At 37.6% G+C, this 246,336-nt stretch overlaps 5 protein-coding genes across 11 annotated transcripts; 3 read left to right on the top strand and 2 right to left on the bottom strand.

The window, feature by feature from the left end:
- Positions 1-4,771: 4,771 nt before the first annotated feature.
- Positions 4,772-10,771, bottom strand: LOC121313007 (THAP domain-containing protein 6-like). Its single transcript, XM_041245088.1, has 6 exons — positions 10,694-10,771; positions 10,371-10,457; positions 8,536-8,628; positions 7,024-7,231; positions 6,383-6,514; positions 4,772-5,788 (listed from the first exon to the last, which is right to left on the bottom strand). The coding sequence occupies exons 2-6, from the start codon at positions 10,406-10,408 to the stop codon at positions 5,609-5,611; spliced, it is 651 nt and encodes a 216-aa protein (XP_041101022.1). The 5' UTR covers positions 10,409-10,457; positions 10,694-10,771; the 3' UTR covers positions 4,772-5,608.
- A 44-nt stretch (positions 10,772-10,815) lies between these two features.
- On the top strand, positions 10,816-45,833 carry pik3r4 (phosphoinositide-3-kinase, regulatory subunit 4). 3 transcript variants are annotated; one of them, XM_041245086.1, is made up of 20 exons: positions 10,816-11,027; positions 11,904-12,666; positions 13,147-13,280; positions 14,004-14,586; positions 14,732-14,866; positions 18,559-18,780; positions 22,311-22,484; positions 22,996-23,141; positions 24,307-24,510; positions 24,867-25,068; positions 26,155-26,243; positions 26,712-26,928; positions 27,116-27,281; positions 27,915-28,079; positions 34,902-35,113; positions 35,272-35,403; positions 36,558-36,658; positions 36,898-36,986; positions 41,860-41,980; positions 43,871-45,833. In XM_041245086.1, exons 2-20 carry the CDS (start codon positions 11,949-11,951, stop codon positions 44,039-44,041), a joined length of 3,981 nt encoding a protein of 1,326 aa, XP_041101020.1. In that variant the 5' UTR covers positions 10,816-11,027; positions 11,904-11,948; the 3' UTR covers positions 44,042-45,833. The 3 variants fall into 3 exon arrangements, with proteins under 3 accessions (XP_041101020.1, XP_041101019.1, XP_041101021.1); XM_041245085.1 differs by having other exon boundaries at positions 10,816-11,012; positions 43,871-45,832; XM_041245087.1 differs by lacking the exon at positions 43,871-45,833 and adding an exon at positions 43,349-43,586 and having other exon boundaries at positions 10,816-11,012.
- Positions 45,834-59,271: 13,438 nt separating this feature from the next.
- Positions 59,272-147,303, bottom strand: LOC121313005 (collagen alpha-6(VI) chain-like). Of its 2 annotated transcripts, XM_041245082.1 has the most exons (40): positions 147,276-147,303; positions 131,982-132,085; positions 129,960-130,568; positions 128,847-129,434; positions 127,842-128,435; positions 126,544-127,164; positions 125,211-125,771; positions 124,104-124,661; positions 123,226-123,801; positions 122,259-122,837; positions 121,108-121,457; positions 119,226-119,304; positions 117,139-117,284; positions 115,903-115,995; positions 114,905-114,958; positions 108,912-108,983; positions 108,052-108,078; positions 106,687-106,731; positions 106,419-106,472; positions 105,543-105,605; positions 102,381-102,446; positions 100,977-101,030; positions 96,432-96,467; positions 92,698-92,760; positions 91,608-91,670; positions 89,997-90,059; positions 89,602-89,664; positions 89,015-89,065; positions 87,934-87,969; positions 87,762-87,824; positions 83,639-83,701; positions 83,227-83,262; positions 83,096-83,132; positions 82,699-82,710; positions 80,489-80,982; positions 79,638-79,734; positions 77,354-78,031; positions 67,735-67,837; positions 63,025-63,215; positions 59,272-59,961 (listed from the first exon to the last, which is right to left on the bottom strand). In XM_041245082.1, the coding sequence occupies exons 2-40, from the start codon at positions 132,055-132,057 to the stop codon at positions 59,789-59,791; spliced, it is 8,187 nt and encodes a 2,728-aa protein (XP_041101016.1). In that variant the 5' UTR covers positions 132,058-132,085; positions 147,276-147,303; the 3' UTR covers positions 59,272-59,788. The 2 variants fall into 2 exon arrangements, with proteins under 2 accessions (XP_041101016.1, XP_041101018.1); XM_041245084.1 differs by lacking the exons at positions 59,272-59,961; positions 63,025-63,215 and adding an exon at positions 64,532-64,604.
- A 17,480-nt stretch (positions 147,304-164,783) lies between these two features.
- Positions 164,784-202,654, top strand: LOC121313004 (collagen alpha-1(VI) chain-like). 3 transcript variants are annotated; one of them, XM_041245080.1, is made up of 37 exons: positions 164,784-164,851; positions 165,360-165,393; positions 165,491-165,608; positions 167,115-167,244; positions 168,663-168,863; positions 170,255-170,414; positions 171,790-171,903; positions 172,013-172,033; positions 172,506-172,526; positions 172,644-172,688; positions 173,544-173,597; positions 174,051-174,095; positions 174,361-174,387; positions 177,020-177,046; positions 177,218-177,262; positions 179,669-179,722; positions 184,166-184,228; positions 184,575-184,637; positions 185,366-185,419; positions 186,087-186,122; positions 187,815-187,877; positions 188,171-188,233; positions 188,589-188,651; positions 190,270-190,332; positions 190,748-190,798; positions 191,546-191,581; positions 191,852-191,914; positions 192,577-192,642; positions 192,742-192,777; positions 193,112-193,148; positions 193,718-193,726; positions 193,851-193,984; positions 198,408-198,514; positions 198,845-199,028; positions 199,177-199,360; positions 200,689-200,718; positions 201,013-202,654. In XM_041245080.1, the coding sequence occupies exons 3-37, from the start codon at positions 165,524-165,526 to the stop codon at positions 201,621-201,623; spliced, it is 3,045 nt and encodes a 1,014-aa protein (XP_041101014.1). In that variant the 5' UTR covers positions 164,784-164,851; positions 165,360-165,393; positions 165,491-165,523; the 3' UTR covers positions 201,624-202,654. The 3 variants fall into 3 exon arrangements, with proteins under 3 accessions (XP_041101014.1, XP_041101015.1, XP_041101013.1); XM_041245081.1 differs by lacking the exon at positions 165,360-165,393 and having other exon boundaries at positions 164,786-164,851; positions 199,177-199,348; XM_041245079.1 differs by lacking the exon at positions 165,360-165,393 and having other exon boundaries at positions 164,786-164,851.
- A 1,788-nt stretch (positions 202,655-204,442) lies between these two features.
- LOC121313002 (calpain-7-like) lies at positions 204,443-242,146 on the top strand. Of its 2 annotated transcripts, none has more exons than XM_041245077.1 (21): positions 204,443-204,880; positions 206,892-207,000; positions 218,167-218,324; positions 218,843-218,910; positions 219,797-219,997; positions 220,465-220,551; positions 221,519-221,645; positions 223,276-223,361; positions 225,409-225,502; positions 226,300-226,446; positions 226,878-226,984; positions 227,665-227,785; positions 228,175-228,319; positions 229,594-229,693; positions 230,285-230,420; positions 232,342-232,417; positions 235,972-236,117; positions 237,308-237,370; positions 237,624-237,754; positions 238,897-238,989; positions 239,578-242,146. In XM_041245077.1, the coding sequence occupies exons 1-21, from the start codon at positions 204,779-204,781 to the stop codon at positions 239,720-239,722; spliced, it is 2,442 nt and encodes an 813-aa protein (XP_041101011.1). In that variant the 5' UTR covers positions 204,443-204,778; the 3' UTR covers positions 239,723-242,146. The 2 variants fall into 2 exon arrangements, with proteins under 2 accessions (XP_041101011.1, XP_041101012.1); XM_041245078.1 differs by lacking the exon at positions 204,443-204,880 and adding an exon at positions 205,436-205,505.
- The last annotated feature ends 4,190 nt before the right edge of the window (positions 242,147-246,336 follow it).

Here is a 246,336-nt window from a genome sequence, read left to right as displayed (position 1 = left end):
CAAAAGCATTCAGACACCTGACCAATTCTCTCATATTACCAAATTGCAAACGGTACATTGAAATTTTGTTCTGTTTGATATTTTATTTTTAAACACTGAAACTAAGAATTAATTACTCTATGTAACACAACTTTTGTTCCTGGGTAGTAAGTGTTATTTCCTATTTGCTTATGCCTCAAAAGTATAGAAAATGGCTATTATTCCCCACAAACTTTGCTTTTGTGACCAGGACAGTGATATCTCAAAATATCAGTATTTCCAATGGGAAAACGGGCAAATGTGTGTCTTTTCGTTCACCTAAAGTCAGAAAAAAACAACATATGAATCCAAATATACTAAAGTAATACAAAAACGACTACAAAAGATTTAGAAGTGAGTAGTTTTTCGAGAGTTACGATTATACTGTAAATGCAGTATAATCGTAAATCTCGAAAAACTACTCACTTCTAAATCTTTTGTAGTCAAGTGAGTAGTTTTTCGAGATTTACGATTATACTGTATTTACAGTATAATCGTAAATCTCGAAAAACTACTCACTTCTAAGTCTTTTGTAGTCATTTTTGTATTACTTTAGTATAAATACATGTTAATTTGGATTCCTATTTGTTTTTTTCTGACTTTATGTGAACAAAAAGACACACATTTGCAGTGTTATTGTGAGGTGACATTGGTTTTATATTGGGAAATATTTTTAAGAACAATAAAAAACTGAAATATCTTGCTTGCATAAGTATTCAACCCCTGTGCTGTGGAAGCTCCCAGTTTGCACCGATGAAAGAAATTGCCCTAACGAGGACACAATTACCTTACCATTGGCCTCCACCTATGAACCATTAAAGTTGCTGCCACATTTTCTGGATAAAAACCCCACTGTTGAAGGATCATTGGTAAGGCTGTGAATCTAAAGGAAAATGAAGACCAAAGAGCATTCTACAGAAGTTAGAGATAAAGTAATACAAATGCATAGATTAGGGAAAGGGTACAAAATAATATCCAAGTGTTTGGATATCCCAGTGAGCACAGTTGGATCAATAATCAGGAAGTGGAAGCTGCATCATAGCACCCAGGCACTGCCAAGAAAAGGGTGTCCCTCAAAACACAGCGCTCAAACAAGAAGGAGAATTGTGAGAGAAGCCACAGAGAGGCCAACAATCCCTTTGAAGGAGCTACAGAGTTCAGTGGCTGGGAGTGGAGTAATGGTGCACCGGTCAACCATATCAAGAGCTCTGCATAACACTGGCCTGTATGGGAGGGTGGCAAGAAAGAAGCCGTTACTCAAAAAGTACCATCTGAAAGCACGTCTGAAGTTTGCCAGAAAGCATGAGAGTGACCCAGCTGCAATGTGGGAAAAGGTTTTGTGGACCGATGTAGACCAAGATAGAGCTTTTTGGCCAAAACTCAAAGCGCTATGTGTGGCGCAAACCTAACACTGCCCATGCCTCAAGACACACCATCCCTACAGTGAAATGTGGTGGCAGCATCATGCTGTGGGGATGCTTCTCATCAGCAGGAACTGGGCATCTTGTTACAATTGAAGGAAGAATGGATGGAGCAAAATACAGGAAAATACTGCAAGAGAATCTGCTTCAGTCTGCTAAAAAACTGAAGCTTGGGAGGAAATTCACCTTTCAGCAGGACAATGATCCCAAGCACAAGGCCAAAGCAACATTGGAGTGGCTCAAGAACAAAAAGGTGAATGTCCTACAGTGGCCCAGTCAAAGTCCTGATCTCAACCCCATTGAGAATCCGTGGCACTATTTGAAAATTGCGGTCCACAAGCGTCGTCCAACCAACCTGAACAACCTGGAGCAAATCTGCCAAGAAGAATGGGCCAAAATCACTCCGACACTGTGTGCAAAGCTGGTACATACTTACCCCAAAAGACTTAAAGCTGTTATTGCAGCGAAAGGTGGCTCTACCAAATATTAATGTGTGGGGGTTGAATACTTATGCAAGCAAGATATTTCAGTTTTTTATTTTTCTTAAAAATATTTCCCAACATAAAACCAATGTCACCTTACAATAATTGATTTTGAGTTTAAGTGTTTTAAAAAAAAATATCGAACAGAACGAAATTTAAATGTACCATTTGTAATTCAGTAATATGAGAGAATTGGTCAGGGGTCTGAATACTTTTGCAAGGCACTGTGTGTGTGTGTGTATATATATATATATATATATATATATATATATATATATATATATATATAGTACTGTGCAAAAGTTTTAGGCAGGTGTGAAAAAATGCTGTAAAGTAAGAATGCTTTCAAAAATAGACATGTTAATAGTTTATATTTATCAATTAACAAAATGCAAAGTGAGTGAACAGAAAAAAAAATCTACATCAAATCAATATTTGGTGTGACCACCCTTTGCCTTCAAAACAGCATCAATTCTTCTAGGTACACTTGCACACAGTTTTTGAAGGAACTTGGCAGGTAGGTTGGCCCAAACATCTTGGAGAACTAACCACAGTTGTTCTGTGGATTTTGGCAGCCTCAGTTGCTTCTCTCTCTTCATGTAATCCCAGACAGACTAGATGATGTTGAGATCAGGGCTCTGTGGGGGCCATACCATCACTTCCAGGACTCCTTGTTCTTCTTTACGCTGAAGATAGTTCTTAACGACTTTCACTGTATGTTTGGGGTCGTTGTCATGCTGCAGAATAAATTTGGGGCCAATCAGATGCCTCCCTGATGGTATTGCATGATGGATAAGTATCTGCCTGTACTTCTCAGCATTGAGGAGACCATTAATTCTGACCAAATCCCCAAATCTATTTGCAGAAATGCAGCCCCAAACTTGCAAGGAACCTCCACCATGCTTCACTGTTGCCTGCAGACACTCATTCGTGTACCGCTCTCCAGCCCTTCGGCGAACAAACTGCCTTCTGGTACAGCCAAATATTTCAAATTTTGACTCATCAGTCCAGAGCACCTGCTGCCATTTCTCTGCACCCCAGTTCCTGTGTTTTCGTGCATAGTTGAGTCGCTTGACCTTGTTTCCACGTCGGAGGTATGGCTTTTTGGCCGCAAGTCTTCCATGAAGGCCACTTCTGACCAGACTTCTCCGGACAGTAGATGGGTGTACCAGGGTCCCACTGTTTTCTACCAATTCTGAGCTGATGGCACTGCTGGACATCTTCCGATTGCGAAGGGAATGTTGCCCGTTTCTTTGTGCTTCTTCAAACGAGCTTGGACAGCACATCTGGAAACCCCTGCTGATGCAGTATAACTACCTTGTGTCTTGTTGCTGTGCTCAGTCTTACCATGGTGTATGACTTTTGACAGTAAACAGTCTTCAGCAACCTCACCTTGTTAGCTGAGTTTGGCTGTTCCTCACCCAGTTTTATTCCTCCTACACAGCTGTTTCTGTTTCAGTTAATGATTGTGTTTCAACCTACATGTTGAATTGATGATCATTAGCACCTGTTTGGTATAATTGTTTAATCATACACCTGACTATATGCCTACAAAATCCGACTTTGTGCAAGTGTACTTAGAAGAATTGATGCTGTTTTGACGGCAAAGGGTGGTCACACCAAATATGGATTTGATGTAGATTTTTCTTCTGTTCACTCACTTTGCATTTAGTTAATGGATAAATATAATCTATTAACAGGTCTATTTTTGAAAGCATTCTTACTTTACAGCATTTTTTCATACCTGCCTAAAACTTTTGCACAGTACTGTGTGTGTGTGTGTGTGTATATATATATATATATATATATATATATATATATATATATATATATATATATAGCATTTCCACAAATTTTCCACAAGCATTTTCAGTTCACAGGAATTTGGAAATATGCCTGTTCATGAATGGATAGGCATATTTCCACTGCTACTGTAATATAAATAATATTGTCAGTCTATGCTACACTGTCAGTAAATCAACCTACATGTGGAATGACTTTTTTTCACCAAATGGTGTTATTGAAATTAAGGGGTATCCAAAATTCAGATGTTGCCTCTGGCATATTGAAGACAAAGACAAAAAAAATAAAAAATATTCGGAATATTTCTACATGAAGTAAAAAGCAAATGTACAAAGTGGCGTTTGGGGTACTGGCATTGTATACCTGTTGTAACACATGGTATGCCACAATTGTCTTTCATGTGATTGTTCTGCCTGTTCTCGGGTGGCTCTACATTGAAGCACACCAATGTGTGTCTGTGGTACTAATTGTGTTGGGGACCACCATTGACAAGTGCGGGTCGTATGGGTGTTTATCGCAGGTTTAATTTGGGGTTATGATAGGTTGACTCTTGTGTGGCCAGGACATGGGAATGATTATATCAGGTTGCTCGGGGTTAGTCCGGGCAGAGCAGAGCTAGTTTGCAAACTTTTCAGTACGCTGCTAGAGTGGGCTGGTGCAGTGTAAAAGTTAAGGACAATAATAAAAAAAAAAAAAAAAAAAAAAATGGTACCATAGCAATGTGGTCTGGAGTGTCTCTGAAGAGGAAAGCCACAATATTAAAACAAAAGTCATGTGAGGATATCAGTGGTCAAATTACTGTAAATAAGAAAGTTACAGTTCAAGACATTTTCCCCTATTTGTTCCAGTTATACAAGTTATGTGAGAAACACACACATCTCCCACCAATAATGTAAATAACTGGTGATTAACATAGTATAAGAAACAAAGTCACATAGACAAATGTTTTGGCCACCTTCTGTGTCCTATACTGTTTCTTATAGTCTTACCTTAGAATTCGTATTGAGCAATGATTGGAAGTTATGAATGATTATCATATTAACTTGTCATTTTGTTGTAAACATACATTTTATTTGCCTGATAAATTTTATATTGATGGTCACAGCTTTTGCTGCCAAATGCAAATCCCATTTCAAATTACATGTTAATCAAGTCGATGCTGTCACTCTGAACATGTTACATTTTATGAACAGTTAAAGGTGGCAGACTGTCTGAACTTGTCATTTATAACACAATATTATTACATATTACAAACCTCTTTTACAAAAATCTTCTCAGCCAATCAGATTACAAATACAGCGTTCATTGTCTCACAGCTACATGTTGCCTAAAGTAAACATAATCATGAAATTACATACATTTCCTGCAGCCTCGCCCTGATGATCCAGTTCAAATTCGAATGCAAAGTGAAAACACCACTTTTTTTAAGATGATTAAATTGTTTTCATGCCAGAAAAACATTTAAAAATATATATTATAACACAAAAGGTGGTCCTCAAAAAAGTTTGGTCATCTAGGAGATGTTACAGTATGTTAGCCCTTTCTGAACAAGCCTCTTGTAAATAGCCTTTCTATGCTTGCTTCACATTGGCTCTTCCTATGCGCTGTAGCCGTATACCACTGAATTCTGAGGAATGTTTTTCACTCCTCCAGACTAGTAAGAAGAATCTCACATTGCGTACCTCCAACTGTTCTCTCTGAACAGTATATTTGATCACTCACCAAAAAAAAAAAAGTTTAGTGTTCTCTACCATTGCTACAATGGCACATGCTATTTAAAGTTAACACAATGCCACGTTATTTGATGTAGACACCATTTCGCAAAATGTACTGCTGCTGGTATTCAATCACATCTGTTGATTTAGGGCAGCAATGTGTTGGCAGTCACTCAGGAAGATCACATTCGTAGTCTTCCAGTGTGTCCACCCCCATGGCTGTGTGGAGGCATTTCTCTCGATGTGTTGCGTTGTACAGCTGCTGTTGCAGGTCTTCTGCTTGCTCGATTAGATCGTCCAATTTTCTCTTGAGATCACGGGGGCTGTCTGTGATAACGTAAGAGTGATCCTAAGAGAAACAAAGGAAGATGGCTTTAAGAATTACATTTTATGTTTCATGTGACTATTGAAATTTCAGGATTTTAACTCACAGCCTCTCGGCTCCTACGGTTCAACCAGATGAGCTAAAGGGATGCCCCTTCAGTCAAGAAGGTAGGAGATCTATATTGATCTGGTTGCTACATTTCCTCCCCGTATTGTAGCACACCATCAGTAAGATTTTGTGCATGACTGAAATTCCTCTATTACTACCATCACAAATGGAGCTAGTCAACAATAAAGGAAATCCTTAGATCAATGAAAAGAACACATATATTCTTAATGGCATGTTGGCTACTGCATATTATTTTAAAATTGCAAGGCATCGACATTGGCTTGTTTACTGTACTTGTACCCCATTGTGTTTTGTGAATTCTAGTTCACCCTTACAGTAACTTTAAAATATACAACAGAACTATTTAGTCAAACAATTTAACAAGTAGTATTTGGGGACTATTCAATTCATCATAATGGTGGTATATATGTAAAATGTCAGGTTTATTCTTTTTTATTTTTATATTTAAACTGGGCCACAGTACAAACATTCCACCCTTTTGATACATACCAATGCTATAGTTTGAGCAATACTGGAGTCCAGATTTTCTAAAGACTTTTTGTCCTTGCTACAGGGAACTTCAACATCACTTGCCAGTTTTCTCTGTGAGGTGTTTGTAGTTCGTTTCTTGACTGGCTTTGGCTGTAAACAGTGGATGTTTTGTGTCAATCTGCAAGTTATTGCATGCCAGTAAATACATGTAATATATAGTAGACCTTGATATTGATGGTATACAGCCATTTGAAATTTCTTTGTATCACATTAAGACTAACAATGCTTGAGCGAGGTAGCTTCTAACCTAAATAAACTGCAAACAAAATGACTCATGGTTACGGAGGACAGTGAAAACAAAAAAATCTACAAGGAACGTAAAAATATAAAACATTCAAATAATTAAACAATACCTAACCACTATTGTTGAGACCAAGAAAATTCATCCAATTTCCCCAGTGCAGCTACAGCTTTAATTAACGTAACCAATTACATACCTTAGTTATGTTACTGTACCTAAGGAATGTGCATATCAAGTGTCATCACAATTGTGACACAAAGTTTTATTTAATCTCTGTCAGGGATAAATGTGGTCCATAGATATACAGTGTTACTAAGGGCTTTAGCTCTATGACGTGATGCGTCACATATTTCTTTACCTGAAAATTAGATGGAAACAAGAACACTGAGGGGACAACATTTTTTCTCAGGCGCACAGTTTGGCCAGTACGGTCAAAGTCACCTGGTCTGAAATGCTGTGAACAGATGTAGCTGAAATTGGTTGGCTCCCATAGTTGTCCTGTGGAAAGATCTATACGGCACAAAGCTTGAACCCAAAGCTTGCGTTGTTGTTTATTCTTTGGCACCCTATAGAGAAAACAACATGATATTACTATTCAATTTTAGGTGTGAAACTAGTCAATCACTGGCCGAAATAAAATGGTTAATAGATTATAAGTAAGGCAGTGAGAATCACAGGCCATGAATTTGTTGCGGAAACCGTAACCACTTCACAGGAAAAGGAACCTTTTTTTAAAAAGGAAAAGTCAAGCTAACATTCTTTGTTGCTAGTGCAGGATTGGGATGCCTTATCATCTCTAGCCAACCAATGATTGTCTCAACCAGAGAAAGTAGCAACAAAAATAACTCCAAAAGGATTGTGTTAGAGTATAAACCAGGATATTACATGCAGACCGTGACATAATTTATTTTACAGCCTGTAATATTTCCCTGGACTAACAATGAAAAAGCTCCATCAACAAGCACTTAGAAAAAGTGCACAAAAAAGGATGATTAAAAAGCAAACATCAGCTGGTGACAGAGCTAAGAAACAATGCAATATTGCCAGCTCTTTTAAAGAATCTGCACAGAACCTTCAGCTTTGTGAAGCATGGACTGCAGCCTATGTTCTACTACACAAACTACTTACTGTACAGCTATGGCCAAAATTTATGCATCACTCTATAAAATAAACAAATTTTGCTTCATAAAGAAGAATGAAACCTGCTGAACAGTGTTACGTTAACATATCGATTTACATAGGGCTTTGGAGTTTTCCATATACTTAAAAAACTGACAACCATGTGACATTTCAAAATCTGACATGAAATACTTAATACCTGAAATGCTTAAGGTAGACTTTTTTGTATCATTTTGTTGTTTCTGATTGCATGATATTAAATAAAGAGATCTAAATTTTATAGTATTATATCAATATTAAAAATGTCTCAGAGTTAATAGAAATTTTCCAGGTCCACTAAATTGGCCACAGCTGTAGATCACCAAACAGTGACAAGGAGGTACTCTTCAGAATCCATGACAAAACTTAGTGTTTTTTTTTTTTGCATACAAAAAACTGTTTTTGAACAAATGATCTGAATTAATTTTGAAAGCAAGTACATAAAGGCTGTGCCAAAACTGCAACTTTGTATATATATATATATTATATATATATATATATATATATATCATATATATAATAGATTCTAAGCCATTTCGATTCTCACAGCCATAATTATAAGCCTATTTATTGTATTAGAATAATACATGCCTTTACAGAGACTTTGGTAAAAGGCTTCAGGAACGGGGGAAGCTAGTGTGCGTACAGCTAGAAATAGCAAAAAGGTGGGTGTGTTTTCTGTTTTCAGATCTTGCATCCAGCATCATCTTACCTATGAAAGGTCACCCCATTGTCTTTGTTCTCTGTAGTTTGACGATTTGAGCAAATAACAGCACAGCATGAAAAAACCATAACGAAAATGCACCTGTGGATGGGAAAAAAAAAAAAAAAAAAAAAAAGAGAGAGACTTAGCGTGAACATTAGCATATAGTCAATTATGTTTTGGCCTGGAGTGCATCTGTGCTGGGGTTGCTTAGTAACTAACTTTAGAGGCCAGAAAGCTACACATAACTACACCTAAGGCCCTGTGAAATTATTATTATTATTATTTTTTTTTTTTAAATAATTTTTCATTTTATTTTTCACAAATGTTGTTTTATTATAGATACACATTAATCAAACAACTCAAATAGATGCATATCAATAATAGTATACATCAAGTTTTAACCACTGGGGCAGAGTAGGAGAAGGAGAAAAGTTGTAGTCCAATGGGGAGCTGCAGAACAACTCCCAGAATTTCACCTGGGTCGGCAGAAATAGAAAGCACAGTTAAAAATCTTGCTTAATGTAAAAAGTGGTATGCAGCGCACTGCGCTTGCTCACACATGCCTAAACAATCTCTGCTAAGAAAGCAGGGATGTGCCCATAGAAATCTGGTATGTTATGCTGTTTTTGGTCTTACATCTTTTAATTGAATTTATCACATTTTCCAGTCTTTTACACCGTTTTTAATGTAATTTATCATATTTTTCTAACATTAAGAAAATAGTATATAAATATTTATCATATGCAATACACTGGGTCTTGTACATTTTTTTTACTTATGCACTTTTCGGTGGACTTCTCTTTTTGTCTTGTTCGTCGTGAATATTTTTTTTTTTCTTTTTAAAGTAATTGATTATCTGTTTCAAGGTTAAGTTTGCAAAAAAAAAAAGTATAACTAATGGTAAATGTGCCTTTGACAATAGGAAAATCGGATCTGTACCAAAATCTGACGGCGTACCACTTTATGACATTACATTGGTCACGTTTTACAGTCTGCCCGATGTACCACTTTCTAACATTACATCACAAACAGGATTTCCAATGCTGAAGTCTTGTCAGCATAAGATGCGCCTGCAGGACATGTTTCCAGTTTTTGGTCAATTGTACGGCTTTTTAGCGTAAGATTGTTTACTCACCCTTTAAAGTCATACAGTGTTTTAGACGAGGACTTCATATAACGTGTGGAATTCGCACGGTATGCGCGTGCTACACAGAAAGAATGACTGAGGAGATAAGAAAGACGACTTTCTAAGCTGAGTGGAAACGCGGCCACTACATGTGCTAACATAAGTGGATTTGCTCAATGGATCATAAATCAGTGGACTGCCATCCAGACCATATTTTCGAGAACAACCAGCTGTTCATTGCTTTCCAAGTTGTTTTCATAATTTATAACTGTTTGGAGTCATTATCTTAAGAATGACCCGCATGCACTATGCCTATTCAAAACCTTTTGCTTATTACACAATGTATTGTTTATAGTAAATACAAAGCTATTTCACTTCTTCACTAACCATCTGGAAGCTTGTATTTTGTTCAGATAAACTATATATATATATATATATATATATATATATATATATATATATATATATATATATATATATATATCTCTATCCGTTTAAATATATCCCAGGCCGGTTAATTTGGGTATGACCAAGTACAGAATTCTCAACGTACTGGGTGATCAATGACAACATTTTTTATTTATTTTTTTGTAATCGGTATGGATATTAATATCAATGGCACTTCACCAGTATCGCCCACATCGTATATGCTCACACAGTACCAACTTGCCAAAACAACGTAGCCATGCTTGTTTATCATAAACAAAGTACCCACCATTGCTGTGATCTCCCCCCTTGAGTCACATCATGCATCCATCACTTAATTATCTGCACGCTTTGTCTGCAAAGGCAACTATTGAATCTGAAAAAGAGAACAAAAACAAAAAACGTAACCAGCTTTATATGGGTCATACACATACATGTGACAGCTGTATTTAATTTTGTTTATACCACATTACGCATGCAAATAAAAATATCACACTGTAAAAAAAAAACTACTGTCTCTTGTAGAGATAACATAACTGTTAACTGAGATAACTTAACTCTACTTAACTAGAGATAAATTAACTGTTTATAAACTCTAGATACACCGTTTACCCTGCGATGCCGTGCAAAAGATGGCGGTAACTTTAGTCGCGTTTCTTCGGCCAATAACAAATCTTTGAAATATCTCCTGTGATCCGGATGTAGAATACCAGTTGGAGGAAGTAATCATTATTTGCACGCGAATTAGCAAAAGAGAGAGAGTGAGAGAAAAAAATAGGAACTGTAACATTTTACATAACAAATAACTGTAGTTAAACAGAAGTGACAATATAAAACCTGAATTGTACTTAGAGTAATAAGTGTTTGAAGCAAAAGAAGAGAAGGACATCGTGCTGCATGAGGACAGTACGACTAAAATGCGCTGAAAAGGGTACTGTCAAAAACTGTTCGTATATTTTTTGTTATGTGTATAATTATTGTTTATGGTCAGAACTACCTCCATCTTTGGTAGTTTTTATAATCGATAGCGTGTACGAAATAACCAATGACAAATGTGTACAGTAGATTAAATTATCTTCTGTTTATATTGTCATGCAGTCTTGCTGCATTGTTATCATCACAAGATTTACGCAACGCCTCAGGTTGTGTTTCAGATACTTCATTACATATATGAAAACTGAATAACAGCAATCAAACCTAGAGAATTTAATAATTTTTTAATAAAATCAGCATAGAACATTCTTGTCCTTGTGTATTTTACGGTATAGTAATTTAAATTATTGTAATATATGTAATTTAAATTATTAGCGCTATATTGGTACACGTTTTCAAATAACACACTCATAAATATGAAAATACATAATTATATTATCAACTGTTAATATTTGTTTTATTTGTTAAATACATAGAAATTGAAACGTTCCTGCATACTCCTTTGCTGTTTCTTGATAACTAACATTAGCAGTTGAATATCACTTGGGCGATGGGTCATCTTGGGAATGATTGATTAGTGCTAGGGCATAAATATTTACGTATTCCATATCTTTCCATGTCTTTGTATTGTATGGCAGCTTGAATCAAAATCGTATAAGGTCGTGCAAAAAGAAGATTTTTATATTTTCAATCAGTTTTCAGGAATGTCAAAAACTTAGATTTTTGGGGATCCATATGTTTTCCAAACTCAATTAGTTTGTTTGGGGACTTATTCTGAGTGGTAGTAGCATTTTTTAAGTACCTTTCAGGTTTACAGAAAATCTAATGAACATACAGGGATTGAATGTAATTGTACTTTGTGATTGACAACAATATGTATTTATTTCAGGAAGGGCAACTTCAGGACCAAACAAGATTGTTTACAAGTAACACCATGGGGAATCAGCTTGCTGGTATTGCACCGTCACAGATTCTTTCTGTTGACAGTTACTTCTCAGATATCCATGACTTTGAATATAACAAGAGCCTTGGCAGCACCAGGTTCTTTAAAGTGGCCAGGGCTAAACACAGGGAGGGATTGGTGGTTGTTAAGGTGTTTGCCATTCAGGACCCATCACTGCCTTTAACCAGTTACAAACAAGAGCTGGAGGAGCTGAAAATCAGGCTTCATTCGTCACAAAACTGTCTTCCATTCCAAAAGGCCACCTTGACTGAAAAGGCTGCAATGCTGTTTCGTCAGTATGTGCGGGACAACCTGTATGATAGAATCAGTACCAGACCGTTTCTCAACAACATTGAAAAGAAGTGGATTGCCTTCCAGATTCTGAATGCCGTGGATCAGGCTCACAAATCTGGAGTCCGGCACGGAGACATTAAAACCGAGAATGTCATGGTGACTAGCTGGAACTGGGTTCTCCTGACTGACTTTGCCAGTTTTAAACCCACTTACCTTCCTGAGGATAACCCTGCTGATTTTAATTACTTCTTTGATACCTCCCGGAGGAGAACATGCTATATAGCCCCTGAGCGCTTTGTTGATGGGAGCATGTTTGCAAATGAGAGTGACCAAACTACCCCACTGGTAGATCTTACGAGCAACAGTCAGCGTACAAGAGGAGAGCTCAAACAGGCAATGGACATCTTTTCAGCAGGTACAATACTCATTTATGTCTTGCAGAGTCTATTAACCCATTAATAAAGTCACACTTGTAAGACAACACACATGTGTGTGGACACCTGTGTTTATATATTTATATATATACATATGTGTTTTTTTATATATATATATATATATATATATATATATATATATATATATATAATATTTAAATAAAGTTCCTCAGTCCTCAGTCATTTTTTAAAACAAATGGGCGTGTTAAAAATATTAATTGATGTTTCATTTCCTCTGTGATTGTAAATGTGAGACTGAGTCAGATAACTTTGTGGCAGGGATAGGGTTAAATATATCCCTGCCATTGGTATTGTATAAATAGCTTTATTTGCAGGAAGGAGCAGTGGAATGAGTCCCTTGCTAGTTTTCATGCTGTTAAAAATTAGCTTCCACTTTCTTTTGCATTTGCTTAACTTGCCCATGATGTGTGTCTAATAAAAACAGCATTTGTTTCTTTCAGGCTGTGTTATAGCTGAGCTGTTCACAGAAGGAGTACCCCTATTTGATCTCTCTCAGCTGCTCGCCTATCGAAAGGGACATTTTCAAGCTGAACAGGTGCTGGCAAAAATTGAGGACAGAAGCATCCGCGAATTGGTAAGAGTATTATGCAGTACAGGAAAATCTTACATCTATTAAATTTTGTGTATATATATATATATATATATATATATATATATATATATATATATATATATATATATGATAAGAAATATATATGTGTATATATATATATATGTTATATTTAAATATATATATATTTTTTTATATATAGTTAACAAAAATTGACTTAGTCAAAAATGGAGATGGTGCTTGTTGATGTGTGTACTGGCCTAAATATTCCAGAAAGCTGTATTTCCCACATGGGCTCTTAAGAAAGCATCAAGCATTCCTAAAGTTCTATTATTAAGTATTGTCTATCTTATTAACTTTACTATTACTGTGTAATTAAAGTTCTACCTTTTATTGTGCTGAGAATCTCTGGTGGGGCTTCTGTTTTTTGCAACTGCTGCATTCTAATATCTTTTCTGTAGGTCTGATAATGTCTGTTTGTGCGAAATTATGTATGAACAACAACACTTTAAGTAATTACCCTAGGTACCAGTACCCACCAGCAACGTTTCATCTTGAGCATTGTGAAATCTCAGCATGTAAGTTTTAAAAGCTGCAAAACATAAGGATAGTGGCTCAATAGTGAATATTAAATCACAGGGTTTGTGGGATGCAACTGTACTGTTTAACAGGGGGTTTATTTGGAAAAAACTTTGCTGCTTCAAAAGCTGTTTAATATTAATTGTTTCCCTTTTTGCATCCTTTCAGGCAGCTCAGATGGTCCAGCGTGAGCCAGAAAAGCGGTTGACAGCAGAAGAGTACCTTAAGCAGCAGAGAGGCAATGCTTTCCCTGATATATTTTACACATTCCTGCAGCCTTATATGGCACAATTTGCCAAAGAGACCATCCAATCTGCAGACGAACGCATCCTAGTAATACGCAAAGACCTGGAAAACATCATCCACAACCTCTGCGGGGGTGAAAAAGCAGAGAAGGCTGAGGGAGAAACAAAGGAGCATGGCCTGGTCATACTGGTGTCCGTCATCACGTCGTGCCTGCAGACCCTCCGCTACTGCGACTCCAAACTGGCGGCTCTCGAGCTCATTCTGCACCTGGCAGAGAGGCTGTGTGTGGAGATCTTGCTGGATCGCATCACACCCTACCTCCTGCACTTCTGCAATGATCCAGTGCCCAGGGTGAGGGCAGAAGCTGTGAGGACACTGACTAAAGTGCTTGCGCTTGTCAAAGAGGTCCCCCGTAATGACATAAATATCTATCCAGAGTACATCTTGCCTGGAATCGCCCATTTAGCCCAGGATGAAGCTACTATTGTAAGACTTGCCTACGCTGGTAAGTGCTTTGTATGGGATAGGTGCAGTTGTACATTCCTGTAAAATATATTTTCTTGAAACCTGATAGGAGGTACAAATCAGATATATCATCAAGTATTCTGTTAATGTATTTTAAGAATGTAACCTGGTCTTTGTTTTAACAGAGAACATAGCACTTCTGGCTGAGACTGCACTTCGTTTTCTAGAACTTGTGCAAGAAAATAACCTAAATATGGAACATGATTTGAATGGAGAAGATACTGAAGAAACATTACACCCCAATGAAAACTATGACTCAGGTATCTTGTATAAATAATACATACCTGTTTTAGATTTATAGCTATGGTAAATTGAATTTATTGAGGGCTATTTCATATAAGTTAGCTGAAGAAAAGTAGGATATAGCAGTTAACTTTCATATGCCATTAGGATGTGCAAATATTTAAATTGCAGCACCAAAAATTAACATTTGCCAAGTCATCATTTATACATATCTAAATCATTACCAGATATGTCAAAATGAAGAGATCCTCAAATGTTTAAAGATATCTATAAATCATTTTAAGATATCTTAAGTACATTTAGAGATATCTGAAAATGTTTTCCAGATGTCTTTATATGGAGCTTTAAATATATATCTAAAATTAATTTTCGACAGTGGCTGGTAGTTAGGAAGCACCTCAGCACCGACTCGGCCGGTTACATTTAACTAGTATATTTGGCACTGGAACTCTGATGGATGTGGGCCCTCCCTCGAGTGGAGGTCCGCTGCCCGATTCTCCACGCCCAGAACATGCGTTGCCCGAAGGGACATTAGGTTCTGTTGGGCCCAAATCAGAAGCCTGAAGGCTAGGTGATGCAACCCCAGGGACCTAAGGCCACCCTGGTGGTTGACATACGCCACCACTGATGTATTGTCTGTGTGGATCAGCACATGTCTGTTCCGCAACGGGTAGGAAGTGCTGAAGGGCAAGGAACACTGCATGCAGCTCCAGCAAGTTGATATGCAGGGACGTCCAACGGCCCGACTAGGGTCTGCTGACTCCTCTGCCTTTGCAGACCGCGCCCCAACCCGAGTTGGAGGCGTCCGGTTGGAAACTACTCCCGTTTGGACTCCTTGGCACAGGGGAGAGGTAACCCTCACCCAGCGCAGGGCCGGGGAGAGTTGGCACTGTGCAACGTGTACCATGCAGTGCTGCGTTCCCACATTAGCGCCAGATACTGTGTGCACTGCGTACACCGAGCACCAGGTATAATGTGCACAGCTTGCACCGAGTCCCGTGCAGCACCAGGCACCGTGCGCACAGAGTGCCGAGTGTACAGAGTACCGTGCAGCACTGGAGCGCTAGCCTGTATCGGTACAGTGAGACAATGGGCAACGTGCGCACCATAGTACTGAAGTAGCACGGGCAGAGTCTTACTCACCGCAGTATTTAAAAACACCGGGGCAGCTGTGCACAGTGCCTACTCTGGCCGCATGGTCACACGCCTGAGTAGCGCGTAGCATACAACGGGGACGAGGCTGAAGCCGCGGCGGGCAATTGGCTTACACACACAGTAATACAAAACAGTTTTTAAATACAAAAAAAACAGTTAAAATATTACAGGACAGATGGGGAAGAGCACACTGTCTGTAGATTGAGGGACCTACACCAGAGGTGAGGGTCTGCGCAGCCCGCGTATGTCTCAACCCAACAACGAGGGAAGCTTCAGTGTATACGGCTGGCCCGGCTGAAGCAGCCGCAATGCGGCTAGTCCTTTGCGCGAGCACGGGGACGCGTAGCTACGGCTGGTGGGCTAGCTCGGCCCCATGGAGTAACAGTGCTCTCCAAAGCAAAAGGTGAAAAACACACAAGTCTTAACAATAATACTTACCGTACTAAGACAGACAAACAGAAAGAAGCAGCCTGACACACAGAGCGAGCAGGTGCTGATAGTCAGAAATAGAATAAAAAGGCTACGAATTTTTAAACCACTGATTCTGGGAAAGTGGTGAAGGCCAACTTTCAGCACAAAGTGCAGGGGAACTAGCAGTAGCTTACGCAGCACTTTTTAGAAGAAAAAAGGCTCCATGCAGCACAGGGAAGTTTTTCTTACCGAAACCAATCCTGACAAGTGAAAGAGAATGAATCTCCCCTGCGTGACGGTTAAGTACCCTCAGGAGGCAGGACCAAGGGGGTCACCGAGGGGAGAGGGCCTATCAGCAGCTTTCAAAGAAAGAGCTCAGTGACACCTACCAATAGGCAGGAGTGTATCCCCTAACAATGTTTTGGTGGCCGTCTTCGAATTGAAAGGGAACTGCTCGTTATTTTCAGACAATGGTGGGAAAGATACGTGCAGAAAGACAGGATGGGCAATTATTGCTAATTCCCCAATAAGATCCTTAGCTTACTAAATATCTTGGTATCCCTCCCATTTTAAATATATGCAAATGATTTCTGTGAGTAAATATTTGGGATTCCTCTGCACATGTCGTTCAAGATATAACTCATGGTCATCTCTGCATTGATTAAATGATTGCTAGTTTGAAGAAAAAAATCTAATAAATATAAAGAAAACAACTGCTACTCATCCTGGTAGTTTGTGTGCAAGACAAGGGTTTTTGTTTAAACTTTTAATTTCCTCTGTGAGCAGTGTTTTGTTAAAGTTTTTTTTGTTTCTTTAATTCATTTAATACAAGCTCAGCGCTTGAACCTGCTATATCTATCTATCTATCTATCTATCTATCTATCTATATATGGTTATGGAACAGTACGTTCACAAATAGTGCAACAGACATTATCACATACATGATTTTTTTTGTTGACTATTTTTACCTCAACTATTCCTCTGTCAAATGTGTACTTGTCCTACCCCTATCAGACCATACACTGCACAAGCAATGATGCCTGTAACATGCATACAGTATAGTGTCATGTTACACTGCATTTATTGCACATTTTAGAGTCGTTCAGATTTCAATTACCCAAATACTGAGACACTGAAATTACTTGTATTTTTTAGAGATCTGCACTAAAGTTTCTTTGAGTAACACACTGATGTGCACTGGATTGTATTGGAGCTTACTGATATTGAGCCACTTCGGCTGATTTAGCCTACATTGTCATTGGCATTGAACTAGAACAGAAGAGTCGCTTCTGAAGCTCTTTAATACAGTCGTATAAAAAATACATAAATAAATAAATAAACATACACCATATTAGAATGGACCACTCGGTAAACATCAGACCAAAAGTAGCTGTGTTTTCTCACATGTGCCGTCATGTTTAATACTGTGAGTATTTGTCATTGCGCGTGTCTGTTGTGGGTTACGCTTCATAGTCGGAATATGCTGTTTACATGGCTTTATATTCCACTAGTATTCCGCATACTAGTGGAATACGCCACCTCCAATATTCCGAATATGCAGAGGTGGAATATTCCTCTTCATATTCCAAATATGCTGTTTACATGGCAGAATATTTGTTTTGATTATTCAGTATTCCAAATACTAGTGGAACTATAACTGGCCATGTAAATGCACTGATTATTATCTTTTAAATATCTTCATACTCCGTAATAAAGTATAAAATGCAAAGGATCAAAACGTATTTAAAATTAGACTCATGCATATTATAATAGTGCTAATAAGTAAGCTGTTTTGTAAATATTGAAAAAGGGGCAAACATGCAAATTTTTTTCTCCCCGTTTGTACGTTTGAGAGGTGATCTCCGGTCATTGTGGATTTCTTTTCTCTCTCATATTTATATTTCATATATATATATATATATATATATATATATATATATATATATATATATAATAACCTGAGCATTGCCATGCACCTGTTATGTCTGCAGAGATCTGAAATCAATCATCTAAGTACAGTGATGTGAGTTTCTTTTTGTAGCTTTAGTGCAAATTAGACCTATACTCACTTGCTGGTTAGAATTGCTGTGCAGTATGATGTCTGTGTCTTAGTTTCTTAGATTTTCCCATTTCTTCTGTATAGAGCTGCAGGCCCTCCATGAAATGGTGCAGCAGAAAGTGGTGACGCTGCTGAGCGACCCAGAGAACATTGTGAAGCAGACGCTGATGGAGAACGGCATCACCCGGCTCTGTGTGTTTTTCGGAAGGCAGAAGGCCAATGATGTGCTCCTGTCCCACATGATCACCTTCCTGAACGACAAGAATGACTGGCATCTCCGAGGAGCTTTCTTTGATAGCATTGTCGGTTTGTATTATTGTCGGTTTGTATTAATTATTGAAACTAGGTTAAGGGTTACAGTGGAATCAGCTCATCACACGTGTTTCTTCTCCTGCCTTAAAAGCTGCTGTATCAAAAACTTTGTTGATGGTCCACTTTGTTTTTAGCTGTGGTTTAAAACCAAATTTGGCTGTTAAATCTTTTAAAGAAAAATGTTCTGGTCTTTATCTCTCCAATAGTGATGGCAACAGGTTACTAAAGGAAGCAAGAAGAAATTAACAGTGCTATCACTTTTTGATGCTTTATATTTGAAACATTTTAAAACACATTCACCTTCTTTAAGAACAAATGTTATGGGAACAACGTACACATGGAAACATTTTTTGAATTTAACGAAATAAGTACATACTTGCAGTGGTGTCTATTAGTATTTTTTACCAGTGGTCCTGTAAGTATTACTATAAGTAAATGAATTTTCTACTTTGGATTTATCACAGCTTATAGCCAGCAAACATGAAAAAACATACCAAAGCCAGAAATGTACATTTTTTGGGAGGGCAGGGCATGAAAAATCTGTATTATGTAATAATTTCACATTTAGTCTTCTAAAATAATGTTCAGTTCTCATATGATAGTTTCAGGGTGCATTTTGTTTTTACTGTGTTTCCTTTTGTTATGCATTGGTTAAACAGAAGTTAAACACTGGGGAAAAAAGCGCTTTTTAAACTGCAGCTATGGCTGTTAGAGGTACATCAACATCACGCATTACAGCAAAGCAACATGAAAAAGATTTTCCTCCTGGTGAGTTTTATTCATCGGGTGATATTTTGTTCAGTGTGTAATGAAGCAATAGACCACAACAGAAGGAACACTTGTGTCAAGCACCTTAAAAGCAGGAAACACCGAAATGGAAAATGATGCAAAGCAACTCTGGGGAGACTATGAAAAAGCAAGCTACTGTTTCAAGTCTGTCAGTGCTAAGACAAAACAAAAACTGTCGAAGTTAGAGACTTGGCTAGATTTCAGCTGACAGAAGTTTGATTAAAGCAGACATGCCTCTGGAAAATTGAAAACTTTCTGAAAGAAAAATTGAAAACTGGGGTTCGTACCGTCTGCAACCTGGCTGAGAAAACATTGCCCTCCAAAAGTTTTTCAAGCTCAAAGAGGCAAAATTTTAGATTAGATGAATTTTAATGGTAGGTGAAATGACAGATAACGAAGATCGTTTTGTACTGAATATCCTAGTTTACAAAATGGATCAGATCAATAACTGTCCAGCAGTCACACTGCAATCTGTGTTCCTGCAAAAAACGGATGGAGCAACAATACTTTGAGTACAGTATTGAATGGGAATGAATTACTGCATTTGTTTCTGGTAATGCCGCAAATATGAAGACATTTTATGATTCTCAAAGGCATGGCTGTGAACTCTCTTAATTCGCCTCTACAGAACATTTTTATGCACGTGTTAGACACATTTGGCAGACCAAGTTCACTTTTGCCAGTTTCATCTGTGAAAAAAATCTTTCAAACTTTCTGAAAATGTGTCAGAAAAAAGAGGGAAAGCCACTTGAAAAGGTACCAGGACCCACAGAGCCAATTGTAACCTGCTGGAAAACATGGTTTGATGCTGTCCAATACATCAACGAAAACACAGATGCAGTTAAGATACAGTGAAAATATTAAAAGCCAAATCTGTTCAGTGTGAAATCCACTATAATGCTGACAACTTATCCAATCTGTAGCAGAATTCTGACAATCCAGTCCCACAGTGTAGTCTCTACAAACATGCATTACAAACATGCACGTTGCTCCCTCTTTACCCAAGTTCTGCCTGCCTGCTGCAGGATTTTTTAAAGCTGTCAGAGTTTTGAAACCGAACCTTGTCAACTTACCGGTCAGAAACGACTCACTTTTGGCTTCTTTACCTGGATATACAGAGGATGCTGCAAGAGAAATGGGAGAATATCGATCTGTGGCTTTGGAAGTGCCCCAGTACACCAATGTATTGACCTTTTGGCCTCCAATGAAGGATAATTTCCGTCACATGCAGCAAATGGCTGCAGTGACTAGCTGTACTGGTGTATGGTGTACGAAGTTGTGAATTCTCAGCTAAGCCACAGCCTGAAGCCAGACATCTGGCTGAACTAGCAAAAGTATATATGAACAAATAAACATAAGAATAAGAACATAAGAAAAGCTTGAGAACAAGAAAAGGCCATTCGGCCCATCAAGTCTCATCCTTTGTTCGCACACCATTTTCCCGTACTCGGGGAAACTAATTTAAAAACACATAACCTAGTCTTTTTTATTCCCAGTGTTGTAGATCCTACTACTTCACCTGGTCAGCTATTCCATGCATTTATAACTCTGTGCTTTCTACCTCTGTTCTAAACTTATTTTTACTTGGCTTTCACTTTTGCCCTCTTGTTCTCTCTTTGCTAAATTAAACAGCCTTATATCTAGTTTGATTAAAACAGCAAGTTGAACATTGTCCTCTTTTTTTTTTAAAACAATCTTCAGCAGCACATGAAAAATTATGAGAGGCAGGTACTGCACTTAATGATTTATAATTTTAATATTCAATAGTTATCACTCTATTTTCATATGCATTTTTGGCATATGCACTTAAGGATCAGTGTGCAGAGAACGCTTAAGGTCCATGCCTTTTTTTTTTTCCTCTGTCCTGCTCTTAATTAATGATTATGTTCTGTACAGTGTAAACATTACATTTATTTATACAGTTGTTTCAACAATGCAAAATGTGTTGTATAGATTTAATTTAAACATATATTCTCATGCATTTCAGTAGTAAAAAAAGTTATATAAAAAATTAACTTCTCCTGAAACGATCTTGCTTTAAGGGAAATGCGATGACATCAGGGCCCTGGTCATAGCTCATACAGTACAAGCTTTTTGCACAAGTCTGGGGGTGTGTTTTGCTACTGCTCTGATCAGAACGGATTCAATTCTCAATACTTAAAAACTTCTTACCAACATTGAATGATTTGGATTCAGCACTTGTCAAGTCAGGGCTATGGGCCTGGAAAACATTTGATCAAAATCAACATGTATTGTACAGCATGTCACTGTGGATAATAGCTTTGAAATAGACAAGGGTTAATACTTATGGGCACCACTGTACTTAGACAACTGATTCCAGATCTTTGAGTCCTGGAGGAATATTGGAATGATGGGAAACCTGTGGAAACACTGTTTGAAATGTTTCTTGTGTTTCCGTGCCAAGGGTTGGATCCACATTTGTCAATTTATTTTTCTTACAGCTCATGAGATCAAGCTGAACACCATTGCCAAGACACATCTGATTGAAACTGCCCTATTTTACAGATTAATTCAATTTATCTTGTGGTTTTTGAAAAATAGCAAATCTAATGGGGCAGATTTATCAAAGTCTTCGAATTGGAAAATACTATAAACAGATCTGGAAAATAACTGTTGAATATAGCATAGTCCTCAATATGAATAGGCCCTAATCTGTCTTGCCTTATGTTTTGTGGGTAACTGCATGATCATTTTGTCTGTGTTCTGTGCTTCAGGGGTTGCAGCATATGTGGGCTGGCAGAGCTCCTCCATCCTGAAGCCTTTACTGCAGCAAGGCTTAAGTGACGCTGAAGAATTTGTCATCTACAAGGCTCTCAATGCCCTGACCTGCATGTGCCAGCTCGGGCTGCTCCAGAAGCCACACATCTATGAATTTGTCAGCGATATTGGTAAGCCCTATTCGATGGTTTTACCTACCACACAAGGAGAGGTCAATCATTAGGGAGCTAGACATTCAGCTGGCTTTAATTACTGCATTGGGATGTTCCTGGGATAGTCTGTCTGATCTTTTGTTAGCACTCCCAGGGATGAAAAATTGGATTTTGGTTAATGTTGGGGAGGGGGAGTCTGTGACAAGATTAAGTATATTTATACCAATAGTAATAAGGTTTCTTAATTTTGTGTAAAATACCCCTAGAGAACCACCTGATGTGCATTGCTCTATATAAATATTGATGGATTCAAAATTACTGTTAGCATATCGTAATATGCATGAAACTAAATTAGTGAGTAGGTAAGCTTCATTTGGTTCCTGACAGTGTGGTTTAACGGTGTCCCATTATTTCCGTAACAATTTCAAGGGAGTTGGTTAGTCTTCAAAATATTATAAAAAAAAGAAATTCTTTGGAACTTTTTATTTAAATTTTTAATCATTTTTTTCTTTTTTTTTTTTTTTTTTAGCTCCATTTCTCTGTCACCCTAATCTCTGGATTCGTTACGGGGCCGTGGGATTCATAACTATGGTGGCTCAGCATCTGAACATTGCAGATGTATACTGCAAGTTAATGCCATATCTGAACCCATTTATTACACAGCCAATAATCCAGGTAAAAGGCTTTGGCCAGCATAACATTTTCTCATATTTATTAAGAGTAGATGTAAATACAGCAGCTCGTTTTTATTTATATCAAATGCAGATTCATGTTCTTCGGGCAATTTCCTGACACTGGAAAAAGAGTCGGTGGGTGTATTTTAAGTATGGGTACATTTCTACAATGCACTGCCATTGTCAGCTAAAAGGTGTTAGTCACTGTAACAGTCATGCCAGACATTTTATTTTTGTATCACAATATTTGACTGTTATTCTTAAGTTTGACCGTAGCAGGTTAGTTTTCTCTACTTCTGCAATTGTATTTATTTACAGTCTGCAAATTTGTAAAGATCTTGGTGCTCAGAGAAATTAATGACCAACTGCAGAAAAAATATGTTATTTAAGAGAATGGTAATATTCTGTCTTTATGCCATGTTGCTCTTTATAGTGCTCTTAGCAATATCTTTTTTTACGTTAATTGCAAATGATGTGTGAGCCACTGTTTGCATTCAGCTGTAGAGTTCTTATTGTATGTCAGTTCAGACTACCAGAAGCTACTGGACATGTATTGCATCCATCATGACACATTCTCACCCTGAAGGGTAGGAATTACAACGATCTTGTTTCGTGTGTACTCTCACATATCCTGGTATCCTTTTCTCAAATACATGTGGTAAAATAAAAAAAAATAAATAAATGAGTGTTTCATCCAGCCTTGTTTTTATAGTACAGTATGTGATTTTGATTAAAGTAATACATTAGGGAAATGAGGCTATGTGCCCGAAATTAACTTTCTATGCCACTTTGATTATATGGAAACAGAGTCCTCACCAAAATGTACATTGGTTACAGCTGCACAACATTTGGACTGATTTCACTAACAAGTGCCTGAATTTAGGCCCATATCCTCTTTGTGATTCCATACTGAGAGTCAAGACATGCTTGCAGTTATATTACCTATATGAGTGATTCCAGGCACCCTCGTCAATTTATAGCCAAAGCCCATTTACACAGCATTAAAAGTACACTGTGTATGCATGGACAATGAAGGGAATGTTTGTTTCCTTTCAATTGCTCTACCCAATAATGTAATAATTGCAATTGCATATATGTATAAAATAAAATCTGATTCACAGGGTAGTATAGATGCCCTGTTACCCACTGATTTCCTGTCTTTTCAGATCGACAAAGAAATAGTGCTGTTGAGTGTTCTTAAGGAGCCTGTAAGCCGTTCCATATTCGACTATGCTTTACGATCCAAGGATATCAGTAGCCTCTTTAGGCACTTGCACCTGCGCCAGAAGAAACGCAACGGCTCCATCCCTGAGTGCCCTCTGCCTGAGGACCCAGCCATAGCTCAGCTGTTAAAGAAGCTGCTTTCTCAGGTACTGAACAGTGATTTTCTGTTATGTGAAGAGAAGAGTTGACTTGTCTCCAGCCTCATGTTGGAATTGAAATACGACTACAGTATATATCATTCCATATAAATACACTTGAAAATGGGGGCTTTTCACTTATTGGCATATGGCTAATGACAACTTTTTGCTGGGAACCGAGAGGTTGTTAGTAAGCGGCATCTAGTGCGTGCGTGCGTGCGTGCGTGCGTGCGTGCGTGCGTGCGTGCGTGCGTGCGTGTGTGTGCGTGTGTGTGTGTGTGTGTGTGTGTGCGTGCGTGCGTGCGTGCGTGCGTGCGTGCGTGCGTGCGTGCGTGCGTGCGTGCTAATTATGTGTTGTGCTTTAGGGGATGACAGAATCTGAAGAAGACAAGCTTTTGGCCCTGAAAGACTTCATGCTCAAGTCAAACAAGGCCAAAGCTAACATCATCGACCAGAGCCATATCAATGACAGCACTCAGAGTGGTGTGATTGATCTTGGTACCTTGGGAATCACTGGCCGACAAGTTGACCTTGTGAAACCTAAGCAAGAACAAGATGACAAACGGGGTATGTATAGTGTGTGTTTGTGGTTGTGAATCCAGTGTATATGTCAATGACTGTCATATGTACGTTACATTAATTATGCTACTTAAACTACTTTCCACTGTGGATGACTCCCTTCAAACTTGTGACACTGTTCTACAACAGCTTAATCTGTCTGTTAGTGCTGGGACAAATACCCTAACATTTGAACAAATATCTTTTACATGTGTTTGGATATAAAAATCAGACGTTTATATTCACTAAAAATGACAAAAATGTCTTGCACTTATTTACCACACCAGAAGTTGTGCGACAGTTTCAGAAATGGCAAATGAAAAAGAGCTTTGTGTGAGATGTGAGATTAATATATCTATAAAAAAAAAAAAAACACAGCATCAACACAGCAGCTCTTGAGCCTCTATTTAAAAGTTTTACACTGCAAAAGATAAACAAACCAGATTAAATGCGTACATGCATAGTGATCTCTATGGAACACCGTCTGGATTAAAAAACGCGTTGTGTTGCTTTAGAGCGAGCCAGAATCTCATGAACAGAACAAAGACAAGCACGTCATTCAGAAATACTTTGCTTAAACAGTGTCCTACTTGCTGGAAATCTGTAGTGATTTTTATATAGATTCTATATGTTATATATTTTTGTTTAGACTTTCTGTTATGTGGAATGTAAGAAATGAGAACCGAAACATTGAGGTTTTTTTCCCTTCATTTTACAATGTCATTACCACATTTGTTTTATTTGAAATGTTCAAAGTTAAATTTCGGTTTTTGTTTGCTTGTTCAGCTACAAAAAGGCACAAGTATTACTTTTTGCTTTTTGTAGTTAATTCACTGGGGTAAAGTAAGGCCTACACAACGTATTCTTTACTCCTAGGATATTTTTCTACTTTAAAATGTTACATATTGTAATGTCTTGCTGTAAAATAAAGGCACACACACAGTCCCCCTGCCCCTGCTGCAATGCAGTCAGAGCAATATAGTTGCTTTTATTACTTTTTGAATAAGAATGAAATTATGAGTGAATATCTGAACATGAACATCTTGTGCTTGTCCCAGCACTTTAAATATTATTTATTTATTTATTTATTTTTAGCAAGAAAACATACAAAACAAGACTCCAATATGAATGAAGAATGGAAAAGCATGTTTGGTTCCTTGGAGCCTTCCAACATAACACAGACGGTACATAAAGTTTATTTATTTTAGTAGTCTTTGGGATAAATGAAGTGCTCCTTAAAGGTTGCTGTATGGTTATATGTGGTGACAGCAAGACTCCTGATCCATCGATTAGGTATTCCATATAAAGTTTGGCAAATGCATTGATGAGAAATCATTGCCATTGTCTTTGATTTACCATGAAAGAGAAATACTTTTTAAACCAATGTTTCTTTTCAATACTTCTGATCTACTGAGTATGGGCAGCCAGAGACAGAACTCCAGTGTGCCTCAACACTGTCCTGAAGTGAGGGAGATTCTGTAGGATGTTACATGTAACCATGTAACATACACCAGGGTTTTGGACAAATACAAATTTAATGAGCTGTCAACTTGGGTCAAGATAATGTATTTGTGGCCTTGTATAAGATATATCCCATTAGGGAAAAAAAGGGTTATGAGTGCATGTTTCAGGGCAGTATTCCTATGTTTCAGGTGTCTGATGGAGCAGGAATTCAGACCAGAAAAGCAACCACTTCTCTACCTGCAGTGCAGGCTATAAGCAGCACTTCCACTTATCAGAGGAGGCTCACTACCTGCAAAACAGAGCTGCAGCATCTGGTCCAGCAGAAGAGGGAGCAATGTAATGCAGAACGAATGGCCAAGCAAATGATGGAGAGTGCTGAGTGGGAGACCAAGCCTCCTCCTCCAGGTAATCCTATGCAACCATTTTTTAAAAAATTTAAGACGTGTTTATCTACTGTAAATACCTACAGTATTTGTACTGATTTCCTGTCTAGGAGTCCAATGTACCAGTCCCTGACTTAAGACAGAGCTAGATACCAAAAAATATATAGTAATGGTACCAATTTAACAGAAGTGAATGCTTTCTTTTGCAGGATGGCATCCAAAGGGCTTACTGGTTGCACACTTGCATGAGCACAAGTCTGCTGTGAACCGCATCCGCGTATCTGACGAGCATTCCATTTTTGCAACTTGCTCCAATGATGGAACCGTGAAAATCTGGGACAGCCAAAAAATGGAAGGAAAGACCACCACCACCAGGTATGTAATCTGGGTTCTATTGATGTCCTATGGCAACCTTTTTTCAGCTTTACAAAGTACACCACAAAAGGCGATAGCTTACTTGACCAAATTATGGAATGTATAGACATTTAAGTTTAAAAAATATTATCTGGTACTACAAAAAGTTTAAGAAAGTTTGCTGGAGTACTCGGGGGTGTGGAATTCATATCGCCTTACTGGACAACAGGTTGGCTGTATTATGGGTTCAGCTCTTAAAACCATTACAGTGGATCCCATCGACATGTTTAAGATTATCAGTAGAATTAGAAAATAGTCTCTGTACAGTTTTACATTTGTTTTGTAATGGACAAAATATTTGTGTTGGCACTTTATATGGTACATTCACGTCATTTGGTCATTCTATGCCTAGCAGCATTTCAAAAGTTTATTATTGTTGGCTTAATTTTACATTTCCATTGGGGGATTAACGTTTTTTGTAGTTAAAGTAATTTCATCTTAACTGTTGAGTGCTTCTGTTTTGTTGTACTTTAAAACATGATATTTGGCACTATACTAGGTCCTCAAAGGCATGCTGAGATGAAAGACCTAGAATGTCCCTAAAGCAATATTTCCCTCCATTAAGCTCTCATAACACCCCCATTGTTTTTACAGGTCGGTTTTGACCTACTCCCGTGTTGGAGGACATGTCAAAACACTGACATTCTGCCAAGGCTCTCATTACTTGGCTGTTGCTTCAGATAATGGATCTATCCAACTCTTGGCAATTGAATCAAACAAGCCTCCCAAATCTCCAAAAGTCCATCCATTTCAAACAAGGTATCTTCATAATTTATTTATTTATTTATTTTCAACTTAGAAGTCTGTGTGGTTAATGGACAGCAGATTGTTTAATGTTGTGTCCATCGTTCCCTCTAAGCTTTTTAGATACTGAGAAACTTGCTGTTTTGACTGAGAAAGGGTAAATTATCAGTGAGAAACCTTCAGCCACACATTAACCCTTTTTAATATATTTTTGTCGCATTATACAATTGGGAAACAATATTCCAACACAAGTATCTCAACAATTTTACAATTTACTTTAAATTTAAACAAGATATTTAATGTGGCACTGCGATTTTCAATCATCCTCTGACCCTATGCAGCCCTGTTGGTTGTTACCATAGATATAGACTACATGCTTAACTGGTGGCCTGCATAAAATTGCTTTATACTACTGCATAAAACACTGGTATCTGCACTGCCTTCAATTGTAGCCTTCTTTAGGGCTACTAATTGTTCCATTCTTTGGAATAAAATGACCAATTCCATTTGCTCCCACTTTTTATTAGCGTATTAATAATTAAATATGGCATTTGAATATAAATATAATGTTGGTAGTTAAAATAAGTACATTTCAGTGAACAATTATTTTTTTGTTTTTTTCCAATCAAACTCTTGTTGCTGTAATAGTAAGTAAAGCACCTGAAGACACATCACACCTGTTATAATGTTTATAGATATCACTTGGCTCATTGCTGGAATTAAATTAAGCAGGAAAAAACCTAAGAATTATATTACAACAGTTCAGAAAATCAAATGTCCAGCACAGCTGTGAGAATCATATTTACAGTCTTCCACTAACACAGTAGTTCAGTCTACAAATAAAGGTGTTTTGAAAAGACCTGTTTAGCTTATTGCTGGCATTTACAATAATAATAAAATATATGAAACAGTTTAGTAACAGTCCAGCAATGTCATGTGAGAGTAATCCTATGTACAGTACTCCACAAATTAAGTTTAGCGTTTTACTGGCATTCTAATAATAACCAGGATAAAATATGAAACCCTGATAAAGGCCTGTTGACTGACTCGTTGCTCTGAAACAGGTTCATTGCTGTGTATTACCCGATTTGTAATTTAAATAGCGCCACTTTTAAAGTAAATGCACAATGAATCCTCTCAATTGTTTCTTTCCTAATTCTGCAGTGTTATTTGTAAGATTTAAAAAGAGGTGTGCCTCCAGACAGAATGTCTTTATGAAACCAACGGTGTGTAGTGTAGTGACTACATCCTTTACACAGTAAAGTGATCAATTTCCTTTAAGGATTGTATAGCTAGAAAAATAGTTTTGAGCTCATTTCTTCATCTTCAGGAAATATAATTCAATTAAGAAACGGCCATGGTTTAAAATTGCTAATACAGCTTCATTGAAGGCAGGTAGCATGGAAAGAAATAAACTAAACAATACGCAATTAATTTAGCTTACATACTTAGTGTTTTTAGCAACATCGATCTAGTAGCAAAAGTTGTTGAGCAGAGCATTGTGATGAACGAAATGTTTTGTTAGGTCTCACCTCTGGCAGTACCTGCTAGAAGAATTACTAATGTAATGTAATTCACATTATAAAAGGGTAGGGCTGTGTCCGAAGTTTCGTTCGCTAGCCAGGGATTCGAAGATTGTTTTATACCTTCGAAGGTTTGTCAGACTGGTTCATGCACTGTATTTTTATTTAATTTTTTTGACAATGTGTGAGTACTATAAATCACACATTTAAATGTCACTCAGATGCAAAATTCGATCTTTTGATTTGAATAATGCATATTACGTAAACAGAAGTTGTTCGTAAAAGCCGCTACCAAAATGTTACGTAGTAACTTTACCTGACGCCACTGCAGTGTGTGGAGCAGGGTATATAGTATCCAAAGCAGTGGCTCATACCTCCAGGCTGTATTGCTTCAGTAAAATATATACTGAATACCTAGTATACAAGACAGTGTAAGAGAAGTGCTATGGTAGAATATGTTTGAAACATACAAAATATACTCCAACACTAATAATTTTAATTTAAAAAACTGAGCACAGTGCGCCCCTCTCCGCTCCAGCTCGTGTTATCCAGAAGAAAATTTCTTCATTGGCCATCTCGACAGCATTGTACCGTGCGTAAGGCGTAAGCTCTATTGAAAGAAATGTCTCCAAACCCCTCTGCTGTTTGGGATTTTTTTGTTAAATGCCCAGACGACCAAAAAAAAAAAAAAAGTTGAATGCAAACTGTGCAAGTGACTCGTAACATGATGGAGGCATAACCAATCTCTGCGGTCACTTGACAAGCGTAAGTTCATATTATTGTTATTAGTATTATTCATATTTTTAGTAGTAGTAAAATGTGACTGATAACCTACTTGGAACGGTGACTTAAATAAAGCTTTGTCTGCTGCAGTTGGTGCTGGTGCAATGCTTACTGTGTATATCGCAAGCAGTCTCAATTACGTGTAAATAAACACCGTTTATTTAAAAAAAATAAAATAAAATAATAAAAACATGATTGTTCTATATAACATATTTTTTTTAACTACATGTGAATGTTGTATTTCATTAAAATGGATTACCTGTAAAATAATAGGATTTTCAATCAAATATAAACAATTAGTATGGTGATTTCACCAATAAATTATGCAAATGAGTACCATCAAAAGTTTAAACCTTCCTTCGGTAATGTGTAACGGCGTCAAGCTCTAGGGTGCCAGATAGTAATAAATGTCCTATCAAATTATTTAACTTAACCACATTACCAGGACCAGAAAACCCATCATCCTAATCAAGTCCTATATAATCAACCAGAGAAAAAGGGGACTATTAATTAATTGAATAACCAAACAAATTGCTTATGAATAAAATATATATATATATATATATATATATATAATTATATATATATATATATATATATATATATATATATATATATATATATATAAATATATGCACATGGCTCCAAAATAAGTTCATTATGCCGGAGGCGGCGGCGGCCCGGCTCCCTCAGGTGGCGGACCATAATAATTAAACCAAATTACAAAATAAAAAAAACAAAACATGTACAAAACAAAATATTAACCAAACATAATAAAAAAAAAAAATAACAGTTAATTGCTATGGTAGTAACAAATAGTACAATGCAATGAAAAGCTTTTCATCCCTATTGGAAACCTGCTTTAAATACGGTCCTTCAAAGAGACAAACTAACTTTACCATTGTATTACCAAAGACACCTCTTTAGCAATCAACGGCAGTGGTTGCGGGAATATACCCTCACGAGCCACATTACACTATTAAACTGCAAGCTGGGTTTCAATAGTCTCAGCAAACACACACAATGCAATATACATACCCAACAATTAATCAACAAAGCAAAAATTAGTTAACAATTTACTAAAATAAAATACAGAAACAAAAAACACCCCAGTATACTATAAAGCAATATTTAACATTATTTACTGGGGTCAAAACAAGATAAATAAATAAATCTGGGAGGGGCAAAAATAATAAAGTAAAGAAAATAACACACGAGTCTGTATAATACACAAGGATTGACGGTAATACTTTAGCAGTTCTGATAGACAGAGTAATGTTCATTTAATATGCTGCAAGTCAGTTATGTTCGAGTTATTTTCTCTTCCTTACAGAGACTGTATTGGATATTTAACCAGTCACAGAAATGTCAATTTCCCTTTAGTAATCGAAACAACGATGCGGGAATCCTTTCAGTAACTTAAAACCAAACTACCCGGGGTGTTCAAAACTGTACGACCTGTTCCGCTGGAACAAACAGGTTAGTTAACCTTGTTTGTTCATCTGGCCTCCGGCACGATAGTTTGTTCCCACACCAAATACTTGGCAAGTAGTGTCCAGTTAACAGTTTTCCTCATACAGCTGCTGATAATATAGAAAACTGTCTGCTCTTTTTCCCATTTTTTTTTTTCAAAAACACCATCACAGTCACAGCCCTCAGCTCCAAAACTTCCTGATGACATCACACAATGCCTTCCATCCCAGACTGCATCACAAACAGGAACCGCCAACCTCCATACAGCACCCGAAGTGACCTCCAGCGAGCCTCCTCAACAAGCTAATTGTTCCCACTTTTATACGCAATTAGTTCTCTTTTAAACTTTATACAGTATCGATATGTCGTGTTTGCCACATTCTCCCCCCTTTAATAATGGCTCCAGCTTTAAGTTGCATTATAACCATAATAATTAAACCAAATTACAAAATAAAAAAAACAAAACATGTACAAAACAAAATATTAACCAAACATAATAAAAAAAAAAAATAACAGTTAATTGCTATGGTAGTAACAAATAGTACAAGACAATGAAAAGCTTTTCATCCCTATTGGAAACCTGCTTTAAATACGGTCCTTCAAAGAGACAAACTAACTTTACCATTGTATTACCAAAGACACCTCTTTAGCAATCAACGGCAGTGGTTGCGGGAATATACCCTCACGAGCCACATTACACTATTAAACTGCAAGCTGGGTTTCAATAGTCTCAGCAAACACACACAATGCAATATACATACCCAACAATTAATCAACAAAGCAAAAATTAGTTAACAATTTACTAAAATAAAATACAGAAACAAAAAACACCAGTATACTATAAAGCAATATTTAACATTATTTACTTGTCAAAACAAAATAAATAAATAAATAGGGGAAAAATAATAAAGTAAAGAAAATAACACACGTCTGTATAATACACAAGGATTGACGGTAATACTTTAGCAGTTCTGATAGACAGAGTAATGTTCATTTAATATGCTGCAAGTCAGTTATGTTCGAGTTATTTTCTCTTCCTTACAGAGACTGTATTGGATATTTAACCAGTCACAGAAATGTCAATTTCCCTTTAGTAATCGAAACAACGATGCGGGAATCCTTTCAGTAACTTAAAACCAAACTACCCACGTTCAAAACTGTACGACGTGTTCCGCTGGAACAAACAGGTTAGTTAACCTTGTTTGTTCATCTGGCTTCCGGCACGTAGTTTGTTTCAAATACTTGGCAAGTAGTGTAGTTAACGTTTTCCGCATACAGCTGCTGATAATATAGAAAATGTTTTTCTTTTCAAATACACCATCACAGTCACAGCCCTCAGCTCCAAAACTTCCTGATGACATCACACAATGGCTTCCATCCCAGACTGCATCACAAACAGGAACCGCCAACCTCCATACAGCACCCGAAGTGACCTCCAGCGAGCCTCCTCAACAAGCTAATTGTTCCCCTTTTATACGCAATTAGTTCTCTTTTAAACGGACAGTATCGATATGTCGTGTTTGCCACATTCTCCCCCCTTTAAAAAAACACAAATCATTGTGTTTAAATCCTCTTTGGTAAAACCAGCAAACTCCGACTCTTCATCCACATCATCATCCTTAAAGATTTCAAGCACCTTTTTGACGAAGTTGGAAATCATGCTCTTCGGCTGTAGGATAAAAGGGTTTAACATCACAAACATGGATAGTCCTGACATCTTGTCCAGTGTCTTCTAAACAAACTAGATAACTCACTGGACCCCGTTTCTCAACAATGCGATAAGGGCCTTTCCAGTGAGGTGCTAGTTTGGAAGTAAACAACTTGGAAGCATCAGAAAGAACATCCTGTCAAAATACCTGGCAGTCATGGAATATACCACTGAAGGCATCACTTTTGAGCTGTTTGCACCGATGACAATAAATAAATGGGTAGAAATAGAAGCTGCATCGGCTCATATAGCAAGTCTCCCGAAAGCAAAGAAAAGAAAAAGTTAATCTGTCATGCTGAGGTACAGCACTGTGACATTGTGCTAGAAAAAACTAGAAATGAAATGAATACCACCAAATAAAACACTTGAGCTATTAAATGCTTTAATGACTGGCTTGTCTGTCTAAAAAAAAAAATATATATATATATATATATATATATATATATATATATATATACATATATATATATATATAAATATAAATATAAATACTGTGTGCCTAATTAAACTACTGTACCAGTGTCACAATGGGGTTATGGCTCACACAAACTTAACTGTCAAGAACTCGGTTATTTTTTCAGGATCTACAGTATTCAGGTCATGTTGCTGGGTAGAATGTGTCATTTTGAATGTTAAACGGAAGCTTCTTGACTCTTGACTGACTTCCTCTCGACCCCAGATGCGCCTACATGGAGAAAATAGAAATAGTTGTTAAAGTTATCGGTCTTGGGATATACTGCTTCCCTGTTATTTCCGTCTCTATGAATTTTCTTATTCCCACCCTCCCAAGTCATTGATTTGTCAACATTCAGACTGAACCCAATCTTGGGGTCTGTATCAAACAGTTGTTTGTTAGAAAGCTGAGTAAACTTGTCAAGTCTTCCGTCTGTTGTAACTGCAGTGCAATTTTATATGATGCAGGTATTTCTGAGACTGAATAAAGTAGGACAGTCAGACAAAAACCAAAAATGCTACACAACAGGTTTGTTGCAGTACAGTATATGAAAACCAAATCTTCTAGTCTCAGTATCCAGAGAATCCAGGTTTTATGCCTCAAAACTTGTCATAACACCTCTGGATACAGCGGTTCGAATTCCAGTGAGTTTTTTGTTTGTTTTTTAAATAATTGATTGAAAGAAAAAATAAAAAAGAAGTGATATCTGTCCAAAAACTACAAAGTTAGCATAAAGGGAACAGCCATAAATATGTGATATCTTATGTATAAACTGTACTTCACATCTCCACCCCATACTACTTTTTTATATATACTATATTTTTACCATTGTGTGGGGGTGTTTGAAAAATAACAAAGAATGTACATGTAAAATAAACTGAAATTATGTTCTCTAGGTTCCTAGACCAGAAAGATGATGGCTGTGTGGTTGATTTGCACCATTTCAGCTCTGGAGCTCAGTCTGTACTAGCTTACGCAACAGTAAATGGTTCTCTCATTGGCTGGGACCTCCGGTCATCAACTAATGCCTGGACACTGAAACATGACCTGAGACTAGGTCTCATTACATCATTTGCCGTGGACATACATCAGTGCTGGTTATGTGTTGGTAAGATATTAATTTAATGTCTTTTGCTGCCTGTACAGCATGAAATAAAATTTTAAAACCCCAGTTAGCACTCATTTTTAGCCCTATCAAGTTGTTGCAACATTATCATTGTTTTTTATAATTATTTTCCAAAATGTACTTTATTATTATTGTTACAGGTACTAGCAATGGCACAATGGCTTGCTGGGATATGAGGTTTCAGCTACCAATCTCCAATCATTCTCACCCTGCAAGAGCTCGCATCAGGCGTCTTCTTATGCATCCTCTCTACCAGTCCTCAGTAATTGCAGGTAAACAAGGTTTCTAGTAGTATAGTGCTCCCCCTCTATAAGGCTCTCAGTTGTAATGCTCCTCGGATATAACACTCCTACAGCAGGTCCCCCAATTCCCTATACTAGTGATTCATGCAATACTTCTACAGTAAATACAGTACCGGTGTTCAAACTGTCTAACCTCCATTTCTGTCTTTTTTTTTTATACAGTTTCTAAAAGGAAGAAAAGCTGTGCTGGCACTTTTATTTTATAACTAAATAAATATTAGGCTTATTACATGGTTATCTTTCCTAATGTATTTACTTTTTTTTTTTTGCTGCAAGAGGTGCTACGGCTTTCTCTGGGAGACAAGACGCTTCAGCTTCACTTCAGCCCCGCTTCAGCAGCCAAACCTGGGGCGAGCCCATTCCCTCTTACCCACCCCAAACCCACTGTCCTTCTCACACTTGATTTGCTTGGCTGTAGCTTCAAACAGAACTCCTGACCGCTGTTTAGCCAGGCTATTTATAGTTTGAAAACTGCTAATTGTGATAAAAATGATCCACGAGTGGGAATGTTACTTTTTTTTTTTGCAAAAATATAGCATTGATTGCATGGTGCTTTATGCACGGTTAATTCACGGACATTTTAAATTGTGCTTCACTGTATATGCATTATAGAGAGGGAGTTTATTTTGTACTTTAGTCAGATGTGTGTTGTTTTTTGTCCTGCGGCGCTCCCTACTCCCTCCCCCGTTTAACGCTCTTCGGTTATAACGCTCATATTGTGTGTCCCCCGAGACCCGCTTTATAGCGAGGGAGCACTGTATTCAGTTATATAGTAGTATTGTGTTCTTTAGACCTGACCAGTTTTAATAAACCCCTTCACTTATTGTGTTTTTTTCCCTAGTTAGGCATAATACAGTAGAGTCGACTAAAAAAACGTGATGATTTAATGATCTACTGAAGTGATCTGTTGGACCACATTTTGTCATTTTATATACACTTTGTATGCAAAAATTGAATAATGGTAATTGCCATACCTATGAAATGTAGCTAGTTCAATTGCAGGCATTTCTAGAATAATATAGTCCTGCATTTTTACACAATGTAGTACATTGTTATCAGTAACTTAGCGTATTGAACTCTGATTGTATCATTATTGCTGATTTACATTAGTTTTGTTTTTCTAGCTGTGCAAGGAAATAACGAGGTGTCCATGTGGGACATGGAAACAGGAGACAGGAAGTTCACACTGTGGGCCAGCTCGGCTCCTCCTCTCTCTGAAATGCAGGTTTGTGTTTATTTTGATGTTTTGTAAAGTGTGCAGGAAAATTACTGGTAATTCCATGTGGCATTTTCTGGTTATTTACAGTAATATAGGACATTGTTGTGGTATTTCCTAGCAGTTTTTATTCCTTTTTTTAAATAAGAATAGAAGTTATGTAAATGTGAATTGTGTGTAATTGCAAATTCTGTATAATAGCAGCTTTTTTAATGAATGCTTTCCTTCCCATCTCTGGTTGTTTCCAGCCATCTCCCCATAGTGTCCATGGAATATACTGCAGCCCTGCTGATGGTAACCCTTTACTACTGACTGCTGGGTCTGACATGAGAATAAGGTAACCTGGAACATAACCAGTATCTCTTAATTATGTATGGATCAGTTTTTAACTGCAGTACATTCTTGCTGCTGTTTCTTTTCACTATGTGCAGCAATTAATAGGATATGCTGACCATGGAATTAGTTACTTATTAGTGAAAGTCAAAAACTTTAAAAGTAATCACAAACTAAACTAAAATCCTTTAAAATGGCTTGTTTGAAGAATCACCTGAGGTCCTCAGTAGTTTAGGCATGATTACTTTTAATTTTTCAAATGCATGACAGTTCTGTAGCTGAAATAACTGAACAAAAAGCATTGATATATCTTTCATCAGAGTCCCATCTATGATATAGTTATACAGTAATATTTAAATACATTATTAAAATAATCTGTTAATAACACTATGTAACACAATTTTTGTTCCTGGGTAGTAAGTGTTATTTCCTAATTGCTTATGCCTCAAAAGTATAGAAAATGGCTATTATAATAGCCATTTTCTATACTTTTGAGGCATAAGCAATTGGGAAATAACACTTACTACCCAGGAACAACAAAAAAAAAAAAATTGTTACACGGTGTAATATGTTTTTCTTCAAAGCTATTTGTTTATTCTTGTGTCTCTCCAACAGAGATCCCAGAAAATGAATTAGCTTGCCTTCATGCACTTTCTTGACTCATTGTACTCTAACATATGTCCTAGCTTTTCCACCCCTGTAGTGCAAATATTTAATACACATTTCATGACCCTCAGCCATGGGAAGCAAGGATTTGTTATTTAGACTCATGTAACTTTGTATCAGGATTTAAATTGCCGTTGCTTAGCTTGCTTTGAAGTGTTGAAGTGTCTTTCTAAAGGTTCACAAATGTGTTAACATCCCATTAAAATGTATCATTCCAAAGAGCCAGGTAAGTCAGCAATGTTTAAAAATGTAATGTGAGCTGGATAATAAGACAGTGAAGGATATCCCAGTAGTACATCATTTAACATATACATTTATTACGTGTCTAAATACTGTACTGGCTGAAGTTTATAAACTTGGAAACTGTGCACGAATGACGCCTGGGCATCTGGCCCAAACTTTGTGTAATATGGTCCATTTATTGCACCTAACGAGCCAGTAGGATTGTTATCTGAAACAAGACATTGGAAATGTGAAAAAACGGCAAGTTATCAAAAACACAAGCCAAGTTTCAAGAAACCATTGACCCACTCTGATTAGAAAAAATGAGTGCTCCTCCCAGGTGCTACATGTGTTCAGCAACAATCTGCCACATAAATGAAAATTTATTTATATATATATATATATATATATATATAATATATATATATCTATATCGTATATATATAATATATATATATATAATATATCGCTATATTTACGCGTTTGACATATCCAAATTTGATCATTTCATATTATTTCATCAACAATATACCACAAATAAATGCAATAGAAACTCTCAACATTGAAAATACTTCGACATAAAGCAAGTGACATCTCTGACTTATATCAGAGATTTCATATTAAAGAACACAAATCGACTCCGTCATTGAGACTAATTAGTTCTAATGTTTGGAGGGCAAATATCCAGTATGTTTCTCTCCGTAGTAACACAAGTATCAAATTCCCATCTCGAGCTGGTAGAGTTACTTTCTCCACCCCTCAAATCATAATGTGTGTGGTGATGATCCGTGACCGGCTTTTTTATAGTGTTTTGAGTATGCTGCACCCATTGTTGTACCCTTTATCTGGGAAAAAATATTACTCTTCAAACACAAAATATTTGGAATTTAAGCACAAATCAAGTAAATCTATAATTAACTGAGAGGGTGGAATAACCTCAGTGGGTCTGGAATTTAAATAGAAGGTGACAGCATCAATGCCCTCTGTATGTGGGATGTTGGTGTGCAAACTAGTGACATCAAGTGACACAAGAATATTATCGGGGACCACCCTGATTTCATTAATACAGTTAAGAACATCACATGTATCAGAAACTAATGAAGGGAGTTTATGGACAAAGGGTCGTAAATTAAAAAAAAATCTATATGTTGACATAGTGGTTCAATAACTGAACCTATATCTGCGTCAGTAGGCCTTACGGGAGGATTGTTGAATCAACAATGTTTGCTAAGCTTGCTAAGTATATGCAATGTGAACTGAATGCATTGATTGCTAGATTAGTATTTCTAGTAATCGGATAATGGTGTTAAATAACAATGAGTACCGGCTGCATTTAATAGATGTAATGATTCCTACTTTAAATACGCTCTGATGAAGACAACACGTCGAAACGCGTCAGCGTACCTGTTTTTACGTTGTTTTAATTAATGAAGTATGAATAATTGAGAGACGCGGTTGGGATTTAGGCTTTTATTTAGCAGGAGTTGCCATCTTTTCTCTTCGGCAGTGACAACATCTAAGAAGTGTTATCTCATATATATAGAATATAATTATATAGATATATATATATAGTATCCCTAGCTTATTATATATATAAAATATATATATATATGTGTCATGTTAAACTTAGTTAAACTTATGTGTGAAAAAGAATGTATGGTCAATGAAAATGTCATTCATATCAACACACAAATTATGTTACACATAAATAAAATACATTTTATATTTTTTTAAGTTTGCAATATAAACACTGTGTGGGAATCGAACCCAAGCATGCTTCTCATTCAGCTTGCAATGCCCACACCCTAGCTTTCACGCCACAAACTGCAAGTAGTATAGCAGTAAAGTTACAGTTTTTAACAGGTAACGAGACAAACAAGATTTTGTAAATAATGATTGTGTTATCCCAATTTTATTGAAAGATTTCGTCTGATTTTGCAAACTGTCATAATAAGCTTGATTCGTTCATTTAGTATATTTTTCATGTTTAGGAAGTAGTAGTCGGAAACAGTTTTGAATTCTCAGAATGCTCTGCAACCCTCGCAAACAGGAACACACATTCTCCCCACTCATACACTCACTCCCCCTTCCCATGCTAATGGTGTGACCCGTTCCCCTTACACTAACATATATATATACATGTAACATATATAAAAGACAGACGAGACAAACTGAACACATGACAACCTTTACGTACAAAAATCTTCACTAATATACAATTGAACAAAAACTGTTGAGTATTTATTTTTGTTTCATACATTATTAAATGGCAGTTTTATATGATAATGAAAAATAAATATCAAGATAAAGAAATAAATGTCTATGTATTCATTTATTTCAGTATTTATATTAGTGTATATATTTATGTTTTACTTTTACCAAATATATAGGCTGTCCTTCAGCATAGCTAATTCTCAGAAATTAACGTTCCTTTCTGTCCAGTGGGAACCACAAATAGCGTTACTCTCATCAACCAATTTCCATGCTGACAAAACATGTTAATTGTTTTTAAACTCTGATGTCCTGTTATATACATATGCGTGGAAAAAAGTGCCTGGGGTCTGCAAAAAAAAATACATTGAGAGAAAAAGGAGGAGAAGGACATTTTTACCTTATTTCAGCGGTTTATTTCTCTTACTGTATGACAGGTATTGACTTTTTTTTCTACATTTCACCTAAGAGTGTTGGGAACTATAAATTAAAAGTGCAATGGTGCTTTTTGCTGACACATTTTTTATTTTTTATTTTTTGTTTGAACAATGAAAACAAAAATGCTGCTAATAACAATAGTAATCAGTAAATTGTAATTATCAAATAAAAGTCAAACATCAAAACGTGTGCCATTATCGAATTGCTCTGTGCCATTTCTTGAAATGTTCAATACAACAGAACCCGGGGTTGCCTTCGCAACCACTGCACATTTTTCTTGTGTCCTTTCTTTTGTTTTCATTTTCTAGCAGACCCTGCACCTTTTTTGCGGTCTCTGCTTCCTTTGTGTTGGAGGGATAGTCACAAATCCGTGTACAGGGCTACTTTGCACAGGCATTGTGATGGATCTGGCTGCCGCTGACGCCTGCTTCATTGCCTCTGCCCAGTGCTGTGTTTTGATAGTATTTCATCACAGCACTGCCATTTCAAACCAAAAAACCTTCCCGTTTGCAGCTGGCTTACCTGTAAGGTAGCTGCATGCTCTTTTGTTTGTACTGTTCTTGGCTCCACATCCTCTTCATCATCACTGCTGAGTGATAAGTCAGCATCACTGGTATTGAAATCCTCCGAACCAACTTCACTCCCGTTGTCACTCTCCATGTACGTTGCCATGTTTAGCTTTCGCTATATAACAAGTATATAACAAGTAAAACTAATAATAAAACAAAAAATAATAATTTTAAACACTAATATTTAACACACACACACACACGGCTTCCTGCAATATATCTGTCTTCTAAACGTCCACAGGTAGATTGAATACAAATGTCACCTGACCCTCCCCTGACTTTCATTGCACATTCCACAGTATTAGCACTGCCTTAGAGTGAAACCTGAAACGCTATACTGAGAAGCCGATCATAGAATAGAATGGGAAACTTGATGAACACACGGATGGCATTGTACTGTAAGTGGGTTTTCAACTGACATACATGTGTACGTCATGCTGTTGAAGTGGTTAAAAGCCTACATTGTACAGCAATGGCAAAATAACAGTAAGCAGTTTATATGTAGCTTATACCGAAACAAAACTGCTCGTAATTTTTGCTGAGGGAAATTAGCTAAGGTTATACAGATATATACATACACTGTATATTCAATGCATACAGTAGCCACTGGGAGTGATTTTGTGTAGGATCCAGCTCAAGTGGGTTATTTGCTGGAATGACTCTGTACTGTAAAGTATATAATATGAATATGGCCAAATATGTATATCTAATGTAGAGGGCTAAAACTAAGCAGGGGTGCTAATTTATAAGTGTGTCTTTATTTCTTTGCAGGTTTTGGGACCTTGCCTACCCAGAGAGGTCTTATATTGTTGCAGGGGGAGCCAATGATGCCCTTCATTGCCCATCTGTATTTTATAACCGGAAGATCATTGAAGGAACAGAGGTTGTACAGGTGTGAAAGATTCATAAATTTGTCTGAGTCTGTTCTAAAAACATTTGTGTGGCACCATATAACCCTAATAATATAGTAAAGTTTGCCATTAAGGGACAGCCAGATTACAGAACCTAACTTAAATGTATACATGAAGTTTGTTGAGGAAAATGTCTTGTTCACATCAGCAAACTAAGGGTTTTCAAATGTTTCTCTACAGGGTAGGTAATTGTTGTCTACAGCACATGAAGTAAAGCCTTCATAATAATATACAGTCGTATGCAAAAGTTTGGGCACCCCTGGAAAAAAATGTATGTTACAATGAATCTTTCAGTGAACAGAAGTTGACCTGACCTCTGCATGGTACAAAGTTAAACATGACACCTTTATGCAAATGTTGATACAGGATTACTATTTATTTGCATTTATTATAGATTCAAAATATTAAACTAAAGTGAACATGGCACGTGCAAAAGTTTGGGCACCCTGTCACTTAGTACTTGGTAACACGTCCTTTGGCAAATATAACTGCTTCCAAACGTTTCCTGTAGCCAGCTAAGAATCTTTCTATTCTTGCCTTTTGGATTTTTTTCCCACTCTTTCTTGCAGAACTCTTCCTCCTCAAAGATTTTTAGGTCTCCTTACATGCACTGCATGTTTGAGATCGCCCCAGTTTTTCAATAATATTCAAGTCTGGGGACTATGACGGCCATTCCAAAACCTTTCTTCTTCTTTCTTGTAACTATTTCATGGTTGATCTTGAGGTATGTTTTGGATCATCTTGTTGAAATGTCCAACCTCTTTTTAGCGTCAGTGTCCTGACTGATTTTAGGACATTAGCTTCTAGGATTTGTTGATATTTAGTTAAATCCATTCTTCCTTCCACCTGCACAATATTTCTGTTTCCACTGGCTGCCACACAACCCCAAAGCATAATAAAGCCACTCCCGTGCTTCATTTCATCAGTCCAAAGCACATTGTTCCAAAAAGCTTCAGGCTTGTCAAGGTTTTCTTTTGCATACTTTAGACGCTGACTTTTGTCATGAGGTCGTAGAAAAGGCTTCCTTCTGACAACTCTCCCATGCAGATCCTTGTTGTGTAAGGTATGCTGTACTGTGGACCTGTGAACAACTACTTCAGTGTCAGCTAAACTGTTCTGAAGGTCCTTTGCAGTGACCTGTGGGTTAAATTGTGCAGATCTGACCAGTTTTTGGGCAAGTCTGTGATGTTTTTCTTGGTCTTCCAGATCTTGCCTTGACTTTAACCGTTCCATTAAACTTCCACTTCTTCACAATGTTTCTGAGAGTTGAAATTGCTAGCTGGAAGCGTTGAGAGAGTTTTTTATAGCCTTCTCCTGTTTTGTGAATGTCAATTATCTTCATTTTCAAGTCCTCAGACATCTGCTTAGAGGAGCCCATGGTTGTTGAAACCAGGCAGAACAACCATCACAGTCTGACAGATTAGAAGGTATGAAGTTACTTCAGAGTAGTAGTTCACTGGAACACTGGAATTGACTTCACCTGACTAATTGAAGCCCTAACGAGTGAATCAACCTTTCTGGGCCTTAGTAATCATCTTTTTAAGAAGTAATTAAGAATGGTCAAAAAGGATGGCCAAACTTTTGCATGCGCCATGTTCACTTTTGTTTATTATTTTGAATCTGTAATAAATGCAAATAAATAGTAATGCTGTATTAAAATTTGCAGAAAGGTGTCATGTTTAACTTTGTACCATGTAGAGGTCAGGTCAACTTTTTGCATACAACTGTACAAGGGTTTAGCTGAAACATTTTGTTTTCCAACTTTTATCCTAATATTAAAAAAAAAAAAAAAACTAAAAAAAAAAAAAAAAAAAAAACAAAAAAAAACAAAAAACAAAACAAAACAAAACACTGCATCTTTTTTGTCTCAGGAAATTCACAGCAAACAGAAAAGTGGATCAACAGAAGATGTGCCCCGTAGAGGACCTGAATCCCTGCCAGTGGGTCATCATGATATCATAACGGATATTGCTACTTTCCAAACAACCCAAGGATTTATAGTAACTGCCTCCAGAGATGGGATTGTGAAAGTGTGGAAATAAAGTCTAATGCACTGAAGTCAAAGTGTAATGCATTTCAGAATATTCTACTTTAGCATAATGTAAATAATTCCACTGTTTCTTTAGAACCACTAGGGGTAACATGCATTTAGTGTATCTTAATACATAGTCAGGGTAAAACACAAGTATGCAATTTTGCTCCTGTACTCAGTAAAAAAAAAAAAAAAAAATGTAACCTATCTTTGCTTTCTGTAAACAATATGTAAGCTATGCAAATAGCTTATTAATTTGTATAATTTTTATTGGTAAACTTAAGCCATTTTTTGTGTGTGTAGTTTAGGGATACTGTATGTCTAAACTAAATCAGACAACAAACAATACATATAAGTGATTACAGTCTTTAGTTTGTGCAGTGCAAATTAAACATTAATTCAAAGTCATATTAGTACAGCTCCTTGGTAATGTTTGAGGTAATGTTTGAGGTTTATAATAAACTGTTTCAAACCTGTTAACCCTTTCAGTCCTGAATTATTTTTGTTGAGCTAAATGTGAAATTAAGTTACATAATTCCTTTGTTGAGTATATGTGAGAACAGGACAAAGACATTAAAAAAAAAATTATATATATATATAGATATATATAAATTGGACTTAAGTCTGTCAGTCCTTTAAGTTAACATATGGTGCTAAGGTCCTGCTACGACTGAAAGGGTTAAATACCTTTCGTGAGTTTTCTAAATCCTCAGAATGTTACTAATCAGTTAGGTTGTTCTGTTCCCGTATAACAAGCTTTTTTTTTTTTCTAAAAACATTAACAGGCACACAATTGCACAGTAAACACAATTGTTTTTCTGTACCTCTGTAATGTGGAAAATTTAAATGCTGGACCAAATGATCAGTCAAAAACACTAAAAAAAGGTGTCAGTCTTTTAATAGTGAAAATTAAGACCTTGAAGATGCTGTAACGTGTTATGATGAATTGTGGAAACAGCGCCTCCAAATGTCCACAAGGATTTACTAAAGCCCTTTCACACTGGCATGCTCTTCATGGGTCGGAACCTACCTGGATCAGGACCTGGTGTCATTCGGGTCAGCTACGCGATTTCACACTGCTTTTGATAAAGGAGGGTTGATCTGGGTGTCAGGTCCACAATGCATGTATCAATGCCCCGGAAGCAGCTTGTTACGGACGCGTCCATCCAAGCTTCTCTTGATTGAACCGTTGGCCCAAATGTTGCTTTTTTTCATCCCTGCTGCAATCTGGCTTCTGGTGTGTCTCAAGCAACAGAAATATTGCTAAACAGAAACCTTCCTTGCAGAAGTGAAACCTTCACATAGACATGGCTGTTTGTTATTTCGTTGGTTTACGAACGGCCGTCATGCATTTAGCCTCGCTCAACCCAGGTCAAAGTGTGTCGACCCACATCCTGATGTGGGTCGCTGAGATCCGGGTATGACCCAGATATGTGGTTTCACACTAGGAGTAGGAGTGCCAGTGTGAAAGGGGCTTTATTTTCATGGAGATCCAAAAAACAGCTCCATTTCAGTTGACCTGAACAGTATTAACATGTTCTCTATCTATAGTCGGTTCAACTCATACCTCCTTATGTATTATTGCTTACATATTGTAATACAGAAGTACAAAGTAGGCCACATCTGAAACATCTTTTGTTTTAATCATCATGCCTTAATAATCTATATAAGCAATTATTATTGAGTGATTTGGTAGGCTATAGAAAAATACATTAAGAATGTGTTTTCGTTCCATATGGCTAACTTTCATCCTAAAATATATAGTCTTGTTAACTATGTAGTGTAGATACCTAAATAAAGAATATTTGTTTATACTTTAAAAAAATAAGAAGGTAATTGTCTTGTGTAAACAGTAATCATTGTAGTTTTGTCTTGATACCAAAACCTTCAACCTCTCACTTACATTGTTTGTGGTGTATATATATATATATATATATATATATATATATATATATATATATATATATATATATATATATATGGTGCTTTGATAGTTATTTTTCGATTTGTATTTTTTTGTGTACTTGTAAGGTTTTATGATTTGCTAAAAGCATTTATTTTTGGAAATTAAAAAGAAACAGCACTCAGATACAGTAGGCTACAATAACTTTTGGTTTCTATAAAATAAAGCATTTAGAATCTCACTTGAGCAACACATAAACCTTCAACATATGTAGGGGTATTGCTAGACTAATACATTTAATGTAACATAATAGTAGATGTCTTGTGCACCTTTAAGATTCAGGTAATGCAGAAGTGCAGTCCGGTCCCATTATATAAGCGGAGCTCTTCAGCACAGCAGCGGATGGCGATTAAGGAGCTGAATCAGTGTTGAATTTCGCTGTTGAAAAACAAGATGTCAGAAAGCTGGCTGCCCTTCATGTCAACCCAACATTTGTGATGTGGATTTATTTCATTTCTAGTCCTTTGTTTAGAAAGGTATTAGGTATTGTAATGAGTCCTGTTGAGATGGGTGATTTTGTTTGTTTTTAATCTTTGTACACATTTTGCTCTTTTTTACATTTTAAGCCAATTTTATTTAAACTGAATGATTAAGACATTGTATTTTAAGGCAGAAACCCCCTCAATTTTTTTATCAGTTAAAAAAACAATTTGTTTACATGAAGACATTCTGATAATATTAACATGTTTCCAACCATCCTGCTCTGATCCTCTTTAAACATGTTAGTCATGTTTTATTTTGTGTTTTAAATATTTTATTAGATATTAGAATCTTGAACATTTCGGAGAAAATTCTATCTGGCTTGGCATGCAGCAATAATATTTCTTCAATTGGATGTATGCTATTAGTGTGTAGGCTATATTGTGGTCATTCTGAGGACTTGAAAGAACTGAGTGCCTTTGCTCTTGTATTGTGCTTGACTGTGTGTGTCAAAGGATAACAATGTGCTATCCTGAGATGTCCTGCAGTGTGTTGATGCCTGTGAACTGTGCGAGTGGTGTGGTGAATAAAACAATATCCAAACAGTTATTTTCCCCAAAAATGTCTTTTTAATAAAATAACAAAAAGAACCACCCCTCTACCAGTAATGGTATCGGGGGGAACACAGCTGGTTTGCAGGCCCAAATAATAAACCCAACACTCCACAACAATCCTGTGCACGAAAGCGTGCTCTTAATCCACCGAGTGGTGCTGGTGTCGTGTGGTGAGTGTAGTGCTCTAATGATGCGGGCTGGCTCCGTGGCTGCAGCCGCTGCCTCCATATTCCTCCTCTGCAGACAACAAACAAACCCAACAAAACAAACACGTATCACAACAAACGCAATCCTCCGGCCGGTAGTTTATGTTTACAAGGCAGCATGCCGACTTAGCTGCTTCCCCTTTGTACCCATACGCTCCTCCCTGCAAACAACCTGTTGCCATGCTTTCTCCAATAGAGGGCCGTCCCGCAGCTGCTTGCAATGGAGTCGTTCCGGGTACTTGCAACTACGCGCCCCTCCTAATATGGTCACCTTCCAGTTTCCACCTACCATGAAGGAGGTCCAACTAAACAGCATACCATTGTCTTTACACAGTGTCCTTTCTCGTTGGGAGGGAGATTTGCAGCATCGATTCTTTCTCTGTCACAATGCCATACTTTCTATTTTGTGGACAAAATATCTTTGTTCTCCAGTTTTAAATAATTGTCTAAACATTATACCAGACACTTAGTGTGTGCAAAATACAATTTATTTTAAATGTTTAAACAATTTTTGGGGTACCAGGAGATGTGAATATAGTCAGATTATTTTCCCAAATGGTTTCATGTGGTGGGTGCGTTCTGCACATTTTTTTTAAAATGCAGTATTGCACCGATAGCCTTGCAAATAATATTTCTCAAGAACAGGCAAGGATAGCCCTCATAGTTTAGAGAGTGAGTGTCACTTTTTTTTTTCTGGGCTGGGAACCTACCATAGAAAATCTACCAAACAGTGACAGCATGTTCTACTATTCATTCTTATTATACTGATTATTGGTAGCCTAAAACTTAGTTCCAACCTCCACATAATATCATTATTTAAATGCAAATAAAGATTTTCCCATCTAACTAACAGTATGATTTTTCATGGACCCGGCTACCGAAATAATATCTATAGATCAATGTCTTCATCTTTTTAGGTGTAAAATTGACTTCAATGGCACTGTAAATGTGCAGTCTATAAACCTATAGCGCCCACTCATTATTTTCTGTAGGAGTCTAACCACACACACACACACACACACACACACACACACACACACATATATATATATATATATATATATATATATATATATATATATATATATATATATATATATATATCCCACACAGTTATTTTTTCTATTGCTAATTGTCAGGATGTGAATGGTGCAGGCCTTCCCATGAGTTTAAGAGTGCACTCATTAGCAACTATGGTGCAGTTCCAAAAACAACCGTGGTTATTCTCACAGGTTACCACCGCTACCAGCGATGGTGGGTTTGCAGTCCCAAACAAAAACAATAACACCATAAATACAGTATCAAGCTCTGACTTGTTTACTTTTCAGCATAAGTACTATACTTGTGTAGCTGTCCCCCCTTTGTACTGCTAAACTCTTCCCTGTGATCAGTGCGGTGCCGCACTTTATCCAGTCGCCGCACACAACACAACTGACAACAATAGAGCCATTCAGCAGTCTTACAGCTAAGCCCTTTCCCCAAGATGGACGACTTCCTGTTGTGTCCTACCATTGAGTCGGCCCATCCCTGTGAAGGCGTACCACCAACGCTCTCTTCTAGGTCGAGAATTGATTTGCAGCTCAGATTCCTTCTCTCCTGTTCACACTAATTTAGAAACTCTTGCTAACTTCTGGCAAGGTGGTAAATCAATGCAAGGCAAGGTTGTGTGCATAATTCTCATTTCCTATTTTTTTCAAAAGAAACTGAATTTCGATGTATAAGTGGGTGTTGATTTCACAAGCATTTCTTTGAAACTCACATGAAAATGAGACTTTCCAGGTAAAATAGTGCAACCATTTTTTGGGAATTTTCACAAGCTTTCCTTGCCAAGTGCATGCACATTGCCAATGAAAAACATGTATTTAAATAGCTTTTACACATATTGAAAATGCTGTACAGAAAAGTTGGGAACGAATTTACCACAAAAACTCTTTAAGATGGCCATTGCTTTTTCTTGCAATTTTTTTGTCTTAGTTTCATTTTTGCCTCACAAATCTACAGTAATTGTCCATATTCAGAAAGTGATTCTGTTTTGATACATGTGATGTGTAAATCTTCCAGCATCTACCAAACATAGTTAGTTCAAGAGGTTATAATTGAGCAACTATAAATTGCAAGAAATAAGTAATGTTTTCTAAGTTGATTTCACAATGACACTGAGTATTGTGTGACAGGTAGGATTTTATAATCTCCCTGTATAAACTAGGCATGCACAAATACATTTGCATGTCTGCTGACTACAATTGTGACACTGTTTGCCATAACACCAGGACCCTCTTAAAGGTAGGATGGTCAAACATATTTTTAGATTTAAACTGAATATATATATATATATATATATATATATATATATATATATATATATATATATATATATATATCATATATATAAATCATTTTCAAAATCGGGATTGAATTTAAAGATCAAAAAAAAACAAAAACTAAAAAAAAAAAAAAAAGCCTCTTAATGCACAAAAATTCCACTCATTATTTAAGTGGAAGTCCATTTTAGATGAACTAACTGAACTAACTTTGAATTTTAATAGTTACAAAAAAATCAGCATTAGTTAATAGTTAATAGTTACAAAAAGTGATTATATTAAAATAACATCACAATTCAAATCATATTCTTTTGTTAAAATAGCAAATCACTAACTTGGTTTTACAGTTTTGAAATTTAAATAAAAATCTGCAGAAAAGCTTAAAGAGTATTACATTTATTTTAATGCGTATGTATTTGTAGTATGTTCTGGACTATGGTCAAAACAGGGAGACCGCAACCAAGTCACAATCGTTATGCCTTCTTCTCTGGGTGTCTTTCCTGTCTTCATATGTTTGATAGCTTGTTCCACTCTTTTCGGTAGAACGTCTGGAACTCCTTCCTCGGGCTGCGTTTTTTCCGTCTCATCTTCATCACCTGCTACGTTGCTCTTTTCATCTTGATATAATGTTCTGTAAAAGTCTTCAACTCTCTTCAAAATCAATTTGCGGTTCTTGATGACAGTCTCGTCCTCTTGTTTGATTGCTAAAATCTGTTTTTTCCCCGATGATTAGTCTTTGTTTTGCTTTCTTCATGCTTTGGTTGTTTTCAATAATTTTCTTAACCAATCTACAGTTGAACTACCGTATATCTGCAGTAATGTACTTTCTTACTGTCTTGCAGAGCTCAATGTATTCAATCTTTGACTTCAGAGCTGCTGTTTATTTCATTTCTCTTTTTTCTTCATGTATTTTGTCTCTTGCGTGATCTTCTGGTCGCATTTTGTATTCTGTCTTCCAGTATTTTTTTCTGTCACTGTCACTTCCTCATAGTTTTTGTTTACCTCAATTGCTTCATCTTTTTGCAGATCTTGAAGAGCGCTGAATCTATTCTTCAGTTCCAGTTGAAACACCAGGTTTTGATTCTGGAGCATTTCTAAGTTGATTGTGTTGGATTTCGTCATCACGAGTTTCCCTCTCTCCAGTGCTGTGTTTGGGTGTATTTTGCATTTTACAAGTCTGTGGTCACTTCCTGTGTTAAAATTGTTTAGTACTGGGACATCTTGTGTGGTGTATTTGTTATTGGTGAGTATGCTTTGGTTTAATTGATATTGTAATGTCTAAAACATACTTTTTGTTTAGTTTGAGAAATTTAACTAATTTTAAAGTGACTGAAGTCTTTCCTTCTTCACTGTTCATACAAAATCCAGTCAAAGCAGGTTTTTAAGACAACCTTTGCTTTTTGCCAATTTTAGGGTTGATTAATATGAAACACTATCGTAAGCATTTTGCAGTACTCATTATTTCAAACCAATATCTAAGTTAACATATTAATATGTCCTAGGCTTTCCATTCCCATCTCTTCTTGCCAGGCTCTAATTAATTTTTGTTATATATAGTGTAAACTATTTGTTTTGTGTAGTAGCCAAGTTGATAGTCGGAGAGAACACACCGGACACTGACAGTATAATAAACTGGTAAGTTTATTATTTCCTAAGAGTAAAGAAATCAAATAAATCGAAAGAAAACCTGCCCTGTGGGCTCTAACTGGACTGTTTTCTTTTTCCCTATCTAGCCTTGCAGAAGCTATTCTTCATACTGGTAAAAACAGTCACTACGTGTATGGATTACCAAGTGGGGTAGAGTGGGGTATATTTCTTCATTATGTACAGGAGAATCCTCAATATTCCCCAGAACAGTGCAGGAACACCGGTAGGTATATCCAGTTGCCCTCTGGTGGACACCGGTCGCAATTGCAGCTTCACAGGTAAGTATGGACAGTGTCCACGTATTGGGTAACCCTCAGTGCATTTCCAGTTTGTAATCCTTTGTCTGTTTCTCCAGGTTCCTTAATTTCCCCTGCTGAAGGAGTGACCGACTGTTGACCACTCTCTCCCTGGAGCGGTACTTTTTAAACAGTCCGCCCGCCTGGCGTTTCCACAAAGTACCGAACTGTTCACAACACGTTCGCTTCCGTGGGTTTCTTCAAAACCAAATAATTCCCCTTGTTTCTTTTCATACATTAGCATGTTAAAAGGTTTTACATAAGATTTGGCAATGTACTTTGTGATTTTTTTTTCTTAGTCTGGCCTACTTTCATTAAATAGCTGACAGTTCTGAAAATAGGGCAGTTTTGGGGAATTTGGCATACAGACCACGACGAAGATATTTGAAGTCTGATTTTTTTATTGAAATCCTCATAACATTTTGCATCTCAGATACTGATCATTTTTTATATCTAACTTGGAAAGGGGTCGAAATTGGCAGTTTTTAGAAATATTATTTCTTATACAATTTTTTATTATTTTTTGGGCAGTGCAGTTTATATAAAAAAAAAACATATAATACATTTCACAATAAAATAATTATATCATTGGAAACAGCTACTAAAGGCCTTTCTTTAGATACATTGGGTTTTAATTTCTGATGTAAGGCTGCCAAACTACAAGCGCTAAACATCAAGTGGTCATATTCAAGCCCAAATATATTCATTCTACCTAGATGTCAAAGAGTTAAGAAAAGAAAGAGGTTAATATTGTACGTTTGCAGGAATCTCAGTTGGTTTCAAGCGATGTTGCTCGTTTTTAAAATAAACGTTACAGGTAACTGCATAAGTATCCTGTAATATTGTGCAGTTTGTGAAGTCCACTAAATTAAAAAAAAAAAAAAAAAAAAAAAAAAGTAGAGCTAAACAGGAACGACTTTATGGCGGCTGGAAGAGCAGGTACAAAACATGAAGAATGTTACAATTAGCCTAAGCTTTTACTGTAAAGGTTAACATGTTTATATAATTGCTCTATAATTGAACCATGTTCAATTTTAACACATTTGTTTATAGAGTGTAGTAGTATTAGTAGTACTAGTATTAGTATCTTAATGCAGTTAAGTTTCTGTGGACGACCGTGATCACTTGAGCTCTTTCAAGGGCAACTTCCTCCTGCAGGCCGCAACGCTCACAATACTTTAATTGAAGCATTTTTTTCTTAGTGTGGTAGATACACTTGTAACTATGTATCATTGCGAAGAATGTGGCTAGAGAGTAATTATTTTTTTCTTAGTTTTCTTAGTTTTTCTTTTCTTGTTTTCTGCCAACTAGGCTTACTAATTCATATTGGCAAATTATTTTAAAAATGTCTTTTAAAATACAATGTCTAAATTGTATAGTTGTAAAAACCATCTTTGAATTGCATTTTCTGAAATAAACTATGTAATGGTAATTCAAATATGTACAGTTTTTTTTTTATTTATTTTATGAATAAGTTATTTATTATTTAGAAACCAACAACAATAATAACAATAGGCAATAAGAAAGAGAAGAATGCAAAGAAGAAGAATAACACTATGTAACACAATTTTTGTTCCTGGGTAGTAAGTGTTATTTCCTAATTGCTTATGCCTCAAAAGTATAGAAAATGGCTATTATTCCCCAAAAACTTTGCTTTTGTGACCAGGACAGGTAAATTTCAAAATATCACTATTTCCAATGAGAAAACAGGCGAATTTGTGTCTTCGTTCACATAAAGTCAGAAAAAAACAACATATGAATTCAAATTAACATGTATTTATACTAAAGTAATACAAAAATGACTACAAAAGATTTAGAAGTGAGTAGTTTTTCGAGTTTTACGATTATACTGTAAATTTACAGTATAATCGTAAATCTCGAAAAACTACTCACTTCTAAATAGGTAACTATTGGGAATTTTAATTATCCCTAAAATCCGTAAAATGACAGGATTATTCGATACATTTGATATACTTGGGTTTTTTGAGGTAGGTGGTGTGAACTGTGGAATCTCTACCTCATTCCAAAGTGTCTCTGTCATTAGGCTGCACTCGCACCAGTACCATCTGACTCGCTTTGAGATAGTCCTATCTCCTCACCTCCTTTTAAAGTTCTAGGTTCTAAGTTAAATGTTTAAAGGAATCAAAATAAAATAATTAAAATGTGAAACAAAAATAGGCTTATATACTTTTCGAGTTGGGGTTGGGATTAGGGTTAGGGTTGGGTTATTGCTGTTGCAGACATTTAACAGATGCCCATATCCAAAGTGATTTGAAAAGTTTAACAAGCAATGAAATTAAATCTTCTATACAACAACATTACAGTGTAACAAAGTCAACATTGGGGTTAGGGTGAAATGTAAAACCATGCACTGTACGAATAGCTATACTGCACATAATTTATGCTGCTTGCACCTTCGGTGTAAATTGGTCCAATTATTCAGAGTATCCCCTGCTCAGTGTTGCTCAGCAGGGGAAACTGTAGACAAACCTCTGCCGGTTCTGTTTATTTCTTTTTTCAGTGCTGCTCCCATCTTTTTTGCATCGCACATTGTCGAGCTCCATTTCTTTTTTATTGTGTTCGACGTACAAGAGTTGCCACAGACATTATATATGGCCAAAGCAATCTCTACTCAAGCATTTTCCTTATTTTTATGTGCAATATACTTGAAAATGTACCAAATATTACGTAGCATTTTTCCTCAACGCAAGCAACCAAAACATCATTCTCTCCCCTAGCAAAATTTAAAGCCCTACGTTTTTTAAATATTGTTACTCCCATAATAATTTAAATAATTAAAATAAATCACTACAAATACTATTGTTTAGAAAACACAACAACGTTGTGTGATAAGATTATGCACGAGATGTGACAGTTGTCATTGGATACAGACTCGATAAGATGTTTATAGATAACGGTTAATGTTCGTTCATAAAGATAGGAATTTCTAAGTAAAGTTAAGATAGGATGGGACATTTAGGAAAGTACAGCAACTAGAGGGTTAGGAAACGCTTCTGTAATACGAAGTTAGGAAAAATCTTAACAATGGAAGATAAGATAGGAAAGCAAGTTAGGAATTCTTTCTGTAATATGGCCCGGGATTATAAATAAATATAATTTTACCTGGATTATCTTTGTCTGTCTTTCATTGATCATTGCATCACTCCTGCACCTGCGCGCTGCAACCCGCTTTGCCACAGGGGGTTACTGCTACCCTGGCTTTGCTGCAACACCACTTCTGGTGGCCTAACATGCATACTAACATTGTGAATGCTTGTAAACTATACTTAATCTGTGCTCAAGTTAACACAGGGTAGCCCGGCAAGGTCCGCCTATCAAGACCAGCACTTCCTCGTGGTAAAGGCTACAACTTGATTTTATCAGGCCTTTACCAATTGCCAGATGGGGGTTACAGTACTGCTTGGTTGTACTAGATCAATTTTCAAAATGGTCTGACATTTTTCCAACCAAAAATGCAACTACTTTTAGAGTAGCCAGAATACTGTGGGAGAAATTGATACCAATCTGGGGCACCCCACTGGAAATCAATTCAGACCGGGTAGCGTATTTCACAGGACAAATTTAAATACCTGTGTCAAATGCTAAACATCAAACAGAGGTTTCATGTTGCTCATCATCCTACGAGCTCTGGGATGATTAAACGCATGAATTGGACTTAAAAAAGTATGACTAAATGAATGCTCCAAAATGGAACTAACTGGCCACAGACACTCCCAACCATCCTGGCTAAGATAAGAGCAACGCCTTCAAGGGCAACTGGGATAAGCCCACACGAGATGATGATGGGCAGGAAAATGAGGTTACCAATTCACCCAAATCCTGTAGGATATCTCGTGGGGACCAAGATCAAGCAAAACCAGATTCAATATCTGAAAGCAATAAAAGACAAATTGGAAAAGCTAAAAAAGGAAGCAGACATTCAGCAAGAAAAAATACAGATTGAAAATGACAGGAAGTATGCAACTATGAGTGAAACTGAAATTGACATAGGCGACCACGTTAAGATCAGAGCGTTTGTTCCTCCAAAACCATTATCACTTAAATGGCATGGGCCATATAAGGTGGTAGACAAAGTGAATACATGTGTTGGTATTCTGATGTGAAAGCAGGTGAAATAGTATCATATTTCACAAATAAAACCTGTACAAATTGCATAACAATATATACTACAACTGGTCATTTCTTTGAGGGAAAATTGAGACTGGATGGGACTCCCCAACCACTGTGATGACCAAGACCCAGTGTATTCGACGTTGTCAATATGTACAGCTACATTTGAAGGTGACATTACCACCACAGGCTTGGAGAAAAGACGGTAAAACGTCTGGCCCTGACAAAGTATGGAAATTACCTGGAGGTAACCAGGTGCCCGAGCCAAGGTATGTCCAAATAGATGGGAGCATGACCCTGCAGTACACACAAACAAAAAAAAAAAAACATCATGTAAAAATGAAACCCTCATGAGATGCCCAGAACTCAGACCACTCCCACCAGAGGGCATCATTCTCGGACCAGAACGTAAAACTGTTTTAAACAATGTAACTGTAGTACTTATGCATGTGATGTATAATTTTACAAACTGACTGTTATGTTTGATGAGCATTGCAACCAACATTCCAATATTAAATAGTGGACATAAAAACAATGAATAATCTGATAAGGGATTACAAGGGAAGAATAGCTGAAAAAGTATATGAGGGTAAAGAGAAAATGAAAGGAGGTAAGAGTATATGTAAGAGGGGGGGGGCTGTTCCATGATATAGCTGGATGGTTTGGGGCAGGTAACTGGGCAGCAAATAGCTGGGATATCTATCAAACATCTAAGGGACAGGCTTGGATAGCGGGGAACGCAGGCACAGGAATAGAGAAGCTCAGTAATGGACAAATGTATGCAAATCATGGTATTAGGTTACAGGGAAAAGTCATATCTGAATTAATGGAAGGGCCCGAAGGGGCTCTATGTTATTTGACTAAATTAGTTGATTGCAGACTGTTTATGGAAGACCTTCTGGGTAATATGTAGGAGGAGATAATGGATATTAGGCACAATTCCCCGTCATGCTTGGGACGAGCTTAAGGCTCAGTTGTCCATTTTTCACCCTAAGCAAGTGGATCTCTTAGGAACAAGTTTGGTGTAGCCAAGAGAAAATGGGAAAAAGCCATTAGAGCATATTGGCTTCTATGTATCTATACCATATAAAATACCTGACAACCAATATAGAAATAGTATGAAAGTAAGACCAAAATGGGTACTACATAATGATACTGTTATGGTATGGGGAAAAAGCAACTTGGAAGGTACAACATGGTAAATGGATTGGTATGGTGCACAAAGCACGCTGTTATGAAACTAATACTCATGTGGTATGTCAATGTTCTGCAATTACCCCTATTAATCGTAATATTACTACTGAATTGGAAATCCATCCCTTAAAAGGATGGGAAAAGGCAATACAAGTAGGCAAATTCCAGTGATGTATTCTGAGCAGTCACACTGAACTGAAGAGTGGTGAACTTACACTTCAAACTCCTGGATTCTGTTTTTCCCCAGCACATAAAGCCTTGCATCTTGCATGATCTCCGATTCAGATACAGGTTTACCTGTCTGAAATCGAGGATCGGTCTGAGGCTGCCATCCCTTCTTGCCACCAGAAATTGCCTGGAATAGAACCCCTTTTTGTTGGAAGAGTTTACTATGTAAATGGCCCGCTTTCGCAACAGAGCTGTTACCTCCTGAGTCACTTGAGCGGCAGCTTGTGGGTCCGTTACAATTGTTACTGTCACGTCCCAGAAGGGAGGAGGGCATTGTTGGAACTGAAGCGAGTAACCAGTTTAAATAATAGTGAGCACCCAGGGTTCTGTGGTGCTGATCTCCTGAGGCACAGCCTGTGCCTGTTGCGATTGAAAGTATGCCTGCCTCCATGAAAAGCGGGTGCAGGCCGTTTCTGGGCGGGTCCGTGAGAAGTGGAAGCCATCTGTTGCGCTGGTTTCAGGTGAAACTGAGGCTTACAGTGCCACTGTGCTGTAGGCTGCAAAACTACCCGCTGCATCAGGGGCATAAGCTCTTCCGATAAGAAAAGCTGGGTGCTGTTAGAGTCTGCATCATCAGATGGGAATGCTATATCACAGACGACAATAGATAGCGCATCACCCCTTAGGTCACATGCTCTTGCCTACAAAAGGGTAGGTGGGAAGAGACTGGTGGAACCAGTGCTGTTGAGTGCTTGCAGCAGTTCAATAAGAATAACCTGCTGGTGTGACAGGACCTCCCAGATCTTATCTGTCTGCTCTCTATCTGCCAAATGTGAACAGCGAGCTTTCTTCTGTTTTGGAGTGGGAGAAGGCGGGGGTGAACTGGGGGAGGAAGATGAGGAGGAAGACGAGGACCATGGCTTCTCGACTGGACTCCTTCAACTGTGACGCTCACTCTCCCTTGACACAGAGCCACGGAAGGAGGGTCCAGCCTCAATGACCGAGCATGGCGATGCTGAGCACAGAGCAGACATGACAGCTGACAGTCCAGCGCACGCTTGGTGAAGGGGGCACAGAAATCACACGAAGTGCGGTCAATCAGAGCATCCTGAGCGTGCTCAGGACCTAGACAGACAATGCACGTCCGTCCTCTAGAGGCAACTTGGCCTTGCAAGAAACACATGCATGAAACCCAGGCATGGTAGAAACAGACTCTGTACTATGGAGTAGTGCACACAGTAGTAACCGTAAGCAGTGTCAGTACAGCAGTAGTGCACTCAGTCGATAAATCCAATACACACAATAGGCAGTATCAGTGCACTCGAGAGAGAGTGTCATTGTAGACAAAATGAACAGTGTCAGTACACACAGTATACAGTGTCAGTGCATACAGTATAAAGTGTTATTTACGCAATAGACACCATCAGTGTGCAACACTAAAATTTCTAGATCATTGAATCATTGAATACAGTGATCTGTCTGTTACCCTCAAATCCAGGGGATCCTAACTCTGGGCGAATTTGTAATAGCTTATTTTATATATATTATATATATATATAGATATATATATATATATATATATATATAGTATATATAGATATATATATATATATATATAACGTTCCACTTTCGAGCAAGGTGAAAGCTTGGAGGGTATTACAGGTAGAACTCAGCAGGTTTTAGTGGCTCTGAATGGGGGCATGTGTATGGTTGAAGATTGACCTGTAGGCAAACAAGCTGTAATGTCTTAAACAGAAAACAGAAATCCATAACGACAGTACATAATAAAGCACTGCCAATTACTGTCACACTCTCCTCCCTTTAACCATGACGGTCAGCCTCAGCCAACTTGAAGTCTGAGTCACGGTCATTTTATTGAAAGTCTTTAACTTCAGTTCAGGTGATAGCACTGATAGAGTTGCCGGAGTTCAGGTCTACAAGAAAAGTAACAGTATACTGCTGCATTTCAGGAATAACCTTTTGAGGTTTACATTTTTTATTTTACTAAACATCACTTTTATAGTACTAAAAAAACAGGTTTTAATTGTTCTGAATGAGCGGAACTGGTCCTAGGGTGTTGGTCCTAGCGAAACTGGTCCACATCTTTATACAAGGTTAGTGACGTTACAGAAATTAGGAGGATATTATCAGGCTATATTTAGCAGCTTATGACATTTTCGCTTTGAATAAACAAAACAAAAAACTGCATTACAAATCTGTTCACATTGTTCAAATAGATTGTTTGTACATGAAAAAATATCACGCGTGTGCAAACAAACACAATGGAACATTCTTTTATTATAACAATAGACCAAATTTATTCAGCATTCAAAAATCACTTACAGTAATAACTATGAAAGGTTGGATTGTGTACCCAAATGCATGACAATACATAATGGTGGCCTTTGAATCACAATATTTATCAACAATATATAAAATATCTTAAATACTTAATGAATCGTGCCTATTCTATGCAGATGTGCATGATCCTGCACAGCGTACAAGGATCCTCGTACAACCAAATTGGCATAAAACCAACAACCTGCGCTGAACTCAAATTAAAAACAATTATATAAAATCAATTGTTATATATACATACAGTCGTAGTCTGTGGGCAGCACAACTGTATGTACGTATAACAGAACCACAGTAGTGTTCAGTTTTACAAAACAGTTGCATTAAAATACCCACAAGGTAATTTTTTGTCCATTTTTATTGCCTTGAATACATTGTTAAAAAAAAAAAATGACTATACTTAAAGTGTGGACTATAGGGCATGTGGGTATTTCAGAATGACCTAACTAGATTTGACACACAGGGCTTCACAATCCACTTGGGTTTCAAATTTGTTTTTGTTTCCACCACAGCCACCATACCAGAAGTGTGTACACTCCTTTTGTTCACTGTCATAGTACCATTTCAGACTGTACTCCTGGCAGCTGCCTTTGTCCTGATGAAGAGAACACACATCTGGGGAAAAAGCAAAGTAAAGAAAGGACGTTGTGTGAAATACATACAGTTCACTTGTTGGCTTTGCTTTAAGACACTTAATGAAGGTTTGTTTCAGTCTAGCACTCTAGACTAGATTTGTTATATGGTTGTGACAGAGATCGAATGACGCTTGGTGTTAGATCTCCTTACCGACCTCGGAGGCCACTAGAAAGAAGGAACAGAGTAACCTTAAGCAAATGGCAAGACAATTTATTCCGTAGGGTAGGTGGAAGTCGGCCATTTAGGAAGGGGGCGGAGCTACGGCACCCAAGCTCACTGACGGACGGTAGACAGCGTGGCATCCGAGGATTGGAGGAGCGGATGCGCTCGTTAACCTAGGGGTCATGGGCGAGGGTATAAATAGGGGGGTGTAGCTTCAGTGATCTGTTCCTTTGTAGATGGCTAGCAAACAAACCTAGAAGGAGCCCGTAAATTGCAAAATTTACGGGCTCTGTGTATTTGTCTGTCTCGTAACACTGTTTGTTTTGTGTTGTTTGTCTTTAAAGAACACTAGCACGATCCGGAGCTGCAGCCGCAGGCCAGCATTAACCTGGACATCAACACTCACCTTTTCACTTCGGAACTGTCTTTGCACCACGAGCACTTAATTCACGCACTACTGGAACTGTGTCTGTGTTTGTGTTTTGTGTGGGTGAGGAAATACGGGACTTTTGGTAGCAGAACTGCAAACATAAGTCAAAAAGGAAGTTAGAAAGGCCAAGAGAGAAATAGAAATGAACACTGCTAAGGGGGCTAAAACCAATTCCAAAATGTTTTTTTCCAATATTACAACAGCAAGAGAACATTCAAAGAGGAGGTTAAATGTCTAAGAGATACAAATGGCAAAATCACAGATCATAGCAAAATCATAGCAAATATATTAAATGATTACTCTTTTTGTAAGTTTTTACAAAGGAGGAAACGGACAACATGCCACACATTTCAACAAGTTCTTATCCAGTTTTAAATAACTTTAACATAACCTAGGCAGAAGTGTTAAAGGGACTAGGAGCTCTTAAAATAAACAAATACCCTGGGCCGGATGAGATCCTCCCAATAGTACTCAAAGAAATTAAAGAGGTTATTTACAAACCGCTAACCAAGATCATGCAACAGTCTCTTGACACAGGGGTTGTATCGACAGACTGGAAAATTGCAAACGTAATACCGATCCACAGAAAGGGAAACAAAACTAAACCAGGTAAGTACAGACCAATAAGCCTGACTTCTATTATATGCAAACTTATGGAAACTATAATAAGATCCAAAATGGAAAATTACCTATATGGTAACAGTATCCTGGGAGACAGTCAACATGGTTTTATGAAAGAGAGATCGTGTCTAACTAACCTGCTCGATTTTTTTGAGGATGCAACATTGATAATGGATAATTGCAAAGCACATGACATGGTTTATTTAGATTTCCAGAAAGCTTTTGACAAAGTCCCACATAAAAGATTCATTCTCAAACTTAACACAGTAGGGATTCTGACTAGGGATATTGCTGACACATAATAAAATGTGAAGATACAATATATATATATATATATATATATATATTAAATAGGGTGAGTTGTGTTTACTTCAGTTCTGGAAATTAATTTAATTAATCTTCACTTAACTAGATTTCTTTATTATTATTGTTGTTAACCAAAGTGGACACGTTTTGAATAAACACAACTCACCCCATTTAAGAAAAACATTTTATTTAATTTTGTATCTTCACATTTTATTATGTGTCAGCAATATGGAGGCTAGTAAGAAAAAAAAAAGTTTAGTAAGAAAACACTTCCAACACTATTGGGAGGACACTTGGGCACTGGATGTGTAGATCAGTGTTCTTGCTGTTAAGGGATACTGAAAACCAAAGGGTTTTTGTGAGAATCCTGACAAAAGTTTTGGGTACATACACACTTCAAGAACAATCACAAGAGGTGATTGGCGGCAGTAGCTTAGTAAAAATACTTCCATAAAAAGGTTTAATTTTCTTCTTGATACCCACGATTGAACTTGAGAATTTGTGCTTTTGTGTCTCTATAATCTGGAAACCAAAAAGCCACATCACCACAATGTGGCAACCATCTATTCACAGGTCAAGAAAGTGGGTCCATTTGTTGTTGACCAAGGATTTTCCATAACACTGAAAACATGACGTTGCAAGATGATATGGTTCATACATACTTCACGCACAGGATGCTTATTTTTACACTGTATACATTAAATACACTCTCTCACACAAATGCCTTATGTGTGTTGCAGCTAGATGCTTGAACTATGAACCCAGATATTTAGCAAAGCAATGTTCAAGCAGGGAGCTTACTTTTAATATAGATTTATATCAGAAACATTAAGCATATTGTGCACCCTCATTACCAAAACACTGGTCAGTTAAATGGCTAGTATCTCATTTATTATTCAAAAACAACATGTACGATGATCAGCTAGAAAGAGTTTTATATATTCCCTTAATCCATTCCTCCCCACCGTACTTCAGAGTTCGCCTCTGTCTCTACCTGTTTTTTGGCTTTGTTTGGGGGGGAGGGGGGTGGGGAGCTATCCTGCCCCACTGCCCATGGCTTCCCTACAGTGAGCCTCTCCACTATCAGCAAACTAAATTATGGGCAGGGGTATCTCAAAGGGCAAGGCCAAAGGCCAAAGATGTAATGAAAATATGACTAAGCTTTGAAAAATATTGTTCTCTATCGCATGAGTTTTCCTGACTGAAATTCTGTTGGATGAATGACAGCATCCCTAGAATCTCCAACCTCCACAAACATGGGTTTTTCATAGATATGGTTTCAAAATGTAAATGAATATCTGAATATGCCTTAATGTGTGATAATGTATGATGAGTGCTGTTTTGTCTAATGTATATTGCACATGTTTTTAAATATTGGTCTATAAATGCTGTTTTCTTGTAATAGACCCCAACTATAGATCCAATGATGCAGATTAATTAACTATGACAAACTATGACAAATTTCTTGGGTGCATTATTTCAGCACAATCCAGATTATAAAGACAACTAAACTGAATCCTTACCTCTGGTTCCTTCTTCAAGAGTGTAATCTGTCCCTTCTGTCAGCTGTCCATTGTCATTTTCTTCCTCGACGGGTTCAGGTTCCTCTGCCTCTACCTCTTCAACCGGGGTGAGGGAGAGTTCATCGTATTCATTCTCATCAGGGGTATATTCAGACTCTTCATACTCTTCTTCTGGAACAGGTACGGGTATCCTATAAGGAGTTCCCTTTAGCATGTCAATAACTACTTGTAAAAAATAAATGTTAAATAAAAAACCCTCTGACCCAGGGTGCCTAACTTTGTTTAATACTGGGGGGTCAAAGGTAAAGAAGAATCTTTTTTTTTTTTTTCTTTTGCAAAAAAGCTCTGGTAAACCTTATTTTTACTGTTCGATCTTTTTCAAGCTACAGTTTTTTATAACAGTAAACCCAAAAAACTGGACAGGTGTTTCAATATAAAATACAGAATATTTACTAACTGAGCATTTATTAAGTTCAAACACAAGTAGCACCAAATGGCAGAGCCAGTTCCAGTGGCAGATCTGCACAGTGCTGTACAGAACCTATAATTCAAACATGCAGTTTATTAAAGGGAAGTGCTAAACAAACACAAACAATAACATGTATAAAATGTTATAATCTGGCTTGTTTATTGATAGATATATTGATATATGTATGTTAACAGTAAAACAGTCCTTGCTCAGCTTTGTTTTAAATGTAGTGCTGGATGCTAGAAAATGCTTTTCATGTTTTTTCATCAGACTGCTGAACTCAGTTATCACAGCGAAACCAGACTTTCAGAAAGCAAACAATGCTTGGTGCTGATAGGTTGAAACAATAAGCACCTGCTCTCACATTGCAATGCTTAGTGCTAATTGGCTGAAACTCTGAATGCCGGTTAATAAAAGTAAAGTTGTGTTCGGCCGGACCAACAGCACGTCCACTTCCCGCATCCTTAGGCACCAAAACAAATAAAGGAAAAACTAATGCACCAAGTATGTGAAATTTACATGATATACTGAAACCTAAGAGATTTCAATAGGCCTATATCATGAGCACTGGGGCAAAAATATAAATATCTCTAGAAATGTTAAATTTTTGCAGTTCCTGTTCTGATTCAGTTTTAAGTAAAGCTATGGCCAAAGGTTCTGTAGCCCCTAGAATTTTTAGAATTGAGACATAATTAAATAAAATTAAATATATGAACATTTATATATTTTATTTATCATGTAAGCAAAGAAACTACAAAATGAGATCGCAAAAGTCCACTGGAAGCCTTAATAGTACAGTATTTCATGTTAGATTTCAAAATGTCACATTTAAAAGTACAAAGCGGTGTGTAATTCAATATGTTAGCTTAACATTATTCGGCAGATTTCATTCGACTTCATGAAGCAAAATGTGTTAATTCTATAGGGTGATACAAAACTTTTGGCCATAGCTGTATGTCATTGCTTAAGGTTTAAACGTTCATAAAATGTAACCAAAATGCATGTCCCATATTAGCTTATTAAATATCTACTATTAAAATATGTTTTAATATCTTACATGAATATTGAAGATTCATATTCATTAACCAAGGTGTATTCTTCATTATTTTTCCTGAAAATATCCAGATTGAAAAATATAATCATCGGTTTAAATAAAACTTTATTTATTACAGTGTGGCAATGTCAAATAATGCTATTTGCCAATTATTCATACCTTACATATATTCATAAGTTACAAAAACAAAGTTTCATTAGTTGGATGGGGCAAAACACCCATCTTAAAAACATTGATAATTCATGCGATTTCCAAAGGAATTAAATATATTTTAAAACTACTGCCACATATGCATATACAGGCAGTAGTGATTGAATAAAAAATTGCATCTTGCCTCATACTACCCTGTTATTTCTAAAATGTACATTTTTTTAATACTACTAACTATTTTGAAAGCACGTAATAAACAATACATTCAGTTGTATTACAAATTGCAGGCAAACTTCTAGGCACTGGGTAACAAGAACCGGCATTTAGTCTTTAATTACAAATATTATTTTTTTTGTCAGTCTTGATCTAAAATTTGTAGCGTTAAAGACAAGACATGAAAAAGAAGAGCACGGTATCAAGCATCCAGTAAACGGCACTGCTGGCAAAGCAACACAGATAATGGGACCAGTTTGTCTTTCCTTGTGATGTACATCAGTTCTGAGGTATCTTAAAATAAGTTATAGGAACTCTGGAAGGCACGCTCACCAGTATTGCTTTTCTGTTCAACTTTCTGAATGGGTACATGTTTTAATGCCCTTGAATGAGGATCACATTAAAAAAAAATTTAAACATGCACATTTGACCTCATCCATTTTGTGCTTTGTGTAAAAAAATCTAATTAAACTGTGTGGAGTCGGCGGTGAACGTATATCCCACATACATCCAGCCAATCAAATTAGCAGACACTTAATAGGCAAGTGGGTGGAACTATTTTTAAGGAACTATATTTTACAGTGTTTGGTTTCACTGGCTGAAACGGGGATATCCAGCCAGTGGGATCACTGCTATCCCGACCCCTTCCCCCCAAAAATCAACAGCCCCTGGTAAAAGTAAATACATATATAAACAATTTAAAAAATAAAATAAAATTGCATGACTCATCCTGATGTAACATCACCCTATTTTTAATTCTAAAACCCAACATTATTTAATTTTTAACCCCCTGCGACCCACTGATTCAGCACCTGTCAGGCGCATCAGGTCTAATTTATTTTCACACAAGCTGTTTATTTTCACATGCGCTGTTTAAAAGTAATTTTATTCACAGCAAAATAGTTTTAAAAGGCACTGAATATCAATAGGCCACTCAGTACTGCATCTCCAGCGCTGCCCCACCCCTTGTTCCCTGTATTTATCACATATTTCTTCATATGTCACGCATACTGATTTATCATCTCCAGATCACTCGATTTAACACCAAACTCAATAATGTTATCTAAGTCATTATTTTATTACTATAACATCTCAAAAAGCTTGGCAAATGTCTGCGATTGTCTTTGAGTGCTGGATACGGAAGTAGCTATCTTGTTTGTTTGTGTCCGTGTTGTGTCTGAGGTGAAGGGACTACGTGTATTGCTCAGATCCGCCTCCTTTTTTTCCCGGCTTTCCTTGGCCTCTCTCGGCTATTGAAAGCTTTTCTCTGCTTTTTCTGGAGAAAAAACGACTAGGGACCTGTTACTGACACCTTTTTGATGATGTCAGACAGGGTCCAGCATTGGACCAGAAAGGAAAAATTTTAATGTCGGGCCTGGTTACTAACGGTTAAGGTTAGTAACGGTCTGTGACAGAGATTGAATGATGCTTGGTGTTAGATCTCCTTCCCAACCTGTGAGGGCACTAGAAAGAAGGAATAGAGTACCCTTAAGCAAATGGCAAGACAATTTATTCCGTAGGGTAGGTGGAAGTCGGCCATTCAGGAAGGGGGCGGAGCTACGGCACCCAAGCTCACTGACCCAGACGGTAGACGGCGTGGCATCCGAGGATTAGAGTAGCGGATGCACTCGTTAACCTAGGGGTCATGGGCGAGGGTATAAATAGGGGGGCGTAGCTTCAGTGATCTGTTCCTTTGCATATGGTTATACGAAACGACCTAGAAGGAGCCCGTATTATTGAGACCGAAAACCGTGAGTGTTGTCAGTCTGTGTACTAACACTCTGTGTCTTGTGTTGTTTGTCTTCTCACTAAAGTATACTAAAACACGAAGGCCGGCGTAAACCCGGATATCACAATTCACTTTTTCCACTACAGGAATTGTCTTTGTACCACTAACACTAAAATCACGCACTGTCGGAACTGTGTCTTTGTTTTGTGTTTTGTGTGGTTGAGAAAAGACGGGACTTTTTGGTTGCGGGTCAAACCCGTGGGATTTTACAAACAGGAGTGATACACGCTGCTGTACCACTTCCATCACTGTTATTGTTTGCAGGTTTTGCCATAAGGCTCTGGACATTATAATCATTAATAAACATCCTTGCACCTGTGAATCATTTGTCTGTGTGATTAATCCACTCTGCACTACACTCACCTGCACATATTCACCATTTGGCACACGGTCTTATACTTTCTCTTCCTTCAGATATTTTTGCGAGCAATAAATAATAAATAAATACCTATATTTAAGTAGTAATATTTTGTGCAGTCATCTCTCTGACCGCCTGCCAAGTTCACATTCACTTAACAATGTTTTTTGTTACTATTAGCTAAAGTTAGCCATGGCGCAGACCTTAGGTCAAACCAACATGTTCATGCATGTAGGGAGAATTTATTGTGATTGTTTATAAATGTGGCCTATCCTCTGAATAGTTTTCCATTTTTATATTTTATTTTAAAGATTTTAAAGAGAACCCATGCCAAATACAACAAGGTATAATACATAAATAATGAACGCAAAAAGTGTGTGGGGGGGCAAAATATAGTTTGACCCCACCCCCAAATTCAAAGTGGAGGGCACTTGCCCCTTCTGCCCCATGGGTTAGGCCCCTATGCTCTGACCCCAATGCTCTACTAAGAACTACTATACCTATTTATGTATGTAGCTGGGAGTCTATGCACTAATGTGATTTATAATTATGGAAATGACATCCCTGACATTATATAATATATAAAAGCGTCAAGTCCAAAGACTGCAGACAGGTGATCATCAAAAGGAGAACAAACTCATAAGCACTGAAAGTTTTCATGAAAGTTAAAACCTTACCTTTGTATTGGTGGTGACTCCAGTGATTCTCCCTGAGCTGCCAGTGTCTTCACTCGATCACATTCTCTCTGAAGAACTGGTGGAGGATATCTGTTGATTCCATCTGTGGTAAAGAATATATATATATACAGTTAAATATCTCTGACCAAGACTTTCACTCCTGCTGGAAGGATGCTGATCTTTGGGATATGAATTTGACATTTGGAGAATGTGATTAAAAAGACTTGTCAAACTGTAACAATGTTAAATATTGTAATAACATTGTACTGTGTGTTGAAGGATGTTAAGGCCAGCAGAAAAACTATTTCAACAAATTATGAGCAGGATACAGAGATTTGAACCAAGAAATATGAACAGAAAATTATCTAATCTTAAAAACGATTGTCTGTGCTTCTTGAAATGAGACAACTTAGCACAATTATGATTTCATTTAATTACCTTGGAAAATGTGCTTACATCTTAGTCTCTTACCAGTAAATAGTAACTCCAGTTAAAAAAACAGGGCCCTGATGAGAAACAGGGATCTGTAAGTTGTCAAGAATTGCTGGGAAAGGAATTTTAGCTAACAAGGTGAAGTTAGTTGAAGACACACTTTTACTGACGTTATCTAAAAGAGGAGGACATTTTAGACCAAGGCTGGACTAATTGACTAGAGCAGGTGCTGTATATCAAAAAACACCTTGGGCCCGATCTTCGGAAGGTTTGCGTACTGCGCAGAGAGGTATGCGCGTCGCAAATGGCCGTTGTGCCGAAATTTTGCCAGTTGCCATATTCGAAATGTCCTTTTACGCGTCACAATCCATTCTGCGCTGTGCAGAAATAAAATGTATGCATAGAGCAATATGGGGGAGTGGACAACAATATGCGTGATCCTGGTATATTCGAGGGTATGTGCCAAGCACAAAACCAGGTTTGTGACACACAGAATAAGGATTGTAAAAGGACTGCGTTAACTCCACGCTCACTACCATTCCAGCACTGACTACAAACAGGCAACAATGGGAAACGTGGGTAGCATGCAGCGTGTCCGTCGACATGTGGATGCGAATGATGCAAGGCACACCCAGCAACAGCAACCCCGACATAGGCGAAGATATGCTGAAAGGGTGTACTGGCCTCAGCACACATATGAGGAGCTCAGCAATGAGCAAATCGTGTCCAGGTATCGTCTCGACTCATCTATGCCACGTACTGGATACCAGTATTCCGAAAACATGATACCGAATACCCACTTAGTATTAGGATACTACTGGAATACTAGCCCTTCTTCAGAAAACCAGTTTTTTTTCTAGACACACGAGTCATCGTTTTATAATCTATAATATATAAGATGACGACTTGCGTTCCCAACAGAGCCTTTGCAAAAACTGTGCACAAATATATTAGTACGTGTATGACACCAAACTGGTTGCCGACTACGCAGTATCTTCCTATTTTTTTTTTTTAGTAGATCTAGTTTTTAGTAGATCAACAGTCAATACCAGGATTTATACACACACACACACACACACACACACACACACACACACACTGAACAAAAATATAAACATGTGAAGTGTTGGCCCCATGTTTCATGAGCTGAAATAAAAGATCCCAGAAATTTTCCATACGCACAAAAAGCTTATTTCTCTCAAATTTTGTGCACAAATTTGTCTACATCCCTGTTAGTGAGCATTTCTCCTTTGCCAAGATAATCCATCCACCTGACAGGTGTGGCATATCAAGAAGCTGATTAAACAGCATGATCATTACGCAGGTACACCTTGTGCTGGGGATAATAAAAGGCCACTCTAAAATGTGCAGTTTTGTCACACAACACAATGCCACAGGTTTCTCAAGTTTGGAGGGAGAGTGCAGTTGGCATGCTGACTGCAGGAATGTCCACCAGAGCTGTTGCTAGAGAATTGAATGTTCATTTCTCTACCATAAGCCATCTCCGATGTCGTTTTAGAGAATTTGGCAGTACGTCCAACCGGCCTCACAACTGCAGACCAGGTGTAACCACACCAGCCCAGGACATTCGGCTTCTTCACCTGCGGGATCGTCTGAGACCAGCCACCCGGACAGCTGATAAAACTGTGGGTGTGCACAACCGAAGAATTTCTGGAGAAGTGTGCTCTTCACGGATTAATTCCGGTTTCAACTGTACCGGGCAGATGGCAGACAGCGTTTATGGCGTCGTGTGGGTGAGCAGTTTGCTGATGTCAACATTGTGAACAGAGCGCCCCATGGTGGTGTTGGGGTTATGGTATGGGCAGGCATAAGTTACGACAACGAACACAATTGCATTTTATCGATGGCAATTTGAATGCACAGAGATACCGCGACGAGATCATGAGGCCCATTGTCGTGCCATTCACCCGCCGCCATCACCTCACGTTTCAGCATGATAATGCACTGCCCCATGTCACAAGGATCTGTACACAATTCCTGGAAGCTGAAAATGTCCCAGTTCTCCCATGGCCTGCATAATCACCAGAAATGTCACCCATTGGGCATGTTTGGGATGCTCTGGATCGACGTGTATGAAAGGGTGTTCCAGTCCCCGACAATATCCAGCAACTTCGCACAGCCATTGAAGAGGAGTGGGACAACATTCCACAGGCCACAATCAACAGCCTGATGAACTCTATGCGAAGCAGATGTGTCGTGCTGCATAAGGCAAATGGTGGTCACACCAGATACTGACTGGTTTTCTGACCACGCCCGGGCTATATGTAAACACATTTTAAATAACCTAGCAGAATCCATTGCTGCACCAATAAAACATTTTGGATTTATCATAAGATTACATCTTAATATGAGTAGCACAGATTAGAGTCCTGCGCGGCTCTGATTTTTACGACCCACTTCCGACGCGGACCCGCTACTACAGGACTCGACCCACAGCCCGCTGCAACACCGTCTTCTTACCCGTGACACGACCCGCTTTAATAAGACCTGCAATCCGACCCAAACCCACAAGTGTTTTACCTTTACCTACTGCCTATGTCAACTGACTCTCTCACGCTCTCACATTTATTTATTATCCTTGTAGTCATATTGAGATTAAAACCTCTTTTACGAGTGAGACCTAGCCAAGCAGGTAGCAGCAAGTCAACTGGACAACAAGAACAAGTACACAATAAAATACAATTAAGACACAGGCAAATCACATTTAAAACAATAATCAAAATACACAAAAGTAGTCAACTATTTAAAACAATTATAACTCTCAGTCACGAAATCATGCAGTTTACTCTTAAATTGCAATAAAGATATCTGGGTCTGCAGCTTTAGTTTGGGCTGGAACTCATTCCAGGACCATGGGGCATAATAAGCAAAGGATCCTTTACCAGCCTCATTACGCACATTTGGGACTTTAAAATGCAAAAAAGAATGAGATCTGAGGCTATGGTTACTATGGGAAGCTATAAGGTATTCATTTAAATAAGTACATTCATATAATTTATACTGAATTGGTTTATATTCCAAAATATACCTGTGCTTCAACCTGCGTAAAGCCAAAGAAGTCCAGCCTACCAAAAATCATATAATATACAATGATGAGTATTAAATCTTGTATTTGTATTGTACCTCAATGCTGCATGATATAGCGAGTCCAGTTTACCTGAAGTTGGTGTTGATGCAAACCTACACTGAGTGTACAAAACATTAGGAACACCTTCCTAATATTGAGTTGCACCCCCTTTTGCCCTCAGAACAGCCTCAATTAGTCAAGGGGCATGGACTCTACAAGGTGTCGAAAGCGTTCCACAGGGATGCTGGCCTGTGTTGACTCCAATGCTTCCCACAGTTGTGTCAAGTTGGCTGGTAGTGGATCTCTACTCCGAATAGCTCGTTCAAGCTCATCCCACAGATGTTCAATTGGATTGAGATCTGGTGACTGGGCAGGCCACTGCAGTAAGCTGAATTCACTGTCATGTTCGTGGAACCATTCCTGGACAATCCTAGCCTTGTGGCATGGGGCATTATCCTGCTGAAAAAATCCATTAGCAGATGGATACACTGCTTCCATGAAGGGATGCACCTGATTGGCAATGATGTTCAGATATCCTGTGGCATTCAAACGTTGCTCCACTTTTATCAAGGGGCCATGAAAACACACCCCACACCATGTACTCATGTGGCTTTCTCCATACCCTAGTCCTCCCATCAGCGTGAAACAGCAGGAACCAGGATTCATCAGACCAGGCAATGTTTTTCCCTTCTTCCAGTGTTTTTGTTCCTTAGCCCACTGCAACCGCAGTTTCTTGCGTTTTGCTGAAAGAAGTCGAACTCTGTTAGGTCGTCAGCTGCCATATCCCATTCTTGTCAAGGTACGACGACTTGTGCATTCTTTTATGGGTCTTTCGGCACCAATGTTGTACTGGACTGTCAGTTGACTAACTGTAGCCCGTCTGTTGCTCTGCACATTTCGTGTCAGCATCCTTTGGCCTCTTTCATCAATGAGCCATTTTTGATCACTGGCCTGCCTTTGGCTGGATGTCCTTTTGGTGGTGGACCATCCTTGATACACACGGGAAACTGCTGAGCATGAAAAACCCAGCAGCATTGCAGTTCTTGACACACTCACACCGGTGCTCCTGGGACCTACTACCATACCCCGTTCAAAGGCACTTAAATCTTGTGTCTTGCCCATTTACCCTCTGAAGGGCATACATACACAATCCATGTCTCAATTGTGTCAAGGCTTAAAAATCCTTCTTTAACCTGTCCCCCCTTCATCTACACTGATTGAAGTGGATATAACAGGTTACATCAATAAGAGCTTATAGCTTTCACTTGGATTCACCTCGTCAGTCTATTTCATGGAAAGATGTGTTCCTAATGTTCCTAATGTTTTGTACACTCAGTGTATATACTGCATCACCATAGTTAATTTGCGGCAAAAACATACAAGCAATAAGTCTCTTTTTTTTGTTTTGTTTCCATAACATATATAACATGTTCATATCATAACAACGTTTATAGTGTATTCCCATGCCCAACAGACGAGTGTGGAAACATGCACACACCTCTGTCCAGCACACTGCCTTCCTTCTGTTCCTTTAATACGGTCCTATTAGCATATGGTAATGCATCGGTAATTAGAAACATGTGATACAAATGTATTTTAGATGGACATTCAATATGTACATAGCGCAATCAAATTTGAATTGGCCAAAAGCCCTAATTCGTCTGAATATACCAAAATCTGCGCGATAAGTTCCAATAACTGCAAACTGCTGGCTCAAATAGTGTCGGAGTAACAGTCCACTCTGGATTAGGGTACAATAGTACAAATGTACAATAGTAATTGTTCTATTGAAAGATATAAATTAGAGATTCAGCTTTATAATTAAACAAATTATTACATAACAAGCATAATATAAAGAATAACATGCAAAAACTATTTTCATACTTTGACAAAATTATTTGGGCACCCTTACATTAGTATTTTGTGTGCCCACCTTTTGCTTCCTTTACAGCTTGCAGTCTTTTTTTGTATTTTGAAACCTGTTCCTGGCACCTCTAGAGATGTTTTTTCCCCATTCTGCAACACCTACAGCTTTGAGTTCTGCAATCAGCTTTGGTTTCCTTTTTACTACAGCAGCCTTCAAGTCAATCCACAACATCTCCATGGGATTCAAGTCTGGGGACTGAGATGGCTAATCCATAACTTATATTACTTTTTTTCAGGAATTCCTTTAATAGACTTTGCAGAATGCTTAGGGTCATTATCCTGCTGGAATATAAACTTCCATCCAATTTGCCTTCTAGCACTGGGTAACAAATGAGAGTGCAAAATATCTTGACATTTTGCAGCATTCATTGATCCTTCTACAATACAAAGGTCACCAGTGCCTGAGGAAGAAAAACAAACCCATACCATCACACAACCTCCATCATGTTTAACAATGGGCACGATTAATGTTTCTTTAAATTCTTCTCTCTTCCTCCAAACCTATTGTTTTTCTTTCTTGGTGAAAAAATTTCTGTTTTGGATTCGTCTGACCATAAAATTTGTTTGAAGAAATCATCATCTTCAAATAGTCAATGGAAAATTCCAATCATTTTCTTTTGTGTATTGTTTTTAACAAAGGTTTGCATCTTGGTTTTCACCCATGGACATTCATCTTGTTAAGATATCAATTAATTGTTCGCTTGTGAATTTCTTGACCATCTTATCTCTATTCTTGTGTCAAATCTTTTGCAGTAATCTGAGGATTTTGTTGGGCTGCTCAAACGATTCTTCCACACCTGGAGCTAGTTGCAGTAGTTCCTGTTCTCCTGTGTTTCGTCTTTTTCGTTTAGTTGTATCACTGCCATTTTGAGATTGTTGATGTACTCTTTAGTTGTAACCATTTTTGTTGCTTTTTTGAATCACAAATTTCCAATTTATATTTCAGCACTTGATGATTATGTATTTATTTATTATAAGTATGATAATTATCATTAGGTGTTGGTTTTCAATCATAATTGTCAATAATTAGCAACAAATTGGTTTCATATGTCAAAGTATGAAAATATTTTTTGCATGTTACAGTATTTTTCATTTTATGCATGTTATGTAATAATGTGTTGTTTTATTATAAAGATGATTATCTACTTTAATGTATATCTTTCAATAGAACATTTTGAAATTATAGAAATCATTCTATTTGTGGTTTTTCTCATTTCTTTAACTGCCCAAATACTTTTGTCTGTGATTTTATATATATATATATATATATATATATATATATATATATATATATATATATAATATATATATATACATAGTGGTAAAGTATGGGGTAGAATAGCAGAAGGGAGATATATTGGTCCCTGTATCGCTAGGAGCGTATACCCCATGTACCACTGCAGGTGCAGTGGAGACAGAGATATGTAGTTCAGAGGGTCAGAAAACTACATCTCCCAGAAGGCAATGGTCTAATGAGGCCAAATGGGTATAACAAATGAATTGTGTACAGCTGCTTACAATTAACTAGAAAAGGCTGGTATAAAAGACCAGTTCCAACAGTCCTTGGTTGTTGGTGTTAGAATAGGGTTGGTTGCAGACACTGCTGAAGGAAACTAAGAAGTACAAGTAGCCAAACTGGACATACACAGGTAAAACTAAATATAGCAGGAATTAGTACTTTCCTTTTATAGTCAGGGACTACATGGATGAAATCACCCAAATTAAGGTAGAGCTCAGAAAGAGCTATGTTTTTGTTTGCATTTTGTACACAGTGTTTTTTTTATTGTTGTTGTTTGCATTTAAATGTCCAGTTGTCCTATTGCTGTGTTTTGGACTTTGAATAAAAGAACACTTACTCACTGCATATTAAGTGTCAGTAAGCTGCCTACAACCTGGAAATTATGTGTGAGGATAACCGCCTAGCCACAGTGATAATATCTTCACAATGTTATTGTTATTATTAAATAATGACAACACTGGACCGAATGAATCACTTATTAACTGCTGCTATTCATCAAGGAGTGTGATGGGTCACTGGGATTTGGCAGTGTGGTTCAATAAAGCATGTGGCTCTATATCACACTGGCTTAGATGGCACAGTCTCCATCCCTTACACCGAACATGATTATTTCATGCAGCCGTTTATATCGAACAAATAGTGTTTGCAGTTTGCCATTCCCGTTGATTTCAATAACGAAGACATTGTTTATTCCGTGTTAAGGGCACCCTATATTTCTGGGAAAACTCAGCTGTTTGGATCTCGTTATGTACCACTCGCATAGATTTAAATTAAAGATTTAAACGCACTGCTTATTATTTTAGTAATCACACTTATTAATCCATAAATCAGATGTATTCACCTAGTTACCTTGCCATTCACATAAATTTAAATAAAAAATGCAGCACTTTACTGTAGTAAAAAAGCTTGACAGATTGATCAATCAGCTGTTTGCACCTCGTTACTGAGCGATTACCCCTGTACTGTACCTTGATTATTTAATCCCTGTACGCAGTGTTGGGTTTGTTTACAGGTTGAAAAAAGAAGACTGACTGCAACAGCAAGCAAGCATGGCTGTAAAGAGAAGTGACGAGCATCAGCATGAAAATTCAGTGTAAATAAAATGTCTCTGTTGGGTGCTGTGCACTTGTTAAAGCATGCTTGGAACTCTGTTAGTCAGTAAATAATGCAATGTTGCTTCAAGAAGCTGGGAACAGTGTGGGAATGGATCTGATTATGGACTGGGGAAGGGGATGGGAGTACTGTGTAAATAATGTGTTTGTAAACTGTGTTCTTGTTCAGATCTGTTAGTGTTCTCTGTGTGATTTGGTGCTTGTGTGACTAGAGCTGAAAGACTGCCTGTGTGTGAGTGCGTGAGAGGGAGAGTTGGGGGTTGGAAGCAGGTCTGACACAAGCAGTAAGAGATAGGGAGTGCTGGACCAATGCGTGAGGAAGTGGAAGACTTGGGTGTGTGTGTTGAGATGACAGTTTTGAATGAGAGAAGCAGGATCTGGTGGCGGGAGAGTTGAGAGGTTGAGTTTGCAAGTGAGAGGAGAGGAATGAGAGCCATTGTTCACTAAAAGCTAAAAAAATAATAAATACAGGAGTTTCCTACTGCTTTGAACCACAACTGTTGTTGGTCTCATTATATCCTGGAAACCACACCACTCAGCGCTACATTGTGTAAATAAATCCTGTTCGTTTGCGGGGTGTATCAACTTCAACCCCAGTCTCAATCTCCTGCCTGTCACTCAGCATAATACCCTGTAACTTTTTAAACAAGGGATTTAGGGGAGCTCCCTAATAAAAGCTGAATCTCAAAACAATAAATATAGTAGTACAGTAATTGTTACAGCTGTGTATAATGGTATTTAAAACAGGATTCATTTATCTGCCCTTACTCTGGTCCCATACGTGACAGATTTTGATATAAATGTCAGGTTATTGTGTGGGAGTTTATACCGTCCATCGCTTACTGCAGGTGAATCACGTTAATACGAATGTGCCCATTTGAAGCAGTGGCGACAGTAACTGTACAGAGAAGTGGCTTTGTGTGAACTTGAAATGACTCCTGCCCTGCTTTATCAGTTTGTTTTGCTATAAAGAGGTTATTATAGGTACTAAATTTTCTTTGTCCCATGATGGAGAGATTGTTCAAAACCTCCAGATCAATACAGAACATAGCAACAGGCCTTGCCAGAGTTGAAAAAAACAGATACAAACTGCAGAGAAATAATACACATCACAAGGTTTGAGTATCATTTTTCTGCAGTATTTGTTGACTGTCATTTGTTCCTATTTATTATTTTGGCATTAGGAGTTATGGATATTTTATTATGCCATGAGATACTGAGATATATTTAAATCATGGTATAATATAGATTTGTACAGGGTACAGCAGTGGAAAACAAGCATTGAACGCTAAAAATGTATCAGAACTGAAACATCTATTTTGTCACGCTTTAGTTTAGGACTTTGTATTTTGCCTAATTAAACGCAATGGTGATCGTGTGGCAGTTATATAGTAAATCACATATAAATTCACAGTAAATAAATACTTTAATATTCATTAAATGAATAAAGATGTCTTTATAGTTAGCATTCTTGTTGCCAAGTTATTCAAATGTATTTGCAATTCACCCAAAAGCTCTTTTAAAAAAAGGGTTACTACTTACTACTTAAAATGCAGAAGAAGGCTCTAGAAAATCGTTTTGCATATTCTATTTCAGGATCCAGGACTCTGTTTAGGTGGACCGCATGCTGGTCTAGAGGGAAGCTTGCTACTTCCTCCACCTGCAAGCTATTGACCTCCTTACCCACGGTGAGTACAAACATAGCTACACCCTGACACTTGGCTCTCAGGGCCATGTCGTTCAGTTTCGCCCTGTCCCAATAACTGGTCTCTCCTCCTACAACTGCAAAAATGACCTTCTTGTTTCTTGGTCTTGGAGATTTGAGCATGATATTGTTGACCACCCATTCAATAGCATGTCCAACACTGGAAGTGCCCCCTATTTGTTGCATGGATTTGTGGATATGTTTTTTCATTAAGTTTTTGTTGTTGTATTGGAGGAGGTCAAACTCCAGCTTGACAGGGACTTGTCCTTCCCTGGGTGGATAGCTCAGAGGAGTATGCTGCACAACAGACACTCTTGCTCCAGTGTCAGAGGTCCTGGGTTGGCTTGTAATGTCGATTTGATCCAGCATGGAGCTCAGAAGCTCTTTCACTCCTGCATACTCATCTGCCTGCATGTTCTGTGAGCCATCAACCATAAACACCAGGTCCATGTTGACTTGCAGAGGAACGGGTACAAGATTCATGCCCTGGCACTCTGCAGCGGGCTGGCATGCATCTGAAAAGAAACATGCATTTTATAATGACTATACCTTTGAAATCATTTGACATTACATATTGTACAACTTATCTATAGACAGGGTTATTTTTATACAATTAGTCCTACTTAAATTAGAAGATCTGATCCACCTTATTAAGTTTGGGCAGTATGGTGGTTGTAAAATGTACAGTATATCAGAATTAGGTGAGCACCAGGAGGGAGCAAAACATTTTGACATTGAAAGAGCAATTTGGTAGAATACAAAATACTGTGTTATAATTCGTCACGTTACTTGGGTGATACCGTAAAGAACACAGGCATGTTCCAAAAACTTTTCACAAAAGATCTGTGTGTGGCTAATACGTGTAAAAATGACCTAGTGTGAGGCTAAAGTATGTTGCAAATAGCCAGGATATAAACACTGAAACAAAAAAATTACAGAAATGCATCGTAACAAAGTCAGAACAACACAGGAGTAAATATATAATGCAATATTATTGTACCCCTGCCAACTTTTTTTAGAATGTATTTAAAATTGTAAAAGTTCTTGAAATCTGACAAAATCAGTCTGAACTCAAGGTTTTATCTGACAGAAATATTCCTTCTTTTTTTTTATTTATTGAACATTAATTATCTTATAATTGTATACTGTTTTAAGAAAATGCATGTTTCTGCTGCCAACAAAAAAATCAGTGAAATAAATAAATAAATACAGGTGCACTCCACTTATAACGAACTCCAAGGGACAATGGAAATCCGTACTAAACAAAGAACATAGTAAACACAATTCGAAAAGCTGTATGTAACTGTGAACATAAGTACCTTAAATATAAACAATACAAGAAAACTTAACTGGCAAAGAACAGGAGTTTATTATTTATACAAAACACGGCCCTGTGGTACGTACAATGTAATAAGTAGTTCCATTTTAAAAATTTATATTTTCACTAAATGAAATTATAATTGTATACATTATATGTTTTAAACTGTGCAATCACTGTGCCAACAAAATCGTAGAATAAAATTAAACAGCAACTGTTTTTCCTGCCTGACGTCACAAATGCCGGCGTGACTCATTTCCTGTCCCGGATGTACCTTATTGGCACAAATATCTACCTGTGCAACAGGAAAAAATTGTACCTAATAAAATGGTACTGTATATATTAAACTGCACTTATTAAGCACAAAAGACCTGCCTATGGAATAGGAAAACTGTACATATGAAACAGTATATATGTTATAAAAGAGTCAGTTTTAACCTGAGTAATTCCCCATTAAAACCCATGTTGTCTGGTAGGGACATGCCTCCTCAATACATTGCAAACGGAACTCCTTTCTAACAGGATCCGTTATAAGTGGAGTGCACCTGTAATACATACCACATTCACACATAAACTAGTAAATAAACATATAAATGAATGAGGAATGCTCTTTGAGAACTTTGTGCCTGGCTTAATGATATTAATACTGTATACACTGATATACAGCATAATATCATACACTGTTACACTATGGAATTGATAAGTTTTATTTTAAAATACTATAGATGCAATTGTGTGTTTGCTAGTGTCTGAATTTTAAGATGTATTTATCAGCCCAATAAGCTGCCTTCACATCGACTTACCATAGCAAAGTGCACACTTCAGGACTTGTTGTATTACTGCTCTCTGATCCTGGGGTCTTTGCAGAACAGACACCAGGAAGCTTCCTGTTTCATCAGCCTGAGGAAGAGTAGGTATGGATAGGAAAGGGACAGATGCAACAGATGTTTGTAAATTTACTGCAGTGAACATATAATATCACACTGATGTTTAACATGCATTACCTATACAATACATGTATGTTGCTTTACTGTAACATAGCTTTTCTAAGTTTATACCATGCTTCAACAAGCAACTCTGTAAAGCATTTGGTTCATTTAAATGTGGCAATTAGGTACCCAAAGGTCATGAGTTAAACTAGTAATTATTAATGTTAGTAATTGTGAAATGTAATGTTTAATGTCTGTAAATTGTGGTGTTCTGAATGATATGTTGCCCTGTGTTTGAGTTATGTCCAAAAGACTCTAGGAAAGAAAACCGGATGAAGTTATTAATTAAAATAACGATTAATTTAACGAAAATTGGTCTGGTTCTTTTTTCGTTTTTCAGCTGTAGAACAAAAAACAAACAATTAACCTGTTTGTTTTTCATTTTTCAACTTTTGAATAACAAAAAGCTGAAAAACAAAAAAAGAACCTGTTTATTTTTCGTTATTCAAAAAACGGACAACAAACTTGGATCTAACTTCAGCCTACCAGGAAACAAGATAATACATTTTAATGAGCTTTATCCTAATTGAAAAAATAATAAATTATTTTATCAACTAATTCATTATGATGTAAATATGCCTCTCAAGGCAGATGTATTAGTACTCTTTCTGTCAAGTGTCAATGTTTCCTGTTAGTCCAAAGTAGCAGCCTAACAACATTCATACCTCAAAGGCAAGCTTGACATTTTGAACATCCTTTAACGCGATGACCACAGGGGTAATGTCCAGAGCTTTGAACTCCAAAGCTGCTGTAATTATAGGAGTGGCTTCCTGAGATGCCCCATTGCTGATAAAGAGGGCTACTTTCCTTATCAGCACACCCTGGCGCACACGCTTGAATGCATTCCTCGCAACAAATCTCATAGCTGCCCCAATGTTACGCCGGTTGGAAGACTTTTCCAGTGGTATTTTCTGTATTGCTTGCAACAGCTGGTTCTTTTTGCGGTAGTCTGAGAAGCGTATTAAATACTTTGTGCTGGAACTGTAGGTGACAACTGCGACCCGGGCCCCAGTAGGGCAGCTGCTTTCTGTGATGGTTATATTCTGCAGAAGGGCCATGACAATGTTTCTCATTGTTTCAAAGGCCTGTGAGGAGACGTCTTCGGACATGTCTAACGCAACCACAAGCTCAGCTGGGTAAGCAGGGCAGTCAATCTTACCTGGGAAAAACAAAACAAAAACATAAACTGTAATCAGTCTTTGAATAGGTCATTCTGTATTACTCTTTAACGGGTTCAATTTCAGTTAAGTTATTATTTTAACAGTATACTGTTACCACATAATGTATTTTCTCATTCTCCTTAAAGGAGGATTAAAACAAAATAATAATAATAATAATAAGAGAATTATCTACGTCATAGGGAATACTTCATATGATTTTTGTATTTGTCCTTTATAAATGTTTATAGTGTAAAATGTGCTTATTAATTTTACTGTTCAACGTACTTTTCTTGTGCTTTAGAGAGCATCTGTAATGTGTGCTCTCCTTATTAGCACTCAATATGTCACTGTAAATTGACTACAGTCCACATTAGTGTGATATACAGCAGGGGTTCTCAACTTTTTTACTTCTGGGGTCCCCCTCCCCCCGCTATAAAAATTCCACAGCCCACCATATACAGTACATTACATATACACTGCTGTGCAAAAGTCTTAGACATGTTGCATTTTTCTACTCTGATGCATTATGAGCATAAACAATTTACTCAAAGCCTCCACTAGTGTTTTCTACTATTATAACAACCTTGACTGAAATAGCTTGCATTACTCGATTTTCAAGGTGTGGTATCCGAAGAATAATCAACAAGTACAGAGAAACATCATCTGTAATTGACAAACCCAGGACTGGAAGACCCAAAAAGCTGTCTAACAAGAATGGGCAATACTTGAAGATAATATCCTTAAGGAATAGAAATAAGACAGGTGTTGAATTGACAACAGAACTGGCAGAAGGCAGAGATGTCGTTGTCCATCCATCAACAGTCCAAAGCACCTTTGACCCTTGTTCCATAGTCCAACTTGTGTTCTTGTGCATATTTTAGCCTTTTAGTCTTGTTCCCCTTTCTTAACAGAGGTATTCTTACTGCAACACATCCTTTAAGTCCTGACTTCAAGAGTGATCTTTGTACTATTGATTTGATGGAGCCTTTCGCTCAAAAAATTAATGTTGCTTGTTTTTATATATTTCATGCTTGGCAATTAAATGTCTCCATAATTTGGAGGGTTTCAAACATTCATTGGACAGTACTTGTGCACAAATTGTACACTGCAGTTGAGGTATATCTCCACATAGAGTACAAATAAAACCAAAATTCAAGTAGCTGTCCTCACAACACCACTTCCTTGCTGTTCTTCAGCCCTTATGGTTGAACTTAGGTTGAAGGAAGTTCTCTATCATCATTCTGTGGGTTTCTGTCATTTTGATGCTGATGGTCGAATTAAAAATGTATCCATGTCTGGTATTTATTGTGTGTTTCCCACGATTTTTCCTCTGCTTTGTAATCTGTCATGCTCCCGCTGAACTAGCTCTAGTACACCATACGTAACCTGAATGTGTTCCGTAACCTGAAAGCCTTCATTTCTGACATGCTGAAGCTAAAAGGTTTCAGCGTGTCATAAGTATGCCAGGAGCTCCCCGGTTGAGAACCACTGCTTTAGAGAGTGCCTGTAATGTGCGCACGCCTTATTAGCACTTACAATATGTCACTTTAACTTAACTACAGTCCACGTTAGTATGATATTCAGAAAACATTCAATTAAAATTACAATTATTTTCTGTACAGTACGTGGTGCAGGGAATGTTTTTACTGTATTTAGTTTTATCAGAAAAAATATGTAATAGCACTTAACTCAATTACATAATTAAAATGGATTACCTTGTGAGCAAGCTGTTTTGGAAACAAAACAAAAAAATATGACTTTAAACAATATATTTTTAAATCATATCAATACAGTATCTACCATATAATCACCCAAAATCCCTAAATCTGCTTTGAATTTTTACCTTCTCCAAAATGTTATCATGGACCTCCTAAAGACATTTTACAGTATTTGGGAACCTGTTATGAACTGTACATGTTTGTCTTTAACAGTTAATCTAACAAGCCCTATCAACTCTTCAATTATCAATTTTACCTAGATTAATATGGAAAAGATATTTTCATAAATACTTACCTGGTAATGCGTGCAAGTTAATTTTACAAATGTTTTGTACAAATGTGATATGTTTTGTATACAAAGCTGAACCAGTTGTTTTCTGTAAATATAACTTACGGCAGTTGTCACGGACATAGGAAACAAGCTCACAAGGCTGTAGAGATAAAAGGAGAATTTACACTAATAATTACCTGTTAATTGTACTTTGATATTAGTACTAGAAAGAGAAAACAAAATCATGTACATACACTCATTGAAGTGGTTCCCCTTGGTCCTTTTGAACCCTGGAGGAAATAAAACTGAATTTCAGCCAAACAAAGCAACTGAGATTAAAGTCAAACTGCAATTGCATCCTGAGATCTGATTGTTTTTCTCATGGTTCCTGGTGTAAATGGACTAGTTTGGTTGTTATCAACACACGTTTAATTACATTTTACATTTCACAGGAAAGCACATGGGAGTAGATGACAATAAGTTGGCATTTTCACAACTTTAAGCCAGACCCAGTCTATTTTGTTGGAACTACATCAAGACAAGTATCTGGCAAAAGTTCTTCCACAAGTCACAAATTTTGCAGTGACATATTGGGTTTTAAAAGTATCATAACTGCGGTGGTTTAGAAGGGTCAGAGTTAAAGGGTCCTATTATCAAATGTCTTACCCTTTGTCCAGCAGGCCCGGGGCTTCCTGGGTCACCTGCCCTTCCCGACCTGCCAGAATTGCCCTGCAGATGGCAAAACACAAGCATTTAAAACATTAACATATATATACTGTACAGTATGCTTGCAAATAGACTTTCTCTGTTAGAAGTTTGTTGCAATGGCTCGCTTAAATGCATAATATGTGGGCATAAGCTGGTCATGCATATTAAATGTATATTAAATCTGGCTATTCTGGTTAAAAAAAAGAATACAATAACAATAATAATAATAACAACATTTTATTTTCACTGTAGAAAATAATGTAAAATGTACTGTTCGATAAGTCTAGCTGCTATGAAGCTATGACTGTTTCTTTGTTACCACATAAACACCAATGAACTATATATATATATATATATATATATATATATATATATATATATATATATATATATATATCTTGCGCATTGTCTAGTCTCTCCCAGCAGGAATAGCTACTAGCAATGCAATGCTTCGGGAGAGCTACAATGGGTATGAGGGCATGGGACCAAAACAAACAAATATCACAGTTATCAAAACAAATGTATTCTTCTTGTTTCTCATATTAACTTTGTGCATACTTTTCTGTTTCAGTCATTGCATCCTGGTGACTTCTTAAAACTCAACCAAGTTTAAAGAACTTTAATAGAGATCATAAACACGTCTTCGCTCAAGCTAGTAGTTTAGACTGTTTAGACTGGGACAGGTTACATGTAGCACCGTGGTGTATCAAACGTATTACGCATGTTTCTGAGAAGTCTATTGAGGCCAAAATGCTTTTTTTCAAAAGGCACAGATAACCGTTACAGAACACTATATAGTGTAAAGAAAATCTAAACAACAAACAGAATGCATTAGTTAAGGTAACTTTCCCACACCCGTACAAGGCAGTCCTTTGTAATTCAAAAGAGTTCACTTCAGTGCTTCTTATGAAATGAAATGAACACCCCTAGAGTCAGCTAGAGCAGGGGTAGAAGATGACTCAGTTTTGCATTACATGGTTATCGACTTAGGAAAGGAAATGGACACAGGAACGAATATTATTTTACAATGGACAACCCAATTGTGCAGCTTGTGATGAATTCTGAAAATGGTAGTGTTCATCAAAGAGAAGTTCACTGGTATGCTGCGGCGTTGTAACATACACAGTGACGCATTCTTAGTTACCTTTATTGTAGCTTAAGAGTTACACTTAACTCGGTTCCTATCCCCTGGTATACATATGAGTTTGGGCATACAGCAGCAACAGCTGTAAATTAAATGAGGAGCAGAGCAGTAACACATACAGTCGCTCTCAAAAGAATTCAACCCCCTTGGACTTTTCCACATTTTATTGTGTTACAACATGGAATCAAAATGGATTTAATTAGGAGTTTTTGCCACTGATCAACACAAAAAAGTCCATAATGTCAAAGCGAAAGGTAAAATCTACAAATTGTTTGAAATTAATTACAAATACAAAACAGAAAATAATTGATTGCATAAGTATTCACCCTCTTGAGTCAATATTTGGTAGAGGCACCTTTGGCAGCAATTACAGCCATGAGTCTATTTGGATAAGTCTCTACCATCTTTGCACAACTGGACATTGCAATTTTTGTCCATTCTTCTTTGCAAAATTGCTCAAGCTCTGTCAAATTGGGTGGGGACCTTTGCTGAACAGCAATTTTCAACTGTTTTCACATATTCTCAATTGGATTGAGGTCTGGGCTTTGAGACCTCAATCCAATTGTGGGACAGGTGTATTTAACCTGAAATCATGTGAAACACCTTAATTGTACAAAAGTGGACTCCATTCAACTAAGTATGTGACTTCTAAAGACAATTGGTTGCACCAGAGCTTATTTAGGTGTGTCATAGCAAAGGGGGTGAATACTTATGCAATCAATTATTTTCTGTTTTGTATTTGTAATTAATTTAATGCGGCTGCCACCACCAGCCCTCAGCTGGGATTACTCCATATGTACCCACTTTAGGCATAGCTCAATATCTTCTGGCTACACCCCAAATGTGACAAGCATCGATGGCTGACCGTGCCTTGTGCATGTTGGGAAGCCCTGTGCTGATGGAGGTAAGCCTCTCACCTGTGCGAAGGTGTAAGGATGGGGGCGATCCACAGCCATCAGGTGGTGATGACAGATGCATCCAACTTAAATTGGGGAGCAGTATCGGCAGTCCGTGGGTCCTGGTTCGTGGCTCCTGGTCGGCTGTTGGAACTGGAACTGTGAATGGTTCTACCTGGCAGCCATATCTGCATGCCATGTCCCTGCTGACTCGGTGTCCCCAGGTGCCAATTTCCTGACAACCCGTTTTCTGAAGGGCCCTCGGCGGTTATGTCCACCTAGTAGGGACGTCCTCCCGAGATCATGTAATAGAGGCTCTCACTAACGCTCCATTTCAGCCTGTACATTCCTTAGAGTTGAAACACCTCTCTATGAAGACAGCCTTTTTGTTAGCCATCACCTCAGCCAAGCGAGTCAGTGAACTATAGGTTCTGTCTGTGTCCAGCTTCTGTATGCGAGTCTGGAACGATGGAAACAGGGTTTTGTTATGCACAAACCCCGCATTCCTCCCTAAGGTGGTTATGGCTTTCCACTTAAATCAGTCAGTGGAGCTAGAGGCTTTTCATCCCCCTCCATTTTCTTTGGAGGAGGATTAAAGACTAAACTCCCTCTGCCTGGTTTGGACACTGAGATGTTATGTTGACAGGATAAGAGCTCAGCGTCAGTCTGACCATCTCTTCATCTGCTATGGTGCAAGGACACTGAGTCAAGCCCTCTCAAAGCAGCAGCTGTCTCACTGGATTCACAATTTCGACTGCATATACTAATGCCGGCCTACCCCGACCTGGGCAGGTGCCCACACTTTACCAGAGGAGTGGCTACATCATGGGCCCTCTTTAGAGGAGCCTCATTATCCAATATATGTACTACAGCTAGCTGGGCTACCCCGCATACTTTCGCCAGGTTCTATTTAATGTGGTAGATCCCTTTATGTCTTCATTAGGCACAAGGGTCCTTGAGGTTGCATGCTCGCACCATTACCCATGGTTTTGCGATCTCAAGACTCACGCTAACTCGCGACAGCTTTGGTATACTTTTCCCAAAAGTATTGTTGGTGGTTGTCTTTGAATTGAAAGGCAACGTTAGGTTATGGATGTAACCCTGGAACCCTGAAAGAGAAGACGACCACGAAGCGCGAGGTCGCATTGGTCGCCTTCTCGGTTTCGATGCAAAAGAGGACGTGAACTCCGTGAAGTAACTATTTATTCCCTCGGGGGGCACAACCGAGGACATCACTCCCTGGAGGGGCCTATCGGCAGCTCTGATATAAATGCTCAGGAAATACATGACCTGTGGCAAGCAAATCCCAAAAGTACTGTTGGTGGTCATCTTCTCTTTCAGGGAAACAGGGTTACAGCCGGAGCCTAGCGTTATACACAGCAATCGTTTGTTAATTTAAAATAGAAGATAGTTGACAATGAAATGCCACATATGTGCGGTGTAAATTAAAGTAGGTGCCACGGCTTGTCCATTGATGACAGGTCAATGTGCATTATCAAACTCAGCCTTTAGGTTTGTTGTGTGATGAAAGTAACACCAACTGTGTATGCTTTGCTGTCCTGCAAAATCAACTTCAGTGGACCTGCTTACAAAGTATTGGCAGCTGCCAAATCAACCACCTACAAGCACAGTACAATAAGAACCAAAGGGGCCAAGAGAGAATTTGATTGTGAAGCATCTCATGGTTGTTTTTCTGTTTGATATTTTTATCAAAGCATTTAGAAAAAACACCATATCATCATTCTACCAAGTAATAAAGTGGAATAGTTGTATGCCTTTGTCGTATATAGGTATTCACTTGAATTCAGGCCACTAAAATTTCAGTTCAGCAAAATTTCCCTTATTTTAAAAACTCAATGCTAACAGGTATACTGAAGGCTCATATATTACAGCAGGGCTGCATCATGGTTGGCCCCCACCACTACTGTCTCATTTTATCTTGGCGAAAGCGGAGTCTAATATTAGCATGAAGTAAATAACATATTCTTTGTGGGTTTAACTGACATCCAAACAAAACACTTCTAACAGCCAGGATCCTTACCTGTCTTCCATGAATGCCTTTGGGTCCTCTGTCTCCAGGACTGCCAGGGTTCCCTTCATCTCCCTGCATATTACCAAATATAGGCATTAATGAAGTTTACATTTAAACTCACTACAATAACTAAATGTAATAACTAAATAATTAAACAAATACAATAAATAAATAAATATACCTGGGTGCCTGGGTAACCAGGGAATCCTGGGTTTCCCTGTAAACAACAAAAGCGTGTTATTGTCACAGTCAAGAACTATTAATATATACATTAATACTGTGGTGTGCTAGCAGGCAACCCAGGTTGATGGCGAGAGCTAAGTAAGTGAACAACCCCCCCCCCCCCCCCCCCCCCCCCCCCCCCCCCCCCATGACGTTTCAGAACTTTTGCAGCAACAACATCTGCTGTATCGTTTTAACGGTTGGTTTAACACTTTTAGACACAGTCAAGCTGGGTAAAGTAAGAAATAATAACACACTATACAAATGGAACACATAGGCTTTTTCTGATAAACATGCACCCTGTGCAGGGCGGTGTACACATTGTCCTGTTCCAGTTAAATGGCACAAGCTCTCATTGTTTCAACAGCCGTTTGTTCCTTTCCATTATACAACCATTGCTTATGTACCCCTTTAAATGGTGAAGTGAAAATTATTGAAACTATCTGCAAACAATGTGTTATTTTTCTGTGTTTAATGTAAGCTCTTAATCAATGCAGGGTTAATGAACTCTTAAAATCAAACTGTTCATAGCTGGTTTACATCAGCAGTTTGCAATTACCAACCTTGTTGTTTGACCTTGTGTTGCATGGGTATAGTGCCTGAGCAAAACTCACATCATATCAAGTTGTTCTTAAATGTAAGATCTTGTAATCTGGGTTTCTGCTGACTGAAGTGAAGCAGAAACACAGATATTAACTGTAAATGTGCTTTGACTCACACCATGCATCACGCTAGGGAAATAAGACCAAGCTATCTGTATATCTGTGCCGTACGAAGTAATTTCTTTGCTCAGAAGAGAAACATCTACTCTGATGCCATGGCTCAGTTAATCATCACCAGGAACCAGACCACAGTCTTGCTGATTAAAACAATGGGAAAGTGGTGTTTCACAAGCATGTTGAGAAAAATTAAACAAAAATAACTGGGTACACATCTGCTTCCAACAAATCATGTTGCTTACCTTATCGTCTCCCAGGCTTGTTGTCATTTGTATGTTTCTGACCCTATTGAAAACTACTCAAAAGTTACTCCAGGCCTACCTTCTCTCCTTTTTTTCCTGATGAACCATATCCATCTCTACCATCAACTCCCTGCATCACCAATGAAAAACAAACAAAAAAAGACAAAACATCTTAGGTTTCTGATTTATTTGGCAGTAAATGTTATCAGTTTAGATAGTAATGTTAATAATACATTTGAAAATGCTTTTTATTATCAAAGAATGAAGTCCCTTTTTGATAATCATTGAACTGTAAAACTGGAAAGTGCAAGACAAAAAACAATAAATACATGGCTTGTCAGGGCAGTTCTAGTTATTAATACCAATAGTTTCTCGCTATAATGAGCCATTTAGGGCTAGAACATTTTTATTGTGGTACTGCCTTGTCTGGTCTTTTTATGTGTTTTTGATACTCAATTTAGGATTTAATAGTTATTCTAATCAATGTACTGCTCTCTGTGAGGATAACTGATTACTACTTATTCAAGCTATTGCACTGGCATAATATGGATGTACTGTAAGACGGTTGGGAGTACAGTATGCATGCATCATACTTGAACTGGATATGTACATTAAGAAGCATACACAAATCTGTGTTTAAAAAGTGCTCAGTGAATAGAATCTAACCGGTAAGCCTCGAGGACCCACAGGTCCAAGCAGACCTTTCTCACCAGGGTCTCCGGGTTGACCCTGCAAAAAACATGGAAAGATAATTGTCAGGTTAGATTATGGAAGCTCTTAGTGATTGTAAAAACCATACCACTAAACATATTTCACAGGTACAGGGGGGAATGAATGTTCTGATTGCAGTTTTGCAAAATCAACCATCACAATTTGAGGCACAAGTGATGTTGGTGCAATGTGTCATTTGTTTAACCAATCATTACAGCATATATTTTTTTGATATTAAAGCTAAACATACGCCAGGCTCAGCTAAGTTTTGTTGCATTTTGACAGACGTGGTCAGGAAACTCTCCACTTGTTCTGTACAAACAAATGAGCCAAATGTCCACCTTACTTACCTTCTGTCCCTTTAGTCCCTCATTTCCGATAGAGCCTTTAGAACCTTGGAGACCTGCCTCCCCCTACAAAAATACATATTAAACATAAACAAAGTGGTACATGTCATTTAGAAAATGTGTTCTAACTGGCAAATGAACTGACTTCACTCTTACAAGTCCGGCATGATGACTATTTATAAAAAATAAAAAAGCTTTGGTATACTTGAAAGTAGGGGTGCACCGATTAAGATTTTCTTATTAGATACCGATAGCCGATAATTACCCACCCAAGATACAGAATCTGATAATAATAATGCATAGAGTACAATAGTGCATGCATTCTAATGTGCACTACTGAAACGTTTGTTTTATAATTACATACGATAAAAGTAACCAGATTGTTCATTGTATTGTTCAGCTATTTGGGTGCTCGCCACCATATGCAACAGTTATGCAACCGTCACTTTCTCCAGTCTGTCGGGCCGGACGACTGGTTTACAATAGTGGACCGAAAGGACGTGTATTTCATGTCCCTATTTGTTTAGCACACAGGAAGTATCTTTTTCAAGGGAGCGTCTTCGAGTTTTCCATGCTGCCATTTGGCCTCTCCTTAGACCCCCGCCTGCAGGCTTGCGGCTCCAGACACTTTTTAAATAAGTTACATATTTATGTAATGTCATTTTACTAACTTTTTAAAAAAACCACTCTGTCTAAATAATTACTTTGTGCTGTGCCGTGTCTGCAAAATAACACATTTACCGGAGATACTATGATAAACATGATTTAAATGTATAGAATTTATACTGAATGTAGTCATTTTGCAAGATTTGATGCTTCTTAAGATTGAGGGGCCTGAATTTGAGGAGTACAACCCCAGCAGAGCTACTGAATATTGGCTTACTTCTGGTGGTACCAAGCATGTGAGGGGCCCAAACATCTTGGACACAGTTTCAATCTTTTTTTTTTAATTATTATTTTGGTTTTACTATGAACATAAATTAGAAGGGCTCAATTTTGCCAAGTATGTTGCATAACTTTGACTTTTTATCTTCAATTTCATCAAGAAAAAAAATGGTCATTAATCATTAATTTACTGATTGTGTTCCATGTTAAATAAAAGCTAAATCCTACAAGTTATATTCTACTTTTGTGTGTATGTTTTCCACATCTAAGTTAATAGTGTATTTTTGTTGAAATATTAATATTCCATAATGGAATAAATTTAGTTAAGTAACATACTTAAAATAATGGAACAGTAATATTTATGCAGTAGGTTACATGTACATGAAAGAAAAGACCAATCAAACAGCATGTGTGCATGGCCAAGTTTGAGAAACAAAAAGATGGGCTCTGTCCAAAAAATGTTATAACTGTTGGATAAGACCAATTAACCAACTGCCTTATAAATGAGTTGAGGACAGTGGTATCACAAGCATGCTTGTTTGTGAAAATGTAACTAACTTGGTTTCCAGTTAAGGAAGTGCTTGTGTATGTCAAAATAAAAATAAAAAAATAATGAGGATGTTTATTATTAGTACTAGTAGCAGAGAGATACTCATTGGCTGTCCTCTTTCGACAATGCAGGCAACACATGGGCACCTATTTGCGCAATTATATGGTATAAAGACTTACCTGAGGACCAGGTAATCCTGGAGATCCTATGGGTCCTACAGGACCACGTGGTCCTCTGGCTCCCTGTCATTTTGAGAAACAATAATAAAGGTAATAGTTTATTATTATAAAGGGATTGTACCTCACAGTAGCTCCTACATGCATTGGGTATATCACAATAATTATGCAGAAACATTCAGCATCCATTTATTCCACTGGTATACAATGGTTTAACATGCCTCAATCAGCCATAGATTGTCAATTAATTCTGTCAAGAAGCCAAGTTAAGTAGACAACCAAGTGAATGAAGTTCCTGCTGGAACATACCTACATGCAGATTAGATTTCACAGCTGGTAATCACACACAGCAGGCAGGTGTCAGGTACATCATTCACTATTTACAATAAATGTACACACATTTTACACAACACTATTTACAGTATTTACACACAAAACCCACTTTTCGTACGTAGGGCTCCTGCCCTGCCACAACATGTTTTTAAACACTTGCGTTATTATTTGAGATTGATCTGGGTTAGCATATGGATTTATCTTCATCCAGGAAAGACAGGATATAAATATGTAATGTCCAGACCATGTAATCCATTCAGGTCCAAAACTGCCTGTCTGCTCATCAAGTTGATTATAATTTGTATTCAGGATCTTTTGCTCTCCAGGACCTAATTCAGTGGTGTAACTTTTCCCTTTCAAAATATGCAGGATTTTTTTTTTTTTTATAGTGCATAAGGAATTTGCAAGTTTTTCATTCTGTGACTTGCCCATTTGAAGTACACTCAGTTTTACATTTATTTTCTAACAATCACAATAACATGTTCACATAATGTTAATCAATGCAGGCATTTATATATTTAAATAAATCCTCATTTTCAACCCAGGAGCCTTTATATTTATAAATGTGAGTCCAGCGAGTCCTTTACTTGTTTGTACAAATAACAAAAAGCATCAACCAATTATTTAGGAACCACTTCTGCAATTCATTGAAGTCGTGTTTTAAATCAACACAGTTTAAAAGTTCTTTCTTTTTCTTCCCTGCAATAGTAACACTATAACACAACCTTTCATTAAAAAACAAGCAAGTACTAAACCATACCTGTGGTCCACTAGTCCCGGCATCTCCAACAGGCCCTGGTGCACCTGGATCTCCCCTTTCACCCTGCAGAACATGATCATCTAAAGTCATTTGTAACCACAATAATAATAATAATAATTTGGGTGTATTGTCCTAATTCAGTATGCCCCTTAGGTTTTTTCTATATGTATTTGTCAATCAAGATATATAGTACCATCTGTCATTCTAAAAATATGCCTATGTAAGGCATATAATAGAGCTCAACTGGAAGAGCACAATTATAATTTGGCAAACTGTGGTTCAGGAAACACTAAATAAAACAAGGGATGAAGACTGGGCAGTGGTTTTAAACTGGAGTCTGCAATGTTTGCAAAATGATATACATTTTCACATACTACAAATGTTCTTTCACTTGTGAAATATGTGGCTTTCCTTGGGCTTTATGCATGAAGCTGCAGTACAGTTTCTCTTTCTTGTTTGCAATTAGCTGCTTTCTAAATTTTTCAATTGGGGTCTTGTGGCAGGGTGATTGCCCTGCACAATGGGTAATTAGTGTTGGCGTAATTTGTATGTGGGTGTCACGAAGACGGCTGTAGTGGGTGACGTCAGACCAGAAATAGGAACCAGGAAATAAACAACAGAGTGGTGGAGTTTGGTGAAGCTGATGAATAATGAAAAGTTTAATAATGAAACAGACAGAAAATAAAAGGTTGTAAAGACAACACACACAGGACAAGGCACTTTTACCAAAATAAAGAGACAAACAAAATGGACTACACAGACAAACACGGTGAGCTGATATTTAACTATTATTATTATTATTATTATTATTATTATTATTATTATTATTATTATTATTATTATTATTATTATTATCTGTCTCCAATCCCGTTCTCCACTCACCGAACACACAACCCCGAGTAAGTGAAAACATGCTGCTTTTATGCAGCTGTACCGAGACTCGATTGCTAATCAATCATTCAATTGGAAACGTGTGAATTAATAAAGTGCAATTTCCCGTGCTCGCATATTATTACATTTTACCTGCATGTGAAGTGCTGTGCAATCCTCGTGCCTAAATACAAATATACATTTTAAACACTCGTGTTACACAGACCCATTTATATCCCGTGTACCAATGACTACATACCAACATTAACACACAAATACCCCACAGGGGTGGGCAACGTTGCCACATATCCCCCCTGCTGCTCTGTTCCTGCCAGTGGAGGGAGCGGCATGTAGTCTGGCGACGGAGGTGGCAGCGGCGTGTAGTCTATCCTTGTTTCAGGGGACTGGTACGGCTCTCTCTCACTTGCAGGGGACTGGTGCGGCTCTCCCTCTCTTGCAGGGGACTGGTACGGCTCTCTCTCACTTGCAGGGGGCGAAACCAGCAGGTATTCTTTCTCTGCTGGTGGAGGTGGAAACAGCAGGCATTCTCTCTCTGCTCTTGGCTTGGGTCCTAGGGCCGTGGGATTCCCCTTCTCAGGCTGTGGACGCACCGACTCCTCCTTTTGGGCTGTGGAAGCACCGACTCCCCCCTCTTTGGGCTGTGGATGCACCGACTCCTCCCTCTTGGGCTGTGAATGCCCCAACTCCTCCCTCTTGGGTTTCTCCCACTCAGACGTAGGATGACCGGGATCCTCATCCTCCTCCTCATAACTGCAGAAGAGACAGGAGGCAAAGTAATGCTTACCCTCGCAGAGGGGGCACAACGGCGATGGCAGCTGGTTGGGTCCCGACTTCCTAGCCCTCCGGCGGAACCACTCCTCTGTGTCTTCCCCCATCCCATCTTTCGGGACAATGCCAGAAGCTCTACCTGGATGGAGCAGTGCATGGTGATGTGACTGGTTTTGCCACAGGCGAAACACCACAGCCCTGCTTGCTCCTTTCCTCCTTTACTCTGCTGCTGTTGCAGCTTTCTTCTCCCCCTCCTTCTCACCTTCCTCTCCTGGGCCGGTTCCTCCTCCTCTTGGAAGGGGCAGACAGCCACCACATGCCCGTACATCCCGCAGTCAAAGCACCAACCTTGGTCCTCCAGACTGCCAAGGAGCTCCTCCAGGTCAGTGCAGCCGTCTCTCCAGCCTTCCATTTTAATTAATTAATTTATTTTTTATTTCCAAAAAAACTGTGGTTCCTGCTCTGATCTGCGTCTAGGAGGCACTAGTAATCCCATGATGACACCACATGTCACAAAGACGGCTGCAGTGGGTGACGTCAGACCAGAACCAGGAACCAGGAAATAAACAACAGAGCGGTGGAGTTTGGTGAAGCTGAGCGATTGGTTTCGCTCAGCGTTTAATAATGAAACAGACAGAAAATAAAAGGTTACAAAACACACAGGACACGGTACTTTCGTCAAAATAAAGAGACAAACAAAACGGACTACACAGACAAACACGGTGAGCTGATATTTAACTATTATTATTATTATAATCTCCTCTCCGATCCCATTCTCCACTCACTGAACATACAACCCTGAGTGAGTGAAAACATGCTGGTTTTATGCAGCTGTACCAAGACTCGATTGCTAATCAATCATTCAATTGGAGTCGCGGTACAACTGCACATGAATTAATAAAGTGCAATTCCCTGTGCTCGCACATTATTACATTTTACCAGAACGTGAAGTGCTGTGCAATCCTCATGCTTAAATACAAATTTTAAACAACTCGTGTTCCACAGACCCATTTATATCCCGTGTACCAATGACTATACACCAACATTAACACACAAATACACACAGGGGCAGGCAACATTGCCACAGTGGGAATGGGTTTATTGTGTGTTTTTGGAGTTGATTTGTGAATTACTGTTTACAGACGGGCGCTCGATTGAGACTTGCTGTCTGCTAGGCTTGGCTGAGGTGAAGGGCAGCAAGTGATTGGCTGTGCTGGTCCTCAATCAGCAGGTGGGCAGGTCTTGACCGAGTGTCCGTCAGTTCAAAAACATCTGCGGGAGATGGCTCAGGGCTGCTGCAAAGCCAAGGACAACGGGCTGAACATCGTCCACACTACCCGGACATGGAGACCTGGCTGTGTAATCCTGATTGCTGTGAGACTGACCCGGGATCAGAAGCGAAACCACCGATGGCCCTGCCAATAGTCGGAGTCAGGGTTTGGTTGTGATTGAACAGAGAAGATTAGTTCAGGGATTGTAAATCCCACTAATGTATAGTGAGCGAGTTGTATGAAGCGGGACCTCCGTGCCAGGGAGTAGCACACGCCGTTTTTACGGCACATTTTATTTGTAGATTTTTGTACTGTATTTTATTTTGCATTTTTGTACTGTTTGCTGTATTTGGCCTCTGTGCGTTACCATCGCTGGTAATGTCACATGACCAACTTTATTTACTTTCTTTCTGTTTGTCCTGCGCGCCTGTGCTGGCGTTTTCAACTCCATCCCCAATTGTCTCTCTTTATTGCTTGAACAGCGGCTACCCACACACGTGACACGAACAAGACCCTGTCACAGGTCCATATTCATTGTTTTTAAAAAGGGATCCCCCAAACAAAAACATAGGGGGTGTCTCTTCATCGGGACCTGATGATGTTTAAAACAGGGAGACAGCACAAACTCTATATATAATTTAAACAGAGAGAGAGTACAAACTCTATACAACAGCAAGAAACTCTTGAACTACGGTCCTATAAGACTGACTGTTTAAAGTTATGTGTACATAAGCATAGTTTGTTACACATCTAATGTGCGGTATACAATATCACCCGTGGGACAATTACTCTACACTGAATTACCTTTGAACCAGGAGGCCCTCTTCGACCCTGTGGACCCTTAAACAAAACAGAAACACATTAGTACTGTATGTCATGTTCAATGTTTTTCATTTATCAAATAAAAAATATAATTCCAACCGTTAAATAAAACATGAATCCAAATACAATTTTCCGTTGCCTTGGCGCAATAATGACAATGAGCACATGCTAAATTCACAGTGAAACACCCTTCACTGTTCAAAATCAACAAGTGTGCTTCTTTTATATTTGGAAGTGCTGTACTTTTTTTGTTTTTGTTGTTAAACAATAACAATGGTTTAAGACATTAAGGTTTGTCTTGGAACACATATAAATACAAAAAACACTCTATGGTTACTGCGCTTGTCAAAACTGGCTCAGCGAGTTGAATGAGGCCAATAAAATACTGTACATTTGATCTTAAATCATTTTTCTAAATGGTTATCCATGTCATTTTTCTTGTTTCATTACAACACTGTGTTTGGCTGTTCTTCCTGTTTACTGTCATATCTGTACTCTGCACAGAATTATATGTTAACCTACAAGTATGGTTCAGGGGGTGGAGCTAGGCTTACCTGCATTCTACCATCTTCTTTCATCAATTAAATCTACCTTATTTAGCCATCAGTCACCCCTATCTAGCTGTCTTGTGTTTTTTTTGTTTCATGTATCACTACAGATCCACATCTAAATCGATTATTTGGAAAACAGAAGAAAACTCACCCACAGCAATTTTCTTTCTAGAATCAAGAAATCTCTGATGATGGCGTCCCCTCTATCCAAATCCAGCAGATGAAATGGCTAAAGAAATCCGCCCGGTATCCTGTTTTATCCTACCAACATAGCGACTCTTCGACTCTACACAAAGCTGACCCTCAATATCAGCCGCAGCGGTACAGTACTCGGTCATGCAGCAACTGTATCCAATATTCTGACTGCTAGAGAAATCTTCCTTGGTGTGCATTTCCAGTGCGTCTTTGTAAAGATTGACACGTTCACAGCACAGTCTTATTCAATTCACAATGATGCCCTTCGGTGCACAATCGCCTGGAATCGCTCATTATCAGCATTACCAATTCTGTTTATTTTCTTGCCAGTGTAGACTCCATTACAGCCTTATCTTTCAACGCCCATATCGGTAGTAGATCTCTCAATCATCACGTTGCACTATTTCCATACAATCGCCTGGCTGCAGTGATCCATTGCAACTTTCTTTCAGTGTCTGAGACACACAATCATAATGGCTAGGACATTAATTTGATTCAATTCTCATTCAACTGGGGATCCCCAGCTTGTTTTGAAAACATGTTCCTCATGGCTAAATTGTCCTGGTCTAAATTGTCTTTTGCAACTCATTCTTGTCTTTTACCCTCTCGCTTTATGAAGTGGACTCGTGCATGTTTAATCATAACGACTAGAGGGTAGTATGACACCACAAATAGTGTGTTTAAGCTACCTATATCATTGTTTAAGAAAGCCTTGTATTTTCTAATCAAATAATTTCATTACCCGGAGCTTGGTTTGAGATGTTTACTTTAAGAGGCTAATATTTCATGTATGGAACTGCCAGCAGACACTGAAGAACTATTAATATAATTTAAAGCAGCCTCTTACCTCGTGATGAATAATGCATTTATAGACTGTTCCCAATCAGTTCAACAGGTTTTGCAGGAAACCTTAGAGCAAACGCTTGCAGGTATACAATCCACCGCACACTTTGTGCTGATCTGCCCTAAAACAGCTTCAACATTTGTATAATTTATCTCTCTTCAGCCCTTTTGACCGGTCCTCTGTCACTGGTCATGCAATTTCTCTGTTGTCTAATATGGATTTCAGTTTCCAATCCTTTTTATTCAAGACACCACTTTCCCGGTACTCATAATAATATGGTCGGTGTGTTAGCTCAGATACAGATATCCAGATTCCATCATAAAGTCTGCAGCTTATCCAGTCCCTCTGGAAGCTCCACAATCAAATCACCTATTCGACTAAATATCTCCTTTGTAATCTCCTAGATTCAGCTCAGGATACATGGCATCTACTCTCACCCTTCATCTAGATCATCCAACACCACCAGCTGGAGTTCTTTCCTCAATGATTTCTGAACTAAAATGGATTTCCTCAACCCCTTTCAATCAAGATTGGATTCTCGCTTTTTATTGTTCATTCCAAGGACTCTCGCTATCAAAGTCTACTTGCCCGGAATCCAACATCAGTATTATGTGATATCCGTTCCTTCAACACTACACTCCATTCCAGCTGTTTGTCTTCGCCTGTGTGAGATCTTTAAGAGGCATCATCTTACCTCTCCTTGTTTGCCATTTTTACTGTTCTCAAATACTTTCATCTCTCAAGATCTAGTGATGGAAACAATCTGTTTAGCCACTGCAATTTCTAGGAATCATACTGGCACTGAATGTTTTAAGCAAGCCCTCTGTATCTAAACACGACTATATTCGTTCCTCTATTCAGAACTTTCAGATCAAGAAACACGTACCGCTCTCTTTGCTGGACCATTTTAACTTAATTTGCATTTTCTCCAAGGTCAGACATTTTATATCTTGAATTACTTGCTCTTTCATTAACAGCAAAAAACTTGAATTCCTACATTAATATTTAATCAGAGGCTAGGAAAGACATTAAAATGTGGTTGGCTCTCATTCAACATTGGAACGGCTTGTCTATATTCCATGATGATTTCATTTCAGCACCTCACGACCTGGCTTTATTTATGAACACTTTTAAGAGATTTGGAAGTTTAACAATCAATGGTTTTCTAATACTTGGTCACTAGAAATCGAGAACCTATCACAGCATTTAAAATCCACAGCTCTTCTTCAAATATACCCAACAGTCGCAGCAGCACATATATGGGGTCATCTTTGATCAAAGAAATTAATACTTTTCTTGTGCGAAAACAAATCTACAGTTCATATTATCAATAAAGGCCGTTCCAGTTCATGCTTATTATACAATTACTGTACTGGTTAATTTGCATTTCAGTATCTAATTATTTTCTAATTTAAGCGCGCCATCTACCGGGCATTTATAAAAATTGTGTTGTCACTCTTTCTCGTTTACAGATTTCCACATTTTAGTCTGGTCCCTACAGCTCTGCAAACTCCAGCAGTGACATCCCAGTTCAGCCATCTAATTTTCAACTGAACCTATCTGTCAGCGGACTTCTCAATATAGCGCAAGCATACATGGCGGCAGCACTTGCTACTTCCATCACCCCTTATTTCACAGGCTGGACCACCTATTGATTTTTTGTTCCCAAAGCAGGATTAATCCAACTCCATTTAACCAGAATTGGATCACGGCTTTCATAGTTCATGCAATGGACTCTCTACATCTGGCACCAGCTACAATCAAATCCTATTTGTCAGGAATTCAACACCAATTTCACTTATTTCCATCACTTCTCCAACTATACTATCAATCCCAACTGTCTGTCTCCTCCTGTGAGGAATTTCCAAGTGCTCTCCGGCTCCATCTCCTGCTCGCCTGCCTATCTATAGACATTCTTGGCAACTTGATTTCAATTCTCCGCCAAGAGTGCTTTTCTCCATTCGATGATTTAACTATGGAAACCATATGCCTATCTGCATTTTTGGGGGTTTTGAGATGCTCCGAATATACAGTTCCTTCTAGTTCCAGCTTTCCTGATCTAGGTATCCACTGCACGGACCTGAACTTCATTCAAGTTTTTTATTTCATCCTATTCCTTCAGATTTAAAAAACAGATCAGCTGCGGCACGGACAATGTATCCAGCTTTCATAAATCAACTCTCCTCTGTGCCCCTACACTTCCATATTTAAGTACATCACAGAACGCAAGGCCATTTTATCCTCTGACCCTTTGTTCATCAATTCAAGCCGGTCCATTGTATCAAGGCATTGGTTTTCTTCACATCTCTCCACTTTGGTGTCCAGAGCAGGTCTTCCCTTGCAATTCTACACTCCTCATTCATTCAGAATAGGGGCAGCCACATCAGCTGCAAAAGCAAATATCAACCAGCGTTTTTAGTTTGCGAGCCTGTCGTACGTCGGGTCATCTCAGAGATGGTGACCCCATTTTGGACCCCCAAATTTTTTTATAATCTGAAAATGTCAACAAAGTCAACCGCAGTCACTATTTTACAGTTAGCACAGGAACCAGGATGAGAGTTCACATTTGAAAGTTCAGTGGATTCATGGCAGAATGAAAGAAGCACTGTTACACACAGAGATGGAATGAGTTTTTAAGCCATGTTGCTACTCAGCTAAATGGGCCAAATCCTTTGAAAGTGCTCCTATGTTCTTATCTTCTTCCCCATCTTGCTCTCTGGTAATGTCTCCAGCCTGCTCCTAATAGTCTTAAGTGTGGACTGCTTACTGAAACCATACATAGTGGGGTGGAGATAAATGTAAATGAGGAACTAACAAGTCTGAATTCGCTCCATGTTAAACAATAAACTCTTCAACTTCTTGAAATACAAAACACAGCATGTATATATGATATATTTATTACAATGAATAATACATGTATAATAAAATCATACTTACTGTTTTTCCTGGACTGCCACCATTGCCAGGTATTCCATCTGCTCCTGCATCCCCCTAAAAAGCCACGTTAAGAAGTAACAAAGCCGTTTAATGCAGTTCATTGCTGTAGAGGCATCAAAGAAAATTAACTTGCCAATATTGTTACTGTCTGATGGAAGCTTGAACCAATACCATTTGGAAAGAATTACAGTTTAACTTAATGTATTTAATTAATTACCATACATTACTAATGTGCACCATGCAAGTGCAAGCAGCAATATTAAAATATAGTTCAATTAAAATGCTGTTGACATATCAAATATATCCATGTAGATGAAGAACAGACTGGTATGCCAATTCATGGGGATAAGGATTTTCATATAATGTGATCAGTGTGGAACAATAGAAGATATTCAATTCAGCAATTCATTTTTAAAATATAATTACATGCACTTACAGCTTATCAGCATAACTATAATTTATTGTTCAACTATAGGGGGCTTATTTACAATAGCAGTTCCTAAGTCATTGCAATAGTCTGTTGGTGCTCTAGAAAAGTTTAATCCATGCAAAATATTAATCAATCAAAACTCCAATAAATAATTCAGGAGTTTAGTGGTCTCCTGTTTTGATAGGAGTATGTTTCTTAGGTTATACATGCTAATATAAATTGTTAATTCTGTAAGATGATCCTTTTTTTTATTTTACAAAATTGACTGTGACAGGGTACTGTCATGGCCCAAGATGTTACTGGCAGGAACTAAAGACTCAGAGACAGAAGCTACAGTGAAGCGCTGCTGCACACTTTATTAAACAAAAAAAACAAACAAAAGACGAGAACAAATTAACACGGCACGAAGGCCAAAACAAATGTTCAAACAAAACAAAACAAGCTGGGCATTCGCCTTCCCTATAAAGTTTCAAAACAATATAAAAAAATAAATCACACTGACTCCTCCCACAAACAAAGGTTTTCTGGATCTTTTTATACATGTGGTCACTCCCCAATTAGCATCAACTACCTAATTGAGGAATGGCCACACCTGTGATTGCTGGCAAGGACAGATTTAACCACATCCCTGCCAACCTTACATTCCCACACCACACTATATACATCCCTGCCACAATGACTTAACATTTTTGATAAGCCTGGCCCTGAAGGCCTGTAAATCAATTACTGTGGCTACATTTAGTAACCCTTTCATCCTCACCTGTATTACGAAACATGTGAATCACCAACACTTTCAAATGTGCTGCATCTTATAACCATCCACTACTGCCTCAATTGTGTTTGATTTTATGTTGACAGTTCATGTTCTTAGATTTTTCTAAGGAGTCAGTCACTCACTCAGTCTAAATCGGTTGAGAACTAGTTTAGCAAATATCTAAAATGAATCCAGAACTGAAGAACGTAACACCACGCACCTGCAATCCACGATTTCCTTTCACCCCCTTGGTACCAACCACGATGTTGTCAGTTCCAGGGATGCCCTAGATCAAAACAATAGATTAAAAAAAATCTTGAAATGTATTTCAATATAAAGACTAGAAACTATACTTTAACTGTAGCAAAGAAAACCATTCACGTATGGAGGTATCTAATATGGTTAAACAGTTTCAACTTCCTTATTAGCAAAGGAGTGGAGCAAGGGACCAGGCAAGCGACTGTGCCTGGCTGTGCTGCGACCTGGGAGCCAGATCAAGCGGATGGAGCTCTGGGCATTCCGGCCTGGTGTCGACACTGCTGGGACAGGGGACCTCCCTCGGCCACGCCGGACTGGCTTGCAGGGGTAGAGGCACGTCCTCTCCCTTGTGTAAATAAATATATATATATATATACACTTAATGCTTCATTTGTACAGAGAGAGGTGCCGGGGCACAAAGCAATGAGAATAATACTGTTCATAAGAAGCGCACATTCAAAATCATAACAAGCTTATTTGAAAGAGTACTGTAATCGTGATACAAGTTTACTGTCACTGACATGTATAAGAAATAGTAGTATGCATAGAAAAATAAATTAAAAGCCACCACAGGGTAAAAAAAGGAAATAAAAATTTCCCAGTAATTTCAGAGATTTCACATTTTATTTTTAGCCTCTGGATCTATTTTGTAACTACAGATCCGTCCACATTTGCCCGGGCTTGATCACTTATCTTTGCCTGTGTCGAGATGCATCATCTGTTATTGTAGCCCACAGCACGCGCAGCCGCAGAGCTTCCTCTTCCACTTCCAAGTCACTCAGCTGCCTCGTACCAAACATGAGAGCCAATGTCACTGGCATCGGACTGTCTCTATCTTTAGCGCACACAAGAACTTGCAGAATGGACAACACCATGTTGAGAAAATTACGAAAAAATTATGCATTATGTTATTATTACAAACTAAGAGACGAGGTGTTGCAACTATCAGGGGATCGAGAGCGGGAAGCCATGTCTGCTTGGGATTGGTGGATGGTGCACCGGGAGTGTGCCCTGGACGTGGAGATATGTAGTGGGCTGCTGCTGCTGCTGCAGTAAAAACAGAAAGAAGAGCAGAAGACACAGCCAAGAGAGTCAATGAGAGGCGGGATTAAAAAGTAACCAAAGACTGCACATATTTGGTTGCAGCACATGGCCAAACAGTGTGCTTTGGACTTTCGTTTATTTTGTCACAGTATGAGTAGCACTACGCTGCTCAGCTGTAAGTGTACCACTGGCTGGTAAAGCAGCACGCTTTTTCCTGACCAGTGTAGAGTCCCCTGGCTCAATAAAAAGTTAATTCACAAACGTGCAAATCCTGAGTGAGTCTCCCTACATTGGTGTGCAAAAGTGGGATTATGGAACATATGCTGCAGGAAATGGAGGCGAGGATCCCGGCGGGGATGGAGATTACACTGCCTCCAGAACAGGTCGAGAGGCCAAGGGGAAGCAACCTCAGGGGATGGCTCAGAGAACAGGTTGCTGAGATGCAGGCTGAGGTCGAGTGAGTGGCAGCCACGGAGGAGACAGGACCCAGAGTGAGGCGACTGGTGAAGGCAGCCAGCATGAAGCAACTGGGGGTGTAGAAGCGACCACACCAGAGTGGAGGTGAAGCGGCAGCACCCGCGAAGAGCAGCATGAGAAGAGAGAGACTCCGCATGGGGTACTACTGTCAAGTGGAAGGGCCTGTGGGCTGACGGCTGTGGGAGCAACGGGAGGGAGTGGAGGGGGTAACCATCTAAAGGCACCCAAATTCAACATCAAGACCGACTGGGAGGCGTTCCATGCCCAGTTCAAACTCGTTGAGCAGTTGGGGGGCTGGACTGAGGGGGAAAAGGCCCTCCAATTGCCGATGGGCTTGATGGAGGAGGCCTTGACCCTGGCACCAGGGCAGAGGCTGGACTATGGAGCACTGACGGGTGCCTTGCAGCGCCTTATCGGGAGCAACCTACAGCCTGTCGAAACAGGAAGCCGGGGGAGCCACTGAAGGTACTAGCGGCAGTGGTTGTGGGACTAACCAGGAGGGCCTATGCCCACAGTTTTTGGGAGGCCCTGGGGCCCAGGGAGCTGTGTATGCAGGTCCAGTTGGCCCAGCTGCACATGCTGCAGGAAGCGCAAAATCCAAGCCGAACTGGACAAAACTCACAAAAATAGTAAAATACAGCTGAGCTGGCGACCGAGAGGGAAGGTGTTTGAACCCATGAGAGTTCAGGGAGATTGAGAGAGGGTGGGCCAGCGGCCCGATATGCTGAGATGACACAATTTTCAGCCTTAATTTGTTGTCCCAGGTTGGCAACAGTACAATTGTTTTGCTATTGTATTTTATTTTTATTTATTAAATACAAAACTGCATCAGTGTGCTCTACAAGTTAATAGCAGACTAATGCATTAGGCTGTGTTAGCGCTATTCAAAAATAAAATAAACAATAACGTATATGGATTATTTGTTTAATCATTCTGATTATGTGTATACCATGTTTAAATGGTTATAGCTGATCAATTTTTTAAATCTGGCTTCTTGTACATTTAACATGTAAAGAAAATAATGAGTTGTTATGAGCTGCAATAAATTCACCAATGTTTAATTTTTAAACTGTTACAGTGTTACTATGTTACTGTAATTTTAAAGGCTTCACAGTTGCTATGGCGTCAGTGAATTGAAGAAAAAAAAAAGTCCCAGTTTTTCACTGTGGAAATCTGGACAGTGGAAGAAACTGAAGCTCTGACAAAAATTGTGTTGGACACCAAAATCCAAGCCGAACTGGACAAAACTCACAGAAATAGTAAAATACATTAATTTCTTAAATTACTTTGTTTTATGCTGACAGTAGGAGAATACTGTAAGCATTCAATACATGTATGTCTATGAATTAAATTAGCAAAGTGAAGGCAGACACACCATCACAATATCAAAAAATAAAAAAAAAGTATGCACTCAATGTCTACTAATCCTTTTTAATCCACTCCACCCCTGCCCAGGAACTACTGCTGATAATTTCTTGATTTTTTTTAGGGTTTTAATTACCCCCACCTAGAAGTCTCAAAAAAACAATGGCTCCTTAAAGGACAGAAGACAAACAGGTCAGTGTATATACACTATAGTACAGTATTAAACTAATTCACTCACAGGGTCTCCTCTTAGACCGTTCTTCCCTCTGTCTCCAGGCTCTCCCTTCACACCTCTTCTGCCCTAAAATAAAGAAAAAGTGAACACAAAAAACAAGAAGTCTAAATTAAACATGTGATAATGTAATCCTTTTGTTGTTCTAATATTGTACATAACAATGAAAGCCTGTGTATGTGGGTAATACCGGCAGGAGTAGAAGTTAACTTTAAGCGCTGCGAGTGTCATTATAACAGACATAAAAGCTTGCCATCCTATACATTTATTTTATTCTGCTTTATTATTAATATACAAGTTAAAATACTGCATACTAAACATAAAATACATCCTCTCAAGTCTATTATTGTGTTGCATCATGGATTTTACTGCAATAACACATAATCTAAATATAATCTTTAAATCAAAGGGCTTTTTTTTTTTTTGGAGGCGGGGGGGGGGGGGGGGGGTTTTTTTTTTCCCCTAAACTATAAATGCTGGAGCTTTTAATAGCTTTCACTTGGTTTGTGTCTCTCACATGGATTTCAAAAATATTTGATCACCCCAGGCCAAGCTCAAATTGCTCAGTGCAATAATAATAATAATAACTGCTTGCTTTGTAAAACAGGTCCTTCTAAGAGCTAGTGTAGTAGTAGCAGTCATAGTAGCAGTCATAGTAGTAGTAATAGCAACATTAGTTTAAACTATTCAGGGGTCTTGCTATATCTGAATCGCTGCCAACTTTTCCATAGGGTCTTAACTATCCCAAAAAATAACTTGGGAAAGTCCTAACCTCATATACATTCTACATACAGTATTCCGATATAGGATTTGTGCCATGTATAATACTATAAACACATGCTGAATATCAGTATTTCTACAGTAGAACATAATACTACTTACTGTGTTTCCAGGGCTGCCTCTTTCACCAGCAAGTCCAGGTAATCCAGGGTACCCCTGTTTGAAAAAATAAAACAATAGTTCAGTATTACTACATACATTTGTGACAGAGCAGAGGCACGCCACAAGCGAACGTCTTAACCTCTGCGCAAAAGCTACTATTTTGTTTGCACAAGCAGTTATAAAGCTTTGAACCTCATCTCACATACATAAAAGCTGTGAACTGTACAAATATTAAGCATTTAAAGCAGTGCTTCATGGAAATAATCACCTTCTCACCGTCCACCCCATCTATTCCATCATCTCCATCTTCACCCTGTTCAAATTGCAGACAGTTCATAATGTTTGTTAGACACAGGTATATGTGACAGAGGAGAAAATGTAAAATATAACTGTACCTTTCAATCCAGACCTTTGGAATTCTGGATTGTGTCACTGATTCTGATAGAGGTGTAAACTTATAAGAGTCAGTGTTAACCTGCAATATTTCTCAACAATATTCTTTTGAAATATTTCTTTACATTATTTTATATTACTGTGTTTTTTTTTTTATATAAGACTGACATCTTCTGTTTAGGATAAAACTGGTAAAACAGGTAAAAATGCAAAGATCCTGTCTGCAATGAAAAAAGTCATTCCGGGATTCATTTTCACAGGGAGGGTTGTAGTTTTGATTTGCACTGAATCAATTTTATGTTTATTTATATTCTTTAACATAAATGTCATTATGATAAATACATGTATCTAGATAAATCTGTGCATGGCATATTTGTATTGTATAAAATTATATACATATTCAAACTTATATTCATATATTTCTATTTAAACTTCTGACAGCAACGTGTGAAAAATCTGTATTGTGCAGTACAGAAAATGTAATATAAAATTGCTGCAGCATTTTTTGTAACCCTGTTTGCTTTCTATGGATTGCTTCTGGGCTTGATGTTTGCAGTTACCTGAAAAATAAAAAATACCCTTGCAACAACACCACGTCCTCCTTATGTGTGATTGAAGAGTACCTGGAGTTGGAGCTAACCTGGGATTGGATTACATGTCGAATACACAGTCTTCAACTGATAGCAGTGCCGAATTCACCCCATCGTTTGGCTGCAGATTTGATTAACCTTCATAGGTATGGTGAGGTGTTCTTTTGGCTTATCTGTTATAACTCTGCTTTAGAACGTGGTTCTGTACATGACTGGATTCTTCATCAAATGCAGCAGTGTCAAATCCACAGTCCTTTAAAAAGCATATTTTTAAAAGTGTGGTTTGCCCTTTTCTTGTCAGCAATTTATCCCAGTTTTATATTATTACTGTCTAGTAATTTTAAAGGAATTGCTGTTCTGGTAATGACGTTAACAGTGTGATTAAGCTGAATATAGCTGGAGATTAAAAATACTCAGCATACTATAATGAAGAGGTTATAAAAGTATTTAAAGGGGAATTTATTTGCAATGTTCAAGTTAAATGAATTAAAAGGTGAGCAGTTACACAGATATACTGACATATAAAAAGAAAAGACAACAGAACTACTGGAAAACATGTTAGGTTTTCAAGATACTATATGCTTTCTGAAACTGAGTAGAATATACTCTACCAAACAATAGAATCTGTAGTTTCCAGGAGGTGTACTTACCCTTTCTGCCTTGTAGCCTCTTGATCCCTACAACAAAATATTACAGAAAGGAACATGTGTAAAGAAATACAAGAAATCATAATACATGCCTTACTACTAGCACTGACATAACAGATTTATTTGCCTAAGTGAACTATGTTTAAATACGTAATCTGTAGCATTTGAGTTATGCCTACAGGTATACAGTATGTATGTATAATATTAAATAGTACATTAAATATGGTTAAAGCACTGTTATGAAGTAATTGATTTTGCATATTTTGGCTGTATTATTAAGCAGCTAAAGCATCAAGACTTATAAGCCTAATCTGCAGCAGCCTTGTATGACGGTTTCCACAACATCAGTACAAATCAAATTGCACTTCTTTTGCAGTACATAATGTCATGCATACACTTCAGAAAAATTGATCTGTTTCCCCGGTGATTAATGTTCATTCAGTAAGTTTTCAATAATGATACAAACAAAAAGTGATAACTACAGGGCACCTCCATCCATGAACAATCTTCAAGACCAGGTCTTTATACAAAGGCAGGGAGACAATTGTCTTTGAGTACACTTGCTGCATCCGGGCACCGCTGACAAAAACCTATGACTCTCAGTGTATTTATTCTGGTTCCCAAATAATATTAATAAGTAAATAATAAAAAATCAGTTATATTCAGGTCTGATTCTGACTCAAACCCAATCAGGTATTCAATGGCAGGCTGTGCTGTGCGGGAAAGGGATGGTTTGTGATTTTAGTTTTGTGTCATGTCGTGCTATCCCAGGATAACAGGATTTGGAATACCACTGAAGGTGAATGGCAGAGTAATGCCACTTGTCATACAGTTGGAGACATGTTGTGCATCAGTGTTCTCACCTTAGGACCTCTTTCACCAGGGCACCCTTGAATACCTTGAGTCCCAATAAGACCAGGAGGACCCCTTTCACCCTGAAAAAGAAAGAACACCACTAATCTCTGTACTTGTTCATTTTAGGCCTAATATGTTTCCTGTGTTTCCACATCCTGTGCACTCTAATCCATCAGAAATTAGAATTTTTTATTCCATAAAGACAGATTATGTTAACCTTTAGGTGTAATTAGGTGGACGCTGTAGACAGCGCTCCCTCGCAGAGCTCCCTCGCCGAGCTTCCAAGTTTTATAGCTGTATTCGGCTTCTCTAGCAGCATTCAGCGGGGGCAGCATTCAGCAAACGCGCATTCGTGCTTCAACTTAACACCTTCGCTTAATATTTAAAACCTTGCTCCTTATCAACTATTTTCCTACCTGCTCAGGTGATTCTTCCCATCATTCAGCTTCTCCATTCAGCTGCAGGAGCTCCAACGTTAATCTTTCCTGCTCCATCCACTCTCCAGCCCAGCTACAGAGTCGTTCAAAGCGCAGCTTCATTACTCAAATTGGTCTGCGTTTTCAGCAGAAAGACTGGCTCCAATGACACTGCTGTACTACAACTCTGTTCCACCGGCGCCTCACACACCATGGTTACCACTGATATGCTTCATTGAGTTCTACTGCAAGTGGTATGTTGCCACGGCGACCAGGCAGATTCGACAGGCACTCTGAGCCTGTGCTTTAGTAATGCAATCTTCTGGCTCCTTATGATGTGCTTTTGCAGCGTGAGAGCGAGTTCAACTCGCCGAATTGTGACATCTAAATACTACAGGCTCCTCTTGTAGACCTATGTTAACTTATTTATATACATCACTAACCGTTCTAAAGCAAATGTTGTATACACAAACAAGGATTTTAATTGCAATAACAAAATATACCCTGCTTCACTGAAGCCATTAGTTTCAATTTCAATCTAACCTCTAGATGGCAGCATAACACCACAAGCTATACATAATTTAAGCTGGTTTGCTATCGTTGCGAATCCCGCACACTCCAAACTTTCTATTAATTCCTGCAGTTCGTTTTCACTCCGAGGGATTCTCTGTCCCTTCCTACCTCAACCTTTTTGCTACATATATTAACTTGAATTCTTCAAATCCAAACCCCTCCCCTCGAGGACCTGGTCATGAAGCTTATCAGCTTTCTGAGATGCTAAGAATCCACCAGCACATTAATTTCCAGCTTCCCTGCTTCAGGTCATTCCTGCAACCTTCCTGTTCCCAGATTTGCTCTTCCTCATTTGCCCCAACTTCATCAAGGCACTTAATACAACTTTCAAAGTCCATTTCATTCAATTTGAGCTACCAGTCACAGTCCTACGATTTTCAACATTTCAGTCAAAGCTTCCTCCTACACCGCAATAGACTATAAACTCATAGACTGCTCCTGATCAAATCAATAGGTTTTACAGCAGCCTCAGAGCAATGCATTCCCATCCTCTCAGGTTCTGCAGCGGCATCAGATCTATGCATTCTTCATCTCTGTCCAAAGGCAGCCCCATCTCTGACATCATCTAAAAAAACTTAACTTAACTCTCAAATAACAATTTCCAACGCATTCAGTGGCTCTCCGCTCTCTACTGCAGGCCACTGCACACTACTAACAGCATTACAACATTTACTCCCTCAGATCTCTGCCTGTTCAGCAGATCTCGCCTCTACTGTTAATAGCTCCTATCTACAGCAAATCTTGGCTCCCTCTTCAGATCTGCTCACTATTGCAGCATGCGAAAGTTGCTTTAGTTTACTGTTTAAATCTACAAATGCCCTCTTCCAGAGCTTCCCGCTTTCCTTCAGCAATTTAGTCATATATCCTCTCATCCTCTCAGAGACTACAAGCATTAGTACATGTTGAGAGACGTGGTATGAGACTGGAAATCTGTCTTGATTATGATTATGAGTTCCACTATTAGGAGAATGACTGGACTTGTGAAACCCAAATCTCTTAATGTGAGTTCACCTTTTCCATTCCAGGAGGATGGTCGGCATCTCATCTCTCTGCCTTTGTTTCCAGAATCATGCGCAAAAAACCGCTGAACTTCCTCAGCAGTCGATTTCATATATTCGTTCAGCTCCAACTGCCACCTCAGCCCTCACCAAACTTCACAACACCTACATCTACTATTCAACTAAATACAACACTCTCCAACCTTCTGCAATCTGCTCACCAATACATGGCTACAGCCTTAGCCCCAGCAACCAAATCATCATTCAGCACCAGATGAAAACATTTACAACTTTCTGCACTCAAAACTAATTACTGATTTAATGAGCATCAGATTCTAGCCTCCATCGCCCATGCAAGGGATTCGCTTCTCTTAGCCCCCGTACCATTAAAGCCTACATCTCCAGAATTCAGTATTTCTACCGCGTCAACACCGTCTCCTTCCCCAACACTCCTTTCCATCCCATCAGTTCACGTGACACTCAGAGAGATCCTCAAGATCCCCCCTTTCTGCTCCTTCCCGGCTCCCTATATCAATAGATATCCTTCACTCTTTAATCTTTAACCTCAGAAAAGGCTGCTCCTGTCCATTCCATGAGCTGACCTTGGAAGTTATATGTCTAAGTGCTCTTGTGACACCTTCCTCTACAGGACTCCTGAAGGAACAAAGTCCTCCCTGTGAACTTACCGTGACAGCATCAGATGATTAACTGGGAGGAAAAAAAAACAGGACATCAAGGGGAATACAACTGGTAGTCTTTGAACCATGCCCAGTGTTAAACATGGTGGAGGTTGTGTGATGGTCCACAAGTTTCAGCCTGGTCCCAGAAGCAGACCCCAACCCGTGGCAAGTTTTTGCCTTTCAATCAACTTGGGTTCCACTAAACTCCTCACTCACCGGCCTCCTTCAGTCAGCCCAAAACTTTATAAAAATTAATAAATAAATGCCTTAGCCCCTTCCACTTGCTCTTCTTATTCTATCACTTGGTCTTCCTTCACCACATTCTATGCTCAGAATTGGATCTGTCCCACTTCCTTTAATCTTCAACACCTGCTAGCCTTTAATCATAATTCAAGCTGTCTCACAATCTTGCTCCTTCCTCCATCAGAAACTACCTAGCAGGCATTCAGTATCAGTTTCTCCTTCAGTCCAGTCCTTCATCCCCCACTCCTTTCCATACCTGAGGTTCACCTGTCGATTCGAGGCATGGAGAAGAGCCTCTCTCCTTACTCCATTTCAAGACAGCCCATTTCTTTGGACATTCTTCTTCTCCTCATCTCCACTCTTTGCCGCGGTTACTTCACTCCTTTCGATTACATTGTTATGGAAACACTATGCTTAGCACTATGCTTCTCTGTGCCAATATCCGCAAGTTTCCCAGCCTTAGGATTGTGGTGCTCTGACCTCACCCAAATTCCTGGGGGACATTACATTCTCTTTATCAGATCTTCCAAAACAGATCAGCTTCGTAAGGGTCAGTACGTTCAATTCTCAAAAATTGACTCTTCTCTCTGTCCTAGTTCTGCACTAACCAAATACCTTGCCTCCAAGATTTCCTGTCTTCCTACAGATCCTCATTTTATTGACTTCTCAAGAACACAATCATTACGAGACATTGATTTTCCTTCGAGACATTGATTTTTCTCTCACCTCAACTTCCTCCTGACTCAGACTGGGCTATCCTCAAGTCTCTACTCCTCTCATTCCTTCCGGATCAGAGCAGCCACATCTGCAGCACGAGCAGGAGTCAATCAGCACCTGATAAAAAACATGGGGCGCTGGTCCTCTTCAGCAGTCGAGTTGTACATTAGATCCTCCCCTTCAGACATTGTAGCAGCTCAAAAGTCCTTTGTTAGTATGCCTGGTGGAGGCACCCTCTCCACCAGGTCGACTAGAGGTTTCCTCCCAATAGGAAACCTCTCCACAGCACAGCCCATCATACTAACCTCTCCCAGTATTTTCTATTTTTTACAGCTTTCTTTTATCTATGAGTGCGGCTCAGCAGTCTCTTCCCTATCTTTACGGTGCAGTGCTGCAGGGAGCCGGGGTTCCTTCTTTTGGGGGGTAAGTATTTCACTCCTCTGACCGACCGGGTCGGCCTCCTGCCCAAGTCACTGCCGTCCCCGGCGGTTCCTCGCCGGCTAGAGGGGACCCCTGGCCACAACTATTCTGCCGCAGCTCACGCACTAGCCTCATCAAGGCCACAACCTTGCTATCCCATCTCCCTAGTTTCTTTTCAGGTCCGAGCACCTTTCTGCCCCTTCTGGCTGGGGGGGGGTCTCTATTTTCATCTCTCCAACACAGACCCAAGACACTTTATCCTAACTCTTCACGCCACCCAGCTGTCAGCCACACTGCCTGAGGATGCTGCACTGAGTAGTGACGGATCTATCCCTTTGTCTTTTATGTCTCTCATCGAGAGTGTCTTTTATGTTTGTCTTCTCATTCTCCTTGTTCGACCAGCAGCTAAGAGACTTCGCCTGGCTAACGACCTGGACTGAGAGCTTTGTCCTTATTTGTTCTGTCTCTCATTCTCAATAGCCACTCAGCGCTGCGTATGCGGCCTGACCCGGTGAGACGTGAGAGTTCAGAGTGTTTTACATCGTACGTCTTGTCCAGCTATTTTCTTCTCAAGCTGTCCAGCTTTATGTCTCTAATTCCTTGTTACACAAGCACCCCCGTTCCTCAAATCAAACCTCTTTTATACTACACTAGTCAAGCCCCTGTAAGTAACCAGTGAACAGCTGCAGGCACACAAGCTGTCTGCCTCACTCCTTAATGCATTTTTAGACAACTAAACATGCATGTTATCAATGTATAATAGAGAGGAATCTGTGTACAAGGCAGGGTCTTAACCACTATGCAAAAGAGCCAGGCTCATCTGCATGTGTGGTAATGAGCTTTAACAGGGGTCAGAACTCCTAACGACAGTGTATCACAGAAAACTGCCTGTTACATCGCTGCAATTATACAAAACTTTGAGTATATCTCTGTATTTTCCAAATAATGTTTCTGTTTTTATTTTTTTTAAGAAACATCAAAAAGTTGAAGTTTTCAACACTGTCATATTTAAGAAAATGTGTGAATATTATAGGCATAAAACCTTCCTGAGATAGTGTCTATATTATAACTAGAGCTATTCTAGCACATGCCAATAGACCTGTCCCAAAGTGTTAAAAACTGCTGCATTTTATTGTTGTACTATTAAACTTCAACCAGCAGGTGGCAATATGTGTTTTTATTTACATAAAACTGCATTTCTAAACTCTCAACCCTTTGCATTGCATACTTTTCTTGTCCATATTTTACATCTGGAATCCTAACACAGGCCTGTTGCTAAGTGGTGGTCCACATTTATCTGCCATCTTAATAAAACAAAAATATTTCTTTTCGACAAGACTTTTTCTTTAGATTCCAACAACACTGTCTGACGCAATTCTAAACAGTGTCACGAGAGAGCATACCTGAGCGACTTATATGATTCCGGTTTACTAAAAGACCCTTCTAATTTTCTAATAAAAGCAATATCACTAATGTTTCAATAATGACCTTTTTTCATATTAACTAATTTATACTGTCATTTTTTTCATAAACCACCTAAGAGATGTGTACAACCCCAATTGCCAACTGTGATTAGAAACAGGAAATCTATTCATATTTTAATCATTAAAATTATAGATGTATTTATCTTTTCCATTTTGTTTTACTTTTCTTCAGCTTTTTTTTTTTCTTTGCACAGTAATAATATTGCACAGTACTACTGAATCACTTTTCAGCTTCAAGATTCTAAAACACCAATCTATCATGACCTCCCGGAACCTAACTGGCTAAGACTGTGACAATGTTATAATACAACTATAAAGCTGCCTAAATGGCATTCAGCAAAAACTATCTAGTCTTAGACTGTCTATATTATACACTGTTAACATGACTTAGCCATTTAACATCACTTGCCATCAATTCCTCTACATGATCCTGCTCAAAATTACATTTCCCTTAGTAAGAACACACTTACAACTTCCCCTTCTTCGCCTGGGTGCCCGGGAGACCCCTTTGGACCTGTGGCTCCCTGAAAAACAAAACAAAACAAAAATTAACGAAATACAAAATTAGCATGCTTTTTTGTGTGCGGGTGTGTGAACACTTTGGTGGCAATAAACCTTGACCAGAATGCAATGAGAATGTGTGACCTGGAATAGGTTAGCATGGGACTGAGTGGGGCAAGACAAACTGGGTGAATAGAATTAGAGTGCAAGTATTGGGTGAGGCTTAACTGATTTGATATTAAATCAGCATGTTTGAAACTGCAAAATTACAGGTGAAGAAGCAAGACTAACAACAAAGTGTGTGAGATGATATGAAAGTCAAAGGAGTCAAAGGAGACTTATTGTATTGTAGACTTAAGTTATATTGTAAATGTGTGAATGACTAATGGAATGATCTTTTAAAGGAATGCAGTGCGCTGCAGATATCAACTGCAGCATGATTTACCTATCTGCAGAAGAAAACACTTCAATAAAGTCAACATGACTGTTCTGTAACATTTGAAAAGCTCTCATGAGAACACATTCATCAGCCAGAGTCCAGCAGACGCCAGGACAGGGTGCAGTACAAATGTAAGCATCAGCAAAAGATAAACTAAACAGGAAGGCTATATTATAGCAATATACAGCTCTGTAAATATGTTATATACTTTTCTAACATTGTATGTTAAATCAACAAATGGACTAATACATAATAATAATACATCCTATGCTAAATGTTAGGTTTAATGTTTGTTTTTTTAATATTTAAAATATGAAATATATTCAAACTAACACAATGATATAAACTAGCCAGATAAGGGGGACCTTTCTGATTGCATTTGGGTATATTCCTGTTGATTTCTATGATCATGTACTATGTGATTATAAAGCCCTCTAGCATGCATGAACTGGAACTAGAAGTGTAACCCATGGGGGATCTTAATGAACAGGTTTGACAAAAACAGTGACCATATTCCTGCGGTCTTGCCTTGAATCCTGGGGCTCCCCTGAGGCCACGCACTCCTTCTTGGCCAATACACTTGCAGATTACATTGCAGCACTCCCTTTCAGAAACCGTGTCCTGTAACGTAATAACAAAAAACATGTTAGAAACCCATGGAAAGTGAAAGCCAGACAGCATTGATAGCTTTGGGGAAGGTTTGTTTATCTGATCTCAACCCTGATAATGGGGAAAGAAATGGCTGCAGGGCAGGGAAAGTGGATAATGCTGACTAGTTGCTTTTATCCCTTTCTCTCTTAGAAATGGAGGAATCCTCACAAAGTAATAGCAGTGTAAACAGCTGCTTAGAGGACAAATAAAGGCCAGCTTTACCACATTTTAACAACTTTCTCCTTTATTTTTGTTTTTTATTGTCTACAAGAATGGCATAGGTTCTTCTAAGTTTTTTTTTTTCACTTGTGTGTTAAAAAGACAATGAAAGGAATTTTGTTTACAGTAAAAATAGCATATTGTTATAGTTAAGTTTAAATATATTTAGGAGCTTAGTTGACCTAGTTGTCATTCTCACAAACGATTGCCCAGTTGCCTGTACTAGTATTACTGAGGTGCAAGATGGCGTTTCAGTCTACGCCAAGCTATTGAATACCAGAATACCAAGTAACTTTAAATTTAATTTAAATGATTACAGTACTGTATTGTCTGATTTCACAGACCCTGATTAGCATTAATCTTGGACTACCTTACCCAAGGTAACATTGGGTAGTCACATTCTGGCATGCAGGTTACAATGTCATAAGGGAAATACGTTTGATGGTCTATTCTTGATGGACTGTATTCTACATAACAAAACCACCACACATTGGTAGTCTCTACTTGAGAGAGGCACAGGAATTAATGGTGGGGGTGATTGTTCAGGTTTGTTGTGCTTATGTAACTACAAGGTCACAAATATGTAAACTCATGTCCCAGCAAATGCCTAGAGGAATGCAGTAGGTTCTTCAAAGTTTCAGATCTCCAGCTTGCTGTCACCTTCTTCCCTGCTGCCTCAAGGGTAAAACACATGGACCGGGAGAGACCCCATAATCCTGACAGAGCACCAGGCTCTGACAGGAAGTAGATGAAAGGGGTGCAGTTCCTCCAGTCCTGTCTAAGAAGGGTCTCCTTACTTAGATACCAGGGGTGTTTGAGGAGCCCCTAACTAATAAAAAATAGATTATACCCACAAACATTGATCCTACATTCTAGTACTAAATGTATACTTACAAGTTCTTTAAACACTGAACTGACAACATTCTGCATTCCAATGGTGAGCGGCAATTTATAGCCAAAGCCCCTTCCAAACTCAATACTTTGGAGTTCATCAGCATTTATTGCGCCTTCCAAAGCAACTGTAATCAATGCATGTATTCCTGTCACAAATCATAAATAGAAAAAAAGGGGTTTTCAGTGGTAAATTAAAAAGCATTAAATAGGTCGATGATTTAAAAAAAACACTAGGAATCACCTATTGTAAAGTAGATAGAAGTGGCTACATAGGTTTGAAATGGCATTCATATAGTATAAGATAAGCTAGATAAGTATAAGATATAAGATAGTATAAGATAATGAATGGGCTACATGTAACAGATATTTGCAGTTTATGTAGCCTACTAAAAGTCTTTGCTGAGGAAACTTGGCTATATTTTCAAATCCCAACTGAACTGCAAGAGTTCTAATCCCCTTCTATTAAAAAAATGTGACAAAGTTTATCATGTTTAATGTCTGTAGTTTGCCACCATGCTTGTATTGCACATCTACAGCTATGGCTAAGAGTTTTACAACAGCTAAAATTTTAGGATAATTAAAAACATATATGTATGAACATAATTTAGATCTTTTATTTATCATGTAATCAAATTAACTACTAGATATTACTGCAAAATTCGAAAACCATAATAGTAATATAGTATTTCATATTAAAATGTCAAATTTTTCAATTTTTGTCAGTTTTACGTTAGGTTTCATTCAACATTATGAAGCAAAATGAGTTAATTCTATAGGGGGGTGCAAAACTTTTGGCCATAGCTGTACTGTGCATAATCATGGTTGCAGTGGTTGCTTACACAATCTGTTACTATGGTTTTATAAGGAACATGATCTGATATTCTATCCGGAATCAAGTTATAAAAAAACACACACATTTCTCTAATGGCCTGTGACAGGGTGCAGCCTGTCTTTGTGTGTTTGTGGTGTTTAGAGTGGATGTGAGTCTGCTGTGTGGATCTGAGTTAATGAGTTTGTGTGAGGAATGTGTGAAAGGTGCTGCAGCTGATGAGGTGTGAATTGCCCAATTAGCTGCAACACCTCTATAAAAGGGAGTGCTAGTTGGTGAGTGAGTGAGTGAGTGAGTGTTTATGAGAGTGAGTGAGTGAGTGAGTGAGTGAGTGAGTGAGTGAGTGAGTGAGTGAGTGAGTGAGTGTTTATGGGTGTGTATTTTGTGTATAGAATTTGTTGTTAATAATGTTTTGTGTTTGTTCATTTTGTTTGGCCATTGTGCCTTTTGTTTTGTATATTTTGTTTAATTAAAGTATTTTATTTTCCCTGCACTTTCTGACTCTGAGTCTCTTTACCCTGATCAGCCTGTCACATGGCCAAGTACTTTGTTACTTGTGAAATGTGAACAAATAAACCAACATCCTAGCTGTTACAGGCACACAACACAAATAGCTCTACAGTTAACAGTTCCTGTCTAGCGGTGTAAATATCAAGATCTGCTGCTCCATCTGTAGACACATTTGGAGCCAAATCTATTTTTGTTATTTCAATAGTCATACTATAACTAAAACAAATTGCTAAACATTTAGATCTAGCACAGCTGTTATTTATAATGTAAGGCACTGCATCTGCTTGTACTTAAGAGAACATCTGGAAAAGATTCTGAATGTTAAATAACTGTGAGATATATATAACAAAAGCTGTGTTCACATTGTTTTAAAAAATGGAAACATTTCATCAAGTCTGGGTTTTCAGCATTGGTTCCTTAAACAGAGTTTGTTGTTTGATTTCATACTTTTCTTTAAAAAACACTCAAAGTGGATATTTCAAAGCAAAAACATTTTTGCTGTTATGGGCCTATTTCATCATTGCTTAGACCATTTAAATATAATTTCTTATCTACACCATGACTACAAGGTACTTTCTGACCAAAAAAAGGAACCTCAAATCATCACACAAAAACTAGCCATTTAAAATGAGTGCTTTCAGTGATTCACATTTACACAGCTAACAGTTATCCTTTTATTTAAATGTTGCTGTTATTATATAGGATACATTTATATTATTCATTTATTGAACATAACGGTGCATCTCACCTTCTCGTCTCAGGTTGTCAGATTCAATCTCTAGTCTCTCAACCACATCGTCTAGTCCGTCTGAGAACACTATCAGCACCTGTAACAAGACTGTATGTGAGTGAAAGTCACTAACACCCTGTTATGTCCGTAAAACATAAACCTATAAATGGAATAAGGGCTTCTATCAAGGGGGAGGGGGACATACTACAGTAGAACCTGAGAGTTCTCAACACCAAACTTACGAATCGACCAGCCAACCAAACATCCCACATTGAGACGGAAGTAGCAATCACTAAAGCATGCCTACAATGCAATCAGAATCCAGTTTAAAAAAACACAACACTAACCTCCTGAGAATGGGGAAGCACAAACGTGATCCACTTGCAATTGAAAGAAAACATTAAGAATATTGACAGTGGTATTAACCATAGCAATGGGAATACGGTTTTGAGAAATTGTCAGTGATATTAAAAAATGAGGCCAAGAAAATAATCCAACAGGCGATAGGCAGCACGGCAGTAAAAACAGATCTATGCAATGCTGCTGCTGATGATTTTGATAAAGCACTCATAAGCCGCATGCTGGTCTTAGTGAAAATGTACTGTAACAACAAATGCATCCAGACAGAGGTGAGGCTGATTTCAAAGCAAATGCAGGCAATTTAACTAGGAATATTTTAGTTTTAAACAGAGTTTAGTTTGTTTTCAAGCCAAAGGACTCGGAATGACTGAGTAAGCTGCATGAATGCACTTTGTTTAAAATAAAAACAAGCATTACATTAACCCAGGTTTTCCTGGATGTTTATAATTGGGTTTTGTGCTACAGTTGGGTCATAGTAGCTAATGTGTGGATTTACATCAAATTGTACCATGTCGTACACTTTTAAACATTTCTAAATATCAATGTGACATAACCATATGCGTATTGCATTGGTATGTTTACCTGTATCACGTCATCACGATTGACATAATAGATTAGCCGGTAACTCCCAATTTCATCTATCGGGCGGCAAACCAGAAAATAATTTTGGTAAAGTTATGGATATTCAGACTTACGAACACCCCTATAATATATATCAATTATCAAATATATATATATATATATATATATATATATATATATATATATATATATATATATATATATATAGTACATACGTTAGAGTTTTGGAGTCATGTTGTATGCACTGATGCTGATAGTCTAAACAAAGAACAATACTTGTGCCTTTTTTCCTTGTTCTATATTGCTATTTGCGTCAGGGGCAGGCTTGTCATGGGCTTCTTGGTGCATGCAAGGCTGCAGCTTGGGCCCTCCAGGGGAGTCATTTGCTTGAACATGGGACTCAGCCAGGTTTGGCTGACCATGAATCCCTTATTGGCTGAGCAGCGGGCCCTGAGGAGCATCTGACCAAACAAAAAGATGCTAAACAGCACTCAAAGAGGCAGCCTTTAATACTCAAGGGAGCAAGCGAATACAAATAAAGAAAATAACCATATTGCAACCCGAGTCGCAGTGTGTGAAACCGGCACTTGTCCATGCCATAGAGGCCGGTTAGTTTAGGGAGATCCCCATACAGTATAGTGAGGGGTGTGTAGCGTGTAGAGTGATCCTCATACAGTATAGTGAGGGATGTGTAGCGTGTGTACTTTGACAGCAGGGGGAATCGAGAGCGATCCTCATACAGTAGAGTGAGGGATGTGTAGCTCGTGCACTTCAACAGCAGGACCCTCCTTATAGCAGATGTAGCGCTTGACCCCTGTATTGGCCACCTTTTATTTTATATCTTTGTTTTGAAAAGTGTTTTTGTTTTTGCAATTTTGTATTGCCGTTTTCCACATTTGCAAAAATGGACCAAGGGAACAACAATTGAAGTGAGAATTGGTAATGTACTGAGTTTTACCTTTGCTTTGGCTTTTGATTCCTTGTTGAATTTGGTCAGAAAGGACTGTAAAAATGCTGCATTGAGGTACGTAGCTTCTTTGGTCTGCAATGCGATCAGATTGTTAATTATATCTTCATTGTATTTATCAAATTTTGATTCGAAAATGGCCTGTCCAGCGTCTGTGGTGATCTGGAAACCCAGGTGCATAACTATCTGGGAGTCAGTAGCACAGCTAATTGTTGCTATGGTTGAAATCTTCTGCATTATTTCAGGGAGGTACACTTGCAGCTTCTGCTGTCCACTGAATATTCCTTGGAATCTGGCCCGCCTTGAAATATCAAACCCTACAGCAACATCGACGGTGCAGGCTGAAAACATGAAATAGCAAATAAAACAATCAATATTCTCTGAACATTTTTAGTTCTTACCTGTTTTGTATAATTCCTTGTTGTTGTGTCTGTATTGATCATTATTTACCATGCTTACTTCTGACAAGAGACTCTAAGCTGAATTTCAGAAGTGAGGTGTTTTTAAAAATGATCACCAAGTATGCCTGATTTCAGCGTCCTTTGCAGGTACGCCAATGCTTTCTTTTTTTTTTTTTTTTTTTTTTTTTTAATTCAACTTGATTGCTTAATATCTGCAGATATAAAGGGGATTATAATATCCTCCAAAATGCATTTCATTCATTTAAAACAAATCTGAAACATACACAAAAGACTCAAGGTAGATCTGTAAATTGTATAACAAACTGTTGAACAGACATATAAAACAATTATAAAACACAATATTTACATTACACTTCCTGCGACTAGGGACAACATTGGTTTTAAAGAACATCATATTACATGTACAGGCTGTTCAGGGAATTCAAAGATGAATACAAGTTATTTTACCTAAATAGACCAGACTTGTATTTATCACTATTCAGACTACCAGGCCAGGTTATATTGGCCTGTGAAGTATTAAGAAAAAATTAAACAATTTGTAATAACATGAGTCATGCATCAAACCTTGGATAAATTGCAAATGCATGTTGCACTAATCATACATTATTTAGGTAGGGTGGATAAGGTCTGTATCACAATACCTTCCTAAGAAAAGCTTACTTAATCTAAATGATTTCCATTATGCTACTTAAACTATCTAAACTTGGAGAAGTCACTTACCTTGGTGGCTAGGTTGATCACTTTGGTCACATATATTACGAACAATTCTCTTCTTCATGTTTTCTAGTTCCTTGAAGTTCTTAACTGCGAACATATGTTCAGCTTTCCCAGCAATCTGCAAGAGCTCGAAAGAGTTGATGGAGCCCACACCAATGGAAAAGATTTCGATATTTTCATTCCTCAGAGCGCCTGCAGCTTCATCCACCAAGTCCTGGGAGTGTCCATCAGTGATGACTATAAGAGTCTGTGGGATGCCCTGGCTTTTTCTGCTTCCTGTTGATGGTTGAAAATATGACCGGATGAACTTTAGCGCCTTCCCGATATGGGTTGTTTGCTTCAACTGCTTTATGCTATCAATCCTGTCCTTTATAGCAACGATGGAGTACAGTTCGTTTAGATAAAATTCTTTCTGTGGGTTAGTGCTAAACTGCGCAACACCAAATCTGACGTCTTCCTTTCCGATTTTAAAACCACTCGCCACCTCCTTCACGAACTGCTGCATGACCTTGAAATCTTCTTGGGAGATGCTTTGTGATCCGTCAATCAGCATGACAATGTCTGCTTCTTGATTTTCACAAACTGGAAAAAAAGAGAGAATTAATTGAGATTCATGTTTTTGTGAACAATCTATTGACTACAATTTACAGTTTCAGTGACCATATATGCAGGCTAATCCCTGATTGGTTCCTGGTGAATACAATAAATACCAACACAATATTATCAAGCCATTAAAAACATCCTCTAGTTAATCACAGCCAGATCAGGGTCTGATCTTGTACTACATAATGTTACCTTAGGTAAATTAGTGCTAATCAGGGTTTTTAAAACCAGACATAAAAGTGTAAAATACACAAGTTAAGTTAAACCCACAATTTCTCAATTAAATAAATACATCAGACAGGTACGTTTCTAAAAAATAAATAAAAGTATAATTTGAACAAGCATAAGTCAGCAGAAAATTACATACTTGGTTTGGACTCATTGCAAAGAACCTTTGAGATGTTTTTGTGAAGTTCTTCAAGAGCTTGATAATTGTCAACATAGAAGACCTTCTCCTTCCCTCCGACCATCTCCTCCAGCTCTTGTGTATTGGCGTTTGCCACTCCAACAGCATAAATGCTAATGCCTTCCTCTCTCACAGCCATGGACATGGCAGGCAGGTCACTTCTGTCCGTGGCTTCTCCATCAGTGATCACTATCAGTATTTGGGGAACCTGACTAATTTTGCGTCCACCATAGGCCTGAGCGAACCGGTCTCGGGCGAAAAGCATGGCATTGGCCGTGTAAGTTTCTCCTCCTTTTGTCTTCATATTAGAAATTGCGTTCCGTACCTCTGCTTTAGTGTAGTACTGGTTTAATAGAAACTTTTCTTCAGGAGTATTGGAGTACAAGACCGCTCCAAATCTCACTTTCTTCTCTCCAACTTCTGAACTGTTCACCACAGACATCATGAACTTCTGCATGCTTTTAAACTGCTCTGGGTCAATGCTACTTGAACCATCTACCAGAAAGATCAGGTCAGCTACTTCAGTCCTCTTACAGTCTGTAGAAAGCAGCACAGTAAATAATTATTTCCATTTAATTAGAATTAAATGTGACTGCAAACGTACACATTACATGCACTCCAAGTATATTTTTGAGATGTAAGTTTTTAAAAAATCTTAAATTGTATTATATGTATACAATTTATGTCACTAGATCTCCGCACGATACAAATCTCTTAGAAACATGAATCATGGCTTAATATAATCTTCTAAAGTGTATATTTTGTCGAATCATAAAAAAAAGATATATTTACAGCTGATTTAACAACAAGATGCTCTGTGCATGACAGATGTCACTTACCATTTGCGGGACTGCAGATTTCGAAGAGTATTGTTTTTTCTAAGTACTTGAGGTCGTCAAAGTTCGCTACAGAGTATACTTTGTCCTGGGATCCTCCAATTTCTAAAAGCTGGGAGCTGTTGGCATTGAGCACACCGATAGCATAGACTGCGATTCCTTTGTCTCTCAGGGCGAGTGCTGGTTTGGCAACCGCATCCTGAGCCTCTCCATCCGTAATGACAATTAAGTACTGCTTCACGTGAGAGCGTCCGCCTTTTGAACTGTCGAAATACTTAGATGCAAATGTCAGTGCTTTCCCAGTTAATGTTCCACCCCCAATCTGTTGTAAATCATTGATTAATTGTCTCAGTCTTGCTTTATCAAAAAACCTATTAAGCTGAAACTCTTCTTTCGTGGAATCACTGAACTGGACGACCCCAACCTGCACTTTACCAAAGCCAATCTCAGATTTCTCAACTATGGACTCCATAAACATTTTCATCTTGTCATAATCTTCTCTTTGAATGCTCCCTGAGCTGTCAATAAGGAACATGATATCTGCTTCCATTGTTTTGCATGCTGTAAAAGAAAGTAGATTTACCACTCTTTAACATTGCTAATAACAATAACAAATTATATTGGAAGGAAGTCTGAAAATAACTTGTTTATGTATTCATGGGCTTTGGTATTATGATTTGCTACTGTTTTGATCATTAAAAGGTTTGAAGGTGAGATATTAAAAGTCTCCCTGTTCTACTTTATGGGATCTAGAATATCCAGGAATCAATCTTCCTTTTAAAGAGTCTGAATGGAAATCTACCATCAGCCTAATGTCTCACTAGAGTTTTCCCTGAAAAAGCGATGACAGCAATTAACATTTTTTGGGGGGAGGGAAGGTGCTTCTTTTCCCTAAAGTGCACCATGCATTTTTGTACAGTATGTACAGTACAAGCACAAGGTGGCTTTACCCTATTTAGCTAAGTGTTATTCTGGCATATTTAACTCCATTCATTATTGGGATAAATGTTTTAATGTACATAGTAGATAGCACCGTAAATATTGTGGTAAAATTAAATATGCCATTTATCACACATTTTCATATATAGGTATTCATTCATTCAATCTTACCTTCCTGTGAGCAAATATCTCGGACAACTTCATTCTTAATGATGTTTAATGAGTCAAAGTTGTAAACGAAAAACATTTTTTCTGGTGATTCTGATATTTCCAGCAGCTCAGTCTCATCTGCATCTCGTACTCCAATGGCATAAATTGTGATGTCTTCTCCTCTGAGGTTCCTAGCCGCTTCATCAACCTCGTCTTGTGACTTCCCATCTGTGATGGTGATGAGAATCTTAGGTACCTTGGTTTGGCGGCTGCTTGCTGCTGTCCTGAACAGCTTGTTCATAGATGTCAGTGCATATCCAGTATTGGTGCCTCCTCCTAGCTGCTGAATGTTTTTGACAGCCATCTCCAAGCCTTTTCTGGTGGTATACTGAGTGACCATGAACTCCACTCTTGGACTGACCGAGTACTGGACCACACCGATCCGAACACTGTCTGATCCAATTCTGAACATACGGATCATATCATTTATGAATTTTTTCATGTCCAAGAAGTCTTGTGGGTAAATGCTGCCAGACCCATCTATTAAGAAGTAGATATCTGCCTGTTCTGTTTCCACACATCCTGCAAGGACAGAGAAGAACAAGCACTAATAAGGTCATATTAATTATATTTATTCATTCATTTCACTTTCAAGGTTTTTTAGCTAAACCTTTCTGTCTTCTCTGAAGAATACTATGGCAGGGCTCAGGCCCTGCACATGTAAATAATGTGTTTTTGATGTTGGTTTTGTAAATAAAGTTTGTTTAGTTTGAAAATGTAAGTTTGTTTTAAATATGGCAGGGCTGGGGTTAGAATCCCACATGCTTTAAAAGGGATTAGAAAAGCCAGTCCTTTGTTCTTTGTCTTTACAAGCCTGGAGATTAATCTGTGGAGAACCCTCACGGCTGCGTGTGTGAACCAGCTGATCAACAAGTTATCAACGTGTGTAGACTGGGATAACCACAACTGTAAAATAGGGATTAATTAGGGGACACTAATCTCACCAGTTTATTTGAGTGCAGTAGGTTCCTGGAGCAGGACCCTCCTTTAAATGGAGGTAACGTTCGGTCGCTTCTAGGCCAGCTTTTTTTTTATTAGTTGTGTTTTGTTCTGCATTAATTATTTTGCTTGAGCTTGTTTGTATGTCTTTTCACACTGGGGCTTACCATTGCTGGTACCCAAGTGGCAGTTACCTGATACTGGAATAAAAATTATTGTAAATAAATCATGTGTGGCACAGCAAATACAATTTCTCCAATTTCTCTACCGTCTATTAGTGAGTACCCACACCCTGCGAATACCCACCAGTTACAAATGCCTAATGAAGAATACAAGCAATTGTATCATGCCTTACCTTGTTTTAAAGCATGCTTTTGATTTGGAACAGCAAAGGCCATCGAGATAATTTCATTGCAGATCAGCTTCTGAAGAGTTCCCTCCAAACTGGAAAGCTTCAAATAGCTGCCCACTGTGTAAACATATGTTCTGGAAGGATGTGACGCAATCTGTTTCAGCTCAGTGGGACTTGCGTTCTGGATGCCCACAGCAAAGATCTTGACTCCAGCACGCCGTAGGCTGGCAGCCGGGCTGCTCACATTGTCCTGGGAGAAGCCATCAGTGATCACAACCGCTATCTGTTGCACACCATAAGCCATTCTGCTTCCGGCACTCTTAGTGAAGACATTATTTTTCAGGAAGTTTATTGCAGCGCCAGTGTTTGTGCCCCCTCCTCTGTAGGGCAAAGTCTTAATGTACTGCAGGATGTCAGCCTTTTGACTGAAGGTGTTGAGGTAGAACTCAACATTCGGGGTGTCACTGTACAGCACGACACCAACCCTCACCTTCTTGGGGTCCACATCCAAAGAATCAATGGTTCTGCGGATGAAATTTCGGATCTGCTGGAAGTTTTGGTTCCCTATGCTGCCGGACTCATCAACTAAAAATACTATATCAGCCAGTGTGGCACTCCTGCATACTGCAAAATAAAAAAGAAAACACTCTTTTGTGGCTTCTTTATTGACCATTAGAGTGTGAGATACTAATGTTAAATAATTACATTTAAAGGTTCATGACTATGACAACTACAGTAGCATCTGCTTACAACAATTGCTCCTGGGATTATCTAAGAGTGTTCAAATGGTCCTTATACATTGTACACATATTTTCTTTGCATGGGAAACATATAGGATTAAACTTTGTCAATACAGACAGGAAGTGCTTCAATTTAAATTAAATGTACTGCTATCTATGATTCATATATTAAAATACTGCTCATGAATGAATCACACCTAATAAAAGTCATGTTTTGTAATGTAATGTAACACTGTACAGTAAAAAACAGCTGACGAACTGTTGAGGTTGTCCCATGCTTTGGCTGCATGGCTTCCTCGGTGCAGGGATTAGAGGAGAACCTAGACTAAACATACAATGATTGGAAGACATTTAGAAGGTCACAGGGAATAAGTCTTTGGGAACTCTTACCTCCGTGCAAACTTTACAGGCCACAACAACACTCTAGGCTCCTCTTTACATGCTGCTGTCTACCACTAAATATGGAAATGGTTATGATATAATTAAGAGAGAATGCTGAAGGACAGACAAAACAATTGTCTAGATTGAAAAGAAGAAAAACAAAACCTAAACAGACCTTACCTGCTGGTGCTCTGGATAAACCCAGCAAGGCCTGTTTTGATTGAATGATTCCAGTCACCTCTTGAGAAACCTGGTCTAAACTCTGCAATGAATTCAGCTGATAAACATGTGGCATAGTGGCCATTATTTCCAGTTCAGATTTGACAGAATTCACAAGGCCAACAGAAATCATCTTCACACCTTCCACTTTGATTGTCTTAGAAGCTTTTTGTACATTGTCCTCTGACTTGGAAGAAGTAATTACAACAGCAATCTGGGTGTATCCCTGACTGATACGACTCCCTGCAGACTTGTTGAAAAAGTTGAGGCGCAGATATTCAAGGGCTTGTCCAGCTCTTTGTGCCCCCCCTCTAAACTTGAAGCGGTTTTGAATGTGATTTATCACTTGCTCCTTTGTTTCATAAGTGTTCAGCAAAAATTCAGTGTGCGTATCCCCACTAAACTGAGCAAGACCAATTCTATGCTGGCTGATTCCGACCTTAAGTTGGTTTATAATTCTAAGGATAAAAAGCTTAATCTGTTGAAAGTTTGAAGCTCCCATACTTGTTGAACCATCAACCAGAAAAACAACATCAGCAAAGCTCGGCAAAATTCCTAAAAAGATAAAAGAAATAATATTTTCTCATCTCTTTAAGAACATTATTCAATAGCTTTAATGGTACTTTTATGTTTTTTGTTTTTTATTTTTTAAATAGTAGCAATACAATCTGCATGTTGATATATGTTTTCAATGTCATTTTCTATGACATTGAAAACATGTATCATATAATTTTCATTTATAAAATGTGTTTTAAAGAAAGATAAATTATGGAAAATATGTGTGGCAGGAAGGGCAGCTAAAGCTTATCGTACCTATAAAGTGGATCTTGAAAATCTGCACCTTAGCAGATCAGTAACAATTATGCTACTGCTAATAAGAGTTAAAACAAGCCTGAGTCATTACACATGTAATACTGGCCTTCCAGATACCAGATTTCTGTATATGTAAATACAACACACACTTACCCAGCATCTGAGTTTGCACTGTGGAGCAGATGGTTTGCAGAAAATTGTCAGACAGCTCACTGAGGGCATCAAAGTTCTCAATATTATACAGAAACTTTGTGGTGGGCTTGTTAGCGATTTCCTTCAGCTCTTCATACCCTGCTGTGTTGATCCCAATTACGTAGACACTGATGTCCTTCTTCCTGAGCTCGTCTGCAGGCACACGGACCTGGTCTGTGGACTCCCCATCGGTCAAGACAATGGCAATCTGTGGAACGCCTTCCTGGGCCCTGCTTCCCGCGTCTTCAGTGAAATACACATCTCTGATGAACTCAAGGGCCTTCCCAGTGTATCTGTCACCTTGTCTGTACTGCAGGTTTTGAATCTGTTCCAGGACAGCTGTTTTGTTGGCATACTTGTTCATTAAGAACTCCTGGTTTGCTGTGTTGCTGTACTGTGCCAATCCCACTCTGACTTTCTCTCTGCCGATATCCAGGTTCTCCACAAAGGTGTAAAGGAAGTTCTTCACCTTTTGGAAGTTGGTGTCGCCAATGCTCGTCGACCCATCCACAAGGAATACAATATCAGCAACAGAGGCCTTCCTGCATACTTTAAAGACATCATACAGCAATCATTAATAAGTTTTAAACACTGATTTAAAATGCAAATGTACAAAATTAGAATTAAAACCCATTAAAACAAGGGGTGCAAATGTGTACAAATTCATATTCAATATCATAGGAATGATCTGTATTCCCAAAGATTTTTTAAGAAATGTTTGGTAAAGTGTTTTTAAAAGCCATTTTCGTTAATGAAATCAAATTGGCAATGCATGAAAGCTTTTTAAACCATTTCAGTGAAGGTTAGGCGTTTATTCTCAGAATATGTTTATAAACACTGTTAAAGTACTTAATAAAAAAAAAACAATCCTTAGCTTTGTAAATATTTTGTGTAATACCCTTATTTACTGACCACCTTATTAAAATCACCAAAATGCATTGAACATATGATAGAAAGAGGTTCAGCGATGGACAGTATTCTTATTTATTAAAGATCCACTGTTGCACAGATAATTAAAGTAATTCCACATCCCAAGGTAGTTTTACATCGAAAAAAATAAGGATTCATGGTTACCTTGAGGGACCTGAACAACCTGCCTGGTTGCCTCCTCCACTTTGGTACACAGAACTTGAAGGATATTCTGAGAGATACCCGTCAGTGCAGCAAAGTCAGCCACATTATACACAAACTGGTCATCAGGGTCACTGGCTATCTCATTGAGTTCAGCCAGTTCAGCGTCCTTAATGCCGATGGCATAAAGAGTGATGCCTCTGTCCTTGACCGCATCAGCCGCCTCTTTAACATTATCCTGGGACTTTCCATCTGTTATGATCACAGCCACTTGGAGAACCCCCTCTGCGGCTCTGCTCCCGGCAGCTTCAGTAAAGTGATTCTTCAGCATGAAGTCAAGCCCCAGGCCGGTTCGCGTGCCACCTCCTTTGTAGGACAGCGTCTTTATGTACTGCAGGTTGTCTTCTTTCTTCTGGTAAGTGTTTAGGGTGAACTCCGAACGTGGAGTCTCACTGTACTGGATGAGTCCAATCCGCACTTTGTCTTCTCTCACATCAAGGGTGTTTATGAGTGTGTACAGGAATTCCTGGACCCGCTTGAAGTTTTCTGTACCAATGCTCCAGGACCCATCGACCAGGAAAACAATGTCTGCAACAGCCTCTTGTGTGCACACTAGAAATGAGACGGGTTATCTTAATTGTTTAACAGCCTACAACATTCTTCTTAACTGTATATATTTTTTGATTACAAACATTGCTGTTTTTATGTTGATTTCTATTATAAATATAGGAAACTAGTGTTTTTGTTTTTGTCAAGGTTTAAATACACAAGCTAGCTTAAAGTCGCTTAGTGTATATCCACACTTTCTGTAGCTTACCTAGCCAACAGAGTTCTGAATTTGAATGAGTAATGAAATCTGCATGAGTGAATTAGTACCTAACTAATGTATTGTTCTTGCTATTTAAATTCTCTTTATTTAGAATCCTAGTGGTCTCAATATAGTTCTTAGAATTATGTCTAACCTCAAAGTACATCAAGTACACCAGAATGTAACCATTAAGCTTTCTTACATTCACAAAGCAGAGTGTTTCAGCGGGGCAGGTTAGTGGTATCAGATGAACTTGGAAGTTAGAAATTATTCTAAGTGCTCTATTATAATAAAGCATTAAGGTACGAGAGAGCGTGGGTTACCATGGATAAGAGCAGGTATACAATAGTGCCATGGGTCTAGTGATTTACCCAACAGTTACTATACCGGGATTATATCACAGCTTAGAACCACTGATTGGCCAATCAGCATGCAGCATTATAACAATCCATTTTATAAGCCTAATTAAAACATCAAACACAGTTAATCATGGTCATTGACACTTAATTGAGGCTAAAACACTATCAACATCAGGTGGCTGGAACCAATAACGATAGAAAGTGAATCTTAAAAAAAGAAAAATATATTTCATGTTAAAGTTGCTCATTAACCCTCAATATGGTAATGTTAGCACAGTCTGTGAATATCCTGAGGCCAACTAATAAAATATATGTCAGTGTGGAGTAATAGTTTCAGGCAAGGCTGGGATGTGCCCCTTGAAACAGCAGACACAGACACGGAAACTGCAGTTTAGCGCTATTCTGCTAACTTTTATTATTAGTAAAACAAAACAAAACAGTTTAAACAAAACCCTACAAACCCCAAAGCAAAATTCCTCAAAATAAAAACACACAAGCTTTGGCTATTTCATGATAAATTCTCACTCTCTCTTGTCTCCTTTAATGATTGACAATTAATCATTCAATCAATCAGCATCTGGCCAGATTCCACACTTCCCATGCACTCTCCATCAAACAATGAATCATTCAATCTAACAATCAAAACCATGTGGCTGTGCAAACGATGACCACCTTGGTTCCAGACTGCCCCTTCACCAAGATGGTCGCCAGCCACCAAACTCTCACTCACACATACACACACATGCACACACACACACACACACACACACACACACACACACACACACACACACACACACACACACACTCCTGTTCACCCCCTTGTCAGTCAGTTTTCAATGGAAAGTAATACTTTACCAGTTTTTTGAGCATCACTCAGATAAAGACATGATAAAAGAAAGATAACAGCCAGGAACCCTTTCACCAGCTCCATATTGAAAACAGTTTGAAAAACAGTATTCCTAGAAAGAAAAAAAAAATAATACATGAGAAAGGCAGCATTACTCAATTACTGTAATCTGAATGATTTTTCCTTACTTTGGTGATTAAACGTTCTCCTTCAGAGGTGTGCATCACTCCAGGACCAGAAGTTTATTTGTGTAACTACAGCAGATGTCTGATGCTTAGCCTATCCAAGGTGCTGACTCACACAATAACCTCATGTCATATCTCACCTGTACTACAGTCATTATATTGATAACCAATCAGAAAAAGGCTGATGTGTAGATTTTACAGACAACATACAGTACATCTATAAGGTACTATATGGCCTGAGTCACAGCTTGGACGGAATTACTAGGAGCCGGACAAGTAATAGCTTCTTATAGTTAATAAATCTTCGTATAGACCTTACAGTATGTTTGTAACACTTTGTCTTGCGCGTCAAAGCAGTAGGTAGGCAACCCTTAATAACTAATAACACGAACACAGCAACAAACTTTTACAGAAACATATCGTGCCAAAGCACCGCACAGAGTTGAAAATCAAAGATCAGGGAAACAGTTATATTAAGCAAGTAAAGAAAAGCAGTTTATGGTTATAAAAAGGCTTTTCTTTTCAATGCTCCATCATCTGTAAAAAAATTGTATACTTTTGTCTATAAATTGCTTTGAAACTTTGAAACGTCTCTTTTTTCTGAATACTTTTCCTTCTATTAAAATATTCAAATATTTATCCCACCAACACTTTAAATGTAATATCTCTGTCTCCGACCATCTCTTGAACCAACTGCAACTTATTTACAGTGTGTCATCTGAAGCAGCTGCACATGTACAGGAAGAGGAAACAGAGTGGATGCCAGTTCCCCTCAGAGACCAGCTAGAAAAACAACCAGAACAGTAACCATAAGTTCTGGGTTTAATCCTACATGTCATAAATGCTCAAATGGTGTATAAAAAAAGCTTGAACTTATTGGGATCTGTTTTAATGATCTAGGTCTACCAGTAGATTCTGCCATTCTTCTCTATTAATCCAGCAGGTGTTTACCCTGGGTAATTCAATGAGCCCGTTCATTAACTTCAATAAATACAATATAAAAAAAACATACTGTGAAAATAGGGCAATGATAAAGCGAGTTTTTGGAGCGGTTTGCGACACTGCTTAGATTATTAAACTAGATATCATCATGTGGAAAAGTATGGTCCAGTAAAATATTATATAAAACAAAACCTGTAAGATTTTTTCATTATGTTGTTAGCCTTTTTAAAAGTATGTATGGCCCCTGCAGTTATTTAAAAAAAAAAAAAAAAAAAAAAAAAAGTATTGCATATAAATATGGAACTGAATGCTCTGGTAAAAAAATAAAATAAAATAAAATACACTGCGCTCAGGTCATTTGCTACTTATTGAATTCTTATGAAACAATGTAATGTTTCTCAATTCAAGCTTGAATTCAAACAAATAAGACTAAACCTTGGCATACATGTGAAAATATGTTTATCTGGAAATTTAAATCAGACAACTGTATAAAAAGCATGTGTGCAGGACTGTGTTGTGTAAATGTGGTATTTAACAGACAGTGTTTTCTTTATTATTTTAACCACAGGTGAGACAATAAACTATGGATAATTAAAAGGTACATCACCAAGAAGGCAACTGGTACATGGAAAACCGCAGTTGAAGAAGCTTAATCGTCACCTACTTCTAATTGTTTGTTTTATGTACAGTTCAACCATGCCAGGAGATCTCTGGAGTCTGTATATTTATTGCAGTTTTAGTTCAGAGTTTTTGATAAAATGTTTGAAGTTTTTAATTAATATATTTTAAACTATAACAGGACTACGTTCTGTAACATGTTGGGTGTGCCATTTAAGAAGTTATGAAGCGCCAGTTCCACTTTAGTCCCTCCATGATGTTTCCCCCACCACATCGGAACTACTAACAAATCCCCCTGAGCCACCATATCCCTCCTCCATCCCACTCCCTCATGAGCACACCTGCACTTTCCTAAATCTATATTAACAACTGGAGGATGTACTGCACTGACATCTGCCATTTACACAACATAAAACACCTCCCACTCATCACAGTATCACAGTACTTATTACTTTCCTCAAAAAACAAGTTTATTCACCCTGTATTTATGTTTTAAGCTGATGTAGAACCCTGAAACATTCACTTTAGGTTAATACAACACTGAATGACATTTTTTTATTTATTTATTATTTTTTTTAATTTTTTTTTAAAATAAAAATAAGGAAGTTTCATTTCCCTAACTTTGATATTTCAAAACATCTGCACAATGTTTAGTTTTGAAATGTAACTAACATCAAATGCATTCATGTCCCATCCTGGACTGACTCTGATGTATCTGCCAATAAAAAAAAAAAAAAATAATAATAATACATAACCTATTGCCCGGCACGACTGATTCTATTTATACAATGGAACAATAAAGACAGTGGTTTATCCATTTTCTTTCCTTTTTCTGTCCGTTCTTTGGTTTCTGTAGAAAACATGTAATAGTATAGGCTGATATTTAACAGTATCAGTGAGCATACAAGTTGATATCTCACCCAAGTTAAAATGAGAAAATCCAACTGTTATAAATTTAAATAATTTCAAGCCACAATCACAATGTTTCTCCATATTTATATGCACAGAGTACAACACTAAGCTTTTGTTTTAAAAAAAAGAAAAGAAAATTGGTGAAGTTAAAACATTTTCTTTGAATAGTATACAGTACGTGCGGTACTTTGGTGTTTTAAACACTGATGTAGCCGACATTGTTCCTTTCCTCTACTGCTCCCTATCATGACTAACTTTAATATCCCTGTAATCCTATCCTCTCATTCTAGTCTTCTGGCTTCTCACTGCCTCTGCAAATTGAACTCCTCTAACCTTATCTCCCTGCCTCTCTCCGTTTCCTTTGCTCACCCCCCCGGCGCTCTCTCTGGCACTCTCTGGAATTGCCGCTCGGCTTCCAACAAAGCTGACTTTATCTCTGCCTTTGCCTCTTACCTCTCTCTTGACTTCCTAGCTCTTACTGAAACCTGGATCTCCCCTGATATCACTACCACTCCGGCCACCTTCTTCCTCTCAGCTGATGACTTTGTCTCCTTCTCCTCCAAAATCACAGACATCTGTAAACTTTTCAATACCTTGCCTCCTTCCCTCCCACCCTGTCCTCTGCTCACTCACTCCCCATCACCCTCTGCAACCCTTACTATTCTACCCTCCTTCTCCTTCTCGCCCTTCTCGAACTCTGGTCTTTGCTCCCTGCTTCAGAGCCATAAACCCAGCATGTGTGCTCTGGACCCCATCCAATTGACTGCTTTCCTGTCAACGCATTCTCTGCTCAACCCCCTCCAATCTAGTTGTCACCCGGCACACTGAACTGAAACTGCTCCTCTCTCAATCACTAACTCTCTACTCTCTGCCTGTGGTAATTCTCCTCGACCTCTCTGCAGCCTCTGAAAAGTCATCCACTCTATTCTCCTGTCCTACCTTGCTGATCGCATGTACCCAGTGTCCTGGCATGGCTCATCATCTGCCTCTTGCTCTCTTTTGACAGATGTCCCCCAAGGCTCAGTCCTGAGACCCCTCTTATTTTCTCTCTATACCCACTCCCTGGGTCCCTTCATCACCTCCTTTGACTTCTCGTATCATTTCTATGCTGATGATGCCCTGATCTTCCCGGTTCGAAAGGGGGGACAGTTCGACAGCACGTTCAAATTCATACGGCGTATGCAACGCCGCTACGGAACGGACTGTAGTTGATAGTGGAGGACCCAACTGTCTTCACATAGTACAGTTTGAGGTTGCTCCAACATTTCCTCCCATATTTCTGCCTGCCTCTCAGCTATCACCTCCTGGATGCACTCGTATCATCTCAAACTCAACCTCTCCAAATCTGACCTCCATTTCTTCCCCCCTCTTCCTCCCCCACCGCTGATCTCTCTATCTCTATTCCTCTTGAATCCACCACCTTCTCTCCTTCCTCATCCACCAAGAACGTCTGTGTCCCCCTCAACAGCTCCCTCTCCTACTCTCAGCACACCTCTACTCTGGCACGCTTCTGTCGCTTCTTCCCCAGCAATATACACAGAATTCGCCCCTTCCTCACTAACTACTACATGCAGCTCCTAGTTCGGGCCCTGGTACTGTCCCACCTTGACTACTGCAACTCCCTCCTGGCCATCCTCACTGCCTCTGCTATCCGTCCGCTCCAGCTCATCCAAAACTCTGCTGCTCACCTTGTCTTTTCCCTTCCTTGCTGGCTCCCTATTGATGCTCGCATCCAATTCAAAACTCTTCTACTTGCCTATCGCTGTCTTGAACTTTCTGCTCCCTCTTATCTCCAGGCTATCATTTCTACCTACACCCCCCTCCTCCCCTCCACTTTCCAGTTTCCAGAGCCTGCTCCTTCTCCACCCTTGCCCCTCAGTGGTGGAAAGACTTAACCATGGCTATCAGAACTGCTCAGTCCCAGACTACCTTCCGGCGCCTCCTCAAGACACATCTGTTCAGACAGCATCTGTAAACCTCACAACTCTCAACTATACTGGACTATATGGCACCCAATTTTACCAGTACTTGTATGAGTTTGTACTTGCACTGTATGCTACTACTGCTCAAAACTACTTCCTGTATCTTTTATTTTATTTTACTCTTATAGGAATCCACATTCACGTTTTTTGTAATTGCTCTTATTTGAAATCATTCTCATCCATTCATCGTACTTACTATGTGCTCATACTGGACTTTACTAGTATAAGCAAATATGTTTACTATAAGTTAACTGCTCTTAGTCGAACTAGCTCTAAATGTAATTATTTACTGTATTCTTTATTTTGCTCTTATTAGAATTTGATCTTATTTGCAACTGATTTTATTGTGCTTTATAACTCTTGTTATCAGTAATGTGATATTCTGTAATGTGATATTTTATAATGTAATATTTTGTAATGTGATATTTTGTAACAATTGTAAGTCGTCCTGGATAAGGGTGTATGCTAATAAATAAATAATAATAATATAATGTCCGACGTTAATAAAGCAACTACAATGAAGTATAACCAATCCCTCTAAGATACAACATTTTTTTCCAGTGGAGGCTCCTTAGAGGAGACAAGGGAGGCAGTGTCTTCTCAAAATTTCGAAGTGAAAATATATAAAACTAAATACAATTACTGTCTGAAATTTAAGAAAAAATGACATTTAAACCTAAACCCTAGATTAGTGGTTCCAAACCTATTATGTGTGGGCGGACCCCTTCTGAACCTCAAAAAATGTCGTGGATCACCATGTACTACTATCAAGGAAATTCTATTAATGTTGCTTTCCACTATACGGAAGCAATTTATAACGATGCCATACAGGAAATTGATTAACTTACGTAATGAGATGGTTGGTGCCGTTTCAGCGATGTCACAGCCTGAATGTCTGGATGGAGTGATGACAGTTGTAGCCTTAAATCTGGTTCCACATCCAGCCTACTCCGGTACTTTGAATTCAATGCAACAAATGCATTAAATGTGAGGGTGAACGTGTAAACAGATGTCAGTCAGATTTCGTTGCGTGAAGATTAACTTTAAAGAGATGTCACATGACAGGTCTGTTAGGCTTACTCGAGTCCTTTCTTTGAGTCGATTTTATGTTGCACCGAAGATTAGTTAGCCTCAAACTTTCAGTGACAACACGTCGTAACATACAACACACATCGGTCGCGGTGAATTTTTTGGCAGGTGAGGCACCATCACAAAACCATCCCTCTCAATGGCTGATATACTAAAAATAAATTTACATTGTTCAGATGATTTTCATATATGCCTCCGCTGAGAGCATTTTAATGCATTCAAATAATAGACTGCAGTCGCTGTGTAAAATATACTCCCATCAATTAAAAAAACAACATTAGCACTGTAAACAACACACAATTTACAGAATTGCAGATACAAGTTTGTATAATCAATTGTCAAATCGGAACCTTAAAACCACGTAGTATTTAGTTCTACAAGTCATTGCTTGACACCAGCATGTAACATTCGCTGTAAATACACAAATACAATTTCACAAAATCATTAATTCAAAACGAACAAGGCAGCTTGTCATCTCATGCAAGAAATTGAGTTTTACGTCCATTAAAAGAGATGTAACCTAAAGAAGGAAACGTGACCAACAATAGTTTGTTCACAGCACTACCTTCCATTTTATGGACTCCTTGCTGCGTTCGTTTACTGTCTTTCTTAAAAATCTTCAGTGCTAGTGTTACTCAACCGTTAACAACTGAACATCTCTCTTCTTGGGATCTTCCTGTAAAAAGTGTTTTCCTCAGGTCACATATAATATCAGATTCAACTAAAGTCATTATTGAAAAAAATTAAACCGCACAAATTCTAACTGCTCCAGATCCAGTAGGTGCCACACCAAGCTGTGGTTACCACGGCAACTTCTTCAGAAAGGGACTGCACAGCGTGGTGAGTTGCCACGGTAATGTATAGCAGAATCTAATGCTGAGTAAAATATATGTAGCAGCGGTGTTTGTAATGGAGAAACTGCATTTGTTAAGTAACATGTAATATGTCGCTAGGGGGACCCACACTAAATGTCGAGTTCTTTTGTTGACGGTAGGCTACGTTATTTCCTTTCCCTTTTGAGGGGGGAGTAGCGGAGAGAGTAAAAAAGGTGGCGACTGTTTTAGAGAACTAACTGTGCAAGAGACGGTCATTGCGATAAAACCGAACCTGTTCCTGTTTTAATAAAGACCCCTTCTACTGACTAAAGACTGCTTCACAGTCCTTCCTTGAACCCCGCTTACAGTGACAAGCAGCTTTAAGTCTCTGAAGGTTTATGCTTCACGCAACAGTGTGGCAGAACTACATTGTTCCAGCCTTCTGGCTTTGTGCTTTTGAGTTGTGACTTTAAAATAATGTCATTAGCGCTTCTGTAGACTTAAATTTATTTAATGTGCTTAAATGTGTTTAGATTTATCAATTAAATAAAACGAATATTCAAAATGTTTTGAAGCCATGCCTCATTTGCTTCAGCTGACGAGCTGCCTCGACTCCACTACCACATGTTTCATTTTCACTCGCTTTCCCCTCAAAGACGCTGTTTTAATTCAGTTATCCACTACTGATACTTAGCTGTGGGAACCATGTGGGGTTGCTTCTAACGTGCGGCGACTTACAGCGTGTGACGAGATTTAGTCACCAGGCTATACACGTCACGCTGCAACTCGCCGCACGTTTAGCCGCACTTTCTGCAATGCGTGCGAAGTGTAATACAGCGGCAGGCACTATGTCTTGCCGAAGATGATTTGCATTGCCTGTGCGAGGAGGCAATTTTTATTTTGTTTTCCCCGCGGACCACAAGTTGAGAACCACTGCCCTAGAGCCAACATTTCTATATTAACAGCAATCCTCTTTTTCGCTCAGATGAAACAAGCCTCCTTTAAAACCCATCTGTTACATTTCAGTAAGTGTGATAATTCACTCACATGGACTAAGTATGGCTCTTTTTTTTTGCATGGCAGATTGATAAAACAACAGGTTTGTAGTCACCAGCCGGCACTGGTACAGAACGGTACATCATTATTTTGTAAGTAATTTAGTTAAGTTTAGTAAATTAAGTTAACGTGCTTGATTTTTGTCTGCCTTTCTCCTGCCTTAAAAACTTTGCTTGGAAAATATTTTATGCCAAGTATGTTAGTGACGTGGTCTTGAAATTGAAATGCTATATTAATGTTGTGTACAGTGCATTTGTAAACATAAGGCGGCAGTATGTAACAGTTGAGTTTATTAGAATAAATGACAGATGACTGTTTTCTTTTCTCTGTTAGCTAGTGGAAATATGTCAAATTGGGTTAAAACATTAAGATATGAAAAGTGTTGTCAGTCAGTACAATCATGTACGATTCTACTGCTGCTGGTGGCTTAAGGGGACCCCAAGCTATCTGCCTTTTTTCTGCTTCACCATATGTTTGGCCACCAGCCGCCATTGATTTTACATATCCAATGGACCTCTGGAACCAATTAAATCAGATATGACAAATTCTACTGTCATTTTCACTAAGTTTGTGTTAAGGTGATTTCAGTAAGTCGTTAGTTATCGTTGTAAATAATATTTATGTTTAATGTTTTTGTCATACCTTAAAATAAATATTGATACGTATGAGCATTTACTTGTGTTGTACTTTTCTTTGTTTTGTGCACTTTTCACCCTCATCCAGCTGTTGTACTTAATGAAATAAAGTTACTTGTGGCTGCTTACTTGTAACCAGTGAGTCGTCAGTCATAATTGCAAAAGTAAAAACGTGAAAAAAGGGTAAAGAGTGCATGTGGTGGTAAAAAATATTTGTATAAATGTATCGTATTATAGCCAAATCTTTTTTAAAAGTCTACTGTACATGAGACTAGGCGTGTATGAGACAAGTTTGTTGAAGATTTGAGGACAATGATGCCAGTTATCAGGCTCACCACGTAGAGTGTGACAGACAGAGACTGATGTACTGGCTGCCGTGACGTTGCCAGTACCAGTATGTTTAATATATAAAAATGGTATTAATGTATAATGCCAACTTACTGCAGAAGCATATTGTAATGGGATGACAGACGCTGAATAAGCAGACAGGTGTGCAAATAATGAATGTAATAACTGCCCACAGATGTAATATCTCCCACACATGTAATAACCACCTGCTCACACGTGTAATAACCGCCTGCTCACACATGTAATAACCACCTGCTCACACATGTAATAACCACCTGCTCACACGTGTAATAACCGCCACGTGTAATAACCACCCGCTCACACGTGTAATAACCACCTGCTCACGAATGTAATAACCACCTGCTCACGAATGTAATAACCACCTGTTGACATATATAATGTCACCCGCAAATGTTGCATTCATGACAATGCCTGTGAATTACATAGTACACATTTATTTATGTGTTTAAAACAGTTTAACTTATAATTAATAATATTTATTAGTGCCAGTTTTGGATATAAATATTTTTTAAAAAGTCATTTGCATACCCCCAAATAATGACTGCCCAATGATTAAAGTATATACTGTACTCTTCCAGTTAATTATGACAAATGTTTTTTTTTTTTTTGTAATAAATAATAACTGAAAGTTGGTAGATGGGTGATAACATTTTTGGGAGAGATTATTACATTTATGGATAGTTATTACATTTATGGGCAGGTGATTATTACATTTGTGGTCAGTTATTACATTTGTGGTTTGTACACAGTGGTATTAGAAGAAAAAGTCCAGGGTTTATTATGAACACAAATTAAATTAAAAACAGGCAACACATAACACAGTGCTGATAGCAAATTATTTCCTTGTGACTTGTTCATGCTTGAGTTCTACTAAAAACAAAAAGATGAACCGAAACAGCGGTCTTACTCTGCTAAATGAAGGCACAGCCTATGGCAGAGTGACCTTGATTAACTGCATGACTTGACAGTGACATAAAAGGCAGATCACAGGGAAGTAGTTAAGTAACGCAATCCTAACTTGAGGGTCATGCTGTCACAACAACACTACCATATACCTGTGCTCATGACCACAATGCAATTTTATATGGCCATGCGTGATACATATTTTTACATAATCAACATTATGTAAAAATATGTATCACACATGGGGGAAGTTCCATGGAAAACTTCCCCCGCACCATGTCAAATCTGTGGTACTTCAAGGCACGGCACAGTATTCCGCGTTTATCATGCAGTGCAGCTTGAAGTGTAAAACCAATACTTTCTTTTTCCAGTGGGCTGGACCATAGAGCTTTTAGGAATTGAATTGGCTGTATACCTTCTTTTCTTAACAATTGGCTTGGGTAGTGTATTAACAAATGTAGGCTACTGTATTTTTTAAATGAATTTGTTGATCGACATCAAGACTGCTATGGTTGTGTTCACACTGGGTCTGTTTAGAGGGTTTGGTCCGCACTCTACAGTGTGAACAACAAAGTCTGCCTGGGAAACAAACCTTACCGAGTCCACCTAAAGAGGTGGTCTAGGTCCATTTGGCAAACGCATCGTGTTTGGTTCGTTTCCTAAACCTCAATGTGAACAGCAGTTGGACTTAGTGCTTTTGCACGTAGGAAACGAACTGTACAAGGTAACCTGACTAGGAAGTAGACATTTAGCAGTTTAGTTCATATTCTGACAAAACAAGTAGAGCAAAAAACTAAAAAAATCTTTGTGTCATGGACTGCTTGAGTGGTTCGTGTGAGTGGTGACATTAGACCAGGAAATGAAACGATAATAATGGGCTAAAACTGAACGCAACAGAGTTAGCTTTTTATTAAACAAAAATAAACAAACAGTTTAAACAAAAACACAAAATAAAGAGCTCACTGGCCAAAGTAAAAATAAACACTAACAAATAATTATTTTTTTAATTACAAGTACATTGTTTGCTGGCTTGGTAGCTCTTACTATCCTTCACTCTCCTCACAACTCTACTCTGAGCCCAGAGTGGGTCTTATATACTCTGGCTGGAGCCTTGCTCATTAAACAATTACCTTATTAAGGCTCCAGCCCACGAGCTTACTGGGATGGGGATTTAACCCTATCCCCGCCAGCTACACTTTACGAGACCGGCTCTTCAATTTGGACTCAAGTCTTACTCATGAACGAGTCTTAATGGGATTTTGGTCTTAAGTATGGTCTTAACTTTAAGAAAACCCTTTGGAAGTTTCTACTGAGACTGTGCAGCAATTTCCGCACACCGAACTGGAAATACTAAAATATATGTGTTCGTGACCATTAGTGTCAACCCACTGATTTATTATCTTTTTATTAAATGCTTCGATTTATTTTTTTCATTTTTTTCTCAGTATAATTACACCTAAAAAATATATATTTAATATAATTAGTGAGATAACCTATACATATCCCTTTATAATCTTAAAATACAATTATAACAATGTGTTATTAATAGAAAATATGAAATCCTATTTTACAATATAATAGTTTGACACTATTGTATATATTTACAGCACATTTTCTGATATTTCTTGCCTTATAATCCCAGTGAAGGACCCAAACTGACAATTTTTCTTCGGGCAGTGAGCAGCTTTCTCATGAGTGGGAGAGAGTGAAGACACGCGGTGCGAGGACAGGAACGCGGTCTTGGTTAAGACCCCCAGAAAATAGCTTTGTGAATCAGACTTCAGACTCGGTCATAACATAGTCTGCAAAGCACACTTAAGCCCTTTTTTTAGTTTTAGACTTAAGTCATCTTTGTGAATACAGCCCCAGGTTGCAAATTTCAAACTCCTGGTTGTCGCGCTTTAATAAAGACTATATATACCTGGTAAAATGGGCTATGGAACTATAACATCCCTTTTCCCACACATAGTCATTATATATATATATATATATATATATATATATATATATATATATATATATATATATATATATATATATATATACACACACACACACACACACACACACACACACACACACACACACATATATATATATATATATATATATATATATATATATATATATATATATATATATATATATATATATATATATATATATCAAATGATTTCCATTACATGAGAGTAGATGTTAAAACTTAATGCTGATTAAGGCTGATTTCAAGATAAGCACCAACTTACGTAGCTTTATAGTAAGCTAATGTGATCCATCTGCATTTCCATCCATTTGCATTTCTTTCCATCTGATGATGTAGATATCCTTCTGCCTGGTGTTGATGGCTGAAGTGTAATGTTGGCTCCAGGGATCAGCTTATTTTGCCTCCCCAGCGCAACAGCATGCAACGGCTGCAACGCTGGCTCCAGGGATTAACCACAGTGCTGTCTCCCCAGCGCACCAGCATGACAACTGTCTGGATTGAGCTAAGTAGGGTACATCTCTGGGGTCTTTAAGTGGGCACCTTCCATCCTCAGTGTTTTGTCGACTAGCCCACAGCACCTCAAGAGGGCTTGACAGTGATTCTGGAGTCACAGTATCAACCCGTTCCGTCCCCCATGCAACTCATTCCAGCTTACCAGTACAACAACGTTGCTTTCTTTCTATTGTGCTTGAAATCCCCATCCAGACTCTTTCTGTCTTAACCATAGCCAGTTGCTGCTCCTTTCTGCTGCTTCAGATAAGTAACAAATAACTAATAGATTGTCTGTGTTTAGTCGATGATCTAATATGGTAATGGTCATATAGTATTCACTTAAGTTGATTAACGCACATTCGTTTGAACTATTATCCAGTTTTCACCAGCATAATATAACATACTGTTTAAGAATCATCATAAACACCTGAAAGCTGAAATAAAAGCAAAAGGAGACACACAGAATACTAAAGCGACGGTGCCAATACTTTTGTCATGAACAAATATTTTAAATTGCTTAAGTGCTTTTGCTTTTCATCAAGATTGTTTGTTAAACTACCTGAAATTGTGTATTTTGGTGTTTGTTATATTAATTAGAGGCTAATGTTCACCAAATGTTTGTATTTCATATATTTTCTTGAATGATCAAATGTTTTGTCTGCAATTGTAACAATGGCAGGGTTTCATTCTCTCCATTGTCGTGAGAATGTGACTATGGGAAGTGTGCTGCCAAAACACTGTACGACTTAAAAAGGGTGGTTAAAATAGCCTTCTCACACTAAGAAGCAGTGCAAATTGGCCAAAAACAACTTCTTTTTTTTTCTTCAAGGAAACTTGTCCGTTTGTAACCTTGCACAACTTTCTACTACTGTATAACTAAAGGCCACACCAATCAATCCTTTATTGTCTGAGGTCTGCTGGAAGTAGCCCAGGCAAGATCTTTGATCAAATAGGAAAAAAAATAAGCATACAGTACAAGGGGTTTAGAGACCTCCGTTCAGTATTTTTTTTTAATGTGACACCATTTACAGTATACAGTGTTTCAAATTATTGCCATTTCACTCATAAAATGATAGTGCTTTATAGTTTAGTTGTTTTATATATAAGGTTATAACAAAAATACTGAAGCACAAGTATAAAAAATGCAGCCCTTTGCAATACATCAATAAATAAATAAATAAATAACAAAGCCCTTTGCAAAGCACATGAAGATAGCTGATTGCTTTAAGCCTAGATGTTTCTGTCCCCTAGCAATAAAATGCAATTCATTGTACACTATCTTTAAGTAGCACCCATAATTGGTACCTACCAACGACAAATAAAGTAAAGTTTGTATCTCCAAAATGTATTAAATTAGCACAGCTGGGAATTGGTGCCAGTGGTCTCCTGTATTATTGCTGTGGGCTACTGACAGCACCAGGCTTGAGCGACCACCTATAGAGTTGAAGTAACATCTAGTAAACCTAATTAATTGAGCAACATTTGTTTTAGAAGAACAATAAAAAAAGTGTTGGTTCCACAACATTTTTCTAAAAGATAAACACAGTGTTTAACATAACTTAACGAAGTTACAGAAAGTTACAAAAGGGTAGCCAACTGTAGATTTACTACCAGTGTTTTGAAAATGTACTATTTTGAAAATACTGTACTAAACATTTAGACTGGATCATTTTTATATCATTAACCTACGTAAGCAGAAATAACAATAGGAAATCACGCAGAACACAAATAGCAACTTTTTAAAACAGCTACAAATAAAACATTAAGAAAAAGGAGATGATATATAGTAAAACAAAACAGAATCTGTCATACAAGATGAAAATCTCTAGGCTGTATATGTTAAAAATCTGGAAGGCAGTACTGAAACAGCAATGAGAACTGTAGTCAGGAGGCCACATGTCATGTGGAATAAGGGATACTGGTAGTAGATGTGCTTTGTTGAGTTATTACTTATGTCCATGTGTGGTCTCATTTCTAAGCCTACTTCAGCTGTATTTGTTTTGACATTTTTGTTTCTCAGTCATTAATACTCGAGGTCATGCTCTTGGCCTGTATTTGAAAACTAGACTAAATGTTTAAAAAGCACCTGTTACATCTGGACTGTGATTTCTTTGAATGCAGTCTCTGAAGCAGTGCCTTTTGAAAGCTGCACACTCCGCTGTGTTGAGTCCACTAGAGGGGAGCCACGAAGCTTGATACTGCCATCTAATGAGAACCAGGGGAGGTGCATTTGACAACTTTGTGGGAAACCGGCATCAATTGTGTAACATTGTGGGGTACCCCGTAACAGAGGGATGACTGAATTAAAGTCATTTTCTGATGCCCAGTTTAATTAACTGACACTTTTCTCTTGTCTACAGAAGAGAAAGGAACAAAACATCTTTCCAGAAGTAAAACATTTAAAAAGGGTACATAACGTTTTTTTGCTTTGTTTTGCAAATGTTTTGTAAATGCTTAAGTCTCAAATGTAATTACACTTGCACAAAATTAACACAGCTTAACTGCCGAATCTGCAGAATTTAATTTGGGCTTTAATTTACTTGCCATATGCTTTATGGAACTGCCTGAACGAAAGCATGCTACCGACATTTTAACTGTGTAATAGGCACCAAAACTGAATTAGGCTGTTTTACCGACTATATTATGTCAATGGATTTGAACTGCCTGATGCAGTTCATCTAAATTCTAGACCTAACAACATAGGTACATGTATATATCTTAACTATATCGACATGTAATTTGTCTTTTTTCTACTAGCATTTGCTTATAATATCATTAAATAATATTACCAATATTATATTACCAAATATGTGTAGCATCTCTAGCAAAATGAGATTCTGTTTGAGAGTATGTGCTACAGTAAACCCAAACCATAAATTCAGTTCAGATTTTCATATTTATACATTGCAAGTTAGTTGTAATTGCAAGCCAATGTAGTCTAATTTTAATATTATACAGTCAATGGAAATAAATAAAACTATTAAATTGGTACCACAAACAACAATTTGGATTTATACAAAGGAACTACTCATAATAATACCATCAGTCTTCCTCAATTATCCAAATATATTATATTATATAATAATAATAATATATATTAATAATTATTATGATTAGTAATACATATAATATTATAACAAAATATCAAGTCTTACTGCTTTGTATACTCTAGATACAATATAGTTTATTTATTACTTTGTGTATTAATAAGGCTAACTGTAAGGTAAAATAATAATAATAATAATAATAATAATAATAATAATAATAATAATAATAATAATAATCTGATAAATAAAAACAAATAGGGACCAAATACTCACAGCCTGAGTTTGATGATCCTGCAGCACAGGCTGGTCTTTCTTGCAGACTAATTAGTATTTTTCTAAATTTTCCTCCCTGAAGCTCCTCCCATGCACCCATGCCCAAATCTCCTTTATTTGCTACTTCTCCAAAATAAATATCTTAAAACGCGCTTCAGCAACTACAAGCAATATATGTTACATCACAATGTTGAATATTACATCTTACTAAAAAGTAACTTGAGTCTGTGAATTACTTCTAACTTGTGTTTAGTAGACTAAAAGGTAAAACAAATCTATGTTTTCACTTTCATTTTCCACAAAATAATAATAAAAATAATAAATAATAATAATAATAATAATAATAATAATAATAATAATAATAATAATTTGGAAATATCAGTCTGATCATTTCTTTGGATACCTTTATAAATGTGAGAAAATAATACAAAAAAAAATTGCATTCCAAGCTGTGTCCAGGCAAGTACAATGTAAAGCTTTAAGATAGCAGGTTCGGAAGCCTTCACTCAAACAGGTGGTGTTTTTACTGGGGACACTGCACACCTTGAACTTTCTTCTCTTTGTTATTAATGTTATAGACTTTGTTCACGGTACAGAATGTTTGCTTTATATTTCTCATTACAAAGTGTAACCTATTTGTAATACATTCTGCTGTGGAGAGCCATAGCTTTCTTCTGGATGTCGATTAAAAAAAAAAGTTACATAATGTAGAGATGGTAAGTTTTCTTGTGTTTGTTATTATCAGTATAAGTATTTTGGTTAGTTTTATGTACTGCCCATTTCTTTCATGAAAATAAGGACATTTGTTTTATAGGTTGAACAGTTTTGAAGATGTAATTTAGCTATTAGGATAATTTAATTTATGATATAAAAGCCATTATTATTAATCTTTATAGAAATAAAGAAAATATTCTGCAGTACACACAGTTCCAAAATAGATGAGACATATAGCTATTACAAAAACAGCAACTAACATTTACATCAAATATCTAATATGAATGTGAATATATGGGATGAAGTTAAAGCTACAGTTCTGATCTGAAACTGACCAACACAAGTCTCCATCTGTTGAGGAATGCAGGAGCAAAAGGCAGTTAAAACCGCATGATGATCGGGAGGACAGGATTTCGCAAGAGATCATGTGACCCCCCCCCCCCCATTCAGTGGAAGAGTGTGGCAATAAACGGATAAAAAGAAATATCACTCTGCAACCCCCTCCAAAATAAAATGAAAATTAAATAAAGGGACCAGAACAGAGGAAGGAAGAAAGATCCTGAGATCAGATCAAAGGAAATACCATTGCATGGTTCGTGGGAAAGGGGTCGACATTTCAATTAACAACTCATATTTATTCACAGGATGTCTCCTTCCAACAGAGAGGGTTCTGTAACTTGATGTAATTGATATCCTAACACTCTTAACCAAATCACAAGGTCTGCTTAAGGATGGTCAAACCTGAATGTATAAATGCAGATATTTTTGTACTGCTTAGTTTGTCAACCTGACAAGGTTGCCTCAGTATATTGTCTTGACAACACAAGTTATTGTATTAAGCTGAGTTGAATATCTCTCGAAGTTGAGCTTCTTGGATTGATGTCAAATTTAATTAATACTATTAAGTTGAGTGTATATTTTTATGGACAGTCCCTCTGAGTTTGTGCCTAAATTAAGGATTGGTGCTATATTCAATTAAACAATAAATGTTATTTATCACTAATGAAAAAGAGTTCCAGGTTCTTTTTTCTATAGTACACCTTTTTGGAACCAACAGTCAATGCAGAACAAATGTTCTGAGGTCACTAATATTTAACATATGCATTATCGAAAACATATACTTGCCTTCTCTTAAATCAATAACGGATGGACACTTATTTATTGTTAAAGGTTAATCTCTAGTGTAACCCAAAAACAGATGAGTGCAATAAAAACATGTTGTAAAGTATTAAAGGTAAACCACTGTCATCTAAACATCTAATTGAAAATTAATGCCATGTGCTTCACTTTGTACAAGAACAGTGATATACAGTATTTCCAGAAAGTAAAATGTTATAACATGGGTCAGTTACCTTCACTATGAAGGAGGTTTACCAGAGCTGCTGTTGTGTGTTTTATTGGAATTATTAGTTATTTAATGAATAACAATTCCTGTCAATGCCAAGGCAAAATGGGGGTCTTTAATTATCTAAGCAGAAATCAAGAGTTGAGAAATCTTTTTATTTTTTGAGATTGCAGGGTCTGAGTCATGCTCTTCATGTAAACTGATCCCAGATCAGCCCTCAGGAGAATCATGGATTTCTAGACAGCAAGACATGGAGAATAAACTTTATTAACTAAATATCTGGAGTTTCTTCAAATTTCCTGTGAGGAGCAAGGGCTGATGTCAGGAGACTTCTGGCGACATTGGGAGAGTTGGCACGTCTGAAATATTTACTTAAAGCTGCCCTCTTGTATAACCATACAGTTTAAAACTACACAATAAGATTTAATACTGAATTTTCTTGTATTTATTTATTCTTGTTTTCATTTGGATCTCTGGAGGATCAAAACAAAAAAACATTCAAAAAAGGTAACATCCAAGATATTAGAATTGTTAATAAGCAACAATGACATTTTCTATATTCAGACATGGTAGCAGCAAGCCACTTAACCCTTACCTGAGCAACACCTGTTATTCAGTCCTGGACCTCTCTCAAGCAGAAACACATTTTTTGATTGTTTAGTAGTCTCAACCTCTGAAACTACCCAACTAATTTCACTTGTGAGCTGGATTTGAGCGCAGGTTTCCAGCAGAGAAAGACACGAGAAGCAAGAAAATTGGGGTTCTGTACAACCTAACCCCCCTATAGATTTTTAAAACTCTGAATCCTGCGATTGTAATCTTGAAAATGCATGCTATAGTGGATAAGTGCCCATTTCAATTGTTGTCCAGTCAAGGTACAGGGAAATATTTAAAACCTGAAATTCAAGGCCATTGTCAGTGATTCAGGTGCAATGAAAATTAAAGTCGCTTTATTAAGTTTAATTGCTATTGTTGTACAGTAGTCATTGTTACCATGGCAGCTAAGGCAATACCCTTGCACACAACCTGGCTTTATAGCCGACAGTGAGAAAGAGTTTCTGGAGATAGAGCAGGTGTCCTTGAGCAATAGTCTGATTAATACCATTACTGGAGCCATTGGTGCCTGCAGCCGTATACATGTTATGCTGAGTCTGCACCTTTGATTTGCAAAATTTCATCTTCATAAGTGTGGACTTACATGTACGGTTGAAGCGAAGCAGACATTTAAACACATGTACATGGATTAGGGAGTGGTTAACATGTAGAAAACAGAAAGTACTGATTAGAGGAAAAACCTCAGAATGGAGTGTGGTAACCAGCGGTGTACCACAGGGATCAGTATTAGGTCCTCTGCTATTCCTAATCTACATTAATGATTTAGATTCTGGTATAGTAAGCAAACTTGTTAAATTTGCAGACGACACAAAAGTAGGAGGAGTGGCAAACACTGTTGCAGCAGCAAAGGTCATTCAAAATGATCTAGACAAGATTCAGAACTGGGCAGATACATGGCAAATGACATTTAATAGAGAAAAGTGTAAGGTACTGCACGCAGGAAATAAAAATGTACATTATAAATATCATATGGGAGATATTGAAATTGGAGAAGGAATCTATGAAAAAGACCTAGGAGTTTTTGTTGACTCAGAAATGTCTTCATCTAGGCAATGTGGGGAAGCTATAAAAAAGGCTAACAAGATACTCGGATACATTGTGAAAAGTGTTGAATTTAAATCAAGGGAAGTAATGTTAAAACTGTACAATGCACTTGTAAGACCTCATCTTGAATATTGTGTGCAGTTCTGGTCACCTCGCTATAAAAAAGATATTGCTGCTCTAGAAAGAGTGCAAAGAAGAGCGACCAGAATTATTCCGGGCTTAAAAGGCATGTCATATGCAGACAGGCTAAAAGAATTGAATCTGTTCAGTCTTGAACAAAGAAGACTACGTGGCGACCTAATTCAAGCATTCAAAATTCTAAAAGGTATTGACAGTGTCGACGCAAGGGACTTTTTCAGCCTGAAAAAAGAAACAAGGACCAGGGGTCACAAATGGAGTTTAGAAAAAGGGGCATTCAGAACAGAAAATAGGAGACACTTTTTTACACAGAGAATTGTGAGGGTCTGGAATCAACTCCCCAGTAATGTTGTTGAAGCTGACACCCTGGGATCCTTCAAGAAGCTGCTTGATGAGATTTTGGGATCAATAAGCTACTAACAACCAAACGAGCAAGATGGGCCGAATGGCATCCACTCGTTTGTAAACTTTCTTATGTTCTTATGTTCTTATGTTCTTATGGCTCCACCTCTGGTTCAGTGGTCCCATAGCACACTTTCTCCTCAAATTACATGAAATATTATTAAAGGTAAAAATGTTAACCTGCTCTGAATCTTCATTTCTGGATCATATGATTGTTGACTGAGGAGCTGTATTTGTTAACCTAAAAAATCCTACTCCTGAACAAAATGATATTGCCTCCACCCGCTCCTCACCTAATTTACTGTACTCTCTATATGCATGCATTGTATCCTTCTCCTTCCCATAATCCCATTCTCTGTTAAAGGAAAACTGAACAATAAACTCCATCAGTCTTAAATGCAACTATGGCTAGAATAAACAAACATAACATTCTGTCTTGACCCTTTGCATGTTCATTTCCTTATCTCTTCCAGACTTACTTCATTTCCTTATCTCTTTCAGACTTTGTCTCGGAGGTCTGGTCGTGATCTCCCGAAGAAGGTTAATTAGAAAATACAGATTAACTATATATATATATATATATATATATATATATATATATATATATATATATATATATATATATATATATATATATAACCTCACCTGCTCAGCAGAGAGAAAAACCCTTTGATTGGGAGGAAACCTCTGGCGGTCCCGACAGAGAGATGGGCCCCCCCCACTTCGGGCAATATTCTGTAGAACAAATGTAAGATTCCACGTTGTCCGTTTACTTGGTTGCTTATTAGTTATTAAAATAGGAATCACAAATCAAACAAAAATGTCACTCTCCTCCATTTAAAAGATCAAGGTTGGCTTGTCAGAAATATATATAAGAATTTACCACAGAATGGCCATTTATTAAAAGACGTCAACCACATCCTAATGTCTTTCTGAGCCTCTGAAGATATATTGATGTGGGCATTAATATTTTGTACTGTTGTAGAGAGCAAGGTGGTGATATGATGGTTCTGCCTTGAGGAATGATGCATACGGCGAAATTAAAACAAAAGACTGGATAGCATCAGAAATGGTGATGTAGTGAAGAGAAAACTGGTCAGAAGGAATGAGTGCATTGATGCTGCTGCTGGAAGAACCACAAGGTGGAAGAGAGGTAAATGAGGAGGTGCTTCTTGTCTGAGATTTTTCTAGTGGCAACCCTGAAGGGGCTGATTCGGAATTGAGGGAAGGAAGGGGGGGGGGGGTAAAAGGGCCCCTCCATGAATCCTTTTGATTTCTCGGATGCAATAAGCAATGACTTCGGATTCCTTTAGTGTGGATTGAAGGTTTTTTACAACATAGGGAGGATGATGGGATAATTGTTAAACCAGGGGAGAAGCCATTGGAAAGCCCAAAAACAAAATTATGGTCAGGATGGTTTTGGAACGCCTCGGATAGAATAGGGAGTTGATGAGGGTCAATGCAATGAGGAGGGTTGATTGTCATTTACGGTGAGGTGGGCAGATGGAAAGGGAATGGACTTTTCCACAGAGACTGCACATATGGAGAAAATGGCACTGTTGGGATAAACAAAATAAACAGTTAAAATTATTGCATAACTGTCTGCCACCGGAGAATTTGATGTGCCTGCTGTGTGAATCTTTGAGAGCTGAGGAATTAGGCGGGGCTCAAGAATGGAGAGGTGTAACTGCTGGGAGGCGGTCCTGAAGGGAGGAGAGTTGAGGTAGGGACGTGGTGAGATGAAGCCCGTCAAGAGGCTGCTTTGGGGCACAGAGCAGTGGAGTGGGCAGTGGAAGCACATACACCGCAAGGGTTTGCAAGGAAACCACTGAAAAACCTATTGAATCAGGTTGTGACCAGTCTATGAGGGTGTTTTCTTTTTTAAAATGTTTTTTTTTTTTTTTATAATTTTACTCCCAATTTAGAATAGTCATTTATTTTTAGGTTGAGCTCATCGCTACCACCCCTGAGCTGACTCAGGAGTGACGAAGACAAACACACACTGTCCTCAGCAACTTGTTGTCAGCCAACCACTTCTTTTCACACTGCAGACCCACCATGCAGCCACCTAAGAGCTACAGCATCGGAGGACAACATAGCTCGGGGCAGCTTACAGGCAAGCCCACAGGCTCCCTGCCAGACCACAGGGGCACCCTGGCCGACCTAACACCTGCTCTCCAAACAACACCCAATGATTACAATAGTTTTGCCTTTTGGCTATTGTGCATTAATAACTTGGCAGTGTAACAGCATTCAGACAGCCATAAAAGAACCAGCTTTAATCTTACTGTACACCATCCATCTTATTTTGAAAACACCCACATATTTAATGTAAATTTCATCGAACATGTAGATACTAGGAGTGATCAAGTATCTCTTCCTTTCAGAACTTTTAAACTCAAAGGGGTTGTGATGAGTCAAAGGGTTTTCGGTCTGTGATTCAGCCTCCCGACAGTAGATGGCATCAAACCAACTCGGGACTTCCCTTACCAAGATCTCGTGACCATGGCAAAAGTCATCTTTTGAGGGGCGGCACCTTGGTGAGGGGCGGAAGTACGAGTATGTAAATTCCAGCCACTGGAGTCAAGTGAAGGATAAGGACACTTGTCAGTTGGGGATTGGTGTTCCACTGACTACAGAGGCGGGACATTACATACTAAAGGGAACGTACTACTGTGTTCGGGGTTGGTCCGAAAGTAAAATAGGAGGAGTAACGGGTGGAGGGAGAGACTGGTTTGGTGCAGCGGGATTTTTAAAACAAAAAACACTAACATTTCTTTTGTCTTTTTTTTGTTTATGTATGGGTCGCCACGAAGACAATTAAAGACGAGTCATCACGGTTTGTTTTGGATTTCACCCCTGCACTCCTTCCCTCACACCATTTTGTTTTCTTTTGTTATTTAATCATTTTGTTGTGTATAGAGAATAAAAATAAATCATTTTATTTCTGTACACATAAATTACTGTCTGGACATTCCATTTAATACACTCACGCCTCACAGGGGTGTAAAGCTGACCCTCTTTATTTACACAAATACCCTTATACAGAAAAATATAATACTTCTTAGCCCGATTTTTACGACCCGCTTCTGACCTGGAACCTCTACTACAGGACCCAACCTGAACCCGCAACCCGCTGCAGCACCATCTTCTTACCTGCGACCCAGCCCGACCCGCTTTAATAAGATCTGCAACACAACCCAAACCCACAAGTTTTTGTCCTTTACTTACTGTCTGTGTCAACTGACTCTCTCATGCACTCATATTCACACAAATATCTCATCTTTTCTCCACAGAATGAGTTTATGCAATAGGCTATACAGCATGGTAGCTTTCTCTAGTGGTCTGCATATATATTAATATTTTAATATTAACTATCTCTACTTCCTTTACTATAAAATACCTTTTGTGCCACCAGTCAAGCAACGAATCCAGCCACGTTCATTATTTTCATTCGCTACGATTCCACAATAATTCCACACTTCTTATTTACCTCAAACTATTATCCACTACATGATATATACCCTGCATCTTTTGTTTCACCTCGTTCACAAACATTTTTAATATCACCAAGCAGACGTGATTAAAGGATCTTGCACTGTATCAAACAAATGAGAACCTGCTTAGTCAGATGAATCCTCCCTAATCGCCCCCTGCTTTAGTGCAGGAAATGCCGTTGCATTTACCCTCTAATATGTTATTTGGGAAAGGGTTACAGACGAGTACACTGAAAGGACAGAAAATATTTTTGGTGATTTAAATTCAGACCTGAAAATTTAAAAATTTGAACCCGCAGCAGAACCACAAACCACAGAAAAGTTCACATTCTGAGCCGATCCAGGACAGGTTAGAAGGCTCAGGATTTTTATTTATTTGTATTTATTTTTTATTACAGCGCACCTCTCAACCTAGGCTATACCATATAACAGGCTGATAATTTATTTGGGGTTTAAGGTTGCATACAGTACTCATAGCGATTCCGCCCTCTGTGAGACTGGTATACAAAACATGTTAAAGAAGCACTGGAGAAAGGAAATAATGTGTCAGATGTCAAAGTGGATATGAGAAGGGCAGTGATGAAGCCAGTTTGCTTGAAAACATTAAAAGTAAACCTGACATTTCCATCAACGGATTTAAAAAATGTGGAATTGACGACGCGATCAGAAAACCCACAGGCAGTGTAAACTGCACCTGCTACTGTAGAAGGACTGTTCTTTTTTATGTTAAGCATTTTTTAGTTTAGTTTTTTTTTTTTTACATGGGTTTAATTAAGAAACAGCCAAAATTGTTTGTGTCAGACTTGTTGAAAGTCTGTAACAAAATGGTTGATTGTTATTTGTCGATACGTTGCAGATAAAACTATTATTGCAGGTATCATGCAGGTATGACAAAGTCCATAAACAAAGCAAAACATTAAAACATCTGCAGTGGCTGTATGTCAGATTGATAACATGTCTACATTTACAAAACAAGACGGGATAGAGGGATGCACCAATGCAAGTGAAGACCTGACACAAGTTAATGATGTTCTCCAAGTGCAAAGATCCATTAGACATTAATTCAACAACCCAAACTGATTTGTGAATGCTCCAACTTGTTTAAAAAATACAAGGTTTTATAATCTGCCCTGTAGTCATGCAACATCAAGGTTTTATTATTATTGATATGTGCAAATTAACTCATGTTCTCATGTCTTGCATGTGAAAAATTATAGGTTTTCAAATAAAAACAACTCACAGGTCATGTTTCTCCTCTATAAACAGTCCTCTAGGATAAATATTTACTGTCATAAGTGGGATTTTGTTCTGAAAGGAAAAACAACTATGTCTAAAGCAAAATAATGACTTTGTAAATGTTTGATTATTTATGGTTTAAATGCAAAATGTTAAAAGGCATCTTGCGGTGTAACATTAGGTGAGGTCCTTACTGACCAGCCCAGGCAACCACCGCTACAGAGGAAAACGTTTTACACAGATTTAAAAGAAAAATATTCTTTTCTGTTATTTAAGTGTTTCACTAGTTCAGGCTTTCTTTTAAAGCGGACCCCACAGAAATGTTGTAACTATCACTCCTATAGATAATGTAGGACTCAGCTCAGTTTGTCCAGCCGTACATGCTTTCAGAGTAAATGTCCCTTTTAAATCTAAAAGTCTCAGATTCAATTAATTTGTGCTGGCATTTTGTATATCATAATGTGCATCAAAGTCTTAACTCCACCATAACCCTAACCTCTAACCCTAAGAAATTGTCCCTTAAGAGTGTATGATATGAAAAAAAATTACTGCTTATAACCTTAGCTTGCAGATGATTAGCTCAGCAAGGTAATTGTCCAGTTTGGAAGTATTTGAACTCCCTCTAGCTGGATAAGTAGAAGTGCTTTCTCTGAAAACTAGGAAAAGACAAATGGCTGCTTTAGCATTTCACTTCTACTATGTGTAGCAGGGCTGCAATAAGGACTCTGTTCTCTTTTGCACCCCCTACTGACTATTAGATTACACCACTCTCTATTGTGGTTTATTGTATTCCATAGAGCCAGAGAGAAACAGTATGTAACCAAAACACATAGAATTACCAAGCCCCCAACAGGTCACCTCAAATAAATAAGTCTATAGAAAAGAATGCAGTTTAAAAGGTTTAATACATGAAAATATGTCCCAAAGCCATGAACCAACAGCAAAACTTAACAAAAAAAAAGAAACATTGGTTATGGCAATGAAGAAATAAGGTTTTACTACCAGATAGAGCCCTATGTTTCTCGCAAATACGAAATAGCATGAAATACAACGTATAAAACGAAAAATGTTATAGCATAGATAGCATGTCATTTTTAAATTGGGAGGTTTATACAAAAATTACTTTCAATAAATACTTGCAATGGTAGTTGTCAAGGCTCAGCCGTTACCATAGACACGGTCTAAAGGGAAATGGAAGCTCTGACTAGCACTAGCAATGGAGCGAGTCATTTGGATACTGTCGTTAAGCATTAGCTGTTTATTCCTTTTGGGGAAAATATAGCTTGTTTGCTTATATTTTATATTAGTATGCTATTTTTTTGTTTTATTTCAAGTGGTGCAAACTTTACACTGGAGAAAATGCTGTTTTGGTTTTGAATGAATGAATCTGCTTTGCTTAGTGTTTAAATACTAAGAAACCCCAAGCTTTTGGTATACCGGAGCCCTGCTTCAGTGCAATGGGATTGAAATACAATACTGTCGTTTATTTAATGGGTAGATTGCTGCATGTGCAATTATTATGACAGCCTCACAATAGTAGAGCAGTGTAAATATATACTTTTTATTTTATCTTATTGTATTTTTAAAGAGGGCATTGGCAGTATTTCCTGTAAATAGGCAGTTAATTAAAAAGAGTGGGGGCTGTACATTACCACTACTGCCGCCAATGAAAAATTATGATAACTACATTTTTTTCTGTGCGAGGTGTGTTTATGTCAGTGTTAAAAAAAAACAGATAATGTTTAATAAATATGTATGTAGTCAAAACATAAAGAATACTATACTATTATTGATATACATCTATGAGTTGTTTTATTAATGTGTATCTGTAAATAAAACGACATTTGTGAAAAATAAAATGAAATTATAAATAAAAAGAATTTCACGGTTGCTTTGCCTAGATTGCAGCAATATACCAGCTTCTGACCCGAATTAATATTGCAACCCACAATACCTACAGTTTTATCTACAGTTAAAACAATCAATGGGATAGGCAAAACGTAGAACAGAAACGGCGTTGCAGAAACAGCGGCTGCACACTTCTAAAATATACTGAGCATCAGAAGAAACTTATCACTATTACAACATACTTATTTTTGAAAAAAATAAGGTATATAAATGATGGGCATTAACAAAATGTTTTTGGTTTCTTTTTAATCACTTGATTATTCATCCTTGACCATGACACGCTTGAGTGACTATGACTGAAGCATATGCACTTAATCACCTAATTAGTGAGACAGTTAATTGGACACTGGATATGGAGTGATTTCAGCTGTTGAATTGCAAGCTTTAGTAAAAGCAATAAAGAAAATTACAGAAAAAAAAAAGTCACGTCTGTCAAGAGAGCAGCGCCTTCATGCAATCGGCATGTTGGAGGCTGGACTAGGGCAGTGTACTGTGGCTCACCGTCTTGGGTGCTCACAGCCAGCAATTTCAAACCTGGCAAGACGGTATGACCAAACACATTCTGTCAATGACATGCCACGAACTGGCAGAACAAGAGTCACAATACCTGCCCAAGATCAACAGATCATTTAGCAGCATCTTTGTGGTGTCAATTGTTAATCAGCACACAATACAAAGTCACAGCACCTGCTCTAAAATAGAGTTTATCATTTTCAGAATGTGTGAATTTTATCCAAATATAAGTGATAAGATTCTTCTGATGCTCAAATATAAGTGATACATTTAGTTTGATGCTCAAATACAAGTGATATGTTTCTTTTGATGCTCAGTATACAAAACACTAAATTAGGCACACACCACCATAAGCATTTAATACAATAAAATTACATCTAAAACAATAAAGCTCCTGGTTAAATTACCTTGGTTATGTTACCTAAAAAAAGAATTAAATAAAATCCATAAAACAACTACTATGATCACACTGGGGGAAAAACAAACAAAAAAAAAACTTTTCCAACCCAAGTGGATAAAAACATCTGGACTCACAGGTGTATTTTACATGGGGGACAAGTCCCCATCACTTTTTCATTGACTGGGAAATGTCCCCCTCGAATTGCAGTACTAAAACTCATTGACAGTCATTTATTGATATAATCATTAGTCAGTATAGAAGTCAGTGGGAAGAAAAATGGGATCAGATCTGAGATCACTGGAGCCGGATCATGAGATGGTGTTTAACTACGAGGATCTGGATCAGGCTCCACTGATCCATAATGTTGATCCGATCCTGGAGCTACATATGCCATAACTTGGAAACTGACCAATGAGAAGCGAACATATGTGGCACGTAGTTGAAAGACCCCGGCTGACAAATGTGTATGCAAGCCTAAGATTACAGTAATGTTGGGGGGAAAATGACAAACTGATAGACAATGATTGAAGATAATGGGCTACGTCGCTGAAACCAAAACACTTAATTTTATGTAAACAGTAAAATGGTTTAAGTGTGTAATGTTTCTGTCTACTTATAGTTTAACTTTTCATTTTAAATTGCAACAGTAAGCAAAATTACCTTTGTGCCTTGTGCAAATAAATACAGACATCAATAAAACCGAAATACTTTACCAAACACTTTTTACACAATTATTATACCAAATTAATAATGATATATCACTTGTTCTAAATTATTTTACGTGCTAAAATAAATTGCAGACTCTTGCATCTGTATTTGTATTTCATTATGAAAGAATATCAATGTTCCAAAAATTCTAGGTCACGTTTTACAAAAAAAAAAAAAATGTTAAATTAATAAATAAACAAATACCATAACAAACATTATCGTATTCCTCATAGTAAAGTGGAGTTCTTACCTGATTGGAATAAAGTTAATACACCTTAAAACCCTGATAGCAGGGTACCAGAAGTTAATCATCACAGGTAGATCATCTGCTAAATCAGATTAAACAAGATCTCAACTGCAGCGTACTAAATCAGACTCGTGATGATCCTGTTCAAGTGGATTAATTTAGTACTGTCAAGGATAAGACTGACTTAGTACATGTGATCGTCCTAAGCATTTACTGCTTACATTTTTTTGCAGATATAGCAATGTTTTTCCTCTGAAATGACTAGTGACTTTATTCCATACAAATTAAAATAAAGGCAAATGGATAACGACGAATACCAAAGTAATGACTTTATTCCGTACATTTCTTATGTACGTTTAGTCAGTCAGCTCCATAAGAATAAAGTTTGGTACTATATATATATATATATATATATATATATATATATAGTATAAATATATATATATATAGGACCTTGAGACAGGGCAGCCCTGTGGTGATGTCAGGCCAGAATGCAGGAACCAAAAACAAACAAGCAGGTACTGAGGGGCACAGGCCTGGTGGTGCCATGTTTATTTAAAAACACAAATAAACAGAAACACTACTCACAGAGCAAATAAAACAGAAACAAAATCAGGAACGCAAACAACTAAACACACAGGTCAGGCTGGGCTGACCGCTTTCACTGATCCTATGTATATTTTAGTTTAATTTTTAATCCACTCACTTGCTCTCCAAAAATGCTACAATAATTATACAATCTCACACTGTGTTATTGGCAGCAAATAATTTCAACAATGTTATTGGAAACAAAAACATTGTTTAATCAAAATTATAAGTACAGATAGGACTACCAAACGCAATCATTGCGATGCATCCAGATGTGTGTTTTTTTTTTTTTTTTTTGCTTTTTTTTTTGTTTTTTTAAAATAAACAATAGGTAGATTGTAAACACAGGTAGTTGGTACTGTCAATACAGCAGATGAAACGTCAGACAGCAGTGTTTCACACTAGTGGGGGAAAATACACGTATAATAGATACAGTTTAATTTGCTGTAAATGCAATACTGGATATAACTGGATATGTGATTTTGTTTTGTAGTTCAATCTACATTTAATAGTGGTCCGCCGTATCCAGTAATGGTATACACTTTCTAGAAGCTACACCGTGACATTTAACACAAACCTGCTGTCAAAAAAGTGTGATTATTTCAACATACCAACAGTGCTTGCTTTCTGATTTCCTCATGTTTTCCAATAATTTCTGTTTCTATTCTTTACTGAGGTATTTCTTGTGCTGCTTATCACAAAGGACAACTATAATCAGACCCATCTTGCCTGTGATATTTGACGCGCATCTGAATACAAAAATAGCAGCGAAACATCTGGCGTAAAAAACAAAAAAAATAAAATAAAATAAAACAGCGAATAAACGTTATAGAAAAAATAAAGTTGTATTATCACATTAATTTTCAAGACTATTACCATTGTTTTCGATTTTAGAATAGTGACCGCTCTACTAGGAACCTTTGGCTAAGAAGATCCGCCAGGTGTATTAGGCAGTGATCTTGAAAAGGCGGTGACCTTGTTTTGTGTTGTATTTAAATGTCCCGGAGGTGTGGGTGCGTGGCCAGGTGTTCTGTAAAATGAAGAATGTAAAAAATACCAGAGCAGATGGTGCTTTAATAGTTCATTAGCATCACACAAGAATGCACATATACTTAAATACCTATATCAAAATGAATTCTGACACTTCTATTAAGGGCTGACGGGTGCTAAATGTAGAATATGATTAATTTGATGTGAATAGCATTAAACTTTTCGAAACTGCTGATGTGAAATACACTCAAATTAAATGTGTCTACTTGACTTAGTATCTTATAGTTTCAGCTGAACGTAACAGAACCACAGTGAAATACCAGTATATGTATTGAATGGTGGTAACATTAAAACATTAACAATGATACATCTGGGAGCCGATCAGAAGTTAACTTAAAACAGGATGCAGATGAATTAATTGGCTAAATATGGATAATGGGGTGACCCTCTTTTTAGTATAGTGCATCTCCATGCATTTGGATAAGGGTGGCCTGAAAATAAACCAGCAAAGTAACACATTTGATGGAGTTTGGCCTGGAACAAGGAAACAAATTGTAGGCGCAGAAAGGAAATAATTTATACTGTGCCTGCCATAATCTTAATTGAAACATGCAGCGCTATTTATTTTGGAATTAAATTTACCAAAGTCTCCAGCCAGAAGAATGCCCCCAGTCAACTGTTCTACACACTGAGTCTGGAAGAAGAATGGTTCATTGAAACAGTTTCCTTTGTTTCTGTTTAAAATACTTGGCTTGTTAGGGTAATGAATTCAACATGTTGGCAAACTATTATCAATTGTAGTTACGGTAATTGAGTGAATGGTAGTTCCGCTTGTTTTCCTAACCCAGAACATAAAACTGGCAGGCAGTGAGTGCTCAGAAGTGGGCCAGATGAATGAAAAAAAAAAACTGTGTGGAATGCATTACTTTAGCAATAGAAGTGACAATAAGTGGAGTATCATAAATGAATGCAAATACAGCAGAACTGAAATTGAAATACAGTTGCAAGAATTGACTAGGTTACAAAATTACAAATTAGATTTTTTTTTTACAAATTAGATCATTTTTAAGGGGTATAGGTTTCATCCCATGCATAGAACACATAACATAAAAAAAGAAGAAAAAATATTGTATTAAAGTTGTAAATTAGATCATTGTGTGCATGGTTTGCCACTTTACATGTCAGAACATTGAAATACTGTACATGTAAACTTTTGAATATTTTTATATTGGTTTTTTAGCTTTCATTTCCTGTAGTGGTATTAAGTGGGGTAGAAATTAAGTTATATGATGCATGATTGTGATAGTCTACTAAGAAATATAATAATAAGACACTGCTCCCCCGTTATAACACGTGGTTGGGGTCCACAATTAAGAGATTGCGTTATCTGTGCTTCACCTTATAACAAATATTAGATATTAATACCTTTTTTTTATATAGCACCTTTCATAGTGGACCACCATGACACAGTGCTTTACAAGATTTGAGACTAGGATGTGTGAACTACGCATCAGCTGCAGAGTCACTTACAGGAACGTCTCACCCAAAAGATAGAGCACAAGGAGGTTAAGTGACTTGCTTGGGGTCACACAGTGAGTCAGAGGCTGAGCTGGTATTTGAACTAAGGACCTCCTAATTACAAGCCTGTTTCTTTAACTACTGGACCACACAATGAATGAACAAATGCTCAGTGAATTAGATTTAAGAGATTTTACTTCAACTCTAGCCTACGTGGTCTCAAGCCTGATGCTGTCGTCATCCTGCAGCAATAATAAAGTCACTGGCAACAAAATCCCATATAAACATGACTTTTTTTGTCCTTGGTAGGTATTTATGATAGATGCTACTTAAGTCTAGTGTACAATGAATTGCATTTTTTTGCTGGGACAAAAAAGTCTGCTTAAAGCAATCGGTGCTTCAAACAACAAACATGAAGATAACAAAAGTATAAAAGATGAAAAAAAACTGTGTGTAGCAAAAGACATCACTAGTTATGTATTTATTGCAAAGGGCTGCATTTTTGTTTTATTTGTAGTAGCTTCAGTATGTTTTATATAACCTTATAAAGCTTACAAAATAATTAAACTATAAAGCACTATCATTTTATGAGTGAAATGACAATAATTTGAAACATTGAATAAATGGTGTCACATAAAAAAAAATTTAAAAATTGAATGAAGAAGTCTCTAAACCCCTCATACTGTATGCTTATTTTTTTTCCCTATTTGGTCAAAGTAGTTTGCCAGGTCTACTTCGAGAAGATCTCATATTAATTGGTACACAACCTTGTCACTGAAGTCTCATGGGCAAAGGTATGGCTTTCGGACGTGTTTGGCCAATTGTATGTTTATTTTCTCACATGAGAAGGTGATCTACTCTCCTTTTAAAGTCTTTCAATGTTGTATAGCGTGAAGAATGTGCGTGGTATGTGTGTGCTATGTCACACAAGTCAAGACAGTGGAGAGAGAATTTGGAGTTTCTAAACTTGCGTGGTGGAAAACTGACCAATGTTAAAATTACAGCTATTAGGAACAGCATAAACATGACTGATCATATTACAGATATGCCTACAGACTACTAATCTGTTTTAATAGAAGCTGAAAAATGCAGATTTTTTTTTTTGTCTTGTTAGACATTTTCTGGGTTTTTTTACACTCAAATAATAATAATAAAAAAAAAAAAACTATTATTTTAAGGAAGAAGTTTTTTTTTGTTTTGTTTTTTTTTTTTTTTTTTTTGGTAACACAAATCAATAAAAGTATCAACCCCAGTGAATTAGCCTTACATTTACATAACAACATTGATGTCCTGTCTCCAGTGTAGTTGCTTCTGAAGTTCATAAACCAGGTTTTCTGGTTGATAGAAATGGTGTACCTGCAAGGATGAATACACCCTCTGCTAATTAAACTTCTTGCTTGGTTATTCTTATTGTGGCTAGGGAAACTCAAATGTGATTATAATAACACCTTTTTTTTACTGCTAGATTTTTTATATCAAATAAAAAAGGTTGCTAAATGGGATTTAAGGGAAATACAGCTGCATGTGCTCTTCTCTGGCTTCCCAGTAAAATGTCAGTGTTCTGGTGTTTGTAAGAGTACTGGTCACACTGAGAGGGGAGTGGTGAAGTCTTACTCCACCCTTTACCTGGGGGAGGTCAAAAACACACTCAACTGAAGAGACCAAAGAGCCTCAGATGACAAAGACACTTTTTTACCATGTCAAAGTAAAGAGGTAAGTTAATTTAAAAAAAAAAGAAACAAGTTCATTTAGCATGTTGATTAAAGTTATCTTAACTGGATGCATGTTTTTGGTGTTGTGTTAAAATACTACCATGTAAACAACTGATTTATCTATGAAGTACTCAGAAAGGGGTAGGGTGGGATACAAGAGGAACTCGTGAGGTAGCCTCTTTGTGTGCGCTCTTCTTAAGTTAAAACAATTACAAAATGTCCAACAAATATAATACCAACAAAGTAAAGTGACTCAGTTACAGGTGTATGTAAAATAAGTACTAGATGTATTTATATCTGGGGAATATTCAATATAGTTGTTATGGTGTACTTCACATATTATAATAATAAGGACATTGGAAATCGGCAAGATTGACAAATCATGTGTCTGTAATTTATCTGTCATCCAGTGTTTTGAATGTATAGATTTTATGATTGGTGTTAAAATTGTTACAAATTTGAGAAAGCTCTCTAAATATATTTTAATGCTAATTTTTTTTTCTTTACAGTTTATTTTGAGGCTTTTCTGTATATTCCATTCAGGTAACCAGTTTCAGAAGATAGTAGCAGATAAAAATGTGTAAAATATAAAAGTATTTTTAAAATAATACATTGTTTGTTTCTTTTTTTCAAATTCTAGCAGGGCTTCATACCCATGTAGAAGAAATCAGCCATGTATTCTTTATTAAGAATTGTGGGTTTACTGAATGTAGTGTGCAATGTGAACAGTCTTCTGGGAATCAGATCAAATTTTTATGGTAAGACATACATACACAATGCTTTTAAAATATTTTGCCATTATTACCTTATCTCTACCTCAACCTGGGAAACTATTTAAAAAACTATTATTTATATAGGACACTGAAAATGTAAAAACAACATGGAGTTGAGTAGTATATTAATTTTGCTGGTACATAGCTACTCACTTTCTATTGTATATAACACCCTGGTTAAATTCGTCTCAGAAATACACTGCTATCATTTTAGCCAAATATAGTCTATTTTTTAATTTCTAAATCTTTTTTTTTTTTTTTAAACAAAACATGCAAAAAAATCTAAATATCATGTTTATTTGGATTACTTCATTTATTACTTATGTTTAAATGTATTTTACATTACAAACTAAACATTATTTTTTTAAGACAACATGTTTCCACATTTGTCATCTTAGAATAAGGCTCCAGAGGTGTTAGCAATATCGCATCTACAGCAGCATTCAACCTGAACGTTACAGTCGAGGAAGAGACAGGAAATGAGAGTACACTGTGTAATGGATTACAATGGGATAACACAAATACCTACCAAATTATCAGTTTTTTCAGATATCCACTTTTGTTTTGATCAGGGTGCACACAAAAATGTGTCCTACAGGGAGCAGTGATGTGCATTTTGTAGGGTTAGGTTTGTGTAAACCGCTAGCTTCATACCACTCTCAATCAGTGTGCCTGAAACAACTGTTGAGGGTGTGTTTAAATACATTGCTATTATTTACCAGGGGAACAGCAATTTCCCATCTAAATTTGAACACAGGCGCCACTTTGTTTTTAACTTTAATGTGTTTTAAACACATTTTCCTAACCTTCGGTTCCGTATCACTGCAGCCCATAGCTAATCCTTAGGGTTGTCTGACACATGTCCACCGCTGAACGATGAAGCACATGTACTCGGCTATGGGAGAGCATAGGTTTTATTTTCCCGGGCAAGCAACACTTGTCTTGGGTCATGATCTGATAGCATTCAGTGGAATTAGGGTGGGTTTAAGTTCCTATTTTTTTTACTTAACATCGTTATTATTAATGCTTAGAAACAGTATACGATATACCCTCTGTGTTACAGTAGAAGTCCAATGTTCTGAATACATAGGGAATGGAGTCTGTAAATTGTTTCATTTACTTAGCCTATGTGTACTGTAGCAATACAATGTTTAACTGAAGCCAAGATAACTATAAAATCATATATATATATATATATATATATATATATATATATATATATATATATATATATATATATATATATAGAGAGAGAGAGAGAGAGAGAGAGAGAGAGAGAGAGAGAGAGAGAGAGAGAGAGATTTGTGCGGATCAACATTTTTTTTCTGTATCCAATATACCCCTTGTTAACAAATAAATACATAGGCATGTTTTTTTTTTTTGTGCCAGTCAAAACTTTATCACATGGGAGGCTGTTAGACTACAGTTTACACACACGTTTCTCAAATATGTTTTACCTTTGCTTTTAAGATAAACAGTTATTTAATTTAGGTTGTCCTGTTGATGTCTACATTGTTCTTGATACATCTGAGAGTGTGGCACTGAGAGCCCGGCCGTACGGCTCTTTCGTGGAAAACATCAAGCAATTCGCTTTAGACTTTGTGGACCAGCTGAACAGCAGGTACAGTAGGCATTAGGTATCACTAGAAACTGCCTTTGGATGATAGCTATCAATCCACCCTTACCAACTGACCATTAGTGACACTACAATGCCAATTCAATGATTCTGAATTCAATGATCCCAGAATTCACCCTCATATATGTGTCAGACTTGAGGGTTTAATAGTGTACCTTATTTTAGACATTATAATCTCATGCATTACAATGTCATAACAGCTGGGCTAGATTCTCAAAGCTATTTTCTCTAAAACGTCATTGGCATGATATTTTAACAAAGTAATAACACACCCAATGAAACAACACTGCCCATTGTAGATGGAATACTAAACTACGGAATATAAAGCATAAAACAGAAACGTAGATATCATATTCGAAAAACGGTTGGCTGGACCCTGCAAGTTTAAAAAAGAATTCTACTTTCCAGGGGAAGAAATTAAACAGTCTCCCTCTTTCTGCTGCACAATCAATTTGAAAGTGTTGAACATATTCTTTCACAGCCTAAAGGTAAATATGGCAGCACCTGCTTTTGACAAGCCTGTGCAGATATCTTTAAAGTGTTCAAGGGAAAATCCACACAAGAACACAATTTACTAGCAGTGTGCTATTTAAGTACTACTGTAGAGGGCATTCCTAACTCAAAAGCTGTTATTCATTACAGTCTAAATAAATACGGAGGACTAACTTTTATGGAGCAATGCATTTCTCAGTTAGTATATACATGTCAAGCCTCTAGTTTAACAATGACAGATTCATAAGACATTAAAGTATCAGTTTTCAGCGTTTTATTGTTATGAGGTGTGTTTAAATACATTGCTATTATTTACCAGGGGAACAGCAATTTCCCATCTAAATTTGAACACAGGCGCCACTTTGTTTTTAACTTTAATGTGTTTTAAACACATTTTCCTAACCTTCGGTTCCGTATCACTGCAGCCCATAGCTAATCCTTAGGGTTGTCTGACACATGTCCACCGCTGAACGATGAAGCACATGTACTCGGCTATGGGAGAGCATAGGTTTTATTTTCCCGGGCAAGCAACACTTGTCTTGGGTCATGATCTGATAGCATTCAGTGGAATTAGGGTGGGTTTAAGTTCCTATTTTTTTTACTTAACATCGTTATTATTAATGCTTAGAAACAGTATACGATATACCCTCTGTGTTACAGTAGAAGTCCAATGTTCTGAATACATAGGGAATGGAGTCTGTAAATTGTTTCATTTACTTAGCCTATGTGTACTGTAGCAATACAATGTTTAACTGAAGCCAAGATAACTATAAAATCATGTTTTTTGTATGTGGGGTTTGTAACGATGAGGTTTTACTGCATATGAAGGAGAAAAATAAAATAAACACACACAGAGAAAGAACGCAAAGTTCCATCTGTATATATACATATTTTTTTTTGTTTGTCCACAGGTATTACCGCTGCAACCGTAACCTGACCTGGAACGCTGGTCTCCTGCACTACAGTGATGAAGTGAAGGTCATGAGCGGGCTCACAAGCATACACACTAACAAAACAGCTCTGAAGAAAGCTATTCGAGACGTCCGCTACATTGGAAAAGGAACCTATACCGACTGTGCTATCACTGCAGCCATAGGGCAGCTGATGTCAGGGTAACAAAATACATTTTTATCGTGTGTTTTTTTTTTTTTTTTTTTTTTTTTTTTTTTATCTTTTAAAAATGTATGTTATCTGTGATTTCATAGCAATTGCAAAGTACAGTGCTGAATAAGCAATGATCATTTAAAGCTTTTGACTGTATTATAATTTGGTATAAGAGTATATAATTGACTTTCTTAAAATGTCCCTAATTCATAAAAAGCCCTCAGGTGTATATTTCTCCAAGTGGCTCCTGTTGTGAATTCAGTACCCTTAGAAAAGTTTAGAGTAATAATGCAGTAGACTAACACATTTATGGCATTTATGCCGTGCTGATTACCTCGTTTTTACAGTGCTACTACAGGAACATTTAGAAGGGTCATGTACAGTGACCAGTCAGTGAGGTTGTTGACAGGGTTAAAGGTGATTTTGTATGTTGCATTTTGGAATTTCATGCCTGAAGGGTAAATCAGACTCCTGCATGCCTCAACAGTATGAAACTGTGGGGTGGTTGACAGCAAAGGTCTTGAAATGTGCACGCAATCTGTTCTTGCACTAGATGACATGAAAGTCGTTTGACTTTTTTCACTTTTCTTCTGCAACTAAAATGTATTTTATATATTAGGAATCAAAAACAGAGTTGTTCTTTAAATATTTCAACAAAAGTTTGAAACAGTAGCACTTCAGAGTTTAGCAGAGCATCTGCTAATAAATAAATAAATAAATAAGAAGAAGAAGAAGAAGAAGAAGAAGAATAATAATAATAATAATAATAATAATAATAATAATAATAATAATACAAGTAGTTTAAAGTCATCATAGAGCCATACAGTATTCTTAAGCAAAGACATTTATCAGAAAGGGATCCATTTTTAAATTTTTGTTTTGTAAAGTAACCTATATAAACTTAACAAACAATACGGATCATAATTAAGTAGTCATGTAGTCTAAGTGATCAAGTCCAAAATATTACCTAAAAATTAATTTTAAAAAAAGTCTTTATACACAAACAACATTTGTTCATAATAGCTTCCGCAGCTGCCACTATCTGTAGATAAATGGCCGGTTTAACATAATTGTCTGTCATCTAGCAAGCAATTACAGTAACTGTTGAGTTAAACAACTGTTAACTACTAATAATATAATTGCTTCTTACTAAAATTATGTTTTTTTTTCTCTCTCTCTTAGCAATCCCATTAAGCTCATTGAAAGTTATTTGAGTCTTTCTGTAGTTAGAAATCTTTGTAGCTTTTGCAGCTTTCTAGCTATTCACCCTGCAAATTCTTGTCAATCAGTTAAATTGGTATGTATAGCTTGGTATATACTGAAAGCCAGCACATGTGTGTGTAATTACGCCCACTGGAGACTTTTCTAACCCTGGTCTCTCTTGTCATGTTTTATGCAGGATCTCACCCTTCCATGCTAATAAGTACATGGTGGTTGTGACAGATGGACATCCATTTGATGGGTACAAAGAGCCATGTGGTGGAATCAGCTATGCTGTCACAGAAGCTAAAGGAATGGATATTAAAATCTTTGCTGTGGCAATCACACCAGATCATCTGGTACGTGTTATTTGCTCTATAAAGTTCACGTTATTGTTCTTTTGTTAACTTTAAATAGATTGCATTACCACCACCCACCACTGCTGCAGAGTGTTTAGCAGCTGCTACTGCTTTGCTTGTAAAAATGATTATGGGGAAAAGACAGAAATAAGTTATTTTTACATACATACACTTATACTAATATTAAGATTCTTATGTGTTTATGAATCAGACTTGTATTATTACAGTAAGTGTTTTTAATCTGTACAGATAAACTAGAGGTTCATATTATTTCTTTGCTTGTGGGACAGCGCCAAATTTGGACAGTTTCAATCATAAAGTGTCTTACAAAAAGCTGTTTACTCCTTGTTATTGACTGTGTCCCATGTGTGTTACAGTAAACTAACATGATACAGAATTGTGATTGGTTCATATTTTTTATTACGTGCCCAAGGTCGTTAATTAGCTGGTCCCAACCACTATCCAACCAAAACCTGGGTAGCACATTTCGGAGCATTTCTGCCATAAACAACCATTGTGACGAGGGGCATTTATTTGGATAAGAAAACCCAGAAAAGTTTAGACCCAGGAAATTAATAAGCAGAATTATTCATATTACAGTGAAGCTGTAGATTCTGACGATTGCATTGCTGATGAGAGATAACTGCATGAAACACATGTTATTAACACATATTATTACATAGTTCAAATGAGTAGCAGTGGAAACATTTAGCAATTACAATTAAGTATTCTCAGAGACAAGTAGAATGATCCAGTTAACCTGAATATTCACAATTAGGAAACTAAAATGTGAATGTTTCTGTAATATCATTCTAACTTTTTACAAATATGATGTAAGGACCATTGTTAATACAATAATAATAATCACTAACTGACAGGTATACTCTGGAGGTAACTTGTACATTTGTTAGCAGCTCTACCTGTTTCAGTCTAGGAAAGTTATAGTGGTTTTGTGGAAGCTGTGTAATTAGAGATTGCTCTCAATGGAAATATACAGTCTATAGAAGCTAAGCTGGACTGGGCCTGGTTAGTACTTGTGTGGATGAGCTATTGGAACACCAGGTGGTATTGTGATGCTCCCTCCTCTACATTCAAATTGTATATTTATTTTTGATAAGTTTCCAATATTACTGCATACACTATTAAGTGCAATGTGCTTTACTTACTGCCTGTCTAGTAATCACACACCAGTGCATTTCTTATGTTAGGGGGTGGTTAGATATCAGTCTCCCGTAAACCTTAAAGCCACAAGGCTTGAATAATCATAAAGAATCATTACAATGGATGAAGCCCAGCAGCTGCTTCTTTAGGAGGGTATTTTATTGTCTGAAAGCCTGCAAACTTTCAACCAGTCTGGTTCTCCTCTCCTTTGCAGGATGACAGGTTGGGCTCCATTGCAACTGAGTTCCGCTACAGATACAATCTGTCAGCCACAGATGACAACCCAGATGTAGTAAAAAATACCATTAACACCATCATCTCCACTATTGTAAGTATTCATTCGTATCTTTTTAGTTTTAATAATTTTATTCTACATGCTGCATACGAAACATCAGGATAATGTCTCATTGTTTTTCTTTCTCTTTTTCCTGTTGTAGTACAAGGACTCTGAGTCTTCGGTGAGTCAATTATAGTATATTCTGTATTTATAACTATATTTTCAGTATGATTCTGTCCAACCAATGTGCTGTAAAAATGTATTGCTTTAAGAATGACCTGTGATTTTACATTTATGTACCAGTAAAGTTTCCTAGTAAAGTTTTTGTTATTTTCAGCTGCCAGTAACTAGACAGGTGCCAATGTATGTATGGTTCTCAAAAAGTTTATAGTGGTATAATTTCCTTATGTGTTACAGAATAAAATATTAATATAAATTACTTTTAGAAACGATAATTTAAGAAATCATTTTGTTGAATAAATCAAATAGTTTATACATAAACAATGATTTAGCCTCACATATTGCCGGAAGGTCTATGTATGTATGTATGTATGTATGTATGTATTATTATTATTATTATTATTATTATTATTATTATTATTATTATTATTATTATTATTACTAATAATGCTCTATTATTTTTCATGTTGCAGTGTTGCACCTATGACTGTAAGGTAAGATCATGTGCACCCCTTCTATGAAATATAGAATACCTGCTTAAGGCAGCTGTAGAAATATTTATTTTGGTGCTTAAATAGCTATTAATTCATGATTCTGATTTAATTTGAAAGGCTGGAAGAGGATCACCTGGTGCCCCTGGAGACAATGGTGAAGCGGTAACGTACATAGAATTACTTTTCTAATTGAATTTAAAGAAGCATGGTGTTGGGGGTGGAGCAACGGCTTCTACCCATTTCAGAATCAATTAGTTCATGTGTTGAACTCTGGAATGAGCCTCCTCTGCATTTCTGTGCTCCTTTCTTACCTCTGGAAGCTTGTGACTCTCACCACCACAATTGGAATGCACTTGGGGGAGGCAGCTTGCCGGAGGGACAAACATTCCCATTTTTAATGATCATTGCAGCAGAGAAAGTTGGTAGGAATTTCACTAAATCACATCAAAGTGAGAACTTAAACAGTCATTAAAGTTTTGTGAAGAAGGCTTATCATAAAAGGTGAGGTATGGGTAAAATACCACTTACAGCTTTATGATTCCAGACACTTTTTAAATCTTTATTACTTTATCCACATAAACTTGATACAAAAAGAATATATCTAATGCTCTTTCTATATAAGAACTAAAAAAAACATCTTTACTATTTACTATATCCCTAGTTAGTCACAGCAATCAAACTTATCCCCTAACTTCCCAGTCATATTGACCCTGTACCACATACTGTATGGGTTTAAGCTGCACATTCTTCCATCTTTCCACATGTTGTCTTGTTAAGCAGGTGGAAATGTAAATTCATACATAATATACCAGCCAATACTAGAACCCTCAAACTCCATATGTTAAATAACAAATTGCCTTTTTTCCCCCATTGTTTTAACTTATCTGGCAACTTCAAATGGTTTTGCTAAGGTTACATTTATTTGGACAGGGATCTAAGTTCAAAAAGCGATTTGCCAAAAGCTCATATGTTTGTTTCTGTTCCCATGCATTGTCTTACACAGTGGGTTTGTTTCAGGGCACTCAAGGAAAGCGAGGAGTGTCTGGAAAGCCTGGTGTTGTTGGCTCAATCGTAAGTTCTTTTTAGCATGGATATCAAATTGTAATATGCCCTTTAGGATAATGGTCTGTGTTGATGGAAGATTTAGCATCCACAAGACAGTCCAAGCTATAATTATTAACCATATAAAACATTGGAAAGCTGGCCCTTCTTAGCAAAATATTATTATTTAGAGGTAGGCCTGTTTATTACACCTAATTTTCTTTACGTGCACTCCCCCCATCAATAAATACAATACTTTCTTCTGTTTATACATAGCTATCACAAATAGCTATCTTTATTCAATAATTAAATGAGTAATGTAAAGTCCTGCTTACAGTTTTAAGGGGGAGTGCTTTTCATGAGAAATGCTCCATATGAAAATGTTGAGAAGTGCAAAAACAAAGACCAATTGGTTAACTGTGCACACACACTTTGATCATGATGGTTACAGTACGTGAGCCATTCAATTTGTTTTATTTTCAGGGAACTACAGGGGATCAGGGGCCACCAGGTCACAGAGGAGAAAAGGTAAGATTGGAGCGACCCATGATTAAAATGGGACCTAGTCAAGTCACTTGTTTGTTCATTGTGCACCCCGGTATGTTGACATTAAAGGAACTACACTGTATACAAATGTAAATAGTTTTTCTTGTACAGTGTAAAAGTCTCCCCAATTACCCCCAATCTAATTGGGGTGTTTAAATATTAGAATTCAGTTATTGTTCACAATTGATGATTTACTTTTTACGATGATTTACTATTGAAAACAAATACTTTATTTTTCAATATGCAGGGTGATAAGGGACCTCCTGGAACAAGGGTATGTATTTTATTACACTTTGTATATGTACTAGTTTAATCAAAGCCATGTACTGTACATGTTCTATGCACTCATACTATAGTACAGGAAGAGTCAATGAAAAGTAGTGGAAAAGGTTGCAATTCTTAACGTGAATCTGTGTTTTAACAATGTGAGAGTCACTCTCATAACAGTCAACATTACCCCTTACTAAAGGGCTTGCCCATTCATTTCTCCGCTTCTTGTCAGCATCTTTGTACAATAAAAACATGTATGTTACACAATAATTGGAAGCTTAGGCTGATATTCGGGGGTAATACTCTCTCTCTCTCTCTCTCTCTCTCTCTCTCTCTCTCTCTCTCTCTCTCTCTCTCTCTCTCTCTCTCTCTCTCTCTCTCTCTCTCTCTCTCTCTCTCTCTCTCTCTCTCTCTCTCTCTCTCTCTCTCTCTCTCTCTCTCTCTCTCTCTCAATAATTACTCATTAGAGAAGGTTTTCAAACTTTTTAGGCCCTGTACCCCTTTCCAAAAAATCTAGTCTACTGCATACCCATATCTGAGAAGTCATAATATACCTAAGAAAACAGAATGGTATTTTCTAATTACTAGGCTTAAGTACTTATTGATGATAACTGAAAATATCAAAACAGTGCTTATGTACCAATGTGATGGACGTCCCTGCTTTTTATCACAGATTTCAGTAAAGCGACACCCTGATTAATAAACAATTCAGCCCTTACACAAGGGTATGTTCTGTATTTAAAAATTAACCACTTAAAGTTACAGGACTTAAAGTTAAGGACTTAAAGTTACAAAAAGCTTTAAGCGGGTCATGAAAAAAAACACAACGCCTCGATTTGCTGGCTCAGAAGGCCCACAGGGAAGGAGGAGGGGCTAGAGTTCAGCCAATTACTGTACATGGAAAACTGCTGTTAAACTAACAAAATAAAATGAAAACTAAAAATGCTATGTAAAATTATTTCAATACCCAGTCCAATGAGTATGGAAAAAAAACAGTCCAAAAACAGGTTATGCGTTCTAAAAACAAAACTACGGTTCTAATTTAAAGCACAATCAGAAAGCAATTCTCATCAAAGTTGTGCATTTCTTCCAACAAATGCAGAAGTGTAGAAGGAAAACAAATGGGGTATTCTGCATAAAAACTATTTAAATTTTTTTTTTAAATCAGGTAGGATGCTGAACTGTGTGACTATTGAATCACGTATTGAATATGTGTGCTTTTATTTATTTATTTAACTCAAATGTCAAAATGTCTTTTAGCAAAATGCTTACATGTTAAACTGTTTAGTGTAGTCGCCTGTTCATGTTAATCAGCTGTATGACAATTAGAGCTTGTTGATGGGCACTTGCTGTATGATGTTGTGATCCGTGCATCTGTGTGATTGTGTCTTGTGTACCGTATTGTATTTCCTGTATGGACTAAGGAGTCCAATTCCGGACGCTTTTCCCAATCCCAGGATTTAGGGATTTGTTTATTTATTTATTTTTTAAATCCTGCAATTCATTTTTTAATTAATAATAATACTGTGTTTTTGCTTTTATTAGCCTAATAATTAGTGGCATACATGCGTAGGCTAATGTAATTACTCGACAAAGGAGTTCTTCAACGAATTAGTTATAGTGAAAAAACACATAAAGCATTGCAAGTAAAGATAACATCATCGTGTCGCTCCAGCTCCAGCGCAGAAAACGAGTGATTTCACTGTCTAAGCAGGGCAGCCCAGCTGCCTGCTCAACTCAATAATACTGTTATTTAAAAACATAAACTTAGATCAAACACTGAACTGGTTAAACTAATAACACTAAACATTTAAACTCCAGAAAGTAAATGTACCTGGTAAATACTATGCATTTTTTAAAGAAGCAACATCATACAATGACAATGTTTATTTATTTATTTATAGCCAACATACTGTAGAACCACCACCCTGCTATTTAAATATGTAACTTAGTAATGTGTGTGCTCACAGTCCATCCTACTGGGCATGGTCAGATCAGTTCCTTTTTCAGAGAGCGGTGGCTTCTTCTTCTGCCCTTAGTAGATGGGACCAGCAGCCAAAATAGTCCTTAATCACCTCTCACCATACCCATGCAAGCAGTCATGATCCGACATTGAATAGCATTAATCCTATTTCCCAGTATGGCATTCCTTTTCTGTCACTGTGCCTTATTTTGTTCAAATGGATTGTGAAAGTGTCATATGATGAGAAATGTTCTAGTCCAGGGCTACTCAACCCTGGTTCAGGAGGGCCTCTGTCCCTCCAGGTTTTTGTTTTAACTGTACACTTAATTCATAAATTTGACCAATTAAGCTTCTAATAAGCAGTTAATTGGTCCAATTAAGTAATTTAGGGTACAGTTAGAACAAAAACCAGGAGGGACCACAGCCCTCCAGGACCAGGGTTGAGTAGCCCTGTTCTAGTTTATACCATTCAAAAAGTAGTTTAAAAGAAATGAAATCTTGAAGTCTCTTCTGACAGATTTAGGTTTGTAGAAACTCTTATGTTGGTTACAGTCCAGAGCAGTCAAATATACAAAATACAAATGTTTTCACTATTTTATTTAAATTATTAAGGGGTGTGTCAAACACTTCTTTTATTTAAGCTTTCTAAAAGTGTATTTTTTTTTTTTATTAGGGTCCCAGAGGAGCTTTTGGACAAAAGGTTAGTTCAATATGCTTATAAATACATGTCATTTTTTCCTGTTTATAACTTTAACCACTCGCTCTCCTCTTTTAAAAGACTTTACTTGACACAAAATGGTAAACACGTCAGTACAAACTTCTTTATTTCTACATCCTCAGAATAAGGTTGTTGTTTTTGTCTTGTATCCAGGGAGATAAAGGAGCCAATGGTGCTGATGGGAAAGACGGACTCATGGTTTGTGACCCTTTTTATTACTATTTAAAGGCTGCAGCCAAAGTAACAAGAATACAGACTTGATGAGGATGGTTCGATATGAATATAGAGAGATACAGCTCTGGCCAAACGGTTTGAACCACCCTATAGAAGTAACTAACTTTGCTTCATAAAGTCCAATGAAACCTGCCAAATAATGTTACGTTAACATATTGATTTACATACCACTTTGTAGTTTTCCATATGCTTAATTAAAAACTGACAAATTTAAAAGTTTTACATTTAAAGATCTAACATGAAAAAAGGTAAGACTATTATGGCTTCCAGCAGACTTTTGCGATATCATTTTGTAGTTTAGTTGATTACATAATAATAATAATAATAATAATAATAATAATAATAATAATAATAATAATAATAATAAATAAAAGATCAAAATTATGTTCACATGTTGTTTTTTTTTTTAATTATGTCTCAATCCTAAAATTCTAGGTGATGCAAAACTTTTGGCATAGCTGTAAATGTGAGCCAACTCTACACGAATTAGCTTTCTGTACCAACATGTACTTCTCTGCCAAATCTGCCAACTGTATCAATCTTTTAATTTATGAGATTGAATACTCAATAATGATTATACACTGGCACAGCGTATTAACCTCAGGTATGTAAATCTTATACAAGTAAAAGTCAAAAAGAAGTATTAAGGTGTAAGATGTTTATATTAACAAGTCATGAAAGTCTGGATAATAACCAAGAGGCTTGTTGTACAACACCCCAGTCTGCATAAGGGAGACGAAGACCCGAGCCAAGACAGTCTTTTTAGAACCTGCCTCCCCACAATAAAAACATTATTATGAAAAATTGTGTTTTGCATGGCCACATATATTTTACAGGAGTGAAATATTTGTTCAAAGTATTATTAAAAAAAGCTTGATAGATAGAGAACCCTAATCTGAAAAGCAATACAATCATTACTAGAACCTGCAAGAAACTAATCAGAACAATAATATATCTAGTCTTTGCTGCAGCAAGTTATTTCTTAATTTAGTTTTTTTTTTTTTTTTAATGGCTGTATTTACAACAGAAATAGAGGTAACACACTATGATTGTCTCACTAGTATTCCTGAAAAAAAAATCCCTTGACCCTGTCAACAAACTTCCGAGTGCCTGCCAGTGGGTCTCAATATATGGTAGTGAAGGAGGGTTTATGCTAATATTTCAAAGAATGTACCAATAATGAAACACACATGGCCTTAAAAAGGATATTTACAATTACTTTGTAAGATTTTAGAATAATATGAAGCACTGATGTGGCTTTGTGGCCTTTCGCTGGTGTTTTTTTTTTTTACACCCAGTTTCATTGGCCCTTGCATTGTTTGTTTTCAAGTTTTACGATAAACATTTCTTAACACATTATTTCCAACTCGATTGCAGAAGGTTAGAAAGTGTATTTCTGTCTCAGTAAGATGAACATAATTCTTCAATTTGTCCCTTGGATTTGATGCCTATTGACCCACGGAATGATGTTAATTGTACCAAACTGGCATCGGCCTACCCCCAAAATCTAGACAATTACAGTACGATGACAGTAAGCTGGCATCACGAATCTAGAATACAAATTAAATTCTGTGTGCCAAAAGTCGTTGTATATGTAGCCATAGTTGTCTACTCTGCATAGTACTCCACTAAAGTCTATAAGTAATATTAGATTACATGTTGTATGATGGTTCAATCATTCATAGTGGTTTTAAGGGGGGGAATGGGGAACATTAAAAAAAAAAAGTAAATAGTGTCCCGTTTTTGCATTTCAAAAAGGTGGTCACCTTGGCTAGACCAGCCAAAATAACTATTAATTAGTAAGTACCAGCACCATCTAGTGCACAGAGGTGCATTTCCAGCCAAACTAAAGGAAACTTGGCAAAAGTTTGCAAAGTGGCAGGTCACTAGATGGCCCTGGTTCTTACTTCATTAAAGACAAATCTATAACAGGCAGCTCCTGAACGAAGCTGAAAACACCTTAAAACAGACATAATGGTGATAACAAACAGCTTAGAATGAATGCAAACATTATAGAAAGTTAAAATGCATATGAAAATGAGATTTGAAGCTACATGCTTTTTACTGATGTTCACGATTGTGTTACTGATGCCCATGAACAATCAAAACCAGTCCTTTTTGTTATAAATACTAGTGATTTTTACATTTTGCTTTCAAAAGGAAGTGAATGGTGATTAATGGGTTCTGCAATAACTGTGTATCTTCCCTGCTTAGTGACTGTTATTTTTATGTGTTGACAGCTGTTCTAAGAATAAAAACAGTATGTGGTTTGAATCAAGTTCAACAGTTTGGAACTCAAGTGGAATTGAATTACTTAACAGTGATGCTTGTTAAAACCTAAATAACAAAGCTATCTTTCTTCTGCTTTAGGGTGATTCTGGATCCCCTGGCTTGCCTGGATGCAAAGGAGATGATGGCTCCGATGTAAGTAGTCATTATAAAGTTAAATGACCCATTGCGTATATGGAGCTAGTGCAGAAAAAAGAGCTCCCTTCATTCCTTCCTTCCACTCACATGACTGCAGTTGACAGTTGCATAACTGCAAAGACAAAGGTGAAATCAAATGCATGTTTTGGGTTTTTTTTTTTTTTAATAGGCTTTATTCTTGTCATAAACAAAACACATTTTTCATCATACTGATAGGGGATGTATGACCATGACATCGTATATCAGAGGTGGCCAAACCGCATGTGGCTCTTGTGCTGCTGAAGTGCGGTTCCTGGTGAAATGCTGGGTGATGCACACATTGTGGCTCGAATGAACTGAAGAAAGAATAACAAACAAAATCAAAAAGAGAGAAAGTAAAAATAAACACAACAAGTATTATTGTTGTCTTTTGTATTCATTTGTGTTAATTATTCTTTCTTCTCTCTAGTTGTGTTTTTCCTGTTTCTTTGATCCTGTATGTTCACTGCAAGGAGATTTTGTCACTTGTTGGCACGTGTATTTTGATCACTGACTGAAAGCTTGATGTGCAGTTGAAAGTAAATGTTATAATTTGGAATTAAGCGCTCATTCATTTGTGGAGACAATGGCATTGAGCAAACCCTCCAAAGTAATAAACAAAGTATGAGACTTTACACCAGAATGGGAGAAGGAATTCACTTTCACTGAAAACATTAAACCTGTCTCATCTGCAACCAATCATACACGCAGTAGCCTGTACAAGATGAGCAACCTCAGATGTCATTATGAAACAAATCACAACACATTTTCATCTGAATATCCTCCTGAAGCAGACTAGAGGCAGATTCTCCTTTTGGCATTCAGTAAAGAAGCTATTTTAATGACTCATGCGAGTTTTGTGTGAATGGAATATTGCTCGCGCCAAACATCCTTATTCAGATGAATTAATCTTTTTAAAATGACGCATCTTACATGTCGTCATGAGCAGGTACTGTCAGAGCAAGATTATCACATAGGCAAACTATGCAAGTGCATGGGGGGGTTGGCAAAACGGTTGTGTATTTTTAACATTTTTTTTTTACATATGCTACCAGTTTGACTGGAAAAACGTCACTCATTAACATTCGAACTGAGGCATATATCTCAAAATCAAATTGTTCTGACAGGTGTTACGCAAATTTCTGTAACATTACCCCATAGAATTCTGTATTCCCACATTATTCCTTGCTTGTGCAGATGCAGTTTTTAAAAGATCGCTGGACGCTGGATGTGCACGCGTGATATCCCTGTGCCCGAGTCCGTGTGTTCTCAAGCACTGTCATTGAGTTCTGCTGCAGCTTGCAACAAATATTGTAAACATTTGTGGCAAAATAAAATAGCAGATTTAACACCACTGCTTTTCTATATATATATATATATATATATATATATATATATATATATATATATATATATATATATATATACAGTACCTTCAGCCTCCTGAGTTGCTCAATACACCCTTGATTAAAGTAAACTTATAATTCTTTTTTTTCTTTTAAAACACATTTTCATTATATTACATGTAACTTCACGTCCAGCGATCTTTGAAAAAATGCAGCTGTTAGGGCTAGTTGTAAAGGCTATAATGTATACAGAGATGTGTATATGTGTGTTTGTGGCTGTTTGTTCAGGGGTAGGGGGCCCGTAAGTGTAAGCTTGCCTAGGGCCCAGTGATGGGTTAATCCGGCCGTGGGTACTGTAATCCTTTAAATAGACACAGTGCGAAGCTCTCATAAGTATTTAATACACGCAGCAGTCATAGAAAAAAAAAAACAGCATTCAGATCTTCAAGGGAAGAGCTTGTCAAAAAAAATCCTTACAAAAATTGGTCTTTTAAAGTGACGTTTTTGGTGAAATCAGGTGAGTTATTGTATTTTGCTTCATAAATATAGTGGGTAATGCATACAGTATAAACAGAAATAGTGGGAAAATACCATAGTGTTACATTTAAAGTTTAATACACTGTAAACTGTACAATAAAAATTACACAAACTGTGTAGGATCTGCAGTGTTCTATCACTGTTCAACTACTGTACTGCACAACAATGCTTGTATTTAACATGTCTTGCTTGCAAACATTGCATGTTTTACATTACGCGTCTTGCGGTTCTCAACCATATGAAATTTTGGTATGCAGCTTGTAGGGTCAGGAAGTTTGACCACCCCTGACATATATCAACAGTATGTACAGAACAGTAAATAATAAGAATTAGCAATTGCACTTTAATTACAATTCAATAATCCATTTTCATGATACAGCAGTCCGTCACATATCCGACTGTGGTGGGGCCAGAGAAAGTGTGGATAAATGAATCCTGTTTTAGGGTCCCCGAGTGGTTCATCCAGTTAAAGCACGGATGTGGATGAGTCACACAGCTTGGACGGCACTAGTTTGCGTCTAGGCTGTGCAAAGAGGTCGAACTTTGCTGGGGACCCTGAGGGGGGCGTCACATTGGCTCTGACGCTCCCGGATTGTGAGATGGGAAACCGGTAGACACTTATTCTCCTCATCGCACAACAGCGAACCCTACTGGCCAGACACTGAGCACATTCAGACTGGACAAAAAGCAGGGCTGATCTCTGTCTTCTGGGATCAGTAGGCCACCCACTTTTGCTCTGGATTACTCGGCGTAAAAGCGATTTCGGCTTGTGAGATGGGATGAAGCTCACACGCCCTCAGAACGCTTGTGCTGTGTGGGGACTTGCTGTGGTGAGGAGAAAAAAACAAACAGAATTGGACATTTTAAATTGGTGGAAAAAAATAATAATAATAATAACTCTAAATTTATTATATTCTCATAATAATTGTTTTGAGATTCAGTTTTTATTAGGGAGCTCCCCTAAATCCCTTGTTTAGAAAGATACAGGGTGTTAAATCTTGTGACCAAGGTAGCCTTCTGCCGCGTGAAAGGCAGGAAATTGAGACGGAAGTTGAAATTGATAAGCCCTGCAGGAACAGGGTTTATTTATATAGCAACACACTGAACAGTATGAAAACGATTTATAATATACATTTACACAAAAAAAGACCCTCTTCATGCACAGAGCTCCTGCCCTGCCACAGTGCTGTATACACATCTATTAATGATGGATAACACTGTGTAACCAATTTTTTTTTTTTTTTGTTCCTGGGTAGTAAGTGTTATTTCCTAATTGCTTATGCCTCAAAAGTATAGAAAATGGCTATTATTCCCCACAAACTTTGCTTTTGTGACCAGGACAGTGATATTTCAAAATATCACTATTTCCAATGGGAAAATGGGCAAATGTGTGTCTTTTCGTTCACATAAAGTCAGAAAAAAACAACATATGAATCCAAATTAACATGTATTTATACTAAAGTAATACAACAATGACTACAAAAGATTTAGAAGTGAGTAGTTTTTCAAGATTTACGAAAAACTACTCACTTCTAAATTTGGATTCATATGTTGTTTTTTTCTGACTTTATGTGAACGAAAAGACACACATTTGCCCATTTTCCCATTGGAAATAGTGATATTTTGAAATATCACTGTCCTGGTCACAAAAGCAAAGTTTGTGGGGAATAATAGCCATTTTCTATACTTTTGAGGCATAAGCAATTAGGAAATAACACTTACTACCCAGGAACAAAAATTGTGTTACATAGTGTAATTTACACAATAACAAAATGCATAGGGTTACAAAAATCAAAAAATAAAAGCTTTCAATGTAAGCACAACTCGCTTTCACTTTCCTGTAGCCATTTGGATTAGCGATGTAATGTTGTTGAAGAGCTTGATCGATAAACAGAGCGGATATGTGACGGGCGGATACACAATGGATTACTGTATATGCAAAAAGTGTGACACAGACAAACATGAACAAACAGATAGACAGCTCCATATATCCCCAGAATTTGATATTCTCAAAATCCTAAATATAGTTCAATAACAAGTTCCATGACAATTGGATAAGCGATTCTCCATATATGTGAAAAGATGTGAAGTGACAACATCCAACATTTGATGAGCATATTGTAAAGAGTTCCACTGATGGGTTTTATGAATTTTTAAACCTTTCCTAATTAGTCGTGAAAATGTGTAAACTTGGTGCAAGTCTGAACTAATGTATTATTTTGGTTTAGAATTGCTTTGTATATCAGTTCTGTTACAGTCATCACATCCTAGAAACTATTCAAAAATCTAAGTCTAAAGCACCTCTGATGGCTCATAATGGGTCTCAAACATCTCAGCTGTTACTATAACAAGTAACCTGTCACCCACCAACACTCTGCCCTGGTTTACGTAACTAAATACCACAAGAAATACATATGGCAGGTGTAGTTCATGGATAACAGGCAGGATTGTACAGTATTGAACTAAAGGGCAGTGAGAGTTGAATTAGGGTTAGCTGAGATTGACATTCAGTTATGAACTTTTTGATTGCTATTTACAGGGGGAACCTGGCCCTCCAGGTCAAAAGGGAGACCCAGGCCCGTTTGGTGCTAAAGGACAAAAAGTAAGTCCATAGCTCCGGTTTCCTAGATGTGCTGTGATTCAAGATGAAAGTAAAGAGAATGGGTTCGATTCTCAAAGCTTTTTACTCCTTCTTCATTAGCGCTTTTTTTTTTTATTATTATCAATTACCCATTACATTCAACAATGAGTATAACTATAGACTACTTACAAGCCCCTTAAGAAATATCTGTTGTTTAATTCTGGTTTGCTAACATTATTGGGTGCATTTTTACTTGTAACATTTCTTGGAGTAAGCAGTTTTGAGAATCTAGCCCAGTAGCTTTAGGAAGTGTCGATGTTGCATCCCTCTGATTAGATAGGCTAAAATATGATTCTTTTTTCTTTAGGGTGAAAGAGGTGAATCTGGGACGGTTGGGTTATCTGGGATATCTGGAGCCACTGGCCCCAAGGTAATATACAATAATGTTTCCCTTTCTGAGACATTCCCAATTTAAAAATGTTCACATTTATTATATATTCTTTTTTTTTTTTCAGGTTTATTACTAACAGCCGTTTCTATCAAATGAGAGAAAATGAGAAATGTAATGATGCATCAAAGTTTACAGAGTTTAAAGAAAAATGTAAAGGTGGTTGGTAGTTTATAGTGGGTTGGTTTTAATAGAGGTAATTTAAAAGAGGCTTGATACGTTTGGGACTGCAAATGGTGGCCTTAATACTACATGTAGGGTTGACCTTAATATTGAGGGTGAAGTTACATCGCCGTCAATAGGAGCAAAGTTATAAAAAAAGTGCCATTATTTATAAGGTGACCATATGGCTCCGTGTTCAGCGGGACAGTTTGGGATAGTTCACGCTTTTCCTGAGAACATGTACCATACACGTACCATAATGCATTGGGTTGCATATGATTTTCTTAATTATTAATGAAGGTGCCTTTATAGTTAGCTGACCTCAAAGCAAGGTCTTACTGTACTGTTGACTTGTTGACTTGATTCATTCTTAACGTTTGTTCATGATGTACTGCCTCCAAGATGTTCTTGTAGGTTGACATCTCAACATATCTTATTTAAGTAACTAAAATAAACATTTTATCTTTAGTGACGAACTAACCATACATACTGGCATCTATAGAATGACTGAAACCCATACAGCCTACATAGTTTTCTTCTAATTACAGGGGGATCTAGGACCAAGAGGTATGAAAGGAAACAAAGGGGACCAGGGAGATGGTGTGAGTAGACGTGTACAGTATGACATAAACCTTAAAGATGTAATAATCACGACTTTAAAAATTTGCTGCAAGTCGCTTGTCATTTTTCTGTTTATGGTTTAGTTTTCCACAACAGGAGTGAATCTACACTGTGGTGGCAGGAGAAACAAGCTTCACCAGATTCAGTTTGGAAGAAGCTTTGGTTAAGAAAGCCATTAAAACAGAAGGCTTAAGAATCAGTTTATGCTGGTTGAAGGTGGTTTTATTCGTTATACAGTAAGTTTAGTACAGGAGCTTAGGAAAGACTCTCTAGATGGACTTGTAGTAAGAGCAGGGAGGTTATTTTGAAGACAGTGTCAAATTGTTAACAGGTTATTGACAGTATAGTAGCCTACCATAAATTCTTAAAACTTTGACATGTGAAAGTCGTCCCCCCCTTGTTTTTCAAATTTCCGACATCTGAACTGTAATGAATACACAGAATGATTTACTTACTGTAGCTCGAGCCCTTGAAGGCTAACTTATGAAACGTTCTAAACTCAAGATGAAATGTGCTTGCAGTGACTGCTTCACTTCTGTGCCCCTTTCATGGTTTAAGGGATTTTTATAGACAGCTTCAAATTATTAGTAATACTAATTATAATTGATTAATAAATAATATTAATATAATATTAATACTATTATTGACGGTGATTTTGGAAATCCAGGAGTCCAAGGTACAAAGGTAAATCTGAACTAAATATTATATTAGAGCTACAGATCTGTCCTTATTATTAATATCCTTATAATACTGTACAAATCTTGTATCATCCATAACTATTAAACATTCAATAGTGCTGAATTTAGAAAATAATTCTATGACAAAGTTTCGAGAAGTCTTTTGAAAAAGACATTGAAAAATATTTCTTGTCAAAATGTTTGTCATTGAATTTGAGTTTCTTTTTATTATATCTAAATCATGGACTATACTGTAAACTTCACTACTGCACATAAAATAATATGTATTGTCACATGTTGAGGTCACACATGCATTTTGCTAAGCTGAAAATGTACAGATTGGTGAACTGAAATCACTTGTTTTGTTTTGGGAACAACTGAATAACCCACATGGCAGAATATAAAACTGTTCAGATCAGATTGATCTTTGAAAACAGTTAATCAAAAGTGGAAATATTATTACTAATGGTTTCTGAGATCAGATCAGTGGCTGTAATTATGTTATTCCCAATAAGTTATCCCAATGCAATGGCAATGCTGATGGCTTTACATTTTTACCACCTAAGTATGCATGCTTGTAAGCAGGTTTTGGTGACTTGTTAAGCTTTTTTATTTGATTTGGCTTCATACCATAAGATTTGCATGTTGGATAAATGCTTCCAGCTGCACAGAACACACAGTTCATGCAAAAGTCAGTGAATAAAGTTTGTTATCTGGAATAAAAGACATGTGCATTTGCCAGATAATTAAACTAGACTTTCAAGGAATGATTACACTTTCCTATGCTTTTACTATAAATGTTTACCATAGTAAAAGCATAGCAAAATGTAATAAAGCATAGTGAAAGTACAGTAACACAAAGGTCAGCATTGCAGAGATTATAGGGGTACTGTATGTTAAAGCATATTAAAAAAAGATGTGATAAGCTATGGTAAATGCATGGTATAACTAATGAAAAGCATGGGAAAACTGCAACATGACTGTACAAATTTACTGTGGTAAACTTTATTAGGATAGAATCCATCTTACCAGGTTTAATTTACTTTAATTTGGGTTATATACACACTTTACAATGTTACAGATGCAAATGTACTGGACACTGTAGCATCCTGATATACTGAAAGTGGTCTGGTTACAACAAGACCAATCAGATATTATTTAACTGGTGGCACAGGACTTCACCCAGCACAGAAAGGTACCCAGAAGCAACAGCTACTTTTTAATTCTAGTGTTGTCTTTGAAATATTTGCATACCTGGAAATAAAGCAAAACAAGGCCAGTGATGATGGTGCTTATGCAAATCGGTGATAAGAACATTTTAAATCTTGATTAGTGCTTCTTGTAACTATCTAAATATACATGAAATTACATGGACTTGGTTTTAGTGAATAATTCTATTCACCAGTATGATCAACCTCCACTATAATTACTGGTGCTGTGATAGTGTAATAAACAAACTGCAATTCCTTTAGCGTCAATGTCATTAATAATACAAATCTATTGCTTTTTGTAAGTAGTCCTTGTAGCGTTTTTTTTAAGAAGATTTTGAAGAAGGCTGCTTTTTTAATAGATGAAGTACAAAACCTCCTAGGATATATCTGTGGCAAGTAAAAAATGAACCCTTGGTGTCTATTAGACCCTGCTCAGCAGGTAGCAACGTTTTATATCACATGAACTGTTTGATTGTATCTTTTTTAAGGGTGAGAAAGGAGAGAAGGGAATGAGAGGACCAGCAGGTGTCCGAGGGGTACGAGGCGATAAGGTAAAAACAGCTGCATTGCGGTATAGATTTAACAACCTCATCATAATATATCATTATCATTCCATGACATTTCTTCATACGCAGCATAAGGACACATCACCACATATAGGTGAATTAAAGTGTACTGTCAAACTGCTTCAACCTTATTACAAAGAAACTCCTGGTGCCTAGAGAGGCCTTGAAATAAGATAAGAAAGTGCATCATGTTATCATGAAGGTGACACTGTACTACTGTATATCGTGTTCAACTGGAAGCCTGTGATTCCATCCTAATGTACCTCCTTGTGTTTCAGGGCAACCCTGGACCTGCTGGTGCTCAGGGACATGAAGGCACTACCGATGATAACGGATCTCCGGTAAACAAATTAATCATTCAAATCTTCATCCAGCCCTCCAAACACGCATAGTGTACACACATACAACTGGGACCAAACAAAACAAAAAACAAACTCAACTTGTAATTTTAAGGGGTTAAGTTGTAAGTACCTTTTAGAATCTCAATTTGTGTTTTTCCTTTCAGAAAAAAATGCTTATGACGATTTGGAGTAAATATAAGAATGTAGCTCATGGTGTCTCCTTCGATGTCTGAAAGCAGTTGTTTGTGAACAGCTTTTTTCAGATGATACAGTGAGCTTTCATTAACTTCCAAATGCACCACTGGCTGTACTGTGTAGCATAGTTAACGGCAGCCATGTTGTTCTTTCCCTTAAGGGTCCTCAGGGTATTGCTGGTCTGAAGGGCTACAAAGGGGAGCCAGGACCCATGGGACCAGAGGTAAGCATTTCAGACTTGCTTTATCTCAAAAGACAGAAGTGAACAGGCAAGTGACTCTTTAGCCTGCTTTAATCAGCAGTCTGAAATCCATAAGGGCCCATTCACAGGACTCCTCCCTATGCACTCAGTTGCATTAGTAAAATTGGGTTATATGCATTAAATAGAGGATAGCACTCCCATATTGAGTGAGATATGGAAAATACGCATTCTTAAGGAAGAAAATGTATACCATCATTTCGTAATTTTTCCCAACTGTGGTGTACTGGTATAATACATATATATTTAATCTGCATTTGTTAAACACAATTGTAGGTAGCCATATGTGTAGCAGAAAATACATTACACACATGTATTGTGTGTGGTTCCTATTGCAATTACTCAAATAGTGTATTTTATACACCAATTGTTGAGAGTTTTGACATTGGATAATTTATTCTCATTAATGCTACAGAGTAAAAAACAACATTTTTTTGAGAGGATACTTTTTTTTGGAATCACTCTCGCGTTCATTCTTATTCATAGACTGTTCCAAATTACATTGTGTTGCTAAGTAGATGCAGAGCTAGATTTAAGGAAAGTCATTCTTTACAGGTTTAAATATACTTTATACCATACATTGCATTTATTTTATAAACAGGATACTCCATGATTGTTCTTGGAACACATTGTTTATGTCACTCCATGAGGGCAGCTGTAAGCAGCCCACTCAATCCCTTTGGGGGCTTGCTAATTACACTATGTAACACAATTTTTGTTCCTGGGTAGTAAGTGTTATTTCCTAATTGCTTATGCCTCAAAAGTATAGAAAATGGCTATTATTCCCCACAAACTTTGCTTTTGAGACCAGGACAGTGATATTTAAAAATATCACTATTTCCAATGGGAAAATGGGAAAATATGTGTCTTTTCGTTCACATAAAGTCAGAAAAAAACAACATATGAATCCAAATTAACATGTATTTATACTAAAGTAGTACAAATTTGGATTCATATGTTGTTTTTTTCTGACTTTATGTGAACGAAAAGACACACATTGCCCGTTTTCCCATTGGAAATAGTGATATTTTGAAATATCACTGTCCTGGTCACAAAAGCAAAGTTTGTGGGGAATAATAGCCATGTTCTATACTTTTGAGGCATAAGCAATTAGGAAATAACACTTACTACCCAGGAACAAAAAAAAAAAAAAATTTGTTACAGTGTTATGCTGCTACCCTCATTCCTGTATTAAATACAGCTCTCCACAAAGGTTCGTTGTGTATCTTTTACATTCTTGATAAGCTGCTATTTCTGCAGCAAATCTTGAAACAGTATGTGTTTTCCAGATTCACCACAGACAGGTGTAACACATGCTGGATCAGAATAGTGTCCGTTTAGATTTTGTATCGCTGCCTTCTACCTTTTTCGGACAGAATTTTACAGCAAATGAAACAGAATATTTGAGGAATTGCAATAAGGATTGAAAACATCGCAAAGAGGCAAGAAGACAGTTAACATATTTGAGAATTAAATATTAAGCTTCCAGTATAAAAAATACTGTTCATTCTTCCATCCCACCACTAGGTGGCACTGTTGGTCGCACAATGAATAACACTTCTCAATAACTTCATAATTCAAGGGAACTAAAGGTTCGACAGGCCTAATTGGACCTCCAGGAGAACCCGGCCCTGCAGGGGAAAGGGTGAGTACCAATATTTCAGAGTAAATGGATTATTGTGTTTACAACCCCCCCCCCCCCCCCCCCCCCACACACACACACACACACACACACACATATTAAACATAACATTAAGGGGGACTTTATAATCCAGGTATATTTTTGTCATATTTACATACTTCAAGGATTATGTCTAAATTATTATTTTGGTATTACAGAACTTGTTTTACTCTCTAGTAACAGAATTTACAAATATTTTAAAATAATTAAAAGGTTATTATTTGTGCAACATTTGTAACATTTACTGTGGGGTTCCACATATTATTGCAGGGTCTTTTTGGCCCCACAACCTCACTTTAAGTAAGCTCCTGAGCAGTGGTAGTAGCAGTAGTAAACACATAATTCAGGTATTGTTAATACCTTCCTGCCCTCTTCTTAGGGAGAAGAAGGTGCTCCAGGACAAGGCACACAAGGGCATCCAGGCTTCCAGGTAAGAGGCAGGTGTTCCACTCTCCACCCACACATTCTCACCAAGCTAATTAAGCGATTTTCATTTCTGATGTCTTTTAACTTTGTACTCTAGGTCCTTTCTTTCTTTATAAAAGTAGATATTTCAGTTTTATCAATTTGCCCATGTTCTCTTTTAAATATGACAGTATCATATTAGTGACTTAAACATTTGTGCATAACCTGTTTGCATAACATTTGTTATCTCAGTAACTGCCCATGACACAAATATCACAGTTCATGGCTTTTCATGACATATCCTCTATGTATCTATTTGCCTATGTTCCCTTTACCTCAATACTAATAGCAGCTGTTTTCTAGTGGCAGTGAAACAGACCACCATATTTAATTGAATATGTAATACATTATTATTATTATTATTATTATTATTATTATTATTATTATTATTACCTTTTTTGCCAGTCTTGCTTTTTGTAAGAGTCATGTGCTTGCCATGTCTATGTGTCTTTCTGTGATTTTTCTCAAGCAATAAGAGCTGTTTAGTAAAATTCAAACCAGTAGAATGAGAAATTTTGCCAGAGATAACGTTTAATGTATTATACAATTAGCGTTAAAGCTTTCATCATGACCATGGTCACAAGTGTAACAAGAGTAGTGTTCTTTACAAATCCTCTGTATTCAGTGGACATTAGACAACTCCCCAAACTTCCATTTCAAACCCTTATAGCACCTGTCCACCGCCATCAGTAACAATGTTTTTTCAACACAGGGATTCCCAGGTCTGAGGGGAGAACCAGGTTTAAAGGCAAGTGATACAGATAATGTAAAAATAAACCTATTAGCAAACCTTAATTGACATTGCATCCCCTTCAGTAATAGAATTGACAAATATTTTAAAATAATTAAAACGGTTATTATTTGTGCAGTTGATTCCACAAGGATAATCAATACCACTGCTTCTTAGATCACAAGGGATACCACTGTACTGTTGAGGCTGAATCTTCTTCTATTCACCAAGACTGAAATAGAAATATGACTGAGCACTGTATATTCTTACTAATTCTTTTTCAAACAGGGTATCAGAGGGTTACCTGGGCTCAAGGGAGATCAAGGGCTTCCAGGTGACAGAGGAAGTGATGTAAGTGTTTCCTGGCCTCTGAGGTTTGGTTTAGGATTTTTGGTTAACTTGTTTACCAGCAGGTTGCTCCACTCCTGATGCAGAGGTAGTACAGACAGCGAACCAAAAAATTAAAGCATTTATGAAATAAAAGAGTTTGAGTAGAAGTGTCTAGAATCTTGTTATAATAATGTAAATTACGATAGTTTGTCAGTACGCTCATGATTCCATATAACTGTGATACCAAAGCTGGTAGTAGAGATTGTGGTTTTTCCTGCTGGTCTTAGGAACTGTAATACTAGCTCAAGAGCTGGCGGTGCAGGATGATGAAAAAAACACTCAAATGTGTCCCTTTTTTGAATAATTCTGAAGTCAATTATTTGTTGTCTACTGAGTCTAAATTAATTCATGTAAAGTACCTTAATTTCCATAAACCTGTGTTGGAGTTTTATAACAAACCAGTTAGGTATTCAATAAGAAACCAGTAAATTAGTGTTCCCAGCAACTCGCCAGAGGGTACTGAAATTATTAGAAGGGACCTGCACCAAATGTAATTTTTACACATCTGTTACAGGACTGTCAACACAAGGTTTCTTGCAGTCAGGTAGGCCTGTTCCTGTTATTAGGTGGGTTATTCCAAACATCCAGTTGACTTGTATGTTTGTTTGTTTGTTTGTTTCTAGAATGATCTACCTGGAAAAGAGGGAGCAAGAGGACCAAAGGGATACCCGGGCCTTCCAGGGGAATATGTAGGTTACATGTTTATTGGTATCAACACACTTTAATTTCCAAGAAAACCAACTGCTTTTAAAACCAGACTGATGCTGAACTTTCTTTGCTTCTTAAAGGGGTCACCAGGACTGAGTGGACCACCTGGACCTGATGTAAGTACCATCAAGAGAGATTGGAAATGTAATTGTCGTATGTCTTGTTAAATCATTTATAAATCTATCCAATTTACCTACTTCCCACTGAATCCATTTCCCTTGACAACCTACTGCTCCCGCATATCTGCCCCTGTAGCTATCCCATAGTGCAACACAAAAGTTGGGCTTTCAGTTGCAACTGCAAGAGCATTGGAAAAATGTCCCCATGTGTGTTAGCAAGATAGCAGATTAATACATATTTCTATCGGGTGTCTATTGGTATTTCAATCTACTTATGAAACATTGTATTTTTACTGTAATAACAAACATTTTTCCATCATCTTTCTTGCAGGAGTGTGAAATTCTGGAGATCATTAAAAAACTTTGCTGTAAGTAGATTTGGTAGCACAGGGAAACCAGTACAACATTAAAACCACTCTCTGCAATTTTCAATTTCAGAGACAATGTGAAGATCTCCCTTTATTAAGATCAGCTCTCTATTAAGATCACGTGCTGACAATGTTTACCTTATATTTATGATCTGTTTTATTTAGACCTATACACACAGGATGGATGTTGGATAAGTAAACTTCTGCTCCTATGCAAACTGTGCACTTCTTATTTATTAAGCCATAACTACAGGGTGCGTTGAGTGTGAAAGGCATTTTCAAGGATTTTGTCTCAGGAACTGTTGTCTCAATGTACACTGGATGTGTGTTATATTAAGAGCTCTTATTTGACGAGTGCTTTAATATTTTGTTTAGATCCTGGATTTTCTTTTTTGCTGCTTACACTCAATCCAACATCAACTGAATTAGTTGTTCATCATCAGGCTGTGATATTAATTGCTGTGCTTTTAAAAGGAGCCTTGTTTGTTGAAACTGCTGTGTGTGTTAAGTTGAATTCAGTATTTTAATACAGTTTAATAAAGTGTCACTTTGTTTTGTTCCGTTTGCAGCATGCTGTGGTGAGTCCAATATTTTTTTTATTAGGTTGACGGATTCACCTTCATTTTTTAAAGACATTTTTTACAGTAGCGGTCTCCTGTTTTCTAGTTTTCTAACATGTCTTGTCCTTGCTTTTGGCCTCAGAATGTGACTGTGGTCCAGTGAAGCTGCTGTTTGTGCTGGACAGTTCAGAGAGTGTGGGCCTGCAGAACTTCACATTGGAGAAAGAGTTCATTATCCGGGTTATTAACAAGATCAGCAAGATTGGCAAAAACAAGGTGGGTGCTAGCAACCAGGCCACAGATGTTTCAATATCATACTCATGTTCTTCTTTTGTCAGACTTACACTTTTTACATCCTGAAAAGCCACAAAATGGGTCTTTGCCCTTTTTTAACAGCAGAGATATCAATGCAGTTTGTTGATCTCTGTGAAACGTTTTAATGGCATAATTTATAGTGCCCAGTATCAATAGGGCCAACTATGTCCCAAATTACTAGCAATAATTATGGGGGAAGGATATCTATACTAGGGGCCTTGCCTTTTTGTATTGACTTAATAGCTTTTTTCAGTTCATTCAATGTTATTTGGGCATCAAGCTATTTACTATGTTCAGCCTCCAGTTTGGGCAAATTCAAACTAGCTAAGACATTTTTTGTAAAAGTCACGGCCAATTTGTATTTCAGATTTATAAAGATTGTAATAAAATAGCTGGAAGGTCCTATTTACCGCCTCTGCTTTTGAAACCACAACAAATTCCTCTGGTTTGATTGCATTAATAGAGGCAGGGAGTCTTAGTACTTTAATTTCAAGGCTAATATTCTACTTGGTCTCTCCCCCTGAAACTAATATTTTTGTTCAGTGTGGTGCATATTACATTCAGCTCTACATTCATACTACATTCAAGACAAAGTATTGAATTCACGCTTTATTACACTCGAGAAAATTCTGCTTTCTGAGCCCTTTATGCTCTAATATTTGCCATTCTAGATCATGAATATGTGTATTCCGAGTGGAGTTTAAATATGAGAAGATAGAAACATTTAGTAATCCTCCACAACATCTCTGGGTTCTCAGAAGTCACAATTGATTAATTAATTGTAAAAATTCTACCGAATTGAAACGCCACCTAGTGGCACACAAAGTTTGTTTATGCAAGTAAAATTGTAGAGTACAGGGACTGGTCCAATAGAACAATCGGAAGGATGTTGGTTTTCATCACAGAATTAATGAGCCCTGGTGTTACAAAAAATGTAATCAGTTTGAGAATAAGATTTGTGTCTGGCAGAAGAAAATATAAACTCACTTTCATTGTTGTTTCTCAGGCATTACACATCTACTCTATTTAAATCCTTTACAAACTTACACAGTGCCCGGGATGAACGAAGTGTTGCAGATTCTGAAATAGATATATCTATCTTGGGACTGATCACTGTAGTGGAATCACTTCTTAATATATATATATATATGAGTATTGTGAAAAAACAAACACATCCCTGATAAAAAAAAAAAATGTGTTCCATATTCGTATAGGGGCATAAACAAACCCAAAAACGATTTTTAAGGGCATGGCACACAAACATTCCAATTAAACTGACAAAGTTTTTACGAACAAGTCCAAATGTTGTAGAAAAGTCATTTTCCCCCCATTAGCCTGATCTATGGGAGGTCTGTTTGGAATCTGTGGATGGCTTCCAGGTTCTTCATTCTCTCACAGTCACACCCCTGGTGGGTCAAACAGAGCAGAAAGGTCCAGATCAGTGTCAAATGTGTCTGGATCAAGTAGTGGTGGTGGAACCTAAACCGGGCTCCATGCCTCAGCATCTCTGAACATCCAGGCATTATCCAGTGGTGTTCGAGCCATACAAGCTTGTCATGATGCACAACTTTGCTTTAGCCTTGGGAGTCTTTTTAATGCGCTAGACAGGGTCGTCTAAGTGACCCAATACAAAATATGTCCCATCATAAGCTGGCATGAATTTGTGACAGTGTCACCTATTTGGTACTGAAACTGATAGGCTCTATTGTCATCTTGCATCTTGGCTCACTCTGAAGCTTGGCCGAGGACCTCTCAAGCTATCGGGTGTGCTTGTTCCTTTTGCCCCCGTAGCTGTAACATACTCAGGTTCGGTTATGGAACACTCATCATCTGGTGGGCGGTCTGCTACCAAATCAGTGGGCTCTGTGGTTTCACGTCCTGGGAGCATCATGTTAGGGGTCATGCCCGTAGAAATGTGCTGGTGGCTGATAGGCTAGTAAGACAAGAGGAATCATAATATCCCAGTCCGAGTGGCAGCGTTCAGCTGTAGTGGCCAGGATCTTCTGAAGGGTGCTGTTAAATCTTTCCACTTGGCTGTTGGTTTGGGGACAATAGGTTGTGGTTCGCATTTTCACAATTATCAGTACACACATCCACAATCCAGTGCCATCAAATTGACCAGGCTGAAGGGTAGGAATTCTTTCCTTGTGTGTTGAACATTCGCTATCGCTACTACTTGGCAATGTATCATAATGGACCTGTCTGTGTTGCTTAATGTGTGAGCGTGACCTTGGGTAGTCACAGAAAGACCCTTCAAAACAACGCTGGCCTGCACCCTGCTCTGTCCCAACATAATAATTAGCGAATGGGTTCACAATATGTACATTAGTTTAAACTGTCTGGTCTGCACATTTGCAGTGTATTCATTCTTTACAGCAGAACGCTCTTCACCAAGCATCGAGGAGTTAAGTCCTGATGTAATTCCAGAATCAACCAATTTACTGCTAAATGGGCTCAAACTGCTACAGAAAAAATCTCAGGGTACACAGATGCAACTACTTGTGCAGTGTTCAGAGAAAGAAAAGAATTAGGGGTAGGTGTACTTAAGTGTTGCGTCTGTCACAACAGTCGCAAACCAGTTGCAAACGAGTTGGAGATCTTGGGTGAAATGTACTAAACAAGCACAATGCTGTTAGCAACTTTTTAGGGGATGTTTTGCGGCAGCAGTTTCTGTTTCCGGTTGAAGCGTAGATGAATATATAATTATGGGTGTTCCTGCTTAAATTCGCAAAATATAGGGGTCTCAAATATGATAATGGGATGTATGAAAGCTGTAGGCAATTACAATTGCATCAATTTGTTAAGAACTTATAAAAGCATGTTTTAAACAGTCACGATTGTTGCTGGCATTTCCCAGTCCGCTTTTTCTCATGCGTTGCCAGTTGTGCTCAATGCAATTGAGGCGAACAGCCGAATACCTATTTTTCCATAAAAGCAGGGTGTACTTACAAGCCTTGAAAACACATTTCTGGTTTCCCCAACCTGCTGAGAGCAATAGACTGCACACATGTGCTACTAGCCCCACCAGCTCATTCTGCTATTAATGTACAGGTGGTTTGTAATTGTGCATAATTTAGCACTGCATCACAGACTAACTTAAATAAAACCGGACAGTATGCATTTGGTTTATATGCTATTAATGATAATACAAATTAGTGGTACATGTATAACCTCACACCTAACAAAAATAATGTTGTATTGATTCTTGGACCCTAGCATCCCATGAAAGTGTTGCCTTTCTGTCCTATTACGTCACACCAGCCTCAAGGGCCAGAGCAACACAGCTATACACATACTGTTTAATCACTCAGGCGTAACCCCTGCACAGCAAAATGATTAGCAATGCACAAACAAGGAAACAATTAGTATTTTATCAGAATTTTAACTGATTTTTATACAAACTTAGCGCACAGCATCCTACCAGCCAGGGACTGAGAGAGTGAACTACACTAAGAACTTCCATACATAGACACATGCATTTATCTCTCCACCCAGAATGTGCAAATCCCCGTCTCTTTAGATCAGTTGCGTTGCTGTAGTCAGGGAAGAACAGTAAACTATCTGTCCCATGGCATGTGGGTGAAACTGTTTTTGCCTCTTGCAGTATCAGCCGCCTGTCACTGTATCTAAGCAGGTTAAATATCAAGGGCGGTTCCTATTAAAATCTTTACCGCTATACAATCTGCCAATCTCTCAACAAAGGTCTCTATTTTGGCAGCATGTTCTTTAAAAATCCGATTGGGTCCGAACCTTCTTCAGATTCAGCCAGACCCACGAGCCCTGGGTTGTTTCTTCGGCTCCTGTCTTCCATCTCTGTGTCCTTGTTTTGCAATTTCTCAGTCTGTTGCATGCTGAGTTTAACTCGTGTTTGTTCGACCACTGTGGATTATACATTATCAAGTCTGGACTGTAGTTTCTTCAGTGACTTTGTATGTGCATCAAGGTCTTCCAGTAAAGCTTTGGTTGTATCATTTGTGTTTTTTAATGTCTCCTTCAAAGCCTTAATTTGCGGAGTGAACACGTTATCCAAAATCTCCCGTACCGCTTGTTTAATCATAGCTTTGTTGCTCATTTGCTCTTCAGTAATGATCAGTGATTCTTTAACCTCTTTCTTTAGAGCAGAGCTCAGGTCCCCATATCCTGGGTGCTGACAGAATTACTAGCTCTGTAGGTGGTTGACTGTTTTACAGATTAAAGTTAAAAGGAGAAATGAAAGCATTCCAGTCAAAAGGTCACATGGTCTTCGTGTTTGCTTATTGAAATAACTATACAGTAAGCTGGATATGGCTGCAGGAAGAAGCATATATTTTTTTAAATTGATGTTTAAATGGAATTGAAGTGATTCATTCAGTTTTGAAATGTACCTTTAATACTGTATTTCTAGAGTGACCCAGGCTCACGGGTTGGTGTGGTCCAGTACAGCCATGAAAGCACACAAGAGCTTGTTTCCATGGATGATCCCAAAATCACCAGCCTATCTCAGCTGAAGAGGTGAGAGTCCAAAGTGCAAGTTACAAACCGAACATAACAGCACACAATGCGCAGAATCAGACCCACTGTGCACACGGCAAACCGATTCATATCTGTTACATTTATTGTTGTATATACAGAGTAATTGAGTTAATAATTGGCAATATTAAAGCTGTATGCCATCTGCATTTTCAAACTTTTTTACCTGGTTACTGTCATGTGTGTTACAGACCACTAACAAATTGTCTTTTTCAATGGTGCTGATTTTAAAAAGTTTCATGAATATCAAACTTGGCTTACAATCAGGTCTAATGATATTAAAACATGCTTTCTTGTTCACTATGATTTCAGTGCTGTAAAGAATATGCGCTGGATTGCTGGAGGAACCTACACAGGTGAAGCACTGGCTTTTGCCAAGCAATCCTTCGGCACGTCACAGCTGTCTAACAAAGTTGCCATAGTGCTGACTGATGGCAGGTCAGATACTAGAGACAGCAAGCCCCTGTCTTCTCTTTGTACAGTGCCCAACATAAGAGTGAGTATTACTTGGGGAAGGTAGGGTAACAGGCATGTTGTGGCTTCCACACTTCCAGGATCATCTACAAATAAACCTATCCCTAACCAATGAACGATTGAGTTAATAAAAAGTACATGAAACAATAAAATCACCTTATTCCCTACAGGTGATTGGCATTGGCATTGGGGACATATTCCGGAGAGCACCGTACACAAAAATGCTGCAGGAGATCACATGCCAATCAACCAGTAAACCAGGAGCATATCTGAAGATCACAGACCATACCCAGCTTCTGGAAGAGTCCTTTTTTGAAAATGTCACCAACTACATTTGCCAGGGTATTACAGATGGTACTGTACATAAAATATAAGCTTTATCTTTCTGTCTGTGTCTGTTTGTCTATCATATGGTGTTCAGAAAGATTCTGTGCAAGTAGAATATCAGCCCATTCGTTTGTATTCATTTTTCACACCAATTAGCACTTACCAGGCAGGTTGGTCTCACAGCTAGCTAGCAAGCAGCTTCAAGCTGTCATATCCTGGATTCATATCCCAACCCAGGATCCCTGGATGTAAAAATTTGTTTTAAACTCAAATATTATTAATCAATGTTTGTTTACTATTTTTTTTTCTTATCTTTGCTGTCTATGCACTCTGCTTTATCATAAAGTTAGCTGACAGTCCATTTTATTTAAGATTCTCTACTCTAACATAGATGTATTTGTGTATCTGAATTAAACATTTCTAAGATATGCTTGCCAGTTGAGCATCACACTTCTTTTGATAACACTATGTAACACAATTTTTGTTCCTGGGTAGTAAGTGTTATTTCCTAATTGCTTATGCCTCAAAAGTATAGAAAATGGCTATTATTCCCCACAAACTTTGCTTTTGTGACCAGGACAGTGATATTTCAAAATATCACTATTTCCAATGGGAAAACGGGCAAATGTGTGTCTTTTCGTTCACATAAAGTCAGAAAAAAACAACATATGAATCCAAATTAACATGTATTTATACTAAAGTAATACAACAATGACTACAAAAGATTTAGAAGTGAGTTGTTTTTCGTGATTTACGATTATACTGTAAATACAGCATAATCGTAAATCTCGAAAAACAACTCACTTCTAAATCTTTTGTAGTCATTTACGATTATACTGTAAATACAGTATAATAAATACAGTATAATCGTGAATCTCGAAAAACAACTCACTTCTAAATCTTTTGTAGTCATTTACGATTATACTGTAAATACAGTATAATAAATACAGTATAATCGTAAATCACGAAAAACAACTCACTTCTAAATCTTTTGTAGTCATTGTTGTATTACTTTAGTATAAATACATGTTAATTTGGATTCATATGTTGTTTTTTTCTGACTTTATGTGAACGAAAAGACACACATTTGCCCGTTTTCCCATTGGAAATAGTGATATTTTGAAATATCACTGTCCTGGTCACAAAAGCAAAGTTTGTGGGGAATAATAGCCATTTTCTATACTTTTGAGGCATAAGCAATTAGGAAATAACACTTACTACCCAGGAACAAAAAAAAAAATTGTTACACGGTGTAATCAGCTACAGTACAGGTTTTAAGTATGCACCAGAATCTTCTCTCTTACCTTCATGTAACGGCTTTTGATTAAATGATTCCTGTTTGTTTGTGATTTCAGATAAAAAGTGCTCAGATTTTACCTGTCGAAGTGAGTACCTTTATTTACATCATGTATATGGGTCTGTGCAAAAGAATGATCTATAATTAGTGAATTTGACATTTTCAGCATTACCATGTCTTTTCTTTTCTTTGAGCGTGTAAATGTGCTTTAACATGGTAATCACAGTAAAGTGTAGTTAGTAACCACAGTGAAAGCATGGTAGAGAACAGAAAAGCATAGCAATTTTTACAGAAGCATGGTATATAGTTAAGCATGATACTGCACCGGGACACCAAAATCAATTGTTCTCTTTTTAATGTATTTATTTTGTTTTATTTACAGCTGAATTTAAAGAGTTAACGGACATTGCCTTTATGTTGGACGGATCCACTAGTGTGGGAAAGAAGAACTTCGAGAGAACAAAGGGCTTTGTTGAGCAAGTGGCCAGGAAGCTGCTCTCCAAGGACTTTGACCAAAGGAGATTCCTGCGACTGTCCATTATGCAGTACAGTGGCACCAGCCATCAGAAGGTGGAGGTACCCTTCACTAACAGGCTTGAGGATGTGCTAGGGCGCATCCAAGCCATGACTTACATCGACCAAGCCACAGATCTGCCAGCTGCCTTGAGGTTCCTAGGGGAAGCGTTCAAACGCGAGAGCCGCTCCAATGCTAGGAAGAAGGCTGTGATCTTCTCAGATGGACGGTCTGTGTCAGCAGTCAGATCACGCATCCCTGAAGAAGGGGATGCCGCTAAAAAGCAAAACTTGGACTTGTTCGCTGTTACTGTTGGTGACCATTTTGATGAAACTGGCATTTGCCAGCTGGTCACCGGCCAGGTCAATAACTTCAACTATACATATGTCGACCAAAGAGTTTTCCGGGTGCAGCAATATATGGATCTGGCTAAAAACACTGTGATGCAAAGCCTGGTTAGAAAACTGTCAACTGCTTAGTATCACTGAAGTTAAGAGTACCTCTGTTTTACTCTAGCATCATTTTATATAGGATGAAACTAGGAACCAACAGTACACAGATTTGTATTTTTTTATGCAGGATGGGATTTCTGATGGTATTTTTCTGATGGTGTTTAGTTGCAATGTAAATGTTAATATCGCCTGCTCTTTGGTACAGGGCTCTTAAAAAAAAAAAGAGTTGCTGTTATGTTGCTTGATGTTGACTGTATCTTGTAGAAATGTTTAAAAAAAATAACATAAAATCATATGATGGAGCCTAAGAAACCAAAAAGTTTGTAGTATTATGTCACTTAAAAAGGCAGTAGGCATCAAATGCGAGTATATAGTTTAAGTTCTATAGTTGTTAATGCCTCTCTGTCTCTTTCAGAAGAAGATGTCATTGCAACATTTATATTGTGGTTATGTTAAATTCAAGCTCATAAATGAATTTTGTAAATCTTCTGTTGCATGCTGTGTTATTTATTCACTATACTTGGTTCATTCTTGCTTTTAAAGAAAATAATTTATCACAAGAAAACTGGTCCTCTAAGATTCAAATTGACTAGAAGAAAAAAAAAAGTAGGACATGTGGCGTAATTGGAAGTATAGGTGTATAACTTAACTAACAGGAGGATTTGATGGTAAAAACTGACAGCATGGTTGTCATTTTTATTCAGCCTCCACCCTTTTATACTCGTGAATAAAGTCCTCAAACCAAAGATCCCTTCATAGCAGTTAAACTTCATCATCTTATTGCCTTGTCTTCCAATGTGCCAAATGATTCCTTTTCTGATAATGACGTTTATGCCATCTCATACCAATGATACATTTTCACTGTCACTGCTACATTTATCTAATCATCTCGCTGTCACCACAGTGTGATCTTTGAACAATACATATTCATATACATGTTGTTATTTCACCTACTCTATATGGAAAATATTTACAAAATGACTTCCCTACAACATGCTGTGGTACTGCTTTTATGCTATGTGGGAGGCCTCGAAATGACACACAGAGAGTTGAGGGTTTGAAATAAAAAATTAAACACATTTTATTTACAGAAAAACAATAAAAACTGGTTGCAAAAATAAAGGGGTACCGTTTCTTTAAATATATATACAAGCCCCGAGAGTGGGAAGCCAACACATGTAGAGAAGTGTATGGTTAGTCTCCTTGTTTGTTTGCAGCACACAGTATCACTGCAGCTGCCTGTGTATTGCTCCTGGTCTTTTGAAGCAGTTACCTTGTTACTCAGCAGGAGTGTCTCATGGCACTGCGAACATGTGCTGGGCTTGTGTCCCCGGTCCCAGGAACACTGTCCTGACCGGTGGAGAGGCTGCCCCTTTTGTACACCTTGGCTCCACCCTTACATGATTACCTGGGCTGGGAACCAGGTGTACCTTGTTACCATTACCATTATAGGAAAGGTAACACTGGGATACCATTAGAATACCAGTATTACCCCAGTGAAACTTTAGCAGAAGCATCAGCATACTGCAGCATCACTAGCAATAGAAACATAATGAACGACTGTCCATGTGGAAAGGTACCATCTTTTCGTGCATAACCACTGCATTGCAACTGAAGAAAACTGTATTAAGTAATCAATTAATAGATAGGTTAAAAAATAATAATAATAATACAAATCATCTTTCAGATATGAAATGTTGGGCTAGTACATTTACCAAAATGCAAAATGCACATGGAATGAACATTTAACAGATGTTATTTTAAGACACATTTCTACTGGATTCTTTGTAATTGTTTATAAGAAGCATACCAGACCTGTGTAATTCAGACAACAGAGCAAATCAGTATTATACAGGGTCCAACTAAGGAAACCAGGCTTTTAAATCACCTCTTAAAAATAGCAATTCACTGTAACAGTATTGATGATTGCTCTCAGTTTAAATTTAAATAATAAATTGACCTACATTTACTTGCCATTTGCTCCACTTTCTTCAATGTGGTTCCTTATTTATTCTTTTTTGTTTGTTTGTTTGTTTTTAACTTGTTGGCCTAATATACAGTTTGTGTACCTTGGATACCACAGACAATAAGATCTGGGACAGTGGGGTTTCCCTACTAGTAAATCTTTAATATATAATAAAATAATAATTAAAATAAATAAATATATGAATACTGTCACATAAAATGATTATAGGTTACATACAGTGTCCATTAATAGTCTATGGAATTTGTACAACTAGAGAAAGTGATCATGTTTCTGTTTTAACATAAATTGCACTGCATTTAAGTTCTTTCTCCACAGGTCACTTTCCCAGGACGTGGTCGTCACCCTCTGTCGTTGGACACACCAGACATTAGGTGGATATGAAACACAGACCCAGCAGATTTGCAGGCTCTCTTTTTACAGTAAATTTGTTGGTCTTTTGGGAAAGAGGGAATTATATTAATGAACTGAAAATAAAAAAAAAAAACCTTATGAGCTGAAGAAAAAAAACATTATTTGTTTGTTTTGGCCATTATTTTTAATTAAAGGGAATAAGGGGACTGTGAATTTTAGTAAAAAATTTAATAAAATAAACAAACAAAAAAGGGTCAGGGACCACTGGGTTCCAGAAAACCTGGTTCCAGTCCGTGTTTCATACCCATCCACATTTCAACTCAACTGCACTACTGTTGAAATGGTTTAAAAAATTGTAACTGGGCCTTTCAATTGCTTTATACCTACTGACCATTAAAAGGCTAGCGGCTGTAACCCAGCACACAGTGTAAGGATTACGCAAATACCAGTAAATCCCTCCCGCTGTCAGCGCTTCACAGTAACACACCGCCCCTTCTAAACCCGGAAGTGAATTGGTTCTGTTTGCTTTGATCAAAGTTTTCAATAAAGACGACGAAGAGGGAAGGGGGACTTGCAGTGTGGCAGCGCTACAATCTGTTAAATTACCGCGACTGTTATTACAGCTGCCGAAAGACGCTTTTGGATTTGGATGGATTTTTTTTTTTTAGGGGGAGGGCTATTAAAATTCAGTAAGGGGAACTGACAGCAAGAAGCTGGTAGACAGCTGTGGTTTCATGAGCTGGGCAGATGATCGAGTCGCGTATCCTGCATGGTGTAATCGAATTTACCGGTGATACAATATATTCACGTGTTATTTGTTTATCTGTGATCAAAAGTCAGAACTATGGATTCCTCGGCTTTGGAGTTGGATGCAGTAAAATTCGCTAAATGTGCCGTTTTGAATGACCAAAAGGGGAAATACAATGAAGCTGTTTTTTATTATAAGGTATGACATAAGGTATGATGTGTATAAATGTGTAACCATAACGCTAGTGCTTGTTTGTAAATGTCGCATTATGATTGAAACTCCATTCCCGAGGCTATTCACACGAGTTGTATCGCAACGCGATACTAGTTTCGGTTTAGAATATACCAATACGATAGCACTTTCTGTCCTAACTCACTTTTCAACACCAGTACAAAACTGATACTGTTGCGATATACCTGTCCACGTTTAAGCTGGTTTATATCAATACACTTGCATGTAAGATATTCTGTATTACACCAAGGTGCTTTTCTCAACTCCACTGATTATCTAAGGGGATTTCCGTCACGCTGCGAGTAGGTGGAGAGCTCGGGAGAGAAGATTCTCTATTGACAGTCAGTGGGATGGTGTCGGATTGAGCTGCTTTGAGTTTATTTTATCAATGATGTTTAATATATATATATATATATATATATATATATATATATATAATATATATATATATATATACAAATCACTATTTTACTATTGCCCAGGGTGTGTTTACGAAAAACATAACCCATGATAATGTTCACATACCGTAATCCATAAGAAAAATGCACTTCTGAACGCAGTACCAAAGATGGCACATGCGCAGAAAACAAAGGTAAGCGTTTCACATTAAGAGTGGACGAGTGCAATTAAAGCTGGGATTTATTGGTATTGGCTGTCAGTTTTATGTTTCTACTAATGTGTACATTTATATAAAGACAAGACTTTAGTCAAACAAGCATGACGAAGTAAAGGCAGAGTTGAGAATCTTGGTAATATAGAATATCCATCCACACTCGCACTTTTCTGCCGGTATATGTTGCAGAACAGTATCTAAACGTCTGCTCACACTGGAGTTATCATCATAGCTACACTGGAGTTATAGTATATATATATATATATATATATATATATATATATATATATATATATATATATATATATATATATATATATATATATATAATATATATATATTATTGAGTAGTAAATTAAAACACATTTAATGAAATATGCAAACACAGCCATTTGTTATAGAATGGGGAAAAAATATCATATTTGAACGATGCGATGAATCTCCAAAAGATGTAGAAGTAAATTATACATTAATTTAATTTACATCTCGATAGCTAAGATGACAAATGTCAATTTAAATTTAGGTCTGCCAATTTACTGTGACACCGGTGAGAAACTTGAGAAACTCCTGGGCTTCGTATCGATAGTTATACCTCGTTACAACGCCGGTAACAACTCCAGTACGACGAAGAGATACTGTTCAGCAACGATACCGGTTTAACAGTGCAAGGGCGAACAGAGCATATATGTCATTTCAAACTGTATTGTATTAATCGGAACGTAATGTAGTTACATGATATAAATGACATGAAAAGGGGGTCGAGTTTCATAAACCCTCACGAATACAACTGCAACTATATTTGAGCGTTATTACGTTCAAAAAGTGACTGAAATTGCTAAAGGCTTTTATACTATTACTCTGGAAATTAGTCGATTTAAGTGATTTTCAAAGGCAGGGAAAATTCACACAGTAGCCATGATGGGTAATTTTTTATACATCAAATACTGCTACCGTTATTTTAAAAGGACAGTATTCGATTAAGGGTAGTGCACCATACAGTTTTAAAATACTTAAAATGACTGTTTACTCTGAGAGCTGTTGTTACACTAATCACCGTTAAGTTGCTTTTAAGGCTAGAATATATGGAAGAAGTAAATAGACATTGGCAGCACGTTTGTTTTTAATAAGTTTTCAGAACCAACATAAATATTTTAAATGAATAACTTTGTTGAGTTGGGTTGCCAGATTTCTTAAAGTGTAGTCTTGCACAGTTGGAGTAGCCAGGGCTCAACTTTTGTTAGATTGGGGATACTTGGACCTTTGGTCTATTAAAGCGCCAGTGGTCCACAATTCTGTTCATTTTTACACTAATACAATACATAACAATGTATTAACAATATATTGTTGTATTTCTCTTTTCTCCAGGAAGCTGCTCAGGCCTTGATTTATGCTGGAATGGCAGGATCAAAACTGGAGAATATCCAGGATAAAATTAGCGAATACTTAGACAGGGTGGAGGCCCTTCACACTGCAGGTATGTATTTGTTGGAAATACAGGTACTACAACACATTTTCAAGAGAAAAAAAACGTGCCTATTAAGAATAAAGTAGTGTTGAATTACAACTGCTATAACTTTCAGCCTAAGTAGTTTCCTTGTTCCCCATTTTGTGGTCTAAGGTTTAATTGGTTTATGGTATTCCATTCAGTGCCATTTATTAAACATCAAAAGGGCTGTTCTGTCATTTATGAATACATGGTTCGTATCTGGCTTATGAGAGTGGTGACACAATTCTTTAAAAATAAAGATATAAAGACATACTTATGCAGTACTACTTGCCATTTTCTGCAGTTTTGCATGCTCTGAATATGGAAACATGTTAAGTATGCCATGCCTCCACAGTATTAATGCCTAGTCCTAATTTTGTGACTCCAGATACAAATCTGTAGGTGTTACATTGAGGTGTGACTAAATGAACTTCATAGCAAGTTCAGCCTGCTAATGGAAGTTCATTTTTCCATCACTGCTGCATAATTGAGTAACACTTTGTAAATTCTGTTGGAGTTATTGAAGGCAGGGGGTGGGGAGGTTTGGTTTAAAAAATGTTTGTATTAAGGCCTTTGTTCACATATGCTGCTAAAATCTCCTTTTGCTTTTACTGGATGGCCCACCCATTTATAAACTAGAATCCTGTATTCTGCTATCAGCAGTCCTTACCGGATATGAAAGCAGGCACATGTAGAGGGCCCTCATAATCACGTAATGTGCATACAGTTAGTGAAAGATTATAGACAAATACTACCCTAAACATGTATAGGAGGTAAACCTGTAAAGGAAATTGTATTTGATTTTAACTTCACGTTTCATTATAAAATAACTCCCATGACCCACGGCACAATAATTGTAATAATGATCTGATTGTTAATTGAATACATAAGTAATTCTTCATTTTTTATTTTTTTTTTATTTTATTTTTTTTTTTTTTACCGTATTCTCAACAACGGTAAAACCATTCGCCTATATTTAACATTTGCTCCTCTGCCTGGCTTTTTTTGGTATTGTGAATTTAACTGATCAAAATACATTTTTTAGCAAACCTAGTGTATACATATTAAATAGGGGTGGGAATTTCGAATAAGATATTAGAATATACCAAGAATAAAAGTTTGAAGTACTCGACCTCTAATTACTCAACAGTGACAAGTCCTTAGAACGCAGCACCCGCTCATTAGGGATGTATAGGTAAATACATCAACAGTAACAGTGAAGAAACATATAAGGCATCTAATGTATTCAAAGTAAAACACGATTTAAACTAGAAGTAAGAAATAAGAACACACAACAGAAGGGTTTTAACTATAAAAGGCAGAACTTAATGAAAAGGACCTTCAAAACTTTCAACTGCGTTTTTAACACCCTTTTAACGACTCGTGTAAAACACACAACACGACCACTTACTAACAAAGCACCACACAGACATGCTTGCTTAATAAAATCTATGCTAATACAAGATGTACTGTACCCGTACTTGCTGATTTCATAATGTAATAATCGTTTTTTTAGAGTCAGATTTTTTCAGCCCGAAGCACATCACATCGCCAACCACTGCACACAGTAAAAGATGCAGCGCTTGTTTGTTTTTTGCCATATTCTGTGTTTTCTTCCAAAGCAGCAGATGGTAGATTGAGCATTTAACGCGTTGATTTACAATACGAAATACTTTTACATTGCATGGTATTTTTTTCAAAATACTTCCACGAGTTGCTTTTTATTTTATTTAAGATGCAATTTTCATTGCACGCCCAATAACACAGCTAGGTAATGAAGGGCGACCGCCTCAATGTCAGTTATCAGTGAGGTGACAATCGTAGTGGCTGATCACTTTTAACTTCCTCCTCCCTCAAAAATACAGTGCTAATTTTGCGCATTTTTCCGTTTGTTTTAGAAATGAACGAGAATCGAAACTTGATCAAAGTATTCGAGTAGTCATTTTATTTTGAATACTCAAATAGTCGGACTCGCCCTTAATGTTAAATTGAGTCTACATCTTCGTTGGTTTTTAACCAAAGTTTCATGTACATTTAGTCGTTGCAAAACCAACATACTATTATGTTTCTGGAAGTGAGTGTTCAACAAACTGTCATTTTAAAGTTTAAGTGGAATTCACATGTGCTGTAAAATAATGTGCAGTCTTTTGAGTACAGTATACAAGATTTGCTATATCATGAAAAATTATACAAATGAATCAAAGATACATTTTAATATGAGACCCAGACACAGAACAGCACAAATAACAAAACAAACAAAACACAGGAACAAAATGAAGGTTTAAACGAAACACAACTCGAACTCTTCAAAATAAACACATCTCAAAACACCCTAGCTTCGCTATCCCCGGTGCTCACTTTCCTTCACTTTTTCTCTCCTCTCTCCTCAAACAAACCTGTTTTGTTCCCTTTTATACCATGTGGCCAGGGGCTTGATTGATTCCATCAATCATCCACTCATCTCCTGGCCACATTCCACAGTTTTCCATTCACTCTCAATCAAACAGTCATCATTCAATCTAACAATCAAACCATGCCGCTCTGCAGGCGGTGGCCATCTTGGTTACACGCTGTCCCTTTACCAAAACTCTCACACACACACACACACACACACACACACACACACACACACACACACGGAAAAATACCCAATGTATCTATCATGTGGAAATTTGAGGGTTTCACTACCCATATTTTCTGTAGGTTAATTTAATGACTCTCTTTAATGCTCATATTGGCAGTGTGTGTTGGCCATTTTGGTGCTATATTATTGAGATAATGTATCAAACAAATAGGTATAGTTATGCCATATTATTATTATTATTCCAACAACACAATAAATTTATAATTAATATTTTTATTATTCAGTCAAAAACTGACTACCTGGTCATGTACATATGTAACTTTACATTGAAATGTACCGATTTGTGTACCGAGTATGTATTGGTGCCAAGAACAGCAGCCCAATATCTATATATATATATATATATATATATATATATATATATATATATATATATATATATATAATAGAACTAGATTTTTTTTTTCTTAATTAGCTATCAAAGGAGAAATATACAGAGGGTGTGAGAGGTAATCTGTGCTGAGAGGTGTTTAGAGTGCAGGTCTCATTCAGTTGATTTAGAGAATGGGCTTTTTATTTCCTGACATCTCATTGGCTAGTACCCATGTGGTGGGTTGGGGGATTGCATATTCGTGCACTGGGCCCGAGTGAAATGAGTTTAAGCAACCCAGTAAACCTTTTAAGAGGAACAAAAAAACCCACTATAGTAGGACAAAAAAATTCGAAACAGTAGAGGGTTTTAGAGACATTTCTTTCAACACAGTTTACGCTATACAACCCTTTGCGCTGTTGAAATTAAAATTCTGCCTCCTCACAAGCTGGAGGGGGGGAGAGGCGGACGGTGCTCAGTTTTCAAAATTACATTTTTTAGCGTCAGCGTGTATTTTGTATGTTTCAGACATATTCTACCATAGCACTTCTCTTACATTCTCTTGTACACTAGGTATTCAGTACATATTTTACTGAAGCACTACAACCGCTATAGTTACCCACCCTGTGCTTTGGCATTATATACCTTGCTCCAATTGTGTATTGAAGCAACAGATGCACGCAAAGTTTTTCTTTTCTTTAACTTAGTGTTATTTTTTAAAGGTATGTAAAAGCTACAGTTTTTGTTTGCTGTCCTGTAGAAACCCCACCAAATGTTGTGTAAAACGAACATTTTTGTTTATAGTTGTATGCGCTGTGAAGCTTACCAATTTATAGGATTAAAGTACATATTTCGATTCATTTTCCCTTTTTTCTACTTCTATAAGACAGACTAATTGTATGTTTATGTAGGTAATGTATGTTGTATTAAAAAAAAATAAACAGTTGAATTTTCACACATTTCCCCCTTCCTCTGTGATTTTGAACAAATTTACCGTGACTGCTCCGTGATTTTTAGTACAAATTTTGGTGACAAAATCCCAGCCTTACTTGTCAGTTATTAAAATAGGAATCACTAATCAAACAAAAAATGTCACTCTCCTCTGTCTAAATGATCAAGGTTGTCTTGTCAGAAATATAGAGAGGAATGTACCACGGAATGGTCATGCATTAAAAGAAGTGGAGTGTCTCAATCTCACGTCAGCTGTGATACTGCTGAACAGACTTATCTGTGAAACATGGTGGGCGTCATGACTGTATCAGTCACATAGGTACAAAGAAACACCAGCAATAACAAAATCGGGCACTCCCCATTACTGTATGTTTGTGCAAATGGGTTTTGAGGTTTAACTCACTTGAAATAATGATTACATTATTGGATACTACACAGCATTTTGTGTTTTGATAGTTGCAGAGTAGTACAAATGTAAATACAAAACTATGTTAAATCTTTCTTGAGGTGTTGTTATTTTGATAGTTATTGTTATAAAGTTTTGAGGTTGAATATTTCAGTCCAGGTTTGATAGCACTTACTCTTCATTACTAATATTTAAATCCAGAATAACTAGAATTCCAAATTAAAAAAAAAAAAAAAAAAAATCAGTGTTTAATTATTTTCTGTTGGGGTTGTTAATTTCTAAATACCATGTGTTTACAATTACCAAAGTTATAGATTGAACAGCAAAAATGAGGTAATTGGCTTGGCAGGCCCTAAGAACCTTAATTTCTATGGCTAGCAGCCCCTGGCCTTAAAAAAAAAAAAAAAATCTGTTACTATATGCTACTATATTTTCGCTACTTTGCTATTATTTTCTACTTTTCATAAGTTGGCATCTCTGAAAACATGTATTGAATCACTTGCAGTTTCCGCTTATTGTAGTCAGTGTATGCAAATGAGGCAAAAGTATGATAGAAGAGCTTTTTCGGACTGAAAAATAGTTGCTTTCTCAAATGAATTGATGTTACACGGCAGTTAGAAACATGAAAGAAGTGGGCATTTCCATGCAAATGGAAACTTTACACATGTGTAAATGTTTGAGTAAATTGACATGCTGCAGCTTGATTCCTTTGAGATGAAGTATTAAAATTAGATGAAACGCACACTGGGGATATAGTGCAGATAACTTTGTCTGAAAAAACAAAGCTGAAGAAATTCTATCTGGACATGGAAGTGTATACTATCTGTCTCAAACGTCATCCAAACATAACATAGCAAAACATGATGACTTACAGGGTGTTTATAAACAATGTTGTCACATGTATGTCTAATTCAATTGCTTATCCTAATCTAGAAAACTTAAAATATTATCGTGTGTTTTTACCACTGTAGCAACCGAGTCTATATTCTAGATCACTTTTTTTTTTTTTTTTTTTTTTAAATGAGCTACATTCATATCAGTGTCTGTCCACACTGTTACAAACGTGAAAGTTATTATTTCAGCTCTTTAGGAAGGAATACTACTCAAAGTTTTCTTTTATACCTGTACTTTGTATTAGAACTTGTTTTTTTGGAGATGCAGGATTTTGTTAATCACTAATTGAGGTTTGTAAACTTGCGTCCTGAAGCCTGTCCACTCATTTCTACGTTCGTAACAACCAGAAAGTCAGTTGTAGTAAATCTGAAACAGCGCCATTTATTATTCATTATCCAGGGCTTTGACCCATGCCCTTTGACTTCTGACTGAAGAGAGTTGCCATTTTCCTTCATGGTGTTGTTATTATTATTGATCTGTTGGTGTCAGTCCTTCATGTTGGGAACGTGTTTGTAGTTAGGAACTATCACTTACTTGCTGAAATGTATAATTATTTTGTGGATTACATCTTCCATCTCTCTGGATTAATAAAGTTTATTGATCTTTACAGCAAATTTGACTGAGATTGATGAAGCGTGTGTCTCAGTATGCCTTGCAAAAAAGTTGTGTGGACGGAAACGTATGCCTTTCCATGTAATCATGGTTGTAATAATAATAATCCACATGTAGGCAAAACATATCTTCTGCCTTGATCTATCCTATTTGTTTATGTTATGCAGATAAATATTTATATTTCACATTGTATATTATTGTTTGATAAGCACTAAGTCTGTGATGGAGAAACGTAATTCTCTCTCTGACTGTAGTAAGAGACGCTGTATTTCCGTCACTCAGCCAGAAAGCAATTCTCCTCCCATAGTAGCATTAAAAACGAAACTGCAGACTAAAAACTGATTAACTTTCTTTTTGTAATGGACAGATAAAACTACCCCATAATTTATTCAATCTATGTATATTTGCTTGTCAGGAATCGGGGAATGGCATAAGAATGAAATCTGTATACATTAGTTTTTTTTTTTTTTGAGTGCAGTGTTTCATTTTGGGTAGAAGGGTGCACACTGCTGTTAAAGTGAACTTGTATCTTTTTTTAAGAATTCTTTGCTAATGAAAATGCTTCTACATATAGGAGTTGTGAGTTTTAAGATGGTTAGTAGTTAGTTATAGACATGGTGCTTACCATTGGATTTAAGGAGCGCAGGTGATGCACGTCTGCTTGTTCTCTGTGGCAGACTGTTGCTTGTATGGAAAGGGGAGCGCGTGCCTCAGCTCATGATTGGTATGAGCTGTTCTTTAGGGGCCACGCTTACCTTTTCTATAGATGGGACGTTTAATCTTGTTTAACCCTATTGTTTTAATAATGGTACATTTAGTACAGGTAAGATTGAGTTTATACTGAAATGAATGTGAAGTAAAGCATTCTTATTGAGTAAATAATAATGATAACAGTAATCTGGATTAATGTATCATTATTATGAGTACTTGCCCAGTAATGGTTTTGCTGGGGGAGAGACCTACCTGAGATAAGGTATAAAAGAGGTCAGTATGAAGAGCTCTGGGTGGACTGGAGGTTAGTACCTGACCTCTGTGGTAGCCTGGGGATAGAAGGGATTGTGTTATCTGCCAATGTTTTTTTGGTATTCATCCAGGATCAGTGTAAGTAGTTATTTGTTGAAAGAACAAGCTTACTTCATTTGTGAAAAAAAGTATTTGTTTTTTTTTTTAACTGAATTTTTTTTTGTGTGTCCTCCCTGTTTAACATCAGCCACTCACCTTGGATAAAGGCATCTGATTAATTGTGTGCAAGCAACAAAACTTTTGATTAAAGCACAAAACTTTTGATTAAAGCATCATAAGGAATACCTTGGACTGACTGTTCTTCATAATAAACTGTCAGTAAATAACAAGTCATGCACAAAATTTTAACACAATTGTAATTTTTTGGGCTGTTTTCATGCCTTGTGCCCGTCCTCATTCACAGTGTTGCCATGCATAGAATATGAACTTCAAGTGCCTGCGACATTTGTGCAACATGAAAATCTTCCCTTTTAATAATTCAATTTCATTGAGACTCTAGAGCATAAGATAAGAGGGGGGTGAACATCCCATCATGAACTTTATTTTTCAAACTTTGTGTTACACATGTGTACCCCGTTAGAGTGGAAATGCCCAATTTAATGACTGTCGGACAACTGTCAGAAAACCATTCTTAGTAAGGACACTTTAATGAACTGAGGCCATAATAGCCTCGCCTTATTTTTTTAATATTAACTGACTGTATCCTTTCTTCAAAACCAAAGTGATTTGTTGTATTTTGTTATTTCTAATCAAATCAAATCAAATTTTATTTATTAAGAGCCTTTCTTGGCAGGCCATCCCAAGGTGCTTTTAACAAGAAAAAGGAAATTCGGAACGAAAACAGCAAGAGCAAGCAACATTTAAAATGAAAACAAATAAAAACAACTAATGATATAGATATATATATATACACACACACACACACACACACACACACACACACACACACACACACACACACACACACACACACACACACACACACACACACACACACACACACACACACACACACATATATATACGCACACGCACGCACGCACGCACACACACAAATAAAATTGGCCCAAGAAAAGAACCCTGAGGAACGTCACAAGCAACCTTAAATGGTAAGGAGATATCGTCCCCAATTTTAACATATTGTTTCCTGTTTGAGAGATCTGATTTAAACCAGGACAATATGGCCTAATACAAGATTCTGTAAGATTTCAGTAAAAAAATTAAATGGATAATGTTTTCAGTAGAACAAGAAAACGAAAACAAGGTAAATGATTTAAGAGGATGTAAAATTTGACTTAAAGATGCTTTAATCATACTATAGTTATATTTAATCACTTTGAAAAAAAAAGAGTTTAAGCTATTACTATTTTTGTGAACATTGTGAGCTGGGTATGCAATTTCCACTTCCAAAAACGTTTATGTATGTATGTATGTATTTGTTTATTTATTGATGTATTGATTTATTTGTTTTAAATCCCAGTCTTGAATTTAACACACATAATAATGCCCTTGATCTTTTTTCACAGCTTCTGCAATTTAACTTTGTTCAATGGAGTTTTAAACTTCAAATACAACATTTCAATCTATGGTTTACAATGGTAATTTTGCACTGTAATAGTACTTATTGTTTAACTAGACCGATTCTAAACTTTATGGGTCAGTTGCAGGTTGTATTACAAGTTTAAAAAGCTTATGTTTATTACAAATATACATAATTCTTGGGCGATGTAATACATACATGGATAACATAAAGAACAAAGTTTTCATGTGTATGTAATGGGAAAAAAATGCTCCTGATAATATCCAATTATCACACTCAAATTAATAAGATGAGATATTCAACTGATTTGTACCCCGCTTAATATCAGTGTCAAACTGTGTGCATGATCACACTTCTTGTCATGTAGCAACTGCTGGCTGCGCAGCATCTGTTCTCACTTCGGTGTTCAGTTTTAAATTAAAAAAGGTGTCAGAAAGGAAAATATTTGTGCATAACCACAAAAGCTGAAATATCTTGATCTATCAGACCAATGACATTATCTCGCTTTGGAAATGATCCTACATATAAATAGGTTGCTGTTCAGGGCTTTGGAACATTTATTTGTCGGAACATTGCTAGTATATTAATCGTAACTGGTATAGGAAAAAGCAGGTTTGACTGTATTTATTATTATTATTATTATTAATAATAATAATAATAATAATAATAATAATAATAATAATAATAATAATAATAATATTTAAAAAAATAATAAGAAAGACCTAAAAAATACAGTACCGTACTTGCTGGAGTAAAAGTCGACCTTGTGTAAAAGTTGACCCGCCTCCCGTTGTGAGACGAGATTCGGGTATAAATTATTAGATATCCTGATGGTATTTTGAGTAGCAGATTTGTAAAAATAACAATTTTATAAGCACTTCTACCTAGAACTGCCAGACGCGTCATTTTGATGCATATTACAATATAGTACTTTTTTTTTTTTTTTTGTTTAGCCTTGTGACGGGGTACTCCCTGCCCTGTGCATGTTTTGTATTATTATTTAAAATGCAGGGCGGATGAAAAGCTGACCACCGTTACTGTTATTTGTATTTTACTCATGAGACTGCGTGACTGTCGGCTAGTAATTATTTCATTAGCTGACAGTCACACAGATTTATTAAACTCCTGCAAACTATGGCCGAGGGGTTATCAAGATAATTAAGAGTCAGTTATTATCCTCGGCCATAATATAAAAGATCTGCAGCTTTGACTGCATGAGAGGAGTGTGTACAGGCGGAATGAAGCGTGAGATGTGAAAACTATACTACAGGATATAACAGTTGCTACGTGTGCTGGTTTTGCAACCAGCATACTACTTGTTACTATCTGCATTCCATGTTGATTTATTTTGGCACACGTGCCATTTGTTTTTAGTTCTTTTTTGTGTTTAAATCTTTTATTTGTAAATTAAACTCTCACATCAACGCTTTCATTACCCCCAATCTATTGTCTGTGTCTACGGTCTTCCAGGTCTGACATCATCACCCAAGCCATCCTGCCACAAGCCTATAATAGTATTATTTTAGTATGCAAGCCCCACCCCCACTTCCTTCCAAGCCCACACGGAAGTATGTATTTCAGTGGAATGGGTGGGGGGTGTGAACTGACTGTAATTCAGTTAAACTGCGTCTGTGTTTTATGTGACAGGTCCTGGAGGTAAACAAACCTGAGTAAACCTGAGTAGTATTTTATATATATATATATATATATATATATATATATATATATATATATATATATATATATATATATATATAGACAATGTCACAGAATCGTTTTTCACCAAATCTTGAGATGTTTGCGTTTTGATTTGAGAGAAATTAGAAGCATTTGCTCTGGCAACGAGGGCAACAAGGATTTGCCCAAAACAATGAAGGTGCTGCTGTTCACCACGGAAGCACTTTGCTGCAGGGTCACGCAAAGAAAATGTAACTATTATTATTATTATTATTATTATTATTATTATTATTATTATTATTCCCCTCCATAGCGTTCATGCTGCCGCCGGTCATAGCAATCAATAAAAATAGGCTTTTACTATAAATTGTCTACCTGTGTGACAATGACCTCCAGAACTTACTTACCGGTAGTTTGTGAGTTCTGGAGTGTGATAGCATCATTTTAGTATCTGCTCCCTGCTTTTGTGAGCTGCAGATAACTAGAGCGCCAGAAAGTGTCATGATACACTGAGACTGATAGTTCTACACAGGCATGGAGTTATTAAAACATTCCACCAAGGTTTAAGAAGTACAGTACATGGTGGACCCAAGACACAGAAATGGACACAAATGTTAACCCTCAATTGTGTGAACTTTTCCCACCTCTTCTATTACCAGCTGTAATGTGGGAAGTGCAAGCAGGCTTGTTAATCTAAAATCCAACTATAATCTAAACCATGCTATCAGTGCAATGCATGTAGCTGCAGAAACCTGAAATTTCAATATCATAACTGTGAAAAATGGATAATATATCATTATTATAGACCTCCTGTACTCTTTAAATGCTCTTAAACTTTTTAGACATACATTTTCCATGGGACCCTCTGTAGCAAGGACCTGTGTTTCACAACTGTTTTGTTGTGAATGGAGTTATAAAATTACTCAAACATTCTGGCTAGAAGTTCTTGTGTTTATAATTAAAATAGACTTCTGTGCCATTTACCTTTTCCACCCCACAGTTGCAGTGAAGCTGATTTGAGTATTTAAAGTTACTGATGATGACGACAGAAGAAACCTGTGCTCATTTGTTTTGGTTTTGTTTTTTTGTTCACTTAGTTCAGGCACAGAGCATTGATCCCCTTAAGTCAAAGCATCAGCTTGATCTGGAGCGGGCTTACTTTCTGGTCACACAGGCCTTTGACGATGATGAGAAAGGCAACGTGGAAGAAGCTATAGAACTATACACGCAGGCTGTGGAACTGTGTATAGAAACGGTAGGTGAATACTCACAATATCGGCTGCCTCTACTGGCGCAAAGGCATTGGGGCTGGTGTGATGTGCTGAAATTGCTTTTTTTTTAAATGCTGTCCATTTTGCATTTCTTCAGGCATTTTAATTAACACTGACAGTATCCTAAATCATGCCCACAATCTGCCTTTGTGTTTTATCCCACAAACTAAGCACTGTAGATCATGGAGTTCATTGAGAAATATTTGACCTTGCAATACAAGGCAGATAGTTTGATTCCTGTTGCTTTTGGCATAAACCTGTGAAAAGAAACAAGGTGTCTTTCAGCTGTCATCTTTAACACCGCACAGTGTAGATGCTGTGATGATATTGTGCGTGTAAGGTAAAGGCGTCAGATTCCAGAATACATGATTTTTACTTTAACTCATGGTGTACAATCCTTCCATTTCAGTACAGTGCGTGTACAAAGTAAACAAAATGCATTACACGCACCTTCCCTTTTAAAATTAAAGAGTAATTGTCATCCCATCTTGTTTTATTTCAGGCTAATGAGACTTCTGACCAAACCCTCCAACTCAAACTGAAACAACTAGCTCGGCAGGCCCTTGACAGGTTGGTTACGTAGAAATGTGGTTATATACATTAAGAGCTTGGGTATCAGCTGAGCACCGGTTTATAATGTTCAAGGAGGGGTGGCATGAATTCGGTCAAGTTTCTGGGTATTTACTCCTTCAACAGAAGACAAGCCCTTTCTTTGCAAACATGTTGGTTTTGCTTTTTTCCAGACCCTTATAAAAGATTACTGCAATGTGTAGTAAAGTCAAGTGAATGCATAGTAAAATCAGAAATTGCTGTCCATTTTAACATAGTAAAAAATAAAATGGGGTCTGCAAAAGTTGCCCAGGGGGTTCCCAAGAAATTCTGGAAACTGCTCTTTAGTAAAACAACATACATAGGCCAACATTTAATAGGCCTTGTGATACGATGTACAGACAATATACTGGACACAAAATATTTACTGTAATTTGGAGAATTTTTATTTGACCTTATTGTACGAAAAGTGGTCTTTGACTGTTATGGTGAGAAACGGGCCTTATGACAATATTATACTTATATATTTACATCTACTACAGTACAGTTTGATTTTTCTTTTCCTCATTTTTCAATTGGGGGTCCCTATTCAAAATTGTTTTTCAAAAGGGGTCCCCCCCATACAAAAAAACAAGTTTGAAAACCTCTGCCCTAATGAAGGTAAATAATAATTGAAAAAAGATATCTGTTGACTGTTTCAATCATTTGTGTCTTTACTAGGTTCAGTACATTTCAGCATTTCAGTTTATTGGAACACAAAAAGGAAAGAATTCAGACCCTTCCACCAAAAATGATATTAAGGCAATTCATTTGGTTTTATTATTTTTGTTGTATTAATTCATGATTGACTGAGGGCCCTTGTTCTGACTCCAGAATCCAGACTAATAACTGACCTTCCTTTTCACAGGGCAGAGGGTCTTAAAGATGCCCTGCCTAAGCCAACTCCCAAGGACAGACCTGCATTGGCCAAACCCAGTAACCCAGTGAGAACCTTCCAGCCCCTGGGACCCGACTTCAGCCTGCAAGATAAACCCCAGCCAGTCCGACCGGTGCAGTCCTGCGAGCCACAAGGACAGAAGTACACGTGCGAGGAAATTGAAGTCTTGAGGTGACACTGCATAGCATATTATTATAATTATTATTATTTTATTATTATTTGTTTATTTAGCAGACGCCTTTATCCAAGGCGACTTGCAGAGACTAAGGTGTGTGAACTGTGCATCAGCTGCAGAGTCACTTACAACAGCGTCTCACCCAAAGGATGGAGCACAAGCAGATTAAGTGACTTTCACTGACTCATTGTGTGACTCTGAGCGTGAGCTGGGATTTGAACTGGGGACCTCCTGGTTACAAGCCCTATTACAAAGTTATGTAAAGGAAAAAACTAGTACCTTATGTACTACACATAAGAGGACCAACTGTTGTCTTCATTCTATTATTACAGCTAACTTTATGACCACTTGCATGTCTCTAGAGACAAAACTTTGCAATAGTTGTGCTACATTTAACCCAGGGCATGGACATGTTTTAAAAGCTGCATTAAATGAATTTCTGCTTTTTCTGTTTGTTCCACAGGAAGACCTCTAAGATTAATGGTATAGAATATGTCCCATTCATGAGCGTTGACCTAAAGGAACGGTTTGCCTTCCCAATGCCATTTTCGTAAGTTTAGAAGACTTTATTTTGCTGTACTCTTCTATAAGATAATGTTTCTGCTGAGAAATAGCTTGGATTTTAGGCAAGTATTAGAGCAAGAAAAAATAGCCTGTTTGTGTTTGTCTGACTGCAAATGAATATCAATTCAAGTGAAATACAGTAGTCTCCGCATATAGGAACACCTCTGAAGAGAACACTTCAGCCCCGAGGACAACCTTGTAGTGAAACTAATTTTTTCCATTGTAAGTTCTCTGCCTAAAGGAACAGGAACTTTGTTTAAAAGAACACCATTTTGGCACCGGTAGTGATTCGTTCACAACTGATACTGTACTGTTTTGTAACCTGATAAATTGTCATCATCACTTAAATTTAAATATAAATATTTTATTCAATCTTTTCAAAACTGACTTGTAATTGCGTGAGCCTTGAAGAACACTGACTGGTTTATTCAATTTTTCATTGCCTCATTGTGTATTGTGATTTCCACGAATGCACCTCATTGCTACAAAATGTAAACAAACGGCAAAACGCGCCACTTGTTTCTCTTGCTTCAAAAAGTTGGAAATTGTTCAAGCTTCTTAAAAAGAAGATAGACACAAGTCGCCGAGCAATTCTCTTAAATAGTGTTGTGTGTGTCTTGAATATTGCTCTTGAAGAGCTGCTGCTGCATTTAACGTGTGTAGGGGTGCTGTGTTACTTTACGTTAGTTTGTCTGTTATTTTATTATTAGTTTATTAACTAGCCTATTGCTTTTCTCTTACATATTCTGTTCATTTCATATGTTGATGCACCTGCGTCATGACAAGTAATACATATTTATTTATTGATTCATTGTGTCTGTGGTCAACTCTGTCTTGGAGAACACTTCGCTTGCTTCCCAAGGGTGTTCTCTTATCTGCAGACTACTGTATTCTACAATATATGTCAACTTTATTTAACATATAATGTGTGTGCATGGCTTTTGTTTTTGAAGAGATAAATGTGGAAAGCTCGCCCTGTCACCCAAACAGAAAGCCATATTCTCCAGGTGGGTTCGCCCAGATGAAATTTCCAACAACCCCACCATGATCTTCACTGTGTCCAGCTTTAGCATCAAACAGGTGAGTGCCAAGTCTGTGTCAAGATGACATGATTTAAAAAATGTTATGTATGAACAGGAAACCTTCTCAACATACATATTTTCAACCTTGATTTTTTTTTTTACTTAAGATTAAAAGTTTTGGAATCTGGTGCTTTGATTGGCTTTGAGCAGTGGTCCTCAAAGTAATTTGGACACGGGCATAAATTGATTGGCTGTTTGCGGGCACGCTGACTATTGCATAGGATCTTATCTTGAACACTGCCTTCCTGCGACATATAAAATGTGTGTGTGTGTGTGTGTGTGTGTGTGTGTGTGTGTGTGTGTGTGTGTGTGTGTGTGTGTGTGTGTGTGTGTGTGTGTGTAGCTATATATAAGATTTGTAATGGGAGTTACTGTTGTCTCACTGTGACAAGGACAAGTCTCAGGCAGTAATTGTGCATGCTGCACTTATTATATAAATTCAATAATTTTTTAAACAGCATATTTACACAGATAACCACGAATAAACTAAAAGAGGATAGATAGCGCCTCACATTGTTTCAATTTGGGAAATTTGTCAACACTACTCTGTTTTAAAGATCGCTCATCTCCAGTACAATTATTCAGAGAAAGTGGATTCGTAACAAAGTCTACTATGGTGTTTTCCCTTGTCTGGTGAAATTAAAAAATATTTTCTCAATAACACAGTCGGTGAAATTCATTGCTTACCCTGCATATTAACACCCCGCCTCTGCTCAGGATGGTATCATGGTATCATGGTATCGCAGAGGCCATTCACGAAAAAAAGAAATATGTTGAGTACGTACAAGCACAGCATAAGCGAGCGACACTGTCAACAGACGCTTGTGTTGGAAAACGTTTTTAAAGCTTAATTTATTTTCTCACGCTACGACCCTCCTGAAATGTGTTCACGACCCATAATTTAAGAACAGCTGCTGCGAGCATGATGGCCTGGCTTCGCGGGCACCACTTTGAGGACCACTGGCTTAGAGTGACTTCATCATTCATATGACCTTTCCCAGTTTGTAGACTGGGTGCACGCAGTTTCAGGGAGATGATGCATGAACTGTACACTTCAGTAATTGTGTTTTTATTGTCCTTTTTGATAATGCAGTGACTGAGCTGACTACCTTTAGAGAGCAGCTTTTTAGACAAGAAAACTTGAATCAATTGAATTCCAGAGAGATCAAGGCAAAAGCAGAGCGGCAGTATTTCTTGTCTAACAAGTTTTCTATTTGGTGCTGGAACTACAGCTATTTTATTTTTATTGTATGGAACAAAGTATTTAATAGCCTTAGGAAGTCAGACTTGTAGTTTAAACTTGATTGTAGAAGCAGTTGAGCTTTGAGCATTTTAAGTAAAACAATTAATTGTTTTTGTTCGTCTTCACTCTGTGTAGCTTCTAAACAGATATACCATGTACCAAGGCATTTCAGTATTTTACCAATATTTTGATATTCAACCAGTCACATATTAATATCTGCTTATTGTTATCACCAACTGGGTCATCTTTTGAGTTATAAAAAAAAGCCAGCACAGACTAGTTACAAAGCTCCCAACACCATATCCATTACAGAGTATCTGTAAACAAAGAGATAAACAACTGTGTTTACTGTATAATAAAAATTAAATAACCTTTTTTTTAATAGACTGTGGTATCAGACTGCTCTTTTGTGGCATCACTGGCAATAAGTGCAGCATACGAGAGACGTTACAACAAGAAGTTAATCACAAGGTACATTTCTTAATCATTATCTGCTATGCAAATGCCTTTTAGGCATGTTTTATGGGGAACTGGCACAAAGCCAAGATACATGGTGCCATAGTCACTAAATATGACAACATATTAAAACAGCCAGTAGTACTGTATTTATTGTGATGGTTGTGCAGCACTGTTTTCTCACAACCAATCTTAACAGTATGGTTAAAACAATGGAGGTATCTCTGGTTCTTCAAGGCATTTACCTGGGCTGTCTTCATTATAGTAAAATAACCATTACTCAGAAATATTTAGTGGCATGATATATTACTTTTTGCCAAGTGGTTAATTGTCTGACTACGCTTTCTAACATAAGCAAAACGTTTTGAAGCACAGTTTATATTATATTCATATAGCAAATGCCACAAATTTCTGCCCCAGTTATACAAAGCAAAGTTTACGTACTGTACATAGCGTTTTTTTTTCTTTGAATGCAGTCAGAAAAAAAGAATACCTTTTTAAATATTATTCTGAGGGTGAGCAAGTTCAATGTTCTCTTTTTTTTAAATAAGCTCTTTAGCACAAACGTTATCAAGGAACATGAGGGATATAAATCCTGATTATTATTATTTCTTTCTTAGCAGACGCCCTTATCCAGGGCGACTTACAATTGTTAGAAAATGTCACAGTACAAAGTATCATATTACAAGGAATCATATAAGATCTCACAGATAAGAGCAGTTATAAAGTACAATAAAGTCGGTAGCAGATAGTTGAAGTAAGAGCAAAATAAACAATATAGTAAAAACAGCGAGTTCGACTAAAAGCAGTAGTAAAGTTTAAAAAAAAAAATGGATGAGAATGATTTCAAATGAGGTAAGTACGAATACCTATAAGAGCAAAGTCAAATACAAGATACAGGAAGTAGTTATAATAAACTGCAAAGTGTGGAGCAGTTCAGTGCAAGTATAAGCTGATGCAAGTACTGGTACAATTGGGTGCCATATAGTCCATTATATTCAAGAGTTGTGAGCATCACACATACTGTCTGAACAGGTTATCCTGGTACCATACATTTATGCAAACTTAAGTTACAATGCTTAAGGTTCAATTGCACTATTATTATTACTGTCTTGATGTTGTATTGAGCTGGAATGTTAATCAGAATGGCACACTGTGCAGACCGACATAATGCTCCTTGGAATTCTTTAAACTCATGTGAGGTGATTCTCTTCCACTTTTTAAAGGCAAAATTGTTCAGTTTACAGTCAAATTTTTCACATCTCTTTAAACGCTCTGAAATTCATAATGAATTATTAAAGTGTATTGGATTAATCTCCAGTCAGACTGGAGAATAGGTGTATAATTTAATAAAAAAATGTATGGATGTGACCCTTTTTAAAACCTGTTATTTGTTACATTCCAGCATACTGGTGTTAATAGCAGCTGTTTGTTGTGACCACTGTAGGTACTACCTATACAGTGGCTCTCAAAAGTATTCACCCCCCTTGGACATTTCCACATTTTATTGTGATACAACATGGAATCAAAATGGATTTAATTAGTTGTTTTTGCCACTAATTAACACAAAAAAAGTCCATAATGTCAAAGTGAAAAATAAAATCTACAAATTGTTCTAAATTAATTACAAATATAAAACTGAAAATAATTGATTGCATATGTATTCACCTCCTTGAGTCAATATCTGGCAGAGGCAACTTTGGCAGCAATTAGAGCCATGAGTCTATTTGGATAAGTCTCTACCAGCTTTGCACATCTGGACACTGCAATTTTTGCCCATTCTTCTTTGCAAAGTTGCTCAAGCTCCGTCAAGTTGGATGGGGACCTTTGGTGAACAGCAATTTTCAACTCTTTCCTGGGGGGTGAATACTTTTGAGAGCCACTATAAACTTTCTATTTATAACCTAAATTGGTTCAGTTTTACTATGAACCGAATATTCTGATCTCTGGGTTCAATGTGCATAATTTAGTCAACAGATTTCACCTGCCATGTAGGCCTTGTGATTTTCTGGTCCTCCAGTTACTTATGTTTTTGTTTTTTTCCTGTAACATTGCTCTGCAGCATTATCTACCCTCAGAACAAAAAAGGACAGCCTGAGTATAACCCATGTGGCAAGTACATGGTCAAGCTTCATATAAACGGGGTTCCCAGAAAGGTACTTATAAATCTCAAAATTATATGGATTTGTATCCGTTTTAGAGGTTTTAGCAATAATGAATGTCATCTTATCTCTTGTAGATATTTTGGTCTGAAGGTTTCTAAAAAGTTATAGTTAAATCTGCGTTATTAGAAATCTTCAATACCAGCAGGCTGGTTGTGTGCCGACATGCAATCGCATTTTTCAGATGCGTAATGAATATGTGTTTCAATTTCAGGTTTTATCGCACCCTTAAGCCATTATGCAGGTTACAAAGCAGAACTGTGTTTTTGGAGTTAAAAGTACTTTATCCATGTTTAAGATGGTTGTTAATTTATAAACTCAAAATATCTGCGTAATATTTCAATTTGCTACCAGAGCTACGGTATTGCTGAAAAGTAGTAGCTTGCATGGGGGCCAGGACGTTTGTGTCCTATAGATAAAACTGCATTTGAGAATGAATACATTGATATTTTCTAATAAAGTTTAGAAAGAATGCGTGCGTGCGTGCGTGCATATATATTTTAAAATGTATCCTGTTGTTTGGAAACTGCAGCTTTCATGTTAGTTTCCCAAAACAATACAGAGCCCCTCGGATTAGATGACAGACGACAGTGAGAAAGACTTCTAGTCAAAGCATTTGTCATTGAATAAATAAATTAAAAACACCTACCCCATTATTCAGTGTTGTATAGTTGTGGAAGAAGGATAGATTGTGTGTTACCCATGAAAAGGCAGTTGCAATGAAATGCTAGTAAATCATGAAATCTGAACTGTACTCTTTAGCCTGCTGACTGTATTCACTTTGATGCCAGGTTATAATTGATGACTATTTGCCAGTGGATCACAATGGGGAGCTGCTCTGTTCCTACTCCAGCAACAGGAATGAGCTGTGGGTGTCCCTGATTGAGAAAGCCTACATGAAGGTTATGGGGGGGTATGATTTCCCGGGTTCCAATTCGGTAAGATTTTTTTTTTGTCACAAATCCCCAAGGGTAAAATGTTTTAGCAACTAATTGTCCTGCAAACCAATTAGATTACATGAGCTAAAAGCATTAAATACTACAAATAATAACTGAATCCATTAGTGAAAGTACATAAGCCACACTTGAAGTTTCTGACATGGCTCTGCTAGGTTACTGTACATTATTCTCAGAGCGGTTTGACCTATGAAACTTCAGTTCCACAGTGTGCCCAATGTTTAGTCTATGATTTTAACTGAAGATCAGCTGTACTTTTTCCTGTTGTATAAAAATTGTAGGCTGTTCCAAAGTTAGACCTGATCATGGTCATCTTTGGTTGGAAAAAAAAAAAAAAAAACATATGTATTGTGAATCGATATTAAGATAAATAGCAGGCAAACCAGTTTTCTAATTCAAATGTCTTTTTCCAGAATATTGATCTTCATGCTCTAACTGGTTGGATCCCTGAACGAATTGCTATGCATTCAGACAATCAAGCTTTCAGCAAAGACGACACTTTTCGAATGCTGTATCAAAGGTACGAGCATAGACCTCGCTGGAAACTCAGATACGTTTGAAAAAGTTGGGGAGTGCAATAAGTTTAACAATAATTTCACTGTTTAAAAATCAGAGTAGCTTACAAATAAGCTACTCCAGGTAAGCAAAACACTAAAAATTGCCATCAGGCAGGCAAGCAAGAAGACTCATTTTGATTTATTATAGAATATATGGAGTCTGCAGTTAGCAGCAGAGTATAGACTTAAAGTCAATAAAGGTAAATAAAGGTTACATTGACAGGAAGCAATTGGTGAATGTCTTCAATTGGCATATAATTTAGACCTAGAAAAGATGCAGTTACAGCAGAAATGGAGCTTTCCAGATTTAACTTGTAATTTAACTACAAAACAAACAGATTGTAGTACAATATTAATAAACCAGGCTACCAAACAGTGTATGAAATTTATAGTGTGTATAGTTACTGTCACTGAGCAGTATTCTATACATCCTTTCACAGAAGCATACAGTCTAAGAACATGCACCTGCTTGTCAAACACATAAACATTGCATGCATTTGTACATTTAGTACAGTATATATGTAAACACAAAAACATTTAAAAGAACTGTGATGTTATACCCCATCTTTGACATACAAAAATGCATAAAAAAATGCAACCTCTATTTACGATTATCTTCAAATGAAGTATTCCTTCCTCTTAGGTTTCATAAGGGACACGTCCTCATCACGACAGCAACAGGGGTGATGACAGAGGAGGAAGGCGAGCGGTGGGGCCTGGTGCCCACACATGCTTACGCTGTCCTGGACATTCGAGAATACAAGGTACTCTTCACATCCCCATCAGTCTGGAATAATCTGGCTATATCCTTTTGTGAAATATTCTACTTGCCGAGTGTGGGCTTACACTGTTCAGTACTTGATATTGGTTTTGCTGGTGTAGAAAAATAAATATACCTGCAGAGCAATAAGAACTAGAAGGTGGAGTCACATTTTGTACTGCTAATAATACAGTATCTACAGGGTCTCCGTAGCCAAAGCCAGTAAATGTTATTGTTTTGAGGTTAGCTAAGATACATTTTCATAGGGGCTACTCAGCTTGACAGGTATTTCACATCATATACCACAAATTAAGTAAAAGTAGCAACAGTTTATACTGTGCAATGCTGTTGTGCTAAATCATGTTTTGTTTTGTTTTATTTTTTTAACTCCAGGGGCTTCGGTTTCTTCAGCTCAAAAATCCTTGGAGCCACTTGCGCTGGAAAGGGCGCTTCAGCGAGCGCGACGAGAAGAGCTGGACGACAGAACTGCTCAAATACCTCAATTTCGACCCCAAAACAGCACAGAAATTTGACAACGGTAGGAAAGACGGAATAGGGCTGCTCCAATTAACAGACTAATCGGACCGAATAATCAACTAAAGAGTTTTTACAATTAAAGACTTTGCGGCCCATTTATTCAGCGCTTGTCAGCCGGGTCAGGTCCAATATATTTTCACATTATTTTTTTTTTTCCCCCAGAGTAAAACAGGTTTAAAATGCATTCAATCTCAAAAGGACACTCAGTACAGACGTGCATACTGATAAATCCTCTCATGATCACTCGTTTTATCACCAAACTCCTCAATAATGCGATCCAAGTAGTCATTTTATTACTATAACATCTCAAAAAGCTCTGCAGATGTCTGATATTCGTTAAGCACTGGATGAGGAAGCGGCTGTCTTCTTTGGTTGTGTCTGTGTTATCTCTGTGGTGCAGGGGCTATGTGTGTTGCTCAGGTCTGCCCCCCTTTTTTTTCGGCTTCTATTGGCCTCACTCAGCCATTGAAAGGTTTTCTCGGCATTTTCCGGAGGAAAAAACCACTAGAGACCTGTGCTTGACGTCTTTTTGATGATGTCCGGAAAATTGTAAATTGTCTGACCTGGTCTGACATAGGACCGCAAAGGACCGCAAATACACGTATACATACATACATACACACACATACATACATACACATGTACACACACAGTTGTAGTCAAAAGTTTACATGCCCCAATGGAAATTTTATAATTTCTAGAAATTTTTAAAAGAATTTTAGGAAAAATTATTTTGTATAGCAAAAGTTTAGCTTTTGTGGATGATGAAAATGTTACAAGAAATGTCTACAATTATTTATTTTTAGCAATTTTTTTGCAAAACTCCAACCATGCTAATTCAACTGTATTCATACCCTTTGTTGTGGCGATAGTATTGTCTACAAGGTGCTAGAAATTTAAATATGATAATGCAGAACCTAATTATAGAAAAAAATCTGTAAAATGCTGGATTGTAGGGGAACATTCTTAGAGAGTATAAAAGGGTTAGGCAGGATTCAGAGTGGCACATCTGGTAAGGGCGTCCACTTGCAGTGCAGGATGCGCCGTATAGCCTCTAGGTCGCCGGTTAGAGTCAAGGCTATTCTACTGCCGACCATGGACAAGAGCTCCCAAGAGGTGGCGCACAATTGTCCGAGCGTCGCCCGGGTGGGGAGGGCTTAGGTAGGCAAGGATGTCCTCTGGTCGGTAAGGGTGTCCTCTGCTCACCGTGATTGTTGAACAAAGAACCTCCCTACTTCTATCATTCTGCTGTAATAACCTTGTTTGTGTACTAAGGGGTGTTCTGGATTACCTGGGAAGACCTGTGTCAGTACTATGATGTGATATATCTGAGCTGGAGTCCTGCACTTTTTAAAGAATCATCTTGCATTCACAGGTTAGTACAGCTTTTACCTTATCAATGCAAAGGGAATTCACAAATTCATTTCTTACCAAACTCAATTCCTTGGCACACTAATAACAAACAACAAAAAAAACACACTTTAAATTCAAACCATGTTTGGGACAGTTCTGGTTCTGAAACAACAGTGAAAATTCTGTGGTCTCCAATGTCTCCAGCGTCTGCAGTGCACCAAGTTTGCATGTTCAGCTCGGGCTCGAGTGCTGGGGGTGTGGTAGCACCCCCAGGATTGAAGTACAGGGGTGCTGTGCTAAATCCTGCTCGATTCGTGAATCTTATGAGCTGTGTGTGCCTTCACATTGCTTTGGAACACACACGATAATAGACCAGTCAGCACTGACTGTCACAACAGAGTCAAGATAATTTAAAAATTGCACAGTTGCAATCTCGGTAAGTCAGTTAGTTGTTGGAACGCATTTGATGTGAGTATATACAGTAGAAGGGTTATTGAAAATATCCCATAAAAGAATGTCAGATTTTGTTGTAAATTCTTCAGCGGCACCACCTGCTAAAATCGGCTCTTCCAAAATGACTACACATGTATTTATACTTTTTGGTTTTGCTTAGCACGTGGGACGCGAAGCAGGGTCCAGTGAAAGATGCTTACAGCCTGGCTAACAACCCACAGTTCAAGCTGGAGGTGCAGTGTCCACAAGGCGGAGCTGCAGTCTGGGTTCTGCTCACCAGACACATTACAGATAAGGTGTGAGACCACCAGGGATCAGAGAGTAGACTTCACACCTAATTCATATATATATATACAGTACTGTGCAAAAGTTTTAGGCAGGTGTGAAAAAATGCTGTAAAGTAAGAATGCTTTCAAAAATAGACATGTTAATGCAAAGTGAGTGAACAGAAGAAAAATGTACATCAAATCCATATTTGGTGTGACCACCCTTTGCCTTCAAAACAGCATCAATTCTTCTAGGTACACTTGCACACAGTTTTTGAAGGAACTCGGCAGGTAGGTTGGCCCAAACATCTTGGAGAACTAACCACAGTTCTTCTGTGGATTTAGACAGCCTCAGTTGCTTCTCTCTCTTCCTGTAATCCCAGACAGACTCGATGATGTTGACATCAGGGCTCTGTGGGGGCCATACCATCACTTCCAGGACTCCTCGTTCTTCTTTACGCTGAAGATAGTTCTTAATTACTTTCGCTATATGTTTGGGGTCATTGTCATGCTGCAGAATAAATTTGGGCCCAATCAGATGCCTCCCTGATGGTATTGCATGATGGATAAGTATCTGCCTGTACTTCTCAGCATTGAGGAGACCATTAATTCTGACCAAATCCCTAACTCCATTTGCAGAAATGCAGCCCCAAACTTGCAAGGAACCTCCACTATGCTTCACTGTTTCCTGCAGACACTCATTCGTGTACCGCTCTCCAGGCCTTCGGCGAACAATTGCCTTCTGCTACAGCCAAATATTTCAAATTTTGACTCCTCAGTCCAGAGCACCTGCTGCCATTTTTCTGCACCCTAGTTCCTGTGTTTTCGTGCATAGTTGAGTCGCTTGGCCTTGTTTCCACGTCGGAGGTGTGGCTTTTTGGCCGAAATTCTTCCATGAAGGCCACTTCTGACCAGACTTCTCCGGACAGTAGATGGGTGTACCAGGGTCCCACTGTTTTCTGCCAATTCTGAGCTGATGGCATTGCTGGACATCTTCCAATTGCGAAGGGAAGTAAGCATGATGTGTCTTTCATCTGCTGCAGTAAGTTTCCTTGGCCGACCACTGCGTCTACGGTCCTCAACCTTGCCCATTTCTTTGTGCTTCTTCAAAAGAGCTTGGACAGCACATCTGGAAACCCTTGTCTGCCTTGAAATTTCTGCCTGGGAGAGACCTTGCTGATGCAGTATAACTACCTTGTGTCTTGTTGCTGTGCTCAGTCTTGCCATGGTGTATGACTTTTGACAGTAAACTGTCTTCAGCAACCTCACCTTGTTAGCTGAGTTTGGCTGTTCCTCACCCAGTTTTATTCCTCCTATACAGCTGTTTCTGTTTCAGTTAATGATTGTGTTTCAATCTACGTATTGAATTGATAATCATTAGCACCTGTTTGGTATAATTGTTTAATCATACACCTGACTATATGCCTACAAAATCCCTGACTTTGTGCAAGTGTAACTAGAAGAATTGATGCTGTTTTGAAGGCAAAGGGTGGTCACACCAAATATGGATTTGATTTAGATTTTTCTTCTGTTCACTCACTTTGCATTTAGTTAATTGATAAATATAATCTATTAACATGTCTATTTTTGAAAAAAAATTCTTACTTTACAGCATTTTTTCACACCTGCCTAAAACTTTTGCACAGTACTGTGTGTGTGTGTGTGTGTGTGTGTGTGTGTGTATATTATATAATATATATCTATATATCTATATATAATATATATATATATATATATATATATATATATATAATAGTATATACACATACTCATATATAATAAAATCAGTATAATTTTTTTTTATTATTATGAACTTAATTTTCCAGCCACAAAATGCACATTTGCAAATGATGTGATGGTCCGATCATCTGGCAGTCTCATAGTGTTGTACATTATTGTACTCCCTTTAGGATACCAGAAGCTGTACCATAATAGTTTTCTTACATTTCAGGATGACTTTGCTTCTAACCGGGAGTTCATCACCTTGGTTGTGTACAAGACAGATGGAAAGAAGGTCTACTATCCAAGTAAGTACACTATTTAAGTTACATAAGTATTGGCAGCCTACACTTATTATACCATAATTCAAGGTAAAAGATTAAGGATGAACATTTAGTAAACTTTAACCACTTCTATAAAACAAAAGGCAAAATACAGTTTCTAGTAATTTGACAAATACTCTTTTATCAAAAAACATATGAACTTATTTAAAGTATTTGTTCATGACAAAAGTAATGGCGCTCCTGCTTTAGTACTTTGTGTGTCCTCCTTTTGCTTTTGTTACAGCTTTCAGACATTTAGGATAATTCTTAACCAGTATGTTGCATCTTTTTGGTGAAATCTGGGCCCATTCTCCTTCAATTCAGACAGATTGCATAGATACTGACTAGCTACAGCTTTTTGCAGATCATTCTAAAGCATGTCTATTGAATTGACATCTGGTGGTTGCGAATGCCATTCCAGAACTTTATCTTTTTTGCTTCAAGAATTCCAGAGTTGACTTAGCTGTATGCTTTGGGCCATTGTCATTGTCTGATATCAGCCTACGAGCAGATGGTGTCTTTGTTCTTTGTAGAATGGCTGCTTTAATTTGATCTTCAATTACTTGAATGTCTCTACTCCCTGAACTGCTAAAACATGCCCATATCATGAAAGAACCACCTCTAGTTTAACTGTAGGTACAAGGTTCTGCATTGGAGATTTTACCTTTTTTTTTTTTTTTTCTCAAACATACTGTGGTCCATTTTTGGAGAAAAGTTATATTTAATTGTATTGGACCAGAGAATTTTGTTAAAGAATGCTTCAGATTCCTGTTCATATTCTTTGGCAAATTTTAAACCATTTTGTTTTGTGAATCTTTAAAGATGGTTTGCATGGTGGTCTATGTGCATATAACCCCTCTGTGGAGCTTTTGTAGAGTTCTTTCATGCACTATTATGCCTGTTGCTTCTAAATCTTTCTTTTAAGTCCTTGGCTGTTAGTCTTCTATTTTTTTTTTTAGCTGCTCAGATGATTCTCCTACCTCCTGTACCCATAGTTTTATTCAGACGTCCACTTCTTTCAAGCATTTTAGTTTAATTTTAGGCATGGCAACTTTTCGTGTAGAGAGTTGTATTTAATATACAGCATAGAGCCAGTTAACGCAAGTGACAGTATTGATGAAAACTGTCTGTACTCACCACTGCTGCTGCAAACGAACAGAACAGCTAACAAACAAATAATTGTAATATAAAATGTACAGTGAAAATGCAGATCCATATCTCTGCCAGTAGAAGTTACAACAGTTTCTTAGCTTGTGTGGTGAACTCCACGCAAAGTGCTCCCGTTTCAGGAGAAACAAACTTGATATACTTGATCTTGATATAATCATTTTTGGCTCCAAAATCATTGTCCCTCCTCCATAACGTCGCAATTAATTTATGTATCATTGTCTAAATTTCCCGTTTCTTAGGGGGTAGTGGTCTAACACATCTGAGCACAGTGAGTAGTATTCAGTGTTTAAGTAAAGGGCTTCCTTCCTTGTGGTAGGGACCCCTTTGCTGCTAAAAGATTATTTTTGGCATTTTTTAATGTTTTGTTTTGAAGTGTTCTGGGACTGCTAAGATAGCAGCTTGTGATTGAGTGGTTTTGCAGTTTGTAGATGTACAGGTGATGCAGATACAAAGTTCACGGTTCAAAGCAGTTCTTTATTTTTCTGTTTTCCTGGTTTGCAGCTGTTTAAATAATAATGCTGGCTGTACACAATGATGTGTATTGCCAACATATAAACCACGGGGTTCAGTCCCGAAATAATAATACAAAGAACAACACGGTCACTCCTCCTGATAGTGAGTGCTCTTTGTGTAGGTGTGGTGCAAGGCAAGTATAGTGACAGTTGTGAAGTGTAGTCCTGGCTTGATGCCCACCTGTAGCGACAGCTCCTGATTCGTGTTAGCCATTTTGCAATAACAAACACAGACAGTTTCGACAAACAAACAAAACACTTAACACTGACAATGTGCTTTTCACAGTCCATTTCCTTTCTCTGAACAGATTGCATTGTCACGTCTCCCTTAGTCATGCCCCCTGCAATAGCTAGTTCAGTCACATTTCCTCCACTCCATGAATGACACTTGCGTACTGCATTAGGGCGATGACTTCTGCCATTGTGACTCCGCCCCCTTCCTGGATGACTAGCTTCCGACTGACCCTGGAATGAACTGCCAGACCATCCAGTACGAGGCACACTGTTTCTGTACAGCGCCCTCACAGATCGGGAGGGAGATTGTTGACTAGGATACATTCACTCTCTGTCACTCAGCTCCAAGATCATTTTCTAGCATAGTTACAGGGGGAGCCGGCACAACGAGAATGGCTTCTGTCCTGAAAAGAAGAAAGTTTAGTATGTATTAGAAACACAGGGGACATTGACTATATCCCATCATGAGAGTTTGTAGAAAGAGTCGCTGGGTTTGTCCTCGTTCACCTGCCTGGAACAAGAGAATTCAGCCTGAAAATACTGCAATACCTTGATAGATTTTGGTAGAAATATCAAGAAGTAAAGACAGCCAAAGAATGGAACAGTATCCAAGTTATACCAGTATCACAGCCTGAGGTAAAACTATGTCTGTTTTTTCTGTAACAAAAGTGTTGATGTAAATGACATTATATTGTGGCTAAGCGTGACACTGCAAAGTTCTGAATGAACAGTACCCAGTGCTGGATGTTGAGGGGTTTTGGACGGCAGGCTGGAAGTTCCAGATGAGGCTGAGGAAAGAAGATGGAGAACAATGTGTGCTGCACCACATGCCAAATGGGTTTATGATCGGACCAGACAGCGGTCACTGTGTGTATCCCAGTCAGCCTAAACAGTGCAGAAAGTGCGGCTGCTGTACAGATGTTCAGAATGAGCTGGAGGGGTTAGCGGCACATGTGTGCAGTCTGTTGCTCTCAACACGTTGGGGAAACCAGAAATGTCATAGAAATGTGTTTTCAAGGCTTATAAGAACACCCTGCTTTTAGGGGAAAATAGATACTCAGATGTTCGCCTCAAAAATGCATTAAGCACAACTGGCAATCCACGAGAAAAAGTGGACTGGAAAATACCAGCAACAATTGCGACTGTTAATAACATGCTTTCAAAAGTTCTTAAGGAATTGATGCAATTGTAAGTGTTGCAGCTTTCATACATCTCATAATATTTGAGAACCCTCATTTGCACAATCTCCACCCCCTTTTTGTGAATTTATGCATTTACACTTAAACTGTAAACAGAAACTGCTGCCACAAAGCCGCAAATAGCATTGCGCTTGTTTATTACATTTCACCCAAGACTTCTGACTTGTTTGCAACCACTTTAGTTAATCTACCCCTTTGTGTCTTACAGGTTAAGAGGGGGGACAATTCTACAGTATCTGCACCAGTAAAACACATAGTGCCTGATTCTGCAGCTCTCCAGGTTTCTCATTTAGTTGATTAATGTCCTGCGATAAGCTCTTCCTAATCTCCAAGGGAATACTAATCTTGATTTTCTGACTGGGCCACTGCACAGCTGACATTTATTCCTAGGATAAAAAAGGCTTAAAGTAATTTTTTTTTTCAGGTGACCCTCCACCTTATATTGATGGCATTCGAATAAACAGCCCGCACTACCTTACTAAAATCAAGTTGACGACCGCAGGGACCCATACCTTTTCACTGGTGGTATCTCAGTATGAGAAGCAGAATACTATTCACTATACATTGAGGGTGAGTAAACTGAGCAATGGCTACAGCATACGCAACACTAGCATTCTTAGGGGGAGCATTTCATGAATAATTACAGAGCTGCTGTTTGACATACCGTAAATAAACAGTCTACTACTTAGACTGTGGGACGATTTAATCTACATCTTTGGGATTTTAGGTCTCTGTGAAAGGGGAGTTTGTTCACTGTTATATGAAGCCAGACACAGAACTTGTGCTTCACATGCCACACAGGCACACAGGTTTTATTGTTTGCAGTTTTCAGTGGTAGTTACTAGGTGCCACCACTAGTAATGGTAGTACCTAGTGCAGGGTGAGACAAGGCAGGGACTAACGCCACCGTACCAGCAATGGTAAGGCCATGAGCACGTATACAGAAACATGATTGCAAACAAGTTACAGGGGAAACGGCAACAAAAAAATGCAAAAATAAAAGGCGGCTGAGCTCTACTGCCATTAAAAGGAGGGTCCCACTGTCAGAGTACACTGCGCTACACACCCTCGCTATACTGGCTGAGGATTGGTCCCTGATCACGTAAACTAACCCTAATCCACAAGGAATAAGTCCCAGTTACACACACAGTGAGTCTTTGTTGCACAGTGACAGGGTATCAAATACTTACTGGTTAGTTGTTTAGGTCTCTTGAGCTGAAGTTTTCGTGGTTGCTTTCAGCAGGTTCTTCTTTCTCTCACCTTTTGGCTGAACACAGAAGAACCAGAGTGTGTAGCGTAGCCTCTTATAAATGGTCGGGCCGTGGGCACCCTGGGGGGCCCCCGCCCCCATGGGGTGGGGGAGGGCGCCTCTGTCACAGTCTCTTATCTCATTTGATAGAAATGTGCAAAAAACAATCATTTTACATAGGGAAGTTGTTTTAAAAAGGTAAGAACAGACACAATTGTTAGTAAAATTGCAAAGTAATGATGTAGAACAAAGTATAACATGCATATAAAGTGGCACTGTCTTTTTCTATTTTTTAAATGACGTCCTTAGAAAGCAATGCTAAACTGTAGCATTAAAGTCATGCAATGCAAAAGTGAGGTTTAAATGTTTAAAAGTAATTTAGAAAACTCTGGATGTACAGATCTGACGAAACTATGGTAGAACCGTTATATTTGCTTCTAAACGCATAAACATTTGATTTATTATTAATGTAAATGTACTTACATTTAAACTGATCACTGTCTTATAACAGGTGTACTCCGGATGTAAATTTAACTTTTCGAAGATCCCTACTCCCTACACTCATTACAAGAGGGTAAGTGTTGCAACATTGACAGTAATGTGTGTGTCATTTATATGAGAAAATTATGGCATCTGTGAAGTAATGACAATACATGTAAGGACAGATTTACTGGAATTCATGTCTGTATGTACTTTAAAGGGTTGTCTGAATCACAAAATAAAGCCCAGAAAAAGAAGGTTATGCAAGCTTGGTTAGAAAGAGCTTCATATTTAAAAAAAAACAAACAAAAAAAAAAACCACACAAACACTTTTGCTTTGTTTTCAGAGCAATGGTCAGTGGAAAGGTCACAGTGCTGGTGGCTGTGGGAACTACAAAGAGACCTACAAGCACAACCCGATCTACCAGTTCCAGCTGGAGAAGTCAGGGCCATTGCTGATTGAGCTGCGAGGGTCACGGTGAGGGTGTGAAGTGAAGTACCAGCCCTTGTTTTGTTCCAGAGATAGTCACACTTTCCAATACTGCATGTCCAGTACAGTAGTATCAAAAGGTCACCTGTGAAAAGAGGCATTGATCCTGTTATCTTTTAATAACTTGCTCTCTATCATTCTTTTTTCATTTGGAATGGGTTAGTTAAGGATTCGTTCATTTGGTTTGCTATATTTGTATGAATTATTGCCATGAGGTGAAAGGGTGCATTTTGTTTTTATTTTTTATTTTATTTTTGTTTTGTTTTTTTCTGATTAATACAAACAGATAGACAATACTATAACTACAGCAAGACATCCTAATTTTTTAGTATCTACCACCACTGAGTGTTTTATATTCATCAGTGGCATCCCTGTATATCCCAACTAGATTGACATCATGGCTGCATTTACAACAACTTTCATCAAGCTAAATTCCTATGTTGTTTTCTGGAATGCATTTTTGTGTGTGATAAAAAGGGGTTTGCCCAGAAGAGGGGAGTCCTTTGGCTTGATAAAACAGCGCCCCCTACTAAAAACTGTGTTTTGGTAGGAAATCCACACTACACCCAAGGTTGTTATACCATGTTACAACCTACCTGTGAAGACAGGGGTAAAAAGAAAATGTGAAAGAATGGCAGCGAGCCATCCTGTTTTTTCTATTGTAAACAGGCTCCATGAACAACAGCTCGTATTGAAGGCTTTAGGTGGTGCTGTTGTTCTTGTTTAATATTAACCCTATTGCTCATTCCTGTACTTTTCCTGTAGTTTTTTTTTTTTTTTTAAGTAGGCAAATTCTCAGCATAATAATTGTGAAAGATGATGAAACTTTCTATAATTTTCATAAAACTTAGCCCAGCCACTTGCATTAGGGCAATGTGTGACAAGTTCACCCACTAAAAAGTTAGAAACTGGATGTGGTCTCTTATAAGAAATAAGTAACGACATATGTCAAAACTTCACAGTGGTCCCTATTCACAAAAAGTTCTGTATTAACAAAATGTTTTGTTAAGAACTGTTTTTGATTAATGGAATTAAGTTTCAGTATTTCTATGGCCCTCATTTCAGCAATAAAAAAAATGTAGCCAGTATATAATATCTACTGTTAATATGGTTTGAATTCCCCTTTGCAGGCAGTACAGCGTTGGGTTTGAAGTCATTACTGTCTCCACAGTGGGGGAACCTGGACCTTCAGGCTTTCAAAAGAAAAGCAGCGGAGATTACAGGTACATACATTTCATCTCTGACTCGATCAGATGTGGTAACTCTTCTAACTATTCATTTAAATCTGTAGGTTTGAATAAAATATTTTACAGTAATTAATAGAAAAGTCATAGAAAGCTATGTCATGGGAAGTTCTCCTTTTAACCTTTAACCAGATGTAGCTCTTCTGGTAAAGCACTCGCAAGATAATATGAAAGACTGGATTAATAGGCTTTGGAGATGGACTAAACTGGCGGGAACTTTTTCTTAAACTTGTACATACTGTACAAGAAATGTAGTATAGTGGTTAGTCAATAAAAATAGGAAATACTTGCCACAACACTCTGCCAGTTGGGGGTGGCCTCAGTGCTTCTATATTCAAACCTGAATTAAAGACAATCTGTATAGAAGAAGCATGACATGAAGTTATTGTAGGTAGGTTTGACTGCGTGTGAAGGAACCACACTATTTTAGGTGGTGGGAGGTTTTTTTTTTTGCTTTTACATACCCTTGTTAACCTGGTAAATGATTTGTTAAGTGTGGTTAAATATTGTCGTTGACATCCTTGTACTTTACCTGGTTGACCCTGATTGCCTTCCTCTTAATTTCAGGTGTGGATTTTGCTACATGGAGGTTGATTTTTTACCCGCTGGTGTTTACAACATCATTCCCACCACCTTTCTCCCCAATCAGGAGGGTCCCTTTTTCCTGGACTTCAACAGCACAACGCCACTCCGGGTTTCCCAGCTCCAGTGATGTGGGGTGGGGTGGGGGTGGGGGGAGGACAGTAGCCCAATTCTCAGGATGCACTTGCTCAGAGCCCAAGAGGTCAGGGTTAAAGGTCCAGTGAAAAACTCACAACTGACAAGTATACAGACTTGTTCTTGCATGGGTGGATAGTGCAATATTGGAACAGCTGTAGAGGGATTGACACGGCTGATGGACTCTGTTTACTGTAATTCTCGTGGTCGTATTATTCAACCAAAAAGGATTTGTCAACCATCTGGACCAAGCCTGCATTGGAATATTTACATTTCACTGTACATCACCAAAAACAACCCAAAACAATTCCATTAAGCACACAAAATCTGAGTATTGTTAGTGGTAGCAGAGTATATGCCCTTGATATTTTAGGCGAAGTTCAAAGCTCATTTGTTGTTCATTAATAAGTGCACTTGTTATTTTACACATTGTCCAGGGCTGAAGGGCTTGTATAGTTACGAACAACCAGTAAAGAGAATGCAGGTGTTTTTTTTTGTTTTTTTTAAATTACAACTTCAACAGTATCAGAAAGAGTAGAGCAGTGTTTATTTGTGACATGCTTTGTGTAAGCCTGCAGCCCAGGGAAGAACAGAGGTGCATCTGTCTGTTTTGTGATTTTCAGTTCTCTGCTCTGTGAAAGGCACTAAGTTAAACTGGGATTGGGTGCTAGAGTGTTTGCAGTTCTCCACAGTTAGGTCATTTTTAGTAAATGCCATGTTAAGTTCTGGGGGGAAAAATATGTATGCAGTAAAAATGGACTTTGTATGTCTTACTTGTTTCAGGTATATTAATAGTACAAATACAATTAGATTCTGACTGCCAGTGGCATAGCTAGAAATGGAAATGTGAATGGGCCCCAACTACTGATGTCACAGCAAATCATGTATAATTTAAAACAATGAAACTCCTGAATATCTTGAATAGCACCCCTGTACATCCATTTAACATGTTTCAAGAAGACAAAAAATTGATTTTGCATACATCTGCAGTAAATGTACTTAAAAAAGCCAAACAAGTGGCGTCACCAAGCTCATTTTCCATATTAACCAATTAGTAAATTAAAGTCACTAAATTATTTCCATTGCCTAGATAGTGCACTCTTTCTCTGCACCACGTTTCTGCAGGAAAAAGTGTCTGGGGTTGTTGCTAAATATGGTAATTAGAGTCATAATCCAGAGAATTGCACAGGTCCTTTTCAAACGACAGGAGAGACAGCACATTCAGGAGACTTGTCAGCATCGATGCTTGCACAGCTGTTTTAATCCTGTTCACAGTGGAGAAGAGCCTGTATACTATACAGGTGGTCACTGAGAGCGAGATTAAAACTCTTAAAGGTTGAAAGATTGAAACAGATTAAGGTAGTGAGAGTTACAATACACGTTATTTATATTATTATTTGTTTATTTAGCAGACGCCTTTATCCAAGGCAACTTACACATAAATCGCTCTCTGAAATTGGCGGTTCAAAATTACAAATACTCCTTTATTTCCAGACATAACATGCTCCATCAAAACTGAAGCTGACACACAATTCGGGATCCAGTTGAAGAACTTGAATGCTCTCAGAAATTCCATTCGTTGTCATGTCAGCTGTATCCACAAATCCCACCTCTCTAACTTCTATGTTGTGCATGTATCAAACTGTTTTGACACATCTTGGCATTCATAGCCAAGGATTGCATAATGTACTGGGGACCTGGGGTGTAATTCTTGTTTAATCTTGCACAGAAGTAATGAGGCTGCAGCTTCTAGAAGGTCATTCGTTATATCTGGGCCCAGCATTGTAGTATTTTTAAGAAGCTTTTCAAGTTGACTTTGAATTCCATTCTCATATTTTCTGATCTAGTTTGAAAAGCTCAAGAAAGTTCAATTTTACACAGAACAGCATTAATGTCAAGCATGACATTAATAATATGCTTCTGATTTTAACCTACTAAGCAGATTTTAACTGCATCCTTGTTCAACTGGTTCAAAATATTTCCACGACCTGATAACTGACACTGTTCCTGGTTGTCATATTTAGAGAGTGTGGTTGCATACACTTTGCATGACTCGTGTTTGGAGCAGGTCTGGTGCATATGCTTCCAATCACTAAAGCCACTCTGATGAATCACCCAAATGCAATTTTACAAACACATTTTGCTAAATTCTACATTTTTTGATATGCAATATTCCAGCCATTGCAATCTTGTATACCAGTCTGATGCAATAGTCGCATTCATTTTCACACGTTGTCATTTCCATTGCTGAATACATCAAGGTCGATGAAGATGGTATGTCAGTGGATTTGTTATCTCTCCATTGTCGATTTTATTAAATTACATAGACTAATTTGTTTTCCAATGTTGACTGCAGCACACCTGTTAGATTGTAAGTTTGCTTAAACTATTTACATTTAAAATAAAGTTGGAATATGGATGTGGTTGGGATATTCGTGTTACATGCCTCACAACCTGTCAGTCAAATGCTGCTTACATATAGTTTGTTGTGCGAGAGGAAGACCCCACCTAATGCATCATAATATATTTACTTGATTGCCCAAAGTCTGCTACATATTTTAAAAACAGCCTGTTTTTCCGATACCTGAGATCCCACCTTCAGAAGCATGTTAGTACATTTACATACATTTGGTGTTCACACAGGCTCCTTTGATTTAATTAGGCCCGCCCATGGCTACCAGACTTGGGACAAATATAGTTGTATTTGATATTTTATTTGTAAACTACTATTTCAAATGCTTTTAAATAATAATTGCACAGTCTATTATTTTTTTGCAGAAAACAAATACTGTTTGAAAATATTTAAATATATGTAAGTTATTAGAAAATAATATGTTATATATTCAACTATTCAGTGCAGTGCAGAGTCGAGTCGGCAAAGAGGACTACAGTTAAAAGAAAATATATTTATTACTGAGACTACATGGTGGTTGAGGAGGATTTCATGATTTCCATTACATGAGAGTAGATGTTAAACTTCATGCTGATTTGAACTCAGCTCTCGCCAAGATAAGCACCAACTAAGACACAGCTTTACAGTAAACTAAAGTGCTGCCTCCCTTACGCATGACTCTACTAATGTCATTTCCAGTCGGACTTTGGCGCACTTAAACTCCTCAGAGCAGAGATTGGTAGCTGCAGTATTCCTTTACCATAAAGTCCCACTCTGCTGAGGCAGCGTAGAACTCCCAACCATTTCCTGACATATGAACTGATTAAAGCTTCCAGCTTCTCAACTGTTGTCAAGGAAACCTCATACACAGTCAGTGGCCAAAGCAGTCTTGGCAGTAGACCAAACTGAAAGCACCAGAGTTTGTTTGCCTGGTAAAGCGCTGTTGTCTACGCTCTTCAACCCTTCCACTGCTTGTTGTCTAACTTCTCCCACACAAACTGTGTCCTTTAGATCCCCATCGTACCATCTTCCAAGACTTTTCACTGGCTTCTCGGACACTGTTGGTATTGCCTCATCATTAATGTAGAACATTTTATCTACTACTTTATCTTTTAATTATAGAGATACTCCTTGATTTAGTGGGCTTGAATTGCATTCGTGCCCATTCAATGTTATTGGTTAATTTGCCCAATAACTGATTAGTGCAGGCTACTGTTATAGTCATGGTTGTCATGTCATCCATGTATGCTCGAATTGGTGGTAGTCGCATTCCAGAAGCCAAGCGCTCTCCTCCCACTACCCATTTCGATGCCCTAATAATTACTTCCATTGCCATGGTAAAAGCCAGTGGAGAAATAGTGCATCTTGCCATTATTCCAACTTCTAGGCATTACCATGTAGTGCTGAATTCTGAAGTTGAAAAAGCAAATTGCAAATCTCCAAAGTAGACTTTCACTAAATTTGTTATTATCATCAGTACGCTGAAAAAATCAAATGCTGCCCCTAGAAGTTCATGTAGCACTGAACCATATGCATTAGCCAAATCCAGGAATGTCACATGGAGCTCCTTCCTCTCCTTTTTTGCTGATTGAATTTGTTGCCAGATTACGCTGATGTGTTCTATACATCTTGGGAAACCTGGAATGCATGCTTTTTGTACTGAAGTGTCAATGAAGCAGTTCTTTAATAGGTAGATTTACAATCTCTGAGCAATAATGCTGAAGAAAATCTTGTCTTCTACGTTTAATAGGGAAATAGAATGAAACTGATTGATGCTTGTAGAATCTTTTTCTTTTGGTATAAAGACTCCACCTGCTTGGTGCCATGATCTTGGTACAACCTGTTTTTCCCATGCCACTTTAATCAATTTCCACAGGATTCATAGAACTCCTGAAGCACTCTTGTACACTCTGTTTGGAACTCCATTAGGCCTTGGAGATGATGATGCCCTTGCTTTTTTCACAGCTTGCTCTACTTCTTTCCACTTAGGTGCACAGTCCTCCATTTGGTATTTGGGTGGATTGATAGGTGGGATATCTGAATAGGTGGGATATCTGACATAGGCTCCTGCCTTTTTGAATCTGTATGTGTTTCCTCCAAATATCTCTCCAGCTCAAACTTAGATGATTTTAGTGTGCCATTTTTCTCACTGTTGAATATCTTCTTTACAAATTTGAATGGATCTTTGTAAAAGTTAGTTCTCGCACACACTTTCTTTTCGCTCAGCTCTGCGCAGTGTTACAAGCTTATCTTTTATGACCCTTTAGAACAGATTGAGTCCCTCCTGACTTTGTTCTGCTTTTCTCCATTGCTTCCTCAACTGCCTCCTTTCTCTAACAAAGCGTTCAATCTCCTGCTGCCGTCTAGACTTTCCAGGAATAGTTTGTACTTTTTCCTTCTTTTTCAATTCCAAACCTCTCGCTTCCATATGTGTAGATGATGTTCCAAAATTTATCCAGCTTCTTTTCAACTGTTCCATTTAACCTTTCCAAAGTAAAAGAGATCTGTGTTTACTGTATCCCACGCAGTTTTCTCACAAGCTCTTGGCCATTTAACTCCAGGCTTGTGCCCATTGAGGTTCTTTTCTCTCTTACGCTGGTTCGTCTGACTGGGTTCAAAAGGATCATTAGGTTCATCATTAGTTGTATCCATGCAAGTCCTCCTCATGTCTATGACAGGTGCTGATATCCTGTGAACTGTGGTTTGCTTCCTGTTGCTGGATTTCTTTCGACTGACTTGACTGACTTTGTAAGAAGTACTGATCAACGTGAGGCCCTTGTCCCTTCTCCCTCAAGCATTTCATTCTCCCCTGATGAATCTTCAAACCCCTGACCATTGTCGCCTTGCTCCAGCCGCAGACACAAACCTGGAGTTCCATGTCTTTGGTAACTGCAGATCTTGAACTAGTCTTTTGTGAAGTGCTCTCCATTCTCATATCCGTTTCCATTCCTAAGTCATTAACCGTGTTATCCAACGTTGAGTCATCTTCCGCCCCGGCTCTCGTAGACTCTAGGGTTGTATTTTTCTCTTTAATTTCTTAGAAGCCTTGTGCAGTTGTCTCCAGCATCCTGTTTACCTTTGAAAACATAGAGCTGGATACTGCTAACCAGGACAGCTAACCCTTGCCAGCCCCAATGAGCTCTCTTTCCTCCTGTCAGCTGTCTCTCCATACTGTCACAAGGTCTTTCCCTTGTTGCCAGCTGCACTATTCACAGCAGTCACTGGATGTATCCAGATCTTCATGATTTCCATTACAATTAGGAGCATAATAAATAAACTTGTTCATTTCAATAACTCAGGAATAAATATTATATTGAATATTAAAATGTGTCAAATACAAGGCTAAGTGTGCCTTACCCTTTTCATGTCTTTGCATCCCCAAATGTTTGATTTCATTGTTAATATTTCAACTATTGTCCCTAAAATATTAAAACTTTTAAATTGATTAACAATTAAACAACATATAAAAATAACACAAACCAACTTTTTTTTTTTTTTTTTTTTTTTTTTTGCATTTATTTATAATGGCATGTGCAGGTAAATCTTTCATTAGAGTATAAATTATGTGATTACGTATTGATCCGCTTTCCCAGTAATCAGATATTAATTGAATTGTTTATTTTGCCTTCATTGCAAGTGGTAATTGCACTTGATGAACATTAGAGTTTCAAATGTGTAATCGTTCATTGAACACCCATCTGGCCTAAAGGTCCTGCCAGCAATACTGAACACATGCTCCACTGGCGCTGAGGATGCTGGTACATGGAGGTACCTGTCAGCTAACTTTGACAATGCAGGGTACTGGGGCACATGGCTCTTCCAAAAAGCAAGGGGTCAGACCCTTCTGGCAGACATGAGGCAGACAGGTAGTCTGTTACTTCTGTGGGAGCAGCACCAGAAGGTGGTGAGGGGGCCAATAGGAAGAACAACATGCCTCTCTTTGTAGGTGGATCCTTGGCAGTGATAGTCTGGAAAGCTTGTGGAGCAAACATGGCACACTCCTGCTGAAGAAGAGCTGTGACTGTTGGTAGCTGCTCTGGGCACTATGCAGCCTTGAAGCAAGAATCCAGTAGAGCTGCCAACTGATAGAGAGGCATCTGTTCATAGGGGGAGAGGCGCTTCTCCAGGGATGCCTTGAGGGCAGTCACCAGCTGGGCATTGTACTGTGCACTAAAGTTGCTCATGAAGTTTCTGAGTCTAATGATGCTAGGAATGAC

Source organism: Polyodon spathula, chromosome 3, assembly GCF_017654505.1.
Source record: "Polyodon spathula isolate WHYD16114869_AA chromosome 3, ASM1765450v1, whole genome shotgun sequence".
NCBI lineage: Eukaryota > Metazoa > Chordata > Actinopteri > Acipenseriformes > Polyodontidae > Polyodon > Polyodon spathula.
The sequence above is the reverse complement of the archived record's forward strand: the minus strand, read 5'-3'. Positions and strand labels throughout refer to the sequence as shown.

Coding starts and splice junctions, on each gene's coding strand:
- pik3r4 (XM_041245086.1), top strand. CDS start 11,949: ATGGGGAATCAGCTTGCTGGTATTGCACCGTCACAGATTCTTTCTGTT. Junction 12,667..13,146: donor AATGGACATCTTTTCAGCAG/GTACAATACTCA, acceptor TGTTTCTTTCAG/GCTGTGTTATAGCTGAGCTG. Junction 35,404..36,557: donor CCAGTCCTCAGTAATTGCAG/GTAAACAAGGTT, acceptor TTGTTTTTCTAG/CTGTGCAAGGAAATAACGAG.
- LOC121313002 (XM_041245077.1), top strand. CDS start 204,779: ATGGATTCCTCGGCTTTGGAGTTGGATGCAGTAAAATTCGCTAAATGT. Junction 219,998..220,464: donor GAGGAAATTGAAGTCTTGAG/GTGACACTGCAT, acceptor TTTGTTCCACAG/GAAGACCTCTAAGATTAATG. Junction 230,421..232,341: donor CCAGACACATTACAGATAAG/GTGTGAGACCAC, acceptor CTTACATTTCAG/GATGACTTTGCTTCTAACCG.
- LOC121313004 (XM_041245080.1), top strand. CDS start 165,524: ATGTATTCTTTATTAAGAATTGTGGGTTTACTGAATGTAGTGTGCAAT. Junction 179,723..184,165: donor AAGGAGATGATGGCTCCGAT/GTAAGTAGTCAT, acceptor TGCTATTTACAG/GGGGAACCTGGCCCTCCAGG. Junction 192,778..193,111: donor GTGGACCACCTGGACCTGAT/GTAAGTACCATC, acceptor TCTTTCTTGCAG/GAGTGTGAAATTCTGGAGAT.
- LOC121313005 (XM_041245082.1), bottom strand. CDS start 132,057: ATGGAGCTGGTGAAAGGGTTCCTGGCTGTTATCTTTCTTTTATCATGT. Junction 130,569..131,981: donor GAGTGATGCTCAAAAAACTG/GTAAAGTATTAC, acceptor TCTCATTTCTAG/TGTGCACACAAGAGGCTGTT. Junction 89,665..89,996: donor AGGGACTAAAGGGACAGAAG/GTAAGTAAGGTG, acceptor TGTTTTTTGCAG/GGTCAACCCGGAGACCCTGG.
- LOC121313007 (XM_041245088.1), bottom strand. CDS start 10,408: ATGCATGATGTGACTCAAGGGGGGAGATCACAGCAATG. Junction 7,232..8,535: donor AATGGGGTGACCTTTCATAG/GTAAGATGATGC, acceptor TTTTCTCTATAG/GGTGCCAAAGAATAAACAAC. Junction 5,789..6,382: donor TTGCTCAAACTATAGCATTG/GTATGTATCAAA, acceptor TGTTTCTCTTAG/GATCACTCTTACGTTATCAC.